General features: G+C 48.1%; 4 protein-coding genes across 7 annotated transcripts; 1 reads left to right on the top strand and 3 right to left on the bottom strand.

The window, feature by feature from the left end:
• Positions 1-89,288: 89,288 nt before the first annotated feature.
• On the bottom strand, positions 89,289-90,258 carry IER5 (immediate early response 5). Its single transcript, XM_054384464.1, has one exon. It carries the CDS (start codon positions 90,230-90,232, stop codon positions 89,438-89,440), a length of 795 nt encoding a protein of 264 aa, XP_054240439.1. The 5' UTR covers positions 90,233-90,258; the 3' UTR covers positions 89,289-89,437.
• Positions 90,259-101,608: 11,350 nt separating this feature from the next.
• On the top strand, positions 101,609-114,312 carry STX6 (syntaxin 6). Of its 3 annotated transcripts, none has more exons than XM_054384072.1 (8): positions 101,609-101,643; positions 103,991-104,160; positions 104,736-104,830; positions 106,586-106,648; positions 108,867-108,989; positions 110,257-110,363; positions 111,945-112,039; positions 113,586-114,312. In XM_054384072.1, the coding sequence occupies exons 1-8, from the start codon at positions 101,609-101,611 to the stop codon at positions 113,660-113,662; spliced, it is 765 nt and encodes a 254-aa protein (XP_054240047.1). In that variant the 3' UTR covers positions 113,663-114,312. The 3 variants fall into 3 exon arrangements, with proteins under 3 accessions (XP_054240047.1, XP_054240048.1, XP_054240049.1); XM_054384073.1 differs by lacking the exon at positions 101,609-101,643 and adding an exon at positions 102,428-102,441; XM_054384074.1 differs by lacking the exon at positions 101,609-101,643 and adding an exon at positions 103,306-103,311.
• Positions 114,313-117,111: 2,799 nt separating this feature from the next.
• Positions 117,112-131,022, bottom strand: KIAA1614 (KIAA1614 ortholog). The gene is given in 11 exon segments (XM_054384534.1): positions 117,112-117,305; positions 117,596-117,780; positions 117,913-118,025; positions 119,186-119,390; positions 120,261-121,694; positions 122,779-122,928; positions 124,173-124,236; positions 124,958-125,587; positions 127,735-128,017; positions 128,019-128,231; positions 130,960-131,022. Coding segments are annotated over 11 exon segments (3,534 nt in total).
• A 2,921-nt stretch (positions 131,023-133,943) lies between these two features.
• On the bottom strand, positions 133,944-255,701 carry XPR1 (xenotropic and polytropic retrovirus receptor 1). Of its 2 annotated transcripts, XM_054384486.1 has the most exons (16): positions 255,633-255,701; positions 248,444-248,495; positions 176,633-176,734; positions 169,485-169,708; positions 165,781-165,930; positions 164,338-164,421; positions 163,420-163,501; positions 159,641-159,828; positions 159,225-159,404; positions 154,643-154,808; positions 154,237-154,242; positions 151,858-152,049; positions 138,243-138,409; positions 137,595-137,734; positions 136,474-136,695; positions 133,944-134,189 (listed from the first exon to the last, which is right to left on the bottom strand). In XM_054384486.1, the coding sequence occupies exons 1-16, from the start codon at positions 255,699-255,701 to the stop codon at positions 134,129-134,131; spliced, it is 2,085 nt and encodes a 694-aa protein (XP_054240461.1). In that variant the 3' UTR covers positions 133,944-134,128. The 2 variants fall into 2 exon arrangements, with proteins under 2 accessions (XP_054240461.1, XP_054240463.1); XM_054384488.1 differs by lacking the exons at positions 151,858-152,049; positions 154,237-154,242 and adding an exon at positions 141,151-141,156.
• Between the last annotated feature and the right edge of the window lie 13,298 nt (positions 255,702-268,999).

Here is a 268,999-nt window from a genome sequence, read left to right as displayed (position 1 = left end):
CAATGCTGCCCAGGGATGCTCAGGGTGCTCTGGGTTGTGCTGTGGTACAGGGGCTGCCTGTGCACTCACCATTGAGGAGCCCACCCTGCCCTCCTGGCAAGTGCAGGGAACTCTCAGTTACCCGGGGATGTTTCCACTGTCCTCTCTACCCACTGGGCACGGCACTAGACTCACAGCCAGGCACACCCTGCAAGCAGGCCACATACAGGATCTACCACCACACCCCTCACCATGAAATCTTACATCCAAAGGGCTCCCTAGGGCCTTCTGCACTTGCTAGGTGCCCTTCCAGCAGGAAATAGCTCCAGCCAGTGTCACAAGACACTACAGATCTCCATCATGTTCTTCTCCCATCCACTCCACCACCAGCAACCTCCTCTGCAGACACAGCAGCTGCTGCCCTGTTGCCCCTGCTGTGGGGCAGTCAGGGTCATTTGGTCAGATCAAAAAACCCCATAAAAATTTAAAACTATCAAGCCCTTAATCACATAATACATTAACTCAATGGGCAAGGGCTTCACTCTCAGTGCAGCCTGGCAGCACCTCAGCACCAGCTTCCTCACCCTGCAAGCACTACTCTGGCCAAACAGCCTTGGGGCTTGCATTTTGGTCCAGGCTCTCATGGGTGTGTTGCCAGGACCCCTGGCTCGGAGAGGAAGGGGAAGGATCAGGCCCTCCTCATCAAGATAACAGAGGAGTGTTTACAATAAAGGCTTTGGGATCATTCTCCCAACACCACCCGGACTCTGAGAGTCTACTAGCTCACCATGATGCCCACCTGCTGCACCTCTACTTGACCTTGCTCTTTCAATCAGCCTTATGACTGAGATGAGTGTGATTGGGGGTTTCATAGAATCATAGAATTGTTTCAGTTGGAAAAGACCTCTAAGACCATTGAGTCCAACCATCATGCAAGCTCCCAGGCATGTCACCACACTGCAGCACAAAATGGAGCAAGGGTGGAAAGATTCTTCCCAAAATGCTTCCCAGGCCACTGACCAGCCCTGTCAGAAGCCAGAGTGACCCTAGGCTTTCATTCCACTAATAACAGACAGTGAAGAGGCCACACCAGCTACTGACTAATTACAGCCCTTTTGATTCATTCCAGGCAAGATGCTGCCCTAAACAAATCAATTATGATTTGTGGCTCATCCCCTTTGTCTCCTCCTTCTCCTCCCCACCACCAGTGCACCATCAGGAGCAATGCCACCCTTCCCACGTTTCAACCCTTTAAGCCACTGTTAATTAAGCACAAGGCTGGGCTGACTACCAGGAGCAGATCTTCAGCCCCACACAGCTCCTGCCTTGGCTCCCCCCAGCTCCTCAGCCCTCCCCTGAGCCTGTAGGAAAGCCTCCACCCAGTCTACATGCTCATGCTCTGGTTGGTACCCAAAGGCCAAGGAGAAAGGGGAAGACCGGACCCAGAGCTGCCCCTGCATCCTCTCTGCTTTGCCACTCCCTAAGCAATGCAAGAGGCTGAGGAAGAAGGCAGCCTTCTCGTTCCTCCTGCCCCCTTAAAGCAGGGATGCACCCCTTACCTGGCCACTTCTGCTGGGGCTATCCCATGCACCCAGGGGGTTTGCTCTCAGCTCTGCCCTACATTTGCTGCTGCAGAGCAGAGCGCAGGATGACCCCGCTGGGAGCCTCTCTCCTGCTCAGACAGTGCTAAAGGCTGGGATATTTATGAGAAAGCAGCTCCTTAAGAAAGGATTGAAAGCAAGGGGGAAAAAAAACAAAGCCAACAGTCCCCGACTCTGCCAAGAGATGCCAGCTTAGTTTCCAAGGATGTTTATTGCCATTCTCATCTTGACCCTCACCCCAGCACGCTGGGATTGGTGAGTCAGGGAGAAGCATGGCTGATGCCCGCATGATTCAACGTGGCACATAGATCCAGAGCCAGGTTGTTTGGATTATATTTTTTCTTGTGAATGAAGGAAATCCAAGAAATCAGGACAACAGCAGGTGCCAGGACAGGAAGGTGCTTGGGGTGCAGTGGGTTGCGTACAGCCTCTGATTTTGCCAGCCAAGCTTTCTCCTTGCTAGCTTCCCCTTCCCAGTCACATCCTGCCCCTGCACTGCAGGACAGCACTGGAGGCTCTGGATCCAGCTGCCCAGGGTACCACCGAGCCCCCAGCACCCGCCGCAGGGCCCGTAGCGGGTCGGGCTGCGCCGCTCCGGCAGTGCCATCTAGCGGCCACTGGCCCCCCTGTAATTCCCCGGCAGCACCGGCTACGGGAGGCAGCCGAGCAGAGCACCCCCGACACCTCCTCGCAGAAACAGAATTGTTTCTGTTGGAAAAGACCTCTAAGATTATCGAGTCCAGCCGTCAACCCAACACCACCATGGCCACTGAAGCACGTCCTGAAGTGCCATGTCTACACAGTTTTTGAACACCTCCAGGGACAGTGACTCCACCACCTCCCTAGGCAGCCTGTTCCAATACCTGACCACTCTTTCAGGAAAGAGGTTTTTCTTAGTATGCAACCTAAACCTCCCTGACACAATTACAGGCCATTTCCTCTCGTCCTGTTATCCCCACGTCACTACAACCTCTTTTCAGGGAGTTGTAGAGCACAAGGTCTCCCCTCAGCCTCCTTGTCTCCAAACTAAACAATCCCAGTTTCCTCAGCCACACCTCACAAGACCTGGTCTCCAGAACCTTCACCAGCTTCTTGCCGTTCTCTGGACATGCTGCAGCACCTCAAAGTCTTTCTGGTAGTGAGAGCCCCAAAACTGAGCGCAGTATTTGAGGTGCAGTCTCACCAGTGCCAAGTACAGGGGTCCTTCCCAAGCAGTGCTTGGAAGCAGCAGCAGAGCTTGCCCTGAGCAGCTGTTTAATCCCCTCTGACAGCTCTGTTGGCTCTAGAGCAGCTTCCAAATTCACCCCTCACAACCCAAAATCCAGCTGTGCATGGCTGGGGACAGGCAACACCATAAAAGCACCTTCTTTTAAGGCATTCTGCACCTTAGGGACAGCATCATGCAGGGAACAAGTCCCTCATAGAGCCTAGGGTAGGGGCTGGAGAGGTGGGACAGGTTCTCCTTTCATGACATATTCCCAGTAGTTCTGATGGGCTGCACTCATCTTCGAAAGTGGCTTTTGGCATCCAGATTTAATTTTGCTGTTTAAATGATGCTCTAGCTATGCTGAGAGGGGGGGAAAAATAAAATAGGATCAAGTGATAATCATCTACAGTGCTCTGGCCAAATTTCAGACCGGGCTTGGGTAGCTGTGACTCAGAAGCGTGTTTCAAACCAGGCAGGAATGGAAGTGGGTTTTTTTCCAGGAACAAATTTATTACCTGCTGGAATAGGATGAGATGTTTTCCCCATTTACAAAGGAGAAGCCCTGCCAAAGCTGGGCACCTCCGCAGCAGGGAGGTAGAGTTCTCAGGCTGGTGCACCTCAGTCATGGACACCTGGCATGTGGGTAGGAAATCAGGGAATAGTTTTGGTTGGAAGAGACCTTTAAGATCATTGAGTCCAACCATTAACCCCGGACTGCCAAATCACCACTTAACCACATCCTTCAGAACCACATCCACACATTCCCTCCAGGGATGGAGACTCCACCATTTCCCTGGGTAGTCTGTTCCAAGAGCTTTTCCTAATACAGAATTTAAACCTCCACTGGCACAACTCAAGGCCATTTCCTCTTGGCCTGTCACTTGTTCCTTGGAAGAAAAGGTTGACGTCCACCTTGCTCCAAGCTCCTGTCAGGCAGTTGTAAGACAGCAAGAAGGTGTCCCCCCAGCCTCCTTTTCTCCAGGCTGAACCACCACAGTTCTCTCAGCTGTTCCTCATAAGACCTGTTCTCTAGACCCTTCATCAGCTTTGTTGCCCTTCCTGTAGTGAGGGGCCCAAAACTGAGCCCAGTATTCAAGGTGTGGCCTCACCAGTGCACAATCACTTCCCCACTCCAGCTAGCCACACTATTCCTGTTACAGGCCAGGATGCCGTTGGCTTTCTTAGCTACCTGGGGACATTGCTGGCTCATGCTCAGCTGCCTGTGAACCAAAACTCCCAGGTCCTTTTCCACCTAGCAGCTTTGAAGACAGGCTCTCAAGCCTGTAGCACTGCATGGAGTTGTTCTTATCTAAGTGCAGGACTTCACACTTGGCCTTGTTGAACCTCATACCACTGAATCTGGACCATCAATCCAGCCTATCCAGAAGCTCCAAGCAACTCCAGGATGGCATCTCTGAAGGAGAGTACCACACGAGCTCTGCCTGATGTTCAATCTCTGCAGATGTCAACAGCTGTGGCAGGGGCCACAACAGCTCTTTCAGCATCTCACCTGCCAACAGAGCCCCAGGCCAGGCACAACAGCTATGCCCCAGAGACTGTGCTGCCTTTCACTCTTGGCCAAGCCATGGCAAGTGTTTCCTCTCTGCCATCTGCTCATTCTTTCTGATGGCAACCTTGCCCAAACCCTGAGTTGCTGGAGTGTGTCCAGAGAAGGGCAACAAAGCTGGTGAAGAGTCTAGAGAACAGGTCTTGTGAGGAACAGCTGAAGGAACTGGGGTTGTTTAGTCTGGAGAAAAGGAGGCTGAGAAGAGACTTCATTGCTCTCTACAACTCCCTGAACAGAGGTTGTGGTGAGGTGGGGCTGGTCTCCTCTCTGTAAGTATCGGGTGATAGAATTAGAGGAGATGGCCTCAAAGTTGCACCAGGGGAGGTTTAGGTTGGATATTAGGAAAATTTCTTTGCAGAAAGAGTGGTCAGGCATTGGAACAGGCTGCCCAGGGAGGTGGTGGAGTCACTGTCCCTGGAGATGTTAAAGAAATGTGTGGACATGGCCCTTTGGGACATGGCTTAGTGGCCATGGTGGTGTTAGGTAGACAGTTGGATTGACGATTTTGGAGGTCTTTCCCAACCACAACAATCCTATCACTCTGTGGTGTTCCCCAGGAGCTGCCCACCTTGCAAGGATGTGCCTTTCCCAGCATGAACAGCAGAGACAAGCAGCATCTTCTTGCAAAGCTGCCTGGCCAGGTTCCCAGCACAGCCCCAACAGGCTGATCTCTCAGGGTCAGCACCGAGGAATCAGGCAGCTGGAAGACGAGCGGCAGCCAGCAGACCTCACACTGAGCTATCAGCTCTGCATCCAGATTTAAGCAACTGCCACTGCTCCACCAAACTCCTCCCGCTCCTTGGGCTGAAGCAGCCACACCAGGGGCCGCACAGCGGCAACGAAGCTTTAAACTGCTTTAAGGTGAGAGAGTAATTTGCAGCATGCTGCCAGAAAACACACCCGTGCTCACAGACACTGTAGGGTTTAATTACCAAGACCCAGGAGTCCAACATTCAGTCTTTGCATCTTTGATATCCATGAGATATCCGTCTTGTAAAGATCTCCTTCCTGGAAACAGGAATTTGGGTTGCTATAATCTCCCTGCAGCAAGCTCTCTCAAGCAGGAGCACAGGTGACAGATGCAGGAGCAGCATCATAGCTGCTCTCACCAAGTTTTCCCCCTCGCAGCCCCTTCACAAATTACAAGGTGCAGCGCATTTTGCATTTCCACCACAAGATCCCTTTTCCTAACTTCTGTGCAAGTGTTTCCCAAAGGGAATCCAACCCAGAGAAGCTTTGGCTTCATTTTCAAAACACTTTTTATCTTTCAGCAAAATACTACACAAATGGGAGTGTAGGACCCAGCTGGTCCCACACAACGTTCTCAAGCCCATGTCATCCCACCACAACCCAGCAGAAGCCACCAGTCCCCACACACTCTAGGGGTGAGATGCTGGAGCTGATTGTGCACATTAGACCATTTTTTTCAGAGAGCTTTAAGCATAACCTGGAGGAGAACCTGTGAGCTTCCATCCCTTTTCCTCCTCCCCTCCCTGTGCACACGCAGATGCTTCCCGGTGGCTGATGTGTTGTGACATCCGTCTGTGCAGGCAAAGGAGAGACACACTAAAGGTGTCTCCACAAGTCAGGTAGGAAGTCAGAATACAGATCAGGCACTGTGTAGACAAACTGCCTCTTGTGCCTTCCCCACACACTCCTTGGTGCAGACCAGGCACGCTGAGATACTAGCGCCACAGCCCAGCACCAGGTCCTGCTCAGGTGGCTTGAGCTCTGGGGCTCCCCACCACACACAGCACCCTGTGATCAACAAGCATCCCAAGCTAAACTCCTCACGTACCTCTTGAGACCATCAAATGCACCACAGAGCCTTGAAGGCAGGTGTTCCCCCACAAGGCATTGCTGTGGGAGTGGAGCAGCTCATACATCAGAGCTGCTGCTAAAACAGAAGGATGTTGTGTCTTGAATCAAAGAGGGATTCAGTGACCAAACAGCCACAGGCTGAAAGAGCTGGGAGGGGTTTAAAGGATACCCAAGGAACCTTCAGCCCTGTGCAGTTATGGGGACACAGAAGGGCTGTCCCACCCAGCCCTGCAAAACTCATGGGAGCTGGTTTGAATGCTTGGTCTCACTCTGCCACCATGAAGCTCAACGGATGCGTTTTCTCACCTCACCCATAGGCTGCTCAGGTCTTTGTACTCTCCAAAAAGCCCAAACCAAACCCAACAGCCACATTTGCAGCTGCATATGCCACTAAACAAGCACAAGAGGCATGCCTCAGGCAGAGGCAGATGAGACCCTGTCCCACCCAAACCATTGCAGCCAAGGGACAGCATCACCTTGCCCCAGTGATGGCCACAGTGATAATGTGCAAGAGGGAAGTATCCTCCAGCCTGCCACTGCTCACTTGCCATCCCAGGACCATCCCAGTCAAAAAGGACCTGGGGGTGCTGGTTGACAGCCATCTGAAAATGAGCCATGAAAGACCCCAGGTGGCCAAGAAGGCCAACAGCATCCTGGCTTATATCAGGAACAGTGTGGCCAGCAGGAGTGTAGGGAAGGGATTGTGCCCCTGTACTTGGGCACTGGTGAGGCTGCACTTCAAATACTGTGTTCAGTTTGGGGTCCCTCGCTACGAGAAAGGCATTGAGGTGCTGGAGTGTGTCTAGAGAAGGGCAACAAAGCTGGTGAAGGGTCTAGAGAACAGCTCTGGTGAGGAGCAGCTGAGGGAACTGGGGTTGTTTAGTCTGGAGAAGAGGAGGCTAAGGGAAGACCGCATTGCTCTCTACAACCCCTGAAAGGAGGTTGAAATAAGATGGGGATCAATCTCTTCTCTCTAGTATCAGGTGTTAGAATGAGAGGAAATGGCCTGAAATTGTGCCAGGGAAAGTTTAGGTTGGATATTAGGAAAATTTCTTTCCTGCAAGAGTGATCAGGCACTGGAACAGGCTGCCCAGGGAGGTGGTGGAGTCACCATCCCTGGAGGTGTTAAAGGAAACGTTTGGATGTGGCACTTTGGGACATGGTTAATGGCCATGGTGATGTTGGGTTATGGTTGGGCTCAATGATCTTCGAGGTCTTTTCCAACCAAAACAATTCTATGATTCCTTACCCCACACTGGGTGTTTCTGAGGACCGCCACACTCCTCGGGCTGACTGCCTTAGGCTGGGAGGCTTTAACAGGTCATCAGGAGAGGCCTGAAACAATCCCCCATTAATAAACTGCCTGGAGTGCCCTGCTGCTTTATTTAGCTGTGTGAGCTGGGCTCTAATTAGCATTCGCAGCCACATCCCAGCTGCTCAGGACAGGCACACAGCAATCCCACCTCCCAGAAAACAGCTATCTGCCTGCCCCTGCTTCTCCATCAGATTAAAGCAAATTCCAATCCTTGCTTCAATCCCCAAATCCCTCTGTACAACCTCTCCCTTCAACTGAGCCATGTAGCACCCCAGTCCTTCACTGACTGAGCTGGCAGCAGATGAGATATAACCTCTCCATCCTCCTCCATCTCAGATGGGTCTAGTTTGGGGCATTGTTCTTTCAGAGAGGCTGACTTGAGAAAATTCAACAGGAAAAAAAATAGGGAAATTGGATATTTGAGAGTGATAGAATCATATTTGAGTTGGAAGGGATCTTAAAGATCATCTAGTTCTAACACTCCTCATGGGCAGGGACACCTTCCACTAGACCAGGTTGCTCAGGGCCTCATCCAGCCTGGCCTTGAACAGCTTTAGAGATGGCGAGCATCCACAACCTCCCTGTGCAATCTGTTCCAATGTCTCACCACCCTCAAGGGAAAAAGCTGCTTCTTAATATCCTGTCTAAATCTACCCTCCTCCAGCTAATTTCCAGCCTGCCAAAAGGTTGGAGAGGGATTTTTCAAAGCATTTTTTTCAACCTCTGCACAACCCAAAGTAGAAGAAACCCCTCACTTTCTCCAGCTGCATCCCAGTGTTAGCTGCTGCCAAAGCCAGTGGGAGGTTTTCTCCTCCCTAAGATCTCCTCTTTGCCCACACAGAGGGCAGGTCCATGCCTGAGGACCATTATGTGCTTTCTCTGATCTTCCACCCACCCTGCAAGGCTCAAGTTAGACAAACAGCACCCATGGCACCAGTGAGGTGAATGACTGAGGAGCCTCCTGCCTTTGGGCTGCAAACACCCTCAGTAACAAAAAGAAAGATGGAGCAGAAACTGGAGAAAGCTGGACCAGAAACCCACCAACTCCATCTCCAATCTAATGAAGCCAGACTCACAGGCTCAGCTTTCTCAGAAGCAACCTGCATGCTTTCAATAAAATTACACTGTCAGGAAAAGAGCCAGGAGAAGATGGAGCTGCTAATTTTTTTTTTTTCCTAACAAGTCTGAACTTGTGCTGAGCAGCTGATGCTCAAGACAGTCAGAGAAGTCCCATCCCTGGCACACGGCCAGGAAGGAGATGCTGCTTCCATCTTCCAAACCTGTGAAAGAGAAAAGGCCAAAGAGCAAAACCTCTCTTTGAAAACTAATCAGTGCTGGGAGGTGTGGAAAAAAACGTCCCCCTTGCCACAGAGACAGGCAGTCACCAGTTCAGCAGCCTCTGTGAAGGTGAAACACCCTGGCAAAGCGAAGCTGAGCACAACTCCTCAATGGGAAAAAGTTCATTGAAGAATTTTTAGCCTTATTTCTACACATGGAGAGGACAGCTACAGCATGTCAGCTACTGGTTTAGCACCTCGTGATCTAGAGCATGGAAAAAATTACTCCTGTGAAGCTCCTCTAATGAGGAAAAAAGGACTCGTGGTTCATATCAGAGCTCACAAACCATAAAATGCATCAGGTTGGAAGGGACCCTCAAAGGTAATCTTGTCCAACGCCCCTGCAGTGGACAGGGCTATCTTTAACCAGATCAGATTGCTCAGAACCCCTTCAAGTTTGATCTTGAATGTCTTCAGGGATGGGGCCTCCACAACATCTCTGGGCAACCTGTCTGAGTATTTTGCTACCCTCATTGCAAAGAATTCCCTCATTTTGTCCAACCTAAATCTACCCTGCTCCAGTTTCAAACCCTTGCCCCTCATCCCATCACTCCAAGCCCTTCTAAGCAGTCCATCCCCAGCCTTCCTGTAGGTCCCCTTCAGATATTGATGATACAAAGATGGTGCATGTCTTGTTATGGCATCAGCTACCATGGAGGTGTGCTCAAAGCTTGCAGGAACACTGCCTCCCAGTGTTAACTTGCACACAAGTGGTTAGCATCAGCCATGAAAGACGAACCACACCACAAGCTCTCTCCTCTGTGTTTTGGGAAGGACCACACCACACCACAGGTCTTCAAGGCTGGGGATAAGCATCGTAACTTTTTAAGCAGTTAAAGAGTGAGTGCTTACTGGTGTGCATGCTATCAGTCCAAAACCAGCCAAGCAACAGACATAGCAATGTATTTTGGGTGACCCACATACCTGAAGGATCAGAAAGGACTTTCCTACCAAGCTTGCAAAAAGACAAGAAACATTTCTCAGCTTTCCTAAGAAAGACCTCTTGATGCCAACTTGATAAAGGAAATGCCACATTTGAAAGCTGCTCTAGAACAAATTTGGGAACCTTCCTAACTTCTCACATGGACTTTTTTTCAGCTCTCGCACAGCACAAGTGTTCCAAGACAGGGATGGAGGAATGCAGCAAACACCTTTTGAACTAGGAAGGACAGACTGGCAGGCAGAGAAAAAAGGCTGTAACCCTTCAGAGGCAGCTGAGCTCAGATCGTGCCCCACACTGATTAGAAACTTCACCATCATTGGCATTCGTTCATGGACTGTAAGGTGGAAGTTCCATTTTCATAGTATGGATCAGTCTGCAAGGAGTGAGTCTCTCTGTGGACAAGTTGTGCACTAACTTTCACAGTTGAGCTCTCACTAGACTTTGAAAAGCTTTTCCCAAGTTTGAAAACTACATTTGAAATTAAGGAAATGCCATTTTGGGAAGGTGCAACAAGAAATCGTCTGTGCTTTGAAATGTAAAGCACCCTCAAGGCATATTTAAACATGAAACAGTTAAATGAGAAGCAAGGTCTAGTCTGAGGGGACTAAATACCTCCTGAGGTCTCTTCCATCCTAAATTAACATATTACTCTGTTATCCAAGCACAAATACAGGCTGGGCAGTGACTGGCTGGAAAGCAGCCCTGAGGAGAGGGACCTGGGGGTGCTGGTGGACAAGAAGCTCAACATGAGATGTCAATGTGCACTTGCAGCCCAGACAGCCAACCAGATCCTGGGCTGCAGCAAGAGAAGTGTGGCCAGCAGGTCAAGGGAGGTGATTCTCCCCCTCTGCTCAGCTCTGGTGAGACCCCACCTGGAGTACTGTGTCCAGTTCTGGAGCCCCTATTACAAGAGGTATATGGACATGCTGGAACATGGCCAGAGAAGGGCTTCCAGGATGATCAGAGGGCTGGAGCACCTCTCCTATGAGGACAGACTGAAAGAGTTGGGGCTGCTCAGTCTGGAGAAGAGAAGGCTCCGAGGAGACCTTATTGTGGCTTTCCAGTATCTGAAGGGGGCTACAAGAAAGCTAGGGAGGGACTTTTTAGGATATCAGGCAGTGATAGGACTAGGGGGAATGGAACAAAGCTGGAAGTGGGGAGATTCAGACTGGACGTGAGGAAGAAGTTCTTCACCATGAGAGTGGTGAGAGCCTGGAATGGGTTGTGCAGGGAGGTGGTTGAGGCCCCATCCCTGGAGGTGTTTGCAGCCAGGCTGGATGAGGCTCTGGCCAGCCTGATGTAGTGTGAGGTGTCCCTGCCCATGGCAGGGGGGTTGGAACTAGATGATCCTTGCAGTGACTTCCAACCCTGACTGATTCTGTGATCTCTTAAATATACCAGGGGAGGATGATGAACTGAGCAGAAAATAACATCAACCATGTATGCATTAGAGGCTGGAAAGCATCTCTCCCACAAACATCTCCTGACCAGCAGACAGCCTGCCATCAGAATCACAAAGGGATGGCTGGGGCCTGCCCAGGAGAGGGAGGCAGGTTGGATTATTCCAGGGGAGGGAAAGGAGAAGGTGCAATTGAGCACTGACTACCAGAAATTTTACAGGAGCCGTGCTGCACAAAGTCATGCTCATAGAGCTTGGCTCGAAGAGATGATGGAAAACCAGGACTGATAAAGCAGAGGTTGTGCTGCCATCCAGAGGGACTTCTGGAGAAACCAGCAAAGGAACAGAATTTCAGCTCAGGGAAATGCCAAGTCCTGCACTTGGGGAGAAGCAACTCAGTACATGCTGGCTGGAAAGACCTAGGGTGTTGGTGGACGCCAAGCTGGCCATCAGCCAGCAAAGTGACCAGCAGCAAGGTATTGCCAGCAGGTCAAGGAGGTGACCCTTTCCCTCTTCTCAGCCCTGATGAGACATGTCCATAGTGCTATGCCTCCCAGGACAGGAGAGTCTTGGACTTAGTAGAGAAGATCAGCAAAGGTAACTAAAGGAATGGAATATGTGCCCTACAAAGAGAGGCTGGAAGAGCTGGGATTGCTCAGCCTGGTTGGAAAAAGCTCAGAGCAGATCTTAACAACATGTATGAATACCAGAGAGTGGAGGCTAAAGGCAGGGCAAGGCTCTTCTCTGTAGCACCCAATGATTGGGCAAGAGACAACAGGCACAGATTGTAATAAAAGAAACTGCTTATACACAGGAATAAATTTACTGACTGTGAATGGAACAGAGTACTTGGGACAGGCTGCCAAGAGAGGTTGTGGAGTCTGCATCTTTGGAGACAATCAAAACCCACCTAGAAACCGTCCTGGGCAGCCTGCTCTAGGTGACTCTGCTTTGAGGTTCTTTCCCACCTCACTGCCTCCCAGCAATGCTGTGCTTCTGAGCCACGGTCAGCCCCAGGCTAGGGGGAAGCTTTCTCCCAAGGCTGATTCCTGGGAAGCACAACCACTCCCAGCATGGTGCATGGCTTCAACAGAGCCCAAAAGATGCTAACAAAGCTTCCCAATGCCCAGAGCTGAGAACATGCTGACAGAATGAGGTAGCAGATCTTGAGTGGATGGATCCCCCAGGAACCACCTTGTCCTCTGCCTTCAGCAACCAGCTCCTAACAAGGCTAGCTCCCTGGAAGAGTGACCTCAGCTACACAGGAAGGTTGGAACTGACTAATTGCCCACTCTCCCAGCAGCCCTTCAGAGGCTTTACAACATCACCTGAATTAACTTAGGAGGAAGTTCTTCCTCCAGGGTGTGCCAGAATCCCAGACTTTGAGGCAGCTCAAGGAAAGATGCTGCTATTTCCATGCTGTTGCCAGGATATTCAGCAGAACTGAAGTTCATCCCAGGTCAGAAAACAAACTCCTCTCCATACATCCAAGCCCTGCTCTATGCTGAAAGGAAGAGGGAGAGCACAGGGAGGCCAAAGGCAGACACCTCTAGAGAGATGCTCCTCTGCTGCTCAAGGCCATGTTACCATAACAAAAGCATATTTCAGTGGCCCCAAGTTTGGCACCAGCATCTCCGGGCTTTCACCCACAGAGGTCCTTAAGCTCCTGCCAGCTGCTTACACTGGCCCAACCTTCCTGCTCATCTCCCCCAGGCTCTTGGGCACATGCCTGCAGACATCTGAACAGAAGCACACAAAGGAGAAGCAGGTGGCTAAGCTGCATTTGACAGCAATCAGTGCTACAGAGGTGCTGGAGGAGGAAAGTCATCTGCCTCTCAGGGCAGGCTCAGGGAGGGAGGTGTGAGAAGGGATGATGGGCACTGGACAGTCCAGACCAGGAAGGGATGAGGGGAGACCTTTTCCCTCCCTGGCAGCACAAGCTGCTGTTTTGCAGGTCCTTTTTGACTGCCAAGTGCTGGTGTCTTCCTCCAGCCCCACACTGCAGGAGGATGGCACCAAGCAGCACATCCCTCCCCCTGCCCCGAGCCCACTCAGGCAGGCAGGAGCTGCTGAGCAGAACAGGGATGCTGCTAACAGCATGGCAGCAACACTCACTACATCCAACACCTCTCCCAAAATCATGCTGCAGAGCTACCAACATCAGTAACAGCAGCTCAGAGCCCACCTGAGATTTGTCCCTCCCCTGCAGATCTGAAGAGGGCTAAGGGTGATGGGCACTGGTCCAGCCAGGGCCACGTTGCTGCCAGCACAGCCCCAGCCCAGGGACATTTCCCAGACAGCTTCATTGGCAGGAGAAGCAAGCAGCAGTGATGTCCTGTGCACGGTCCTGCCCTCTCCATCACTGCAGCTAATTAAACCCAGATCATGCAGCACACTGGGGAATATGCTGGGAAGCAGGGATGGAGCTGGAAGCCCAGCACACACCAAGGGAACCTTTGTTTCATTCAGCACCAAGGAAAAAAAATATTAAAAAAGCAATCTTCATTTGTAATCTGGGCTGCAGAATGTGTAGACAGACTGCCAAGTTTTACAGAGTCCCTGAGATCTGTTAGCAACACCCTGCATGTTCCCACAGCTTCTTCTGTTCTCTTTCCTCTTCCAACAAAGCCATGGGAAGGCAGAGCTACAGGAACATTACACTCCAGCCCAAAAGGCTCCCCATGACCTGTGTTTGCAGTTATGGATCTGAGCAAGCAGGGGAAAGCTCTCTTGTGCTGCTGCTCCATGGACCATAAGCTCCCAAGTGGGTGATGAGGATCTCACTGTGGATCACACCATGAAGTGGAGAGCTAGCAAACACCTAGCATCAAAGCCATCAACTCTAGGATGCTAGTTTTTAATGGCCCTGTGCTTTAGGAGCACTGTCCTGTAGTGTGACAGAGTACTAGGACATGGAACTGCTGGAGCAGGTCCAGAGGAAGGTCAGTGAGATGAATAGAGGGCTGGAGTACCTCATCTATGGGGACAGGCTGCTAGAGCTGGAGAAAAGAAGCCTCTGGGGAAAACTTACAGCAGCCTTCCAGTATCCGAAGGGGGCCTACAAGAAAGCTGGGGAGGGACTTTTTACAAGGGCTTGGAGTGATAAGACAGGAAGAAATGCATTGAAGCTGGAAAGGGCAGATTTAGACTGGATATTAGGAAGAAATTCTTTGCAGCGAGGGTAGTGAGGCACTGGAACAGGTTGCCCAGGCAGGTCAAGGATGCCCCCTTCCTGGAGGTGTTCAAGGCCAGGCTGGATGAGGCCTTGAGCAACCTGGTCTAATGGAAGGTGTCCCTGCCCATGATGGAGGTGGTGTTAGAAATAGGTGATCTTTAAGGTCCCTTCTAACCCAAACTGTTCTGTGAATCAGTGAAAGAGTGCACCACTTCCCACAGGACACTGAAACCTGCCACCCATCACCCAGGTACTCCAACTCTCAGTTACAGCATCCCACCTCCACACCATCACCTCCAAACTTTACCAAGATCCAGCTGTTTTCCCTCTGATATTCTCTGCTCCTGCACTCCCTGCCCAGCAGCTGGAATTTGGGATTTTCCATACATCCTTGCTGTAGATATCATTCCAAAACGAGAGTACAGCTTGCATCCCCCAGATTACACCAAACAAGCTCAACAAATATCCATGCACACATGGCTTAAGCCATGCAAGGCAGGTTGGGCATCTGTCTGCTGCTAATTTAGCTTCTCAGGAATGTTCTCCTGGTGGCTCTGCCTGTCCTTTCCATCAGCTAAGGTAGTGGCTGCTCAGCCTGGAGAAGCCACAGGAGGTTCCCGTTTACTTATTTTGACAAGAAGCTTTTCTTCTGAGCTCTATCAGCCAGACATACTCTAAAGGATGCTGCCACAGGTACACCTAGCAAGGACATCAGCAATTCAACCACAAACCACTCCACGCAGCAGCAGCAGCATGCCAAGTCTTGAAGCATAGGAGATATCTCTATACCTCATCCCTGACCACAGAATGGAAGCAGTGGACTAGAGGGCAGGGCACTGGGCCAGGACTATAGAAAGCAGCTTTTAGTGTCTGCCTCAGGCCTGTATCCCTTAGCCAAGATCAAGGTGGGCTGGTACATGTATCCTTCACCATGAAGCTCAGCCTCCCACAGAGCCACTGCCCTGCATGCATTTAGCAGAGAGTTTTCTGCTCCCTACCTTAGTTTCAAAACTAATCACCTAAATAAATAACTCAATATTCAAACCAGTGAAAAGAGCATTTCCCCCTCCTATTCTTTGTCCATCTTAAGAGGAAAGCATGTTTCACTTGAGGTTGTTTTGCTGGCGAAAGGCTGCAGAGATAAGGGTTTGGTAAGGCTCAGACCCATCAATGCTACCACTGCAGAGCAAGGAAAAGCCTTTGCTCTCTTCTCTCACTGCAACATCTGGCAGCACACCAGGAACACTGCATCTGCAATGATAAAGCTACCTCAGGGGAGCAGAGGTCTCTTGCGCAACAGAAGAGAAGCACATCCTGTATGTGCTCCTTGTGCCCATCCCACCCACTCATGGCTGACAAACAGGAGCCTGGGGGATCTCCATCAGCTACTCAGTTACTCCCAGAGCCCTGACCAAGGTGGTGGTTTATCAGCAGCACCATGTTAAAAACCTGTGTTGGAGTTAATTCATGCAAGACAGGTGGGACTTAGAGCACATAGCTTAGTCAAAAGCTCCCCAGAAGCCTTACTGGGGGTAGTGCAGCCCTCTCCAAACCACTCCAGCTTAATTCCTCAGCTGCTGGCACCAAGGAAAAAAAAAAAAAAAGGTTATTCTGAGGCTGCTCTGACCCCCCAGGCCATCCCCTGGGTCTGCCATGGCTCAAATCTTAGCAGAAAAGCCATTTTGCTGGTTCCCCAGGTTCCATCTAATGCCAGGGCCATGGGAAAATACCACCCCCACTGCTCACTGGGAGAGACACAGGCAGAGCTCCCAAGGGAAAGCCCTTAGGGCAAGCCAAAGCATGTGAAATAGAGCAAATTAATTTCCTTACCTATAACTTTATTAGTAATAATGCAATTTCTTTATGAGTTACTTTTTGGAAGAGTCTTTCTCCCCCACGTGCCATCCATCTAATCCAGAGAGCATCCACACTACCAGGGTTACTGATTCCATGCACCTCCAAAGTTTTGGGGGGAACATCACTATTTCTTGAGTCTGATGTTACAGAACAAGGCTCTGGCATGTGTTTTGCAGGCTGATGGGGTATCAGGGCACCTAACTCTGGGAGAATCACAGATCCAGCCCTCTGGGGTCAGTGTCTCATGCCAAGATAACAGCTTCCCAGGAAGGGAGCTGGTCAGGAGGTGCAGTGGGGCTTTCTGGTCCTTGGTGGGACAGGAGGGCTGTGAAGCCTGATGGCTGCCATCAATGCCAGAGCCTGGGGGCTCCTGCAAAGAGCCAGCTTCTACTCCTCCTGCTGCTTGGCTACAAGGCTGTGAGCTTGGGCGTCTGCAGGGAGAGAGCCCCATGGCCAGATTCCAACAGAATGAGCCTGGGCTGGTGAATGGAAGAGCCCATCTCAAATCTCAGATGTGACTTCCCACACACACTCAAGAAAGCTGGCTGAAATGCCAAGTCCAAGGATGCAGGAACTGGGAAATGCAAAGATCAGACCAGCCTGGGGACCAACTGATTAAACAGGCTGGGATGGCAGCAGCCAGCACAGCCATCTGCACGTTCCCATTGCATTGAAGACAAAAACATTAGGCTTTGTGTTTGGGTTTCTGCTAGATGGAACAGTCGAGGGCAGCTGAAGGGGCACATCCCAGGTGGTACAGCAGGAAGGGTTCCTGCTTCATCTCCTTGCCACAAAATAGAGCTGTAGTCATCCAGGCAGCTAATTAGCCAGCAGCCCTTATAGGAACTCGCTCTGCCAGCCAACAATTAACGAGGCCATCCCTCCGCTTCCTGCTCGGCCATGATTTATTCATCTGGCATCCCTGGTGGGTCACAAAAGATAACAAGGCACAGAGCACTTGCTGAGCCCATATGTCAATTTATTTCCCCAGCGCAGGGCTTCCCGAGTCCACCGGCCAGGAGGTTCCCCAGGCACAAAGGGATGAGCACCGAGCCGAGAGGAGAAGGGAGAGCCCGCCTCGCCGACGGGCTGCCCTCCAAAAAGCAGGCAGGAGCAGCCTCAGCTTCATCACAAGTAATGTTAACATGCAAATCCCCCCAGAAAAGTCCTCCCAGCTTCAAACCAGCTGAGCACTGACCTGAATCTTGCCGAAGCAACACGTACATCTAATTAACACAGGGGCTCCCACTTCCTTTGCTGCCATGATGTTTTATAACACATTGAATGTTCTCCAAATACAGTGCCCAAGGCAGGTTGCTGCTCCAGACCAGCAATACTGGAGCAGGCTGTGCTGCAGCAGCTTATTCCAGGCACTTTTGCTGAGCAGACACAAGAAGAGGGACCTTGTAATTTAAATGCAGGATGGAAGCACATGGCTGCAGCCTTAGTTGCACTATGAAAGGGAGAATAAGGCAGGACTTGGAGCTAGGGTTTTCTCACAGCTTGCTCCAATTCAGACTTGAACACCTCTTATGATTAACCGTAGGATCACAGGGGTTGGAAGGGACCTCTGGAGACCATCTAGTCCAAATCCCCCTGCCAGTGCAGATGTGCCTAAATCAGGTTGCAGAGGAACATGTCCAGGTGGGTTTTGAAAGTCTCCAAAGGAGACTCTGCAAATCCCTTGCAGCAGGGCTGCCCCAGCAAAAGCAAAAGGAGCTGACCAAATATATCCAAAAGCCTCACTAAGCCAAGGGAAACTGTCTTATGGACTTCTAAGACTGGGAACTTTCAAGTTTCCTCTATGTCCTACAATTTAGAGAATCCCTCATCCACAGAAGCTCCTTTGCAGCATTCCCATTAGATGTCACCTTTCAGCTCAGAGCCAAGAGAGGCATCTGTAACTGCTTCAGATGCATAAACACTCCCCTCCTGCATGCAGCCCACCACTATCTCTCTCCATCTCACACACATCCTGCAAACTTACACTATCAGAAAAAAGTCACTAGACCAGCCCAAGCCCTACAGGATCTGTAGGAGGTATGTCCAAGTCCCAGGGCAGGACAGGCGCTGCATGAGGTCCAAGCTGTTGGATGCGAGACACGCATCCCATCAGTTTTAAGAGCACAAGGAAAGGACTGGACCCAGAAAAGGATTAGCAAAGTGAGGAAAAGAAAAAGAACCATGCCAAATATCTCATTTCTGCTATTTCCAGTTGTTCACTGTCTTTAAAAACCCTCCCCAGAAAACAAAGGAGATCACAGAATCACAGAACACTAGAGGTTGGAATGGACCTCCAGAGATCGAGTCCAACCCCTTACCAAAGCAGGATCACCTAGGGTAGTCAGCCCAGGAACACATCCAGGTGGGTTTTGAATACCTCCAGAGAAGGAGATTGCACAACCTCTCTGGGCAGCCTGTTCCCAGAGATGGCAAAGAGCAGCCCAGCTCAGGAGCGCCAGGAGGTCAAGCTTCTCGGGGAGTGACACCAACATGACACCAAATCAACCCCTACAGAGGGCAGAGAACCCCACTCCCCCCAGCTGCCCACCTGGCCTGGGGGCTCTCCGGTACTTACTCCCACTCCTTCCTCCGTGCCTGCGGTGTGCTCTGCATCTTGTGTGCCTCATGCGCCTTGATGATGTCCCTCTGCTCGATCAGGCCGCCCCGCCGGCGCTTGATAACGTCTGGGCTCACCGGGACGTACTGGCCCAGCCCCAGGTCAAAGGTGCTGCCTGTTTCCGTACCAGCGTCGGCATCCCGGGAGCGGGGCTGGTAGAGGGCATCGAAGCTGGCAGCACGCGAGACCAGGGCCTCGGCCAGGCTCTCGGGCTCCAGAAGGTTGCAGGATTGGGTGGTTTGCATCAGGCCAAGCCGGTGCTTCCGCCACGTCTCCTCCTCGGGCAGCGCCAGGATGCAGCAGGGGGAGGCAGTGTCCGGCTCAGCCCCCCTGCCCGGCGCCGGGGCACTGACGGAGCACGTGCCCAATCCCAGCATCGTGGGTGCTGTTGTAGCTCATCACTCTGGAGGGGCACAAGACAGACATGGGATGCTCAGGGATGTGGTCCATTTGTCCTCTAATTCCTTCCCTTCCTCCCACACCCACAGAAAGTCCCATTTCTCCTGTATGTCCTGGGCTAGACCACCTCAAACCAGGCAGAGAGTTTACAACACCAGACTCCAAGGTTCAGGGAGAAGGTAGAATCTCCTCCTTACTGATTTCCTCCTGCTCCCCAGTCTGGGCATCCTTGCAGCTCTCTGACACAGCAGCAACCCTTCCCTGTCATCCCTGGAGCAGGACAGCTCCCCATAATCAGATCACAACGTGAGCAGCTCCCACACTATCTAACAGATGGGAAGACCTAGACCAAACCACTACTGTGATGCTTTTGGAGCGTTTTGGTTTTCTGCTCTATTGCTTGGAGTTTTTTGCTTTTGCGGGAGGTTGGGAGAAATAAAAGGGGCTGATATCACACAGCTCAGCTGGAAGCACAATCCAGTAACCCCCCAGCATCTATGGTTAGAGCATCCATGTCCAGCCCCATGTTTGTGGGATGACATCTAGGCAGGCTGGCAGCAGCTTAGGAAGCTGGATGTAGAAGCATCAGTGTGGCGTTGACTGCAGAGCTGCACATCAGAGCAAAAGGTGCAGAAGCACCACCAGAAACACCACATTGAGCAACATCCCTTAGCTTGCTCCTGTCTGAGAGCACAGCCAAAGCCTTGCTGTGATGAAAGGCTTTATTCTTATGTTGGAGCATCTCCATTCAACATGCTATTGCTGCAGGAAGGCTTTGCTTCAGTGTTCCCTTCAATTCCCCCTTCAGTGCTTGCTCATGACAGAGGTGGAAGAAAGGGAGAAGAGCAAGGCAGCAGGGATGTCACCTCCCTTCCTAATGACATCCCTGACACAGGGGAAAACAACGTAGCCTGGAGGATTTAAAACCCCCCAAATATTACAATAATGCAGCAGGTTGAGCATATCAATCCTCTTAATCCCTTCTCAGGAGACACCTGAATTCTTCCTCATGAGTAAACAGAGATGAGAACAGCAGTTGGGAAAAAGGCACAAAAATCACCCCCCCCCAGAAGCAAAACCAAATTAAATGCAGAAAAACACCCCCAAGAGTAAATGAGGAAATAGGACAGAGCATGGCTCCCACTCCAGCCAAAATAAGCCTGCCATGCCCATGCCAAAGGGGAAAGGCTGCATGGCCCAGTTGAGGAAGGATCCCCCTTCCTGTGGGTCTGAAGTGCAAATATGAAGTAACTAAAGCTACCCCTAAATTTAGACCTGCCTGGCTCAAGGGATATTCATCCCTTGGCCAGCTCTTCAGAAAGAAAAAGGCAACTGCCAGCAAGAGCCTTAACAAATTAATTAGCACATGGGTAAGAAGAGTTTGGCTGCTCCCACTGAGAGCTATAAACAGATTCTTCACTTCACTACTTTGCTTACCCATATGACTGACTTTTTAAAAGGCACTAATTACTTTCTCAATCCAGTCCTGGATACCTTTACAATTTCTTATTTTCCTAAGATTTTCTCAATCCAGTCCTGGATACCTTTGCAATTTCTCATGTTCTTAACATATGCCTTTCCTTTTCATATCAATTTCCTCACCTTTGCCTGCTAAAGTTTAATTCCACATCCAGCCACACCAGGATTTCTTTAGGGGGTTGAATTTTGGGTTTAGTTTGCATTTAGTGTTGGGTTGGGGGAGTTTTATTGGGTTTTTTTGTTGTTTGGTTGGGTTGGGTTTTTGCTTGTTTTCCTTTTTTCCCCCCTTTCTCTTCCTTTTTCTTCCCCCCCCCCCCTCTGCCCCTCCCCTTTTCCTTTTTCCTCTTCAAACCCCCCCTCCTTTTTTTTTTTTTTCTTTTTTCTTCCCATCTTTTTCTTTTTATTCTCTAAACAGTGATTCTTCAGCCTTGTTTCTTCCTTGAGCATTTCCTTAAGGAGGACAGGAGGCTTTCTTATGTACTAAGCACAAGCACTCCAGGTATCATGGTACAGCCACAGCAGACCCATGAGGACAATTAGCTAAGAGCAGACGAGGACACAGCCCAAGGGCAGGTCCAGCATCCATGCAGACACTAGCTCTCCTGCTGCTCATGAGTACATCTCCCATCAAGCTTGCTCCAGGGACACCAGTGACACCAGGGCAAGTTAAACAACCTCAAGCAGAGCTCCCAAACAACAGACTGAGAAACTTTGAGGAAATAAATAGAAATAATTAGCTCTGCCTCTGTCTAAGCAAACAGGCCTCATGCTGCCAGCAGAACAAGCCACGTTCCCTCCACAGAAGTGACAAGCAGAGAAAGGAGGATGCCAGAACATTTTGTTAAGCTGATGAGGCTCACACTAACAAGGGTGCTCACAGGATGCCACAGGCTGCGTACGAAGCATCTGACACCGGGGCATCTGTCCATCTTCTAGCCTTTGGTCTCCTCCTTAGACTGAAAACAAACCCACTTTATTTTTCCACAAAATCCAAATTAGTGGGGAAAACACCACATTTGTTCATCTAATTTGGCTTATGCTGTTTAGACACTAGCACTGCCTCCCGCAGAAGGGAAACGTGGCAAACCAACACGTGGCTAGTTTGGAGAACAGAGAGGAGGATCTTCTGATCCCACTGGTGAAAAGTCACAGCCCAGTATGTGCTGGGAACAGGTCTTGGCCAGAGGCAAGGTCACAGAGCTGGCTGGCAGTCCTCCTTCCACATTGATTTAGAATCATAGAATCAGTCAGGGTTGGAAGGGACCACAAGGATCATCTAGTTCCAAGCCCCCTGCCATAGGCAGGGACACCTCACACTACATCAGGCTGGCCAGAGCCTCATCCAGCCTGGCCTTAAACACTTCCAGGGATGGGGCCTCAACCACCTCCCTGGACAACCCATTCCAGGCTCTCACCACTCTCATGGTGAAGAACTTCTTCCTCATGTCCAGCCTGAATCTCCCCACTTTCAGCTTTATTCCATTCCCCCTAGTCCTATCACTACCTGATAGCCTAAAAAGTCCCTCCCCAGCTTTCTTGTAGCCCCCTTCAGATACTGGAAGGCTACAAGAAGGTCACCTCAGAGCCTTCTCTTCTCCAGACTGAACAGCCCCAACTCTTTCAGTCTGTCCTCATAGGAGAGGTGCTCCAGCCCTCTGATCATCCCTGTGGCCATTTTTTGCTTAATAACATACAACTCAGGTACATATCAATACCTCTGAACTCTTCCAGTTGCAAACAATGTGGTACTTAGGGACATGGTTTAATGGTGGACTTCAGTTAACAGCTGAACTCAATCCCAAAGGATTGTTTTTAATCTAAAGCTTCTTCTGCAGTTCTGTTCTGTTTACCCTCACTACAAGAAAGACATTGAGGTGCTGGAGCTTGTCCAAAGAAGAATAACTAAGCTCCTTGAACACAAGGAGCCTTGAACACAAGTCTTGTGACTGAGGGAACCACAGGCTTGTTTAGTCTGGAGAAGTGGATCCTGAAGGGAGACCTCATTGCTCTCTACAGCTGCCTCAAAGGAGGCTGAAGTGAGATGGGGGTTGCTCTATTCTCACACACAACAAGCACAGGCAAAGAGGAAGTGGCCAAAGTCATGCCAGGAGAGGTTCAGGTTGGATATTAGGAAAAAATTCTTCACAGAAAGGGTCAACAAGCCTTGGAGCACAGGGGGCTGGAGTCACCATCCCTGGAAGCATTTAAAAGACACATGGATGTGGTGCTGAGGGACATGGTTTAGTGATAATGGCTTAGCAGCAGGGGTGGGATTGGACTTGATGATCTCAAAGGTCTCTTCCAGTCTCAGCAGTTCTATGGTCCTATGTTCCGTGATTCTACTCAAATCAGCCTTTGTATGAGAACAAACCCAGATTTGCCACCCAGCTGCCTGTTAACAGCTGGGCAGAAGATGGATTTGCAGATCTCTTAATGACAATAAACAATTAGAGAAAAGTAAACACTGTATCTGACCTCCCCCTTGGATCACATTTGATTTCTCACCAGTGACTCAGGCTGATGCTTGGGGTCTGTATCCCTGGTTACAAAGCTGAGATGTGGTGAAAGCATGGCACAGACACGTCTCCAGGCAGCCCCTGCTACCCACAACTATCCAACAGCACCAAAAGCAGAAGACGACATTGCACAGGAACGCTGCACTCAATACAGGAGAGGAATGGCAGCTATTGTGACACAGACCAGGCTTTCAGTACCAGAAAATGAGGTTTCTAGAGGCTCTTATCTCCCAAATTTCAGTTTAAAAAATATTAAGAGCCAGGAAATTTACTGGTTGCTCCTGAAGCTGAGGAGTCATCTAGATAAAACCATGGCCAGAGGGCACTGGGAGCAGCCGAATTGAATTAGAGTGTGGATATTCAGCTGCAAAACCACTGCCACTTCTGCTTTCACCTGCACAGTAGCAGCTCCCAGCATCACCCAGGGGACATCTGAGGACACAGACCACCCAGATGTGATGATGCACAGCTGGAGCTCACTCTGTGGATCTCATTAAAGAGATCATACCCAGCACCCATCCTCCCTTCTGGGGCTGCGATTGCCACAGCCAGACAGGGACAACTGCTGAGCATCTCTTGCTCCTTGGCCTGTACATCAACACAGGCTGAAATGGGACACAATCCCACCCCACAAACCACCCAGAACAGCCTTTCCAAGACCTCAGTACCAGAGGTTGAGTGATGGAAGAAGAGAGGTGTACAGGTCCTCTGCAGCACCCTTGAAAAACAACTGTGCATTGCCAGGTGACTCAAACCCATTATCCCAACCCAAACTACACATCAGAGCCAAGGAAGGCAACCTCTGTAGGTGGGAGACCCTGGGCTCTCACACCACACCATTTTTTTTTTCCTTCTAGCAGCTGATTAACTAACAAAGAGCTTCAGTGAGGAGCAGCACCACTGACCTACAAAGAGGTTTGTATTGCAGTGGCAGCAATAAATGCTTTAACCCAGCAACTATGTACTGTTTTCTATGGCCTCAAGTTGCACCAGGAGAGGTTTAGATTCAACGTTAGGAAAAGATTTCTTTACTGAAAGAGTGGTCAGGCATTAACACAAGCTACCTAGGGAGGTGGTGGAATCACCATCCCTGAGAGTGTTCAAAAACAAGTGTGCAGACATGGCACTTTGGGTCCAAGAAAGCCCAGCACTACCATGTTCACTAAACCATGTCCAGGTCTTAGAGGTCTTTTCCAACCTTAATGATTGCATGATTACCATAATCACTGCAATCAGCACTTAAGGCACTAGGTGAGCTCTTTGCTGCCATTACCTGACTAACCTTCACCAAACCTGACAGAGCTAAGGCAGGAAGCCTTCATGAATATTGTGCTGGCCCATGGGGGCTGGTCTTCTCCAGCCAGCACAAGGGTTCAGCACCCCAGAGCTGTCAAGAGCTCTGAGTGAATGAGGAGGGAGAGACCTCTTCCTAAAGCAGAGATGAAACCTCATCCCAGGGTGGACAAACCATGGCTGAATGGCCTGCAACAAGCAGCAAAGCTGCCTGAATCATCCAACCATGGTCCAGCAGCCTTCCCTGGGAATATGGGGAATTACTTCTTACTCTGATGCTGCTGCTTCCACTTGTCAGTAAGCATCCTCCTCTCTCCTGAATGTGCAAGGAGAGAGCGCAACAGGGACAAAGTCAAACCCTCCCAGAAGATGGAGGGGAAGCATCCAGGATGCTGCTGCCTCTAAGCACCTTGGGGACACACCTTGAGCCAAGAAAGGTTTCTCTGCTTCAGCAGCCCACAGGGTATGTCCCTTCCTCAGGCTGATCTTACTGCAAAGCTCACACATTCAGATATCTCAGCCCCACTCCATCCTTCCTGGGGCATAGCAATGCTCCAAAGCCATTCCCTGCTGTGCAGTGTTGGAGCCTGTCCAGAGGAGGGATAGAACTCCTCTGCTGTGAGGACAGGTTGAGAGCATTGGAATTGTGCAGCCTGGAGAAGAGAAGGTTCCAGGGAGACCTTGTTGTGGCCTTTCAGTGCTTAAAAGGGCCAATCAGAAAGCTGGGGACAGACTTTTTAGCAGGGCTTGTTTGACAGGACAAGGGGTGATGGGTTTAAACTAGAAGAGTGGAAATTTAGACTAGATACAAGGAATTTTTTTTATTTTTATTTTTTTTTTATGCTGAGGGTGGTGAGACACTGGCCCAGGTTTCCCAGAGAGGTGGTAGATGCCTCATCCCTGGAGCCCTTCCAGGTCAGGTTGGACAGGGCCCTGAGCAACCTAATTTAGTTAAAAATATCCCTGCTCACTGCAGGGGGGGTTGGACTAGATGAGCTTTAAAGGTCTCTTCCAATCCAAACCAGTCTGTGATTCCCTCTGGCTTGCTAACCTGTCTCCCCTGGGCCACAGAGGTCACTTGGTTTTCAGGACAATCAAATGCCATCTGACTCTCTCCACTGTGCCATGATTACCCTGAGCTGCTAATTATTAGTCCCTGCTCCAGGGAAGGAGGAGAGCTCACAGCATGGTGAAGCAGAGCACTAAATCTCAGAGCTCTAGGAAGAAATTCAGCTTGGGGCCCCTCCAAACAGAGACAGATGGGCTGCAAGAGCGACTGATTCATCCTCGTGGCCTTTTCCTCTCTCACCACGTGCACTTCCACTCTCAGGAGCACGGATGCTGTGGTGGGAGAGCCCTGCTCAGGCCAGCTCCAGACCTATCCTGGTTCTCCAGCTCCTATGTCTTGCACCCCAGACAGCAGCTGGGTCTGTACAGTGGCTGAGGGAACCAGCAGGCAAGCATGAGCTATTTTCAGTCAAGTCTTTTGTTCCTGGGGGAAAGTTTTTTTTATTAAACCCCTCTTCCATTCCCCCCTGCCACTGGTTTTGCCAAGAAGAGCTGCTCCTGCCATCCCTGGTTCACACCTGGCACCCAAAAAGAGCCAGTGCAGCATCCCATGCCTGGGAGCTTTGTATGACACCAGTAACAGAGACGTAAGCAAGGTGAAGAGAACAAAGATTTAGAGTCAAAAGCTCCTTGCACAGACCTATTCTGGCCCTTCACTACAAGAAGGACATTGAGGTGCTGGAGCAGGTCCAGATAAGAGCAATGAAGATGGTGAAGGATCTAGAGCACAGGTCTTGTAAGGAGCAGTTGAAAGAACTGGGGTTGTTTAGTCTGGAGAAGAAGAGGCTGAGGGGAGACCTCCTCATTCTCTACAACCAACTTCCTGAAAGGAGATTACAGCAAAGTGGGATATCTTCTCCCAAGTAACAAGCAATGACACGAGGAAATAGCCTCAAGTTGCACCAGGATTGCACTTAGGTTGGATATTAGGACCAAATTCCTCTCAAAAGGGTTGTCAAGCCCTGGCACAGGCTGCAAGTGATGGAGTCATCAATCCTAGAAGGATTTAAAAGCTGTGTAGATGTGGTGCTGAGAGACATGGTTTAGTGGTGACCTGGCACTGCTGGGTTGGACTTGATCTGAAAAGTCTTTTCCAACTAAAACAATTCTACAGTTCCTAAGCTCAGTAAGATGCAGGCGAAAGGGCTGGGCCAAGCATCCCTATACAGGAGAGCCAGGGGAAGGCAGGGCACACACACTGAGCAGAGGGACATGGTACAAGCACGTGCTGCTTGGCTTAAGGAAAATTCATTTCCCATCACCCATTCACATAAAATAAACTAAATTTTGGGTCTTCACAGCATTTGGACACTACAAAGAGCACTGAAAAGAACAGATAGAGGAAAAAGCACAGTATCAAATACCCAGGGGCTGCTGCAGGCCAGGAGATGCTCCAGTACCAGACATCAGACAGTCTTTTGTCTGGGAAACAGCTTTTGTTCTGCCACATGAGGGTTTGCATGGAGTGATGCTCCAGCAGCAGAGCCCACTTCCCAGGAAAAGCTGCTCTGAGCCTAGACAGGGCCAGGCTGGTGCTCAGACCCCGTTCCAACTAGGAGGCATCTCAAAGCCCAGTGAGCCCACAGTGGGTGCAAGGGATCTGCCCATACCAGCAGCAGGGCAGCACAGCCCCTGCTACAAGAGCCCTTTAAGAATATCAAAACATGGAATTATCTCATCTCTCCTTTAAGAGCAACTGTTAAACAACCCCACTACTATTTATATAGATGTACGTCAAAGAAATCAGCCCTCCATCTCCAGCACGGAGAGCTGGGAGAGACAGAGGCTGCCAGGAGAGTGGCATCCCCAGGGCTGGCTGCAGGTAGAGCCCCAGCCCCAAGGAGGCTTCCAAGGCACACTCAGCTGTGGTGCTGTTGGGACAGCAGCAAGACGTAAGGTACTGAGTGGCCTGATGCAGGGATTTCAGTGACAGGATAGCACCAGACATGGACAGCAAGGCATCCTGGTGCTTGGGAACACCCTTCCCAACAAACAGTGCCATGCCCAAACCTCTTCCAGCATCACTTTTGAGACTCCTCTCTCTACCTTTCCCTTCACCCATCATTGACAGACAGCCAAATATTTCTGTGTCTCAAAGCACCTCTCATCACACATCCATCATGCCTTCAACCCACCACCCTCTCTATTACCCTCACAACAGGACCAACACCCAGCAGTTGCCCCAGCTCCAGCCAGCAGAGAAGACCCACAGGGGCAGACCTGAGAGCGCACGTGCCATCAGAAGAGGAACACAGGATGAGATCCAGCACAGCTCAGCGTTCTCCTTCCTTGCACAAGTTCTTCCCCCCAGTAGGACCCCAGGGAGAGAGGTATCGCTGCAGCAGGCAAGCACTGGACTCTGGCTTGGCTGGCAGGGCACCGCTGCTCTGCAAACAGCATGCGACAGAGCCTGGCAACAGAAACGACCCTGGGGTGGGGAAGCACAGCGTGAGCTGTGCAACAGCAGCCACTAGAAAGCAGCAGGGCTTGGAGCTGCACAGACACGCAGCCAGAGAGCGTGCCCTCAGGAGCTTGCTTTCCAAAGAAGGGCAGAGGCAGAACTTCACAAGACAGTTTCCAGCTGCAGTCACCAGGCCACCCTCCAGGAATGTAACTCTGCTCCTGCACAATCTGTTACCCCTCTGGGCCCATACTGCCCTCCTCCCTCCTGCTCCCACCACGAGGCTTTCCTCAGAAAGGTGCAGTGATCCTCCTGGGCTGCCTGTCATTCTTGCATCATGGGACAGAGCCAAGAAAGTGCAGGCATGGAGGCAGCCCCAGCCTCATGGACCTCAAAAAACTGTCCCCTTGGCCAGTTGTGGGTACAGGAAGTGCAGCATCTCCACACCCACCCTGGGGCTCTCTGGATATTTGGCACACCAAGAGCCAATGCACACAAGACTGCCCCAGCACAGAGCCCCACTATCCCAGAGGACAACCTGAGTTTATGGTTTAATTAGCACACAGCAGCAAAACTGCCTCTCCACATCATACCTCAAAAGCTGCTCCTGCACCCAGGGATGCAGGAAGCAGTGCTGCCTCAGCCTGATAACTCAGTCTGAGCTGACTCGTTTCAAAGTGGACAAGTGACCCCAAGTGACATCAGGGTTCAGCATTAATCTTCACCACTCAGCCCAAAAGTAGCTACAAAAATTGCCAAGGTATGGAGAGGGGAAGGAGCTGCCAGCACAAGCCAGGATGTGTTAGAAGTTGCTGTGCAACAGAGAAAGAAAAGGCTTTAAAAAAATAAATAGAGCAGCCTCTGGGAAATGCTGCTGGTAGAGACAACCCAGCCCTTGCTCCTCACTCCAGAGCACCTGAAATAAGGCAGCCCATGGGCAGGGGCTGAGAACAGGGCATTGGTCTTGGTGTGGGAGACCAGAAACTCAGGTCAGCTTGAAACCATGGATGCAGAGAGGATTTGACATAAATCCAGAAGGGAAAAAAACAGAGTAATGAAGCATCCAGGTCTCCTGAGCACTACCCTGGGAAAAGTTTCATCCTCTGTGCTGAGGCAGGCTGAACATGTGTGGTCCCAAGATGGACCAGACACCCAGGAGCTGCTCAATCCAGGCTCCTCAGGTGGTGGTCATGGGTATGAAGCGCAACCTGAAGCATCCTGGGCACTGCCAGCACTTTCCCCAATCCTGACTTCATGCTACAGCTTATGGTATCTCCAAAAACATTCAGCTTAGCCAGGAACTGCCTGCTGGCGTGGGCACAAAGGACACACACAACTGGCTACAGCAACTGAGCTAGCTGTGTGCCCTTGTGGCCAAGAAGGACGGGGTACATTAAGAGGTGAGTGTGGCCAGCAGGTCAAAGGATGTGGTCCTCCCCCTCTGCTGTGCCTTGATAAGGCCACACCTCCAGTACTGTGTCCAGTTCTGGGCTCCCCAGTTCAAGAGAGGCATGGAACCACTGGAGACAGTCCAACAGAGGGCCACTAAAATGCTGGGGAGGCCTGGAGCATCTCTTTTACAGGGAGAGGCTGAGAGACCTGGGACTCTTCAGCCTGGAGAAGACAGAGGGGATCTCATCAATATATTTAAGAATCTAAAGGGTGCAGGTCAAGAGGATGGGGCCAGACTCTTTTCACTGGTACCCAGTGATAGGACAAGGGCCAGCAGGTATAAACTAGAACACAGGAGGTACCACTTGAACATAAGGAGAAATATTTCTTTACTGTGAGAGTGCTGGACTAGGCTGCCCAGAAAGATTGTGGAGTCTCCTCTGGAGGCTTTCAAAATTTGCTTTGACACAACCCTGGGGAACTCAATCTAAGTGAACCTGTTTTAGCAGGAGGGTTAGAGGTCACCTCCAATCCCTGTGATCCTGTGTAGGAGGACAGAAGCCCCTGACCATCTCCCAAGCCAGCCTTCTGGGTTCCTTCCTCATACTGCCCTCCCACTGGACTCAGTGGCAGTTCTTTTGGACTGTCCTCCTTCACTCCAGCTAGGAAACTTAAGCACAGTAACAACAACACTCTTGTTTAACCTGGCAAAGCCAGTTTTCGTTTCCAAAGGTGCTTTTGCTGAGGTGACTCACAAACCACAACGTGTGTCACTGCTTAATAGACCTGCAAAAGTAATTATATGATCATGCAAACATCAGGTTCCCAGCACAAGGAGTCACAGCACCCCTGAGAGGCTAAAACAAAGGGATGCTTTAAAGGTGAGTGACAGGAGGCTTCAATCTTCTTTGACTTTTGTTCTCCTTGAGTACAAAGGCTGACTGAAAAGGTCTTATTGTTTGTGCAAAAAGAAGACACTCCTTTGCACAAACTGCAAGTGAAGAAGGGAAGGGGATAGAGACTCAGTCTGTCCTGCCATGCTTAGGACCCTAAGAAGCAAGTGTGTTGTTCATCCTCTGCTGCGAGGTCCTCACCAGCAGCTCCAGCTGCAAGCATAAGAACAGGGCAGAACCCCAAATCACTGGATAAATAGAGCAAGACCTCCCTGATTCAACATCAAAGGAGGTTTTCCTTCTGCTCCTTCACCCAAGTCTTCCATAACTCTTCCCCGTTTACCTTGCACACTGCAGAGAACCAAATGGATTTGCATTTCACCTTATCCTGGATGGAACTGAGTCAGGATAAATGTACTCTTGCATGTCAGCATAACAGATGGACAAAGCAGGCATTGAAGACCCTCTAGAAAGCAACCAGCTTCCCTGCTGTGCAAGAGAGCATGACTGAGGATGCTCAGCTGCTCAGGGGCAAAAGCCTGGACTAGTCATTATCCTTCTTCCTCTTCCTCACCTGTCCTTGCCACCCTGAACCACTTCAAACTGCCATACACACCAAGTCTAGATTCTCCTCAGTCTCCTTCAGTATGGGAGATGGAAGGAAAACAAATGAATGGCTATGGGGAGCTCAAAAGAACATTTCAGCAACCCTGCTTTTTCTACTGTGGCTAACAACCTGGGTCAGCAAGTGCCTAGTCCTCACCTCCCACCCAAACCACACACATCTGGGGAGCCCCAAGGGCCCCTTCTCCTCAGAAGACATCTCCAAATCCCTTGGGAAAATCTAGTTGCTTCCTGATCGTTCTTAAAGGCAGCCACCATCCTGAACCCAGTGGAGGGGTTAAGCCAGCCTGGGCACAAACCCAGCCACTTTGCTAACATGCCAAGGGAGAGGTTAGTGCTTCTGGAAACCATCTGGGCAAGGGGGCAGGCACAGAGCACGGCATTTTTAGAAACTGCTCTTTTGGGTATGCCTGGCTAGACCCCAGATGTCATTTCTCCCTCCAGCAAGGAAGCTTTGCCTTCCACTTCTGATGCCAATCCCACCCCCATGTCCCAGCTTATCACCCACTGTCTGTCTCACTCTGTTAGCACTGGCAACTCCTGCACCTCTCTTTGGGATCAAAGCCACCACCTTATTGTCAGGCTCTCTCTTCTCCTCAAAACATTTCTGCTTTCCACACGAGCTCACCCAGCTTCTCTTTCCCTCCTTTTATGTTTGCTACAATTGCTGGCATGGAGCTGCTGATACTGCGATTGCCTCCCCATCTCCTCTTCATTTGTAGCATCATTTCACTGCTATTTCATCCCTCTGAAGCACGTTGCTCAGGATAATTTATACCAAAGCAACCTTCCTGCCAGAGAGCTGCTTCATTGGACATTTATGCATAGCACAAACAAGCTCAAAACAAGGACAAGATAAATTCATGGTAGAGAGGAGGGCAGGTATAGCCAGGGATAACAGCCTAGCTGCAGTTGCCAGGCTCTGTGCTGCTGGTAGCTGGAGCCTGGGAAGATCCAGCAGACAAAAGAGCAAAACACATCCAGTTTCACAGAATGGGTTGGAAGAGACCTCAAAGATCATGTAGGTCCAACCCTCTGCCATGGGTAGTGATACCTCTCACTAGACTTGGTTTCTCAAGGGCCCTGTCCAACCTGGGTTTGAGCACTTTCAGTGAGAGGGCATCCACAACCTCCTTGGGCAACCTGTTCCAGTGTCTCACCACCCTCACTGTAAAGAATTTCCTTCCAATATCCAGTCTAAATCTTCCCTTTTCCAGCTTCAATGCATTCCCCCTCATCCTATCACAACAAGACATTGTAAAAATGTCCCTCCCCTGCTTTCATGTAGGCCCCCTTCAGGTACTGGAAGGCCAATACAAGGTCCTCCAGAGCCTTCTTTTCTCCAGGATGAACATCCCCAACTCTTAGCTTGTCCCCATAGGGGAGGTTTTCCAGCCCTCTGATCATTTTCATGGCTTCCCATGGAGCTGCTCCAGTAGTCTGATGTCCTTCTTACACTGGGTGTACCAGAACTGGACACAGTACTCCAGGTGGGGTCTCAGCAGAGCAGGGCAGAGGGGGAAGAATCACCTCCCTCATCCTGCTGGTCACACTTCTTTTGATGCAGCCCAGCACACAGCTGCCTTCTGGGCTGCCAGCAACCATTGCTGACTCGTATTGAGTTTTTCATCAACCAACACCTTCACATCCTTCTCTTTAAGACTGCTCTCAGGACACTCCTCTCCCAGCCTATATTTGTGCTCAGGATTGCCCCAACCCTGATGTAGGATCTTGCACTTGGCCTCAAACTTCATGAAGTTGGCTTTGGCTCACCTCTGCAGCCTGTCCAAGGCTCTCTGGGTGACCTCCCTTCCCTCCAGTATGTATTTCTTACACCATCCCTTATATTTAAGGCACACACCAGCATCCTCCAGTCATGGCTGAGAAGCCAGACCAGGCATGGAGCAAGGAGCAAGCTGACTTCATGTCAGTCCCAGCTCTCTACTCAAATGATGCTCTCAAGGGCTGAATCAGCTCATAACTGATGAAGTTGGCAGCTCCTGCCCTTGGAGCCTGGACTTCACCATATTTGCAAACACCAGCAATCACATTGTGACGGCCACCAATCGGTGAGCCCCCCCACCCACCTATCCCTCTCCATCTCCAGGAAGGCAGACAAGGCTCTTCTGAGGGTGGTACAAGGCTCTTTTTACACTTGGGAACTGCCATCTGTAATTTTTAGACATCTCAAGGATGGCTGAGGACCAGCAGTGTCAGACTGAGGCACACGTGAGTGACAGCAGCTGCCTGGGGGGTCCTCCTCCAGCCACGCGATTCGGCACTGCCCCCTCCCTCACCACCACCCCCAGCACACGTTCCTGCTGGACACCAGCAAGGACTATTTGCCTTCAAAGCCTCAGCAACTCAGAAATGGGCACTGCTATTTCTGGCAGCCTCACTCCCCCTCTCTCCTCTTGCCCACTCACTCCTTCCTAAATAGTTTAGCACCATTGATTTATCCCATGCCAGCCATCCACCGTCTGCCAGCAGGATTCAGAGCGCCAGCAAGACGTTAGAGGAAGGTGTGGCACCTCAAAAAGTCTATCCTTATGGTCCCCAGCCCCCTGTCTCCATTCCCCCAAGTGACAATGATCAAAATTCATCCCTCCCAGGAGGGTACCTCACTGACACATCCACCCTTCCCTGGCTGGATCTGATACACAGCTCCCATACATCATTTAGGGTTTAAGCCAGGTAATTTTCTTAGTTTAAACTTTTTTTTGTGTGTTAGCTGCCAGCAGAACTGCTTGTAAAGACTTCAGCCTTCCTCCAGTGCCTGTTGGTCTGCTTAGGGCTGTATTAGAACTCCATCCTACTAGTGCAGAGTCAGCATCTAGGAATACAAAATCCATACTTCCTTGGGTTTTACACCATTCCCTCAGACCCCAACGAGTCAGACAGCCCCTGTGAAAAGGGCCAACAGTCTGTTGCAGCCCCTGGTTTGAAAAAGAAGATGCTTAAAGCCTGTGAGCACCCAGATGGGATCCCCAGTCTCAGTGAGCACCCAGTGTAGCTTCCATGGGGCGCAGCACTGCATCCAGGGCTTCAGCTCTCTAGCAAAACTGAGTTTTCCCCTATCACAGGGGGCTGCCAGGACCAAGCTTCTGGCCTCCCCCAGCTCCAAGAGCTGCTTGAAGGCTCTGCCCCATGGCTACCGAGCACTGTCACCCTCTGCAAGCAATGCTCAGCTCATCACCCCTTCTGCAAGTGATGCACAGCTCATCACTTGCAGGAGGCTCCAGGAAAACAAGGGCAGGTAAATAGTCCTGCTCCTTTTTCCTTGCCTAAAGCCTTCAAGCAGAACAACTCTAGCCTCCTGATGGGGAGGAAAAAGGCTTCGTGTCCAACACTTTGCTGTTCCCTCTTCCCCCTGCCCTCGCCATTCTTGGCCACAATCCCTCATTGAGGAAGTTGGACATCAGGACAAACTTGCCCCATCTCTTCTCCAAAAAACACCCCTGAACTGAAGCATCTTCAAGCCCAAATTACTCTTACACATGAGACCATCCCCTTCAAAAAGCACAGACCACTCACCCCCATCCCCACCTCAGAGGCACCTCCTGCACACCCTTGGGACATCTCCTTATCCATCACCAGCGTTGTGCACACAGATTGTCTCACTCTGTGCCTGTTGGACATACTCATCTGCAGCACTCCCTGTACTGGCCCTTTCTGCACCTCTTGGAACACCCTGTACCACCCAGCACCAACTGTGGGTCAGGCTGCTGGAGCACCTGCTTGCACCCACACCCCTCCCTGAGCTGCTACTCCCTTCTCATGCTTGTAGCTCAGTTCCACCACACTTGTTTTTATTCTGCACAGAAAATCTGGCCTCAGAAATTCATCAGCAAAGCTTGTTAACACCAGCAAGCACACAAAAAAATTGTCAAGTTGCCCACAAAGAACTTTCCAAGCAGCCAGTTTCCTCATGGATCACATGCAGCCACAAAAGGACTTCTTTACACAAGACTCCACACACCATCAGCATCCAAGTTACTCCTCTGGAGAAACTTCTCAGAGGCAAGAATAGTCCAGAGTGGGCTTAGACTCCATCCAAAGCATTGAATCACTTATAGCCTGATGCAAGCCTAAGAGCAAGCCTGGTGGAATGGATCCCAGCAAACTGCCAGGAGCCAAGACAATGGTTCTGGGTCAAGTCCCTTTCATCTACTGGCTCTTCTGTCCCATCTCAATTGGTCTCTTCTCTCAAGTAAGAAGCAATAGGACAGGAGGGAATGGCCTCAAGTTGCACCAGGAGAGATTTAGGTTGGGTATTAGGAAAACTTTCTTCACTGAAAGAGTGGTCAGGCATTGGAACAGGCTGCCCAAAGAAGCAGTAGAGTCACCATCCCTGGAAGTGTTCAGTGAACAGGTACACGTGGCACTGGGACATGATTGTGGTCATGGGGGTGTTGAGTTGATGATCTTAGAGGTCTTTTCCAGCCTTAATGATTCTACGATCTGAAAATCAAAGGAATGAGGATGAGGACCACGCCACTAAGCGCATGGCTACGGTGTGCCACCTGGTCCAGAAGTAACCCAGCACATCTGGAGCCCCGGGAGCAGCGCTGTGGGCACACACCCCTCTGCATAGCCCCTTGAGTAGGTTTCTACCAAGGACACTGCACACACCAAGCACTGCATCCTCCACAGAGGCTTGAGTGCTCTCCACAGCCCACAGAGGAGCTTGAACAGGAGGCCAACCCAGAGCATTTCTAAAAACGGCAGCCTGCTGCGAGACGTGGAGCACGGTGTGTGCACAGCCTGCTGGAAACGGCTAACAGATCGCATCCATTCCAAGCCTGCCACTTCCATATGCCAGGGAGAAAGAAGGAAAAAAAAAAACCCACAAAAAAAACAAAATCAGAGCAATGATGATAAATTTCTAAATCTGCTGTAGCAAGGGAGGGAAAAAAAATCAAAACAAAAACAACAACCAAAACCCTGTAGTAGAAGCAGCCTCACACCATCTCCCACTAACACCCTGCACTGCAAATGCCAAATTATTAATTCAAAAGGAAGGAGAAAGAATAAAAAAAGCCCTTCCAGAACAGATTGCTGTTGTGTTTCCTTTCAAGAGGACAACATTAACTTCAGTCCCTTGCTGCTGCTTTCACACTCAGCATCCACTTCAGCAGCTGGTTATTTAAGAAATAAAATCCACACCTTCTCCCTTAGGTATGAAGCAGGGAGACAGAAACACGGTCTTGTTCCACATTGATTGGATCAAAGTGCAGCCACTGTGTTCACAGATTGTATTGGGTTGGAAGGGATTCCTCAAAGGTCATCTTGTCCAACCTAAAGGGATTGGCAGAAGGGACAAGGGCTTGTCCTAAATCCAACAAGACCCGGCCTGATTTCACCCATTCTATTCACTGTGCTTCACCCCAGGAACTACCACATCCTCCCAGAGTGATGTGCAGGGCTCAGACCCACTGCCCTACCAGTTACCTGGCCACAGTGGTGACCAAGACACCAGCTAAACCTGCATGGAGATGCTGATACTCCTCAGCATCCCCAGGGCCATCTCCAACCCATCCAAGAGCCTTCCATCCAGGAAAAGTTTCATGCAGCCTTCCATCCAGGAAAAGTTTCATGCAGCAAGCCCCTCACCCCAGACAGCCTTATGACAACAGTGCAGCCCCAACACACTCATGAAGTGCAGGAAGAGAAAGCTCACAAGCGCTCACCTTAGGCTACAGCACCCATGGCTCCTGCAGCTCCTGCCATGGCTCACCCAACCCTCACGGTGTCCCAGGCCCCTGCGCCAGCTGCTGTGCCAGGACCAATGCTGGGATGCAAAGCAATCCCAGTTAAAAGCAGGCTGTACCTCTCACCCTCCCGGCTCGCACAGGCGTCATCACCTTGGCCCCGGCACTCATCCCGGCATGACTAACGCCAGCAGCGTGTGACTAACACCCTGTCCCGTGCCAGCCAGGGAGGGGAGGCAGCCCCCAGCAGCACAGACAGGCACGTGGCAGAGCCACAGCGCTTTGGCTGGAGCAAGCTCTCCCTCCTCTTCCTCATGGGGTTTCTCTGTGAATCTCACCCACTTTGCCAGCATGCACCATCCCAGGCTGGGAGCGTGCCATGGTGTTGGTGCCACCTACCACCCAGCTCCTCCAAGCTGGTCCAGCCCTGGTGCAGGGATGCTCCAGTCAAAATTCATCCCACATAAGGGACAAGTTCTTTACCATGAGGGTGGTGGAACACTGGCACAGGTTGCCCAGGGAGGTGGTTGAGGTCCCATCCCTGGAGATACTCAAGGTGAGGCTCAACAGGGCTCTGGTGACTGCAAGAGGGGGTTGGACTTCCAACTCAAACCGTTCTATGATTCTGTACCCCCATGGAGCCAAGGACAGGCTGCCATCCCAATCCATTACTGTGTGCCTCAGGGACCCTGCAAACCTAACAAGGTTTTGGCTATTTCTGGAAACCCTGGGGCCTGAAGACAGAAAAATCAGGGAGAATTCCTCTGTTTGGAGAGGAAGGTTTGGTCCAGTCCCACACATCCCACTATGGAGATGCAATCCTGGCTCAGCACTAGGGGGGAAGTTTCTGACAATCCCCAAAGCAACCCCAGCCACTGAGGCCTCAGGGGAAAAACACAAACCAAGGAAGATGCTGGTTGAATGGAAAGAGTCCAGAAAGCAAGCACGATCTGGGAAACCATGAGTCTGGAGAAAAGACAGGAAGAAGCACAGTTGTTTGGCATCCAGAAAACGAAATGAAGACAACATCTCAAGCATCACTGAAAGGCCACCAGAATAAGCTGCTCCCCAACCAAAATAAGACTAGACCAGAAGTCCCTTCCAGCCCTCCCTCTTGTCCCTCTTTGGCCTCAAAATTTCAGAAAACAAACTTGAAAACATGGGGGGAAAAAAAAGGCAAATGGTCTTCAGCCCTTGTTTTTCAGAGCAGAAATCATCATTTATGTGTTTCCATATCTCAATGCAACGTTTGCATCTCTTTAGCTGGACAGCAGCAGGATACAGCAGCCCAGAGCCTGCAAGATTCAATCCTTGAATCCACAAAACCAAATACCCACAGAAAAGTGGCTAAAATTCAAGCAAAAAACATCTAAAGCAACTGGCAGGCAAGGAGACATTTTCAAGACACCCATAGCCCCAAGCCTGTTAGAAACACATTAAACACTCCTCAAGACAGCTTTTATATATTGTGCTGGGAACCACACAGGGCTTGAGGGAGGTTATTTGTCTTCTCCTCTCAGTGATGCACAGCAAAAGTAGTTGGCAGCCCAGGTGATTTAATGGCAGCAGTGCAGGACATGCACAAAGGCAACAGCAACACACAGCCAGCACCTGCCTCTGTTGACTACATCCACCCAGTTCAGCCTCAGCTAGATAAGCACCGTGTTGAGAGAGAAGATAAGAGGGTCACCACTCAAAGATCTCCCTCAATCCTCATTTTACACACCCAAATATCACCATATAGGTGAGACCTGAACCAAGGGTCTTTCCCACCCCACCATGTTCAAGCAGCTTCACCTGACAGATGTAAGCATTTCTCAAAGCAATCCCATAAAGCAACATAAACATTGATGTGTTACAAGAGCATGAGCTGGAGTGATCCATTCCTGCTGTAGGGTATTCCTGTTACCCAACAGCAAGAATCCAGTATCACCTGGAAAGGAGAACTGCCAAGCCTCAGCACTTACTCCGTAACTCCAAGAAACACATTTCACTTATTTCCCAAGTATGTCCTCCTCTAATATAAAAAAAGAAAATCTGACTCATTAAGGGAACCAAAGATTAAGAGAGTGAGATGAAAACACTGTCATTTGCACACTATCTGTTCAACTTGATTTTTTTTCCTGGTTTCTTAAAGCATTTAAATCCTCCCTTTGACACGTTGCTGCTCCTGCTGCAGGGAGCTCCAATCGCAGCATAAGCCTTTCATTAATAAAATACATATTTGATGCAACAGACCAGCTTCATTCTTTCTTCTCACCACCTCACCCCAGCTCTCCTGCAGGTAGGGATGCTCCTCTGAAGAGGACAGGGTTGGAGTATCACACATGCTTGTGCACACACACTCTTTCCTTTCTCCCCTTCTTCCAGGCATGGAAAAACAAGCAGCCATGCCCCAGAGTCCCCTCCCTTGCCCATGGCCCCCTGGCAGCAGGGGTGCAGTGCTGCTGCAAACTGACCCTCTTCCTCACTTTGGTACAGAGGTGATGGTGTTCACCAGTCCTGGGAACTGCCCCCATCCTCTGCACCCTGCACGCCATCCCCTGTGACAGAGAGCACCCCCAACAGCACCCACACCCCACCACAGTTACAGACCTAGTGCATACGAAGGTCCACCTTCACAAAAGCAATGGTGGTGCTCCACAGCCCCCAACAGTGGTTCATGTTTTTGGACTTGATGATCTTAAAGGTCTTTTCCAACCTAAACAACACTACAAGTCCTATTTCATGCCAGAGGGAAACCATCCACAGCTTCAGCTTGCTTGCTGGGGTGAGCTGCACAGGATGGATGACGGGAGCAGGAGAGCGTGATCACATGTGAGAGCTTTCCAAAATTAAAACCAAAGAGAACAGCCTTTGGGGAAGAGGCTGAGATAATTAAAACATTAATTCAGATTGGAGGAAAAGCTGCAAGCGAGCTCAAGTCACCCAGAAACCCCAACAATGGATAGCAGCAGGTCTGAGCCACAACCCCATCACCCAGCACACCAAAGCCTTCTCCAACACCCCACCAGCCTTCTCCAGGGCAGAGGTTGGAAAGCTGCCTTCCTCCAGAGGGGAATCACAGGGAAAACCAGCTCCAGCTCCCAAGGAAGAGCAAGAAAATTAACTACCTGGAATAACAAGTAGGAAACAGGTGACAGTTTCAAGGCTAATAAACCCTCCCAGCAACACTAACAGCTTTCTGCGTGAGCCAAACAGCCAAAGTGACTAAAACAAAGTCACGACAGTCACAAACAAGTGGAGCGAGGCTTACGCAGACGACTGAGTAAGTTTTGGCACTTGGCTGGGAACAGGCACTGGAAAGGAAAACAGGCAGAGCCAGCTGCAGCATCCCTGCTACCCAGCTTTGTGTCCAGCTGTAGCCCAGCCCTGTGGTGCTGGGAGAAGGGCAGCACCTCTCCTAAGGTCCTATACCATCACAGGAGCTAAGGCTGTGTGTGTGTTGCCATCACTCATTGGAAGAGGGGGACAATCCTGCAGCAGTGTGGAATTAGAATCATAGAATGCCAGGATGGAAGGGACTTCAAGGATCATCTGGTCCAACCTTTCTAGGTGATGGTGTAGTCGAAATGAGCCGGCCCAGCATCCTGTCATTAGGGCACTGAGATACTTGAACGTGTCCAGAGAAGGGCAACGAGGCTGGTGAGAGGCCTCAAACACAAGCCCTACGAGGAGAGGCTGAAGGAGGTGGCATTGTTTAGCCTGGAGAAGAGGAGACTCAGGGGTGACCTCATTGCTGTCTACAACTACCTGAAGGGAGGTTGTAGCCAGGAGGGGGTTGGTCTCTTCTCCCAGGCAATCAGCAGCAGAACAAGAGGACACAGTCTCAAGCTGTGCCAGGGGAGGTTTAGGCTTGAGGTGAGGAGAAAGTTCTTCATGGAGAGAGTTGTTAGCCATTGGAATGTGCTGCCCAGGGAGGTGCTGAAGTCACCATCCCTGGAGGTGTTCTAAAAAGGATTGGACATGGCACTTGAAGCCATGGTTTAGTAGTCATGAGGTCTTGGGTGACAGGTTGGACTTGATGATCCTTGAGGTCTTTTCCAACCTTATTGATTCTGTGCATCTGAGTCTTAAAACTGACCAATGCAGGGGAATCCACTGCTACCCTTGGGAGATGATTCCAATCACAGAATAGTAGGAGCTGGAAAAGATCTCTGAAGATCAAGTCCAACACCCCTGCCAGAGCAGAATCATCTAAAGCAGATCATGTAGGAACAGGTCCAGGTGAGCCTTTGAAAGTCTCCAGAGACAGAGGCTACACTACCTCTGGGCAGCCTGTTCCAGTGCTCTGTCACCCTCAAAGTAAAGAAGTTCCCTCTAATACTTAGATGGAACTTCCTATGTTTAGGATTATGCCCAGAGTCTCACTGTTCTCATGGTGAAACATTATCTTTTGGAGTCAGATCAGAATCTCTCCAGCAGTAACTTGTACTCATTGCCCCTTGTCTTTTCCATGGGACTCCTTGTAAAATGGGAGTCTCCTTTTTGGTAGCCACTCTATGTACTGGTCCATGGTAAAAAGGTTTCCCCTAAGCTTTCTCTTCCCAAGGGTGAACAAATCCAGTTCTCTCAGCCTTTCCTCATATAGCAGGGCTTCCAGTCCTCTGATCATTCCTGTGGCCCTTCTCTGGACACTTTCCAGCCTCTCCACATCTTTTTATGCATGGGGGTCCAAAACCGAATGCAGTACTCCAGGTGTGGGCTGACAAGCAAATTCTCCCTCCTAGACCTTTAATAGCATATGCAAGTGCTGCCATCCCAGTGTGCAGGGGAGTGAACCATATACAGGGCAGGAGACATAGAATGATGATCCAGAAGTTGCTGGAGGCAAAAAGTACTAAGAGAAGGGGGGGAAAAAAAAAAAAAAAAAGTCACTTGTAGCTGGTTGAAACTGTCTTCTCCAACACAGCAGACACTTCATTTTTTCAGTTTTGCTTTTTATAGCACATCCACCAGGAGAAAAAACACCACCTTTTTTTTTTTTTTTTTTTTAAAGTCTTTCAATCCTAAATCCCTCAAACCTTCAATTTCCTATTCCAACATGCAACACCAAACTCGGGTGTTTCCAAAGCTTCTACACTCTCCTCACCCCTCTCACTTGTTCTTGTGAATTTGCCTAGTGCAAGACAGCTTCACTCCACAAAAGCATTTATACTTCAACCAAGCTGCTCTCTCTGAGGCTGGGGAAAGCCCTGTGCATGGCCACCAGACCCCACTGCAATGAACTGGTCCAAGATGCAGGATGCCCTGGGACTCCTTAGGCCACCAAGCTGCACACCATGAAGGACTTTTTTCTACCTTTCCTTGCTCAGCATCACAACACATGGGAAGGCATTTGAGAGCATCTCACATTCCCCTCCAATCACAAAGTGCTCCAAGACCCAGCAGCGCTTTGGATACCAGAGAGGGGTTTGGTGCTGTGCTTGACTCCAGGAGGTAACAAGGAAATGGCCTGGGGGTTAGGGTATGGGGTGCAAGACTGGTGACTTTCCAGCCTGGGTCAGAAGCAGCTTAGAAGGGTGCAGAGAAGATGCACAGATAGGTATGAAAGTGAACAAGCAGGATGCACTGCTTTCCTGCCAGGAGCAGATTCCTATAGCCACTAAGCCAAATAAGCACAGGGTCACTGCTCCCATCCAGCCCAGAGCAGCTGGGGAGGGATCAAAGCCAACACCCAATCTATTCCTGCTAACTTTTCATCCTGACACCAAACTTGGAAGACAGCCTGGCTGCCAGAGAGAGCAAAGAGGTTGCATTCCCAATCTCCCCCAATCCCTTCCTACTGCCTCCCCAGCTGTTTGCTTCCAAGTGTTCATCCTGTCCCAGCCTGAGGTCACACGACTGGCAAAATGGGCAGCAGAAGGCAGGGTCCAGCAAAGAAATTGGGAACCTAGAACAGCCTCCACAAGGAAGCACCAGCTGAAGATGGAGAAGGGAGGCAGAAATATCACTGAACACAAAGCAAGGAAGACCAGAAGAAAGGAGAAGGAGAAAGGTGCACAAATTCCCATGTAGATGGGAAAAGCCACGTGAGCATTGTCTCACCAGAGGATGCTGGTGAAAGCAGCAGCCACCACATGCTGGCACACAGCAAGAGATTACCCTGGTCCCCTTTTCCTCCTCCTAAGAATCTGGAATTCTGGCAAAACCTGCCCAGCCTTTGCATTTTGCAAACCTCAGCTCTAAAAATAACCACCGGTGCAAGTGACACATTTTGAGCGGAGCCGGCGAGCAGCAGCCCACAGAACCAGACTCAGAATCAGCAGGGATGTGTTTTGTAAACAGGTTTCTTTAAGGTTCCTTAGTAAGCTGCTGATGCAACAGCCAAAGCCATTGATATGATGTGGCAGAAATGAACGGGAGACCCAATGAGAAGGAAAAAATCCCACAGAGAAGGACAGGGTGGGAAAAACTCCACAGCCATACCTTGTTACCCAGCATATCCTTCATGCCTCAATTCATACTTTTAAGATGGAGTTTCCAAGCCATATCATGCCTCAGATGGGATCCCAGCTCCAACCACACCCACAGCACCAATGTTCCCCCTCACCAGCTGCCTCCAGAGAGCAAACACCCTGTTCACATGGAAAGCAGAGGAGCAGCTACGGCCAGACAGAACACCCCAGTGCCAGAGGTCTCTGCACCATCTCCCACCCCAGAAGTCCAGGTAAGCAGGATGCCATTGTGCCTCAGCTGCTGCTGCACTCACCAAGGGCTGGCATGATCAATAGAGCTGGAGGAAGAGTCACACAAACTGTTGCTCAGTTCATCATGGTAATTAGCCACCATCTTGAGCCATTCCCATTAGTTACAGCCTGATTTTCTCACACAAGGTTTCAATTAAAACTTACCATGCAGCTGGCTTGGAAGTAGGCACCCTGGCCCCCCATGGGACTCATCCAGGTCATGGAAACATGCAGAAGAGGTGCTTCTTTCCTTGAGGAATCCAGCTTAATTGATTTTAAACTGAGTCCTATTTCCCAGCCCTGCTCAGGAAGCCTCAGCGCACACATGCCAGCTTTGCAGAGCAGATGCTGTAGGGCTGGAGGGGAGAGGCTTCTGTTTTTCCCACCCGCTGCAGGGGTTGGATCCATGCCCCAAGCACAGACCAAAGCCAGGCTTTCTTCTTGGAGCTGTGCCCACATGCTTCCAGTGAGACCTGCTCCCAGTGACGGGCAGGGTGGCACCAGCAGCCTGCCTGCACGCTGCCCTGGGTTTGGGGAGCAGGCTCAAATTTGCCTGCAGGAAGAGGCACATCTCCAGGGCTTCCTGCTAGGGGTGTCAGGTTGCACAGAGCTCTCCAGCTCCCAGCCCTAAAAATCACACATGATGCCTCACGCATGAGTTCACATCAAACAGGCTGCCTAGCAAGGGTGCAAAGGCACTCATGCTGGTCCCAGTCAGAGAACATGAAGCAGATGAACTCACTGCACCCAGGGCTACAAAGGGTTAAAGGCCACCTTCTGCCTGCAGCTTGGATAAATGAGGCAGGGGGAATGCAGATGATTTGCTGAACCGGAAGACTTTCTAAAAACATGACCCACAGCTTGTCCCTCTCAGTGATCTGCTCACAGGGGTAAGGCTCATTACCACCCAAGCCTGCCTGAAGGCACCTTTCTGGCTGCTTTGGTGCTTATTTATAGGATGCAATCCTTAGGGAATGGCAGGAGGAGACAGAGCTCAAGACATTCCACAGGGATCTCAGCAACTTTGAGCTTTCTGCTGCCTGGCTAAGTGAGGGGAGAAGGGAACAGTGCCAGAGAGAGCTGAAATCAGGCTCTGGTGAATCGAGCATCTTGCCCACACCATCAGATGAGTGCTTTACACCAGGAGCTTAATATTCTTAATAGGATCCCCCATTCCCTGCTTGGTAAATGAAAGCAGAGTATTTTGGTACCAAAGGAACAGAAGAACAACAAACCCAAAGACAAACAACTGCCTGGGAAAACAAATTGTTGATTTAAATTCCCAAGAGGTGGCCTCTGAGGCATGGGGCACATAAACCCATCATAGAAAGCACTGAAGATAACACCTCTCTGGACTAGAGAGAGGAAAACATTCCTTCTGAGCCAATAACCAAGACAGGAGCTCGGCACGGTTGGCGGGTCCCCTTGGCACCAGCGTCATATTTTTGGGGGAGAACACCTCAAAGCAGAGGAGAACTCAGACCCTCATTCTGCAGATACCAGACTGCAGGGGAATTGTGGAGTAACTGATGCCAGGCAACCTCTGATCCAACCTGTTGTTCAGAGCAAAGTCAGGATGATCACAGAATGTTAGGGGTTGGAAGGGTGGATGGTCGGAAGACCATCATCATGCCTAAGATTTTTGGAAAGGGAGAAAGCCTGAAGCCTTCATCCCCTGAGCCCTCAACTCCTCCCTGTCCTGCTCATTTCTCAGCCTGACAGAGAGCTCAGCAGCCTGTCCTCAGGCACCAGGCCTCACAGCTGTGACTAATGGTATGTTTTGACATCCCTGAAATACTCCAGCAGTTCATTTCAGCCACAGGGAACAGGAAGGAAGGAGGGGACATGCTCATGGGGAAATCAGCACCAGAAAGAGCTTTTCCAAAAGCAGGGATAAAGCAAAGCAGCATGGAAAAGATGCAGGAGATGGCACAGGTTGGGATCTGGAGAGCACCCAGAAAGCTTGTCTGATCCACCCCTTATCTTTACCCTCCCCAGAGCTCTGCAGCCATGCAAAGCATTGGATTTATTTAACATCCCTCCTTCACCAAATGCACTGCTTGAGTGGGGACACTGGGATACTCCACCAGCTTCTAATGAGCCTGTCCCTGGTGGTAAGGGATGGGGGATCGCCCTGATCCCTCTGCCCAGCAGGCAGGAGAAGACAGTGCCCCCAGCAGCCTCCTCCAGCCCCCCACTTTAGGCTGTCTCCAGCAGAGCCAGGAAGGCAACAGATGGTGATCCCTGGGGAGGTTAATTAACAAGCATCTTTCCTGTGTTAAAAAGAGTCATCTCCAGCCCCACTGGGGCATCAGAGACAGCCCCAGCCCTTATCAGGGCATTAAAGAGCATGCCAAGCCACCAGCAGAGCTGCTGGCCATGACCATCTGCCAGCCAGCAGCACTGGGGAGAGGAGCAGCCAAAGCCACAGTGGGGGGGATCTGGCATTTTTCCTGACAGCTCTTGCTCATCACCAGCCGTTCCCGCTGGGGATCAGATGGTCCTGCTGCACCCCAGCATGCAGCAGGGGAGGGAAGAGCAGGATGCCTGTAGAGGCCTCCAGAAAGAATGTGTGAGATCCCCAGAGAAGTGAAGGTGGTAAGTGGCCCAAAACACACCCTGCCCTGAGGGAAGAGCCAAGGGCTGGTTCAGCACCCCATCAGACTCACCCCAACGTAGCAAGCAAAGCCCCTTTAGCACCAAAGCAGAAGAAACACCCTCCAGACTATATCACCCCAGTGACCACCCATCCATCTCAGCCATGAGCATCCTAGATAGCATTCACAGATGAGCCAAACCACAGGATGCAGAAAGTCAGCAGAAACTCCATCTGCCATCACCAAGGTGCCACTCACAGAAGTTTTCTTGGGTCACTGTGAGCAAGGTGCCCAATGTCCCCAGCAGTGGTGATGGGGGAGAGACAGGGGGACTGTTTTCTCTTTTCAGCTGTCACCAAAGTCATCATCAGTGTGGCTGTGTGTGAGTGATTCACACCAGTGTATGAAAAGCCTGTGACTCATGCACAATGCACAGTGGGTGGGTGCATTGACTCAGCCACGCCGGGGATGGGGCGTGGGGGTCTGCAGCCTCCTGTGGCCACAGCAACGGTCCTGCCTGCAGGGGGCCAAAGGCACCACTGACCAGGAGACGTCGCTGCTACATGCTCAGATCATCAGTGCCCTGAGCAGCAGAGGGAGACTCTGCACCTCGGCATCAACCTGTTGCCTGTCCAAAAGAGGTGCCAAGGTGCAACAGGGATGGGTCACGCCCTCATTTGGGCTGTCACTGGGGAAAGCTTAATGCTATCCTGTGTGACGGCAAAGGAAGAGGAAAACCCCAGGCACTCAAGGGATTCAAAGACATCCCAAACTACAGTGAAGAAACTTTCCAGGTACACCAGGACCTCTGAGGAGTGAAGGAACTCAGTCAAGCAGAAGTGGAGACCAGAAGGGATCTCAGTGCTAGGGGACAGCCTGCTGACACAACCAACTACCCCACCTCCCAAAGCTGTAGATAGACATCCAGAGGAGCGCAGCCCTCCTGCTACACCACTGCCAACACCTGCCCTACAGCTCTGCCATTGCAGGGAAACCCCCACCAAAGCCAACTGGAGGGACCTGGCTCCTCAATTCCCTGGCACCCCCATGGCTGCTGTGCACAAGCAATGCTACACAAACATTTTGGGGAGAGGGAGCTGAAGGCAACCCCTTCAAAAGACACTCCTATGCAGATAGCACTCAGTTTCCAGTTACTCAATGGGTGGTAGCTGTGCCCTGCTCTTGCCAAAGATGCCAGCAGCAGCAGCCAGGCTGTGAACGTGTGTCTCATCTCGCTGACAGCACCTTCCATAACGCTCTTCCTCATCTGCCAAACAGCCCCAGCCGTGGATCTGGACCAGCCAAGAGTGTCACCACATCCCACGGCATCCTGAGCCCATACCTCCTCATCTGCAGCACCACAGACCAAGCCTGGCCTCAAAACAGCAACGAGAGCAGGGGGAGATGACCCACTAGATGGGATGTGGCCCATGGGGGAAGGAGGCAGGGTGATCTGGGATGTGAACAGCACTTGTCTGCTGAGGATGGTGGGGGAAGTGTGTTATCCCTGGCCCCGCTCCAAGCCATGCACAGAGCCAGCAGGAACCACAAGCACCAACACGCTGACTCTGCCATGCAAGAGCAGCTGGGAGAGCTGCAGGAACAAGACAAACAAACCCTGCTTTTGGGGACCACTCATTCATCACTGCCATCAGCAACACACAGGCAAGCATCAAACTTAGGATCAGCACCCAGACCCACAGAAGGTGGGGAACTGGGTGCAGGGAGACAACACAAAACGCTGGGTGCCTAGGGCAGGCAGGGGAGGCTGTGGGGGGCACCCACGCAGCTTGCACATCCTTCAGGGAGAGGGAGACCTGGCATTTTGGGGAGGTCTTGAGCTGGCAGAGGAGGACTGGAGCTGAACCAGCCCACTGCTGGCCACTACCTCTGCCCCTTGAATTCCAGCAAGGGATCTCCAGGGCATTCAGAACTCTCAGGTGCCTGAAGCAGGGGAAAGAGAGGTGGGGGTCTACACCTCTGACACAGATGCAAGCACCCCACGTGAGGTATGAGGTAGGGCAGCCCCCCAGCACAGACACACACACAAGCCTCTCAGCTCTCTTCGGAGGGCCTCAGGACCACCGGCCCCACCAGCCGAGCCCTGCCCAGCCACACTGCCCAGAGCCCCTCGGCCGCCCCCCAGACCCTCTCCCAGGGCCCAGCAGAACCACCTTAAGTGGAACACCGAAGCTCCTAGGCTACCTTAATAAAAACTTTGTGGGAGCAGAGCCGCTTTTCTAGGCACAGCCGAGCCCAAAAATAACAGCCCAGAAAGGAGCAAAACGGGGAGTCAATCTTCAAACTTGAGGTGTCCTCCCAAAGCATAGCTCCATCCCGCTATACGGAGAGAAAAGATCCTCCCCGGCCCCCACCAGCCCTCCAGGGCCACAGCCCACCTCTCTCCGGTGCCTTCCGCCGGCTCCTTCCCCTCCCGTTCTCCTTCACAAGGTGCGCCCGGGGCTCAGCGCATCCCCGGCGGCAAGGCTGGAGACAAAAGCCGCCGGAGAAAGAAGAGATGTCCACCGAGACCAAACCGCTCCAAGAGAGGAGGAGGAGGAGAATGGAGACAGCCCCAGCTGGCTGGGACTGCCGGCCCCCAACAGGTAGCAGCGAGAGTAGGGGAGGGGATGGACACGATGTCCCCACGGCGACAGCGTTTGGCGACTTTAAGAGAGCGAGTGGGAGGTCCCCAGGGCCAGCATCCCCACTAGCAGCCAGCCACCGCTTACCTGGACACGGAGGCATGGCTCCTGCAGGAGCGCTGGGCGAGGTGGAGATGTTATTCCAGAGACATTATCGGTAATAGAAAGGGAGAAAAAGAGCCGGGGAGGGATGGGGGGGGGGGAGGGGGGAGAGAGAAGGGAAGGAGAGGAAGGGAGGGAGGGGAAGGAGGAAGGGAGAGACAAGAGGAGAAGGGATGGAAGGAATGCGAGAGAAAAGGGGGAGGGGGGATAAAACAAAATAAGGGGGGGGGGGGAATAAGAGGAAAAAAAAAAAAAAACGAGGAAAAATAGAGAGTTAAAAATCTGTCTCCTGCCCACACAGTGGGAAAGAAATTTCTGACAATCGGAGAACGGGAGCTTGCACATTTACCAGAGGGGGCAGACAGGGCATAACAAAGGAGGAAAGGAGCCGAGCTCCGTCAAAACGGAGCAGAAACTGTCCAGGCACACCCTGCTTGCACCCGCACCCTTGCACACACCTCGGGGGTGAGGACGAGATGCCCAACCAGGACAACTCTGCCACCTTTGTTATCAGCCACCCACCCAAAAACCTGCACACCAGCTACTTCAGCAGGTTTGATTTGACCAGCTCAGTCCCACACCAGGGCTAAGGACTGGTGGTAAAAGACCCCCAAGTTGCCCCATCAGCTGGTATTGGTGCTCCCCACCCCCCTTTTTTGCAACCCCTTTCTGCACAGACCTTGCTCCCAGGACATGAGGACCTTCACAGCTCTTCCCAGACAAAAGCAAGCATCAGTTTTCCAGCCATCACATATCCATGCAAAGTATAACTCTGGACTCCTTGCCTTAAACGAGGAGCAGCTGTGGGGACAAGGGACACAGAGGTACATGGCCTTCCACATCAACCAGAGATTTACTACACAACATCTGAGGGCTGCTGTCAGGAAGGGGTTGCATGCAAGGCCTCTTCCTAAATTATCTTTGCAACCCCATTTTGCAGAGGTACATCCTCATTGCATCTGCCTGGGCTCCATTTTGCCTTCTGAGGCACCCTGGGCAGCACCCATGGGCAACTGGACCTGAAGGTGCAGGGTTGAGGAACTAGAGGTGATGTGGGCTTTCTGCATTTCAGCCAAGGAAACTCAACACTGTCACAGCTGCCAAGGGGCTGCTGCACTAAGGCAGCACACAGCTTAATGTTCCCCTTTAGCAGGTGCAGGGAGAAACCCAAGCATGGCACAACACAAGCTCAAGCTGGTTTGCATGATCCCCAAAAGCTCATCATTCCTGGCTTCTCTGGGAGACAGCCCACAGCAGCCTTGGCCAAGGGCTTTCTTGGGTGAGCAGGATGCACCCCACACACACTAAAGACCCTCCATCTCCTCCCTTTCCTTCCACCACACAGCATCCTAGTAAACCTGTGCTACTCAACAGTGCCAAGAGCATCCTGGACTTCAGAAACTTCCAGGGCTGGACATTGTCAGTGTTTCTATTCTGTTTCAAAGCTGCTCCTCTCCTCCCTCCTGCTTGCACCAAGTCCCAGCATGCACTGCCACGTGGCACATAGAACCTGTCTGCAAATGGCCTGGTGCCCTGGCTCTCTAGGGTTATGTGCCACCCATGCTGCCACTTGTGGCTGCCCCATACCAGTGAGATACATGCTAGGGCAGGAGCTGTTTGCTTCACCAAGATATTTCATGGCTCTGTGTACTGGTTTGAGGCCAGACAGAACGTCTCTTGCCCCGAATGGGACAAAAGAATGACACACACAAACGGATTGGGGAGTGATGGAGAGTTTAAATGGAAAAGCAATTGGTGAAGCTACAAAAACACTACAAAGCATAGTGGCAAAGAGCATCCTAAAGCATTCATAGAATCATAGAATCAAGAAGGCTGGAAGAGACCTCAAAGATCATCGAGTCCAACCTGTCACCCTACACCTCATGACTATCTAAACCATGGCACCAAGTGCCATGTCCAATCCCCTCTTGAACACCTCCAGGGATGGTGACTCCACCACCTCCCTGGGCAGCACATTCCAACATCTTTCCTAAACTGAGGGGCCCAGAACTGGACACAGTACTCAAGGTGTGGCCTAACCAGTGCTGTGTACAGGGGTACAATGACCTCCCTGCTCCTGCTGGCCACACAATGCCTGATGCAGGCCAGGATGCCATTGGCTCTCTTGGCCACCTGGGCACACTGCTGGCTCATGTTCAGGCAGCTGTCAACCAGTCCCCCCAGGTCCCTCTCTGCCTGGCTGCTCTCCAGCCACTCTGACCCCAGCCTGTAGCTCTGCATGGGGTTGTTGTGGCCAAAGTGCAGCACCCGGCACTTGGACTTGTTGAATGCCATCCTGTTGGACTCTGCCCATCTGTCCAGCCTGTCAAGGTCCCTCTGCAGAGCCCTTCTACCTTCTAACAGATCAACACCTGCTCCCAGCTTGGTGTCATCTGCAAATTTACTGATGATGGACTCAATCCCCTCATCCAGATCATCAATAAAGATATTGAACAGGATGGGGCCCAGCACTGATCCCTGGGGGACACCACTAGTGACAGGCTGCCAGCTGGATGTGGCACCATTCACCACCACTCTCTGGGCTCGGCCCTCCAGCCAGTTCCTAACCCAGCACAGAGTGCTGCTGTCCAAGCCACAGGCTGACAGCTTGGCCAGGAGTTTGCTGTGGGGGACAGTGTCAAAGGCCTTGCTGAAGTCCAGGTAGACTACATCCACAGCCTTTCCCACGTCCACCAGGCTGTCACCTGATCATAGAAGGAGATCAGGTTGGTGAGGTAGGACCTGCCCTTCCTAAATCCATGTTGGCTGGGCCTGATTCCTTGGCTATCCTTCAGGTATGCAGTGATTGCCCCCAAGACAATCTGCTCCATGATTTTCCCTGGCACTGAGGTCAGGCTGACAGGCCTGTAGTTCCCAGGTTCTTCTGTCCGTCCCTTCTTGTGGGTGGGTGTCACATTGGCCAGTTTCCAGTCTTCTGGGACCTCTCCAGTGAGCCAGGACTGGTGGAAAATGATGGACAGAGGCTTGGCCAGCTCATCTGCCAGCTCTTTCAGCACCCTAGGATGAATCCCATCAGGTCCCATGGACTTGTGAATATCCAAGTGACTCAACAAGTCTCGAACTAATTCCACATGGATTTCAGTAGTACAGCACTGCTCCTTGACCCCATCAACCAGCTCAGGAGGCCAGTTATCCTGAAGTCCTCCTGCCTTACTGTTGAAAATGGAGGCAAAGAAGGTATTTAGAATCTCAGCCTTCTCCTCATCCTTAGTTACAATGTTACCCTCCACGTCCAATAGAGAGTGGAGGCTCCTCTTGCCCCTCTTTTTAGCATTAATATATTTATAAAAATGCTTTTTGTTGTCCTTCACGGAAGCGGCCAGTTTAATTTCTAACTGTGCTTTTGCCTCTCTAATTTTTCCTCTACATGATCTAGCAACATCCTTAAACATATCACTAGTTGCCTCCCCCCCTTTCCAAAGGCGATAAACCCTCTTTTTTTCCCTTAAATCCTTCAGGAGCTGCTTGCTCATCCAGGCCGGTCATCTTCCCCGCCGGCTCGTCTTACGGCATGTGGGAACTGCCAGTTCCTGTGCCTTTAGGAGCTCCTGTTTGAAGTAGGTCCAACCATCCTGGACCCCTTTGTTCTAAGGGCTGTTACCCAGGGAACTTTCTGAATAAGTTGCCTGAACAACCTGAAGTTTGCCCTCCGGAAGTCCAAAGTGAGGGTTCTGTTACTGCTCCTCCCTATTTCCCTGCATATTGAAAACTCCACTATCTCATGGTCGCTGCACCCTAGACAGCCTCCAACCATCACATCTCCCACCAGCCCTTCTCTACTTGAGAACAGCAGATCAAGCAGAGCCTTACCCCTGGTAGGTTCACCTAAGAGCTGCATCAGGAAGTTGTCATCCATGCACTCTAGGAACCTTCTGGACTGTCTCCTCTCTGCTGAATTAAGTTCCCAGCAGATGTCTGGTAGGTTAAAGTCCCCCACAAGGACAAGGTCTGATGATCTTGAGACAGCTTCCAGCTGCTTATAGAATATCTCATCGGCCTCCTCGTCCTGGTTGGGTGGTCTATAACAGACTCCAACCAGGATGTCAGTTTTGTGTGGCCTCCCTCTGATTTTAACCCACAAGCATTCAACCATTTCTTCTGCAACATCAAATTCTGAGGCATCAAAGGATTCCCTAATATACAGGGCCACCCCTCCTCCTCTTCTCCCTTGCCTGTCTCTCCTAAAGAGCTTATAACCCCCCAGTGTGGTACTCCAATTGTGAGAATCGTCCCACCATGTTTCTGTGATGGCAACTACATCATAGTTCTCCTGGTGAACCAAGAGTTCCAGTTCATCTTGTTTGTTGCCCATACTGCGTGCATTGGTGTACATGCACTTCAGCTGGGCTGCTGATTTCACCAGTTTATGTGGTCCTCCCTCCTCTCCAGGGAGACTGGTTTCCACACCCACCCCCTTCAGACCTAGTTTAAAGCCCTCCCAATGAGTCCTGCCAACCCCAGTGCCAGCACCCTCTTACCCTTTCTAGATAAATGCAACCCAACTTGGTCCAGCAGGTCGGGTGCAGTAAGAGTTGCCCCGTGATCAAAGAAGCCAAAATTCCACTGCTGGCACCATCTCCTAAGCCAACTGTTGATGGTGTGGGTTTTCCTGTTCCTCTCAGTGTACACCACAGCTGCTGAGAGAACTGAGCAGAACACCACTTGAGCTCCTGCCCCGTCAATCGATTTCCCAAGGGCCTTAATTTCCTTTTTAATCTTCCTGGTGCTGCTCTTTTCAATTTCTTCACTTCCAGCCTGGATTACCAGCAATGGGTAACAGTCAGAGGGCTGGATTAGTTTAGGTAACCTTTGGGTGATGTCCCTCACCCGGGCCCCAGGTAGGCAGCACACCTCCCTATAGGATGGGTCGGGACAACGTATGGGTCCCTCTGTTCCCCTCAAGAGAGAGTCTCCAATAACTATAGCCTTTCTCTTTTTCTTTGTAGCACTGGTCCTTAAGGTTTGGGGGGGCTGCTTCGTCTTTGGCATCTCCTTGATCGGTTCCTCTACAATACTCTCATCCACATTGCCCTCAGCCTGCAGAGTCTCATAGTTATTGCTCAAGGGCAGCAGGGGAGGAGAAGAGGGTCGGGGTGCATTCCCTTTGCTTCCCCTGACAGGGACCTGTATCCATCCTCCACTGCTCCCCTCAACTGGAGGGGTATTCAAAGCCTGTTACAGAGTCCCTTACACAATTCCCAGAGGCTTCCAATCCTTCCCTCCTCCCACCTGAGGGTCTACCCAAACCCCCAGGGCTCTTTCTCCCCCACCCACTGCTAGGCTAGTCTCAGGCTGGCCAGGTCTGAGACTGCCCCCCGCCCCCCCCCCTTTCTCCTCCTGGCATTAGGCCTAGTCAGGCCTAAGGGGCCTGAGATACTCCCCCACCGTTACCCGATAAGAGAGCATCTCCCATGGGAGCAGAGAGGAAAGAAAGAGCGAGAATGGCTTTGCAGATGGACTTATAGGGCGCAGGATTTATGGGTAGAAATACGCCGTTTCCTGTGTCCACCCCTGGTGGGTGGGCACCTGGGACACCAGAGGTGTATCTCATGCAGCAGTGGCAGGGGGCACCCAGCCTAAACTGCCACATTCTGCAGTGCCTTGCTGACACATCTAAGGCTGGGGAGGCAGCAGAGCTGGACACTTAGCCACCCCTTTGAAGAAATGCCCACTTGTGCCACCCAGCCTGTGTGCTGTCTCTTTAAAACCTTCATCCCTAAATCTGAATGAAGCTAAGGGAAGAAAATCCTGGAGATGAGTGCTTCATTTAAACATCTTCTCCAGCACTCCCATTCATTCACACACTCAGTTCATGTGCTCCTGCACCAGCACACTTCTGCCAGCACCTCAGGGAGGAGGCAGAGAGGAAAACAACAAATCCTCATCCTCTTTGTGAATGCACAGAAATACCTCAACCCACTGCCAGATCACTGTACACCAAAATCCCCAGCCCAGGCCAAGCAAGGCCATCCTGAAAGGTGCAGGGAACACACACTGCCAGGGGGATGCCCACACACACCAGCAACCCCATTCCTCACCATTTCTCCTACGTTATTAGCTGGCATTGGTAGGGATGCAAATGCATCCTATTATGGTGCATCCATCTGGCCTCCCAGAAGAAGTAGCTTTAAAACCCTCTCACACACAGCCCTATGCACACAGTGACCCCAAATCTTGCCCTGAATGGCCTCCCTACAACTCAGATGACCCCAGCACAGCAGTCAGCCCAAACAAGCCCAGGGTCTTCATTTAAATATATATATATATGATGTTACTTGGGGACTGGTGATGACTTGGATTTGGATATCTCCATGGTTACCTTCTCATGGTGGGAGCTGGGGATAATTGAACTCTAGGGGTTCACTGTTCATTGCCCATCTCTGCACAGCCCTTCTGCCTTCCCAGGCAAGCATTGAGCTGCCAGCATCCTGCTCAGTGCTGTGGGAGGGGGAGGAGAAGCAAGGCTCTCCCCGACAGCTCGTTAGGTGAATAGTTTTGTCAGCACCGCAGATGATTAGACATGAATGCAGAGCAGCTTCCCCATCCCGCAAGAGAAGACAATCCTGATCAGCACGGAGACCAAGCTGAGCATCTCCTCCCACCACCCAGCTAGACAGGAATGAAATATGGAGAGACAACATCGGGAGCAGCACCGACATCCCGGGGGAGCGAGTGGCAGAGGCAGTGGCGCCCACTCGCTGGCGCTTCTCCCCGTGAGCTTGGCTCTTCCCAGGAGCTTACTCACTCCTAGGAGCCTTCCTCAACTGTGCAGGCATGCGAAGGCAAGGTGAGCACCTGGGGTGCAGGTTAGCAGCCCAAGGCATGGGCTGGAAAGAACTCACAAAATGCAGAAGAGCAAAGGCCAGCTACACAGAAACAAGCATCTTTTTCATCCAAAAGCATCCAACTTTGCTTGACCCCAGGCTTCATGGAAGCACCCAGAGACATCGAAACCCACAGCCCAAACCCAACATCATTTAATTTACAGATTCTACCTAAACTTTATCTGTTTTCACTTCTTGCTTGATAACCACTTATTCCCACATAGCAGCACCAAGTAGAGTAAACCCCAAGGACTTCCAGCTTTTTACTCTTGCTTTCCCTCTATGCAGCACAAAAGCCTAACCACCTTTTCTCCATCTCCTTCCCACCAGAAACACTTCAGATCTGGACTAATAGGAGATGGGTCAGTAGGCATACAAAGAGCAGGAAAACACAACATGCTGGGACAAGTGGGGGAAAGCTCATAAGAACTGGGTTTGTCTAGTCTGGAAATCAGGAGACACGATGGCAGCCTTCAATCATGTAAGAGGTTGTTACAAAGGGTGCAGGAATAAATTGTGCTGCATCCCCATGGGGAACAGGACAAGAAGTAATGGGCTGTAAATTGTAGATTAGACACTAAGAAACTGAAAAGAAAAAAAAAATCTTAGCAGACAAGATTTAAGCTTTGACATAGACAGCTGGGGAGCTGCTGTGATTCAAGAGCAGGTCAGACAAACCATGATGAGAGATGGTCTGGAAAAGCAGCTCCTGTTTGCACAGAATTATAAAATAGTTTGGGTTGGAAGAGACCTTAAAGATCACCTAGTTCAAATCCCCCCTGCCTCAGGCAGGGACACCTCCCACTAAATCACGTTGTTCAAAACATTATCCAACCTGGTCTTAAACACTTCCAGAGATGAGGAGTCCACAGTTTCTCTGGGCAACCCATTCCAGTGCCTCACCACCCTCACAGTAAAGAGCTTCAGAGACGGGGGAATGGACCTTGCAAGGTGTGCTCCTGCCCTGGGTTTTTAGCTCTTGGTGGCTGGGTCAGGCTAGCTTTGCACTGGTTTCTGCCAGGCACAAGGAGACTAGCAGCTTTTCTTGGGGTGGTTGTGGTGGGTTGACTCCTGCTCTACTGGAGAGTGGAGGTTACAATTGCCATAGGGAAGAGAAGCAGAGTAAGGGTTGCTACATCATTTCCATGGCTGGTAAACTCTCAGAAACCTGAGAAACTGCCTGGGGGAGGGGAAAAAAAAAAAAAAAAAAACCAACACACCTGCCAGTAAATGCCAAACACTACCCCCATGATGCCCCCACTAAGGTTTGTTGCCCAAGGCCTGCATATACCAAAACACACACTTCTGTAACAAAACACCATTAATAACAGGAAAGCTCATGAAACCTGAAACATTTTAAATGATATTTACCTCTCTCACTGTAACAAGGATTGAAAGGGGCGGGGGTGGGAGGAGGGGGACAAATCTTCGGATGTTTATGCAAAGCGAGACTAAACTTTACCAAAGCAGGAATTTTTCAGACACCAGACAATCCTCCCCTAAAACAAACCAACCTTTTCAGCAACAGAAACTTCCCAGCCTGCAATGCAGAATAGCACAGGAGGCAGAAAAAGGCAGGGAGCTCTCCCTTTTGGAGCCACACTTCTGGCCAGCTCAATTACAAGGAAGCGGCATCGTGAATGAGACAACCAAGAAGCACTAAATTTGTCTTCTGTTAAAAAAAAAAAAATAAATAAATAAAATATCATTCACCTGTCAGCTGTTGCAGTCTGCAAATAAAAACATGAGCACATTCCTCCCCCTCAGATGCTCTGGCAAATTTTTGTCAATCAGGTTAATGACCAGGAAGGTGGCAGTGATAGAATCATAGAAATGTTTTGGTTGGAAAAGACCTCCAAGATCATCATGTCCAACTGCTGACCTGAAGTGCTATATCCAAACGTTTTTTGAACACCTCCAGGGATGGTGACTCCAGCACCTCCCTGGGCAGCCTGTGCCTGACCACTCTTTCAGTGAAGAAATTTTTCCCTAATATCCAACCTAAACCTCCCCTGGTGCAATTTGAAGCCATTTCCTCCCATTCTATCACTTGATACTAGGGAGAAGAGACCAACACCCACCTCACTGCAACCTCCTTATAGGTAGTTGCCGAGAGCAGTAAGTTCAACATGTCCCTAGGAAAGCTGAGCCTGTGGAGGAGGTGCCTTTGCCCTGCCTGCTGCTCCACCTCAGAGCTGTAGTTTATATTCCAGTTACAAAACAAGTGCTGCTCTCCATTTCCAAACTCCCATCTTTCAGCTGAAGTGTATATTTTCCTGGCACTTGTTCTGCTCCAGTACCCAGAGTGCAGCTATGCCTCTTGTGTTTAAAATGCATCTGCCATCTGGAAAGCCCACAGAGACCCATACCCTTGCTCCCCTCTGATTGCAGACGGCTGGAGTTAAGCACACAAACGTTTTTCTAATCCATATTTTTTCCTCCTCCCTCACTCGTGTCTGAGCTGTTTGACTAAAATCTGAGCCATTGCTCAGGGTCTGTCTCACAGCCCAGTCAACACAGAGGGAATCAGTGCCAAAAACCCATTTCTTTCTGGTCTGATTGTTTGTTTTCCTGCCTTTCCAGTTTGGGATTTTTGACAGGGAGCCATGTGAAACCAACTGCTCATTGTTTACTGGGAAACCTGGGGCTGCGTTTTAGTCATCTCACTTGCAGAAAGACCCGAGGATACAATGGCAAAGTCAATTAGCTCCTTGCAATAGCCTGTGCTTGCTAAGCTCTCTGGTGTCCACACATGGGGGGAGGCCAGCCCAAACAAGCACCCTGGGGTGTTACTGCTGGACCACACCAAAGATACTCCTGCTGTGCTGCCCTGGTACCTCCTTGTCTGCTCCCACTGCTGCAACACCCCAGCTGAGATCTCTGCCCAGATACACTCCTGTTCCATATGCAAAAACTACAGATGATCAGTGGGGTTTGAGAGAGGCACAAGGACAGAGTTGCTAGGTGAGCAGCCCATCAGCACTGTCCCTGGGTCCATCATCTGAATGGCATATTCCCATCTCCTCCAAAAGCATGCCATCCTCCTTATGCTTGGGCAGGATGGGCAAGTCCTCACCCTAGGGTTCCCACAAGTGTCTATGAGCCAGACATCAAGTCACCTCCCCATGGCAGCCCAAGTATAGCAGATATCTGGCTGTGTGGCACTTTTCCCAAGAAATCTTTAATCGTGGTTTTGAATTAGCTCCAAGCTAACTTCTCAGCATCCCCCTGATTGCAGAACAGAACAGGGTGTGTTATCCCAAGAGAATAAACAAAAGCATTAGCAAAGTCCCTCTACACTTGCTGGCTGCTCCTCAGCCTCAGGGCTCACCCAAGTGGGTTTCAGACAGGGCTCGGTGCTTTTTCCGAAGCAGCTCCTACTGCTTTCCAGGCCACTGCTTCCCCACTTGGAATGCTGCACAGAAAGGGGTCCACATCACCAAGCACTCAGCAGCAGCTTTTTGGCCTCCTATCCTCTTCATGACATACTGTTACTCCATCAGCTGCAGGCCTCCACCAGCAGCTTTGTTGTCTTTCACATCACTAAAAATATTACTAACAAGCACAGCTTAGGGCTGAGACTGAGATGTCTCCAGAAACAAACACCTCCTAATGCTCCTCCACTTACAGTAATGCTGAAGCAGAGCAGAAAACTTTACCCACCTCAGGTCCTGCTAAGATGATTGCTGTTCCAGTCAAGCACAACTCCTAAAACCTTGCTTTGAAGTATTATCTTTGTGATGTTATGAACAACACCACACCAGCCCATCGTGGCCCCTTTTCTACATCTACCTGCTGACTGAAGTGAGTTACACCTTCCTTCAGGGCAAGACAAGACTCATCCATGCAGTGTTTCTTCAACCAAGGTTGTGACATTGAGAGGTTGACATGTGCCAGTCACCTGGTGCATCAGGGCAAGCATTGCAAGGCCCACTGTCCTCAAAATTTGCATAGCATCAGCCATCACTAGCAGAAGCCCTCCCTCAATCCTTCTGAAATTGACTCCCCGTTGTATGCTCCTGGTCTCCAGAGACATTCACCTTCAGCAGATGAAGGGAGACTCAGTGTCTTCTTCAGCTGCAGTAAGCAGCATTTGCTGCGATTTGTAATGAACTGAATCTGGTTTTATCCCCAAAACCCCTATCAGTTAGCACTTCTGCCTTCTCTCAACTAAGTTTGTAGGGTAGAGAGGATGAGCAAGGTCCTTTGGGGTCTGTGGCAGCACCCAGCCCATAGCAAGAACAGGATGGAGGACACTGCATGTTGCCCAATCCACCCTCAGCCCTCCCATCCGAAGGGCTAGGAAAAAGCAGCAGCAGTCACACACAACCTCATCCACACCCCAAACTTCATACCAGGGAACCACATGAAGCTCAAAAGCCAGATGATAACCCTGTCCCAAATCCATAGGCTGTGTCTACCCCACTCACTGGGGATGTCCTGGGGCTTGGCAGCTTGAGCCTAATTCAGCTGCTTTGATCAGGACATACTTAGCAGACACCATCCTTGCCACCAGCTTTGATGTCCAGAAAAAAAAAATGGATTTTTTTTTTTAAAGCCACCTGGCTGCAAAATGACCTTAACACTGACTACACACTCATCATGCCAGGTCCTTAGATAACCCCCACACTGCCAGCCTGCCCCAGCTTTCTGTGAAGACACCAAGAAAGCTAAAGACCCTCTGAACAAAGCCAATAGCAGATGATGACTCTCCCCAGGGAACTTTTCACAGGGATGGATCCTGCCTGGGGAACACAGTGGAATGCACCACACCAGGCAGCTAGCACCCCCCAGGGCTGTTCAAGCTCTAAGGCACAGTTCCAACACACAATACACAACAATAATAGTGAAATAATGCCTAAACAGATCCAACTGGGATCTTCCTGCCAGCAGGCAGGGAGGGCTTCTCACTGCAGGAGGCACCCAGGGACACGTGAGCAACAGGGAAATAGTTTATAAGTGTTGAACAGCTCTTTCTGGCTTCTCTCTCTTCCTGATGCAATTCTTTGCAATCCCAGTCACCAAGCAGTCTCTCCTCTACACCAAACAGATTTTTCTCCCCAACCACTCCTGGTAGGACACTCATGGCTTTTGTGGATGCACATTCACAGACTACCTCTTAGAGAGGCACATTGCAAAGTCATAGAATTATTTAGGTTGGAAGAGACCTTTAAGATCACCAAGTCCAACCATTAGCCCAGCACTGCCAAGTCACTACTAAACCATGTCCCTGAGCACCACATCCACATGGCTTTTAAATGCTTCCAGACATGGGGATGCCACCATTGCCCTAGGCAGCCTGTTCAAGGGTTTGACAACCCACTGGGGAAAAAAAAAAATATTTCCTAATGTCCAAAATAAACCTCCCCTGCTGCAACTTGCAGCCATTTCCTCTTGCCCTCTCACTTGTTACCTGGGAGAATAGACCACCCCTCACCTTGCTCCAGCCTCCTTTCAGGGAGTTGTAGAGAACAAGGAGGTCTCCCTTCAGCCTATTTTCCTCCAGGCTAGGTAACCCCAGTTCCCTCAGCTGTTCCTCATGAAGCCTTTTCTCCAGACCCCTCACCACCTTTGTTGCTCTTTTCTAGACCCACTCCAGCACCTCTGTGTCTTTCTTGCAGAGAGAGGCCCAGAACTGAACACAGTATCATGTACAGGGAGATGTTAAGCTATGGTTGGACTTGATGATCTTAAGTTTTTTTCCAGCCAGGCAATTCCATGATTCAAGGGACAACCTCACCAGTATCAAGTACAAAGGGCAAACCCTGCCCTATGCTGCTGACCACATGACTTCTGATATGAGTCTCCACTACATTCCCCACCCTTTCCCAGAGGGAAAGTCATATTTTAGCCTCAAGGGCCTCAATTTTAGGCAAACCAGACATGGGCTCCACAAAGAGAAACCCTGCAGCAGCACCCAGGGAGCAGGGTGGTGGAGTTTGGGGGCATTTGGCTGTGTAGCAGTGAGCGAGGATCTGCAGCAGCCATGGTAGGCAGCACCCCCACAGCTGCCTGTAGAGCTGTTATTCCCACTGCTTCCATCTAATCCCCTCTGCTCCCATCTAATCCCCAAGATGCTCATATGAAACCAGCTAAACCACAGCTATTGTAACTTGCTCTTATCCTCCTGCTTGCTGGAGCTGCTTTACAGCCGGTGTTAAAGCACTACAGAGGTGGCTGTCAGCTACTGTGCTGCTGAGAGCTGGCATCCTCCAGACAGTCCTTATCAGGTTTAATAAGGTTCTTCCAGAGTGTCCAACAGCACAAATGAGATTTCAAGAGGGCTTTGAGGAACTTTGTACCCAAAGCATTCTGCTAAATCCAGGGAAAGCTGGTAACCACTGAGGAAAAGCATCAGGAGAGCTCACCAATGTTTATCACTATCTAAAGGGCAGGTGTCAAGAGGGGCCAGACTTTTTTCAGTGGCTGCCCTCTGTCAGGGGATGCTCAGCACCCACTGGGGTGACCTAGCACCCCAACATGTGCCTAAAAAAGTGGGAATGGTTGGGACTTTGGCTTTCTTTATGGGCCACCACTTTTAAGGACACCCCAAGACAGCCCCAGTCTGTAGCATCTGTCATTGGGATTTGTGGCATTGAGATGCTGGAGTTGAACAAAATGTGCTTGCTCTGGATCTGATGCTGCCTGCGTCTGCTCCAGACCCATGTTCTTGGCTCAGACAGGTCCCTGGGACCAATAGTGGATGGTGTCAATGAATTTTCCTTCTGGAGGTATGAGGCTCCTGAAGAGAGCTGCCAGCAATGTGCCCTTCCCAAAAAGGCCATGGTATCTTGGGATGCATCAAGAAAAATGTGACCAGCAGGTTGAGGAAGGTTCTCCTCCTTCTCTACTCTGCCCTAGTGAGGCCACATCTGGAGCACCGTGTCCAGTTCTGGGCTCTCCACTTCAAAAGAGAGCTACTAGGTAGTTCAAGGGAGCTACTGGAGAGAGTCCAATGGAGGCTGCAAAGGTGATGAGGGGGAATGGAGCACCTCTGAGGAGGAGAGGCTGAGAAACCTGGAGATGTTTAGACTGGAGAAAAGCAGACTGAGAGGAGATCTTATCAATGCTTATCAAGGGCTGAAAGGCAGGGGGCAAGAGGATGTGGCCAGGCTCTTTTCAGCAGTGCCCAACAACAGGACAAGGGACAAAGCACACAAACTGGAACCAAGCAGGAAAAGCTTTCTTCTGAGGGTACTGGAGCCCTGGAGCAGGGTGCCCAGGAAGGTTGTGGAGTCTCTCTCTCCAGAGAGATTCAAAACCCACCTGGACACTGAGATCCTGGGCAGCTTGCTCTGGGTGACCCTGCTTTAGCAGGGGGGTTGGACAGGATGATCTCCAGAGGTCCTTTCCAACCCCTACCAGTCAGTGATTCTGTGATCAGCCTGCAGTTAGAATGGCATAGAGAAAGGCATCACAGCTTTCCTTAGCTAGTGGCCAGCATGACAGAGCAGGTCCCAGGCACTTCTGTGGCTAATACTACCAGGGCATTGAGAGCAGGTTGAGGGAGGTTCTCCTCCCCTTCTACTCTGCCCTAATGAGGCCACATCTGGGGCACCATGTCCAATCCCGGGGTCTCCAGTTCAAGAGAGAACTACTAGAAGGGGGCAATTGTGACTTCCGAGGCAGGATGGAAAGCCTGCTGCCCCAGCTGGGGTATCAACAGGGCATGCTGCAAGGCACCCAGACCGGGGCGGGAGGGGAGGGCGCAAGGCTCCCAGACCGGGGCGGGAGGGGGGGGCGCAAGGCTCCCAGACCGGGGCGGGAGGGGGGCGGGGGGGGGGGGGGGCGCAAGGCACCCAGACCGGGGCGGGAGGGGGCGGGGGGATGGCGCAAGGCACCCAGACCGGGGCGGGAGGCGCAAGGCACCCAGACCGGGGCGGGAGGGGGGGGGGCGCGCAAGGCACCCAGACCGGGGCGGGAGGGGGGGGGCGCGCAAGGCACCCAGACCGGGGCGGGAGGGGGGGGGCGCGCAAGGCACCCAGACCGGGGCGGGAGGGGGGGGCGCGCAAGGCACCCAGACCGGGGCGGGGGGGGGGGGCGCAAGGCACCCAGACCGGGGCGGGGGGGGGGGGGGACGCAAGGCACCCAGACCGGGGCGGGAGGGGGGGGGGACGCAAGGCACCCAGACCGGGGCGGGAGGGGGGGGGACGCAAGGCCCCAGACCGGGGCGGGAGGGGGGGGGGGGGGCGCAAGGCACCCAGACCGGGGCGGGGGGGGGGGGGGGGGCGCAAGGCACCCAGACCGGGGCGGGAGGGGGGGGGGGGGGGGGGGGGGGGGCGGCGCAAGGCACCCAGAGCGGGGCGGGAGGGGGGGGGGCGCAAGGCACCCAGACCGGGGCGGGAGGGGGGGGGCGCAAGGCACCCAGAGCGGGGCGGGAGAGGGGGGGGGCCGCAAGGCACCCAGAGCGGGGCGGGAGGGGGGGGGGGGGCCGCAAGGCACCCAGAGCGGGGCGGGGGGGGGGGGGGGGGGGGGGGGGGGCCGCAAGGCACCCAGACCGGGCGGGGGGGCGGGCCGCAAGGCACCCAGACCGGGCGGGGGGGGGGGGGGGGGGGGGGGGGGCCGCAAGGCACCCAGACCGGGGGCACAGGCCGTTAGTTAAATATCTTGGAAGAGTGCAAGAGTACCCTGCTTCCAGCCATGGACAGGCAGGCGGGCCTGGGCAATGGTCAGTCTTGTGCATGGGCACTAAACTCCCTCTGAGGCAGGGCTAATGTAGAGACACCACTCTACAAGTCTAAAGGTGATGAATTCCAGGTTTAAAGTTGACTGTGCCAAGAGGGCATATGCAGTCCCAAGACTACATGAAGAACAAAGATTGTAAGAGGGCAGGAGAAATACAGAACTGGTGGGTGCTTGCAGGTGTCAGCTTTGAACACAGCTTGTTACCCAGCTGATGGAGACCAGGATCTGCTCTTCTATTTATAAATTCAGACCTGGATTGAGCAATGGAAGAAGAAAACACTTTGTTCTCAGGAGCTGAGCCCCGTTGGAGTTCTCTGCTCTTGCCTCCCCCTCTGCCTTCCTCAGCTGCAAGACCTGCTGGACTTACCTCCCCCTTGCCTCATCTGGGCAGGACTTCAAAAAGCTTCTCCAGATTTCTCCTGGGTCTCACCTTAGAGGAGATGCCCAGGGCTGTTTGCAGCACCTCCCATGGTTAATGAGGGCACACAGAGGGAGGAAGAAGCTGGTAGTCAAAGAAACAGCAGAAGACACCTGTCAGATTCAGGAAGCTGTCAAAATAAAAAAAGAAAAAAAAAAAAAGAAGAGAGAGAAAGAAGAGCTGATGGGTTTGCTCTGAGGAAGGCAGTGAGAAGCTGCAGCTTTTAATCCCAGGATTTCAGAAGCTTCCACCAGCTTGCTCAGCTGCCTGTTTCTCCCCCCACACCTCCTCTTGCAGCTCACATTTGGGCCGTTTCAGCTGAAGGCTGCAAAGAGTTGAGGAAACTGTTGCTGGGAAACTGTTCCAAATCCATGGCTAGGAGAGGACCGACCAAACATGGGGCTGATGGTACCTGAGCAGCAGAGGCTGGCACGAGCAGCAGTGCTCAGAGAGCCCATCAGTGCCTGTACTCAAACAGATCAAACACTTAATCCCAGCCCAGAGGGCTGTAAATGAGATCCTTATTTAGGATGGGCTTTACAATGCTGATGTTGATCAGCACATGTCTGCTAAGCATGCAAGATTTGATATCATGGTCCACTGGATCCCATTAAAGGCTTTGCTGTGCCCATGGTTGTTTCCCCTCAAAACACTTAGTTGCCAGGCTGCGTCTGCCTGCTGTTGGGCTGCAGGAGCTTGGACCAGCTTCTGCTCTCTGGCTCTTTTCCAGGGTGGATACACTGGATGCAGGGTTCAGCCACAAGCACTAGACTCCTATCCTTGGGCACAGGGGAGCTCATTGTCACAAGCAACCCCCATCACGTCTTTCTGTACCATTCTACAGGCCAGAGACAAAATTGTTACCTTGTAAGTGCCCACATTTGTCCTGCCTGTCCCTGAGAATTTTGTGTTTTGCTGCTCTGAGTGAGCATTGCCTGTGCTCAGTACAACCCTCCAGGATTTTTCTGGCTGTCCCAGCCTTGCAGAGAGACATACAGCAAGCCAGGCTAAGCATGAAAGGGGTATCTAGAAGGCACTTACAAGCTCCTTTAAAAGGAAATACTGTTTCCTACATAAACCCCACCTCTTCTTCCACTGCCCTCATGAAAACACTGTACCAGGCATAGTTTGAACAATATTGATCTTAAAACTTCCATTTTATTACACACACATCTCTACTGTAAAACTGCCAACTGAACCAGCCCATGGGAGGACATCCCCAGGACTTCAGCACCAACTGGGGGAAGGTTTCTGCCCTCAAACCCCAACACAGACCACCTCAAACCTGCTGCCAAGAACATTGCTTGCTGTCTGCAGGAGGCAAATGCCTTTCATTTCCTGCTAGCTCTACTTAGTGGGAAACTATTTCAGCACAGGCAGCAGATGGTTAACTCACAGAATCCCTTCTGATGGAAAAGACATTTAAGATCATGGAGTCCAACTGTTACCTAACTACCAAGGCTGGTGCTAACCCATGTCCCTCAGCACCACATCTCTGCCCCTTTCAAATACCTCCAGGGGTGGGGATTCAGCCACCTCCCTGGGGAGCCTGTTCCAGTGTTTGACAATCCTTTCAGTGAAGAAGTTTCTCTAACATCCAACCTAGACATCCCCTGGCACAACTTTACAGTGAGGGTGGTGAGACACTGGAACGTGTTGCACAGGGAGGTCATGGATGTCCCCTCCCAGGAGGTGTTTAAGACCAAGCTGGATGAGGCCTTGAGCAACCTGGGCTAGTGGAAGGTGTCTCTGCCTATGGCAAGGGGGTGTTGGAGCTAGATGATCTTTAAGGTCCCTTCCAAGCCACGAGGATGATCAGAGGACTTGAACATCTCCCCTATGAAGAGAGACTGAGATCCCTGAAGCTGTTTAGTCTTGAGAAGAGAAGACTGAGAGGAGATCTGATCAGTGTCTATAAATATGTGAGGGGTGGCTGTCAAGTGGAGGGGGCCAGGCTCTTTTCAGTGGTTCACAGTGATAAGACAAGGAACAATGGGTTCAAACTAGAAGATTTCACCTCCACATGAGGAGAAACTTCTTTACAGTGAGGGTGACAGAGCACTGGAACAGGCTCCCCAGGGGGATCGTGTGGAGTCTCCCTCTCTGGAGAGTTTCAAAACCCACCTGGATGCATTCCTGTGCATCCTAAGTGATCCTGCTCTGGCAGGGGGGTTGGACCTGATGACCTCTTGAGGTCCTTTCCAACCTCTGATACACTGTGATACTGTGAACCCAAATCATTCTACGAATCTATGAATCTTGAGGCCATTTCCTCTTGTCCTGTCATGTGTCACTAGGGATAAGAGACCAACACCCATCTCACTGCCACCTCCTTTTGGGTCATTGTAGAGAGAGAGGATGTCTGCCCTGAACCTCCTTTTCTCCAAACTAAACAACCCCACTTCCCCCAGCCACTCCTCATAAAACTTGTGCTCCAAACCCTTCACCAGCTTTGTTTCCCTTCTCTGGACATGCTCCAGCACTTTAATGGCTTACTTATAGTGAGAGGCCCAAAACTGAACATAGTTATTTGAGGTGTAGCCTCACCAGTGCCAAGTACAACCAGGGATGTCCCCAAACACAGCAGAAATGTCCAGGAATGGAGAGCAATTTATACCAAGGCAATTTATATCATGGTCCCCAGGAAATCCCTCCCCTCTTCACTGCCCATTTCTTGAAAGAAATAAGGCAGAAAGCTCCTCCTCAGCCAGAGGATCTATTTGCCCACCCCTTGCTTTGGTTTCCCAGCATATGAAAGATGCTCATCACCATCCTCACTGTGCCTCCCACACCAGGCTAAGCAATGGCTGCACATGTGGGGCACAGAGCTCAGCTGGGGCCTCCAAATACTGCCACAGAGCACAAATAAAAATTATAATAAGAACTGGAGTGTGAATTAAACATATGAATCACTTCCTCTCCTGGCTCTTCCTGCTCTTGTTGTTTCCCAAAACAAAACAAGAAAAAAAAAGCCAAGGAGAACATTAATTTCTTTTCCTCCCTACACTGCAATGAATACCATGGGGGTTACTTTTTCTCTTATTTTCAACCGACAGCAACCGAACTGTGCTGATGCTCCTGAAACCATTTCTCCATTACAGGGCAAACTCCTTGAGTGGCTTTTAGCAAGAGCCAGAGCCCCCCTCCAAAGCAGCTACAGCCCCAATTCAGACTTACCCTGCCTCTCCTGCTGCAGGCTATGGCTCTCCCTATTGCACATATATATATATACACACACACACATACATCCTTGCACACACATAAATATATCACGTGCTCTCATGCAGCCTTCTAGCCCCAGTTCCCCAGAGGCTGGCTCCACAGGCACCCCCCAAAAGCTCTCAGCACATCACAGTCCTCCCTGCCATGAACCTCCAAGGGCATGGAGACCCCATTTCTTGGAGAAAAAAAGAAGATCTTTCAAATTTAAAAAGGTCATTTCCCCACCCAGCTCATCCCCAAGTCCGGGACTTGGGCGTTGCCAGCACAGCAAATGGCAGCTTCTTCAGAGCAAGCTGTGGCCCTCCTGCCATCTCCACCAACCTGGGAGCAATCCTGCCCACAGGGTCTCCTGCCAGTCCAGCTCATAATTATGACCAGCAGAGAGGGTTAACCCCCAGGGGGCTTGTCCCCCTGCCCTGACAGCACATGGCAGCCTCATGCTTCCCTCCCTCTACCTCAGCTGTGATATTGACTGCACCACCACAGATCTAATTACTCCCTGCAAGGAGATACTGACAGAGAAATGAGCCAGGTGGGACACCCCAAAGCAGCAGAAAGCCTGGCAGGCACAGGCAGTGAAAGGACATCATGCTCCAGCTGAAAGACAGATGGATGCAGCCATTGCCACCCAAGATCCTGTTAAAAGCGTCCCCAGAGACTGGGGATGTAGCACAGTGGGGGAAGGCTTTGGCACCAGCTTTTCCTCCTGCTTTGGGACTTCTGGGCTGTCCCTTGTTAGTCTCCTGACAAGGGAAAGGGTGCAAAGCAAGGCAGAGCTTGCAGAAGCCCTAAGCCAGGCTCTAGTGGCAACATGAAGCATCAAGGTTGCACAGCCCTTTTAGGTTCTTAGGGACCAAGACCACTCCAAGCATGCAGAAGCCCAGGAGAAACAGACCTCTCCTCATATCAACAGCAGATACTGTCTAAGGAAACCCTGCAGCCCACTTTTATCACCTGCCTAAGGGTCTTCAATGCAGTGCAAACCTAGGAGGGCACCAGAGGTTTGGGATGGCAAATGAAGCTGCATTTCTGTTACAGAATCACCCAGGCTGAGAGCAAGGACAAGCCACCAGATAAACCTCTCCCACACCAACAGTGCTGCCAGGGGAGATGCAGCTCTGGACTAGGCTTATTTCAGATCACTTCAAGGCATCTGGGAGTGCACAGTTGTCAGCCCTGAGAGCACTCCAAAATGCAGCTCCAAATTTCCATGCTGAATAATCCCCTTTTATTTGCCACCTGAGACAGCTGAGCATTGAAGCACTTCAATTTTCTAATGAGGAAAACTGTTTTGCCAGCTCAAGGAAAGGCTAAATTGATGCCACCTGAACTTTCATCCACCTCCCCCTCAGCATGTGCTCCCCCCAGCTCCTTCCATGCTCATCATGAGGCAGTCTGCAGGCTTCCCATGCCTCAAGTGCCAAACAAAGTAATTTTTGCCCTGATCCATAGACAACTATAGCTAAGAAATGTCCAAAGTCTCACTTGAACTGAGTTCAAAACACAGGGCCAGAAGACAGTTTTAAACTAAAAGATGGGAGATTTAGACTAGAAATAAGGAAGACATTTTTGCCACTGAGAACAGTGTTTCACTAGCACAGGTTGCCCAGATAGGTGGTGGAAAACCCCATCCCTGTCAATATTGGAGGTCAGGTTGGACAGGGCTCTAAGCAACATGATCTAGCTGAGGATGTCTCTGTTGAGTACAGTGGGGTTAGACTAGATGACCTTTAAAGGTCCCTTCCAACCCAAACCATTCCTTGATTCTCTCATGGGCCATAGCAGCATCATCCCCACCTTTAAGAAAGGCACAGCATAGTCACTTTCATCAACAACAGCAAAAAAACCCCAACAGATTTCACCATAAAAGCAGAATTTGTAAAATCTTAAGGAGACCCCACAAGACACATACCAGAAGACATTTGAAGTGTTTCCCCAATAGGCAGGCAGTTTACAGCAAAAATGCCAAGAAAGAGTCAGAATATTGAAATTTACCCAAATTTATCAAGTGCTTCAGTCCAAAACCCTCTCCACAACAGGTTAAGAAAACCAAATCAGCAGCCTTCTAAGACATAAACTGAATTCATCCACCGGAGACCAATGAGGACATCCAGTACAAAACAGGAACAAGTGACAATCAGCACACCCAAAATCCAGCACCAGGAATCAGCCCAAGCATCTGGTGGCATTAAAACCCCAGAGCTGTGGTTGTAGCTGAACCAGAGGAACAGCTGTGATTGGGACCACAGAGCCCACACCAGGTATGCAAGCAGCATAAATGCAGGTAACATCTCTTGTTGTTAGAGGACCAAAGCCCTCTGGCCAAAGCAGGAACTGACTCACACACACAAGCTGCTGGGCACTACATGTATTACAACACCACAGAAACATTCAGCTTGGAAGAGAGCCTCAGGATCACCAAGTCCAACCCCTAAACCATATCTCCCAGCACCACATCCAAAAGACCTTCAAACACATCCAGGGTTGGGGATTCAACCACCTCTCTGGGCAGCACATTCCAATGCCTGACCACTCTTTCTGTGAAAAATTGTTTCCTAATGTCCAGTCTAAACCTACCTTGTTGCAGTTTGAGGCCATTCTCTCTCGTTCTATCACTAATTACCTGTGACAAGAGGCCACCACCAGCCTCTCCATAACGTCCTTTCAGGGAGCTGTAGAGAGCAATGAGGTCTCCCCTCAGCCTCCTCTTTTCCAAAGAAAACAGCCCCAGCTCCTTCAGCCACTCTTCATAAGATTTATTCCCCACACCCTTCCCCAGCTTTGCTGCCCTCGCTCCAGCACCTCCACATCTCTCCTCTACTGAGGTGCCCAAAAACTGAACACAATACTCAAGGTGTGGCCTCACCAGAGCTGAGTACAAGGGGATGATCACCTGCAGGTGCTTGGAGAGAAGCTGGAGGATGCCTCAGTGTCAAAGTGCTACAGAGGTTCCTGAAGCAGCACAAGCACAGTGCTGGGCTCTGCAAGCTGCACACTGGGAAACGCTGCAGTAGGAGCAGCTCCAGCAGAGCTTGGTGCTTGGGGAAGGTTCAGCTTTAAGTAGGATTAGCCCACCACTGTTCCAGCTCTGCAGGAGACAGGGAGGAGCCAAGCAGGTCATCAGGCCAACAGGTGACTGCAGACCTCCCAGCTCTCCAGGGGCTGGAGAGTAAACAATACTGGGATGAGAGGTAGGGAGCTCAGAGTGGTTCAGCTGTTTCCATTGCAACAAAAGCCAACACAGACAGCAGCCCTAGATCCATACCAAAGCACCAGCAGTTTAGAACAATAGACAGATCTTCTCTTTCGTGTTTTAGATGCAATATGCAATTAACCTGCGAGACTCATCACCACACAGCTAATTTAGAACAAGGACTTGAGGGAGCTGCAAACAAAGCAACAGTGACATGCACAGTGAAGAGTGTCCATACTGACTGGGGGCAGGCAAAAACATCTCCCATGGTGGTCTTCCTCTGTGGCTTTCCACACAGGTACCCACCAGAGACCTGCAGATCAGGGACTCAGACATCTTTGACACAGGCATGGGTTGAGTGCTGTTTTATCAGACAGAGAAAAGCCAAGGAGATGAGCAACTCTTCCATGCTCCAATAACTGCATCTGGGTGCCAGGACTCACCTTTACAGCACAGTAACAATGACTTGTTTTGGTTGGAAAAGATCTTAAGATCATCAAGTCTAACCATTATCTAACTCTACTAAGTCTGATGCTAAACAGGGTTATGATCAGGTATAGCCTGGGTGTCACACATGGAGAACCATTGCAGCAGGGTCCCTCCCAGCTAGAGGTGATGATTTTACCCACCTGTAGCACAAGGGCAACTCTGGGACAAGGAAAGACCAAAGCTTCATCTTTAGTTCCACCTTTCTTTACAGCTGCAGTCATCTTGAGGCCATTTCCACCACTCCACAGTGCAAATGAGGCTCATCATCCCTGTGAGCAGCAGGTCTGCATCCTAAAGCAGCCATGGTGAGCAGCCTGCTTCCAGCACACTGCATTCCCAGTCCAACACCAGCATTCCCAGTGTATGCATGTTTGATGTCCATGCCCAGCACAGAGCTGCTCTCCAGAGGACTGGTGGGCTGGGATGTCACCCCAGCAAGTACTCAGGCAGGACCTCTGATTATCCACATGTCAAAAGCAGCACCATCAGAAAACAGTACCTAAAATTACCCTCTTGGAGCAATTTGGCTCCTGCTCCAACAGCTTTCTGCTCACATACAGCTGGGGAGAGGAGGCAAATTACTAACAGCAGCCTTGCTTCTCAGGGCTGGGAAAAGAAGGGGGGGTTGCTTCTCCTGGCTAAACTCTCCCACTGCTCCGTGTGTACCTGGCCATACAGCACCCCCTTGGCTGACAGACATGGAACAGCAGCTTGAGAAGAGGGAGAAGTATTATTGCACAAGTCCCCTCCCTTAAACTCACATTTGGGAGTTGGCAGAGCCCCTCAGCCCCTCTCAGACACCTTTTATTTCTAAGGGGACCACGAGGCAAACCCCAAACCTGCCACCGCTCGGCATTCTTGAGAAGCTCCACCAACAGCGCGTCCCAACTCAGACCCTGAGCACTGCCAGGGATGAGGAAAGCAAAGCTTTCCTGATATTTTTGGATCAAGTCCTCAAGTTTGCCATGAATTGAACTGGAACATCTCCCCTATGAGGAAGGGCTGAGAAACCTGGGGCTGTTTAGACTGGAGAAGAGCAGACTGAGGAGATCTGATTGATGCTTATCAATATTTAAAGGGTGAGGGTCAAGAACGTGAAGCCAGACTCTTTTCAGTGATGCTCAGTGACAGAGCAAACAGCAACAGGCACAAACTGGAATAAAGGCAGGTTCCATCTGAAAACAAGGCAAATCTTTTGAGGGTTCTAAAGCCTTGGACCAGGCTGCCCAGAGGTTATGGTGTCTCCTTCTCTGAAGACTTTCAAAGCCCATCTAGACACAATCCTGGGAAAACTGCTCTGTGTGACCCTGCTTTAGCAGGTGGTTTGGAATAGATCTCCAGAGGTCCCTTTCAACTGCCACCATTCTGTGATTCTGTGAAGGCAGCATGTGTAACCCCAGCAGCCAGGAAGAATGATTGCTCAAATCCACTGCAGCTGCTGCCAATGAAGAGAAACTCGGGAGAAAAAGCAAATGGGCTAATGACCCTTCCAGAGCCCATCACCCTCTATGTCATCCCTTTGTGTGCTTCAGAAAGCCTCCTCTGATATGCCCACTCACATGCTATGTCATCACCAGGAGTCTTAAACCTGCTTCTAGCTAATGAAAACTATGAGCTGCTGCTTGCAGAATCAGCAAGATGGTTTCCAGCCTCCTCAGCCCACTGCAAGGTGGTGCCATCACCTCTGATGGCCTCCCAGCTCTTGGAGCCCACAAACATTGTGGCAGAGCACAAGGACAATCTCCTGTCAGGTCCAGATCCAATGCTAGCAGCATGGGCATGAAGTAGGAGGTCTGACATTCTCAGAGCAAATCCAACCCTGCAATCCACGTCCTGCCAGCATGCTTAGAGAAGTGGATGAGAACAGGGCAAGCACACAGTGATGCTTCCCAAAAATGTTCTCCCAGGTCCAGCAGGGGGTCACTTTTATGTAATAGCCCTCCATTGTCTTTTCTTTCCACACTCTTTCACCACACCTTGAGCTCAGGTACTTTTCTAAGCATCCAGAAGACCCTGCAGCAAAGAGTCCCCCTGCTTCCCACCATTCTGCATAGCTTGTGTATCTGGACACTGCTGCTTCCAGCTGAAGCCCCTTTGGTCTCACATCAGAATCCAAACCCAAGTCATTCCCACCCTCTCTGGGTCACTGGTGATTTTATAGCAGCCTCAGTCGCCACCCAGACCTTCTGTTCCTCCATCCCAGACATTTCCCAGCAGGTAAGCTGATAACAGGAGGAAATTCAAGCAGCCTGGTCCAAGTGGATGAAGACCTGGCCAGGAGACCTTGCCCATAAGCTTCCTTGACCTGCCCATAAAGAGGCATACAAGATAAGGCACAGGGCACTCTTGATCCCCCACCAAAAGGATAACTGAGCTCAGAAGCTCCTTCCAGACAGCACAGCAACTAATGATGCTAATGACAATCTCCCAGCTGTCTGGTGGCCCCAGGTCCCTGACCCAGCTGCCCCAAGGTGTTCCTTGAAACCCTGAGGCCCTCAGAGCAGACATCCCCAAGGAGCTGCAGAGCAGGACAAGAAGAACAAGGAGCCAGGAGTGACAGCAGCTGGAAGAGGCTGTTTTACAGCTTCAGCAAGACAATGAGAAAATCATTAATTTCAATCAACTCATTCTACACCCATGAGGTATTTATTTTATTGCTTTGGAGATGGCAAAGGGTAATTTATCAGTCAGAGGAGGAGATGCTGCTGAACAATTACAATTAATGCTGTGTCTGGACAAAAAGATGATGGCAAGGGGTGGGAGGATGCCAGAGTCCAGCACAGAGAGGAGCAGGCAGACCCTGGAGCAAGGAGGCTCCTGGATTGCAGACAGGTCTGAGAGCAAGGTGCCAGTTGATGGCCTTGGGTACATTTGTAGCAGCCCAGAAGCTAGGCAGGTGCTGCAGAAAGGAGAGTGGCACAAGGTTGCTCAGGCACAGAACGCAGAGGGGACATCATTTACACTGAGGGTGGTGAGACACTGGAACAGGTTGCCCAGGGAAGTTGTGGATAGAGGTGTTCAAGGCCAGCTTGGATGAGGCCTTGAGCAGCCTGGTCTAGTGGAAGGTGTCCCTGATCATGGCAGGGGGATTGGAAATCGATGATCTTTAAGTTCCCTTCCAGCCCAAACCATTCTATGAGTCATGGGGCAGGAGCATTCAGGCATAGGGTGCTCCTGACCTGAAGTCTTCACGAAGCACGTGTGAAGACTGGTCCCTCACATGCACCTGTCTGCAGACTTAGTTAAAAAAAAAGGTCAAGGAGATTATGTCAAAAGAGAGCAAATCCCTGCCCCAGTGATGGTCAAGCAGGACCTGCCTGTGGTCTGACATGGCAACGTATCTCTCCTCTAACCTGGTTCTCCCCAGAGCAGAGCCTCCAGCCCAGCAGAAAGGGCCAAAAACACTGCCAGAGGTAGAGACCCAACAGTGATGAGACCTGACAGCTTGCTACATAAGTTCTACATGGTGCAAGTCTACTGTAAGAAGCCCCCTAAAAGGGAAAAGGGTTCCCTTGCCCAGATCCTCCCTAGGAGCAGCACCCTCAGAGGTAGGGTTTGGGGCAGGCAGTGGGAGGTGAAGTTGAGCAGAGGCTAAGGACTCCTTTACCCGAAGTGACCATGTATGTAGCCAGGCTCAGCACCACAAGGAAAGCCTCAAGGAAATGTCGACTTCAGCTGCTGTGAGGTCATTAAGAGGCCAAAAAAAAAAAAAAAAAAAAAGCCTGTGCAAAGGACCAAAAACCCTTTAGGAGGGACTGGGGCCAGGAAGCATCCCTGAGTCACTGCCAGCATTGCCTGCCCGGGGACGCCCAGCTCGCCAGGCTCCTTTGGAGCAGCTCACAGTGGGCAGGAGCCCCATCTGCTGGCTTGGCCACAGAGGGCACACACCCCAGCTCCGCAGGGCAAGGACTTCACCAGGCACACAGCAGCTGACCAAAAATGCTTGCAGTGGGTACAGGGGATACTCCACAGGAGATGAGCCCACAAACACTGCTGGTCCCCCCTCCATGGCCCTCACCAGACCAAAGCCCTCCCCAATGACCCACCTACAAAAATCACTGCTGTGGCAAGATTGTGCACTGCTTTGCTCCTCACACAAATGCACCCAATCTTCACCCAGGTGCACTAGTGATATTTCACCCATCACTGCCAACAGAGTGTAAATCAGCCCCCTGAGCCACCTATGAAGATGGAGGAACAAGCAACTTGCTGACATCTCTCTCTCAAGATCCTGGCAGCAAAGCACCAACAGAGAAGGTGGGTTGGAGAAACCAAAAAGGCTGTCAGTTGAGCAAAACCATTGAAATATTTACACAGGCTGCCATCAGCTCCCAGGAGAAGAGGTGGCAACTGTGCAATTTAAACATAACCAACATAACAATTTTTGTTTAAATAGAAGTGCAAGAAAATCATTTAAACATACCCAGTGTGGGGAAATAAAATCAGAAGGGACAAAGAGAATGGTGCTTGGAGAGGACAAAGAAAAAGCCCATGCTTTGTAGTAGTCACAAGGTACCAGTGCCCCCAAAGCACAAGGACAGAGAATCATTTTTGTTGGAAAAGACCTTCAAAATCATCAAGTCCAAACATTATCTAACTCTGCCAAGTCTGGTGCTAAACTATATCCCTCAGCACCACATCTCTTCATCTTTTAAAGAACTGCAGAGATGGGGGTTCAACCACCTCCCTAAGGCAGCCTGAGCCAGTGTCTTGAGAACCCTTTCAGTGAAGGAGTTTCTTCTACTATTCAGTCTAAACCTCCCCCAGCCCAGCACCATAACCCAGCCAGAATTGGGGTGGAAGGGTACCCAGCTGCTGCCAGCAGAACCAAAGGTGTTCCCAAGTGGAAAACATCCCCTTTACTGAGGGCTGCAGGAGAGCAAAGCAAGGGGGACCACTTAAATGCAGCAGGATGCAGTTATTCAGGATGGAATTAAACCAGGACTTGAGGGTTCACAATAATTAAAAAAAAAATGTGGTGATTCAAAATGCAGATAATCCCTTGGAGATACTGGTTTGCAGCTCCAGTCCAATGTCATACACGGCCAGGCAAAGGACATAGCTCTACAATTGCTGCCACATGCTACAGACTCCCAAGGCTCAGCACAGAACCCACCAGCCCCATACCCTACTCTGCAAGGTCAAACTTTACCTGAACTCCAGGTTCCCAGCTGTAGGCAGGTCAAGAGAGTCTCATTCATAGATTCATAGAATGGTTTAGGTTGGAAGGGACCTTAAAGATCATCTAGTTCTACCACTCCTGCCATGGGCAAGGGCACCTTCCACCCGACCAGGTTGCTCAAGGCCCCTTTCAACCTGGTCTTGAACACCTCCAAGGAAAGAGCATCTATAACCTCCTTGGACAACCTGTTCCACTGTCTCACCACTCTCACTGTAAAGAATTTTTCCTAATCTGCAGTCTAAATCTACCCTCAGCAAGCTTCAATCTATTCCCTCTCATCCTATCACTACAAGCCCTTGTAAAAAGTCCCTCCCCAGCTTTCTTGTAGGCCCCCTTCACCTACTTGAAATCTGCTATAAGGTCTCCCTGGAGCCTTCTCCAGGCTGAACAGCCCCAACTCTCTCAGCCTATCCCCATAGAGGAGGTGCTCCAGGTGTTTGGTCATCTTCATGGCCCTCCTATGGATGCACTCCAGCAGTTCCACATCTCTCTTATGCTGGGGACAACAGAACTGGATGCAGTACTCCAGGTGGTATCTCATGACAGCAGAGCAGAGCAGAATCACCTCCCTCATCCTGCTGGTCACACTGCTTTTGATGCAGCCCCACATTCAGTTGCCTTCTGGCCTGCAAGCACACATTGCCAGTTCATGTTGAGTTTTCAACAGCTGACATCCCCAAGTCCTTCTCCTTGATACTGCTCTTGAGCCACTCTTCAGACAGCTTATATTTGTGCTTGGGATTGCCCCAGCCCAGGTCTAGGACCTTGCACTTGGACTTACGAGGTTCAAACTGATCATGCTTCCTGCCTTCAAGCATCAGGCTGCCAGGCAGGGCCAAGAGGGACATCAGATGAGATGGAAAGCATAGTATCTCCCAGATAACCCACTCAGGAACTGAGAGCTCTGGGCTGAGCTTAAATACAGCCTTTGGTATGTGTGTGGGTGGAAAGCCCAGGTGAGGCCATTTAGGACCATGCCAGCAGCTAGCCAGCTTTGCAGGTGAAGCAATGGCTCATCTCTGCTGGATTTAAAGAGCCAAGCCCACTGCATGCACTGGGGAAAGTTTGCTTGCTAGCAGGTGGGCCAGAGTGGGTGAAGAAGCAGAGATGCTGAGTGATGGGGCACTGGTCACATCTGCTAGAGTCAGCCCCAGGGGCATGTGCCACTGTTAATTGTGATGCTCCCAGGTGACCCAAGCCACACTGCAGTAAATAAGGTGTCACCTTGGGATAGTGATGGCTCCAGGACAGGGGCTTTGCCAGAGTAACACAAACCCATTCACAGAATCAAAATGGTGGAGGTTGGAAGGGACCTCTGGAGATCATAGAGTCCAACCTCCCTACTAAAGCGGGGTCACCCAGAGCAGGTTGCACAGGATCACAGTGTCCAGGTGGGTTTGGAATCTCTCCAGAGAAGGAGCCTCACAGGAGAAAAATTTTTTTCCTCATGTTCAGATGGAACCTCCTGTAAGTGCCCATTGCCTCTTGTCCTATCACTGGGTGCCACAGAAAAGAGTCTGACCCTATTCTCTTGATCCACACCCTTTAGATATCAATAAAAATTGGTAAGATCTCCTCTCAGGCTGCTCTTCTCCAGGCTAAACAGCCCCGGGTCTCTCAGCCTTTCCTCCTGAGAGAGATGCTCCAGCGCCCTCTGCTTCTTCGTGGCCTGGAGCTATGGGACAGCCCCGTTAATAACTGCCCCTAGGACCCTAGGAGACAGCGTCCCAGGGAGAGGATCGGGTCTCACTGCAAAACAGCAGCACATCGCATCAGCCAGCTTCTCTCGGGCAAGCTACTGCTGGCCTCCACGAGAGGGCTGTGCTGCACAAGGAACCTCATGAACCTGCTTCCAGTCATGTCTTCCCCACATCCTCTCACCCAGGGCTTAGTGGGCAGCAGCAGGACCCAGTCACCAGATTACGCCCCAAAACTCTGATGATATTCATCTGTTAGTGACAGTGTTGGAAATAGTCAGCTTGCTTGGTATGGGGGTTTTGGGTTGGTTTGCTTTGCTTTTTTAATTATTATTTGGGGTTTGGAAGAGATCTTTTAAGGTCATCTAGTCCAACCCTCCTGCAGTCAGCAGGGACATCTTCAACTAGATTAGGTTGCTCAGAGCCCTGTCCAATCTGAACTGGAAGGGTTCCTGGGATGGGGCATCTACCACCTCTCTGGGCAACCTGGGCCAGTGTCTCACCACCTTCAGCATAAAAAGTGTCTTCCTTCTATCTAGTCTAAATCTCTCTCTTGCAGTTTAAACCAGTTGTCCCTTGCCCTGTCACAACAGGTCCTGCTAAAAAGCCTGTCCCCCTCTTTTCTGTCAGCCTCTTTAACTACTGAAAGACCAGAATAAGATCTCCCTGAAGCCTTCTCTTCTCCAGGATGAACAATTCCAACTCTCTCAGCCTGACATCACAACAGAGCAGTTCCACCCCTCTTATCATTGTTGTGGACTCCTCTAGCCATGCTCCAAGAAGTTCATGTCTGTCCTGTGCTGAGGACTCGAGAGCTGAACCCAACACTGCAGGTGGGGTCTCAGCAGAGTGGAGCAGGGGGACAGAATCCCCTCCCTCTAGCTGCTGCCTACTCTGCTAGGGATCAGCCCAGGATACAGTTGGTTCTGGGCTGTGAGAGCACATTGGCAGCTCGTATTCAGCTTCTCATCCACTTCTCCTGGGTGACCTGCACGCCAGGGTGCTGGCCACAGCTAGGTGGAAGCTGAGCCCAGCTTTTCCAGGGGACTGTGGCACCAAGCCTGGCCCTAAAGCACAGACGCAGCCCCCGGCACTAATGCACTGCTTGCGAAACCAGCTGGCCACCAGGTTTTGGGAGGCACAGCGCTGCCACCCACAATCCCTCCCACCAGAGCCCAGCACTTTGAAGCACATCTGATGATGGCTGGGGCAGTGCCCTTGTTCCCACGAGTGCATCCCCAGAGATAAGCACCCTTTGGGCTGCCACCGTGGGAACTCGCAGGGCAGAAGAGGAGCAGGAGAGAGCAGGATGAATCTCCTGCCCCTGGCACAACCGAAATAATTCACCCTGATTTCCATGCACACTCATGTTGGTCTTTAGCAGGAGACATGAATCATAGTGTAGGTGCTTGTAGGGACAAGTCACAGGCCACCAGCTCTGCTGGATGAGAGCAGCACCTTGCACCTCGCATGGCCAGCCTTAAGCATGTCCTTTCATCAGCCCTTACAGGCCCAAAATGACCTTATCTGAACAGATGCATTGATGCAGCTGGGTTTGGGTAGCAACACCTTAGCTGGAAACCTCCCTGAAGGTCAAACACATCCCCAAAGCACTGGGGTTTGGGGTAGGGAATCCCCTTAATCTCATGGGGTGGGAGTCCTGTGAGAGTGAAGCCTGGCCCTTCCTTCATCAGGCAGTCCCCAGGCTCGCTTGAGGGGACAACATCTTTCAAGGTCAGTTCCAGCCTCCAGCCTCCTACACCCCTGATCTAACAAGAAGCGACACACAGCCAGGCAGGGAGCCGTGGGGGGACACAGCAGCTGCTTTTGTGCTCTGGCTGCTTCCCCTCCAGCTGCACACTGAAAAGAGCAACAGAGCAAGCCATGGCTGGGCTGAGCGTGGCCACCCTCTCCACCTCCTCCTGGTGCTTCAGAGCTTCTCCTCACTTGCAAAGCTCTGCAAGGACAGAACACAGCCAGCTCTGCCTGGCCATGGCACTGGGACTTCTACAGCTGCCCTGCCACCAGCCTCCAAGCTGACAGTGGTCACGCAGAGGGGCCCAAACCACTCTACCACCTGACATCACTAGCAGCATGTGCCTCCTCTTCTGCATGGACTGAGCTAATATCTGCCCATCCTCTACAGGCAACCCACCTGCTGACCCTCACCAATACCATCTGCCAGAAAGGGACAGACATCTCCCAACATGGGGCATGGGGAAATGCAGTGTCCCCATCCAGCAAGTGTGGCTGCAAGGTCCTGGCCACTGGGACAGCACTGGGCTCTGCTGTGGCATTACCAGCACTCCCCAAACACCCATCTGGGAGAGGAAAGGGCAGGAGATGCCTTGAGAACAGTAAAAGTTTTGCTTCTTTCCATTTTGCCAGCCTTTGAGGGTGACATTTTTCCAGTACTCATCCACTTCTGGGAGTGCTGGGCTTCCACCATGAGCCAAGAGGGAAGGAGCAGGCTGCTCAGCAAAATGGGCAGCACAAGCTGCCTCACAGCTGCCCTTCCTTCCCCAGGGAGAGCTGTGAGGACATGAGGTGGCTTCTTCCTCCTGCTACTTTTAACCCTGTTTATTTTTAACAACCCTTCTCCTGCTCAGATTTGACCCCCATAGAAAGCATCTCCTGGTGCTCTCCCAGTCAACCCTGTGCCACCACTCTGAACCTAAGGCAACCAACCCCTCTCTGCGTGGCCACCGACCAGGGACATCAGGTCACACTTTCCTGAGCTGAAGGCAAATGTTCACTTCATTGCCCTTTCCAGGCAGGAAATTTGAGCAAGCCCAGCCCCCACATAGGGCACTGCCCAGGCCAAAGTGGACTAAGGGCAAGCAGGAGGCATATGTGGTCTCAGCCACCTCCTTGCACCTTGGCTCTTCAACAACAAAAAGCATCAATTCTCCTTGGAAAAGCTCATCAAGGATGAGGCAGGGCAAAATTTGCCCTGCACTGAGCTCACCAGCACAATCTGCTAGTGACAGAGCCATACAAGGAAGGATGGGAGAACGATACCCAATGGGGCTTCTACCCAGCTCCCTCCCACCAGTGTTTACTACCCTCTGACATTTGCTTTCCATTAATGTAAAAGCCACAGGGCAGGGCCACTCACCGCCCACAGCGATGATGCAAGTGGCACAGGCTGTTTGCCCACGGGTGCCAAAGCCAGGAAAGGGAACATGGCCCCACCAGCCCCACACAGGGTAAATCCCAGACTGAAAACACCAGCAAGTGTTTTGCAACTCTCCCCAGCAAGCTGCACCACTCCACAGAGGAGGGAAGAAAAGCCCCAGTTCCCAACCTTGTCTGTCCTTCTGTCCCTCCTGCCTTCCCATGGGAGCTGTGCCTTCCTGCGGATGCAGCTCCTCCCGGTCTCTCCACCATGCCAAGGGCCCACAGGGTCAAATATTCACCCTGCAGCAGTGGGGCTGCAAACCGGCTCTGCCTTCCCCTGCCCTCTCTGCAGCTTTGCTCTGGGGGTTGCTGATGTGCTCAGCCCTGGGTCAGGAGTGAGATTGGGGTACAGGGATTTCATCCTCAGCCCAGAAAGGGCGAAATGTTTTCTTCCCAAAGAGATGAGGGTGGCCCATTGTCCCTCACATCACAGAATCACAGAATGGTAGGGGTTGGAAGGGACCGGTGAAGATCCTCAAGTCCAACCCCCTGCCAGAGCAGGATCACCTAAAGGAGATCACATAGGAACAGGTACAGAAAGGTTTTGAATACCTCCAGAAATGGAGACTCCACAGCCTCTCTGGGCAGCCTGTTCCAGTGCTCCACCATCCTGAAACCAAAGAAGTTCCTTCCCATATTTAGAAGGAATTTTCTATGTTCAAGTGTATGCCCATTACCTCTTGTGCTGTTACTGGGAACCACTGAGAAGAGTCTGGCCCCATCTTCCTGACACCCACCCGATAGATAGTTGTAAACATGTCTCCCATCCTTGCAGGGTTGAGGCTGGCTGTTGATGTTGCACAATGGCTCCCATAAAACACTGCCCTGGGCCAGTGCCAGGTGCCACTTAAATTCCTTGAAAAATAGCAGCCCCATTGCCATGGAGACACAACAGCCCCCTCCACACAGTCATACAAGGCCAGTACCCCCAGTATGCTCCTGCTCCTGGCTTGGCACTTTCATCACCTCACATTCCCACCACACCACAGGATGGAGGATGGCATGCACTGGCAAAGCCAACTTGTCTGTGCTGCTCAGTGGTTTGCAGAAATAAACCTGGGCAACTGGGCAGGACACAGCCAATGAGGATTTCTTTGCCTTCTGATGCCATTTCCTCCTCCTCTTTTCTGGTGATGCTCCATCCACACTCCAGCTGGGATCGCAACTCTGCAAGGGATGGCTACTGCTACCTGTGCCATGCTGCCTGCATCCTTCTGTTTGGTCCTGGAGGGCATCAGGGCACCACAGCATGCCAGACTCCCCAAGCCCTAGGGAAAGGAGACCAGGTGCTCATGGGACTCTGACAGACCAAATCTGGCGTGGTACAGAGACTCCCATCTCTGCACTCCACTCCGGACATGCTCTTTCCTTCCCACCCTTGCTCCCCTTTCCTGTCTTTCCCAGCCCACCCTCCAGATTTCCGAGTGACCCGTGTCCTTCCTGCCCTCCACGGCAGGGCCGCCATGTCTCATCCGCCCAGCAGAACATCTACTTCTCCATTTCCCTTCCTGTTCTCCTTCCTCCCTGCCCCGTGCCTCTGGCTTCCCGTCCTGCTCCTCCTGAACCGGGGCCACAGGGTTCTGCTGGCGGGCTGAAGCCAAAGGCTTGCCAAAGCAAACAGCAGCAGGAGGAGGAGGGTGGTTGAGGCCAGAGAAGGCAGAGGGTAGAGTCCACCAGCAGACCCTGCCTTGTGGCTCCAGGGGTGGGGAGGTCCCTCTCACTTTGGAGTTGGCTCTAGAGCTTGTTGAGCAGTGGGTGTTGGAGGTGATGCCTCAGCTAAGCAGAGCCTGGGGATGTCAAGCAGCAGGCAGGGGGTCAACTACCCTTTGGGTCTTTCCCCACGTGGGTCTGCGGTGTGGGGTTTTTCTTCATGGGGTGCTGGAGGACAAAGGAAAGCAGATCCAGGGTTTGAGTCTCCTGAAAGCAATTTATAGCAAGATCTTTTCCTCCTGCTCCGCTCGCTGCCAGGAAAAGCAGCAGGAAAATATTTCCTTGGGAATTGTTTTTCTTCCTTCCTCTGTGTCTGTATGCATGAAGCTTTCCTTCGCCTTGGACATGCCTCGACCTGTCCCGAGGCTCAGATTAATCCCCAGCACCACCAGAGACGACAGCTGAGGTCAGACTCTGTCAGCATAGGCAGAAGGAGGAGACCTTCCCCCTAGGAAACCACACACATTCTCAACCAGAGCAGTGAGCACAAACAACAGGCAGCCTTGCCTGCTTCTCCTGAGCAGGAGGTCACCCTGCAGTGCAACAGCACACTGGAGCATCCCTCATGGAAGGGAGAACTCGTTGCTGGCAGTGCTGGAGCAACACAGCAGAGCCTAAATCTTGGCTCAAGGGAAAGGTTGGGCTGAACTGTGGTAGCTGCAGACAGCAAACACATCTGTAGTCAGGCAAGTCGCAGCCTGGCAGTGCCCCCAGAAGCACAGCTGCTCTATGTCAGTGTCTGAAAACAGGTCAGCACCCAGTACCCCCGATGCCCACCCAGCCTGAGAAAGGCCTGGCTGTCTTCCTTGGATGTGAACGTAGGAAAGGGAAAGAGGATGAAGAGGGGAAAAAAGATGAAACACCCCCTTTTCTTGCCCTGGAGAAGCCAGCCCTGGAGGCTGGGATGGACTACAAGAGCTGGTCAAGGAGCAGATGCCTGTCAGCAGGTCTTGGCAACCTGCTGCCTACCCAGCAGTGAAGCCAGGATGGAGGGAAGGCAAGGAAACTGGGATGGAGGAAGAGCTCATACACAACAAAGCCATTCATTTGGTGTGCAAAGTGCTCAACACCACCTCGGAGCAAATGGAACAAGCTCAGGAGAGCTCAGCTCCAGTGAATGATGCTCCAGGGCCCCTGGAAGGCAATCTGCCTTCCTTTCCTCCTGTTTTCCCCTCTGCCTTGCATGAGTGCTTGGGAAATACATGACGACTGACTATCTGCCTGCAGCAAAAAGCCCTTCCCTCCCCCTCTCCTCAGGCTCCATCACCAATAAATCACCCCACTGGGAGAGAGGGCCAGAGGAAACCAGAGGCACAAAACCTCAAACAGAGCCTTTTTTCCCTGCTCTGCTCTCCCAAGCAGCTCTGCATTTCATTAGGGCAGCCAGGCCAGCCCTCGCCCAGCTGGAGAGAAGGAGGGGAGGGGGGCCCTGCAGGGTTTGCATGTCGGGAGCAGAAATCACAACCAGAAGACCAGGAGAATGGAGTTGTTTGTGTTTGTCACCGTGTCCTGGCACTCGGCTGGCACTGGCCCTGCCTCCAGGACCCGTGCTGGCCTGGAACAGCTCTCTGTCTTTGGGGTCTCTGTGTGCCAAAGTGCATTCCAACCAGCTTCTCCCTCTGCCAGCCTCCCAGTTGCAGTGCTGACCCCTCTCTCTGCCCCACTCAAGCCTCACAAAGGCATCTGGATACTCCAAGTTCCTTGGAAAAAACACCCCTGAAGTTTCCTGTGAGCTCCACCAGTGGGCTCAGCCTTGCCACCTTCCTCTGCACAGCTTCCCCTGGGCTGGGAACACCCTGCTCAGCCAAACCCTGAGTCTGTTCCTGCCTGGGGAGAGCAGCAAGGACAAACCCTTGCTCCTCTGCAAGCACTCCCCAGCTCACTGGGGACTGGGGAGGGTGCTCCCTCCTCCCACCGTAAATATACATTGGCAGAGCATTGCTGCCAAGCACAGTACATTGGAGACAGATGCAAGCCCCGCAGCAGCACGATGGCTGGGGGGGATCCAGACATGTCTCTACCCAGCTTTTTGAGTCTTCATTTAAGCAAGAAGTTCTGTGCCAGAGTACTTCTGCACCCCTCCCTCCCCCTAAAAACGCTTCCCTGGGGTTTAGGTCTTGGCAAAGCATCCTTGCTGTGCTCCAAGGGTCCCTCAGCTCCCCAGAAAGGCAGAGGTCCCAGCAGGCGCTGAGCCCCATGGTGCTTGGCTGCCTCCTCCTCCCTCCCAGCAGCTCACCAGATTCCTGAGCGCTGACACAGAATACTGCAGCAGTGTGTGCAGCACCTTCCTCCCCTTCCCCTGCTCCAGGAGAGGAGGGACTGGTGGGTAAGGCTGGATTGCATCAGGCCAGGAGGGAGCGAGAGCATCTGGAGATCCGGAGCTTCCTTCGAGCCTTGGCCCCTCACTGTCCATCACCTCCCAGCCCCACGGGACTTCCTCAGCCTCTGGCTGGCCCTTGGTCCAAGCCATGCCTTTAAAGGCTCAGATGATTCATACCATTAACACTCCCTTATTGGCAAGACCCAGTTTTAAGTCATTCCCCTCCTCCAGAAGGTATCCCTGATGTGAGCCTCAACTCATCTGCCCAGAGCTGCAACTGGTGATCAGTCTGTCCTGATTACAGCAAAAAAGTGGAAGCCTGCAGCTCACCCTTTTCCCCAAGTGTCACCCTGGCAGCCCATCCACCATTCTCCCAGCTCCTTCTGCCAGCATCTACCCCACCCTCTGGCTCCACTAAGGGGTTTTCCCAGCACCTCTCCTCTCCTAAGGGATCTAATCTGGGCTCAAAGGCTGTTACAGCAGCCTGGGGTGAGCACCTCCAACAGCTCATTGCTATTATAAGAAGGTGAGGATCCTGCCATCTTACCATTAAGTCATATCCTCCTCAACCCTGTGTGGCAGTTTCCATAGGAGTCACCTTCTCTTCCAAGTGATGGCAGGTTTTATTTTTATCTGGCTTATTTATGCACTTCCCTCCATCAGCATTAGGCTGGGCAGCAGGTTTGGGTCATGAGCCTCTCTCTTCGAGCTTCCTCACCCTTACCCACTCAGCAGTCCCATCCCACCATCCTCACCCCTGCATCAGCACCACAAGCAGAAGAAAAAGTCCAGGGATTGAAGCAGCATGACAGAATTGTTAAGGAAAACAGACCCCATTTTGGTAAAAGCAATTATAAGAATCAAAAGAGACACTGAGGGAGAAAAGAAACAAAACAAAGAGCAAAAAAGGCAATTCCAACAATAATATCTTCATTATGGATCTTTTTCAATTTGAGTCTTGTTTTCCAGAGGCAGTGTAGACCCCTCTATAACTAGCAGCTGTCTTGCCCTGGTTATTTTTTCCAGCCCCTTCAGCAGCAGCAGCCTGCAGCACCCCAGGGACATGCACATCCCAAGGAGCCAATCCCATGTGTTGTGAAAACACAGCCACAGGAATAAGCGAGGTGCAGCAGATGGAGCTGGACCAGGTCTTTCAGGGACATGGCTCTGTGGTCATCAGCTGGTAAGCAAGAACTTACTCACCTCAGATAGCTCCATGGAGAGGTCATGCCAGCCACAGTCAGCTGCGTTGGCATGTCTGGATAGCCTTTGGTGCGTTTTCAGAGGCCAGCAGCAGCTAAGCTGTTGCACAACTCTCTGGGAGATGGAATAGATACGAACACTGCTGGTGATCTTGTGCCAAAGGGAGGCTGGGTTTTGTCTGCACAGGGACGCTGGGGCTGCACAAACTTAACTGGGCCAGATGCTCTTCCAGCACTCAGTGCCCAGAAAACCTTTAGATACACAGAGCTGCTACTTGCTCAACACTATGACAGCCAAAAGCAGAGGCGCCTTCATCCCATTTTGGCACTCAGGAGCTGACTGCAAGCCCTGGGCAAAGCCATCTGCCTCTGCAGAGACAGTGCTGTCAAACAAGTGGGACTGAAGCCCTCCCTTTCCTTGGGAAGGAAGCTGTGCTTGTACAGGAGCAGGAGGCTCTTTCCACATCTCAGTCCAGCTTCTGACCCATGAGAGTAACCTGCACCCTCAGAGCAGGAGAGCTGTGTTGGGGGGAGGACGTTCTCTGCAGCCACCCTTCTCCTCCCCCTGCTTTCCTCTTAGTGGAGAGATCTCTAAGGTCACTATGTCTCCCATGGGACAGCCACGCTGTGGAACTGTATTCTCCTGGATGGCACTTGTACAAGTACATCAGGGACAGGCCCTGTCTGTCACCTCCCAAAGGTCAAGTGGAAAAAAAATGTCTCATCACACAGTTCCCTTTGTTTTGCCTACCAGACTGAAACTGAGTGTCACCATTAAGTGTAATTATCAAGAAGATTAAGATGGTAGGACTTTCACTTCTACATGAGAATAAAGAGCTACTAACTCATACACAAACTAGTAGTCACCCCACATCAGATGACTTCCCTCATCACAAGTCCTCCCCTCATTGCCTTTCTACTGCTTCAGGAGTACAAAGCCTGACACTTGTTCTTCCAGAACGAGGTATAAAACCCCAGTATAAAGCCCATGTGTCTCCTGCAGAGGACAGTGCTGCTTGCCAACATGCCTATTCCAGCCACATTGGAGAAAGCGGAGAGCACAAAGCTTCATGTTGGTCACTTACCTCCAACACTGCTCCTCTGCTCTCCCACCTAAGCCCCTGAAGTTGGGCCAGATATCCCAGGCTGCCTTTCACAGCACACAAGCATCTTCCTCGACTTGCCAGAGATGCAATCCTCAGTTGTAAAGTTCATTAATTAGGAGCAGAGGAGCCTCTAGTGAATCTCCCACCAAGAAACAGGGAGGGAAAAAAAATCCCCCACAATTCAGTCTAATTACACCACCTCAGGGCATTCCACAGTCACTGTGAAGCTGAGGCCAAACTTTTCTCCCCACCCCTGAGAGCAGGAACTTTAACCCAGTTCCAGTTTTACTGATAATGGGGAGAGGAGAGGGAGAAAGGCAACCCTGATACTCATCAACTGTTAAAGTAGCAGCACAGAGGAAGCACTGAAAACTTGTCTCTGGCAGAGCAGATGGTCCCAGTGAACAATGTCTGTGTCCTGAAACCCCCCATACAACCCCAGCCTGGACCTTTGGCAAAGCTGGAGACCAGCCCTCATCCTGGCTGTGCCACAGGGTCAGGGCTGTGGACAGCTGCTCTTCTGGGATTTAGCAACCGCTTTTCCACCCCCAGAGTGACTCTGCACATTAGGTACTTTCTGGGCAAGACCTCAAATGCCACGCCAGCTCCAGCCCTGGGAAGACGGCTGCAAACTGGAGCAGCAGCGGGAAGACCCTGGGAAGGACTCCAGCTGCCCTGACAGAAGTTTCTTTTCTTTCTCGGGTCCCTGAGGAGCTGGACTCCAACCCACCCCGAGCCTCCGGCGAGGCAGGGTGGATCCAGCCACAGACATGCAGCAACCACACCCTGGCTGCTGCCTGCCCGGCTCCCCGCGGCTCTCCTTCTCCTCCTCCCCACCCCAGTCAGGCGGGGGGAGGGAAGGGGAACGACATACACACAAGCGGGGATCGGGCTTGTACACATGAAAAATATTTAATACGTGTTGTACACGTAGAATTACATTTCATACAAAACAAGATACATCACTGGAGAACACTGTACAAAAATCCCTACGGGAGCCCCAAGCCTTTATACAACAAAGACCGGGAGTTAACCTAACAAACGGGCTGGCTCAAGGACTTTCCCTCGGAGCGTCTGTAAACTTCGTTTCTCTCAATAAAACACTTTTTAAAAGCACCATGTAATACTTCTGACCTAAACCTTTTCAAAATAGAGACTTTATTTAATAAATTTAATACTTTCCAAGCTAAAGGTACTACCCAGTGGGATCCTCCCCAGTGCCACCGGCAACCGAAGAGTCTCTCGCGGGCAGGAAGGGGAATTCCGGGAGGGCAGGGCCGGGGGACGCTCCCAGGGCGGCTGCCGGCAGACGGGACCCGAAGGGGGAAGTGCCGCTGCTACTGCCCCGCGGCTCTTCCCGTGCGGTTGGAGTCGCCGACGCCGGAGTCCCGCGGCGCTGCCCGCCCTCCTCCGCCGGGCGGCTGGTGCGGGGAAGAAAGGAGTAAAGTAGGGTGTGTATGGGGGAAGGGGGGTGTCACCTCTCGGTCCGGCTGTCAGGCCATCCGTCCGCCGGGTTCCCCATTCCGCCGGCGGACAGTGAGTCTTTAGTGTCGGCGCGTCAAAAGGCCACAATGGCCGTGCTCCACGGGTTGAGGGTCCGCAGCACCGGCTCGTCGTAGCAGATCTGTCCCGATTCGGACGCTGTCTCGGTGGGTGGCCCTGTCCCCGTCCCCGCCGCTTCGCCTCTGCCGAAAGGTGCCCGCCGCCGACCCTTGGGCTCCTTACTAAGCAGTCCCGAGAAGCTGGAGCCGAAGATGCTGATGAGGCTGGCCACGTTGCCCGTCTCCATGTCCTCTTGGTCGTCTGGCGGCGGCCCCTCCTCCACCTCTCGACGGGGCTTCTTCACCGGGGAGCCGGCCTGGCCCCGCTCGCCGGCGCTCCGCTTCCGAGCGCAGTGTGACATTGGAGACGCCGCGGCCCCCACCACGACGGTAGTGGCTCTGCTGGCCTCACCGGCCGCCGCCGCCGCGCAGTGGCAGCTACAACCGCAGCAACAGCGCCGCGGACGGGGGCCTTCGCAGTTCGCACCGGGCAGCAGAGGGCCGCCCCTAACTGCTTCATCCTGCGGGGGCGGGGGCGGCGGCGGCGGCAGTAACTCACCGGCCGCCCAGGCGCTGGTGGTGGCGGTGGTGCAGGGTGGCGATGGCGACTCCTCTTCGGGGGGCCCGCAGGCGGTAGGGGGCGGCTCGGGCGGGAAGCCCGGCTCACTCAGGTAGACTTGGCGAGCGGTGCGCAGCACCAACGACACCAGTAGGTTCTTGTGGAGCTTAAGGCCACCGCGCTGGCCCCGTGCGCTGTAGATCTTGCCCAGCGAGATGCTGACGATGCGGTGAGCCTCCAGCTTGAACTCCATGAGGGAAACAAACGGCGGTAGGACAAGTGAGCCCACGGAAATCCTCCGTTCCGCGCCTACCGCCTCCCTCTGCCACCCGCCTGCGCCCGCAGCGTCTTCGCGCGGCCGACTGAGGCGAGCCCATGCGCCCGGGCCCCTTTTATACTGCCTGCGTCCTGGCCAATCGGCGCGCCTGGCCGGCCCCCGCGCGCCCAGGGCGGCGAATGGCGAGGCCGGAGAACGGGTTCGAAACCTGGCCCCGCCGACACGGATCTTAAAATGGCAATGCCCGCTCTCGGCTGGTGGCGGCGGCGTTGGTGGGCCCCGCGACTCTAGCAACAGCCGTGGGGACGACGGGTAGGGCTGCTGCGGGGGCTCCCCAGGGTCTGCAGGTCCGCAGGGGCTGTAGCTCCGCGCTTTCACTGAGCTCCACTTTGGCTTCATCAGGCCGACGGTGGGAGTTTTGGTCAAAACAATTAAAGTGCTTCCAGAGGTCAATAAAAAAAAAACAAACCAAGAGCAGTCGTTGTTTTGTGCAGGACAGACACGGTTTCCCCAGCTTCAGCACCAGTCTCTGGTTTCTTGCCAGGAGAAGTAACCGGTCACGGTGTTGGCTGGAAGGTGAAGTGCACCTTTGAGTGCTTCCAGGAAAATCTACGCTGATTTTGAGAAGAAAGCCAGGAAAATCGATGCTGATTTTGAGCAGAAAGCCGTATCTGTCCACCTATCAGCTGGAGATCTGTTCCAGGGGTCTGTCAGCAAAGCTCACAGGAAGCCGAGGACAGAAGAGGATGATCCACAACAGAGGCAGGAACCACTGTAAGGGAGGATGGGTGAGGACAACACAGAGACCACCAGCGTCTCCAGGGTAATGGGCAACACAGCAACGTGGAACATTTGCTTGGTAACCGAAGCCCCGTTTGTGAGGTAGCCTGGTGGCCTGGCCAATCTGGTGACCTGGCCAATCTGGTGGCTGGGGACAATGGGGAACCACCCGCTACCTTCAGACACAACTCCAGGTGCCAGGAAAGCATCCAAGAAAGCTCCATGCTGCTTCTTTCCTGGACAAGCCCAGGGGTGAGGGGAAGGTTTGGAGCTCAAAGTAGAGACTCTCCTTCTTCCACCAAGGAGCAACCACTGTCTGCAAGGATGCAATAAGTAAAAGGGCCCAAAATTAAGGAAGTTCAATCTATCACCTCAGAGTATCGGTTTTCATTCCCAGATGACACATGATAACTCACTTCCATCCCTTTTTTTTCCAAGGGATTCATCCACAGACACCCCCCACCCACCCCCGGCAATGAGAGCTGTAGCCTGATGTGATGCTTTATTGACAGAATCTGCCACTAGGTTCTGGCTTGCTGGAAGGACAAGGTGGCTGGTCATAACACTAACAAAAAACAGATGAAGATTCAGCCACATCAAGACGTAGCTGACACAGCAGGAGCCTTCCTCCAAACAAACCCCACACTCAGACCAAATGCACATTTTCTTCCTCCTCCAGTGCAGCTGGAACACCTTAAATGCCACTCTCTGGATGTTGAACACAACAGCATGACAACCTGAGAGCTGGCATCTCAAAATGTCCACGTTCTCTTGCATAAATCTGCCACACTCTGTCTTAAACAATTACACCAGAGCACACTCAACTGCACAGCCAAAACACCGGCCAAAAGAGCCAGTCCTGGCTGCAGAGCATGGGGCTGTCCCCTCCACACCCGGCGTGGGAGGCCAGAGGGACGCGAGCCCTGGTGGTGGGAACCAAGGGCTTCCAGACCCGCCAAACCTGCTCCCTGCGCCTTGGAGGGCCGGCAACACCCTGGCCTAAGCCCTCAGGTCAGCCTAACCAGCTGGGGCAGGTCTGGGCTTGGATGTTTGGGACTGCAGTCACACTCTTGCTCACAGCTGGCATGTCTGGCTGCCATCAGTCGTGTCCCCTCCATGGCATGGGGTTGGTGTCCCCTCCATTGCATGGGGGTTGGTGTCCCCTCCATGGCATGGGGTTGAAAAACAGCATGTGCATCGCCAGACATGTTGCTTTGGGACTGCCATTTCTGCAGGATCTGGGCACTTGCATCCTCAGCAGTGATGACCCTGGTTAGAAGGATAAAGCCAGGTTTGACACATCTCAGCTGAGTATATTCGCAGCTCAGATGAGGAGCAGCAGTGCAAAGCCAACCCAGCGGCTGGGAAAAGCTGAACGTGGGCAGAGGAGACATGGCGTGAGAGCTCTGCTGAGTAAAGATGCCTGGATCTGAGCAGACTGACCTGTTCTGCCACTCACCACCTCAGCTCGATGGCATGAGGCACCATTTCTCTCTGGTCGCTGAGTCTTGGCTACCTACCCTGCCTAGGAGCAGGTGGGCAAGCAGCCTCTCCCCTGCCCTGGCCAGGGATGAGCAGGATGAGGATGGGAACAAGTACTGAGTTGTCCCTCATCCCTATAAATGCTCAGACAGGGGACTTTGAGAGCAGGCAGGGAGAAGCAGAGGTGTACATGGTCAGTTGGCAGAGCTGTATGTACTATCACTGGTTTCACCCACCAGCACTGCACTCAGTGTCAGGCACAACTACTGGCACATGTTATTCCCAGGACAACCTGACATCTGCCTTGCCCCTGCCTGTGTTTCATGCCCTTTGCCAAAAGGTGGGAGAAGGAATGTTACCAGGGGTAGCCATGCAGGAGGAAGGCAGGAGAGGATGGGCAGCAGTGCAGGCAAAGGCCACCTCGACAGCAGCATACAAGCAGCCCATTTAAGCCAGGCAGTATTTTGGTGGCAGCCCTGCCTTTCCCTCCCAGGCTGATGTCATGCTTTAGTAAGTTTGAGGCAAAGTCACATGGCAGCTTCTGAGGTCAGCGCCTGGGGTGGCTTTGTTGTCTGTCTGCCTGCCTGCTCTGGGCTCCTGCCTGCTGGTGGATTGCCCAGGAGGGTTGCCCCCCAAGCAGAGGGCATCTCCAGGATACCCATGGCTCAGCATCTCCAGAATACCCGGAGCTCAGCATGGTGTGGGAGCTGTCACCTTGCTGGAGCTGGCATCTGGACAGTGGAATGCTCCTAACGTCTATCTGTCTGCCAGCAGAAAGGGCATTGCCCCCTACCCCTGCGGGTCAGGGGGGGACACAGGAGAAGCAGGCGGAGGGAAGGGTGTGACAGCGTGCTCTAATCTCCACATGTGATCTAAGCGGGCTAGAAGGGGTTTGATGAACAATTAACAATCCTCTCGGCTCAGCTGCCGTTTCTCAAAATAGCTCTGGCAGGAGGAGGAGGGAGGACGGAGGGACTGGCAGACAAAGGTAGCCTCTCCGCCAGCATGCTGCAGCCGGCGGCACGGCTGGCAAGCCGGTGGAGGCAGCCCCGGAGGCTGAGCAGTGGGGAGCCCGCGGCCCCACCTGGAAAAAAACAAACAATGAGAGATAAAAGCAGCTCGGGGCAGGAAGCAGCTTGTGGTACAAATAATAATTGCAGAGGGCCACGCACACCACCGGGGTTGTTGGAGGCGTTCAAATCCGCCTTCGATGGTCGGCGCCGGGAAGCTCGTCGGGGATTTGCACGGCTGCATCTTGGCCGAGAGCAGCGTGGGCTGGTGCGGCTGCGTGCCAGCTGCCTGCATCTGCAGCAAAACCCCTGCTGAGGTCTTCTTCATGTGTCCCCCCGCCCCGACCCCCCCCCCGCCCCGAGCCGTGGGCCAGGCAGTGATGGTGGTGGCGGCAGCGTGGCGGGGGGCCATACCGGCAGGGCCATCTGGTGCGCAGCACGGCCTCCCCGACCTGCGGCGGTGAGGCTTGAGGATGTGGTTAGCAAGATCGCGTTTCGACAGTGGCGCCTGTCCCTGGCCCCACTTCCCCCCACCAGCCCCTTGCTGTCACCAAATGTGCAGCCCAGGCCCCAGGGGGAAGCCAGCTGCAGCAAAGAGGTGGAAAATCCGCCAGGGTAGGACAATGGTGACATGAAGGTCTCAAAGCACAGGCAGAAGGCATCCATCCCTTCACGTGGCTGCCCCAGCATCACTGCAGCACATCATCCCCTCTCTCTCTCTGATTTGGACCAGGATTCATGAGTTAGACCTTTCCTGGGAAGAAGATGGGACCAAAGAAAAAAAAAAAGATTGGAAGTTTGACTAGATGACCTTTAAAGGTCTCTTCCAACCCGACCCATGATTCTATGAGTCTATGAAAACAGTCACACCTCTCACTACCAGTGAGGTTGGGGCAAAATCCTTCACACCAAAAGCTGCTTGCAGCAAAACGAGGAAGCTAAAGCTGCAGGGAGATCCCGGTGTAGCCCAAGGATTGCTAATGGAAGCAAAATAAGACATGGAGGAACATTTCTAAACATTGATTCAACCTCAGTCAGAGTTCATTTCTAGATAGGAACAACAAAGATCTGAGTTGTGAGGTACCCACACAGGAGGAGGAGGAAGATGTTTATGTGGGGCTGTTTTGCTTGTGTTTTTCCTTCAGAAAAATCAATGTTCACATGGATGCAGTCTGGACCTGCTGCAGTTGAATATTGGTAGCTAAATCCCCAGGGTTCCCTACGGCTCTGGTTTATCCAGGCTTGGAGATAAGGTCTGAAGAGCTGGGAAACATCCCAGAACACAGCCAAGAGTGCTAACCACTAATCACTGCTGAATGCAAACAAAACACAAAGCGCAAGTGAAACAAATACAAACAAATCAATATAAACCTAAACCCAAAGGAGAGGAAGCAGCTCCCTCAGCTTCTGAGAGCACCCAGACACCCACCCCTGAAACCACAAGCGGGGTGTGAGCCTGCAGCACAGCCATGTACTAGAAAGCAAAGGGCTTTTCCAGGGTTAAACCCCCCCTTCCTGTTGGCAGAGATGATAGCGTAGATAACCCAGGCAGGCAGACTCTCTCCTATACGTTTTTTTTTCACCAGTGACCTGGGATTCCCCCCTTTACCCCCTGCATGAATGATTAAAAATTTCCTTTCCCTTACTCTAAGTCTCTGGCTTGGGATTTCCCTCCTCTGGAGACCTGTGACCTGGGCTCCCTGCCCATCAGAAATCCTGCTACTCTTCCAGTAGCCTCCAAACACAAAGGTGGGTGGGGGGGAAAGAAATCCCACTCCCAGCTATCAGCTTCTTCAGGCAGCCATTTCCCTTGGAAAAATGTGGCCCCACATCTTTCAGTGGTTTATGGAACTAGTTTGGGTTTCCTGGGGAAAAAAAATGCATTTATTTGTCCGGGGTTTCCTATCAGACAACCCTTCTATTGTAGTCCACCTTCCTGTATATTTTTTTCCCTCTCTGATACGCCTGCAATGGCTCCTGTGCCATTTCCAAAGACAGAGGCTGCCTTGTGTCCAGGGGCAAAAAAAAGCAAGACAGCCTTGGGATGCAGCCCAGCCTGGGATGCGGTCCTCCAGCAAAGCCCATGCTTTTCACTGGAGAAATTTGCTCCCCAGCCAACCCTTTGCTAAAGAAGGTGGCAGCCTGGGTGGCATTCACCTGCAGCCCAACAAGGGGTTAAACATCTTGAATTAATTGTGCACACTGAACTCCACATGGAGCAGCTGAAGCCACAGTTCAGCAAACCGTGGGGCAGATTGCTGGCCCCAAGGAGTCCCAGCCTAATTATTTTTTTTCTTCTTCCTGCATCTCAATGTCACCTTCCTTTTAGCCAGCAGGCGAATGACAACTGCAGCCCTCTGCACATCCCAGAGAGCAGATGTGTCCTCTGTGAGACTGCTTCCCACTTAGGCATGATGGGGAAGTTGTCCAGTGATGCTTGAGAGCTATGGAGCTGTTACCCTAGGAGAGGCTGCTTGCTTATGAAAGGGGGGGCTGGGGGTCCTTGGGACTTGCCAGCAAATCGCACCATGCATAGTGCTTATTAAAAATCCAAAGGCATGCCAGGAGGCAACCTTGAGTCCTCAGAGTAGTAACCACCTCCAAGAGCAGCAGCGGCAAAGCAGATCCTCTCTGTGCTGAATCCCTCCTCTCACCATCAAGGGAAACTGCAAAAAAAACATCTGTGCCTGGCAGCAGGTGTTGGCTCCCCTTGCTCCTTCTGATCTGTGCCACTTCCCTCTTGTAGGGACCTTCCTTTAGCCACCTCATCCTTCACCTGGTTTGTGGAGCTGACTATGCAACGGAGCCCAGAACCCTGGTAAGGTCATCCATGAACACATGGATAATGAGGAAGGCTATGGGAAAAGGCTGCCAGGGAGAAGTTCTTCTAATTTCACCCACTTAAAAAAAGTAACAAGGACTCTGGCAGTCCAGCACCTCACTACTCATGTAATTTAACTTCTTTTAGGATCAAGATAAGCAATCAGCATCCCTGGAATCCTGTGGCAGCAGTCCCAGTGGTTTGCCCTGCAGAATGCAATGCCACCTTTGCTTAATTTAATTTCCCATTTTTCTCTTCATTCGATGACCAATTGCTCATGCACTGCAAAGAGGAAAGTTAATTTTCTCCAAACCAACCCTTATTCTGAACAGTCATCCTGCACCCTGCTGTGAATTATCACCTTGCATTTGCTCATTTTTACAAACTTGATTACATTTTTACCTCCTCTGCCCAGTTGCCTCTCTGGTTTTCAGTCTCTGCTGCACACAGGCCTCGCACTGCTGCAAGCCTACCCAAGGATATGGCTATGGCATGAAACCAGTGGAATCCAAAACACTGGAACAGACTCCCCAGGAAGGTAGTTGAATTCCTATCCCTGGAGGTATTTAAAAGAAGCAGAGATGTGGTGCTGAGGGACATGGTCTAGCACCAGACTTGGTAGAGTTAGAGAATGGTTGGACTCAATGATCTTAGTCTTTTACAACTGAAAGGATTCCACAATCCTATGAAACAGCAACAGAAGGAAAGCCATGACCACAAAAGCTTCAGTCAGGCTTCACTCTTTCCCAGACAACTGCAAGCCCAAGGAAAACTGCTCCATTGGCTTCAGCACATGAGACTGGAAACATCATCCAGGATCCAAGCCATCTTTTTTGGCAGGGAGCAGTCACCTCTTGGAGTCTTTTAACACCTTGGAGCTGCTGCTGTCAAGTCATCATCGCATGACGGAGGGACTCATCTTATCTGCCCTCTTTGTGCTTAAAATCAGAATGGTAGGTTTTGGAAGGGACCTCCAGAGATCATTGAGTCCAAGCCCTCTGTCAAAGCAGGATCACCTAAGGCAGGTCACACAGAAATAAATGCAGACAGGTCTTGAAAATCTCCAGAGAAGGAGACTCCACAACCTCTTTGGGCAGCCGCCTCAAGTGCTCCATCACCCTTATAGTAAAGAAGTTTTTTCCTGATGTCGAGGTGGAACTTCCTGTGTTCCAGTTTGTGCCCATTGCCCCTTGTCCTAACACAGGACACCACTGAAAAGGGAGTAGCACCTTCTTCTTGACACCCACCCTTCTTCATATATTTATAAACATTAATAAGATCCCCTCCCTTTCAGTCTTCCCCAGACTAAACAGCCCCAGGTCTCTCAGCCTTTCCTCATAAAACAGATGCCCTCTAATCATCCTCACAGCTCTCCATTGGACACTCTCTGGTATATCCCTGTGCCTCTTGAAGTTCACAATGAAACCCCCAGAGATTTGTAAAAATGAGGCTCTGAAAACCTAGTTATATACACAGAGGGGCCACGAGTGGGTACAATTTGATGGAACCCCTTGGGATTTGATGGAAAACCTCACTGCCCAACATAACACTGAATATTTAGCTACAGATTAGTGTTTGATTACCACTGCCTTAATGCTCCTCCTACAACCACCATCAAAAAAATCTTCAACTTTCACTAAAAATGCAAACAAGAGGGAAAACCACCAAAGCATCTGAAACTCATTTGCTTTATGGCTTCCTTAGCTATAAATCCTTTTCTGGAGGGGAAAAAAAAAGGTCCCTATACTTTTACAAATCCAAACTGAAACCAATCCAGTTTTTCCCTGAGAGGAAAAGCCATCTCTTTGCACCAAGCTGGTATGGGATCACACACACACACAACCTCCCTGTGCGTGTACACACATGCCACAAATATTTTCCTGACAGAAGTTTCAGTGAGCCCAGTTTTTCCCTGCAGACAGTTTGGGATTCTGATGAGTTGGCACTTCTGGGCAGAGAAGTGTTTAATCAGATATTTCCTGACCAGTTCTGCAGCTGTGTGCCATGCACTGAGTGCTCCTCTCCCAGGGAGGAATCGGTGAGCTGAGCATGCTGAAAAGCTACTCCCTACTACTTCCAAGCCAAACCCCAGAGCTTCCCACAAAATAGGGTGAAAATGCCCTGGTTCTAAAAAATGCACAGCAGTGTGGTTGGAGTGCCTTTCATGTGAAAATCTAAATAAGTTACTACATTATGTAAATTAATTTCTAGCATCAAAGACAAGGCTGCCTTTTTAATTCCTGGAAAGTTTGCAACTTCCCTACGTTTTGGTAGCACCTCCTTGGTTTTACCTCTCTACAGCCCCATGCAAAACTTTATGCTTCTTCACAAATATGTAAAAAAAAAACATTTTCAGTTAAGTGAATAATAATCTAATAATGTAATTTCATATAATTTATTAAAGGATTCATTTACTAAAGGATTTCTGAAATTCCTAGTTAGTAACTCACAAAGGCTACAAGGGCTTTTCCCTCTTTCATTCGCAGCACAGTTCCCAGGCTTCAGGGGACACTTAGGGAGAGTAAGCCAAACTTTGCAGTCTCAGCACACCAAAAGGAAAGCACTGCAAATTGCTCCTGATTTGAACAAATTGAACCCAAGTCACCTTCAGTACACCAAGCCTTCAAGCACGTTCATTGCTGCAACCAAATCCTTCAGAGGCCCTGAATAAAGAGCAACAAGGCTATGGCATTCACCCAGCTGCTTCAGAGGGATATCCCCACCAGACAGGCAAGTCATGGTGTCTTGCACTTTGCAGAACAAGTCACCACCTCTGAGCTTGCTTGCAACACGCAGGTTGTTAAAGCACAGCGCATCGGGAAATGCTGTCCCTGCAGAGAGCAGCAGCACCCAAAGGCAAGCCAGCGTGGGCACCCAGTAAATACAAGGCCTCTGCTGGGATGTTGTTGGAAAGAGGAAACCAGAACTTGCCAAGCAGTTCCACCCCAACACAAGCTCTTCTTCCCCTATTTGGAAACATGCCAATTTTCCTCTATTCTAGCAAGAAGGCCAAAGCTGCCTAAGCAGGAGACAAGGGCTGCAGTACAGCATGGGGAACGGTGGGAACAGGGAAGGAGGGAGCTCTGAAGAGCATGAATCATAGAATTACAGAATGGTCTGGGTTGGAATGAAGCCTAAAGATCATCTAGTTCCAACCTCCCACCATGGGCAGGGGCACCCACTACTAGACCAGGCTGCTTAAGGCCCTGTCCAACTTGGCCTTGAACACCTCCAGGGAGGGGGGTATCCACAACCTCCCTGGGCAAACTGCTCCAGTCTCTCAACACCCTCACTGTAAGGAATTTCTTCCTAATACCCAGTCTAAATCTACCCTCTTCCATCTTAAATCCATTCCCCTTGTCCTGTTACTACAAGCCATTGTAAAAAATCCTTCCCTGGCTTTCTTGTAAGCTTCCTTCAGATACTAGATGGCTACTAGCACATGAAGAACAGGTGGAAGCCACAGGAGGCTCATGAGGTTTGGGGGAGTAAAGATCCTTTGGGGGACTGGTACAGAGAAACTGGCCCATTCACTCCTTAGCACTCTGGTGCTAAGAGGGAACCCCCATGGTCAGCACATTGCATTTGGCAGGGACCTCCCCAAACAAGCCATCCAAGGTGCAGCAAGGAAGGGCTAGCAAATGCAAGCCCCAAAACTGTTGCCTGTTGCACCACACCTGGCGAGCTGCGGCTTCCCAGGTGTGGGGCTGGCCAGAGCAGGAGGCGGCTTTCTCACCCCACAAACTGCAGAAACCGGTTTTACATGTGCCACAGCCCTCACATCCCACTCATGAGTAAAGCTGCTGCAATTGCACAAGCGAGGAATCCAGTTCACATGGTGAGGAGGCATCTCTCTGCAAACGGGGTTTGTGCCTGTTCCCTCCTTGAGCCAGCACTGCCTTTGCTGGGGATGCTGGAACCACTGCCATGTTTGACTAGTGACCTGCACTTCAGTCAATGCCCCATGCATGTCAGTCCTGTGTATATGAAACATCCCCCGGTGCTGCATGAGCACTGTTCCTCACCTGCCAGTTCTTCTAAACCCAGAGCTATCTGTGCTTACAGCTGTGAGGCTATTATGGAGCCCATAGATTTCAGAGAGGAGGCAGAGAAGAAACAGGGGGGCCCCACCCTGGGATGGACAAAAGCCAGGAGGCAAAGGGCTTATTCTCACCCTGCAGAAGGGAGGGAGGAAGGAAGCAGTGCCTGCTCATTCCCAGGCACGAAGGGCAGCAGGAATAAAGTAGACTGGTTGTCGCTTTCCCCACTGGGCAGGAACACAAAGTAGCCCAGCCACCTGTCATGAGACAGCAACGTGCTCCTGCCAAGAAGGTCCATGGTATCTTGGGATACATTTGGAAGAGTATGACCAGCAGGTTGAAGGAGGTTCTGCTCCTCTACTCTGCTTTAGTGGTGCTACATCTGGAGTCTGTGTCCACTTCTGGGATCCTCAGTTCAAGAGACACAGGGAAGTACTGTAGAGTCCAATGGAGGGCTATGAAGATTCTGAAGGACTGGAGCATTGCTCTGACAAGGATAGGCTAAGAGACCTGAACTGTATAGCCTGGAGAAGAGCAGACTGAAAGGGGATCTGATCAATAGCTAAAGGGTGGGTGTCAAGAGCATGGGGTGAGACCCTTTTTAGTGGTTCCCAGTGATAGGGACAATGGGCGCAAGCCAGAGCATGGTTCAGTTCCATCTGGGCAGAAAACAAAACTTTCCTGTAAGGGTGCTGGAGCCCTGGATCACACTACCTACCCAGAGAGGTTGTGGAGTCTGCTTCTCTGGAGAGATTCCAAACCCGCCTGGTCATTGTAATCCTGGACATTCCACTGTGCGTGACCCTACTCTGGCAGGCGTTTGGACTGGATGATCGCCTGCGGTCCCTTCCAACCTCACTACACTGGGATTCTGTGACTGTGTCTCCAAGCCCCGGGACGCAAGGGGCTGGCGGTATACAGGGGCTTGGATAAGCCCTCACTGAAGAAGAGCAGGACCTATCCGCTGACCCCGCAGCGATCATCGCCGATCCTTACACCACCCCCGCACCCAGCCGCCTTCCCAGAGCGCGGCGGGGGCGGACGGACGTGACGTCACCAGAGCCTGCTCCCTCCCCTCTCCCCACCTCGCATGGGAGACGGGCGCGCAGGCGCGGGGTGCCGGGGCGGGGCGGGGCGCAGCGGCGGGGCGGGGCGCAGCGGCGGAGGGGAGGGGCGTGTCGGCCGGGGCGCGCGGCGGCGACGGGGCAGCGGCAGCGCCATGTCGATGGAGGACCCCTTCTTCGTGGTGAAGGGGTGAGCGCTGCCCCGCGGGGCCCGGGACGGGGGCTGGCGGCATATCCCCGCCTCAGCGAGGTTGGGCACGGCCGCTCCGCAGAGATGGAGGCCCTGGGAAGTGGGGGGAGCGGCCGCCGGGGGAGGTCTCCGGAGTTGATTGGAGAGAGGAAAAATGGCGGCTTTGTCCCCCTCTTTTCTGAGGCTGAGGGGGGTCTGCGACGGGCCGGGGCCCTGATGGAGCGGTCGGCCTCGAGGGCTGGGCGTGAAAGGCCCCGGGGTGAAGTGCTGTGCCGGGCAGGTGCCGAGCCGCGCTCGGGCCTCCCAGCACGAAGCGTTCTGCACTGTGCGGGCCAGGGCAAACCCAGCTTGAAGGCTGCAGCCCCCGGTAGAGGGAAATGGGAGGTGAAGCGGCTGAAAGTGTGGCTCCAGCACGATGGGATAGAGTGGGGACAGCCTGTCTGGCTGTCCCCGCCGTCAGTGGCTCGGGAAATGTCGCCTTGCAGCAGCCTGAGCAGGTATGGGTGGCAACCCTAAGAGGCTAGGATTGTGGTGTCCAAGAGGAAAGATGGAGAGGAACAGGGACCAGGCTGATGGAGAAACTGCAGCATGGACGGTCCCTGTGAAAGGAAGCAAGAAGAGACTGAACAAAGGCAAATGCCTACCAAAGGTGGTGAAAGCAGAAGGAAAGGAAAATTGAAATTAATACAGTGAAGGCACCTTGGTTGCTAGAAACCGCCCTGGAGCCAGCCTCAGGTTCTGCTGTGGGCCAGTCACCTGCCCTACATTGCAGTGAGACAACACTCAGGAGCAGCAAAGGTACTCAGAGGGGAGAGGCAGGGAGAGTAGTATAAGCACAAGAGGTGTTGGAAGGGATGCTGGTGCAGGCAGGAAAGTGAATCGCCCTGCCAGACCGAACTGGTGCTAAGCAGAAAAAGTCTGAGTTGCCATGGGTGGGGAGCAAATGTCCTGTCAAACTTTCCGGAGAGGTTCCTGTGTGGTGCAGGGAAGGGCTGGGAGGAGAGAGGGGAGGTGCTGCCTCTCCCAGTGTTAATTATTACCCAGCAGGTTGGGGTGGAAGGGGTTGCTGGAGGCCGTCCACTTTGTATTCAGTTTGCTTTACCGGAGATCATGACTCCTCCCATCAGAGGACACCCAGCTCTGCTTTAAATTCCTGCCTGTGGGTGCTTCCCTGACTCTGCCTAGATAGAAGAAAAAAACCCAACCAAACAAAAAAACACCAAAAACCCCAAAACAAACAACAAACCAAACTTCTACTAGCAAATAGTGAAAGGAACAAAGCTCCAGATCCTCAGTGCAAGTTGCTGACTTTAAGGCACTAGATGTGGCAGACTCAAGCCATGGGTGTGCAAGAAGAGGAGGGAACACACATCAGGGTGCTGAGAGACTGTAGTTTCAACAACAAAGCCGAGTACTTTGCACCATGGTGTAACAGAGAAAGATGCAGTCCCAGCAGGGTGCAGGCTCAGTTCATCCCTCCTGGTCTTCCCCTGCTGACAACCTGCTTTCCTTCACTTGGGATAAACACCTGCATCTTATATGGATGCTGTATGCAAGCTTTTGGGCTCATGGTGGCCACCTTTCACACCAGCAAGGTCTGTTCTTGTCTGTAGCCTCCTGTCCTGGCTTTCCATGAACCTGATGGAGTGGTTCAGGACCACACAGTTTGTAAGTACAGATACTCACACTGCTGGACCATGACCCAAACGTAGAGACCTCCTAGCTCCAAACCATCCAAGCAGTTCAGTGCTGTCAGCAAAGCCTGCCTTCCCCTGCTGTGAATGCATTTCATCTCCAAAACGCTTAGGGCAGCAGAAAAGACTTGCTGTTCCCTAAGCCAGCCTACTAGAGCTGTGTGTTTTTTAAATGGTGAATTAAAGTAATCAGTGCTGCACTCAACAGTCTGCGTGGCTGTAGCGTGGGGACAGTTCCTGTAATTCTGTGTACCCTTAGGGTATCTTACCTAGGTAGTCAAGAGCCTTCAGAGGAAAGCTGTTAAGAGGAATGCAAAACATTAATTGCCAAAGAGCCGTCTTGTTCAGACACTCTGCCCTGGCTTGGACACTTGACAGAAACCTCCTCTAAAGAAATAAGTCCCTTCGTTGATAGATGAACTATAAGTTCTTGCTGCTCAGCACTTTGTGCTGTAGCAAGAGATGGGATTGTCCAGCAGGTAGAGCATATCCTTGCTTAGCAAAATAAACTAACAGATTGTTTGAAGGAAAGATGTCTGGGAGAAAGCTCTGCTTCCCTGCTGAGCTGGGCACGGGACTGTCCTGGTGCAACCGCTGCAGAGCAACTGATGATATATAATCCCTTTGCTTCTTTTTAACCATCCCTGCTGCAGGGAGGTGCAGAAAGCTGTCAACACTGCCCAGGGGCTCTTCCAGAGGTGGACAGAGCTCTTGCAAGATCCCTCCATTGCCACAAGAGAGGAAATCGACTGGACCACTAATGAGCTCAGGAACAACCTGCGGAGCATCGAGTGGGACCTGGAAGACTTGGATGAAACAATTAATATCCTTTCTGTGGTCCTTTGGAGGCAGGGCCATGTGGATCCCTAAATAGCTTTGAGTACTAGTTACTTTTTGCAGAAATCAGGACAATTTGGGATTGAATTTTGCCTTTACTTCAGCTTTTCTCAAACTGCAAATGAGAAATTAAGGCAAATATGTTCAGCAGAAGGATTTTCCTTTTGCCTTTTTGTTTTCCTCTTGACAAGGTATATTCCAAGGGGCTTTGTTCTAGAAAGCCTGTTGTGTTGTATGAATTTGGGTTTCTGTGTGGGCAGTCAGACTCCAGGCTGGCTTCCAGATATAATGCTTTTCCTTTGTGTTCATCTGAACACTCATGAAAGTGCTGCACAGCATTAGAGAAAAAAAACGCACAAAAGGAGCCTCAGAGTGGTGTGTGTGCTGCACAGTACATCCCTGCTATGCCTGCTTTTTTTCCTTCTGTATTCCCAAAAACCAATTTTGGGAAAAGGCAGACTGCAGTGGCCACGTGGTAGTCCCTTTCTGAGGCACTCTGGGGGTTTGTGTCTGTGTGGCTATCCACCACTACTAATAGGGACTTCTTGACTCGCTGCCTACGCATCGTTGAGGCAAACCCACGGAAGTTCAACCTCGATGCAACAGAGCTGGGGATCAGGAAAGCCTTTATCACAAGCACACGGCAGGTGGTCAGGGTAAGGAATGAGAGTGTGGAGAAGGCAATGGGCATGATGAAATGGGAAAGCTTGTGGCCATTTTCATACTGAAGTGGAGGGCAGAGGATAAACCTGCTACCTGTTCTCTCAGGCTTCTTCCCCTGGTGTTTCCTCTTGGTGCTGTCCAGATGGGTTTCAGGCTGCAAGGGTGCAGGTAGCCCATGGCACACCCTCCTTTGCTGTTGCTGTCCCTTGAAGTCTTCATACCTCTCTTGCAACAGCCAGTCTGGGAATCTGTAGACACTGGGAAGGAAGAGAAAGGACTGCTGTGATGCAGGGGAGGCTGGAGCCTCCCTTCAGAGGTGAGGGAAATCACAGCTGTCCTGGGATTTTTAGCACCACTTCTCAAAAACAAGAGAGTCCACTTTGAACACTGACAGATGGTTAAGACCTGACATTATTGATGTGGTGACTTGCACTTCCTACTGCTACAAAATACTCCAAACAACCACTAGATTTATTTTTAACTGGGGGAAGAAATTTTTTTTCCTTTTTTTTTTTTTTTTAGTTTAAGCTCACATTTCAGAAGCAAAAGGAGGATTTCAACAACTTGGTGGCAATAAATAGAGAAGCATCATCTTCCCCAAATCTCAACTGCCTGGTAACATTCTGCTAGTTAGGAAGTTTTCTCCCTATTAATAGCTCCACTGAGGGTAGCTTAGTTTCTGCTGCCCCTCATGGCTCTGATATTCCTACTTCACAAAATGCATTTCTGTGGCTAGCAGCAAGCTTGTTCCCAACCTACAGTGCTGTGGTCTGGATGCAATTCCTGAGGGTTGCTTCCTGGGAACTGAGCTGCAAGCCACACTGGCCCTGGGTAGTAGGCATCTGCTTGCTGGTGCAAAGGCATCAGTACAAAGGCAGCAGCCTTGCCCTTAGTGTAGTCCACTCCCGAAAAGGCAGGATCAGGCAAGCCTGCTCCATGGTCGTCTTTTCCTGGCCAAAAACTGCTGGCTAATGGGTTTTGGAGCAGCGTCTCCTACTGCTAAGTGAAATTTGTTAGTGGCAGCAGGGATCTGATTTCCAGTTTTGAAGGGGGAATTCCTAGTACACAGCAGCATGAGCATGTTCTTAGGTGATACCTTTTCTATTGAAAAAGACACCTGCATGTTTTGGTGACATCAGAACTGTGCTGGTGGACCCACCTCTGTTAGATCATACTGATTACTTGCTAATCTACCCCATTAAAATTAGACTGCTTTACATTGTGATGGAGAGCTTCTATGGCTAATGACCATCTGTGAGAACTCAACACAAAAACTTAACTGATAAAAGAGAAAATGTAGATACAGTCTGAGAGGGTGGCCAGGAAACCAGTCTCATCCTGTGAGCTATACAAACAGATGCAGCTGGGAATAAAGTACAGGGGCTTAGAGGCTTCCAAAGCCTTGAAGAACATGGCTTTTTCTTACAGTCTACCAGTGGGAACATTATTTTAATGTTACACAAATCAAAGTGTTGTGGCTGTAGTGGAGCAAAACCAGTAGCAAAGGAATGTTTTCAAGGTATTTCATTGCCCTTGATTCTGGTGTTAGTAAAACAATCAGCTGTGATGAAGCTTTTCTACGTTATCCTTCTTGACTCTTCAAAACCATTCATTTTCAAAGCAAACCTCCCTTCCCTTACTCCCCCTAAAGAGGCCTTGTTTGAGTATAGACAGCCCTCTAGCACCCTGAAGCTGCCTGTCACCTCAGATCCAGTGCTGACATACTTCTTCTTTCTTTGAACAAACAGGAAATGAAGGATCAGATGTCAAACTCTTCCATGCAAGCACTGGCTGAAAGGAAAAACAGGCAGGTGAGCACCAGAAGCGGGCAACTTAAGTGAATGCAGCAGCTCTTCGGTACTTAAAGGAGGATTTATCAGCTCTAGCAGCTGGTGTCTTAAGGCATGTGTTAGGTGAAACTTCTATTTTCACTTCTTTCAAGGCCCCACATTGCTAGGTAGAGCATGTAGCATTAATCAATGCTGTGTAAAAGCAGCTATTAACAGTGTGTATCCTGCCTGTAGTTCATCCCCTTCAAAAGCTTGCTTCTGGGAAGGGGTCTGTGTGCTGCAGCAAGGCTGTGTCTGAACTGTGTTGTGCTGACCTGAGTGAGCTGGTTCTCAGAGGCATGTTGCTGCCACTCTCGTCCCAGCCTGTCTCTCAAAAGCAGTAAGTCAGCACTCGCCATCTGTCTCTGTCTTCAGATCTGGTTGTGTACAACTGTCAGTGTTGCATCATCCTGCGGGAAGGGGAACCTCCCTCCTCCTCAGACTCAGAATCCTTGTCAGTGAAGGTAATCCTGCACTCTGCTCTATTTAGGAGTCGAGATGCTGCAATATCCTTTCACACAGCTGCCTCTCGTAATAGTTAGCCATGTAAGAAGATGAAAGAAGTTCAAGGAGTCTCAGGTCGTCTGCACTTGTAATCTAAGGAGTAGAAATAGATGTGGCTGACAGGGAGGCTGTAAGGAGATCTCAGGTGCCTCGCTGAAAGCTGGTGTGCATTCCAAACAGTGAACTTACTTGGATACATTGGTCTTACCACTTGTGGCAAAAATGACAAACTGCCCAAGCTACTGAGAAAGACAGAAGCCACTTCCTGAGCTTGCTATGAGGTTAGTTGATCTGCTTGAAACACTTGAAGAAGCAAAGTTCCTTACACCCATTGTCAAACAAGTCTGTAACTGTCCCTGAGTTCTGCTGCTTTTCTTTGTGTAAAGTTCCTGCTTGCTGAAGGAGACCATATGGCCCAGCTTGTGTAGCGACAGCTGGTCAGGAAAACTGACTTCCCCTTGCTGTCTTCTTCCCCCTTCCTCAGCCTCTTGTCTTCCCTCCAGACCACAAAGCTGGTGCTGGGCCGCAGTAGTTTTTCCACCCTGTCTCTGTATCCAAGGGGCTGGTAGGTGGTGACCTGGCCCTCCCAGGCTGAAGCTGTCAAACAGAGACCTTTCTGTTGAAGCTGCAGCAAAACTAAGGCACCGCATTAAATGAGCAGGAGCTGCGCTTGCCGCAAGCTGGAGACAGCCAGGAGCTTGCTCAGTGTCTCGGGGGCGGACAAAGCCAGATGTCCTGCTGGCTTCCTCCACGGTCAGTCTGCCAGCTTTCCTCACCCCTCCTTGAACCTTGTAAAGCAGATGAACCATAAAGACCATCTTGTTTTGAGCATGCTGGAGCTTCCTTATCATTGTCTCACTGTTCTTTGCACTTGGCTGTCCCCTCCTGCCCACGACCTGAAGCTGTGAGATAGTCTTGTTATGAGTTGGCCTTGCCTCCACGGTGCTGGGCAGAGTTCCCTAACCTGTTGGTAACACCACAGGGTGCAGCTCCTCACCTGCAGGCCGTGCTCCTTCCAGCATCTATCACTCATGTTACACTCCTTCCAGGGAGCAGACTTGCTCAGCTGGAAAGGCACATATTTGCTAGCTTTTCTCAAGCATCTCTCTTTGGGTTGTAGAGCAGGTAGCAAGTGTAATCTTGTGTGCTGGCAGCTGAAGGGTCTGATGGAGGAACAGGTAGCCTGGATCAAAGAACAGAGCATACAGCACTGCTATGGTTCTGTATTACAGTGTTTTACTGTCAGCTCAACTGGTTAAGTACTTGGCCCAGACACTCCCAAGTCCCTCCTGAGCAGCAGAGTGTTCAGTTTAAGCTGTACATCTGTTCACACAATATATCCTGATACTTCCCAGCTTACATGTCCTAGCACACAGTGCTGTCTCTTGAACAGACCTTTGCTAGTCCTTTGTGCGTGCAGAGCTCCTGCCCACACTGTCTGCTGGTTCTACTCCAGCTCTCCTGGTGCTGGAGAGGCAAAGCTGCAGTATCAGGCTGCAGGGACTTCCCAGCCTGCTTTGGCATTGTAGTGTTTAATTCATGGCAGCACTTTGGCTGAGTAGCAACAGAGCAGGAGAAGGAGGATGTTGTTCATGTGTGTACAGGTGTCTTGCTTCATCTGCCTTCCCACTACACTCTCTAGATGGGCTCTGAGCAGACACAAAGGTGTTACTGAGGGCTCTCTGCATCTGTTTAGGTGCTCCTGGGAGAAAGCGGGAGTCAGAGTTGGAGCTCTGCACCTGACAAGTACAGCCGCCTGGACCGGGAGCTGCAATTAGCAAATTCACACTTCATCGAGGAGCAGCAAGCTCAGCAACAGGTAAGGCAGATGGCACCACACAGGCTGGGCAGCTCAGCTTGCCAAATGGGCATTGTGGGCATGAGGTATGGGCTGCAAGAGCCAGAGAAATTACAGTCCATGGCTGGTCTGGATCCAGGAGCCTGAGAGTGCTCCTCTTTGCTTGCAGCATCTACCTGTGCATGCACAGCTTCGGATGCATCTTGGTGCAGAGTTTTTAACCCTTGAGGCTTGGGTCTTCTGCTCTGCAGAGAAGGCAGACAGCACTATCTGGAATCTGTAGCACACTGAGCTTTAATACCACAAGGACTGCTGAAATCCTTGGAAAAGTAGAAGCGTTGCAACCAGAAGAAAGCCCGTTTCTCTTGTGCAACTTCCCCTGGTTATAAAACAAGCTGCTGTTTGTGTGCATCTTCATCAGAACAGGCTGGGAGCAGGAGCACGTGCCTGCTTCCTTTTCCTGCCTTTGTCAACACGAGGTTCGTGAGAAAGCCAGCACAAGGGCTTTGTGAGAACCTCTGGTGAGGTATTTCCCTGCTGCTGGGACAGTTTGCCTGGAGAAACACCCACCTGCAGCAGCCCACACAAACATGGGTCTTTAACCAGGCAGCTTCTCAGAGGTGGCCAACTCCTCTAAAGCTCCTGAGCCTTGATGCTGCCCAGCTTTCAGACAAGTTTTACCTAGTGACTCTAGGGGGATAAATAGATGCAGAAATAGGTAACTAGGGTAAACCTAATCCTTAGCGTGACTGTGCCATGAAAATGACTTAAAACATCAGCAGACTTATTCCTTTGGCACATTGGAAGCCAGGCTTGCTATTTTTAGCTGTAGAAGCTGCAAAAGCCTTTTACTCACATTAACTCCTTGTTAGCTGCAGCATGTCCCAGATTGCATTTCCCAGGCACATCTTCAGCGTGGCTCCCTGGTGCCTGCTGCAGGTGGGGGAGGCTTGCAGATGTTTGGATGATCTGCCCCTGTGGCTTTCAAGAGTTGGTTTAACAGGGAAGGGACAGGGCGTGGCCCCACTGAGGCTGGAGTTGGAGGGATGTTGGGAGCCTGCAGCCTGCTGTGCTGCAGGGATGCCGTGCCAGGGAGGCTTTGCTGTGGCTGTCACTTCTCCAGCGTTTCTTAGGAACGTGGTCCCCATTCGTGGTGGCTTAGGTCTGTGTCCAGGTCCCACAGCTGATGTTGGCTGAGAACTAGTGTCTGTCCACTGGATTGTCTGGCTCTGACCCAGCTGCAGGAGGCAGACCTGTAATTGCCTGTTTCCCTTCTCTATGGCCCCAGCTGATTGTGGAGCAGCAAGATGAGCAGTTGGAGCTGGTCTCTGGCAGCATCGGGGTGCTGAAGAACATGTCCCAGCGCATTGGCGGGGAGCTGGAGGAGCAAGCAGTGTAAGTGTGAGACATGGTGCCAAAAACCCAGTATGGGCTTGGCTGCAGCACAGCTGGTGGTCCTCACACACAGATCTCTGCCTCTGTTAGGGCCTTGAATTTACTGGTAACTCAGGCAGCCTCTCCTTGGCTGCCTTTGATTTTGGGCAGTGGAAAGCTTTTTTTACTGCAGCCTGCAAGGAGCCAGACACAGTCCTATTGGTTTGAAAGCCTGTGTCTAGGGCAGACTTAGCTGCCAGTTTTCCTTCTCTCTGCTTTTCACACACTAGGGAACTCAGTTAGCTACTTGGCTTCAGGCAGCCAGAAGTGTTCAACAGATTAGGGAGGGAGGTGCTGTGTAATGGGGATACTGGCTGCTTTCTTCCTTCACAGGGTTCTGTGCTGCCCCTGGATTAACTGTTTGACCCAGCAGCACTCAGCTCTGCCTCACCATTCTGAGACAGGCAGCACAGAGCTGCTATTCATAGTTAAAGCTAAAAATAACTCTCACCCATACAAAGGGTTAAAGGGTAGCTCACAAGGTAATTTGCATCCACCATTTACATAAAAATTACATTTCTTTCCCTCTTCTTGTCCTTTGCAAACAAATGCATAAAGTTTCCAGTTTTGCAGGCTAACAGCTACCATTTCCAGAGAAGCTGGAAAAGTTCCTGCCTAAAAACCCTCCTTGTTTGACTGGTGGGAGTCTGGAGGGCTGTCTCCCTGGTGAAGTGATGTCATCTATGGTGGAAAGAGGGGCTTTAAACCCACCTCTTGTATGAACTCTTGCAGCATGAGAGTCTTCTGCTCTCACGGAAGCAGATCAGTGTGGTGTGACCATTTCCAGATTATCATGTGCCATCTGTGCTTGCTAGGCAGTAGCAGATAACTACTGCAATAAGTATTTTACAACTCTCCTTTTCCCCAGTGGATGAAGGTATAACAAGCACCCTAGAACTCCAAATAAAGGAAGCTGTCCTTTTAAACATACTAAGCTTTAAGGTCCCACTGGCTGGAGATAATTGGACTGGTACTTTGATTCTGGATGTGCTCATTTCTTTTCAGATGGGGTCTTGGCAGTGACAAAACACAGCTTCAGGAAGCCTTTCAGATTCTTTCCAGTTGCTGTGTGGTGGAAGTGGAGGGGTAACTTCTATGCATATCTCACTCCTGCTTGATACATGAGTGGAACAAGATTTTAGTTTCAAGCAAGTTGCAAGCCCTGAACAAGAAAAAAGGTTTAAAGTCCATGCTAGCACCTAGATCTCTCTAAGCAATCTCTGCTAATCACAAGTTACAGATGATGCTTCTCTCCTAAAAGGAGGCTGCCTTTTCCCAACTATGCAGGGATGCCATGGAGTTCAGCCACAAACACACAATGGAGATGAGTCTGACAGGAGTTCTAAATTACTTCCCAATAAAGCCAACCTCCTTCAGAAGGTTTTTTCCCTGCCTTGGGTGCTTTCAGGAGACCGGGTTATATTCATTGTCTCAGCCAAGGTGTGATACACTGACCCCATCAGTGTTCTGATCAGTGTGTGTGAGAGCTGAGAAATCCTGAAGGGATGTGCCACTTGCTGACAAGTACTTGCCTGTCCCCAGGATGCTGGATGACTTCTCCCACGAGTTGGACAGCACTCAGTCGCGGCTTGACAACGTCATGAAGAAGCTTGCCAAAGTGTCTCACATGACAAGCGGTAGGTCCTGGGAAACAGGATCCAGATCCATCCCTGGAAAGGGAGAGACAAGGCCTCCGATCTTTGGGCTGGAACACTACACATTCCCACCCACTGACAGCCAGCCCAGACCCAGGCAGAGGGGAGGGAGCAGCTCTTGGGGCTTGAAAGAGGGGGGAAGACTTCCAAGCCCTGCAGCTGCTCCTGCCCAGACACTGCTCTGCAGCCCGTCCTTTGCCTTTGTTTTATTTACAGATGCCTTTCTATTTATGCTGCTGCTGCCACAGTGGGAAAATCCCCCTCTAGGTGGTAGGAGGAGAAGGCTCTGCAGCCTCCTCCTCTGCTACAGTTCCCTGGGCTGCTTGTGGAACAAAGCATGCAGCTTCTTCCACACCAAACACTTGCCTGCAGCAAGCCCCTTCCCAAATCCCTTTTGCCCTTGGACTGCTGGTGCCTGCTATCCCACAGGCCTATTGTCAATTAGATCTGTCTCAGCTGGCAGAGGAAAGAGCTGATTTCTGTGCCGAACCCAGGAGAAAAGTCCTTATAAGGCTGTGCCTACAGCGGGAGGGCTGGCGAGGTGCCGCAGAGCAAACAGGAAGCCCAGCATGCCTGCTGGGAAGGCCCCTGCCACCAGCTTGCCTCTCAGGGCGCTGGCACTGTGCCCAGCCGTCACCTCCTCCGGGACCCCTCTCCCCTGGGTGCTTGGGTAGCTTGTGGAGGCAGCGGTGAGGCGGGAGGAGAAGAGTTCCTGCTCCACAGGATTAAGTTGGCTGGGGGATTTATGACCTTGTGGAAATACAAGCGTGTGGTGCGCTGACGGTGCGCTCAGGGTCATGCAAACCTTGAGTATCTGCCCTTTCCTCTGGGAAAAAGGCTCCAGTTGTTGCAGAGTGCTCCTGGGAGCTGTGAAAGAGCTTTTCTGCTGTCCCTAGCATCACATGTGCCTAAGAGGGCTCTTCCTAGGGTAGCTGCTGTGCCCAGGAGTTAGGGGTGCTGCTAGCACTGTCCCCGCTGCTGCACCATTGTGACTTTTCCACCACAGATGTGGCCATGGTAGCAGCTCTCAGAAGTGGTGCAGCATCAAGCTTCTGCAGCCCTTGCACAGGGCCAACAAGCTGGAAGGATATCCAAGGGAAACGTTACTCCTAGCACTTCCCTAAGGGGACCTGCCACAAGCCCTTCTTGGCAGAGGTCTTCTGGGCAGCCTTCACCAGACCCCCTTCTTGTTCCTCTGGCAAACAAGTTACTCTGCAAACAAGCAGCAACACAGCACCTCTCTGCTTGTTCTCCTGATTGCTTTTGAAGCAGCTTATCAGATGTGTTTGAACTTGATTGGGGAGAAGCCTTAAAATTCCCACGTCTGTCCCCCAAACCAGACGTATCCTGGAGGAGAAATACTGTCACCCTGTGGGCTGAAGTGGGGCATGCTGCTAAAGGAGCTGCTGCTTTGGCTTTTTATGGCTTCTTTCAGCTTACATTAGGCTTCTAGCAGTACAGCAAAGAAGCTCTCCTGATTTTCCTTCCCCGTTAAAGCAGGAAGATTAACCCTTCCTTTTCCTTCTAGATCGAAGGCAGTGGTGTGCAATTATCATCCTCTTTGTCATCTTGGTGGTGGTGCTCATCCTGTTTTTCATCCTGTGATGGACTGAACCTCCTTGGACGCCCCCTCTCCACCCCCTCACCCCTGTAGCAGGGGAAATGAAACTCTCACCGTTTCCGTCCGCCTACAGAGATCTCTGGCAAGAAAACCTGCACCCAGCTCTCGCCGTTCTCCTCAGAGGACCGCAGCACACCTCCACTGGTGTCTCACCTGGCCCCAGGGAGAGGGGGTGGAGGACTGGAGCTGCCTCCTCCCCTGGTGCAGTGCGAGCTGAATCTGGGCTCCAGGTCTGGACTTGGGCAGCTGGAGGGGAACTTGACCCTCTACGTTTCCACCCCTTGCAGGTAGGAGCTGGTTGCAGCAGTCTGAGCTGCTTGCGATTGGATGCAGACCTGGAGCAGTGAGCCCTGGGGCAGAGGGGACGGCAGGGAGGAATGAATGAATTCCCTGAGCATTACAAACCACATTGCCAGCCAAAAGCATTACCTGGGGGGTAGTGGTGGCCTGAGACCCCACGCAGCCAGGGCGAGGGAGGGGAGCCCTGGCCAAACCACCCCCACCCCAAGCTGCCTTCCTCCCATGACATGCTGCAGCATTGGCAGTCAGATCCAGCACCCCTTGGCAGGAGCTGACACATAGGGTGTAGTGTCCTGCCATCAGCAGGCAGGATTAGAAATCCCAGAGCCTGAAAGTCAGGTTGATGCCTGCTGAAAGCTGGCAAACAACTGCTAGCCAGAGAGTGAATTTCTTCAAGCTTTTTAAATTGCCTCCTTCGTTATACAAGCCTCCAAAGCTCATTGACTGATGCTTTCTTTGCCCTTGTATAACTGAGCAACTGCTTCTGTTTAACAGCTGCTGCTTCCCTTTGGCAAGTGATTTGTCAGGTCTAAAATAACTTATTTTTTTTTAAGGAAAAGGCAAACCAAACAAACAAACAAAAAACTTTAAAGATTTTTTTTTTTATGACCATTGAAGCCACATTCACTCTGTGCAGTGTCAGAAGAATGGGGCTCAATTATGTATTTTAAGTGCATATGAACTTGTAAATAGGATGTCATTTTTCCCAGCCACTATTTTTTTGACACCTCTGTTGTAAGCAACTCAAAAGCTAGGTCACATTTTCCATATTGCTGCCCTATCCTTTTGTTACCTTAGAGCTGTTTGTCACTGGAGTTGTCTCAGCAGTGTTGGGTGGCCTGGCTGTCTCCCTCAAACGGTGAATTAGGAGCTAGCTGGGGTGGTTCATATCAAAAGGTAGTGAAGAAAGACCACCCTGGCCGTGTCCCACGGGGGGAAGTGCGCAGGAAGGGTTTCGTACTACAAACATTGCAGGTTATGGGGTAGCTCTTCAGGAAAGCAGAGACAGTTTCTTACTTGAGCCTGCTCCATATTGAAGTTGCAGACACCAAAAGATACAGGACAGGCTGGCTCATGCTTCCCATCTGGGTGTCAGGTGGGGCTGGGGGAGGAAGTTAATTGGTGCTGATGCTAAGACTTCTGCTGAAATCACAAATCACCACTAGCCAGCTTTATCTCCAGGCTGCTTCACCTAGACTGAGCACTTTTCCCCCTTTGAGTTTGTGGCTTCCTGCAAGCAGCGTGACCCCCCCCCCGGCCTTGTACCCCGTACAGGCACTGTGCCTTCTGCAGCTGGACAGGGCACTGGGCTGCTCTGCCAGGCTGCTCTCCGTTAATGCACACCTCAGTGCCCACTCACACTAATTACATGAGCAGTTGCTCCTTAGCCTTGCAGAGCACTTCATTTCTCTTGGTTATGCTGCAAGAAATAAGGTGGTGTCTGCTTTCCAAGGCTGGCAGCGGCCAGCTCCTCGGGGTCAATACCTCTGCAGGAGCAGGTTCCTGGGAGCAGAGCTCGGTGGCCGGTGCTTGCACAGCTCCCATCCCCACGCTGTTCTCTGCGGGGTCGTACAACCTTGGCTCCCAGTGCTCCGTGTGGGATCGCTCCTTCGATGGAGAGTGGCCCAGCTGCTGGCCTCACTGCAAGCCACCAAACTCTTCTGCTCCCTTCTCTTGTGTACATTTGCTTTTTCTGTTGTTGGTGGTGCCCCTAATACTAAATAAATGCCTTGCTGCTGCCCAGTGCGGCGCGGCAGAGATCACCACTGGTTCTTGCAGTCACCCTTACTCGGGCACGAGCACTTCTCCTGGCACCAGGCTGTGGAAAGAGCTCCCACCCACCTCTACTGGGCATCGCTCGCTCTGGTTTTAAGGCTGCTCTGAGGTCCCCTCTGTGCTGTGGGCAGCTGCTGCCCAGATGTGGAGCATCACCATGCCGAGGGCAGTTGTTGCTGCCGTGCTTCCTCTGCTCACCAGCCTCCTCAGCGCTTGCCAGCAATATTGTCCCTATGCAGCCACCCCAGCACCATGGCACCAGTTTCTCCTTGTGTGGCTGGAAAAAAGGAAGCCCTCAAACCAGCAGGAGCACAGCCCCTTCTGATCTGTGATGGGTACCCTTCTCCTGTCCCAGCAGTGCTCACAGGGAGCCCTGTCACCCTGTGCTCCCCACCCCCCATGCTTCTCACTGGGGTGGGGAAGTGGGGGTCATTCTGAGCACCCCCAACTAGCTGCCTGCCCCAGTGCCCCCCAGCACCACATCACACTCAGGCAGCTGTTAGAGCAACTGGGCCATGGAAAACCAGGCAAAGGTGAGCCCATCCAGAGACCTCCTACCAAAAAGCAGGCTGCCCAGGGGTGGCAGTGGGGAGCCCCCAGCACAGCCTTCTAGGGGAATATTGACCCCAGGAGAGCCCTTCTGGCTTGTCCCTATTTCTCCACCCCAGAGACCAAGCAGGTCCTTGGGCCTCAAAGAACTGCTGCCTTGAACCAGCAGCATCCCAACTCTGCCTGTTCCCAGGACACATGCCATGCCACCCTGCTGCCAAGACATGCATTCAGCACCCTAGACAAGTCACCCACTGTGGTTATACCAACCCAACAGCAAGGCACCTACATGTTCCCCAGCTCCTGAACCCACCAGAAGCCCCACAATGTGAGCTAGGGCATGTCCCATCCCCCTGACCAAGTGTCACCTCCCAGCCCCTCTCCTTATCACCCACAAGCCAAGGGCACCATGTTCATGATTACATATATGTGTGTGTGTGTATATATATATATATATGTATGTATTTATGCAGTTTGAAATAACTTAGAAGTAACCCACCAGCCCACAGTTTTCCAGCACTGGCAGGGAACTTCGTATCTCTTGGGGTCATGGAGATGGGGCACCCCACTGCCCAGCAGGACAGACCCACTCTAGTTCAATGGCAGGGATGAGCTCTCCCCTGTCCCCACACATTTGGGGGAGCTCCTGGAGATGCCGGACACTCTGAGGGGTGGTCCTTGGTTCTGTCCTGTCTCCCAGGTGCTGGGAAACCCACCCAAGAAGACCCAGTTTGGTGCACACCACCATCCTGCAGCATCCCGGGATAATGTCCTCCTTGGGCCAGGCTTCCCAGGAGCAGTGCCAGGGCTACCGTGGTGCAGGCCGGTGCCTGAGCACGCGGAGGGACAAGGAGTCCGCCTGGAGCAGCAGCTCCTGGATGCGGGCCAGCCCCAGCCCCGAGACAGCCACGCCGTTGACTTGCAGGATCTCGTCTCCAATGCCCAGGAGCCCTGCGTACAGCTTGGCCGTGCCAGCGTCTGCCATCTCCTGCACGTAGACACCTGTGGAGAGGGACAGGAAAGTTCCCCACCCTGCACCCCACAGGGGGGCAGCACTATAAGTGGCCTTTGGGACAGGCTTTGTGTCCCAAGGCAAGGAACTGTGCGTAGCCTAAGCCACATGTAGCAGCATGCCCTTGTGCACTATCACCCTCTGGGACCCAGCAGGGATGGAGCAGCCCACTTGACCCATGCCCATGCTGACTCCTGGGGAGCGATGAGAGCTGTCGCAGAGGGGACGTGCAATCCCTCCCATGGGGTTCAGGTGATGCAGTGGGACACCTCCATTGTACCTGTGTCAGGCCGGCCGTTCCCAGAGGTGACACAGAACCCAAAGGTGCCGCTGGGGGGTCGCTGCAGCTCCAGCTGGCTGGTGCCATCGGGGAAGACTTCCACCACACGTCCCACTGCACGCAGCCTGCCCGGCGCCCCAATGTCCTCCACACTCAGTGAGCGCCGTGGCCCCGAGCCCCCCTTCCTGGGGTAGGAGGGGAGGCAGAGTGAGTGAGGACCCCTGGATGCTGCTGGGCTTCCCAGCTATGCTGAGCCACTACATGTAGCAGTGCACCCCAAAACAGCCTGCCCATGAACATACTGGGCCCCATCCTACCTGTCAGCTGTGGTCTGTGGCAGGAGGTAGGCACTGGCACGGGATCCCTTGCCCAGGAGGGGGTGCAGGTTCTGGACAGAGGTGGTCTTTTGGGACTGGCAAAAGGGTGACACCTGGGAACAACAACAACAAAAAAAAAAACAACCCACACCCTATTGAGAGGGGGACAACCATGAACACTGAGCAGCACCACAGCCCTTCACCCAGTAGCATGCCAAGGGAGGAGGGGGTGTCCCAACCCACTTTGTCCCTCACTGGAACCCTCTGCAAACTACAACTAAGGAGGGATAAGCCAGTGTCTCTCACTCCAGACCAGGATGCATCCTGCTGCTCAGGAAGGCATCTTGCTGTTCAGTTGACTGGGACATAAAAGCCATGATCCCAAACCAAATTACTCTTATCTCCCCTCCCCAAATCTGTTCTTCCACTCCCCCACATCTCTTCATTTCTCCTTCCACTCTCCATTTTATAGAATGGCTTGGGTTGGAAGGAACCTTAAAGATCGTTTAGTTCCAGTCCCCCTGCCATGGGCAGGGACACCCTTCACTAGACCAGGCTGCAAAAAGCCCCACGCAACCTGGCCTTGAACACTTCCAGGGTTGGGGCATCCACAGTTTCTCGAGGCAACTTGTTCCAATATCTCACTGCCTTCACAGTAAATAATTTATTCCTTACACCTTATCTAAATCTACCCTCTTTCAGTTGAAAGCTACTACTCTCTTCCTGTCACTACATGCCCTTGTAAAACAGTCCCTCTCCAGCGTTCTCCCTTTAAGTACCGAAAGTCACCAGAAGGTCTCCCCAGGCTGAACAATCCCAGCTCTCTCGCCCTGTCCTCACAGCAGAGGGGTTCCAGCTCTCAGATAATTTCTGTGGCCTCCTCTGGCCCTGTTCCAAGAGGTCCATGCCTCTTCCTGTGCTGAGGACTCCAGAGCTGGTCCCACCACTCTCAGCAGAGTGGAGCAGAGAGGGAGAATCCCCTCCCTCCACCTGCTGCCCACAGTGCTGGGGATCAGCCCAGGACACGGTTGGCTTCTGAGCCCTGCACCCACCAGCACTCCCAAGCACCCCCTCCACAGGGCTGCTCTCAATTTGGCTTTGGGCTTTCAATCCCAGCAGATTTGGATGGGCATGTGCCCACACCCCACCCTGGGACCACTGGAGCCATAAAGCCATGTTCAGGAATGTTTCCCCCAGCCCAGCAGCCGTCCTCCTGAACGACACCCTGGCTCCCCACAGATATCCCCTTCATGAGGTGATATTTCAAGCTCACCAGCCGCAGGGACTGCAGGGAGGGTGACTTCTTCATGCTGGGGCCATCCGGAGGGGTGGCGTCGGGGGCCGGGAGCTGCTCCATGCTGTAGCAGCGAAAGCGGCCCAGGCGCTGCTTGGTGCTCTGGCTCAGGCTGCACAGCAGCTTCTTCAGCCCCGAGGCTGAAGCGCTGCTGCTCTTGCGGCTGGCTGGCTGCCCCGGCTCCCTGGATGCGGGGGGACGATGGTCATCCCCCATGTGCCTGTGGAAGAACAGAACCTGCAGCTGCCTCAGTGCTGGGGGTACATCCTGCACCCAGCTGCGCAGCCTGGAGAGCTGCAGCATGCTGAAATCAGGGTGCACGGTGAGATAGCCACCTCCCAGCATGCTCAAGGGATGGTTTCATGAGCCAAATTGTCCTGAAGGGCTCCCTACCCATTTTCCCCATCATTTCAGAGGTTTAAGCTTTCAGACCTCCCCTGCTCTCTCTGCCTGAAGGGATCACATCCTGCCAAGGAGCCCCAAAGACTCAGCACTACCTCCAAACCTTCCTGCCAGGCTGAGACATGCTGTGCCTGTGCACAGAGCCAGCAGATTGATGTTTGGTGAACCCCAAGGAAGTCCTCCAGCTGGCAGCATTTTGTAGGTGATTTTCCCCAAAAGGCAAGAATTTGGCACTGAGCTAAAGAGCCCCAAGGACACTCACCATCACATGTGCTGCAGCACCCTTGATAGCACCAGATGCAGGGTGAAACACAGCTCCCCCAAACCCACTCGAACCCACGGGTGAAATTTTCACCCCCATATTGTGATTTTGGAATCACTGGATCCCTTTGGGATACCTTGACAGCTTCCTGCTGTGCCAAGGAGGGATGTTCAGGGATCATAGAATCATAAAATGGTTGGGGTTGGAAGGGACCTCCAAAGATCATTGAGTCCAACCCTGCTGCCATAGCAGGATCACCTAGGACAGGTCACACAGGAACACATCCAGATGGGTCTTGAAAGTCCCATCTTTCCAGGGAAACTCCACAACCTGGGGATACAGCACTCACAGAAGACCGCAGGACGTTGGTAGCTTCTTGCTCTCACTCACCCATGTGCTGCACTCCCGGCCGAGTGATGTGCTCCAGGCATTCCAGCAACTTTCCCAGGGGGACGAGCAGCCTCCTGGGGTTGTGAGGTGGGATGTGATGGTGCATCTATAACCACAGCAAGATAATGACGTCCCTGCCTCAGTGGGGACCTGCTGATCCCCCAGGCACCCCCATGTATGGATCTCTTACCTCTGTCCATCTCTGAGGGGTCCTGCCCATGGGTATTGTTGCAGTTGTTGGTGGACAAGGCACGGAGGGGGCTCCTTGGGAGCCACCTGGGGCTGCAGGGACCCCGCCGCTCCCCTGGCCCTGTTGTGCCCCCAGGCTGGCAGGAGGCAGCACTCTCACCATTGGGCTCTGGGTCTTGGGCTTGGCTTGATGCCCAGCTGCCACTGGAGAAGAGGGCTTTCCTGCAAGGCACCTGGGAGCAGGCCTTTTTGGTGGGAGGGGGCATAGGGAGGTGGGTGACTAGCATGGGGGTGGCAGGCCCCAGCTGTGAGGAGGGTTTTGAGGTCTCACTGGTCTGCTGTGGGGCATGAGGGGTGCTTCCCACCCCCTTGCTGCCCCCTGAACGCTGGTGGGGGTCCCCATCCTCCCTGCTGCTGGTTGTCCCTGGTGGTGGTGGTGAAACAGCCCCCACCTGGCTTGTGGCACTACCTGAGTCCCTGTCTCCTGTGCGGGGGCCAGTACTGACCACACACGTCCCCTTCCCAGCTCGTGCCTCCGTGTGAGGGACAACACTGGGGGCCCTGTGCCCACGAGCCCGGGGGTTCTGGTGCCCCCGTGGGTGGGGGCTGTGAGGTCCTGCCTCCTCACTGTCTGTCCGGCAGCCATCAGAGGTGTCAGTGCTCTCCAGGGCTGAGTCCACTTCGTCGATGTAGGTGACATCCCCGATGTAGGTCTCCTTGATCTTCTCGGTATGGATGCGCTGCCGGGAGGGGAGGATCCACAGCGGGGACCCGTGGGGGCCCAGAGCCCTGATTTTGGGCTCTGGACGAGCAGGACTTGGCCCCTCACTATCCCCTGGGATGCTTCCTTTTGCTGCAGGGCTACTTTCAGCCTCGTTGGTGTTTGCCGGCGTGTCCGTGACTCGGCTGGTGCTGGCACCAAGGAAGGAGCCACAGGCACTACACTTGCCCCCAGCCACAAGGTCACTGCTCCAGGCTTTGGGCTGGCTGGCCCTGTCCCCTGGCTGCCCACCGCCGGCCGTCTCCGGTGAGGAGAACACTGAGCCCAGCGCCCGCCGGTGGCGCAGCTGCAGCCGTTCCAGGTACCGCACCTCAGCGTCCCGGGCCGACTCGTCCTCGAAGCGGACGCGGGATGGAGAGGGGCCCCGTGGCCGCCGTGGCCGGTCGCAGCTCGACTCCCCGCTCGATGAGTCACTCAGGCTCCCGCCGTCCCGCGGGGCGATGCTCAGCCTCCCGCTGGGTTCCCTGTCACAGGGACGGACAGACGGACACGGACCAGCTGTAAGGGCTGCCCAATTCCCTCAGAAAAGCAGGGCAGGAGCAGGGAAACCCAGAAGAAAAGTCCACCCAATGCTCCACTGCAGCATATGTCCCTGTTCCCCTCCAGCCTTGGGCTGCCTGTAGCTGAAATCACAAGAGGCAGTGGCAACGCCTCGCTGCCCCAGCCCGACCTCCATCACCTTTGGATGATGATTAATCGGCCTGGGAACACTGAACTGCATATGACCCAGCACACACAGAGAGCAACTGCTTCGCTACAGCCTTCCAGCACCGAGGCACTCCCCACCAGCAGGGGAACTCAACCCTCCCAGCCAGCTGGGAGCACACCATGAATCATGGAATTGTTTTGGTTGGAAAAGACGTCTAAGATCATTGAGTCCAACCATCAACCCAACACCACCACGACTACGTCCTGAAGTGACATGTCTAAACTTCTTTTGAACACCTGCAGGGATGGTGGCACCACCACCTTCCTGGCCAGCCTGACCACTCTTCACAAAGAAATTGTTCCTAATATCCAATCAAAACCTTCCGTGGTGCAACTTGAGGCCATTTCCTCTTGTCCTACCACTTGCAACTTGGGAGAAGAGACCAACACGCACCTCCAACCTCCTCCCAGGAGTCGTAGAGAGCAAAAAGGGTGCCCCCTCAGCCTCCTCCAGACTAAACAGCCCCAGTTCCCTCAGCTACTTCTCACCAGACCTGTTCTCCAGACCTTTCACCAGCTTCATTGCCCTTCTCTGGGCCTGCTTCATCACCTCAATGTCCTTCTTGCAGTGGGAGCCCCAAGTCTCCCAGTGCCTCCCCATCATCATAAAACACAATTAACCACCCTCAAATATTACACTGCAATGACTTCACGCTTGCCCCGGGCAGGGGGATGCTGCTGCCAGCAGAGAGCTGCTCACGCAAGGCTACAATGCTGCACCTACCAGGTTGGACCCTGGCTCTGCACTCACGCACCAAATCCACACACCCCGCACCCCCTCAGAGCATCATGGCAGCAGCAGAGAGAGACAGAATGTGTCCCTGCAGGGCTGGCACTGACCTGGGGTGCGGGACAGCGGTGGAGAGCAGGAGGATGTCGTGGCTGGCGCGCAGGGGGTTCGTGCGAGCCTTCATGCGGGCGCGCTGCAGCAGCTGCTTGGCCTGCTCGTGCCGCGGGCTCAGCTCGAGCTCCTGCCCAGGGACAAAGGCCCTGTGGCCCCGCAGCAGGCAGTGGGATTAGGAAAAAATAACAGGGATTAGAGGTGGTTTAGCAGTGACGAGGCGGCTGCTCTGCCTGGAGAAAACGGGGTTTGGCCTCCATTCACGGGCGGGCTGGCTGCCACACTGCGGGGCAGCTGGGTGGGAGCCTCCGTACCACCCACTGTCCCCAGTGCCAGGTAGAAGGAGCACCTTGCATCCGACACTGGTGATGCTCTGAGAGGAGGGCTCAGCATCCACACAGCTCAGGCACTGGCTCACATGAGGCAGCATTTTGACCATGGGCATCCCAGAGGTGGTTGGGGAAACTGAGGCAGACACTGTGTAAATCCCACAGTAATGTGAGCACAGGTAGGTTTGGGATGACCCCCCCCGACCCAGCTGTCTTCCTTTTCTTGCTGGGGGTTTTCCCCTTCATCTCCTAGCCCCTCAGTGCTACCCACTGCAGGGCTGGGGATGTGCTGGCTATGGGAGGGCAGAGTCCTGTCCCAGTGCTGCCTTCCCCATTGGCCAGGGCCCTAATCCCCCTGATTAAAATAATCAGCTCAGGCAGTCACTTTGGGGAGCCTGGCCTTAACCTTTTTGCAGCAGGAGAGTGGGAGCATGCTAGCCCCCAGGAAAGCCTCCCCTGCAGCACCATGGGGTGTCCCTCCAGGTTTTGGCTGCCTGTGCTCACAGGGAGCACAACATCCCAGGATCTGCCTTGTAGCTGGCAATCACCGACCAAACCCAACTACCAGAGCAGAGCAGAACCATAACCTCAATCCAAGGGGGTCTTCCCTACTCATTTGCTTCCCCCATGCAGCCCCTAAACCTCCATCTCTGTTCCCCACCCTTCTATGCTGCTGCCCAGCACACCTGCCAGCTGCACCTCCATATTTTCAGTCTGTACCTCCAATGTTTATCATTAGTCCAACAAGATTACACAGGCCTGCTGCCTTGATCCTCTTAAGCACTTGGAGCAAATTTCTGTCTCGTCCTGCTCCCCAGCTCCCCCCTCACCCTGGGGTCCTGGTGGGGATCCCCATGCACAAACATCACATGGACATTCTGCTCAGCCTAACCCTCCTGCCCTGCTCTCAGTGAAGCTTTGCCAGAGCCTATCCCCTTCCTGGATGCCACATTGGGAGGCAGCTGCCAGATGCCTGCTGAGCCCCAATACTACTTCATGGGGTGCATTTAAACTAGGGGGGAAAGAGGGAAATGTCCATTCTTGCCATGCTGGGACTGACCTACCTGCAGCCCTCAGCATCCTGCAGTGAGACTCCCGAATCCCAGTCCCCATCACTTGCTGGTACCTCTGAAATGCAGGACAGGGAAAAGCATCAGCCTGGATGGACTGCAGCCCCTCACCTTACCCTCTTGATAGCAGCCCAATACCCCTCATGAACACCTATTTCAGGGCTATCACAGCTAATCAGCTCTGGAGAGACCCCAGAGGAGAAGGACACAGTACCCAGTGTGGGATGTGCCTGCAGGAATGGGAATCGGGGGGTCATTAGGACAGAGCCTTTCAAAGGAGAAATTAATTCCCTTTTATGGTATAATACAATAATAAAATCGTTCTGGCTAGCAGAGGTGTTTCAGCTCGCCAACTGTTAACTCAGCACTGCCAGGTCCCCTATAGAGATGGGGACTCCACCACTGCCCTGGGCAGCTTGTTCCAGGGACTGACAACCTTTTTGGGGAAGAAATTTTCCTATTTGCAGCTTCAAGTACCCTAGAAAGTAGAATTCTTGTTCTTGGTTTTAAGAGTGACATTCCACACCAGGACACAGAAAGGGAATGGCAGCACTCAGAGCATCCTGGTGAAGAAGTGCCCATTTTGCTTGTAGGCATCTCCCACAGCTGCCTGCGAAGGGGATGCAGCAGCCATGGGAGATGAGGCAGCCATGGTGGGTGAACCAGAAGCACATGAGAGGCCAGAGAATGGCACCAAGACCCCCTCCTTCACCCCAGAGCTTTTTCTTTCCATTCCCCTTTGGCTATGCTGAAAGCCTCCACATGCCCAAAATACTCACCAGGCACAGTGAGGCCCAGCACCTCCTGCAGAAGCCGCCGGTTCCTTTCAACCCGCTCAGACAGAGAGAGCCTTTCCCAGCCCCCCACCGTGGTGGGGGACACTGAGGGAACCCTTCTGTCCCGTGGTGGGGTTCGTGCATTTTCTTCCAGAGTGGATCTCGCATGAAGGGAGGTAGAGACCTGGGATCCAATGCCTTCATCCAGGGAGAGCTTGGTGCCTCCCAGCACATCTCCCTTGGGTGCTGGCACCCGCCAGAGCCCTGGGGTGCTGACACTGGGGGCTGAGGGGCTGCTAGCCACAGGCTCCTCACCATCCAGCAGCCCATCTGTCAGGTAGGTGCAGAGCTGAGTCCGCGGCTCCACCACTGCCGCATCCACCCCCAGCTTCCCCCGCCGGGCACGGGGCTTCTTGGGTGAGGAACGCTCAGGGGTGGCTGTGGGGGTCCCTGGTCGGCCACCTCCCCTCTTCTCCTTCAATGCCTTGACCTTGCTCTCCAGAATGGCATGGGGTCCATGGGTGGCCTCGAGGTGCTCTGGCTGGCCAGAGGTTCGGCTGCTGCTCTGGCTGTGCTGCTTCGGGGGCCGCAGCACCCGCCGTGCCTCAGCAGGAGAGCCCCCCTCCATGGACCCTGTGGGGAGAACACCAAGGGGAGGGTGGGTGAGCTCCCTCGATGCTCTTACCCTCCTCCTCACACTCTCACCCTGGTGCTTCCTGCCACCAGCATCGCTCCTGCCTGCCCGAGGCTCAGCAGTCAGCAGACACGGTGATGCGGGCACCCAAGGGGCAAACACGTGCAATGCCAGCTGTGGTGTGAGGACAAGATGAGGTCACCCATCCAGCCAGAGCACTCACGTCGCACTGGCAGTGCTCTAGAGCAAGGAGGGGAAAGGAGGGTGTAGTGGTTCCCCAAAATATGTGTCCACGGTCTGAGCAGGAGCGTGGGTGCCGGCCTCATGCTGTTTTAGGTGCCCTGGGGCACTTCATAAGTTGTCCCAAAGGGAACTGCCACTTTCTGAGTCAAATCAGGGCCCCAAAGCTTCCCAGAACACAAATCCCTCCTGGCTGCAACTCGCTGAAGGTGCCACCAGACAGCCAGCAGCCCCCCGCCCCTCCCTGGCCCCAGTGTTACACGTGTCACTCATCCTGCACCGGCCTCCCGCTCCCGCTGCACTCCTGCACCCCGCCGCCAGCATCCTGGCCCCACGGTTACCCGTGCAGGAGCCTCCCCCGTGGTGGGGGCTGCAGGAAGATCCCCGGGGCCCCATCACCCCCCAGCTCACCGCAGCCCCTCGCTGGGGCCGCGGACAGGAGGCGAGGGCTGTTCTTACCCCCGGAGCAGCATCGGGAGAGGGCTGGGTAGAAGGAGAAGAAAGCGGAAGGGAAGGAAGCAGGGAGGGGAAAAAATTAAGAAGAAAAAAAAAATAAAAAAAGAGGACAAACCAGCAAATCCCAGCCCCTTTAGTGAGCCTGAGCCCAGCCGCTTGGCTGGGCTGTGGGGCCGTGGCCAGCCCTGCCTCCTGCCCAGGCCTCCTCCTCCTCCAACGCGCGCCCCTGAAGCGCGCACCCCACAACGGGCGCCCGGCCAAATCCTGCTCTAGCCCCGGAGCCAAGCTGCCTCCCCCCGCGCTGGCTGGCCGGCCCCAAAGGGTGATGACGCCATCGTGGCCATGTGTTATGTTCGGGGACCAAGGGGACCCCTCGCCTGGATGGAGGGGATCCGACGGGAGGATGAAGGGAAGCCCGTCCGCCTTGGCCGTCCCTCAGGAATGTCCTTTGTCTGGGCTGTGGGCTCGGGAGGCGAGCGAAGCGCACAGGCAGCCCACCTCACCGTGACTGCCGAGGCGGGGAACACCTCGCTCCAGGGTGCTGGGTGCCAAAGGGCTCTGGCTGGGGCCACAGGAAGCCCCAAAGGATGGTCCCGCCAAGGTGGGGGTGTTTACCAGCCTTCAGCCCCGCGGCAAAGCCGGCTTTAGGCATCCTCCTGCGAGCATCGTACGTTGCAGACATACTGAATTTTCCTGCTTTTCCGGAGGCCAAATCCTGCCTGGACGCCTCGGCAAGCCAGAACCAACTAAACACCTTCGGGCATTAGGATGGTGCAGACCAAGCCTGATGCCTCCACAGAGCATCACCACTAAATCCAGTGTACAACATGTACCCACTCCCCAAACACCAAAACTTCCTGCCCTCCCTCCCTCGAGACACTCCCCCCAGACTCTTGGTGCAGGATGAGGGCCCCCGGGTGGGCAGTGCTTACCTGGAAGCGCCGGGGCTGCCGTCCCCTGGGGGCAGGAGGGGTACTGCGGGAGCCATGGGCATCCCGGCCCCATGCCGGCTGCCGCTTTAAGCTGCAGCTTTTGATATTCGTGATTGGTTTCATAATCCCGATCAAAAGGAAATCACCAGGATTATGAAATTATTTTAATCCTCCCGGCTCCAGCCGCGATGGCCCCCACCAACAGGAGCAGCAAGAAATCACTTTTATCTTCTTAAAACGTCCCCCACCACCCCCGGTGTCCCCAGGGTGCCTAGCACGGCCAAACCCGAGCTCTTTCTTCCTCACGGGGGCTGGCCGTGCCTGGGGGGCTGGCCAGCAGAAGGCATGACGCCTTGCTTCATGTGGAACAGATGGAGCATCGTCCCCTGGCTGCTCCCAGGCAGGACGAGATGGCTGGCAGGTTTGGGTGGGAGAGCCCAGGACAAAAGAGACCCTCCTCACCCTGTACCCCAGCCCTGGGTTCCAACCTCCCCTGCGATGCCAGCACCCATCCTTACCTCCGTGCCATCCTGGAGAAGGATCCCGGCTCCTCTGCCCAGGTGAAACGTGCCTGGGAGATGCTGTCCCCATCAAGCTGAGGACAAATGGCCCGGTGAGGTGCCAAAACAAGGGCAGCTGGGCTCCTGTCACTAGCCAGGCAGCACAGGCAGGGAGCTGCAGCCAGGATTAAACCTCCGGGGAAGCGGCTGGCGTGAGCAGCAACAGGCTTAGAGTGATTTCAAGGCGCTGGGCTCTCTTCTGGAGTTAGACTGATTGCAAGAGACGATGAAGAGATTTAAGAGAGGAAAATGAAAGCACAGACCCTAGACAACCCAGACCTAGGCTGCTCAGCCTCTGGTCACCCTACCGTGAAGGCAGGACAACACCTTGGAGCAGACAAGCTGGAGAAAGCAACCAAAGGCTCCCAGAAGGACCGAGAGTCTTTAGGTAGTCCAGCACAGTCTGGGCAGGAGGTTTCCTCCAACATCATCCCCTGGCATGTTGGCTTTGAGCCCTGGGCACCTTCTCATGAATCTCTCCTGCCCACCTCCAACAAATTTCCCTCCTCCAAGCACCTCAAGCCACCAGTGACAGCCCACAGCTCCCAAGGGCACAAGAGCAGCATCTTTACAAATGGGTGGAAGCAAATGCCTCATGGATGGGTGCAGCACCAGGGGTGGGACATGGGGAAAAAAGAGACACAGACCGGGGACAAAAGAGCCATCAGATCACTGGAAAACAAAGAGCTTGTAATAATGAAAAAAAGGACAGATTTCGTAACCAATCACTTTTTCCTTTGAAAAACACAATCACAGTAACTTTGCTTTATACAACCACCTAGAAACTATGAAACAGCATCACATTGTGCATTATTAGTAGTAGTTTCTTTTTTTTTTTTTAAGCCTACTTATCAAGAAGGGTATTCCACACTTCAAAAATGATATCCATTTGGGGAGGAAAGAGGAGACAGCTAATAGCGTAGTCACAGACACATCATGAGTCCAAGCAAGCGGCAAGTCTTTGACCTCACCTTTTCCACTTAGCCAAAAAAGAAGAGTGGAGAAGGGGATAGCAAAAGAGAAAGGAGGAGGAAAGAAAGAAAGCACCCACAGAGGACTAATCACACTCCATAATTACTTTTGACATCTACAGGGCTTCATAGAAAGATCATTCAGACCAACACAGCAGGGAAAGGGAGAGGAAGGCAGCAGCAGGACCTGGGGGAAACTTTGGTCTTTCCACCCTGGGCCCCTTCCAAATGCCAACCCTTTGCCAGGAGGACCTATGGGACAGAGAGGTCATCATGTTTTACCAGGTTGCCCAATTTCTCTTCTGGAGCAAGGAGTTTATGATTTGGTTTCTAGAACTTGAAGGACTGTCAGGCCAGGAGGCGCAGGTGGGGTTGGTGCCTCTCATCCACCACAGCATAGCTGACTCTCAACGGGAAGGGAGCTGAGGCATCAGCATCTGGGCACATCCACTCTTACCATCCCTTTCTCCTCCTCCCCCTATAAAACTGGAATTTCTCTTGCAGCCAGGATGCTGCAGCAGGCACTGAAGCCCCTGAGAGATGCTGACACACCAGTCCAACCCCACAGTGGTGGTGGTGGGTCTACACATCGTCCCAAGGGCAGTATTTGGGATGGCATCATGTGAAAGGAGGCAAGGTGTGATGAGCTGACAGCCACCATGCCCAACCATGACTGCTGCTGAGTTAAGATAGGGATTTTTGCTCTCTTCCCCCAGGGGCCTCAGCCCCTCTTTTCCAAGGAGACAAAACAATCCTATCACCTTCTGGAATAAAAGTGTCAATTAAAAAGACCCAACAAATGCTTAAGGCAGAAGATCATCTTCCTCCTGCAAGTGCAAAGCAGAATGGTGGAGGAGAGGAGGGCAGACACGGAGCTGGGATGCCGTACGTGAGCAAAGGGGGTTTTGTGTTCTCAGGGAGAGTCAAGCAATGCCCCATTCCCAGGGCATGTCCCAGCATGATGGCCCAACATGGGGGCCATGAATCCCCAAAAGCCTGGGCTGCACCCTGTTACGGTGAGCAGGACACAGTAGCATCCTGGCAGGATAAGGCCAAATTCACTCAGCTGTTCAAAACATGGGCAAAGCTCGAAGGCTTTTCTCTGTATCTGCCTTATTCCTTGGAAGATCCACAGTAAATCCCTAGGGATTTGCAATCTCCTGAACCAGGACTGTGCTTTTCCTCTCTGCCTTGCACACAGCTGCAGCAGCTGAGCTGGACCAAGCAGTACAAGGAGTTATTAGGGAAGTCAGAGCAGCAGGCTCCAGCTCTGCTCCACAAGATATTTCTTCCTCCTCAGGAATTTCATGCTGATGATCTGCTGTTGGTCATCCCCCTGCACCCTGCAGACCCTGTGGATTTGCACACACAGCACAGACACTGACAGAACAAGAAGGGCTAGGAGCAGGGCAGGGAAAGGTGCAGGACAAGCCAATTTTGGGAATGCACCTGGATTTGAGAGGTAGGAGCTTATTTGATACATGCAGGCCACAGCACAAGTGCTGCAAGCACATTTCATGTAAGACATGGTGGGACAGCATCAGTCCCCTGTGGACGGAGCAGCTTCTGCTCCTGTGAACCAAGCCTGTAAAGCCCAAAGCTGCCACACTGCTCACCCACAGCACTGCTTTCCCCACGCAGGGAGACCTGGCATTCCTGGTGACACTGTGGCAAAATCATGAAGGGAACTCCAGCTAGCAAATGAACTCCGGACACTGCAAATCCTAACCCTGTGCAACCCAAAAATCCCTGGAAGAGCAGGAAGGATGGAAAGCAGCAGCGAGTTAGCACAGAGGAGTTCAAAGGCAACCTCCAGAAGTCTCCAGCCACACTGTGGCATCTCCTCCTCTTAGACGGGATGATCTACAAGGGTTTCCAGAGAAAAGGAGTTTCCATACCATCCTTGGAGCTGCATGCAGCCATCACCTCTGCACCAAACTGCTCAACACGTGGAAGCCAGCAGTGCTTCACAGAGGCCAGACTACAGACCTTTCTCAGCTTCCACTTTCCATCCAGATACATCCCAACAAGTACAGCACTGGATAAAACCCCAACTCAGCTCCTTTTAACTCTGCTCCCTTTGCTCTCCCTCCAGGAGCATTTCTAAGCACCCACTGGCTAAACCTGCTGATAAGATGAAGCCACCCCAGGGCTGTCCCCACTCCACTCATTCCAGCTGCTCCCAAGGAGCAATGGAGAGATTTTCTCTCACCATCTGCTTGGCTTCGTTATGTCTCCCTTTATTAGCCAGATGTTCTTGTAGACACGGAGCCATCCCGGCTTTGGCGCTGGCTCTTGGGAGGAATCTGCACGCCTGATTTCTCAGAAATCTCTGGGAGGGAGGGAACAGGCTGGCGCAGCCCAGGGAGCCTTTTTCAAAGCCATGCCTCTGGGAATTTGGACTACTTCCCCTTAGAGAGCATCTCCAATGCCAAAAGGGACCATGTTTTATTTTAGGAGATGTTTGTTAGCTGTAGCACTCCACCTCCGCTTTTTCTTCTCCCCTCTCCCTTTCTTTCTTATTTTCTCCTGCCAACATGGAGGGAAAAAAAAAAAAAAAGAAAAGAAGAAGGGAAAGAGCAGAGCAGGCAGCAGAGCAGACTGAATTCTTGCTTCCCATAAGGATGGGGGTAAATTACTGAATAAGAATTTAATTACTTGCAGTCTGTCCCTTCCTGCTAGGTTGGGAAATGGATGGTTGGATAGTGTAGGTGAGATGCAGACCACCCAGCCATGCCCTGCTCTCCCCAGCCTGGCTGAGGAAGGCAGAGTGCTCCCAGGGGATGGGCATCACTTTAACATAACTCTCTGTATTTTCTCTTCCCTCTGAAAGGCAGAATTACCAGTACAGCTCTGCTCCTTTTGATGAAGAACCACTTGCTTCAGTAATACCACTGGTTTAGTTTGGATTGTCCCCCTGGGGTAGTCGCCCTTCTCTAAACCACCCCAGGTAAGCACAAGCTTCACTCGTCTCCCATGGCTGTCGCTGGGGACACCTTGGCAAGGTTTGGACACAGCAACAACTGCTGCAACAGCAATTAGGAAAGAGGTTTTGTATCTCAGCCTCCACTTCCATACAAACAGAAACCCTCCATTTAAGTACAAACAACAGAGCTGAGGGGGTTACTTATGGGGAAACAGGCTCCTGGGCACCACATGGATGGACAACACAACCCCAGAGCAGCCCAAGGCGGTAGAAGATGCAAGGAGGAGAACCACCACCACACCAGCCATACCACCACATGCACCACTGACAGAGCAGAGGCATCTCCTAGCAGGTCTGTCAGCGTTTGTAAGTGGAGAGCACATTGGAGAAGCGTAGGTAGTTACAGGCTTGCAGGGTTGCCCTCAGCCTGGCACAGAGCATGGGTTCACCACCACTGAATTTTCATCCATTTCCAGTTAAATGAAGAGAACAATGTTTCCTTCTTCAGTTCCTCTGGGCAAGAGGCACAGCAAGCAAACTGAGAAAATGCAACATACTGGCTGTGTGAGAAACCAAGCTGTCAGCTCATTAAAAAAAAAACAAACTACCAAACAGCAATTGAGCAGAGATTCCTGCAGTTCCATCACCCGAACTAGAGGTGACCTACCAGACAGACATCACTGCTGAGGATCCTACTTTGAGAGTTCCACCCTATCCTTGCAGTCCTGTCAGAACACTGTGGCTGCCCACAGGCCAGACAGAGGGGAAGGTGGCACTCCCAGGGCCTTTAGCCATGCCAAGCTGACCCACTGGCACCAGTGCTGGCTGCAAGGGTCAGCTCCAGCTCCCCTTGCTCACCAATACTGCTGAAAGAGACCAGGGAGCTGCCAGGGGAGGGACAGCAGGACTCTGGGGGCCCCCAGAGAGACAAGCAACAAGACCATGGAGTTAGCACTGCTCCTCCAACGTAATTTGCTCAGCAATATGGGTGCCCATTACCCCAGTCTGTTTAACAGCATTTCACTTCCCAAACTGGGTTAGTGAGACAAGGCATGGGGCATGGCCACCCACCAAGCCACAGGGCAGCACACTGGGATCACTCCTGACACAGGCCTCTTGCCAAACCAGAAGCCACAAGGAGACCTGTTTTCAACTTCCCCTTCCCCGCCAGGTGGGCACAACACATTTCTGTTCCATGCTCCCAGACATCTCTCCAACACACCACCACAACAGAACCCCTGCCTACTCATTCCCCACCTCCAGGAACCATCACCTCCTCGGCTTGTCCCACCTTCTGCTGCGCTAGGCTAAAGGAGAACACCAGAAAAGTTCCCTGCTTGGTACAGGATGCCCTCACACCATCTAAAGGTTATTAAGGCTTTGACAAAACACTTTTTGATCTGGAAAAGGAAGTTCCGAAGCCTTTGTTCACCCAGCTTTTTGCACTGGTGGTAGGACCCAGCTGTCCTTTCAAAAGGGCCTTAAGATCACCTGCACTACTTTCACACAGCTGCATGGAACGTTGGCCTTGAACCGGCACAAGAGACATGTCCACAAGCAGTAGCAGCAACTAAAAATATCAGAAAGAGAAACTTTGGTTTAAAATAAAATCAAATCAAAAAGAAAGAGAGAGAGAGAGAAAAGGTAAACAGAGGTGCAAGTTGTCTCATAAGAGGGCTATCTGCAGGGCATAACCCCATCTAGATCTACATTCCCGGCTTTGTTTTACCATTCCAACCTTCATTGCACAGGACTCAAAATCACTCTCATATGGTTGTTGAGTTTCATAAATAAAGTGAGAACTATATGCAACAGATACATCATATTTAAAAAAAATTATAAGAAAAGGTACATCAAATTAAAAAGTAGCTTCATGAATGAAGATACTGCTCTAAGTGCACTTTCCCTGCAAGTGCAGCCAGTGCCTCAGCGCTGGATATGAAGAAAAACAAAAAACAAACCCCAAACAAACAACAAACCACTGAAACAAACAAACAAACAGATTAAAATAATCAGATTTAAAAACTTAAGTCCGGTTTCAACCAGTCAAAACCGGGCCAAGCAGAAACTGAGTGTGCTCTCAGCACTGTCCCGTGAGGGAGTCCCTAGGATGCTTCGTTAATCCAGACAGGTTTGTATGTCCTTGTTGAGACTGTAAACAATCCTTCTTTCCTGAACTGTCCTCTTTATTGGCAAAACAAAGTAAAATATTTTATTTTTTTTAAGTTTTTTTTTTTTTTTTTAAATAGAACATTAAAATTAACCCAGAAGAAAAGAAACGAAACACAGTGAGCTTGTTGGAGTCCATAGGATCTGGTCTGGAAGAGCTCGGAAAATGTGTTCAGTGTTTTCTCCTGTTGTCATCAGCTGGAACTGTACCAGAGATCAGGTTACTTGGGGAAGAGGGGAACAGAATGAGAAAACAAAGGATGAGGAATAAGAGACCGTGGCCATCTCATGTGTTCACTTCATTCGCAAGGTCCTCTATCAACACCTTAGTGTCAGAAGCCTTGGACCTGGAAAAAAACACAAACAGAAAACACTCACTGGGGAGAAGACATTTCCATTACTACACACAGACTGCAAAACTGCAGTGCATTTGGAGGGAACAAAGTCTTTCCTACAGAGAGGGAATAAGCAGGCTACTGGAATCATTTCACACTCTCCCACTCTCACTGGGAACAGCAGAGCCCCCGCTGTCCCTCAGCGTCCTCCTTCCATGGCATTGCCCACGCCAGGGATGGCTGCGACACTGCAGGATGTGACACATGCATCCACCTCTCTGCACAGAATTCCTGCTGCAGCAGGGGCTGCAGACCCAAAGGAGTGTTCCTGCTCAGACTGTATCAGGCTGCACAGAGCTACAGCAGCTTCTTCTGCTATAGGCTTGACATAGAATCATAGAATGGTTTGGGCTGGAAGGGACCTTAAAGATCATCTAGCTCCAACACCCCCTTGCCATAGGCAGAGACACCTTCCACTAGCCCAGGTTGCTCAAGGCCTCATCCAGCTTGGCCTTGAACATTTCCTGGGAGGGGGCATCCATGACCTCCCTGTGCAACACGTTCCAGTGTCTCACCACCCTCACTGTATGGTTGCACCAGGGGAAGTTTAGATTGGATATTAGAAGAAACTTCTTCACTGAAAGGATTGTCAAACACTGGAACAGGCTCCCCAGGCAGGTGGCTGAATCCCCATCCCTGGAGGTATTTGAAAGAGGTGGAGATGTGGTGCTGAGGGACATGGGTTAGCACCAGCCTTGGTAGTTAGGTAACAGTTGGACTCCATGATCTTAAATGTCTTTTCCATCAGAAGGGATTCTGTGAGTTAACCATCTGCTGCCTGTGCTGAAATAGTTTCCCACTGGGTAGAGCTGACACCTTCCACTAGACAAAGGTGCTCAAAACCCCTATCCAACCTGGGCTCAAATACTTCCAGGGAGGGTGCACCCCCAGCTTCTCTGGACAACCTGTTCCAGTGTCTCACCACCTTCACTGTAAGGAATTTCTTCCTAATATCCAGTCTAAGTCTACCCTCTTACAGCCTCAGTCCACTTCCCCTCATCCTATCACTACAGGCTCTTCTAAAAAGTCCCTTCCCAGCTTTGTTGTAGTACCCCTTTCAGGCACTGGAAGGCTGCTGTAAGATCTCCCTGGAGCCTTCTCTTCTCCAGGTTGAACAACCCCAACTCTAGCAGCCTGTCCCCATAGGGGAGGTGCTCCAGCCCTCTGATCATCTTGATGGCCCTCCTCTGGACATGCTCTAACTGTCAGATGTCCCTCTTATGCTGGGAGCTCCAGGACTAAATGCAGTACGCCAGATGGGGTCCTATGAGAGCAGAGGGGCAGAACCACCTCCGTTGACCTGCTGTTTGCATGACATTGTTTGCTGTGTGTCTGAGGGGTAAACAGATGTGGTGTAGGGAATTCAACCAGCATTTGGCCCACATCCTTTCTGCACAAAGTTTTTCAGTATCTAGTGGCCATATGAAGATTGTTGGTGTTGGTCATATCCGTGTACTCTGAGCCAACAAGGATATGAGACAAGCGTGGCCCAAGGGCTGTGGTTCAGGCCAGAGCACACCCTTGGACATGACAGCCATGGGACTCCTTCTCCTCCCATCCACCCCTCCCATGCAGTGATGCAACAGGGGGATGTGCCACAGGGATTGCACAATGCTCCTGACCCACTGCACTTCAGCATCCCCAGGGAGCCCAGGCTTTTCCCCTGGCCAAAGGGCAGGGCTCTGCAGCTGTGCTGCTGGGGCAGCAGCAGTGCCTGGGACACTGGATGCTCAGAGCACAGGCACTGCAGTGAAGACACAGTCAGCAGGGTCAGGGGCTGGGGTGCAAGGTGGGCAAACATTTAGGGTGCAAAGATGATGGGTGGAAAGAAGAAAAAGCATGAGTTTAGATTTGAGAGAGGAAGTAGTCTGGTTTTACACATGAAGCTCTAACCAAAGGATAGGTGAAATCTTGGGGTGGTCTGAAGCCTGTGAAAGGCCAGTTGCAAAACTGGAAGAGAGGTTCTCTTAATTTATAACCTCTGGCAACTGCTACAAGCTATTTTTGCAGGAAGGAAGCCTTGTAAATGCAACTTCCTTGTCCGGTGGTTTACCAGAACCCCATCTGATGGATCAGTCCCCCAGCAGCGGCACATTTGTTTACTAATTGGCCCTGCTCTCCCTTTGAACAACTAATTTGGTCGAGATCTTCACATGATCATCTGGTCCACGAATGGCTACCATGAGGCTCCAACACAAGATGTGGTTTGTTGTGGCAGAGGAGAGGCACAACATACTGTGAAGCCAGACGAGGTCTGCGCAAGGAGACGCTCTGGCTGCGCTTCCACTGTTTGTTCTTGCGGCGGTTCCGCACACCATCTTCCTGGTCCATCATCTGGTCCAGGAGCGTCAGGTCATCGGCGTTCAGCGGTGCCACGGAGATGTCCCTCACAGCACGGAACTCACCGCAGTTGTTCAGGTGTTCATTCTCCAGACGGAAGAAGTTCCACACAAATCGCCTGGGCGGAGAAAAAGTGAAAATTGCCAATCTGATTCCAATTTATGGGCATTGCCTGTGCTTGGCAGAGCACAGGTACGCGCCCTTGGATACCACTGACTCTTCTCACTGATCAAAATGCCCCTGAGAACATGCTGGGAATACGGAGCAGCAGGCACTGACTAACAGCAACACTGGCTGCAACATCTTCCCAAATCTCTGGAGAGCAACAGATCTGTCAGGCTTATTCCTTATCCCAGTGATGAAGGCAGCAGGCACTAGAAGCAGAAGACAACCTCCACCATGTACAATGAGTGAGGTCCAGTAACGTCCACCATGTACATGTGTGAGGTTCAGTTTCAAGGGCTTTTAGTCACATCAAGAAGCTGTGAGGGTGGGTCTCCAACTACAGGCCATAGAAGTGTATAGAGAGCCATGAAACCTTGCAGATTCTGATGATGAAGAATCCAAATTAGTGTTTGGAAAAGCAGTAGAGATTTGAGAACAACTGTAAACCTCAGAACCAAGTGAAATTTCATCTGGGAATCTGCACTGGTGGCAAGACCCAACTCTCCTTTCATAAGGCCCTTAGGATCACCTGCAGTACTCTCAAACAGCTGCATGGAAAGTTGGAAATTTTAAGAAGAAATTTAGTAATAACAAACCTCTCATGATTAGGTCTAGGTTCAGAGGAAGCTGCAAATGCAGCATGAAGAACCCAGCCTCACACTGCTGCGAAGTCTTCTCCAGCTTTCTTCACTTAGCACCCTGTTTGGTTTAGGTGTTTCTGTTAGACCTAGGCTTCCATGTCAAGGACTGGCATCTTCCATGTCCAAGAAGCAAGGCACTTCCCAGCATGCTGATATTACACAAGTAATAAAACATAAAAGCAAGATGAACTGTTGAGTCAAGCAGCCTTACCGGAACACCTCCAGTGGGGCAAATACAGTAGAAATGATGTCATCAGCATAAGGAAAGATTTGTATGGAGGTGAGAGAGATCTGGATGGTCCACGCAAAACGCAGGATCACATCTTCTACAATGGCACAATAATAGTATGCCTGAAGAACAAGAAAGACAAACAGGACAGCTCATCATGTATGTCCTGCATAGAAGACAGACCTCGGGAACTTACTTGCAACTCAACCACTAGTGAAAGGAACAGTACGAAATGACCTCTTTGAAACAAATGAGCTCTACTGCTAGAAAATCCCAGCCCATAAGATCACAGCATGTTAGGGGATGGAAGGGACCTCCAGAGCTCATCGAGTCCAACCCCTCTGCCAGAGCAGGACCATACAGCCATATAATCCAGTGCAGGTCACACACGATCACATCCAGGTGAGTCTTGAAAATCTCCAGAGAAGGAGACTCCACAGCCTCTCTGGGTAGCCTGTTGCAGTGCTCCAGCACTCTTACAGAACTACTCCTGTGCTGTAGTTTATATCCATTGCCCCTTGTCTCAGCATTCAGAAGCACCAGTGGCCAAGTGAAACATGCTCTAAGCTCAGCAAGTTCTGTTCAAAGATTAAAAGCCTTCTCTAATGCAAGAGCAGGCTGCATACGCACTTTCTGAGGGTAGACAATTCCTTCTCGAAGAAAGGTATTTTCACCAGCATTTTTGTCAAAGAGACCCCAGTCCATCTTCAGGTCCCAAATGAGGGTATAGCACGAGCTGATGAAGTAGAAGATAATCCACAGGTAGAAGAACACTTGGGTGTCACTGTGGTTTTTAGCTAGAAAAGAGAAGAACAGCATACTTCAGTGCAACTTAGAGCAGACTGTGTTAGAACAAACTGGCTGATTGGATCCGTGAAAGTAAAATATATTTTATTCAAAATTCTCTGAAGTTCATGCTAACTTGAACAAAATCAAAAGCTTTACCAGGACCAGCTTTATATTGTCATTTAAATCCCACTTTCATCTTGGGAATGAAATTCCAACTGGGATTGTTGTTTCTGGAAGCTCATGGCAGAGCTGCCATTCTGACTTTGAACAGCAGGTGGAAGCTGAGGGCCATTCTTCACCAAGGACACAGGCTTGTACAAAAGGAAAAGCAAGGGGGACAGTGGATTAGGGAGGAGGGATTTGTCAGAAAACATCTTAGTTTGTGTAAACATTAAAAAACTGCAAATTAACACACCAAAAGCCTGAAAGAAGATGGGCAGGACAGGGATTTCCACCGGCCACTTCAGAGGTTGTGGTGGCAGGGGAAAACAAGCAAAAGGAAGGGAGTACATTAATCTGTAGGTGTAAGTCCTGAAAAGGGCTCAATACAGAGTTTGAAACAGATTCATAGAACAGTTTAGGTTGGAAGGGACCTCAAAGATAAGTTTCAAATCCCCTGCCATGAGCAGGGACATTTTCCACTAGACCAGGCTGATCAATGCCTCTTCCAACCTGGCCTTGAACACTTCCAAGGAGGGGGCATCCACAGCTTCCCTGGGCAACCTGTTCAAGTGTCTCACCACCCTCACTGTAAAGAATTTCTTCCTCATATCCACTCTGAATCTGCCCTCCTCAAACTTAAAGCCATTCCCTCTCATCACTACAAGCCCTTGTAAAAAGTTCCTTCCCAACCTTCTTGTAGGTCCCCTTCAGGTACTGAAATGCTCCTCTTAGTGACACATGGGACTGGGGATATGTTTTTGCAACCAAGCTGTTTCCTATTTCATCAAAAAAAAAAAAGTTAGACTGCTCTCAATTCAGCTGAATTTCCCCACATCAGTTGGCTGGGTAAAACCAAACAGATCTGATAATTCTGTTTGCTTTTAATTAGCATAACATCCATAAAACCAAAATACATTGTGATGTGTTGCGAGGCTGAGACACTCTGCATCTAGCTGCTACCAGGAGTCTTTCCTCCCTTCTGTGCAGCCACTGCAATGGTTCACTCCCTGATTCTTCCTAACAAAGCCAGTAAGACTTCTAGCACAAAAAAGCCATCACGTTTTCAGTGCAAACCCGGTGCCACACTAAGTGACAATATTGGTTTCTACATATACATGGCTTTAAAACAACAGACTCCCCGAAGCTGGTTGCAGTGAGAGCAACAGGGCCATTTGCCTTCTTTCTAACAATTGCAATATGAATGTAACGCAGCAATCTGATAAAATTAATGGAGGTGAAAACGAGAGGCACTGTGTAAGAGGACATGCCTCCCATCACACCCTTCAGGCTTCCTGGACATGATGTGCAGGATATAGGTCAAACACACACACTCATTCTCCTTTCAAAGCACATCCCCTAAAGCAAACCTATTAAAGCCACTTACGCAGCAAAGCCTGTCTGCACTGAAGCTTCCCACTGGTGGAGGGAGAAGGAGCCCAGGATCTGCTGCAGCTCCCAGGTTTGACTAGCTTCCTTGCTTTGTTCAAGGTTGGAAGGCTCCGAGCATCGTCCCCAGGCTCAGCTGTATCCAAGGACAGGTCTAGCATCGCATTGCTCATCACTGGGGCTGCAGAGAGCCATGACGTCACCCAGGAGCAGGCACAGGAGCCCTGCAGAACATGGGGCTCAGATGCCCATGTTCATTAATGCTGCTGCTTTGAAACCACCTCTCCCATCCGTTTTTGAAGTGCAGCTGCCCACAAAACAGGACAAAGTGAGGTTTTTGGAGCTTAGCAATTAGGGGAGAATGAAACCTTATGGCAGAGCCCTATCAGCTCCTCCAAAGCCTCCATCCAGTATGTTATTTCAGGAAGAAAAGCCAGAGGCTGACATTCAGTGACTCAGCCTGAGCTCTTTGTCGCACATTAGATCACCATGTGTAGCTCCCACCACCAGATCCTAAATGATCATTCAGAGGCAGTTAATGATTTAAGTGCTTTCAAAGCACCTAAAATGCTCCATACTACCCTGCAAGGCTGTATGCTTCCTACTGGGGTTTGAAGGTTAGGTCTTGCTGCACTTGGGGTTTTTTCCCTTAAAGATATAATTTAAATAAACTGAGTCTTATGCCACATCTTCATGGAGCAGACATGGAGAATGCAGTGCTGACAGCACCATCCATTGCCATGCCTTTGGGTACATCCTTGCCATCAGCTATGCACTACAGGGCAGCGAAGCAGCACTGCTGGGTGTTCCTTCAGAGTTCTCCAGACACCACTGGGACAATCTGGCCTCTCACTATTATTTCAAGCTACATAAGGAGCTAACGAAACTCTACCCTGAGTTGGCAATTACATAGGAAGGTGATTTCAAAGGTTCATGCCGCTTAAAAAAAACTAAATTGCCTTAAAGGTTGTTGTGTGCAGATATGGAAAGGAAGAGTACTGGGAAGAAAATGGCCCAAGTAAGAAATCTTGAGGCATTAACCTCATCAACCTCAAAAGGATGTGCTTGCTTTTTAGTTAGATTACCCTGGCCTCAGCTCCCTTTTCCTGCCCCTCTCTGCAGGGGCCATTTCAGGGGCATCTGGGGTCACACTACTTGCCTTCGCTCCTCCTCACTCTCTCACCAACTGGCTCTGCAACACATTCAGCTCCTGCAAAAATTCATTAAACCCTGAAATCACTCCCTGGTAAAATGCTCTAATAGGAACTAGCCTATTGTCTTCAGCCCTGGCCTCTGAGTCCCTTCCTTTAATCACTTATCCTCCTTTCCCTCCTGCCTGCAATTCTGTTTGATACCTTCCTTCCTTCTGCCCTCATTGATATTCAGCTGGTGTACAGAAATATGTTTCTGCTCTAGGCAAGCAATTATATCTCAATCTCCACTGGCTGGTCCTAGTGGCCCTCTTCACTGCTGCTCAGGGGGCTAGAAAATCAAGGCATTCATATTCTGCCCGGAGGCTCCCTCCACTTCTGGCCTGCCAGTTCTTCAGGAGCTCTGCATATGTATGATGATGTCAGGGTCTATTTAAGCAGAAGCTGTTTCATCCTGTGTTTTTTCTTTGTTTAATGATGTGCTAAACAACAACAAAAAACCCTCACAGAGGGATAGTCTCAGGATGAGAGAAGCAGCACTCTGGCCACCTGCTAGATCCCAACCTCTCCAGAAAAAAAGACCAAGTCTTCACCATGCCATGATCCACAACACCCATTTGGCAGTTCACCCACCCAGCAATAGGTACATGAAGGACCTTTCTGCTCATTGCTCCAAAGGGCACCCCCATGTAGCAACTTCCTCAGCCACAGTTATTAAAAATAGCAGGTGCAGGACAGAACACCACCAGCACAAAGCCTCTGTGTGCAAAGTTGCAGGTGCAGCTTTGGCCTCCCTGTTGATGGGCAGATTTCAATATATGGTCACATCAACAAGTCTGCAACTTGGAGGTGTTCAGCTGAGTCAAAGAATATTTAAGTTGGCAGTACCCTGCTATCTCCACTTGATGCAAAGAATCATAGAAGTATTTTGGATGGAAAAATTCTCTAAGATCATTAAGTCCAACTATTAACCCAGCACTGCCAGGCTATCACTATACCATGCCCCTCAGAACCACATCTACGTGGTTTTGAAACCCCTCCAGGGATGGTGACTCCACCACTTCCCTAGGCAGCCTGTTCCAGGACTTGACAACCTTTTTCGTGAAGAAATTTTTCCTAATGTCCAACCCATACCTCCCCCGGCACAACTTGAGGCCATTCCCTCTTGTCCTATCAGTCAATGGGAAGCAGCATGACACAGGAGCCATTTGCAACCTTCACCACAGAATTTCCATTTAGTTTACCCTACAAAAGTCAATTCTAGTAGTCATTTTGCACAAACACACCCACAAATTGCTCCAGAAGGTCAACTAGATAAATAATGGAAGGCTTCCACCTTTGAACTGAAGCTGTGAATGGCCACAGTCCCAGAAAACAGTTAAAGGCACTTGCAGCAGCAGAATTTACTGCCTGCAAAAATTGCTGATAGACAATATCTTGTATCCCCAAGACAGCCCCAGGGGACAAAGTATCTGACCAGCATTCTGAGAGAGTCCTACTCTGCAGAAATTACAGCCCCTTCTAAAAACAGGCAAGAGAAAGGTTGCTTTCCATCAAAGAGAGATAGCAAATGCTCTCCTGAACGCAGTTAATATTGACTTTGCTTCCAAAGAATACTATCTGTTTACCCTGCTGAATTATTTGGGGCAGTGTAAACACCATAGAGTATTCACACAGCAAAAATCAATGCCATGTATTATTGAAGACCTGGATAAGAGCACAATGGCCCTCGATAAGCATTCCTGGTGTGGTAGCCACTGCAGCTAGCTGTGGTTGCTGCTGATGGTGAAGGCTGTGATAAAAGCTGTAAGAAGCATGAGGTTATCAGGAAACAGACATGTAAAGCCCTGCCACATCACACATAACTCTGCCTCCAGCATCAACCAAAAACCTCTTGGTCAAGGCATGCAGACTTCAGCCTCCTTTGATGACCAGCCTTTCAAATCACAGATTTAAGCAGAACCAGCCCCAAAACATAGATATTTACAGTGTGTTAGCTGAGCACAGGCACTGGAATACTAAGCATACACCTTCTGCCGCTCAGCCCAGGGGTGACATGTGCCCATTAATTCCATCCCAGCACACAACAGGAGGGGGTCAACAGCCAGAAGTGACTTATCTACATAAGAACTGCCCTCAGAGTGACATCCCCAAGCGTTTGTCTAACACCTTCCTGCTTGAAGTGCGTTTTTACAGCTCCCTCCGTAATTATACATCCTAATGAGGGAACAGCAGCAGCGTTGCCTTCTGCCCAGTCAGCACGTACCACCATTTCACACTGATCAATAGCAGAGCTGTGACATCATGGTGGACTTCATGCAATAAAAAGGCAAAGAACCCTGAGGTGCACACGGAGGACTCAGCATCCTGTGCTGATGGGCTTTGTCAAACACCAACCGTTTGGTACGAACAAGCTTCCCGTTAGATTCTGCAAGCCTCTGCTATAGCCTCCAGGCACAACTGAAAGCAGAGCAGCAAGATACAGCACAGCGAAGAACTGTCAGGAGGCAACATCTCCTTTCTTCCCTGAGTTAGATTCTATGTTTGTGGAGCAGGGAAATCCCCAAATCATGTGTTGACTGAAAATACTCTGCAGGTTTGCACTGGGTTTGTAGAAGAAGACAACTGTGTCTAATTTCAAGACACTTCAGCGATCTCATTGCTTGTTATCTCACAAACAGAAGAATGCCTTTTCATTGCAAACAGGAGGAAGCAATTCAGGCATGACTGAGATTTGATCTGAGTCTTCTGATGGTGGCTTCTCTAGCATTTGAGAAGTATTCTTGAGGGACATTTAACTGTTACCTTGAGAGGATGGAGTTTCCAATCTAAGTGTTTGCCAACAGACTCACTAATAAGAATATCTGGATTAATAATCAAAAATAACTATCATGGTAATGACGGCCTTTGATGGACAAGTTAGGGATCAGGATACATTGTCTGAGGTGCTTTGAGATCCCAAAGCAGATTTCTCCACAATATAACAGCAACCAAAAAAACATACTCAAGATTAAGAATATTCTTCAATGATTCTGCTGTATCTCCTCGATTTCTGCAGCACCATAGAGCTCCAGACCTGCACACATCTGACAGTTGCTTTTCTTAAAATGTTCCATTAAAAGAAAACCAAAACAACTCGGGCTTCCCCTCTCTTAAGTGCTCATGACATGATGTATCAGTAGGCCACCCTTTTTGCTTGCACCTTATTTACTGGTGTTCCCTTCTCCAGTCACCTCCAACACTGAAGAGTGTGAAGGGATACAAGCAGTACTGCCAGTCCACTTCCCAAATCCCAGCTATTAAATTCCATCTCTCGGCTGCAAGCTTGAGAAGCCAATGCAGGAATCACTCAGCGGCAGGGTGCCGAGGCTGCCTCTCCCCCACGGCGCAGCTGCCAGCACCGGGAATGTCCCCCCTTGACATTTGTAGACTTACAAAGCATGGGGAGATTTCCCTGTGGGATTTTATGCCTCATCTGTGCTGACGTTGGAGGTGCAGCTCCCAACATGGTTCTCTCATCCCCTCCCCAGGCTCCCCACGGAGCACAGGCTGCCAGCTCCTCCCGCCTTCCCCATTCACTTACCGCAGGCTGCTGGAGAGCGAGCTCCTGCCGGCACCTCTGCCCTGGCCTGGATGGTCCTGCTGCAACTCTACTCCTCACCCTTCCCAGCTCCACCCTGAAGCACCACCACCAGAACAGGTGTCTAAGCAATTAGAGGAGCTAACAAGCCAGCATGGAGAAGCTGGGCTTGCTCAAGGTGTTGCAGAAATCCACGTCAAAGCTGGGAGGAGGTCAGAGGCCAGGATGGAAATGTTTGCCCATGGCAATGCCTCCAATTCTTCACAAATGACACTGCTGCTGCTCTGATAGAAAGGATCAGAAAGACTGACTAATGAACACAACTCATTACTGAAGGCCTCCCGGGCACAGGATGACAGGGTTTCAGACAAAAATTCATTTTAGCTCACAGCAATGTGACAGACCTTGCTCGTTTCGGCTCCAAATAATCATCCTGATGGAGTTGCCAGTATGTTGTGCTAAGGCAAGCTGCACAAAACCTGCAAGTATTAAGGCAAGAAGCCAGATAATCCCATCACAAAGTTTGTTTTACTTCAAGAGGTCAATCAAAGCACCCTGTAAGGCTCTTGTGACACCTAAATCAAACATCTGGCTTCCCACAGTGCTGACAGCTCTTCCAGTGATATGAAAGAGGGGGAACGATGGGAGACCTCGTACCAACATACAAGGGATAAGCTAGGGAATAGGATCTCACATGTGGTACTTGCTTTGTTCTATTTGGAATGGGGATTTTTAGGAAAGTTTTTACTTTTTTTTTTTTAAAAGAAGATCTGTACTTAAATTCTCTATGTCCACTTATTTTGCCTTGCCCCACTTCCCACTCCCTAGAAATGAAATGGCATTTCTCAGCTGAGTTGCTACAAGCTGTGGCATGGATATCTGACTTCTATAAAAGTCCTTTTAGGCCCAGTTCTCACACCACCTTGTTTTCCTCTCCCGCTGTAACCACTCGGGATCACAGTTAATTACTTTTCCACCTAGCAGCAAATTCACTCCACAGGAGTTGCACCCCACAGTTTCTAACATGGTTGTAACAAGGGCTAAGTACACAACCCACTTCTCAGTCTATCAGCTGGCAGAGAAGAGCAGAGCTATGGTGCACTCGGGTATGCTCCTCCATTCCCCAGCGTACCAGAGTGTGATGTCCCCACCATCCTTTCCCCCTTCCTGCTGGGTGCATCACCACCCTTCACCTGTACGTCACACCTAAGGGAACTTCAGGAAGCTGCAGTGGGACACACCATGGGAGAGGGAGAAGCAGCGATGCACTCTGGCGGAAAGTCGTCTGCGCCAGCAGTGTCACCAGTGCTGGCAGCTGAAACCAGCGTGATTAACGAGGAATGGGCAGCGGTTACAAGACCTGGGAATCTTCCACCCTGTTTTCAAACAGCAGCACGTTTCCCATTCATCTTCATCTGGCCAGAGCTGGCAGAACCTCTCTGTTAGTAAGGGATGGTCCAACACCTTCCTGCAAAAGCCCATTAATCGAAGGATGGCAGCTCACATCTCTATTCCTTGGCAAAGCAAGGAGTTTCACTGTTTGCTTTCATGGTGGCTTTAAAAAAACCAAAACTATTTAGACACCACTTCAAGAGAGAAAGCTCATTTCTGAGGCAAGGATGAGAACACAGAGCACTACCCTTTGGAGACAGCCCTATTTAGTTAACTTCTGTATTTTTAATTACTGTCAATTTCCTGGGCTGTTTAATGAGAGAGGCAGTGTGCGTGGCAGTCACATTATCTTAGACCCACCAAAGGCTCTTCAGGGCACTTCCAAGCCAATGGCAACTAGCATTCAGCACTCTTATTTGGAGTACCTGGAAAGAGCGTGGGAGCAGTATGAAAGAAAAGAAGCTTACTCAACTTTCCAGGCCATGTGAATTATCTTTAGAACAATGCAGAGGTTAATAAATAGCTGGACACTAGCCACAGACCACAAGGATTTTATTGAACAAGGTGTGTAAATCAAACTGACCATGAAAACTAGCATAAATCATCTTTCCTTTCAGTCAAAGGATAAAATCCCACACAGCCAATTTTAACTCAGTAATGTGTTCCTGAAAAAAAACAACAAGGTAACCACACAAATGCTCAGGCTGAAACAGAAAACCCCACAAAATAAGGAAATGATGGAAGACTACAAAGCACTCAAGGAGCTCTGTTCTTCAAGCGCAGAAGACAAATCTACATTCCAGGTGAGTCAGATATATTTTGATGACACCACATAAGCCAAAGGCATCAAGGGAAGAGAAAACTGACAGCAGCAAACCCAAGATGCATCTCATTTTACAAACAATAAAGTTGGAGCATAAATCATGCATAAAGCTTAAGAATCGATGAGCACTCTTAGAGTAGTACAATACCACTCCAGTTGTATTGTTTCTCCTAAGAGCTGAACACCTAAACGTGCTACCTTACAAAGCCTGAACCAGGTCTATGTGAGGAACAAAATCAAGGCTGGCTCTTCTACATATGTCAGCATATCTTCTTAAATGCAAGTGCACTTAAAACAAAAGGAGATCCCTGTGGCTTGCTACAATAAACTGAAGTGGAAGCAGCTCTACTGCTGCATTTGTCAGAGAAAGCCCATCTGCTTTTGGCAGCATGAAAACACTGCAAAAAGCAGTTTGTGTCAAAACAACACTGCACTTGGGGTAAATATTCTGCTGCAGACTTGAGCTTAATCATTTGGAGTCATCATCTCTGGAAGTGTTCAAAAAAACATGCAGATGTGGCACTTCAGGGCATGGGTTAGTGGGCATGGGGGTGTTGGGTTGATGGTTGGACTTGATCATCTTAGAGGTCTTTACCAACCTTAATAATTCTATGATTATCAGTAGGTTTCTGCAGGGATTAAATAAGGCAATATAATATTCAGTTGGCTAGCTCTGGGGAAAGCTACTAAGCACTGCCAGAGAAGTTGATGCCAGGGCTGAACAACTTGATGCAAAGCGAGGGTCGGAAAGAGCCTTGGGGCAGCAGAGGCTCCTGCTCGGCCGCGTTGCGAGCACACACACACTTGGGTTGCTAGGTAGCTTCAAGTTACAGATATGCCTCATTTGCCTGCGCAAGCACACCCTGCAGGACTATGTTTACAGAACAACGTGGCCTTGGCTTCCCTTTCCTTTGAGTGATATAAAAATACTGAGAATTCTTCCTTCAGGAGCTCAGCAACAGTTGTCCTTGGGCTGCTGCTGCCACCCCTGCAATGTGGTTTTGTTTCTGAGTCCTGATGAAGCTGGGCAGCTTGAATCAACATTTGGCCACACAACAACTGTCTGCTCTCTGCTATTTTATGTTGTGGAGTGGTTGCTCCCACCTCAGCTTCACTAATTGAGACAATATCTGAATATCAAAATGATGTCTTGGAGTTAACTCTGCCAAAATAGTCTTAGTCCCAGGACAACATGATTGCAAGTTTGGGAGAGAAAACCTAACAGAATTTACTATTGTACCAGTCTAGGGGGATTCTAGCCCACCACACTGTAACACATCCCAACTGCAATTAGCAGAGAAAATTGCATTCTGCATCTACATCAAAAGGAAGAAAAATAAAGAAATGGCTTTTATGAGGGAAGAATCAGAATGATGCACTGCCTGACCAATGAGAATTATTAAACAGTGGTATTTGGGGGAAACTCAAGTACTCCTCAAGCTCCCATCGTACACTGGGTTACTGGGAGGATCCTTAGCTACAGGAGTTTTGGAGAAGGGGATAGAGCAACACAGAATCACAGAATGGTAGGGGTTGAATGGACCTCTGGAGATCATGTAGTCCAACCTCCCTGCTAAAACAGAGTCATCCACACAGGTTGCCCAGGATCTCAGTGTCCAGGTGGGTTTTGAAAGTCTCCAGAGAAGGACACTCCACAACTTCTCTGGGCAGACTGCTCCAGTGCTCCGGCACCCTTACAGGAAAGAACTTTTTCCTTAAATTCAAGTTAAACCTCCTGTGTTGTAGTTTGTACCCATTGCCCCTTGTCCTATCATTGAGCACCACTGAAAAGAGCCCATGTGACCTTGAAAATTCCACATGTGACTAGAAGAAGCATACATCACTTAATAAGGTGGCATTTGCACATTAGTTTGAGCTGTTTTCCAGCAAGCACATGAAAACATAGCAGAAGAATGCTCTAAGTGCACTCTGTATGAATTAGCTGGCTTTCAGCACCAACAAATCCTTCTGGCCACACAGTCCATCTTCACACAGATGTGAGGTAAAAATCCTATACAGCAGCTACAAATTCCTCAATGTTCAAACTGAGGGAAGAAGACAAGCCTTTCCAGAGGGCTGCAATGTCCCCAGGAGTCCCAAGTGCAGAACAGGCACCGGTGTACATTACTTGACCTCAAAGAAAAGGTCACCAATCACCCCCTCATCCTGGCAGCCAAAAGCTGTCATTCCAGAGGTACAAGTCATAGGCTTACAAACACAGGCATGAAAGACTGTTTAAATAAAACTCCTCTTACCGCTGCAGTTAAAGGTTCATAACTGCAGTTTAGAGCAGGTCTGAGAAGCAAGGACCTTTATCCATTTGACACTCCTTTTGGGCAGTGCTTGCTCTCTCACCAGCAAGCAGTTAGCCCCCAGCAGATGTTTCGTAGGTAAGGGATGGGTGTTCGCTGTCCTTCAGCAGAAACACAGGTGTGGGCGAGCAGCACATCTATTTTTAACTAACATCACAACAAGCCAATGGTAGACCATCTGACTCCCAGTTCAAAAAGAACTGGGAATTTATGTAAACCAGAGAGATAAAAATGGATTCTTAATGGGCACAGTGTATCAGAAAGAGCATTTTTTGTCAGGATAGGTTTGCAGAGCTCAGAAAGCACAGCAAGGTCTTTTGGCAGCCCTCTGAAAAACAACTACAAGCCCAGGCACAGTGACATTTACAAAATCTCTGCTAACGTGTAATTTCCAAAGGCCACCAAGCTTCTAAAGCTTTCTGTACAATACCAACAACTGCAAGCTGTTGACTCCCACTGACAAAACTGGATGGACAAAAGCTGGGAGTCACCGACATCTCTCAGCAACTGGAACAAGCCCCGTGCCTGGCACGTAAACACCTCATTACAACCCACTCCCTGCCAGACGTGAACAGCAAACCGTTATGTATGGCAGCAATGAGGAGGAGGGTCAGCAGTACTGGCACAGGTGCAAGCTTCAAGGGGAGCAGAAAGAGGTCAAACCCTTCAACAGGACGTTTTGACAGATGCTGGTTTTCCTCTTAGCTCCTAATCTACCCCAACCTTCCCACAGAAGGCTCATCCAGGGTGTCTCCCAAGGGAGAAGCATTACTCAGCCTCCCCAAAGCAGGCACTGTATATAAAAAACATATAAGCAGTGACTACAGCCAGGCAATCTGTATTTGTCTCGTCTCAGGGTTTGGCAGTGGTGACTAACTGGACTGCAGGGCTGGAACTGAAGAGCTGCAGAATGTCACTGAGCAAACACATTATACCAGGAACAAGCTCTGGGGACATGGCAGCAGAGAGGAGATGTGCAGAGGGGCCAGGCACTGTGTCCATCACTGATGTTCCCACCCCAAGTCTGCCTGCACCTCCAGATACAGAGTGCTTGACTTCCAGCCTTCAGCCAGCACACCCCAATGCACTGCTCTGATGTTACAATGCAAGGCTTGAGGAACATTATCCCTGTGACTTCAGGCTCAGCTATGGCCAAACAGCAATTTTATGGCCACAGGAAGGTTTCTAACAATGCTGCCACCCCTCCAAAAAACCAGCATGTTAACTAGAAGGATGCCTTGAACACTTCCCCTTGCCCCACCACAACCTTATTTCAGGGTAATTGCTCCTAGGTGTGCACAGTTGCTAATTTCTGGAGCTGTGGAAGGCATGCATTTTCAAAGAAAAGAATACAGCTGTTAGGAGTTTGCAACAATGAAAGGCAGGGCGACTGCCTGAAGTGCAGAAACTAAAAGTTTTTTTTTCCTTCAGAACAAGAGTAGAATCAAGTAATTGTCGTTTCCAGGGAGATGGAGAACTTCAGGGATCAGAGCTCAATCTGCAGTTAAATGGATTGGAAACAACTCCCTGCCAGCTGCAGAAAAAACATGGATAAAGACACACAGGAAAATCCAGACAGGGCATATTCCTGGCACTGTGCACATCTCCCTATGCTCAGGAATGATGGACTGACTTTATTTAGATGATCCTGGTTAGCTATTCATGAATCATAGAATGGCTTTAGAGGTTATCCACTCCAACCTTCCTGATATGGGCAGTGATGCCTCTCAATGAGATTTGGCTGCACAAGGCCTCATCCAACCTGGCCTTGAACACCTCCAGGGAAAGGGAGGAAGCATCCACAACCTCCCTGGGCAACCTATTCCAGAGTGCCACCACCCTCGTACTGAAAGACCTCTTCCTAAGATCCAGTCTGAACCTACTCTCCTTCAGCTTAAAATGGTTCTCCCTTGTCCTATTGCTAGACACCCTTATGAGAAGTCTCTCTCTCCAGCCTTCCTGTAGGATCCCTTCAGGTATTGGAAGGCAGTTATAAGGTCCCCTTGGAGTCTTCTCTATGTTGAACAACTCCATCTCCCTCAGCATGTCCTCATAGCAGAGGTGTTTCAGCCCTTGCATCATCTTTGTGGTCCTCCTCTGGACTAACTCCAGAGAACTGGACACAGTATTCAAGGTGGGGTCTCCCAAGAGCAGAGTAAAGGGGCAGAATCACCTCTCTCGCCCTGCTGGCCACTCTCTTCTCAATGCAGCCCAGGCCACAGTTGCCTTCTGGGCTGCATGAGGGCACTGCTGGCTCATGTTCAGCTTCTCATCAATCAATACACCCAGGTCTCTTTCCTCAGAGCTACTCTCAACCCACGTTTTCCTTATCCATCTCCCACTCAACTTCCCTTCACAGCAAAACCTGACAGGCATTTCAAGTTTCCTCCTGCTGAGAAAGAAACACAGAAGTTCTCTCTCACATTCCAGAAGTGCAGTCCTAATCAGACCAAGCATGTGAAAAATCCCTAAAAGAAGACCTTAAAATACCCTTTGCAAGCGAGGCAGACCTTTGCCTTTCCACTGAGATGTTTCACAGGTGCCAACAGACAAAAGTTGATGAGTCAGTGGGATGCCAAATTCTGAGCTTCTCTCATGTAAAGAGCAAGCCCCACAACTTTGCAGAAGGATTTTCCAAATGAACCAATACCTTTGTGAGTGCTGTAGAGGGCTGCAAATGTCACCACGAAGAAGGTGGTGGAATATTTTCCAGCGTTAACCAGATGAAAGGCCCGTTTGTTATCACGGTAACGGCGCAGGCACTGGATGAATCGCAACCAAGCAGGGATGCACTGGACAACTGCTCTCACTCCGTAGGAGTAGCTGTAACAAATCTGATTATCTGCAAGAGGAAAAAAGAAGTTTCAGAGAGACAGAATCTGTAAGTTTAAGAGTTTCTGTTGTTTTCCTTTCTGTAGAAGTTAGATCACTTGACAAAGAGCATTTCCCCATCAACACCTTGTGCTTAGGCACACACGTGTACACATCCAGAACAGCAAGAAGTTCATCACCAGAAAGTATCCTGAAGTCCTTTACTCCATCTTGGAGGCATTGAGAAGATAGGACATCAATAATGAATTCAGACAAACCATCCTCTAACTCATTCACTGCTGCCAGGACAATCAGCATGCAAGGAGATTAGAAATAACCTATTTTTAAATTCATTTTGTGCCCTTGGCAGAACTGTGAATAATCAAATTAAGGATGGAATCACAAAAGGCCTTCGACACTGGATTTTTGTGCATAAATGGGAGAGCATTTCCAAGCTCTGCAGGACAGCTCAAAAATGCTATGTTGCCTAAGATATCCCTGACCTATTTTTTTCTTGTTTATTGCAATAGGAAAAAAACATATTTCAGTTTGTGTTTGGGGTGTGGTTTTTGTTTTGTGTGTTTGGTTGGTTATTTTTATTGTTGTTAGGGTTGTTTTTTGTTTGGTTGGGTTTTTGGGGGGTTATTTTTGGGAGGGTTTTTTGGTTTTTTTTTTTTTTTGGTTGGTTGGTTGGTTGTGGGTTTGGTTGTTTTTTGTTTGGTGGTGTTTTGGGGTTTTTTTGTGTGTGTGTTTAGTTTTGATTTGTGTTGGGTTTTTTTTTAAAGCAAAGCTAGGGCATAGCCCAGCAACTAAGGTGAGAGGCAACTACATTGACATGACATTGTCCCACTCCTGATGTTTGAAAGTCTTATTTTTATAGAACAAGTGACCAGAAAAAAAACCCAGCTTTGCCTGGAACCCTCCAAGCATGCCACATTCTTGTGTTGTCTCCCTCACCACATCTAAACCAAACACCTCGCTGACTAACAAACATTTGTTTCTTTTTTACACTAATGGAGGCAAGGTTGTTCACCCTGGACAAAACTCTGGGAGATCAAATAGCAGCCTTCAAGTAACTGAAGGGGGCCTACAAGAAGGCTAGAGAGAGACTGTTTACAAAGGCCTGCAGTGATAGAACGAGGGGCAATGGTTTGAAATTACAGAAGAGTAGATTTAGGTTGAACGTTAGGAAAAAGTTTTTTACCATGAGGGTGATGGAACACTGGAACAGTTTGCTCAGAGAGGTGGTTGAGGCCCCATCCCTGGAAATATTCAAGGTGAGGTTCAACAGGGCTCTGGGCAATCTGCTCTGACGGAGGATACCCCTTGCTCACTGCAGGGGGGTTGGACTAGATGACCTTTGGAGGTCCCTTCCAATTCAAACCATTCTATGACTTTATTATTAGCTGCTAATTATCCTAAAGCACTGCACCCTCATTCCTGTTTGGGCTGGAATAAGACAAGTTGTTATCCACTCAGTTGCTTTATTTATTTAAAAAAAAAAAAAATTCAGTTACTTGCAATACTGTCATAAAGGAAGAGAAAAATCAGACGGATTGGATGAACAAAGCAAACACTGATGCTTATTGCAGCATACTGCAAATTCTTCCAGCAAAGTGTCAAAACCATCAGATAACAAATTGCCAGCAGTCACTGCTTGGAAATGGAAAGGCAACAGCCCAGTTCAGGAGGAGACAGGTACCATTTTTGCCCCGGGGAAGGCCAAAGTCAAAATTGATATGCCAGCTCTGGGGCTCTTCTGGCTAGAAAGAAGTGGCAGAGCACGCACAGCCCTGGCACCACAGCATCAGCTCTGACTGAATAAGGGGTGGCACTAACAAGCTCCAAGGAAGTTTCTCCATCCTCTCTTGCTTTAGGGCACTGTGTCAGGGCCTGTAAGAAGCAGGCTAGATCACCAAAAATCATGGTTAACAAGCTCATGCAACTCGTTTTCTTGCTGAGCAACAGGAACAGGCTGAAAACAAAACCAGTATGAAATAAAACAACAATGCCAGGAACATGGATTTCTCCTTCCAATCAAGAAGTGCCGTGTCTAAATTCTTTGATGACTATACACATCATGCCAAATGACTGGATTAGGAAATGAACACAGATGTGAAATTCCATTTCTCTGGATGGAAGCAAGCAAGGGCAGAATCTCTCTAATGCTGTATTTACTAGAAACGCCAATTATTTAATTTCCTGTGTCACTGGTAACCTTCTTCTTCAGATCAGACAGATGATTATGAAGTTGCCTTGCTCAGTGTTTTTCACAGAATCACAGAACGTTAGGGGTTGGAAGGGACCTCAAAAGATCATCCAGTCCAACCCCCTGCCAGAGCAGGATCACCTATACCAGATCACACAGGAATGCATCCAGGCGGGTTTTGAATATCTGCAGAGAGGGAGACTCCAAAACCCCCTGGGCAGCCTCTTCCAGTGTTCTGTCATCCTCACAGCAAAAAAAAAAATTTCCTCATGCTTACAGGGAACTTCCTATGCCTCAGCTTCCTCCCATTGCCCCTTGTCCTGTCACTGGGCATCACCAAAAAGAGCCTGACTCCATCCTCTTGATTTTCAGATCACTCTGACCACACTCACACAAGTTGCCAGAATCACTCTACCTGTATTTGCCAGAAGCCCCGCATTGTCCTCCCACTGAACCTCAAAGCTGTAGAAGCAGATCATGTATTCCAGATCCATAAGTATCACAACCAGGCTGTTGAGCTGATCAGCCAGCCAGAAATCTGCGAAGCCTACCTTGTGGAAGGGAGCAGTGAACACTCGAAACTGTCAGGGAAAAACAATAAAGAATAATTCATGACAGTGTCAAAGACATCTAAATGCAGTGGCAGAGCATCACAGCATTGAACAAATATGGAAATAACAGAAATACCTCAAGATTTATTGCTGACCTTCCCCTTGTGCTGACAAAAAAAAAAAAAAAAAAAAGATAACTGTCTCTTCGGTTTTAGTACAAATAACATTCCTGCTTTCCTCCTCCTTCATGCAACCATTCATGCCCCCTCCCCTTCTGATTTTTTAGTGGCAGAACAGCCCAGTCTCCTTCACCAGAGTTACCAGAAACTGTCTCCATGTAAGAACTCTACACAACTTTTTTTTCTCCTGCTCCTCAATTTGATCAGTGTTTTCTTTCAGACATTTATGTCCTGTTTATTGACATCTTTCACACTCACTTTCTTCCTCACACTAAACAGCAGATTACAGACCCTCAGCATGGCCATTAGTCCTACCATGGCTCTATTTACTTAACATGTGAGTTGTTCTTCAGTGTTAGTGTAAAAGTGACCATTGCTACTGCTGGATGTGCCAAAGCCTCTAGCAGGGAAAGAGTTAAAGAAAGGGCAGAGGAAATCCTACTGCATGTCAATTAGACTCCCACTCAATCCCAGCCCACTTTCCCTCTAAGCCTTAATGGCAGTTTTACTATTTCCAAACCAGACAGTTTTCATGGTCCATTACCTTTGATTACAACTCTCTCTTACCCAGTTAGTTATAGTTACTAATGGCAAATTTCTCAGAGAGACAGAGCCAGCACCATCCAGCAGTTCAGAGATTTATGAACCTTTAAATTAATGAAAGTGCAGGGTAACACTGATCTTTCACACTGCTCTCCTTATTAACTGAGAAGGTGCACAGTGACAGGAACCCGGGAAAGGACTGACATGTTCCCATCAGCTTGTAATGCCAATTTAAGGCTCTGGTCCTAAATTTTAAAGCCAAATAGGGGATTAAGACTTAGTGGCATAAAGCAGATATGGATCTTGACCCAGAAAGCACTGTGCTCACGTAGGACAGCAACTATTACAAAGGCTCAAACAGAGCCAGGCTTTGGAGAGCTCTGTCCTCAAGGCCCCCCAGCTGCAGAACAGCTTCTGCAGAGGTCAGAGAAACTACACCAACCTCCCTTTTGAAAAGGTCCTTCCTCTGTTTTCAGCACTCCCTGATACTATCTTAACCCATTTCATCACAGACCCTTCTTTTTTTTTTCCTGCAAACAATGACTAACTAAAACAAATGAAATGAAAACAGCTTCACGAGTTTTTTTCTCCATGAAAAAAAGAATAAAATCCATGTTTTTATAAAATGTAGGGAAAGACACTTAGCACTGCCAGATGACAGCATAAACCTTTTAAGAGAGTAGAAAAGAATAGAAGCTTTCCACCTAAAGGTTAGAGCAGACAAGGAGTCAGCAGACACAGCCATGACCTAGCTAAGGCACTGGCATCTCTGCCAGCTATCCTCAAGAACCTGAGCTGCCATTTGAACCTCCTGACCCTACACGTCAGGCACTGTGGTTTCCAACTGCTACAGCACTGCTGCAGCCCAGCTACTAGAGGGTGCTGGCAGGTACCACAGGCAACTGCTTGCTTCCCAGCTGCCAAGTGTATTCAGCATCCTCCACAGAAGACAGGCCACAAGAATAAAAGACCAAAAGCTGGAGTTGAACTTCGGTTTCAAGCAATCGGTCGCAATTATAGATCAACAGTTCCACAATCTGAGAACAGATTTCCTGGTGCTGATTACTGCAGTTGGAGTAAGTGCTGAGATGGTAGACATTTTAGCTGGAGCTAAACTCTTCTTAGATTTTCAGCCCTCTCAGACAGGCTCCCTGCAGAGAGTGTGGGCATGCAGACACTGTGCCATACCCTCTGCTTGGATCTGAGTCCTCCTGTTGACCTGCTCTCCTCAGCCTACACAAACGTTCTTATTAGCTCCACATCCAGCAGCAAAGGGGCAAAGAACACTCACCTAAGCATGTAGGTGAGAAAGATGAGCCTGGCATGGGAATTAAAATTTACTACAGGCTACATAACTTTTTCTACTTAGAGGAAAATTGATTCAGATGTAACCTGCAATCCCTCAGGGATTAGCAAAAAGGGGAGTTTTTAGGATGTCAGGTAGTGATAGGACTAGGGGGAATGGAGCAAAACTAGAAGTGGGTAGATTCAGATTGGATGTTAGGAGGAAGTTCTTCACCATGAGGGTGGTGAGACACTGGAACAGGTTGCCCAGGGAAGTGGAAGAATCTCCATCCCTAGAAGTCTTTAAGGCCAGGCTGGATGGGACTCTGAGCAACCTGATCTAGTGTGAGGTGTCCTTGCCTATGGCAGGGGGGTTGGAACTAGATGATCCTTGAGGTCCCTTCCAGCCCTGACAATTCTATGATTCCAACTCACAAGTACCAACAAGCAGTTGGTAATGGTTTTAAACTAAAAGGGGATATTTAGATGAGGTAAGGAAGAGTTTGGGTTTTTGTTGGTTTGTGGGTTTTTTTTTTTTTTTTTTTTTTTTTTTAAACTGAGGGTGGTGAGACACTGGCTCAGGTTGCCCAGGCAGGTGGTAGAAGACCCATCCCTGGAAACATTCAGGTTAGACAGGGCTCCAAGCAACCTGATCTAGTTGAAGATGTCCCTGCTGACTACAGGGTGGGAATTGAACTAGATGACCCTTAAAGGTCCCTTCCAACCCAAAAGCAGTCTATGATTCCATGATCATGGGCAGATGCAGTAAGCCTCACAGATCCATTGGGAAATGCTACACCACGCTGAAGTATGCTCCTGATTTGGTTCAAGGAAAAATGGAAGGTGCCAATAATGCTCTGCTACACCCAACATGTCAGACTCCTTGTGGCTGGCAATGAAACACATTGAGCATATGAAGAAAAATGCTCACCAAATAAAATGTATGTGAAGAGCATAGTTTTAAGAATTGTGTTATTTAAACCTCCTTTCAGCCAGCGAGCTGCCAGCGGCTGCACGGAGGAGTAAAATACACCCAGGCAGGCAATTACCTACAATAGAAATTAGAAAAGCCTGAGTTACCCTTTATGTGGTTTGTCTGGCCTCTTTTTTTTTTCCCCCCTACCTTCCACCTAACACACAGCCAGAATTACTGTGTCATTTCCCACCATTAAGGTGATCTTGCATTTTGATGTAGCTCTTATTTCCCCAGGAGACCTCAGGATGAAATGGCCTCTGCACACTCAAAGGCATGCTTGTGTCATGGACTGCAGCGTAGCCCAGAGACAGCTGGGGATGGAGCAGCTACTGGAAGCTGCCTGAAGAGCTTTGAGAACACAGATTCTTACCCTGTTAAGGTAAATTAACACAACTATTGCTCACAAGGGTTAGAGCACTGCCAGTGCTTCCCTTAGCACCAAGGGGCAGCAGCAACACTAATGAGGCCTGGGACTACAAGGTACAACTAGGAGACATGGCTGACGCTGGAAGGCGAAAAAGGAAGGAAACTGAAATAGCAGTAAGCTATCAAACCAAGTAACAGAGGCAAGCACACAGAGATTAACTAGCTGTGTCTATACCTGCACACACATGCTTGAAGCATGATTCTGCATTTCATCTTTGTCATGTTCCAGATAAGTTAATTGTTTTAATTGGCACTAAAATAATTCTATGAATAACATCAGCCAGCCAAACCCTCTCCTGCCCAATGCTCTCAGAGCAGATCCAGCAAGAATAAGGCATCAAGGGAACCAACTTGATTAAAGTCAATTTAAAAGGGCACACAGGGTGGGGGATGAACTTGTGAAGCAGCCATTTGGGAAGAAACTGATGAGCCATCCAACATGTTTGAAAACTGCTCTTTTGGAGCTCTCACCTATAACTGGAACATTGAAGTAGCACACACATTTCACATTCAATTTAACAGATTTGTCTTACTAGAAAATAGGAGCTGGGTCTAAAATAAATGGTTTATGACCACAAAAAACCCCAACACTTAAGAACCTATTTTTTTTAAGCAGTAACTTTTGTGAAGGTTCCCTTTCCATCAGTAAATCCTCTCAGTGTTGGCACTCACCCCAACAGGGCTGACAAGCAATCATGCAGCTTTACCTTTGAGCACTGTAACCCTCTCTTTAGATACTTTAAGCAACAAACAAACAAAGATATCTGAGTGTTTCTGTATGTGCAAAAGTATGTGTACAGCTGTCTATAGGAAGATTAGCAAGTAGTTACCTGCAACAGAAAGATAATGACAGACTGGTAGAGACAAGCAGAAGCTGCTTGTAGTCCATACCCTATCAAGTCTGCTATGTGAATACGCAGTGGTATAAGAATCCCTCTCTCCTGAAGATTAGTGACACCTCTATGAACTTAACTGCTATTGCTCAGCTACAGCTTTTTTTTTTTAAATGTATTTATTTAAATCAGGTTTGAGACTTACCAATAGTTTGAGCAGCCAAAACCGGGACTTGTAATATAAGGTTTTGGTAGGGTTGATGAGAAAAAGCAACATGAAGCCATACAAGATGAGTGGATTCACCTGCATGGGGATGTAGGTGAATTTACCATATATACATGCCAGCAGGCTCAGGCACCACAAAACCCCCAGGAACCCAGCAATCTACAGAGGAATAAAAAAACAAAGACACAAAGATACCTTATGAAAATACAACTTCCAAACCTACAATGAATTCTCATTACTAGGAAAGGGAGAGCAGTGCTCAATCCTGTAATCTAATCAGACTTCAGCAACTTCCTCTTCTAATTGTATTAGACCTTCTTGCCAGGAAACAGTGCAGGATTTATCTTGCTGAGACGTCGCGCAGCTCAACCACTCCTACAATCTGCTCTGGTTACCTCAAAGAGATGTTGATGGGACAAGTTGCTGCGGGGATTGAGTTCGAAGATGAGGACGTGATTCACTCCAGCCTGTCTCCAGCCATATGTGTTGATGCCCAAGAGAAAGAGGAATTCTATCAGGAGAAAGCCACCTCGATAGATTCTCACCAGTGGCCACACATTTGGTCCATCTATAAAAGCCACACCTAGCAAAGAGAAAAATTGAACAACCTCAGCAACAGCACAAGTCATGTCACGAAGTAAAGCTGTGCTCCACTGCTGGAACAGGTTGCCCAAAGATGTGGCTGAGATGCATCCCTGGAGACATTCAAGGTCAAACTTGATGGGACTCTGAGCAACCTGATCTAGTTGGAGATGACCCTGCTCACTGCAGGGAAGTTGGACAGGATGACCCCTTTGAGGGTCCCTTCCAACTCAATGCATTTTGTGATGCTCAGATGATGGGCTGTAGCCCACAAAAAGAAGAGTATGCTCCTGCACACCTGCATATTGCAGCAAGTAGAGGACTATTTGCCTAAGCTGTCAGAGGATATTGGAGTATTTTAGAGTATTTAGGAGCCTTCTGGGAAAAATTCACTCTGCAGCTGGTGTAGTTGGGTCATTAGCAGCATCTTAAATCCCATGTCTCACACTACACAGGCATAAGGGACAGCACTAGCATAAATCGTGACTATACACACTAAAATGTTCTGGTTTAATGGAGATGAAATCCCAACAGACAGATAGAACAAATACTTCAGCTCCCCACAAAAACCAAGAAGCACTATTTACAGCATTTCAAACAATGCTGAACTGGGCCTCATCACTGAGCTCAACACCACTGTAATGTCATGCATATTCGTAACGAGCAGCGCGATACCCAGCCGCACCCAAACAGAAATCCCAGCATAAGGCAGCAATACTGGCAAGCCTGTTGCTTCCTTTGTTCAGTCTTTCAGGGGTCTGGAAAGAAATGTGCTTAATTTCAGTCTGTGAGCAGCCTTATGCAGCAGCAGCTTGTTCTAGCACAAGCCTCTGCAAAAATCCCATCCCCCAGTTGCCCAATGTGTGTTTCATGAGGAAAGCAGAAATAAAATGCAGTTATTTGATTCCTCAACTTCAGTTTTGTTGAGTGTTTTCTTAGCAACATGCTCTTTAAGGTGGGAGAAAAAGAACATGCCACTTTACAGAACTGATGCTGAGGGTTTACCCCCACAAACCTTCCTGTCTAAATTACAGCCCCAGGTTTTTCTACTTCATCTTCAGAGAAAGTGCATCCATAAGAAGCTTCATCTGCTCAGCATCTGTACTTTATACTACATAAAAATTAAGAAGGAAAACTGTGCAAGGACAAACGACTCAACAACTGTTGCTTTAAATTTAAAAACTTAAAGGAACTGTTGGATTCAGACAAGAGAGTCAATGCTACGAACAGAAACGCCAGACACCCTAAAGAAGCTGGAAGAAATTAGTCTTAAATGTGAAATTGCAAAAGCAGTCTTTCAAATGCCTGCAGACAAAACCAGAAAGTCTAGGATGGATGTACTATTTGAGATGGAACACCCAGACAAAGGGTTATCCTGAGCTGAACACAGTTCAATATGACAGGACATAGCATATGACTTCCACAGCTGATGCCTGCTAATCTTCCTGGGTGGTAGAGGACCATAACTGCAGTGTGGAACAGGAGCCAGTTCTAGAGAAAAAGCACACAGTGAACAGTGCAAGCAGCTGAGATATTAAGATATGCTAAGAGTATTTCTGTAGATTTTCTCCTCTGACACTAGGGCCCTATCTAGTTTAGCTTCACAGCAGAAAGATATCCTGACCAGTTTGACTGAAGAACCTCAAGGACCTTGCTTGCAGGGAGGTGCCCAGCAAAGGTGCATGAGGTCTCAAAGTGGCATAACCCAGTCCAGGGCTCTGTGTTACAGCCCTGAGGCAAAGGAATTTTCTATTTGTACAGTTTCCACTTAAATCCACCACAAGTGAAGTCACCTCCCAGAGTCAGCAGGCACACAGCACTTGATAGACTCATCCCTTCAGCAAGTGCAGGCTGTGAACAGGGTGCTCAGAGGAAAATGTCCCTAGTGACAAGCCCAAAGACATCACAGCCTAATTCTGAAACAAGAGACAAGGCACTGGTGAAGCATGAACCTTGAGATTTTGCATGAAATCTCACAGGGGTCTGGTTAATAAAACACCTGACCATTTCCATGAAATTTCAACCTCAGTTATATACCAGCTTGGCACCAGCTAGGAAAGCTGACACAGAAATAGCGAAGTCTCAAAATTCATACTCTCTGGGGTGGTTACACCCTCCTGGGATCTCCCCGTAACAGCCTATAACAGACTCCAAGTTATGAACTGATCTCTGCAAAATGTTGCTGTAGCCTTAAAACCAGGCAATACAGAAGTGGTTTACTATCAGAAGTCATGTTCTAATGCTGTTTCACAGATTCTACACATACAACACTCAAATCTGATCTTGGTCAATCAAGCCATAAGAACAATTTGGCAAAAGTAGCAGAGAACAAAATAATATCCAGTTAAACCCAAACACTTTCCAGTATGAATACAGTTTTTGCCCAGTATCTGAAGTAATTTACAGATGATTCCATATCAGATCATGGCTGCTGACACAAACACACCCATTATTCACACCAAGTTTGTAATATCTGCTTTAGAGATGTAACCATTTTTATGAATTCATCCTCACAACTGTGTCACCACTTCATTCTTAATACTGAGAGAGAAAGCAAACAACTGGTTTCAATCACATTTGCATCTCACACAGAGATCAAACATGTAAGTAACAGGAGGGGAAAAAAAAGATACGATGAATAAAAACCAGCTTCTACACATTGATCAGACCCTTCACACAGGTCAACTTTCTGCCTCTACCAGGGGAAGACCAAATGGGAAGCACTGCAACCAGCTTCTCAAACACAGACATTTTATCCCAAGAGAGGACTGGATCCAATTACAGAGATGTCTGATGAAAAATTCTTTCAAGTCAAAACCCAGAGTCGTGGGCTTTCCCTTATGCAGGGGCTCATACGTTGATTTCAGCTTTTTCCTTTGTACTGCTTAAGCAAGTTTCACCACCACAGAAATCACACACACAATTAGCAAAGCTGCTGCTGATCAAGCACCGTATCTGGATCTATGCCATGATCATGGCTTTCACTCTAATCACAGTCCAAACTCAGAAGGCACAAAAGAACAGAACAAAAGCTGAGTTATGCAATAATTTATCATAGCTTTTAAATGATCTTGCCAAAACCTGCCAACAAGAAAAAGTCAATTAATTGCAGTAATAGGCACCAGACATTGACATCCTAAACATTTCTGCATGAAAACATGCCAAGTGACATGGTGTTGACACAGCTCTGTGGCTGGTCTCATTCTCCACAGGGTGTAAGTACCATGCAAAATTCAAGCTCTACAAGCACCTTTTTGAAGGTAGGTGAGAGCTATTAGTTCACAGAATGATGACAGAAATTTGTCTTTATCCATGTATGCTGCACTTCGAGAATATCCCTCCAAGAATAAGGAGGAATCAGGAGCACAAACCAGCATATGTGCAAAATTCAAAATCTGCACATACAACACGAGAGAAGAACACAATCAGCAACTGAGCAGAACTAATACTCCACAACTATGTGATCTGACTCAGGCTGATCAAACCCAGAACATCCTAATCAAACCAGTTCAGGTCCAGGCCCTCACTAAGTGACAAGGACATATTCAAAGCAAAGCATGGCAGCCAGCTGGGTCCAGCCAAGGATACCCACCTGAAAGTATGACGGTGACATTGAGTGCAATGAACAATCCACAGAATAGTCCAACCCTGAATGTAGTCCAGGCTGGTACAGGCTGTGAAGAAAGCAATGGTGGAATTAAGGTGGGGTAAAGAGGTTATCAGCAAAGTCAGGAGAATTTGCAGAGTAAATTTAAAATCAGAGATACAATGCTCTGGTCTCTGATTGCACTCTTGTTCTTGAAGTGAGGGTTTTTAAACTGAAAATGATGCATAATCACAGAATCAGTCAGGGTTGGAAGGGACCACAAGGATCATCTAGTTCCAACCCTCCTGCCATGGGCAGGGACACCTCACGTTACACATCAGGCTGGCCAGAGCCTCATCCAGCCTGGCCTTAAACACCTCCAGGGATGGGGCCTCAACCACCTCCCTGGACAACCCATTCCAGGCTCTCACCACTCTCATGGTGAAGAACTTCTTCCTCACATCCAGTCTGAATCTCCCCACTTCCAGCTTTATTCCATTCCCCCTAGTCCTATCACTGCCTGATATCCTAAGAAGTCCCTTCCCAGCTTTCTTGTAGGCCCCCTTCAGATACTGGTATATAATATTCTTGCTCACATTGCTGCTGTGCTGAAGCAGAGCTTGGACATCGCAATACCCTTTGAAAAATATTTCAGTGCACACAAAAAATAAGCATAGATTATTATTAGCACAGATTTCCTTTTAATATTTATCTCATCCCTTCATTACTTTGTCTGCATGCATAGGGGTAGTAAGCTATCTCCAAACCTTCTGGAACTGAAGCAGATTATGTGACCATGCCCCACACACAATTGGCAAAGCATGATCACATCAATTATTTTCACTACTTTGTTCAGATGGTGAATGCAATTTGGCTCCTTGACAAGTCAGAGAAGCAGCTTTGCTACATGACTTGATCTCTCACCTGAGCTGCTCCTAAGGGTGGAACACGCAAACGTTTCATAGCCTTCTGTCTGTCTCCATCTTCTAATTCATTGGTCACCACTTCCTAAGGAGGTAAAGATACAGATTACAGAAGTTCATTCAAATGATAAGCACATGGTACTGCATTAAAACCAAAAGTAAGGGTAGATTTTCCTGCCCCTCTACTCTGCCCTAGTGAGGTTTCATCTGGGGTACTGTGCCCAGTTTTGGGCTCCCCAGTTCAAGAGAGAGGGAACTACTGGAGAGAGTCTTCAGCGGAGGAAAGGCTGAGAGACTCAGGGCTGTTTAGCCTGGAGAAGAGAAGGCTGCTCAATATTCACAAATACCTTAAGGCTGAGTGTAAAGAAGAGGTGCCAGTCTCTTTTCACTGGTGCCCGATGATAGGATACAAACTGGAACACAGGAAGTTCCACCTCAACATGAGACAAAACTTCTTTACTGTGAGGGTGACAGAGCCCTGGAACAGGATGCCCACAGAAGCCACAGAGTCTCCTTCTCTGAAGATTTTAAAAACCCAGTCAGACACATTCCTGTATGACCTGCCTTAGGTGATCCTGCTTTGGCAGGGGTGTTGGACTAGATGATCTGCAGAAGTCCCTTCCAACCCCTACAATTCTGTCATTTCCGAGTTACATTTGAGCCCTGGCCTGGTAATCTTCTAAAACACAGTGAACAAAGGTATGAAAAGCTCACCATGTTGCATCAAGTTATCACAGAATACAAGCTAATCACAGAATCATAGAATCAACAAGGTTGGAAAAGACTTGAGAGATCATCAAGTCCAACCTATCACCCAGAACCTCATGACTAACTAAACCATGGCTTCAAGTGCCATGTCCAATCCTTTTTAGAACACCTCCAGGGATGGTGACTCCACCACCTCCCTGGGCAGCACATTCCAATGGCAGATCACTCTTTCTGTGAAGAACTTTCTCCTCACCTTGAGCCTAAACTTCCCCTGGTGCACCTTGAGACTGTGCTGGTTGCCTGGGAGAAGAGACCAACCCCCACCTGGCTACAACCTCCTTTCAGGTAGTTGTAGAGAGCAATAAGGCCACCCCTGAGCCTCCTCCTCTTCAGGCTAAACAGTCCCAGCTCCCTCAGCCTCTCCTCATAGGGTTTGTGCTCAAGACCTCTCATCGGCCTCGTTGCTCTTCTCTGGACACGTTCAAGTGAGTCAATATCCTTCTGAAATTGAGGAGCCCAGAATACTGCACAACTGAAAAGTTACCATTCTAAAGAGAACACTCCCAAATTTATGCAAGCGGTGCCATAAATCAGGGGCATTTCAAGATCAATTGACAGTTGTCTTAGTGATGAACACGAGTTACAGTGAAGACAAGGCATTATGGGAAGTGGTAGTGAGGGAGAAAACATTGCTACCTAGGTAAACGAGGAGCAGTGCCCAGACTAGCATCTTTACCTCTGTTTCAGAGATAAGCTGGTTGATCTTCTTGCAGGTGTAGAAGGGGGCCACCTCCACCTCGGCTACCCGCCATTCTGCTCCCCGGGCTGTCTCCAGGTTCTTGTCATGCTTCTTTAAGATCTTGCGGAAGCCGGTGAAATTCAGGTTCTGCAGACAAAGGAAAAGAGTTGGTGCCTTTTAACCTCACTCAGCTCTCAAGAAACTTAATGGTTGGGATTTCCAGGGCTAGCAAAAACAAAAAAAAAAAAAAAGGAATGGTTAGTAAGAATCAAATGATTGTCTCTTCTGTTGAATTATTGCTTTATTAGAAGCAATACAGATTCCTTGCAAATAACAGAAAAAAAAAAAGTGGGCTGTGTTAGGTTAAAGGAAATCAAGAGTTAATTGGCATAACCACAAAGAAGAGTCCTCCAAAAGCTAGGGAGTCCCATGGGGACAGACAGTTCATCCCAGGATACTGTAATCTGTTATTCTATTCCATTTCCTTGTATTCTTCTACTTAAGGGAATGCACAGCCAGATCTCTCTCTCTCTCCTCCCCAGGAAGAGGGTGCATCTTATCTCATGGTCTGTGGGGGGATGGCTTTCTTGGCTGGCAGGGAACTTCCAGCTACACAACTGGGCCTGGTGAGGCAGCGATAGGCCTGAGCCTAGGCAGGGAGAAGTTAGATCTGCTCTTGGGACTGCTGAGGTGAAGGGGTTGGAGTTTCTGGAAGGCTCTGCCCTCATAGGCCCAGGTGAAAGACTGAGCCTAGTTCCTGAGTGTATTCTGTCTACCTGAATACCTTTTGTATATATTTGTAAATAGAAATTCCATTTAAACATCCAATCAGTGTGGAGCATTTTTCTCTTACTTCTTGTGAAGGGATTAAAATCTTCTCTGTCCTTTTGCCCTGGGCAGCTCGTGGCTCAAAACTAGGACGAGGGCACAGAAAGAGACAACTTATTTGCAGGGAGTTACCTAGAAGTTGTATTCCCTGAAAAGCCCAGTCACTGTCACTTTTCTCCTTAATGCAGGAAGTAACAATGTCCCTGATGAAACCTCACTGAAGTCATGTAATAACCTTTGGACATACTCAAAACCCATATACTTGAAGTTCTTTCAAGATATGCTCCCTCTGGGTACAGCTTACTGTATATATATCCCCAGGCACTGCAACTCTGCAACTGTTCTCTGGATTGCTTATAACAAACATAACATGGTTTTCCTGTAGCTTGCTTTGTCCTAAATCTCACAGTCATTACAAATCCTTCAAGGAGTTTTCCCCTTCTGAAAAAGCTAGGCTGACTTCTACTGTCTTTAAACTTTACATTGTTTGCAAATCAAGCTCTCCAGTAAGTATATTACAGAAGAGAAATCCTTGAACAAAAGCTTTAAACGCTATGGATTAAATGCAGACAAGTGGCATCCCCAGAGCAGCATCTTTTCCCATGGAGTACCTTGCATAAGGACTGCAAAATTAGTTTAGGCTTGCAAATGTGAGAAATAGAACTTCAGTTTGTAGAGATGAGGACATAATGCTGCATTAAAACAAGAATTAATGGCTGATTTCCAAGTTATAGATGAGCCTTGGCCCACTCTTCTAGTGCACAGTAACTAAGGTAGGCAAAGCCCATCACACTGCAGGCAGCTGTGGTGACAAGATGCATTTCAAATCCTTCACTTTATTATATAGAAAACACCACTCAAAAGACTCAACATCTCATTCATGTAACAGCAGGAACACAGACCATGGCAAGACTCACTTCTAAAAAAAAAAAAAAAAATGCAGTTTAGACAGTACCTTGGAAAGAAAACCAGAGAAAACAGTAAAAATCCAGTGCCCTGAGGAGAGGCACCAACTACTCAGTGAAATTATTTTCAATCTATTTATGCTTAAAGTGATTTAATACCAGACCCCAACCATATAGGTGGGGAAATGAGGCTAGGGAGACAGGAGCAGGAAGCCAATGCATTAATGATCTCCATTATTGCAGACAAGATACTTTAATTACTTTCTATTGGAAAAGCCAGCATTCCACCCCAGGGAGAGCAGATTGCTATTTCAGAGATTAGAGATGAAAAAGGAGGGGAAAAAAAAAAAAAGGCAACAAAATGATGATTTTGGTCAGAGATATTTTTCTGTACCCTGAATGAACATCATCCTATGTGCCACATGTGCAACCACAGCCTAACTCTGGTGTGCCTTGGCTGGTCAGGGCATGGTTACACCAGACAATCTAGAACCTCTCCAGAGGTGTTTCACCCTCTGGCTGCACAACTTCTGCAGCTCTGAAGTGCATAATAAAAACCACTGTTGGTTACAGTGGTGCTGCCAAAAAGGAACAGTGATGGAACTGTGAAACAGAACAGTCAAGCAGGGTAGATTTAGACTGAATATCGGGAAGAAATTCTTTACAGTGAGGGTGGTGAGACCTGAACTTCTGGCAACAAAACCCAAGAACATTTGTGTGCAAGATGCCTTTCTTCAAGAAAAAATAGGAAAAGATTTTCCAAAGGAATGACCTATGCCATTTCCTATTTAAATTCTTCTTGAAATCACTCCAAAAGTGATTTTTTTTTGTAACCAAGAGTAAGAGCTCTCTTTTCTTCTTCTGAAAACAGAAGTGGAGAAATCACAGCAGGTAACACTGCTTCACTCCATGCCAGAGCTCCACCTTTCCCAGGGTTTTAAACTAGAAACTATCTCTAAAAGTTAAAGGACTTTACTGATGAATAGCTTCCAGGCGTGCTCAAAGACATAACATCGCTAACAAGCACACAGAATTTTGTAATAATTAAGATTTGCCCATATTGCAGAATGGTATTCAGTTAATTCTTAGAGCAAATTTTTTTCCAGTAGAATTCTTCAGCACAATGCTGGTAAAGATCTAACTACAGATGTACTGAATTTTTAGTTCAAACATTCTTATTTACCAAGCTAAAAACCCTCACAATAACACATTTTAAAGTGTTTCAGAGCATTCAATGCCAAAAGAGCTAGACCAACAAAACAGATCTTCAGCTTCAGATTCTTGTTTCAAGATTTTTTTTTAAAAGAAATTTAGCATCTGCAGTATTTATCATGCCCTTTCGTGGCACAAATCCAAGCACAAGTAAAGATTTGGGGTTTTCATACTTCAAGGCAAACAAGCCTGTATCCTACAGAACTAAAAACTTTTTATTCCCTTTTTTTTTAATGAATGCTTTAACAAGAACTTCTGATAGAGCAAGGTCACAGGCACTACCATGGTAACGCCAAGAGAAAACAGCATGATAACACTGCAAGCTTCATTGCAAATATTACATAAAAGAGCTTCTTCCCCCAACTTGCCCGCTCCAGACCTGCCCAGAACAACACACTACAGAAGGAGGTCTTGATGTGACTTCGTGTTCTGGCCACACCTGGGCCAAGGATGCTGGGGTCAGCCAGCCCAGAAAAGGAAAGAAGAAGGTACTTCTGCAGGTCAGCTTAGCATTTCTAGCTCTACAAAAAGCAACAAGACACAGGCTGCTAGCTGCTGGGCATCCACCTTTTCTTTAAAAATGTTTAGGGACATGAATTTAAAAAAAAAAAAAAATAAAATCAATTAACCCAAAAAACCCAAACAAGCAACCCAACAAAACCAAAACCTGTCTTGAAGGGGGCAACTCAAAGATACACAAAGCACAGAAGCCATTTCCACACAGGGCTTGGTAACACCACCTCTTTTAGCGTGTACCTGATAGTTCTGCAGTAAGATGAGGCTGAGGTAGAGCTCGCTGAAGGCCAATTTCAGATCTCTGATATTCCTGTGCTGGACACGCTCCTCATGGGACAGGTGGAAGACCGGCTTTCGGCGCCGCTGCAGCGTGGAGGCTCCGCTGGCTTCTTTCTGTGCGTCCAAAGTTGACTGCAACTCAGTCCGAAGAGTAGTAAACCTGCGCTGAGCTTCTGCAAGCTTTTCTGTTAGGAAGGAAGGAAAGGAAAAAAGCAGGTGAGAGGAGAGCAAACTGTCTCCTGAGCCCCTAAAAAGCACTCTCCCCTTTCACAGAATCGCTTTGGTTGGAAAAGACCTTTAAAATCGAGTCCAACCATTACCCAACTCTACCAAGTCTGGTGCTAATCCATGCCCCTCAGGACCACATCTCTCAATCTTTTAAAACACCTCCAGGGATAGGGATTTAACCACCTTCCTGGGGAACCTGTTCCAGTGTTTGAAAACCCTTGCAGTCCAGAATTTTCTTCTAAACCTCTCCTGGGGCAACTTGTGGCCACTTCCTGTCACCCTATCACTTGTTACTAGGGAGAAGAGACTGACCCCCCACACCTCACCACAAACTCCTTTCAGGGAGTTGTAGAGACTGAGAAGGTCTCCCCTCAGCCTTCTTTTCTCCAGATTAAAAAACTCCAGTTCCTTCAGCCTCTCAATGTGCTTGTAGGTAAAAAGCACTGTATTTAAAAGCCTCTCGCGTGGCTTTCTCCCATGAAACATTAAATTCAACAGCTCTGCATATGAAGTCCCTTCTTTTTAAAGGTTTTGATGCACTCCTATGCAAAACATACACATTTTCCAAAATAAAAGATTGTCATGTCAGATAGATCTTAATATAGCCAAATTCAAGAGGCTCTCCCTTCAGCACAGACTAAAGCAGCATCAGAGAAGAACTCAGACCTCTCAACTTCCACCCCAGATCTGATTTCTAGAGGATGCCTATTCCAAGACTGTACAAACACTTGTTATGGATGGAAGAGGCCCCAGCCTGTGTGGCTGCTGCCTGTACCAGGGGCTATAAAGCAGCTCAGGGGCACAGAGTCAGCCCCCTCCATGCTGGCAGGGCCATGGCTGGAGGCAGCCAGGCAGATAGGGTCTTATCCAAATACCAAAGCAGTGACCACACATCTACTCCGGCTGCAAAGAAAGGCTGCTTGCCTTCCTCCAATCAAACAAGTGTATAAAAAGCATTAGGAAAAAAACCTGTGATTAGATATTATGAAACTTGACAGCAAGCAAAGTACTTTTCCTATCTATGCACCCACTACTGACTACGTGTTTACTACCATTTTATATGACAGTAAGGAAATCAAAGGGAAAACAAAACAAGCCACGCTTCAAATGTGATGTTGAATTTTGGAGCTCAGAGAGCAATGCAAGCCCTCTGCCAAGCTCCTGGTGACAGACAAACACAGCTTCTGCTTTGATCAGGAGTTACAACACCACTAGCTGCTGTACATCATCTGCTGTAATAATTTATCCCTCTTATCCTCAGTTTAGGCTCATGCAGGTTAGAAGCGTTGCCTCATTATTTAGTGATTAAAGGAACAGTCAACCTAAGTTTAGATGTAATTTTGATGTCTTTTCAGAACAAGTCAGTGTCTCTTCCTCACATCTCAAGTATCAAAAAGCTGTTCCTTTAAACATGCAGCTTTATGTACTTTCAAAACAATGTTGGCTAAATAGCGATTTTTTATGCTAAACCCAACATAACTGACACCATTATCTTCCTTTTTGTTCTGCACAACTACTTCCCTTCCAGGCTTCCACCCCCCTCATAGTTTTGACATCTCTGTTGATGAGCACCACTGCAGACCATTGGTACTGGCATTGACTGGGAAGATGCCAAGCAGATTCTCAGTGGGAGAGCTGGGAGCTGGAGCCCACAGGACACAGACCACTGCACCAGGAACCACAGAGCCCCAAACTCCTTCCACAACATGAAGCTCTGTCTGACAATCTCCTGACTGTCAATTTAATTCTCTTCATTAATACCTTACATAACAACTTACTGGTAATTCTCAGTTGCTTCCCCACAGAAGTTAGATTGACTCTTATGGGACCAATTTGAACCTTTTCCTCAGCCTTATTCAAGTCTGGTTAATTTTAAGAGCAAAAGTCCTCTGTAAATAATTTTACAGTGCTCTGCATAACATATTTTCCAGAAGGAGAATGCCTTTCTGAACAGAAAATAGGGTTCAATACAGTAAGATCAAGTATGGAAGAGCTTGAACTCTCTAAAACTTTCTTGATTATAAACTTCATTAAGACAGGAAAGGACAACTCCTCTTTGACAACTTCTACAGCTGCAAGGACTCCACTGAACCGAAGCAATGTAACCCTCAGAGAGTGCTGTCTGCCTACAACCACATAATATTTAGCACACACAAGGTCAGACTGCAAAAACAATCTCTCCCCACTTTGGGAACTGTCTCAGCAAGAAGTAAGAGATAGTTGTTAGAATCAAAAGACTTCATGTAAATAAACTCACAAGTTCACTCTCTACATTCAAAACATCCTATCAAACCATCTGTGATACACTGAGATTTCTTTTGGATCCAATTATTAAATATGGAAGAGTTTAAATTGACGTCTTCCAACTGAAGGCACGGTTCCATTGTCCTTATGTCCAGAAAATTCTTAAGATCTATCAGCCTAACAACATAGTATTTAAGGAAAAGACTAAAACTGCTGCAGCAATTTTCCTGTTTGCAAAGCAATATCCATAATAAAAGCATCATCTCCAAATGGAAACATTCTGCTTAATTATGCACTGATAGAGTTGTGTGCTGTCTTTTACAGAGCCCTCTCCGTCCATAGGGGAGGAAAACGTTCCTTTGAGGATGAGGCTTTAAAGGCAACTGACCCAGTCCTATAATGACTTGTCACTCTGGAGAAACAGTAGTCCTGTCATCTTCTCCCTCTTGCCCTCTGTCTTGCACCAACTCCAGTTATCTGGTCCACCAACTGTTTCATTTTATGAACATATAATTTTATCATCAAGATTCATTGCAGAAGCAAAGTAAGAAAAATCATAAATGTGTTCTTAAAAACCTCCCAGGGAATTCCCACAGGAAATAGCAAAGCAGAGTAGAAATTAATTTCTCAGTTTGCAAAGTACTCCTAAAATAACTGAAAAGTCATTTGCCACTACCACTAATTTAACACGTCAAGAAGTGACTTATAAAAAAATTTGTCACTCAGTGCTGGAACAGGCATTTGGCAACTGGAACTATCAAAAAATTCACTGCTATTCTTTTTTCTTCCAATTGAGTATAGATTTCTTGAGTGTAGTCCAAATACTCACAAACTATTTATCAAATCAGATGTACTTAATGGCAGTTTTCCTTCCTACCAAGCTGGGATGATGGTCTGGGGAATTAAGGCTACGTTTGATAAGAGCCGACAGCCCAAGCACATAGTGAAATGCAGAGGCAGTTTGCAGCAGGTACTCCAATCCTGAGTGATCCAGGGAGGAGCTGGGGTCCAGGAGAAGACTATCCCAAGAAGACAGAGCTGTCCATGCTCTGGCAACCCCTGGCAATACTCACTGAGGATTCCTCAGAGCAGAGGAAGACAGTGAAGAAAGGAAGTGGAGGTAACAGAAAAGGTTTGCCTTCCTGAAAATGGACAATATTTATTGTCATAAAGACAAGGGTGTAATAAGCCACATAATAATCCTATAATAAATAGGATGTACCAGGTCCTAATTCAAGCCAACGCATGCCTGGAGTTACAATAGGGTCTGACAGGAGGAATTTATGACATGATCAAGAAGAGGAACCTCTGCTGAAGCATTTCTTGATGCAACTTCATGTTCATAACTTTAATAAAGGGTTTCCATACTATTGAAGTCCTGTCACTCTTCTGCAAAGAAAAGACTTATTTTAATCTTAGCACAAGAGATTTTCCAACTGCATGTATTCTCTCCTACAACTTTCTGAGATGACAGCAAGTTGATAAAACCTTACCCTGTATTATTACTGCCATTTTCAACAGCGCTGGAAAAGGTGTGTGCGTGTGTGGGTGCAGAGCCTCATTAGGGAAAATTATAATCTGTATTGTGCATCTAAATTGACAGGACTTCCTCCACAGAGCTGAGCTTGTAGTACACAGGATCTGATAGAAGTAGAAAAGTATGACAAGTTTCTGAGCATAAAAGCACTTACCTCAGAGCTGGGATGGAAACAGAAGATCTCACAGGGAAACAAAACAGTTATGTACATGAACTGCACGGAGAAAAATGCCTATAAAATGTAAACCCCAGCTGGTCTAGCAAAACATATTGTTTCTATCTACAAGTTGCCCCTTGTCCTGGCACCCACTGTGGCTACAGGGAAACACCTGAAACTCCAGGGAGCCAGAGTATCAGGCACTGCCATCCTAAAACAGATTGGCTTCCCTAGACAGAAGCTGAACACAGGCAAGCTACAGGGCAGTTACTGTGCCTTATTGTGGCCTTTCAATATCTGAAGGGGGCCTACAAGAAAGCTGGGGAGGGACTTTTTAGGATATCAGGTAGTGACAGGACTAGGGGAAATGGAATAAAGCTGGAAGTGGGGAGATTCAGACTGGACGTGAGGAAGAAGTTCTTCACCATGAGAGTGGTGAGAGCCTGGAATGGGTTGTCCAGGGAAGTGGTTGGGGCCCCATCCCTGGAGGTGTTTAAGGCCAGGCTGGATGAGGCTCTGGCCAGCCTGATCTAGTGTGAGGTGTCCCTGCCCATGGCAGGGGGGTTGGAACTACATGATCCTTGTGGTCCCTTCCAACCCTGACTGATTCTAAGATTCTATGATTCTATTCTACTGCATCTACTATGCTTTCAGCTATTCCCATGCTCACAACCCAGATTCTGCTAGCAATAGAGTGGTGAGGCATTGGAACAGGCTGCCCAAGGAGATGGTGGAGTCACCATTCCTGGAGATGTTAAAAAAACAAGTAGATGTGGCTCTTCAGCACATGCTCTAGTGGTCATAGAGGTGTTGGGTAGAAAGTTAGACTTGATGACCTTGGAGGTCTTTCCAACCTTAATGATTCTATGATCATCTGATGGTTATTAAAACATTTTGCACAATTCAACCTTTTCTTTGTTGCCCCATTAAAAACAGAGATAGAAAAGGCTACCACATTGTGCAGCAAATAGCACCAAGTTAATAAATCAACATGGTAAAGTATAGGAGAAGTCAATCATAGAATCAGTTCAGTTGGAAAAGACCTTTAGGAGCAAACCATAGAATCATAGAATGCACTGGTTTGGAAGGAACCTCTAGAGGTCATCTAGTCCAACCCCTCTGTAGTTAGCGGGGACACAGAATCATAGAATGGCTTAGGTTGGAAAGATCATCTAGTTCCAACCTTTGGCATGGGCAGGGACACCTTCCGCTAGACTAGGCTGCTCAAGGCCTCAGCCAGCCTGGCCTTGAACATCTCCAGGGAGCAAAGGGACATCCACAACCTCCCTGGGCAACCTGTTCCAGTGTCTCACCACCTTCACTGGAAAGAATTTCTTCCTAATATGCAGTCTAAATCTGCCCTCAAGCTTCAAGTCATTTCTTCTTGTCCTATCAATACAAGTCCTTGTAAAAGGTCCCTTCCAGCTTTCTTGTAGGCCCTCTTCAGGTACTGGAAGGCTGCTATAAGGTCTCCCCAGAGCCTTCTCTTCTCTAGGCTGAACAGTCCCAATTCTCCTAGCCTGTCCCCATAGGGGAGGTGCTCCAGACCTCTGATCATCTTCATCATCCTCCTCTGCACCTACTTCAACACTTCAATGTCCCTCTCATGCTGGGAACACCAGAACTTGATGCAGTACTCCAAATGGGGTCTCGTGACATCCCCAATAAGTTCGAGTTGCTCAAAGCCCTATCAAGCCTGACCTTGAATGTCTCCAGGGATGGGACCTCCATCACCTTTCTGGACAACTTGTTCCAGTGTTTCACCAACCCCCACAGTTAAAGTCCGTCTTCCTAAAGTCCAATCAAAATCTACCCTCCTCCACTCTAAAACCACTGCCCCATGTTCTAGTGCTACAAGCCTGTAAAAAGTCCCTCCCCAGCTTTCCTGTAGGTCCCACTCAGGTACTGGATGACTGCTATAAGGTCTCCCCAGAGCCTTCTCTTCTCCAGGCTGAAGAGTCCCAACTCTCTCTGCCTTTCTGTCCAATCATTATCTAACTCTATACTAAACCATGTCCCTCAGCAACACATCTCTGCATCTTTCAAACACCTCCAAGAACTGTGATTCATTTATCTCACCATTTTTAAACAGTTTTCCAGTTGAAAGCCCATTTTAAACTTCACCAGAAGAGGCTGCAAACCAGATGAAGTGTAACGGTGGGTGGAACTGGAGAACACTAAGCCTTTTATAGCAATATTACAGAATGAATTTCCAATTACACCACGCCACCACACCATAAAGTTTAATTGCAAAACACAGGACAGGAAAGCAAACTTTGTCAGGGAAAACAACAACCAATAACACCTTGACATACCACAGAATCCCAGAATGGTAGTGGTAGGAAGGGATCTCTGGAGATCATCTAGTCTAACCCTCAGGAACCCCTGCTTATTACCACTGCATCTTTACCCAATTTACTAAACTATTCTATGCACAGCCAATGAGAAATTGCTAATGGCCAATCTGATTCAGAAAGCTGCAAGAATTCAAGTAAGACTTAAATGTTTAAAAACTTGCTGGACATATCAAGATGGTTAAGTTACCATATACAAGCAAGTCCAGTATATCTATTCCTGCACAAGCTCAAGAAACACCAGCTAGGGTGCTTAGCATGTCCAAAACATGCACAGGAGACCATCACTGTGGATAAGCTGAGAAACTGTGACCTACATGTAAGCTACCACTCATCTTTAACAGCATCCTCATAAGGCTCAGCAGGATGCTATTGCAAAGCAACGAAGTCACCTGCACTTCTTTCTCCCTCCATTCAAATACCATGGTTTAGCTCCACATCTGTGATTAAACCTGAGCAGTTTCCCATATGAACCTACCCTGTAATTAGCTGATGCATGACCACTGTGGTTAGTCTGAAAATTTGGGAGAGTCAGACTGTTTTTGTGGTGGTGTTATTTTCCACAAATATACACAAATAAGCACCTCACCTGAATAGAAAATGTTGATTTTGGCAAGTTCTTTCTCACAGGTTTGGAAGAATTTCTCTTCAAACGTGGCGAAACACCTTTTCACTGTGTCCTCATCTGTGTCTGTAAAACAAAACAGAAAAAAACAGCTGTAAAAGAAGAATGCAGGAACAATTCTGTAAGTATCTGCTATGGAAAGATTTCTTCAGAGTAAATTCACCTTCTTTGCCGTGCAGAGAAAGAACAATCAAGTCCAAAGGGCTCTGAAGGAACACATATTTGGCAGTAAAAGGAATTGTGCCAAGACAGAGAAGTAAAGGCTCATTTAAGCAGTAACTGCACCTTGCCCAAAGATCCCATCGTCATTGTGCTATTGTAGATCTCACATGCTTTGTTTCCATTTCCTAACCCAGCTTGTGTGACTACACCTGTAGGGCCATCCTGGATCAAGATTGCTTTTTATTTCCACAGGAACTTGTTCTAGAGGCATCTCACATACCATCACAAAGTTACCCACCCTAAAGCTGCACATCAGTGCAAAGGGAAGACCACGCCTCATCCCCATCTGCCCACCCTGCTGCCACCAGAATCCTGAAGCTACCACTCTGCTGCCATGCCAGCCCAGTACAAAGCCACACAAGCCACTGTAGAGTGGTCCCTCTCCCCTCTCCCACATCACTTCTGCTGCAACAATGAGGCGAACCACATAAGGGAAATATCTTCCAAACAAAATAAAAGCAGATTAAGATTCAGCACAACCACCCTCAACAAGCTGTCATCACTCTATGGCAAGGTTAATCTCTTACATTTACCCATCCAGAAGTTGCTCTGCCTTCCACTCTTGGGCAAGTTCTCCAATACAAACTTCGGTGAGAACAAACCTCTTTAAGAAAGATTGGGGCTTATGGGGGAGCAAGAGTAAAACAAAAGAAAAAAAAAAACATAGTCCTGCACATAGGGGCTGGAAGGGACCTCTGGAGATCATCTACTCAACCCCCACTACTAAAGCAGGTTGCCCAGAATTGCAACATCCAGGTTTTGACTATCTCCAGAGAAGGAGACTCCACAACCCCTCTGGGCAACAAGGTCCAGTGCTCTGGCACCCTCAAAGGAAAGTTTTTCCTTATTTTTCCTTCTTTCTTTTTCCCTGCACAGATGATTTGTGTTTACAACTGCCATCCAAGGGCTTGTGGTAAAGAATTCACAAGGACTCCCAAGGCTGTTTTAAACTCCAGGTCTTGGCTCCCTTTATTATCCAATGATTATACTTGCAGATCTGTGGCTACTCCCAAGGACAAGGGCTCCCTCCCTTGTGCAAACAAACCCTGAAATGACAGGGTTCCAACTCCTCTTTGCCAAAGAAAAGCTGTGGCAGCCCTGAGGTGTCATTACACCCCTACTTGAGACCACTGGCCCAATGTGGACTTTGCAGAGCCCAACACACGCGTGTCCCAGCTGCTCCTGCTCGGCTCAGCGGTACTCTTTGCAGGTAGCAGAAAACACCAGGAGGACAGAAAATAACTCTTGCTTTGGGGCTGGGAACTTCTAACAGCAGAGTCACAGCAGTTGCGACACCGTAACCCTGAGGCCCTACCAGTAAGGCCAATCTGAACTTGCCTGTGAGAGCTCTAATCCTTGACCCAACAGCCGCTAGGCACAGGCAGACAAAATACAAACAGGCAGGTGAAGCAACACAAATTACTGTGTCATCCTTAATATGCAGTGATTTTATTCCCTAGCTGCCTGAAACTATTCAAATAACAGTAATGAGGCTGTATCAAAACAGAGCTGACTCTTAAGGAAGGGCCTGAAGGGTAAATTCATAGAATCATAAAACGTTATGGGTTGGAAAAGGTCTTTAAAAGTCATCTAGTCCAACCTCTTCAGCCCAAAGAGCTTACATATCTCTAGCAGAAAAACTTATCAATAGACAGGATCTGATACAGGGTAATCATCTTCTCCTGCCTTGAAAAATGAAATAAATTGGAAATAAAAGCACAAAGGCTCACTGCTTTCCTGCCTTGGAAACACCGAACCTTTCTGTCATCATTTACTTCTAGGCTTCAGCAAATTCATAAACCAGAAGTAAAATCAAGCAAGATTTTAAACTTCAGCCACTGGAAGCATCCAAGAATAAATAAATCTGCTCAGAAAGCAAAGTATGCTTTTTGTCCATAAAGTCAAGCATGAATATTTCTATACAATTAAAATACCACTTTTTAAAGATATCAAAAAGCTCAGCAAAGCAACATACTGCCTGTTGTTAAACTAACATAATCAGTGCTAAATAAATTAATAAATCTCTTGTTTTGCACATTATTTACCACTTCAGGAAGTGATAAATAAGTATGTTAAGCAGTTTGACTGTATCTGAAGCTTAGAACAGTGAAATGGGCTTTAATACACACAGCAGCCACTAACCTTTGGAAGACTTTCCAAAAACCTTGGGATTAGGAATTCAGGTCTCTATTTCACCCTCAAAACATTGCCGACTCAGAGGAAGGCGAATTCTATACAAACTATTCAAAATCCTATTCAAAATCCTTCTCCAAATGTCAAACACTCTCTTCTAAAAGGTATTTTGCAGACTGTGGTGGATGCCAGCTTTAAAAACCAGGATTCTCAGTAAAAAAAAAAGGTTTCCCTTTGGTTCCATTCTCACTGCTCTTCAGCCATTTAGCTCCAATAATAGATGAGTGCTGCCAAGGCTACTGCCTTTATTTATTTATTTCCCCCCCAAGGCTAGGACAGGACAACGTGTGGGTTTTTTTTTGCCATGAGAAAATCATGGTGCCAGAAACTGGCCTTGGATTCAGAAGCTCCATGACAACATAAGCTCTTTTAAAAGGGCATGTAGCTATTGCTGCCAAGAAGGGCCAGCAGTAACCTTCCTTTTGTTCTTTTTCTATAGCACTAACACTCCATTTACCCTACGCTCCACAAAATTGCCATGGACAAGGCTGCCAAGAAGATAGCCTGATCAATATTGCAGCTTCCTAACCTCATCTTCCTATGTAGTTCCCTGCTGTGAATACAAACCACAGTAAACCTGAAAGGGTCTTGCTTTTACTTGCAAAGCCCAGTTGTAAAGTAGCAGCAATCTGGATCTGCTCCCCTGGTTAGCCACAATTCCCAGTTTGCAGGGAGTTCAGACTCTCAAACAGAGCCTGAAGTTGAAAAATTAATATGCAAGTTACATTCCTGTGCTGTCCCAAGCACTGATTTCTCAGTGCATCTCCAAACTGTTAATTTCTCTTTTTCTGCAGCTGTAGTACATAACTTTGCAAGAAAACACGCAGAAAAACTTTTCTGTTAGAACAGAGCCCTCTAAAAGTCATCATTTATCACAATGAATTTTAAGGTACATTTAAGTTTAAAAAGATTCATTAGCTTTGTGATGAAATCAGCACAGGTGCAGTTCTCTGATTCACTTGTTTGCCACAATCCAGTTTTATCTGAGTAAGGTTATTTCAGCACTTCAGGTAGAAAGAACACAACTTTATTAGGAGGACTTTGCCATCTTATACAGTAAAAGGAAAGACAAACTCAACACTGGGATTAAACACAAAATCATACTGAATAGGTGATCACTTTCTACAAGGGCTTGCTGTGATAGGATGGGAGGGAATGGATTTAAGCTTGACAAGGGTAGACCTCGACTGGATATTAAGAAGAAACTCTTTACAGTAAGGGTGGTGAGACACTGGAACAGGTTGCCCAGGGAAGTTGTTGATTCCCTCTCCCTAAAGGTGTTCAAGCCCAGGCTGGACAAGGCCTTGAGCAACCTAGCCTAGTGGAAGGTGTCCCTGCTCATGGCAGGGGGGTTGGAACTAGATGATCTTTAAGGTACCTTCCAACCCAAACCATTCTGTTATTCTATGATCACAAGTTTAACATCTGCACCATTCTGATGACAATTGTTGTGGTTTCCAAAATCAGGACAATTCTAAACTTTTAACATATTCCAAACCCTGCCTTGGGCCTCTTAGAACCATAGAATCATTTAGGTTGAAAAGACCACCTTTAAGATCATCAAGTCCAGCTATAAACTACCAGACTTGCTAACCAAAGACCACATATACCAGGTCTCAAACAGGTCTACAATGAAACTGCTCTGGAAAATCATCATGATTTAAAAGACAATTCTCTTGTTCCCAGGTCTATGAAAACAGTAATTGCTTATACTTCTAGGCAAAGTGGCACATTAGGGAAAAGAAGAAGAAAGAAAAGCCACTTTTATTAACACTCCCAGAATTCTAAAAAAGTGGGTCACTACAATGAAAACTTCTATCTGCTTCCAAACCCCATTGGCTTTGTCCATCTACTCAGCCATCCCAATTTTACAACACCCTTGACAGTTCTGCAGCACTTAACATTGTGCAGTTTCCCAACCTTTTACACAGTACAATGAAAACATTTTACAGCTAAAAATCAAACTGCCTAGTTCATAAATGCAAGGCCAAAGATTACCTTTACACCTCTAATGAGTCATCCTCACGTTTATGGGGGTATTTTTCCAAAGGAAATGTTCTTCCACAAGGCAAGTCCCTTTCTCACAACAGAAAGCTACACCTGGGTCAGCTGCAAACTGGATCACCCACTGAAATCTTCCCACAAATCACCTGCTCACCATGCACTTTCATGTCCAGTCCTGTGGCAAATACAATTCAGTATTTTAAGTGCTTAAAGTACAGATAAAGAAAAGCCTTCCTATGAAATGTTCTTGCTGGAGGAGGCAGGAAGCCAACTACTTGCAAATAAGGAATGTTTGCATTCATGTTATTCCACCTTAACTTCTGAGCTGCAGATTGTACAAACACTTGTAATGGTGTGCAACTCTCTTGGAATGTATTCCACCAACCTAAAAGCTGACCCTGAGTTAAAATACTACAAAAATCAGTAAGAAAAATCCTTCATGCACTAGTTAAGACTAAATAAAAATCACTCAAAAACTTGTATCAGGCTATACTTAAATCTCTAAACCATCACAGATGAGCTGGTCAGCTCTCCACTTAATGAATGCTTTAGCCCAAATCAGATTTGGTTGTTATTTTCCTAAACTTAGTAATACAAAATGCCCACTCATGTAGCAAATGAAGTTGAGGTTGGTACTGCCTGCTGATGAAGTCTTTATGTGTGGGTAGGGAAAGGAGGAAGCAAGAACTGCTACAGGTCACCAGCACAAGCTCTCCCAACTATATTGTTGGTTTAACCAATTAATCTATTTCAAAATCATGATTTTCTGGTTGTTAAAAATTCTGTGTCCTTATATTCAGTCTGTACCACTGAATTCTTACAAGGAAACCAAGCCAGATTCTTGTAAATGGTTTAATTCAGCTGGAAAGAAAAAGAAACCTCCACAGCAAGCTAGATATTCAACCAAGTGCCTACTATAAATTATTTATATTTTTTACTCTATAAACATAGATTCTAAAGCAACAGCAGCATCCTGGTATGAACTTCAGGTGCAGAACAAACAGGCAATGCAGTAGTCAGATGTGAGAAGACAGCTGTTGCCCAGCTGGCTGGCTACAAGCTTTGCAGCTCAAGGTGTCAGGATTGTAGCCTACAGGGTTTTAGGGGTCCATTTCTTCAAACAAGTATCCAGCACACATAGGAATTCATTTTGCAAACCAAAAGGCATTAATCTTTGTCAGCTATTACAGGGAAGAGAGTAGTGGTGCTGTTGCTGGCTTCTCCCAGTACAAGCACAGCTATGTGCACATTTCTGTGACAACAGCTCCACAAAGCCATCTGTCAGAGCTGACCTTCTTCAAGTTCTCCTATTTCAGAGGTAAAAGATTCTAACCCTTCAGCAGATATTTAAAAGCATAGCTAGTTTAACCCTGTGCACCTTGAAAAGAATCTAATTAGCTACTTTCCAGGTAGCTGGGCCTGGGGGGGAAGCATGAGGGATGCAAAAACCCCCAACTAGGACAGCACAGCTTTGGAGCAGAGATGCCCCCAAGGCTCTGTAGGCTAACATCCCAGCTGTCCTCAGTTCTGCTCTTATAAGTGACCATTGCTGTCTGAACCTGCCAACTGCCAGTATGGTCTCAGCTTTGGGTTTATACCTTCTTTCTGTCCTTATACATGGCCATGATGCTTCAACACTCTGAGGTGCTTGACTTCTGTACCATGAGGAAAAACAGTATTCTCAGGAGAATCACAAAACCTAGGCTCTGTGGTACCTCAAATATGAAGGACAACTAGACAGAAACTTGTGACAGGAAAAAAAAAATTCAGCACAAATGCCAAATATTTCAAAACCTACCCTAAAAATACTGTTAATGCTGTATGGCAGACCTGGACGCCAGGAGACATCCAGACAGTGACAGGGCTCTCAATACCTGCCTTCCCTGGTTAAGAACAACCTTCACATTCTTATTCTTCTCAAGAAGGAAAGTAAAGAATCTCTAAGGTGTTTTTACAGAAGTTTCTCAATAAGCCAGACCATAAATACTGCAACATGCTCAAGGGTCAAGAAAAGATGGTCAGGAAGAGATAAGACTCCACAAGAAACATATTGACCATTACCAGACTCCAAGACAAAGCACGGAGAAAACCAAGGTTGAGTTATTCAGTGTATACAAGAACCTGTTCAGACATAATGGTCATGTATGCTGAGTTTAGACAGGTATTCAGTGATGCAAACAGAGATACTGCAGCTTTGTGGAACTACCAGGATCACATGGGGACAATCCCTGGTTACACAACACACCTGCACGTTCCTCAAGATGCTGATCTGCTGCCTTGAATTCTGGCTTTCATTTAAACAAGACAAGATGGCAGCAATTATGGCTTCACAAAGCATCATATCACAGTTTACACATCTGAGGTTAAGTACTGCAGAGATACTCCAGCCTCTTATGGACAAGAGGTCTGAACTCGCCCATACACTTCTGACGGATGCTACACAAGATAAGAGCTCAGCACTGCCATCCATTCTTTCTGCAAAGACAGACCTTCATCAGCCTTTAATCTGAGCAATGGTGCATCTGAGACGATGTGCTTTCCCCCCCTCCTCAATGACAGGGCCACCAAACTAAAAATTCAGCAGTGTCAGTTCATGCTTGTAAGATCCAATAGACAGAACTCTGGTAAAGCAGCACAGATGTGTTTTACACAGGTACAAAACAACCTGAAAAACCTTCCTCTTGCTGACTGACATGGATGGAAATGAGGACACTTCTCTAAGCCACCTAACTTGGTCTTTCACCCAAGCAGACCAATGCAATCCAAAGTTACAAAAGTACACAGAAGCATGCAGAACCAAGAAACATGAATTTAAAATCAGGTGCTCAAAGTTCAAATTGAAGTTTGGAATAGGTTGCCCAGAGATGTGGTAGAGTCACCATCCATGAAGGTGTTCAAAAAATTGCGTGGACATGGCACTTTGGGACATGGTTTAATGACCATGGCAGTCTTAGGTTGACAGTTGGACTCAATGATCTTAGAAGTCTTTTCCAAACAAAACAATTCTATGGTTCTTATGTTCACCTACCTCAAGTCTCCCTTCAGCCTGGTGAAACTCAATGAATTCAGCAAATCCTCTGCTGATGATCAGTGCAAGTCCTAGAGCTCCTGCCTTTTCATCCAACTGATATTTAAGCAAACACATATGTAGGTTCTAGAAAAGGGGTGAGGGCAAAGAAGGCCCCAGTCATTTGGGCCAGCCCCCAAACTAGTGACAGAAGAAATTACCATGGAGACTGGAAACACAGCAGTAAGGAGCCATTAGAGGAAACTCACATACTCCAGTGATGAATACAGCAAAGATCCTTCACACTAAACCCCACAAATACTCTTTCTCAGCCCCAGTTCCTGTGTTTAATGTGTGTTCATATTTATCAAGAAAGATGTAAATTCAATCCTGTGAATATTTTAATCAAGCAAAAAAGGTTTCTCTCAGAAGATGAAGCTTTGTAACAAAGTGACTATTTATGTTCCTTTTATTGAGCCTCCAGATTTAATAGTTTTCTTTCCAGAATTTTATTAAGCAATAACAATTCCCTTCTCATTAAAACTACACCAAAAAACTTCAGAACATCTGGCATAACCAAGAATACAAGATAAGAATTAAGTCAAAACTGAGCAATTAACAGCCAGTTAATGAACAGTGATACAGTCCACTTTGGAAGTCTTGTGTTATTAGGCAAAGCTTTTCCTTCCCACAAAATGCATGAAGATGGAGTGACAGGGAATTTCAGCTACAGTTCTATCTGCTCTTTATGTCCTCTCTCAGACATGCACTCAATGCCCTTTCTCTTGCTCTGGTACTGTTGCTCATCCAAGCCTGCAGTGAACCAGTTCAAGTTAATTCAGTATTTAAAAAACTACTCAGCATTAGAACAACAACAAAAAAAAAGGCATTAAAAGCCTAATTGATCTATAAACTAATTTCTTGTGGTTTTTTCCTCTGAAACAGCTCCTTGCAGGTAGGGAGGAGGCAATAAGAAGAAATTACCCCTCTGGCAGCACTTACCTGCTCAAGTGACTTAACTGGAACATCAAATCACCCACCTTTAACTCATGTCTATCTTCTGATAAGAGATGACTACAAGCATTACTCCATAGCCCATCTGACAAGGAGATGTTAGGAAAGCCAAAACAACTCACTGGAGTTGAAATCACATGCCTGTAAGCCTTGATATGAACACAAGAAATGTCTCAATTATTAGCCAAACAGATCGAGTATGTTCAAATTGTGGTCTTTTTCTCAACAGCACCTAAGCTCCTACCAACACTCCAGCAGCATGTGTACCTCTAGCCTTCCCTTCTACTCAAACTCTGGCATGATGGATCCCTGGGGAAAAGCCTTCCCTGCCTCAGATGCAGATGGACTAGTTCAGTATGCTCCAGCACAACTGGTGTTAAAACATTTTGGAGGTATTTTAGTGCACTTTTGATGATTTCAAATAGAAAAAAATTATTTATTTTAACATAAAATGGTACAATGCTTAAAAGAAGAAATAAGATGGAAAACAGTAACAAGAATTCACTGTGATGCAGTGTGACACGACTGCAGCAACATTTTACTATACAACTGCATTAGGACCTTTGAAACAAGCAATGACTTGATCAAAGTATTCTTGGACAGGATGGCTACCCACTGTACCCCCCAAGTGTGTCCTTATGAGGATGTCTTTTGTTGGGTCCAGTGACCCTTCCCAAGACACCTGCACTCACTGGTCTTATCCGTACCAAAGATGCTCTGCTGAGACCTCACCTACAGTGCTGGGTTAATATCTCTGCAGTCCTCAGAACAGGGAAGACATGGACCTGTTGGAGTGGGTTCAGAGGAGGCCACAAAAATGATCAGAGGGCTGGAACATCTATGAAGAAAGGCTGAGAGACCTAGGGCTGTTCAGCCTGGAGAAAAGGCAGCTCCAGGACTTCTTTGTGGCCTTTCAGTACTTAAAGGGGTCCTTTAAGAAAGATGGGGCCAATCCACTTGCAACAAGCCCTGCTAAAAAGACAAGAACTAATAATTTTAAAGTAAAAGAGGGGAGATTTAGACTAGATACAAGGAAGAAATTTTTTACACTGAGGGTGCTGAAACACTGTCCTAGGCTGCCCAGAGAGGAGGTGGATGCCCCATCCCTAGAAACATCTCAAATCAGGTTGGATGGGACTCTGAGGAACCTGCTCTAGTTGCAGGTGTCCCTGGGCTGACTGCAGGGAGGTTGGACTAGATGACCTTTTAAAGATCCCTTCCAACCCAAATCATTCTGATTCCATTCTGTGCACATGATTGGGAATGTAACACATCCAAGTTTCCACATGTTCCCTTGCAGACATTTTCCTTTGCCCACAGCCCCCGTGGTGCAGGAGACATTCAGTATGACAGTGACATATGAAGTAGAAAGAAAATCTTTTCTTCCCAGAAGAGAACTGAAAAGGTTGAACACAGTTCAAACATGCATGCCATGACAGACTTCACCTGTCACCCACTCATCTGAAGAACAAGATAAATGCAGGGCAGAAACATCTTGAAATGTAATTTAAGTCTTGTTCTTTCAGTGCTTCTCCTCCAGATTCTTTCTTTCTCCCTCCTTCAAGTATCTGTTTCTAGAGTGTTTATTTATTTTTTGTCCCTTTCTAAATTGCTGGCAAAAATCAGGTTGTGCATCAGCAAGTCCTATGAGAAAAGCACAAATTCATGGTGAAACAAGAGGCCCAGAAGCTATCAACATTTTCACCACAATAAAGCCATCACTGCAAATGCAGCCTGACAAGCAGATCACCTGAGCAGCACTGCCAGCCAGTGCCTTATCATCATACTTGCCTCAATTGAGACCTGTGTAGTCAGGCTTTGCAGGTGATCATCAGCAGGATACATACTCCAGGAGCTTTAGGAAACATCATCTTTCAGCAATTAAAGCCATGCCCTGTTCAGGCTCCCTGTTTGAATGCTCCCAGGGCAAAGCCCAGCAGCCCAAGGGCCCATTCCTAGAGAAAGGTTGCACTGGACCCACTTTAAGTCTTCTGTATTAATAAGTAATCCAGAAGTAGAGGCATCACATTAGTCTTTACAGAATCTTAGTCTGGACTCAAGCACTTCTTTGAGAGCCAGGCCTTGCATCGAGCAGCCTCAGCTGCTCTGGAACAATTGTGCAATCTAACATCAACGTGCTGGAAGAGGTCACTCTCAACACTCCTCAGTTCCCTGATGGCCTCTGTCAAGCAGCTCTGCAAATAGGAATGGAGGGCCAAGATAAAGCTTAAAACAAGAAGCAAGATCAGTTTAAGGCAGAACAACAACAAAAGTAACCTCCAACTAGAGAGGTAGTGTTTAGAGGACCTCAAAATATTTCTGTTGAAGAATCAAACTATTTAAACCCAGAGTTATTTTACCCTGCTGCTGATTGTTCACTATGTATATTGGCAAACCAGCGTCAGTCCTGTTTTGAACAGGGGAACATTTTCTCTGCTAGGCAGAAGGCACAGAATCATAGAATTGTTTTGGTTGGAAAAGATGTCTAAGATCATTAACTCCAACTGTTAACCCAGCACTGCCAGGTCACCACTAAACCATGTCCCTCAGCCCCCAACACAGCTTTTCAATCCCTCCAGGGATGGGAACTCCAACAAGTCCCTGGGCAGCCTGTTCCAGGGCTTGACAATTCTTTCAGGGAAGAAATTTTTCCTAATATACAACCTAAACCTCTCTTGGTGCAACTTGAGGTGTTACCTAAGCAAACACTATCCACAGAGCCCCAAACTTTTCTAATAAAGCCTCGATATGACATCTCTTTCTGTCAGGAAAATCCTCTGCTTTCTCCTCCTTTGTTGCTGCACATGAGGGTGGTAACCTTGGGGCCAGAAGCACCTCAGAGTTTACAGAAACATTTTGCTCAGTTCTGGCAACTGCTGCCTGCCTCACATAGCACAACAGAAACCACCATTTCACTTTTAACCATTAGTCCATCCCACTTGGGTAGTTATCAGTACTAACAAAGCACTTTACTACCTTCTATGATTTTGCACAGGAAGGGAGTAAGCTCGAGAAAAACCTTTGTAATCCAGGAGAATCACTTGGTTCCACTGCTGCTGACAGAACTGTGAGACTCTCAAGATGGAGAATCTCCATCCTCCTGTACCTCCTCTCATAGGTTGCCAGCAGTGATAACGAAAATCTTTAGGGAAATGGTGCAATTAAAAGCAGTATAACTTTTGGAAACAGGCAGTAGCAGAAGGTGCTCTCTGATCCTATTGCTCTGGGAACAGGACGTGATGAAGAAGGAGAATGTCTGCCCCTGCGCAACACATTGTGTCCCAGGAGAGATCCTGCTTGGTTGTGTTTGTCTGGGGGAGGCAGAAAAGGGAATTGCAGCTAATTGAAAATATTTTGCATAATTGGAGCTGATAAGAAACCTACACCCATCACTCCAGGAAACTATTTTCATCCTTAAAACAATTACAGTACATAGAAAATTCAGAAGGTACACAAAGAAACAGAAACGCTAATGCTGGTGTTGAATAACAGGTGAATAAACGGATCACTAACATAAAACAAAATAAAACCAACACAATGCCATTTTTAAACCTCCTTTCAGACAGGAGAGCATTTTTGTTGGGGGTATCGGGCGTGGAGGGAGGAGGGAAATGACAAAAGGAAGATTAACAAAACTGTGTCTTGGGAAAGACTTCAATTAATATTAAGAGCAAACAGAAAGACGCAACAAACGATGCAGAACCAAGTACAGGCTCCCCATATGGAGGACACCAAACGCTCAGTACAAAGACAAGTCTACTTTAAACATGCTATTGATGGCTTAATTTCCCCCCAGGGGTGAGCATGACTCAAATTCAGTTTTCCTTTTTTATTTTACCAGCTATTAAGAGCAAACAGTTAGCAAGAAGATAATAAGCAAGCAATTATCACATGAAGAAAAACCATGTTTCAGAGGTATCTCGGAGCTTGAGAGAGTGGCTCAGTGCAAGACTTTACCAGGAGACCTTTACAGTCTTCCTTTACAGTCAGGAAATGTAACAGCTTTTTAATTATCATCAGTGCTTACATCAGTGTCTCCCTAAATGTTTTGCACAACATAAACCAACATTTTTCTTTTCAAATGCTACAAGCCTAGTTCAAGCACCAGTCAGCGAACATCAAGGTAGCTCCTTGTCTACTCAAGGATATAATTCTGCTGGCTTTAATTCTCACATTATTACAACCATAAATGTTGTAAGATCCTCCCAACATTACAAAGCATACCCAAGGTTATACTCCTCCTCATTCACTCACACACAGCACAGCCACCCAGCTGAGCCCCACCCTGCAACTCATTATAAAATAGGTTTTGAAGCAAGCCCGAAGACACTGCGGTAAACTCGGGACAAGCAGAATCTCCAGGGCAGGTCTCCACAAGTTTGGAGTTGTTTTCTTTTAAGCACGCTTTGGAGCGGCATCTCTTGCCTTTCCTTTCTCTCCATCCCGTGCTTAAAGGGCTTGTTTAAATTCAGTTCAAGCAAAAGCAGCATTCCTCAGATGCCACTTTGCAATGGGAAGCTTTGCCATGATTTAAGTACACAGAATGAATAAGGTCCTTCCTGCATGGGGACTGAAGATGGTCTTTCAAAGGGACTGATTTAAAAGTCTATGCCCACTTCAACTCTTCAACAGAGCTACTGTGTTCACAGGGTAATCTCAGTTTAAGATTAAAATGCAACAAGAGACTAGGGCTGCGCTTGTTTGTTTGTCTGTCTTCCAAGCTAATCTCTTTTTTTCTGCAGAGCACAAGTCCCTAGCCAGAAACCACAAGGGCTGGGTATCTCCTCCTGGAGCACTCTGGCCAGACTGGAACTGGAATCCTTTTGAAAAGGATTTTTACACCTCAAATGAGAAGAAAGATTTAGAGGCATGTGATTTCCCCCCCACATTTCCCCAGGCTCGCTGCACAGCACTGCTGGCACTCAGTAAATAAAGAGGCAAAAGGAACCATTCAGTCATTTCTATTGCTTACAGAACAAAACCTGGTGGGAAGGGAGTACACAAACTGCAGAAGTAACTGCCAACAGAAAGGTTTTTGCATCCAAAAAACAAATTGTAAGTGTGCTGAGGGTAAAAAAACCAAATGGCCCAACTTCCTAAGTCACCTCTTATTTACATTTCAAAGAACATCTTGCAGAGCCACCACAATTAATTCTGCTTTACCCCAATTCATGACAGTGGCAAAAAGCCTGAATTAAAAGTGCCAGTTGAGGCATCAGCTGTGCAATGGGATAGAATAACAATATTTTCAATAAACCTGAATACATTTTCTATGGATATCTTCCCAAAGAAACCTGACTGACCTGAGAACTGACATTCTCTCCAGTGATACAAGGCAGACACACACCAAGCCATTCTGCAACAGAGGTTATAAACAAGCTAAAGGAGCCAAGTTACAGCACTGAACTTCAGGATTTGGATAACCAACCTCAGCTTTACTCTGTAGTATAGCAGAAAACAACAAACAATTAAACTAGAACATTTTAGTGTATCTATATTAAAAAGCTGGGCTCACTTTTAAGGACAATGGGGAGAGGAGAGAGTTAAACAGATGAAGGACCCATTTCCTTCTGCATCCTACCTTTATATCCACTGACTTCTCAATATCTTTGTATCACCATACAGCACTTTCCCTCTTCAAGGTAAAGGAAATTAAACACCTTCTGCTGAAAAAGAACCTGCCAGTCCCTTTTCTGCCTCTGCTGCAAACAGCAACTTTGACAAGCAGCAATTAACAAGGTAGTGCCCACTTCAAAGCTATGGTTGACTTGAAACCTTGTTCTTTACAAAATGTGTTAAATTAAAGACTGCTCCTTATTTAAGAATGGATGATACAACTAGACTAGAGAGGCAAGCACTCAGCAGTAGCAGAAAGCAGGGAGTAACTTGGAGCTTTGTCCATCAAGTATCTGAAAGCTTTTGCCATGGCTCAAGGAAACCCAGACCCAGCAATGCCTGTTCAAGCCAAGCTGCCCACGAGGTTCTCTCTTTCTAACACCAGCAAACCCCAAAACTGTTATTCTTGCTCCCCTAACCATGCTTTCAGCTTTCTGGTTGTGTCCTCACAGAAAAAATTTATCACAACAGATGACCATAGCGTCCAGCAACACTGCTCATGTAGCTGGCATGCTGCTAATCAACAGCCAGAGCAGATGGAATGCAAATCTCCCAGCGAGAGGAGACCAGGAGGCTGTCACCATCCTGCTCTGAAAACGTAAATGAGCTATTATCAATCAGGAGCTAAATGCAGACAGAATTTTGGTGAAAGGCAACACTTCAAGGTGTTTATGGGGAAATCAATCTGTTCCATTTAAGAAAATCCACCATGTATTGCAAGGTTGTTCTGTGCTGTCCTATCTGTCAGCAACGAAGCAGCACAAGTTGTTGTTGTCCTGATTTTATTTCCTGCAAGGAGTTTAATTTAAGCTTTCGGCAAAGGAATCCATTAGGCCATAAGGGTGGCCTTAAAGGTAACATTATTTTCATCCCCAAAAAAGTATTTTGGGGCAAATATTTTGGAGTCTGGAATCAATTCCTCTTCAACAGCAGAAGACCAAGGAAGTGGAAAAGCATCAGCCAAAAGTCCAATGGAAATGAAGCTTTACTGCATCCAGCTTCAATAGGTTTAAGGTTTCTTTGAAGCATATTCACATATAAGAAGCGTTGAAGCTGCCCCAGTTCATTCACTCAATTGATTCACCAACTGTTCTGAAACATGAATAAATATGTAAGTGGCTACTTCACTCTAATTAGTGACATTCAGTGACTCTAACCAGACCTCCAGCCCCTGCATTTAGCTCTCAGTGCCTCTCCCTTGGGAACTGAATAGCAATCAGGTATGTAATGCAGGGAAGCTTGCTTTTTTCCTTCCCATTTAAGGTGGAAAATAAGGGGGATGGGTACAGAAATAGGACGGGAAAAAATAATTACATCCTTAAGCCCCAGCAATGGTCTAAATATGCTGAAAGAACTGCTTTAAGGGGAAAAAAATAATTAGAAAATAGGGAGGAATAAAGGAAAAATAAAACTGACTGCAATTGCAGAAAACATGAAGCAGATGATGCATTTCCTATGTGATAGCTTAAACAAGTCCCAAGGCACACCTCCTAAGTCCATCAAACACCAGATTTACATAAAATCATTAATTCATTACACTCATGAAAGAACAGAGGGGTGGGTTAGGAGGGACAGGATGGAATGAATGAAGTGAAAAATTTAAACTAGAGACATAAGCCAAATGTCTATATCCATATATGCAGAGCTTCCTGAATGAGAAAGATACAGAACTAACCTCAGAGAAATTTCTCAAGTGACAAAAACCTTAAAGTTTGTCAGCACTAAAACTTTGAACACAGAGAACAAGAAACACATGGCAGCAACACCACTTGTATGCCTGCGCTCTGCGGCAACACAAAGGGAAGCTCCTGATGCTGCACTTCTTCCACCACTGACAAGAGCTATTTGCTCCTCGTTTGGTTTCCACCACCCTGAGTTAGAAAGATGGCCTCTGCTCCTGCTAAACAGCCCTGAGGACTGCCAGGTCTTGGCTGCCTCTTTTGACCTAGTGGAGTCAAATTCAGCTTTTCGTGAAGCTTCTTGCCATGCCCCTGAAGCAACAGTAGCTTTTTGCCAGCAGGACTAGAACAGTGATTGTCCCCTGGCAGTCACTACTGGTGAGGCTGCACCTTGAGTACTGTATTCAGTTGTGAGCCCCTCACTATGAGGACACTAAGGTGCTTAAGTGACTCCAGAGAAGGAGAATGAAGCTGGTGAGCACAAGTCTTCTGGGGAGGGACTGAGGGAAGCGGGGTTGTGTAGTCTGGAGAAAACGAGGCTGAGGGGAGACCTTACCACTCTTTACAACTCCCTGAAAAGAAGTTGTTGTGAGGTGGGTGTCAGTCTCTTGTCCCAAGGAACAAGTGATACGACAAGAGGAAATGGCCTCAAGTTTCACCAGGGGAGATTTAGGTTGGACACTAGGAAAAATTTATTCTGCAAACAGGTCATTCAGCCCTGGAATAGGCTGTCCAGGGAAATGGTAGAGTCACCATCCCTAGAGGGATTTAAAAGATTTGTAGATGTGGTGCTGAGGGACACGGTTTAGTGGTGACCTGGCAGTGCTGGGTTGACGATCTTAAAAGTCTCCTCCAACCAAAATGGTTCTATGATTCTGACTTTTAACCAAAAAGTTAACGAAAATATTAAAGCACCCTGCAAACTCACATATAACATGAGTTCATTTTCAGGATTCTTTGCTGGTTTATCACTTGACTCAGATGCACACCCTCAAAGTGCAGTTCCACAGCTATCAATCTGCCTGAAGAGGCAGTGCCATCACGGCAGTCCCACCACACAACACAACTGGTCCTACAGACGGCGGCACTATTTTTAAAGCAGAACATGGGTGTATTTTCCTTTCTTTTGCCAAACAAGTACATGAAGTGTGCCACATGGCAGGTAGCATGCAGATGACAAAACAGTCAGAATTCAGCAGAAATACAAGATGGGGTTGCCAGAAAGATGCCAACAGCTCTTTGTCAGAAAATATACTGATACCTGCTGCAACAAAAGCTTTGGCATATCTTTGCTCTCCAGGGGTGATAAATTCCACAACTGTTGTAATCTCAAATTCAGTTGAATAAAGAAGAAGTGCACTTAAAACCAAAGGAGTGTCTTGAGTCTTGGACGCAAACTCGCCCAAGTATCTGTTGATGTGCCTGTCTTAACCTCTAAAGACACAGAAAGAAGTCACCACAAATTTTGAGACTACTGCAAGAGAAGCTGCTGATACAAAGGAAATAGCCTGCACCAGAGGTAAAGGTGGTGTGTTTTCTGTCACAGACAGGCTCAGACAACACACACTTCACTTGGGGGAAAAAGGCCAGCTTTGGAGCTTACCTGACAAGCACTTACAGGCTGTCACATACACCTAACACTGGACAGAGCAGAAGTGAGTCTGAAAAAACCCTCTGGGATAAAATAAGAGAATCGTGGAATAGTAGGGGTTCTCTGAAGATCATCAAGTCCAAACCCCTTGGCAAAGCAGGATCACCTAGGGCAGTTCACACAGGAAGACATCCAGACAGGTCTTGAAAGTCTTCAGGGCAGGAGACTCCACAACCTCTCTGGGCAGCCTGTTCCAGTGCTCTGTCACCCTTGCAGTAAAGAAGTTTTTTCCAGGTCTTCATACAGGCAAAGGGTCCACCAAATAACATTTCAAATTTGTAGCCAGGATTGAGCTGAGCATTTGCCACAGAACTGTGGGGGTTGGAAAGATGTCTGGGGATCACCTAAGTACAACCCACCTACTGAAACAGGGTCACCTAGAGCAGGTTGCACAGGATCACATCCAGGCAAGTTTGGAATCTCTCCAGAGCAGGAGAATTCACAAACTATCCAGGCAGCCTGGTTCAGTGCTCTATCACTTTTACAGTCAAGACATTTTTCCTTATGTTCAGACAGAACTTGCCATGTTCCAGTTTGTGCCCACTGCCCTTTATCATGTTGCTAGGAACCATTTGAAAGAGTCTGGCCCCATCATGTAGACCTCTGCCCTTTAGATATTGAAAAACATTGATAAAGATATCCATCATCAATCACTTCATCATTCAAAAAACTCCATTTGCTGCTTGTGTACTGAAGAGCCATAAAGCAAAGATATTCCTGAGACCTACAGGCTTTGAATCACACAACTACAAGACAACACAAGAACACAAGATATCAAAGGCAGCAAATACAGAAAGCATACCACAAAACGTAAATAATTTACTTGGAATTAAAAAACAAACCAAACTAGCTTTCCCTTTCCAAGGGCTGCATGGCTACTTGTCCTTAAATCGAGGTAAACCACACCCAACCTAGAGGCCAAGCCCTGTGTTGGCAGCGCTTGTGCTGCCCTGGCGCTGAGGCCATCGAGCACACAGCTCTGCTGACAGGATCAGTTACACTGGGCTGTTGTGAGGGACAGGAGAACACCCACAAGGCACAAAACACAACTACACATGGGCAGCCTCTACACAAAAAGTCACTGATCATTAAATCAGTCTTGCTTTTTAAGAACGAGCTTGAAAAGACCAATATGAGTGGCTGCTGCTGAACTAATGGATGCATTTGCTTTTGTGTTTTGTGGCAGAAGAGCAAATGTAGAGCAAGTGGCATTTTGAGAAGGTACGTTTGTAGCTGACCATAAAAAATCCTCACATCTGTATTTCAAAATGCAAAAGCAAACCCAAAGATTCGCTAGTGCATGACCTAGCATGCGTTATTGGCACGTTCTTTAATGCTACTGAAGAAATTATCTGTGTTCTTTGGATATCCACAAACTACCTATCTTTCCTCATGAGCAGCTCCATTAGGACTGAAAGATGGAAAACAAACTCCTTCCATGCAAATGTAGAGTAAGGACACACCACCTCTACGACAGCTATTGATTGGGCCCCTCAGCTCCAGAAGGACAGGGAACTGCTTGAAAGAGTCCAGCTCAAAGCCACAAAGATGATTAAAGGAGTGGAACATCTCCCTTACAAGGAAAGGCTGAGGGAGATGGGTCTCTACAGCTTGGAGAAGGGGAGACTGAGGGGTGACCTCATTCATGTTTATAAAGATAGGAAGGGCAGGAGGAAAGAGCCAGGCTCCTCTCACTGATGTACAATGATAAGATAAAGGGCAATAGGTGTGAGCTGGAGCATAGGACATTCCGTGTGAACATAAGGAAAATTTTTTTCACTGTGAGGGGGACAAAACACTGAAATGGGCTGCCCAGAGATGTTGTGGAGTCTCCGTCTCTGGAGACATTCAAAACCCACCTGGCCATGTGTGGTGGGTTGAAAATTCCCCCCCCCAACCCCACTACTACACCATGTTTCTGTGTGACCTGCCCTAGGTGATCCTGTTTTGGCAGGGGGTTGGCCTACATGATCTTTTGAGGTCCCTTCTAACCCTTAATGTTCTGTGATTCTGTGGAAAAGCCAACAGGAACAGTCCACGTACAGGTGTTTAAAATATTCACAACAGAAGCAGGCAAACTTCACAAGAAGTGAAGGTGATGGTGTGTTCAGGCAAACTATATACATTTAGGAATGATGCCAGTACTGAAAAAAAAAAAAAAGATTTGTAATGCTGGAAAAAAAAAAGAGATTTAATGTAGTTTTAAATAATTGCTTTTTATTTTGAGTGGTGAAATGCTTGCCAAACCCAGTGTTTCTTACAAGCCACGGCTTACTGCCCTAGATCCCTCTCTGAAAATTGTAATTATTTTATTACAGTAAAATAGTTACATCATTTTTAGAGCCTGAAGCTGTAATGCTGTCAAAAGACATATGGCGATAGATAATCCAGTGCCATCAACTATGAAATCTAACTTCCTTTAACAAGTCTTTAACAAAGTCTCAATTAAACATTTTCTACATCACCTCAGTGTTCATTAAGGAGACAGTGGTGAGTTGTCTCAGAAAAGCTCTGAGCAGCTGCAGTGGAAGAGTTTGTGTCTATTTTCTTTGCTCCTATCCCCAAGCCTACGGGTAAGTGCAGAGCTCACAAAATTCACATTACTGCAACAGAGGTCAGGGGAACAGCAAGAAAGCAGAGATAAGCTCTGAAATGATTGAGGAATGGTAAAACTGAACCCACCACAGGTTTTACCCAGTTGCCAGGTGCTGATGGCAGGTGAATTCAGATGCGCTTGGGTCTCTACTGGCTGGAAAACCCTCACTGCTGCTACCATTGGGGTCAAAATCTATGTGGGGTCAAGGGCAGAAAAGCCACAAATGAGAACTGATAATTATGTCATACATCAGGCTAAGCATTTTATCCTTGCTTTTTACTCTAGTTTAAGAGAAATATCAATTAATAGAGTGTAAACACATTCCCTAATACTTCTCATGACATGTTACAGTGCTGAGGAATGAGCAAACTTCTCTCCTTCTGAGGTAAATCTGGGATGGAGGAAGAGGCCTTTCCCAAGAGGTGGGAAGAAATCATGGGGGTGGGTCTTTGTATCAGAAACTCATTTTTCTGGAAAGATTAAAGGACCAGAAACAGTCTCACTTCCCAACAGGAAGAATTAAAGCTCTTGCAAAGCCTTCTGATTTTTCTTTTGCATATGCAGATTCATTAATGGATTCCCCATCTGCACTCACAATTGCTCCTAACATTTGTACAGCCCGAAACAAAGATGTTCTCAGCAGGCTGCAGCCTTCTTCTGGCAGCGTTCAGAAATGCAATGCCAAATCAGTCTGGTGACATCCTTGACCCATGACAGCACTGCAGCTTCTTGGAAGGAAATTCCTGGATGAAATCGATACGGTGCTATAAAATCCTGTCAGTTTTGCTATCGCTCAACAGAAAGACTGCATCAGCAAGACAAGAGCCACAGCAAATTCAGTCCCAGGACATGGAAAAGGCTGGATGGTTACAGCTGCATGAGTGGTGGTGGCTTCAGGAAGACAACCCCAGTCACACCTGCAGGGAACATGTACTGTGCAAAGCAACTGTGAGGCCAGCCCTGCTCCTAGATCCCTTGAATTCCCACAGCTGTGATATGGAAAAAGAGATTCCTTCTGGAAAAGAAACATATTAAAAACAACCAAACAAAAACTAGAAATAATCATTTCAAGGGGCACTTTCCTCTCATATTTTAATTGAATCACAGAATCGTTCTGGTTGGAAAAGACCTTTAAGATGATTGAGTTCAACTATTATCTAACTCTACCAAGTCTGGTGCCAAACTACGTCCCTCAGCACCACATTTCTGCCCCTTTCAAACATCTCCAAGGATGGGGATTTAACTATTTCCCTAAGAAGCCTGTTCCAGTGTTTGAGAACCCTTCCAGGGAAGAAGGTTTTTTTCTAATATACATTCTAAACCTGCCCTGGTGTATCTTGAGGCCATTTCCTCTTGCCCTGACACTTCTTACTAGGAAAAAGTGGCCAACCCCCACCTCACTGCAACCTCCTTTCAGGTAGTTGCAGAGAGTGAGACAGTCTCCCCTGAGCTTCCTTTTCTTGAGGCTAAACAACTCCAGTTCCCTCAGAGCATTTTACCTGCTCAGTGCACTGTTCTCACACATCTTTTCACTGATGATGGATAATTCACTTTCAAACTCATGACATACTGATAGGGATTGTGTACGCAGAAGGCTCTCTAACAAAGAACAATCAGCATCCCAACCATGTGGGATGGTGATATTTTACTACCACTTCCATCATAACAATACTCTCAATGCTAGAGTATGTCCCTGTGGGCTACACTCCACTCATGCAACAACGTTCTGCATGCACAGCAGCCACGTGAGGAGCAGCACACAGCTGAAAAGCATGGATAGAGCTATTTCCTCTCTTCTACCTTTCAACAGTATTCCACACTGGCAAGTCCTGACTTCAGTCACTTTGGGAAGACTGCTCATACTTTTTTTATGAGCCATTGTCAGGAGAGCTACAGTAGCAGGATGCATTTGCAATCCTCTAACGCTTGCTATTGTCTCTGCTCCCACTTGCTTAAAATTCCTACGGGATACTGACATATTTCAATGGTGCTTTAATAATAGCCTAATAATTGCTCCAGACAATAACTGACATTGTATTGAGACCCTGCCTGTTGGGGGGTTGGGGGTGGGTAGGAGGGTTGCCTTGGTAACTATGCAAAGAAAAAAAAAAAATCATACGGCAAATGGAGACATGGAAAGGACACGAACTGAGATGTTTGCTCCCTACTCAGAAATCTGTGGGAAACAGTGAGACTGGCAGGAAAGTAAGGATTTTCTGGTCAGAGTGTGTAAAGCACTAAACCCCAACTTACCTGAAGGTTTAATTAAGGCTTAGGTAAAGATGCTGTTATGATTTACACAATAAAGGTTGAAGGTAGCAGACGCTACAGATTTAGTGGGCTATCACGATCTGTTTGCAATCTCACTAAGATGGAAGTTTACTGTCTGAACAGCTTAATCTTAAGTGCTGGAGACAAGGTAATGAGGTCAGGAAACTCAAATGCTCCAAGCTTGTGTTTTCTTTCTGCTCTGATCAGCTTTCTTTGAAAGACATCAGTACTGTAATATATAGCAACTCAGACTTAGTTTTCAAACATGGCAAGGATTGCTACTGCATGGCTGAATATAAACACTTGCAAACTATATATTCTTGCACTTGTCCTACAGACCAGAAAAAGTGTCTTCTGAAAGTGCAAGCAACCTAGCTAATCCCTTCATGTCAGAATCATAGAATCAAGAAGGCTGGAAGAGACCTCAAAGTCTGCAGAAAACCTGGCTGCTCCCCGGGAAAAAGCATTCAAAAAGAAGATCATGGTTATTTCTGACAGAATCATAGAATGGTTTGGGTTAGAAGGGACCTTAAAGATCATCTAGGTCAACCCCCCCCAACCCTGGCAGGGACATCTTCCACTAAACCAGGTTGCTCACAGCCCCATCCATCCTGGGCTTTAACACTTCCAGGGATGGGGCATCCACAGCTTCTCTAGGCAACCTGTTTCAGTGTCTCACCACTCTCACAGTGAAGAATCTCTTCCTGATATCTTCATCTACCCTCTTTCAGTTTGAAACCATTACCTATCACTACACTCCCTGACAGAGTCCCTCTCCATCTTTCTTATAGGCCCCCTTCACGTACTGAAAGGCTGCAACAAGGTCTTCCCAGAGTCTTCTCCAGGCTGAACACCAACACAGGGGAGGTGCTCTGATCATGTTTGTGGCCCTGTATATAAAACGCTCCAAGAGAAAAAGTGACAGCAACAGACAGCAGACTGGCACCCAGCAGCTTGCTCTATCCAAGCAGAGATCACTTTAATGGATATATTGAGGCAAACATGCCCAGCAAATTGCAGAGACAAGCACAGCTGGGCAGCAAAGCCACCACTGGAAAGGTTCTCATTAGTTATCTCTAATTAAATGCATTTTCCAAAGCACAGCAACAACAACTAATAAAATTCCAGTCCCATGATGCCATTTTATGTCCATCTGTTTTGGAGAACCTATCAATGGCTGGACATACTTACATGTTCCACAAGCATCTGCAGGGGGAAGCCACGAATTCACACAGATCTTTATCTGGTGATCACACAAGCTTGTTGGTGGGAATTAGGGTTGACAAAGGAAAAACACGGACACAGGGTTCGTTTTTTTTCCAACACGTTGCCCAGAGGATAGAATTCCCATCCTTGGAAATATTCCAGGTCAGGCTGGACAGGGCTCTGAGCAACCTGATCTGGCTGAAGATGTCCCTTGCTAGCTGCCAGGAGCTGGAGTAGATCATCTTCAAAGATTCCTTCCAACCTAAACCAGTCTACGATTGTATAGTTTCTAAGCCTGTGATGACTGTTAGGCAAAGCTGGTCCATCTGTGTGGATGAGAAAGCCCTGCAGAGGCTCTGGAAGCTGACTGAGGGGGATGGAGTGGGCAGGAATAGGAAGTACTTCTGGTGTACCAGGAGGAGGAGGGAGCTGGTGATGGCAGCTCACCACTGCACAAAGGCCACCTCAGCTGGGCACTAACAAGGCAGCTCAAAGAGGGACACAGTAGGCAAGAAACATTGCTTGGAAGAGAGAGGGAGGAGGCTCTCAAAGGCAAAGGACAAAGAGCTCCTCTTCAAAGGGAAATGGCACAAGCTGATAAGATGGATGCCTTCCAGCAGGCACTTTCTTCCTAGCAGCCAAGTAAAGGGGTTGGGCTTCCTTAGTATTGCCTTTGGAAATGGGATCAGGCCATGGGTATTTAAAAGCATGTTCTGGCACAGAGCCAGTTTCCTTGCCAGCAAGATTTTCAACCTCTAACACTGAGTAAAATCCTACTAATTGAAGAATTGTTCTTTCTTCAAAGAGCCATTCCTACAAAGCTTTACAAAACCAAAGATGTCAGATGAGGCCAGTACTATTTCTTTATTCTGTAAAATACTTAATGGCAGAAATTTAAACCTACAGGGAAAAGAAAAGAAATAGCATTCAGTACTAACTCTAGAGACTTCATTTGATTTTGAATTTCACATTTCAAGCCACCTGCAGGAAGCTAAGCTCTAGAGAAGCTGTTAGCTTTCACCATGAGCTGGAAACACAGCACTGATAGGGGAGAAAAGGAAAATTTGGACAGAGAAAGAGCCGGAAAGGTGAAAATCCCCTCTGACATCCTAATCATCTTTAGCTGTGTACCACAGGATACCAGACCCCCTCAAAGATGGAAGCAACAGCCACCTCTGCTATCAGGAGCATTTATCTGATGCTTTCTCAAACCTGGGAAGGAAGCAGACGGATGATGCTGCAAATTTAGTTCAGCCATCCAAACTGACTAGCCACATCTACAGATATGACTAAAAAGCCTACTTTATCTACAGCAACTATGTGCAGATTTTTTTTTCCTGCCGTACAACTGAGGGAAAAAAAAACACACCAACTCAACCCTACAACAGTCTTCTTGTCCATGTTTCAAGATAAGTATTTAAGCCAGTTGTCTCCATCTTTGACACCTGTACTCTTACAGATGCATGAATGAGGGTCCCACAGGAACCAGGCATTTCTTCAGTGGAAATAGGTTTTAGTTCAAAATAAGCCAAATAATCTTTTCAATACTATTAAACATCCTTTCAGCATCTGAAAAAAAGCAAAATAAGAGTAGAAAATCACCTAGAATAAGTTTCTAATGATAGACAGAAATACACCACTTTTTTTTTTCTTAAACTGAAAACTCTGAGGGTAGTTTCGATCAGTCCTCAAAGGAAGGGAATAGATGAAAGATAGGAGGACTATGAGAAAGCGTTGTGAATATTGAGCATTTGCTCACTAATATCACAGCAAGAGGAAAAGAAGGTTTAAAAAGGAAACACAAACTTTTAACAGGTTCAAAGCTAAACACAATACACAGTGAAAACTTGTAATGGACATTACCAAGCACATTAAACAGTAAAAAAACCCCAAGAACATTGGAATATAGGTGAGCAATGGTAAAATTACCCAATTATGCTTTTGCAACAAGAAAAACAAAGCATGCTGCAAGGCAGTCTGAAGCAAAATCAGGACCCCCTAGGAAGCAACATCAGTTTCTTGACTATTAAGCACTAGAGGAAAATGGACACAGAGACAGAAAGACTTATTTAGGAAAGAATTCATCCTAGAGCAGTGTTTTACCCCAATGTGAAAATTATGAAAAACTGGCATCCAATTGATTCAATTATGAAATGTAATACGATTTGCCCTAGGGTTTTGGGTTTGTTTTCTTAAAGCAGTATTTAGATTAAGAGAGAAAGAAAAAAAAAAAAGCACAGTGCTCTGATCTGGAAAACATATAAAAAGCAAATACTAGAACTCCCACACCTTGTTTGCAAATAAACTTGTATTATAAATGTTAAGCAAATATAATTAACAATGCAACTGGCAAGGAGCTCTAGGTAGGCAGACGTCTGAACTGGTTATTTCTGAAAAGGCAACCATTAGGAAGAAACTGGTAAAACCACCAGTCTGACCTTCCTGCCTCCACACCCTAAGTCTTTGCCCTAATTCTCCCCCCTTACAGTCCAGCATCTACCCTTGTTATTTCACACCAACCATTTGAGCTTTGAACTGGGTAACTGACCCTACTTTAAGCAAGCAAGAAAAACCACCCACACACTTCTTCCCAGCCTCCTTCCCCTGCTCCTGTAGAGAAAAATTCAAAACCAGAATTACTGTTTTTCTGATTATTTTTCCTTCCCCCCCCCGAAGGTTCTAAGCCAGATCTGATCTTCTGCTTCAGTGCACCACACGCTGCTGTGCTGTGCCAAAACACAGGAGTGGGAATAACCGGACTTGGCCAGAGTGAAGGAGAAAAAGCTTTCCTGAAGTTGTTGCTGCTATTGCTTTGTGCTGTGAAACTGGGGCTCCAGTTTCCAGAGCTTACAGAGAAAATGGGCTCCGTGATGCAAGCATACTGGGCTGGACAATGCAGCCTTAAGTACTTCAGTTCTCTTGAGCCCACACGTTGGCAACGGGAATCACTTCAGCAGCTGTCCAGTTCCCTAACAAATAAAAAAGCTTGCTTCTAATGGAACCCCTCTACTATGAAGAAAGGCTGAGACAGTTGTGGTTGTTCAGCCTGGAGAAGAGAAGGCTCCAGGGAGACCTTATTGTGGCATTCAGTGCTTCAGTCCCCACTTAGCAGGGCCTGCTGTGACAGGACAAGGGGTGATGGGTTGAAACTAAAAGAGGGAGATTTAGACTGGAGAGAAGGAATTCCTTACAGTGAGGGTGGGTGAAACACTGGTCTGCGTTGCGCAGAGAAATGGTAAATGTCCTATCCCAGGTCAGGTTGGATATGGCTCTGAGCAACCTAATTTAGTTGCAATGTCCCTTGCTCATTGCAGGGGGATTGGAATAGATGACCTTGAAAGTTTCCTTCCAACCCAAACCAGTTTATAATTCTATGACTGGGCAGGAGAAGATCTGGAATTCTGAAAAACACATTAGAATACAGCCATAACCATACAAGAAAAAAAAAAATCTTTAAAAATCTGTCTGAGCTTAAAAGGAACACCCCTCCTCTTAGAGCAAAGCCTATTTCCAACTGTACAGACTGAATCAAGTGGCAATACTCAACCATTATGGATATAAACCACCCGTCTGGAAGGTCAGTGAGTTCCTCTGGAGCTGGATAATTGTGAGTGGAACTGGTCAGACTGTGCACAAAGTCACAATCCAATTGCTTCAATTTACAGAAATAAACCTCCCATGTATTTTAATTACCTAGATGAAGGTTATGAAATACATTATTATCCTTAAGCCTACCCTTAAAGTACTCAGTCTTAAAACAGTACCTGTGGCAATCCTGGCTAAGTCCAATTCTCCATGCCTAAAATTACAGCCCTGTCTCTGTCCAGGGCTGCACCACACAGTTGAGAGCACATCCCTGGATGCACTTTGGCAGAGAAGAGCTCTGACCCAACTCAGCACATCTCACCAATCTCCCTCCAAAACCTCTTTTTCCAAGTTATTTTTCAGTTACAAAATTGGTTTGATTCAGAGCCTTTCCCTTAGCCTGGTGCTACTCCTACAGCAAGGGGTGTCCCAGCCTCAACTTCCATATAAAATTTAGAGCAGCAGATCAATCCACTTTTTAGAAGTGGGCAAAGCCACCTCCTCAGAGGGATTGCAAACCTGTGCTTTGAAGCAGGGTGTCAGGAAGGTTTCTCTTGGTATGACTGGTACAAGCTTAGTTCATTGCATAGTCACTGCCAACTCCGTATCAGGGGCCACTCAGCTACTGTCGAGGGTGAAAAAGAAAAGATTTTTACAAGTTACAGACATCGGTGAAAGCCAGCAAAGGGAGCAAATCTGATCTCTGAGCTCATTTTCACTTCTGCAGAAAGCAAGTTTGAATAGCAACATGCTTGATGACAAACCTGTAGCACACAAGAGGCAGCTGTAAAACTGTAATCAATTCTACACTTACTGGTCCCAAATCCGAATAGTTTACTGCAAGCTGCTTAACCATTGCCAAACCCAGAATAGTCCTTACAGTGGGCATTTTTAAAATGCATTTATTGCCCCTGCCATGATGAACTCATCTGCTGGAGGTATCTCCATACTGCACACACACATTGCATGGGCCAGCAAGATATGTGGCACCAATCCTGAGAGCTGGAGGCCTCAGGGGGGGATGAAAATGCACTCAACTCGTCTGGTGCCATAGATATCACAACAAAAGAGCAAACTGCCAATTATTAAATCAGTTAACATGAGGTACTTTCATCTCATGGCCATCTCGTGACCAGCATCCACCTTGTACCCTACAGTTAACACTCCAAATTTCTGCTAGCAAAATTGAGGCTCTTCTGGAGTTAATTTTTGCATCTTCAATCAAATGTCTGCCTTTCCTTTTTTTTTTCCTTTTTTTTTTTTTTTTGTGGTGGGGGGGATGGTGGTGGGAAAGGTATCCCACTTGCATGAAGGTGAGGTAGAAGGGGAGAAAGAAGCAGCGTCGAGGACCTCATTCACAGTGAGGAAGACATCTCCAAAGATCACTGAAGAAAAGAATATATACAACCAAGAAATATTAATGCAAGAATTGTTAGTCTTGTGAATTTGTAAAACAAGAGCTATTTATCCCTTGTGGTTAACAAGGGACAACAAGGTCACAGAAACTGAATATAACCCCCCTACACCCTCCAACATCTTAATGTGTGAGAAGAGCAGCAGAAAAGGTCTGGACTGCAAGCAGAGGAAACTCTGCCAAGAATTCATGTGCCATATGAAGGCTGTAACATCAAGAGTCCCTAAAACCAAAAAGGAAGATAGGAAGGAGAAGGCTTAGCCAAACCACTAAATTTTAAAGCTGTCATCTTATTATCACAATGTCATGAGTTGGAACAATGTATGTGTCTGAGGCCTACTGGAAACTATGGCTTTAATTAAATATATTATGGAGGATGCTTCTGATGCTTTCAGAGTACTTTTTATAGTCCTACTGCTGTGGCAACACAGGAAGCGATACTCACATCAAAGGCTGCACCCCATACACAAACACCCAGTGTTGGATTTGTCTGTGTGTTTGAACAGTAGGATGACCTAGATTAGGAGTCAAAATAAAGGAAAGAATTAGAATTCATCCAGAGCAAAAGAGGAGGAAGTGCCAAGCACTGAAAAACCTCCCAAAAGGAGCAAGCTAATGGCTAGGTCCTCCCAGGAACGTCAAGGTCACCACCACCTCCTTCCCTGCCACTGGGTTGTCCTTTAACACATTGATTCAAACCTGTGATAGTTCCACTAAGCATTGCTGCTCTTTTAATCTCCATATTAAAAGGGCTGGCATGCAAGAAATCTTTGTAATACCAAGAAGGGAGCTGGAGGCATGAGCGTGCATGCACGGAGAGACCTTTCCTCCAGAATCCAGCGTCACTCTGGAATGAATCATGAGGCAACACAGTTAGGGTCCTTTTCTGGCCAACCTGGCCGCTGCATCTTGTGCAGTACTTATGGGTTTGGATGAAGCAAAGAGTACAAGACTGGGGGTGTCTTGAAAATTTAAATCATAGTCAACCTACTTACCTAAACCATGACCTAGGTGATAAAAGTTTGAGTTAAAATATCTGCTCTGGCAGCAAAAAGATGCAACCCAAAAAAAAGAGCATCAAGTAACTAGGTACAGAGGTCATTCCAGAATTAGTTCTACACTCAGAGCAGAAACACTTTATTTTATACATTTTTATGGCAATGTGTGAAGTAAACTGAGGTCTAGTTACCAAAGTAGAATGGAACTGTGGCTATCCACAAACTCACATTACAAACACGTAAAATAACTCAGCAAAGTAACTAGCAGAGCACCACGATGGCATAGGTGTGAACTAGGAATATACCAAGCCGGTGTGGTGTTTTTTTTTAAAACAAACAAAAATGACCTAAGGAAGGGAAAATGAATACACAACATGACTGTGCTATATAATTGCATCCTCTAGATTCGAACACCAAAGCTTTGTTTGCTTACACCCTCTTTTCCAGGGCAAGCATCCAGTTTACAGGCCAAGATGTGTTTATTTTGATCAGATGTGCCATTACAGAGTCAATACTCCAATTGAGATTCTCAATTGTCAAGCCACAACTTTCTGTTGAGTTCCTGTTTCAACAGATTTTGTGGAGTGCTGCGTACAGTTCTGGTGTTCCCAGCATAAGAGGAACATTGAACTGCTGAAGTGAGTCCAGAGGAAGACCATAAAGATGATCAGAAGGCTAGAGCACCTCCCCTGTGGGGACAGGCTGAGTTGGGGCTGTTCACCCTGGAGAAAAGAAGGCTCTGGGGAGATCTTATAGCAACCTTCCAGTAGCTGAAGGGGGCCTACAAGAAAGCTGGGAAGGGACTTTTTCCAAGGGTTTGTAGTGACAGGATGAGAGGGAATGGCTTTAAGCTTGAGGAGGGCAGATTTAGATCAGATGTTAGGAAAACATTTTTTACAGTGAGGGTGGCAAGACACTGGAACATGTTGCCCAGGGAGGTCATGGAGGTGTTCAAGATCAGATTGGACAAGGCCTTGAGGAACCTGATCTGGTGGAAGATGTCCCTGCCTATGGCAGTGGGTTGGAACTAGATGATCTTTAAGGTCTCTTCCAACCTAAACTATATATGAATCTATGAATTCGGGGGGGAAAAACCAAGTGGAACTTTAAGAGCAGCTGGAATACAATTGGATACTGAATCATCACTTCAAAGCTAAGCAAACACTGAGGTCTTTTAAATTCCCTAAATAACAGTTTGAGAACTTAAAGGCAACAACAACAACAAATGCATCAACAGGAGGAAGCACAAATCATTAGCAGCAGCAAAGAGTTATCTAACAGCAGAGGAAGAAAAAAAAAAACAACATACACATGGACATTTCCAAATCTCCCCTGGGCCTGGCTAATTGGTGTGATCAATTCTGGTTTGTTCACAAAAGCCAGGACAGCTAGCCAGAGGGGGATAAGGAAAGAACCACCAACGGGCAATGCAACTTTAATGAGCTTTTAAACAGTTCAGCCAACATCCCAATTGACATGCAGGTGCAGTGCAGCCCCAGAGACCATCCTCACCCAGTTCACAGGCATCTGTGAAGGGCTGGACAGGAGATGTGAGCATGCATTCATCTCTTTGTGCCAGTGCCCTGGAATCATAACCACCTCATCTGTACAAGTCAGCAGCAAGAAGGACACTGACAGAAGCCAACCGCTGCTACCCTGGCAGTCAGCTCTTTAACAAGTGGTGGTTAGAGAAGCCAGAAGCACCCAGGCTCACATCATTGAAATAAAAGAGCCATAACAGCTGTTAGGGACAAACCTGGGCATGTTTTGAATATTTAAATGCAAGAATGCCATCCCACCTAGTTAGGCTGAAAATATTAAGAGCCAGCTTTTGCATTATCAGATAAACATAACCAGAGCAAACAAGGGCTGTCAGAAGCCCCTTCCAGTTTAATATTTCACTAAGACAACATGCAGAATGGCAAAATCCAGCTTTGGGGATAGAAAGGAGCTGGAGAGCCAGTTGCTGCTTCAAGCGATGGACAACGTCTCCCCAGATGTTTTAATAAAATACTTCACCATTCTTCAGAAGCAAAGAACTTTCAACACACTTACAAACAACTCCTAAAACACTTGAGATTTGAGGAAATGGGTGTGTCTGACTTCTGAGCAGTATTTACGAAGATCAGGAAACAACAAAGCACTTGGACCTTATTTCAGTACTGATGACACAAAGACATAGTTCTCTTAAGAAACAGCTGTGGTAAAGCATGGTTAAGGGTTCATTACAGTGTCCTTGTTCTTCACTCACAATCTAGGTCAGCCCAAAACCATGGGGGTAAGGTGCTACGTACACACTGTTCGCAATCACTTCTCACAGCTGACCATCATCCTTGTCCCAATATCACATCTCCAGCCCAGCCCTGCTAATTCACAACTGGATTTTGAAGCACATCGTCAGAGGAGAAACACAAATGGCTTGTTGTTAGCACAGAAACACCCTGTTAGCCTGTGTTAACTGCCAGTACAAAGATTACTTGATAAAAACCTTACCAAAGAAATTTCAGATCAGGCTTGAAGAAGTCAAAAAGCACCTCACAATGACTGCCAAATTTCGTACGTCCGTAAGGCAGGGAAGTTTGCCATGTCAAGTCACCTTTATCAGGGAGTTTCTGCAGTATCTAACATACCTTTTTAAAGATGTGGTTTCTTGTTTTGGCTTGTAGAAGGCACACTAAATGCAGACCACAAGCCATCCCCAAGCAGACTTGCATCTGCAGACAAATCCCTCATGCTATTTGATTGCTTTGCCAAAAGACAGGGTGAAATTAAATGCACCATTCACAGAAGCAGGGACTGACATCTGCCCCACCACCCTCCACTTAAAATTACAGCAAGCAGAGAGGGTGTAATAGTCCCATCCTTTTAATTGCCAACTTCCAGTAAATCTGAACGAGAACTGGCTACATCATTTTTGCTTTGAACAGACAGATGCAATTAAGCCCTGATTTGAGGTGTGAAAGGAAGATTGTCTATAAACTAAAATGTGCAAAAAGGGACATCTTCAGAAGTTGGCATTGCCAGAGCACTGTAATAACAAGCAAATTTCACAGTTCATACATGCTCTCATACAGCAGTAAGTGCACCAATCTAGGAATGAAAACACTGGACTAAATACTTGGCAAAGATTGCTACAAGTCATTTTACCATAATTAAAGATTTCTTACAAATATTATGCTTTGACTTTAGAATGCCAGGAAAATGCTGGGTCCAAAGGAAAGCTCAAATAATAATTAAATCCTGGTCTTCCACTGCAACAAGGCAATTGTGTTCAACAGTGTGTCTAAATCCAGCGTGGGCATGCTTAAAGATTATCATGTCCTAATAACGTCAACAAACCCTTTTTGCTTAAAAAGGTTATGCCCATTTTGCCAGCTGTATGACCAGAACTGCCATGCCAAGTCAAGCAAAGAAGTGTGTCAGCCCAGTAGCTCATCCTCTACACCATCCAGAGGTGGTTATCCAGGGAAGAACACAAAGACAACTGTGTACCACAGAATCCCAGCATGGTGGGAATTTGAAGGGACCTCTGGAAATCATCTAGTCCAAATTCCCTGCTAAAGCAGGGTCACCCACAGCAGGTTGCCCAGAATCACATCCAGAAAAGGAGACTCCACAACATCTCTGGGCAGCCTGCTCCAGGGCTCTGGCACCCTCACAGGAAAGAAGCTTTTCCTTATGTTTAGATAGGATCTCCTGTGTTCCAGTTTGTGGCCACTGTCCCTTGCCCTTTCGCTGGGCATCACTAAAAGAGTCTGGCCCCATTCTCTTGACATCCTCCCTTTAGATATTGATAAGCAATAATAAAATCCCCATGCAAATGAAGCAACCTCTCTAGAAGGAGCTATTTGTGGTTATGAGGCTTCCTGATTTTGTGTTTGGAGCTAAACTATTTTTGCTCCCATAGAATTTGCTGAATCCCTTTTTTGAGCTCATGAACTCCTAGCATCTTCTACACCTAGGACAGGAAGTCAGTTACTCCTTTTGCTTTGCACCTGGCATCTGCTACTTCCATTTGATGTCCTTTACTTTTTTGTTGTTGTTGAAAGAGCAAACCTTTCATCTTTTTAATCACTTAGGCCTCCCATCAGCTCTCTTATTCAAGGCTGAATAGTGCTAATGAACACAATCAGACAGAAGCCATTCTACAACTTCATCTTTACCACCTTACTTTGCACCTTATCCCACTTTGCTGTAAGCCTTTTGAAGCAGGATATGCAGGTGAGGAACAGCAACAACATCAGAAATGCACACAAGTGGTATGATTAAAAAAAAAAACAACAAACAACCAAAACCAAAACATAAAACCCATGCCACCATCGTTTTCTAGAGCTTTGCTTTCCCGTGATTTCACTTTTCCAACCCCTGCACCAGCAGTGTTTGTTTTAGCTACAATGTAAAGGACTGTGCATCAAGGTCAGCTCCTAGACAGAGCTCAGGTCCATCCACAGCTGCACATTTCTATGCTTCACTACAACTCTACAGGCAGCACATGCCCAAGATGAAACACATAGCAATTCAATACAAAAAAAACTGTCACAGCCAAAAAGTAAGACTGGCTGTAAATAAAGCAGGAGGGACTTATTTGGTATCCATCTTCCTCATGTACTGCCAGTTTCTAAGAGCCTCATTCAATCATTTGAGTGTGCTGTCCTTGATAAAGTATCAGCCAAAACTGTGAAAATAACATGCAAGAAAGTTGATATAATTTCTTGATCATCAATTCCACAGTTGGGTAGCTATTACAGCAACATCTTGTTCTTTCATGGGGATGCGAGAGACAACTTGAATGAAATTCAGCATCGTAAGATTCATAATCAAAGAAATAATGTCAACAGAAAGCAAGCAGGCAGAATGCTGAACCCACTTTGCATCCTCATGTTCAGTCAATCAAAAGAAAATAAACCACACAGATTTTGTTAATTATTCACAGACTCCTCATACACCCACCTTGAACATTCAGCACATCAATACAAAGCACTCAGGCACTACAAAGCTGTAGCATCCTCCCCGGTCTACCATTACACTTCCAAGTGGAGTTCTTGTCTTTTCTGAAACAGCCTTGTCTGGACTATCAAAAAGCCCCAAAGTTATTAAGAAAATATGTATTCACAAAACCAACAGAGCACAGCATTAAATGTCCCCACCAAACACCCATTTTCACTTTCAAGCCTGGATCTTTACGGTGAGACATTGGAACAGATTGCAGTGACGGGATGAGAGGGAATGGTTTTAAGCTTGAAGAGGGCAGACTTAGACTGGATATCAGGGATAAATTCTTTACAGTGAGGGTGGTGAGACACTGGACCATTTGCCCAGGGAGGTCATGGATGCTCCCTTCCTCCCTGGAAGTATTCAAGGCCAGGTTGGATGAGGCCTTGAGCAACTTGGTCTAGTAGGAGGTGTCCTTGCCCATGGCAGGGGGATTGGAACTAGAAGATCTTTGAGGTCCCTTTAACCCCAAACCATTCTATGAATCTATGAATCTTTCAGGAGAGTGCTGCTGGTGTATTCAGAGAGCAAGGAGAGCTGAAGGACACAGCAGACAGAGGCAGGCACAGGTGGGAGGCAGTGCAGAACTCTGCAAGCTCAAGGCAAAGAGACTTCTACCATGATGATCTCAGAGTTAAAAATGCAGCAGCAACTGCTGAATTTAATGTGCGGTTAGTGTAAATAAAGTCTGATCCTTTTCAGGTGTACACAGTCATGTAACTCCCAGCCCTTAATAAGCTTTTCCTTTTCCTGCTGCTCTCTTACTTCTGTGACTGCTGGTCTAATTCTTCAGTTTCCAGGGAGATGAGAGCAGATCTATAACAAAAGACACCAAAATAAAAAAGAAGGAAAAAATCCTGCAATTTCAACCCACACAAATGTCATCTTCACAGTCTACCTGTGCCTGAAATCCAGCTGCCATTACAAGATTTCCTATCTCCTCTTCCTAAAGTATTGCTAAAGAGAAAAATATAGTAACATTTTCACATTTTGTTTGCAAAAAACCACAAGTGAGAAAGCCAAGGCATTTTAACCTGATTCTTTACTGCAGAAGAGGAAATCCAAACCCTTAGCACACTTTGAAGGGTAGAAAGATTATTGCTTCCCTGTCAGCTCCAAGAAGATTGCTGTCCTAACAGATCACTGTCCTACAAGCATCCAGGTGAAAGGAGAGCCTCTCAGAGAGGCATTTGTCATCTGTGGCTGTAAAGCACAACACAATTAGCTACTTGCACCTCCCTTCAATCCCCACCCCCACCCCCCAAAATATCTCCAGTAACACAAAAGGTTCTTTGCTTTTCTAGATGTCCTTTCCCCTCCACTTATAATAGGGTTCACCTGCCAATATGTGAAGGCCATAGGGAGGCACTTTTTACAAGGGCTTGTAGTGACAAGGGGGAATGGACTGAAGCTGGAAGAGGGGACATTTAGACTGGGTATTAGGAAGAAATTCTTTACAGTGAAGATGGTGAGACACTGATGCCCCCTCCCTCCCTGGAGGTGTTCAAGAGCAGGTTGGATGAGGCCTTGGTCTACTGGAAGGTGTCCCGGTCCATGGCAGGGAGTTTGGAACTAGATCTTTAAGGTCCCTCCCAACCCAACCCATTCTGATTGTATGTAGCGAAAAACAAGTTATTCCCCTCTTGCCCTCTCTACTTATTAGCTGCAAAATTTCATATCTTAAGTCAAAAGTCTCTTCACAGAATTAGTTGTTTCTGGTTGTTGGAGCAGCCAGGTATAGGGCACAATCTTCTACAACCAATAACAGAGAAACAAGGAAGCTTTGAGACCCTGAGGAGTCATCAAATGCTTCCTACCACCAAGCTGGAAGAATGGTTCAACAAAAGGCAGAGTTCTTATCTTCTAAACTGAAAGACTTCATGAAGTGTCAGAAAAAATGTGAATACAATCAAATTTATTTCTTTTAAGCACATCTTACTCCAGCTGCTCTGCAAATTTCTGCCAGTTACCAGTAAGCATCCCCACAAAGCACAAAGGAACACAATACTGAGGACTCTCCTGGCCTTTGAACTCTCACACCAGGTATCTTGCACTTGCAGCCTTACAGAAATGAAGAGGAAAGTTTTCTGACAAGTCCAAGTTTTCCCATTCTTCAGGTTTATCCTCAAAACACACCTCTGATGTATGTAACAGTTGTGTCCACACATACACACACATCAGTACCTACATGCACACCATGCACGTCAGTACCTACATGAACACACACACAGATGCTTTCTTCCAAAGAATGCAATGGGTTAAATCTTCATTGCATATTTAAAACCACTGCTAAGGTGGTTTTAAATTGTGAATATATATTTTCTTAATAAAAGCAACACAGCACAGCATTAAATGTCCCCACCAAAGACCTATTTTCACTTCAGCCTGGATCTTTACAGTAAGAGTGGTGAGACACTGGAACAGGTTGCACTGACGGGATGAGAGGGAATGGCTCCCTGCTATGTCTGCACTAACAAAGCCTGCATCTTCTAGGAACACAACCAAACCAAATTCTTCCACTGCTTTCCAGTAGAAGAATTCTTTGAAGGGCATTCCCTGCTCCTCAAGCTGGTTTCCATGAGGTCTGTCACATTCTGATTAGTTCTTTTCTTTGCCAATAACTGGAAAACATGATCACACTGAAATAATGAATAACCATGTTTGTTGGCATATGGCAGACTGATTTGAGGTATTTATTCTGTTCCTTTTTCCAGTGAAACTTACTCATGTAGTTGGGAATTCCCCATTCCTAGTCCCTTCCGGTATTCTGGAGCCAATTCAGAAGACTGAGATCTAGAAATAAGCTTTGTTTGCATTCGAATTGAAGGCATCTTGTAGGTATCGATTTCACATCAGCTTTTACAGCAGGTTTCAGTGACAGTTGTATCAACAGTGAGGGGATATCCTGGCCATGGCCACAGTCATAATAACAACACAGAGAGGGTTGGTTGTTTTTTTTTGTTTGGTTGGTTGGGTTTTTTTGAGAAATTGACTTTTCCAGGTCAAGAGGAGAGCTAATGTGACAGTTTTACCTAATGGCTCCTTGTGTGGAGTTCAGGGTGTTTGAGAAGCAACAATTCCCAAGATCACCAGTATGATGTTTCAAGAAAAGAGTCCCCCAGACAGACTATTTTGATGCCTGAACAATATCAGAGCCTTCTCTCCACTATGGTAGACAACCCATCCACGTAGAATGAAGATGCATTTGTCCAGAACCTCCAGCAGTCTCAGAAGTTGCAGCCAACATGTAGGATGCTTCCCCAAAATACTGAACTCATCACTTTTTTTACTGACCATTTACTCTGATGGTAGAAAGGAAATCTGATCCATTCTGAACAGAGCACAGCCTGAAGCTCTGGACACAAGTGCGGATATGCATTTCTGGCTTGAATTACATCAGCCAGAGCAGAAGTAGGAGAAGCTAGAAAGGAGCTGCTCTTTTCTATATTAAAGAAAAAACTTCAAAGCAAGTGGGAAAACTCCACATACTTTTTCTCAGGAAAAGTCTGATTTATTTATTATTATTTATTTGCATTAGATCCGGTCTGCAGCATAACTCTAACTTGAGTTTCCAGGGAGATGTTGGGATGATGGAAGTCCATTATAATACTCCCAAAGAAGTTTTCAAAGAAAAGAAAAGGAAAAAAAAAAAAAAGTCTAGCAAATTTTGAGGACCCTCTTCCATGCCCAGTGGAAGCCCTCAGAAGCTTTGTGCCAGGAGCTGGATGAATACCTGAGCCCTTTCACTTTACAATTTACTGAACAATATTTATGAAGAATTGCCTGGTGAAGGTCTGCTTTCAAAGGCCATAGGTTAACATCATGTCTGGGTATCTCTTTACCTTCCTCCCCCAGTTTTGAGGCTTGCAGAGAGTACAGTGTCTTTTTACCTCAAGATATTAGTATCACAGCCTTGACACCATTACTTAGAGATCCTCAAAGTTGCCACTTCCTTGCATACCCATCAAGACAGGGTATCAGAGAGCACTCTGCAAGGGGAACTGCACCTGCTGTTGTACTGGAGCAATAAATACCAAGTTTTGAAATGCTGCACATTCTAAAGGGTCTCCCTGCACCCATGTCCTTCAAATCCTCATACCACATGGCTTCATGTAACCCACAGACAATGAGATAATGTTATAAATAGCAGCAGTGCGTCGCAGCTATTGGCCTCAGTAAATTCCACAGTGAATAAGGCTCAGTGACTCAAGGCTAAACACCATTTGATTCAATAGTCACGGGGAAACAGTTTAAAACAAGAAGTGAGACATTGCTTTTCCATCTGTACGTAAAAGCTGTGCTCTTCATCTGTCCACCAAGCACAGCTGAAGGGCAGCAGGAAAGCTGTGTGCTGCCAAATCCCTTGTACATTCACTTGGTCTGCCTCTCCATCCCTCCAGTCTCACAGATTTAATGAACTCAGACTTAAGGGGTTCCTCTTCTAGAGCTCTGTTTTCTTGTTGCTGAATCAAAGATCTAAAAGCTTTAGGGAAATCTCTTCCACAGACACAGAGGCAAGATGTGCTTCAAGAACACAGCTATTCCTAGCTGGAGAACAAAGAAAAACCATAACCAACCAAAAAAACCCACCACCACCACTACCAAAGAAACCCAAACAAAAAACCCAAACAAAATACTTACTATCTCCCCAAGGAGTGGTATGCATGACCACTGTAATGATGTGCAAAAGAACCAAAATTCCCACAATCCACACAATCCATCTGCTCTCCAAGAGTTAATAATTTCCTATTTTTAATGGCTCTTGCCTCACTTTGCTTCTAGTACAGTACCAAACACTGGTGTTATTGAACCCCTAAATCACAGGATCAGTACAAACAAGCTAGAAGATAAGAGACACTATTACCATGGCATCTCAAATATAAACTTCAAACTGCATTATAAACACAAGCATTGTTATCTTCTGATCCATTTCTGTGCTGAACGCTGTAATTTACCTTTGTTTTGGTTCTGGAGGTAAGCCAGCCAGCCACAACAGCATTACAAAACTACAGAATCATAGAATCATTTCAGTTGGAAAAGACCTCTAAGGTCATCAAGTCCAGCCAGTGACCTGACACCAGCCATGGCCATTAAACCACGTCCTGAAGTGCCATGTCTACACATTTTTTTAACACCTCCAGAGAGTGTCCCCACCACTTCCCTGGGCAGCCTGTTCCAATGCCTGACCACTCTTTCAGGAAAGAAATTTTTCTTAATATCCAACCTAAACCTCCTGGGCACAGTTTGGCCATTTCCTCTTGTTCTGTTATCCCCACTATAACCTTTCCATAAAGAAATTTTTCCCAATAGCCAACCTAAAACTCCTCTGGTGCAACCTGAGGCCCTTAATATTATAGTCTTACATTAGGAACAGCAATAGCTGTGTCAGAAGTGGAGGACTACATGACAAACAGGCTGCTTGGAGCCCTTCACATTTAGTGGATTATAAGAGGCATGTCTGTACCTGCTACACGCTCACATTTGGCAGGTGAAACTCGAGGAATATTATCCCTCCAGCTACTACAGGAAAGAGCAGATCAGGGCAATGGCATTCTGAAGAAACAGTGCCCACCTGGCCTGTGATGCTAGCACTTCTGAAAACAACCTAGCACACTGACCAAAGGCATAGGGAAGACACAAGAATACCCCTAAACATTGATGCAAATGGAATTCAGCTGTTAAAAGTAAACAGCATGACCATTGATTGTAGCTGTAAGCAAAGAAACCTTAAGCAGCTGAAATTAAGACAGCAACCCCTGTCCTTTACAAAAGCTATGAAATCCATGTGCACAGTGTTTCTACAAAACTCCTGATTGATGTCTAAGAATGCCCTAAAAAGCTAAATTAACTCCTTTATCATATACACCAAGGACTTACAACACAAAGAAGGTAAACTTCAAGAACAGCACTGCTTGGTTAAAGTTGTAGATCTGGGCTCAGAAAGATCATTGTTCATAACCAAATCTCACCAACAGCTTTCACAGGTGCTGCAAACTGATTTTTTTCATCTCACAGATGAAAAATCACATTGTGCTGCCAACTCTCAAGGCAGTGTCTTCGTCCCTAGTTCCTGCACTAACACAGGCGCAGACTTCAGATGACTTCATTCAGCTTCACAACTTGTATGGAGAACAATGGCTTATATCCACAGAAGAACATGAAGCTCACTGTGATGAGCTTCACAACATCTGAAGCACAGCAGTATTTTATTTCTGACAAAATTTACTGTAATTAAAGTAAACAGGAGTCAAATATAGAGGACTTTTACTCTGTTCTACCAATTAAGTGAAGCAAAATTACTAGGTGGGAGACTTAGGTGGACAAACTGGGCAGTTACAGCTTTGAAGCTGGCACCAGAGACAAGACAACATTACAGGGCCAGGGACATTCAGAACTTAAAGACCACACCAGTTCAGAGAAACAGCTCTGCAATAAATACACCAGCAGTTATGTCTGCTCTCTATTCACTCACTCAGCTTGGAATTTGCCCAGCTGCTTCTCAGAAAGAAGCACAGAGATTTTCTAAAGTAGCTCAGCTTGCACAACACCATTCTAAGTTAAAGCAAAATTACCTTCTCCTTTCCCACTTCTATTTCACAGCTGTTTAGGAAAATCCTCTAAAGTAATATCATACGGAGAATATGAAGAAGAGAGAGTTAAATACTGACCAACAAGCAGTTCTTGGTTGGAATAGTAAGTTTATTATTCGTGATAACTCAACTCCCTAGAGGCTCATAAAAAAAAAAGAAAAATAAAAAAATCAGGAGTGCTTAAGTGTCTTGACATGTGTCAAGGAGGTCATCAGCTAAGAGGTAACAATTATCAAACCCTAGAGAGAGAGTTTTCCTCAGGCAGTAAGAACAAAAACTTCACTAAGCTAGGAGAGACTGCTCCACATCACCGACTTTCTGACTTCATCTGGCCTCATAGCATCAGTTCAGAAATGCTGGGTTCCAGTCTTGCACAAATCTCTGCAAGATTTGGGGGGGGGGGGGGGGGGAAGGGAAAGCTGTAAGATTTTTTTAATATTCTGCATTGTTGTGCTGATCATTTCACATTGTGTTGTACTATGCACAAACCCACAATTTATTAAAAGAATTCTGAGTTTTCAACACAGATTTCCATCACTGCAAACCTCATATGCTTTTGCCTGATGAAAGCCAGGTTGGATGAAACCTTGAGCAACCTGAGCTAGTGGAAGGTGTCCCTGCCTATGGCAGGGGGATTGGAACTAGATGGTCTTTAAGGTTTCTTCCAACCCAAACCAATTCTACAATTCTATGACCTTGAATATTCAAGTCTGAGTAAATGGGAATGTTTCTTCACCATAATCAGAGGCAGATTTACAAGTAGCCTCCAGCAGAGGTTTGGCTTGGGGGGGTTACTACACAAAGGAGTTATGTCAGAATCAACAGGGAGTGCTCAAAAAAGGTAAAAATGTCCACAAAATGTTTGACTAGTCTGCTTAAACAAAGCCTTTAGAAGTTGTTCGTTCTTTGCTTTGCTCTTAAGTGAAGTGTTCTTAAATCCCAACTGCTAGAATTATTTTATACCTAAAATGTGGTGTGTAGAGAAAGCCACAGCCTCATAGCCAAATCTCATTTCAATCTCCAAGTCATCCCAGTTCCCTGGAGAACACACTACTACCTCAGAGTCCTCTGTTTAGTTGGTGTTTTTTTTTTTCAGAGTATGAGTGGCCAGTATAAGTGAGGTCAGGCTCCACTGAGCCATCAAGAAAGTACATGAAAGCAGGAGATAAAACCTGGGTGATAGTCACTCACCTGTGTCAGCTCCTTAAAGAAAGGATTCCTCTGGTAAAACACAGGTACTTTCATTCTGTGAGAGCACTGATAAGGTTGGACAAGAAAGACCAAGAATAAAGAAAACCCTGAAGAGGAAATAAATGGAGAAGACGAAATTTTAGATGACAGCAATAAGCCTCCCACAAAATGCCTTTAGTCTCAAGTTCAGAGGCCTCTTAACTACTGCATGAAACACCTCACTTTGCAGGGTAATCCAAACTCAACTTCATGAAGTTTACAATGTTATTTGTGCCACACCTGAAAAACAAATGCTTACAAAATTGTGTTATAGAATCAGCAGGTCAAGAGAGGTGATTCTTCCCCTTTACTCTACTCTTTAGAGACTCCACCTTGAATACTGCGTCCACTTCCAGTGTCCCCATCATAAGAAGGGCACAGAGCTGTTGGAGCAAGTCCAGAGAAGAGCCACAAAGAAGATCAGAGGGCTGGAACTCCTCTGCTATGAGGATAGGCTGAGGGAACTCTGATTGTTCCGCCTAGAGAAGCCTCTGTGGACACCTTTGAGTTGCTTTCCAGTGCCTGAAGGGATCCTACAGGAAGGCCGGAGAGAGACTTTTCCTAAGGGTGTCTAGCAGTAGGACAAGGGGGAATGCTTTTAAGCTGAGGGAGAGTAGGTTTAGACTGGATCTTAGGCAGAAGTTCTTCAGCATGAGGATAGTGAGACTCTGGAATAGGCTGCCCAGGGAGGTAGTGGATGCCTCCTCCCTAGAGGTATCTAAGGCCAGGTTGGATGAGCCAAGTCTAGTGGAGAGGTGTCCCTGCCCACAGTGGGTAGGTTGGAGTAGATGATCTCCCAGGTCCCTTCCAAGCTGTGGTGGTTTGGCTCTGGCCTGGAGGCCAGATGCCCACCAAAGCCGCTCTATCACTCCCCCTCTTAAATGGACAGGGGGAGAGGGGAGGAAGAAGAAAAAGAAATTGACCAAAGCTAATAATAAGATAGAAGCGAATTTAATAACAATAATAGTCAAAAGCAATAGACCGCGCGGAAGCAAGAGAGAGATGTTAGTCTCTACTTCCCATCAGCAGGACGATGGTCGGTCTCGGGAAGCAGGGCTCTCTAAGCTTGGTAGTTGCTTGGGAGGATAGACGCCATGGACCAATCCCCCCACTTCCTTCTTTTACTTCATTCTTATATCTGAGCTGACGTCATATGGCATGGAATACCTCTTTGGCCAGTCCAGGTATGCCAGCTCAGCCATGTCCCCTCCCAAGATCCTGCCCATCCCTCAATGTACTCTTGGGGCAGGGAAACATTGAAAAGACATAGCCTGGGTACTTATTCAACAGTAGCCAAAACATTGCTATGTTATCAACTGCTGCTGCAAAACACAGCACTGGAGAATTAACTCCAGCTTGGCCAAACCCAATACACAAGCTAAGTCATTCTATGATTCTATCATCTGTTGTGTAAAATAATAATACAAGGTCTTTCTGAAGAAATCCTTATAGTGAACATTTCTCCAAGCAAGGAATCTTTCTGACAAAGCCAAACCCAGCTGGACGATTGCCACTAACACAATGCACCTTATCTCACCAGTATTATCTACTTAGAGGGATTTAGGCACCCATAGGTGATCATATATCAATGCTTTGCCCTTCAGCAAGTCTCCGGTTCAACTACCCATTTCCTTGTTAATCAGGCTGCTTCAGCTCTCCTAGCTGTTAGAAATCAATCAATGCAGCAATTAGTAAGTTAAGTGTACCGGAACATGCAGGCAGTCTGATCTGAAGATAAGCTAGCATGCAGATACTGAATGAACAACTGTCCAAGAGTCTAGGAGACAGTTTTTTTTTTTTTCCCCAGGAAGTCCAATTTCTGCCTGTCTGCCCTCCCATGCTGCACCCTGGACACTCTCTTACCCCTCACCCCCACGTCTCCAAACGTATCAGTATCTTCCTCAAAGAAGATAAAGCAGTAGGTAGAGGGGAGACAATGAAATTCTCTGGAAGCCTATTTAGTAGAGTTTGTCAGGAAGGTATGTCTAAAGCAAACCTTTTGGTCTGAGCTTAGACTGCTCTCAGGCACCAAAATCACAACTTGAAAAGCATGAGGAAGAAAAAAATCTCAGTAACAGAGCTCAGGAAACAGCTCCCTCCTTAAACAGGAATCTTTAAGACTAGAAGTTATCTAATCTTAAAACTAACAAGCTATCAATATTTAGATACTGGAGAATAATGGCTGCATAATCATTGTACGTATCCATTTTCTGACAGACACTGCATGAAAGACCATCTATATCCTTCTGATATAGCAACATCTGAAGCACCAGAGTATATCACACCATCATCAGTCATACCACTTAGTAGTTTTAACATTCAGGGTGACTTGAGTTCAGGAAAAGAAGCATAAGCTACTACATTCAAAAGGCACAAGCAAGTAGAAATAATCATTCATGACAAGGCAGCATAGCTGAAAGCCAAGAAGCAGGTATGTTTCCATGATGGATTAAGGCTATCAGATAGCAGGGGTGGTGACCAAGCTTGTATACTAAAATAAGACACCAAGGCTCCAAACCAGTTTTCACCTCATTACCTCTTAGACTCCTGGGATATGTGAGGAGCTGAAGCTCCAGCAAAAGAATCCAAAGCTTTCTCCGAAGTCTGAACCAAGGAGTCTCAAGAGTTCAGAGACTTTCTTGTCTACGCTTTTCCACATACACAGGGTCTAACTACTAAAGAATCTCAAAAATGAGAGGAGACACAAGACTTGATGGATTTTCAAGCTATAGCACAGGTTTTCCCCTCATCCCCTTCCCTCCCGTCCACAGTTAACATCAGTATCTCCTACCTAGAGTGGCAATTTTATCTCCAAGCAGGACAGCCACAGCAAAGACATTTCTTGTACTTTTAACAGTATTTGGCACAACTGTTTCTAGGTTTTCTAAAAGTTACTGATCGCCAAAGATACCTCAAGCATCAGAATTGCTCAGGCACTGTAGGGTAGAAAAGACTGACTTTCAAATAATCCTTTTTGATAGAAAGAGAGATACATTTCAAATCATTTTGCGTTATCCATCCAATCCAAGGGATCAACCAAGCGTAGAGGTTTCCTTTAAAGACTTATGAGACTTTAGTAGCTTGTGCAATATAAGCTAAAAATCCATCACTACAAATGTTATAACAAAGAGGATATGTTCTCATTATTTCAGCAGCTATTGAGTCTCAAATGATCACAGTGATTTACTGGAGATCATGTCAGCAGCTTCCTTTAACCTGAAGACAGATACAGCTGATAGCTCACAGACATGGACCTGAAACAAATTACCAGCTATAAAAATGGCATAAATATCAGTTCAATTCCTTCTATTTTTCAGTGAATAGCAATCTGTTCTTCTCTTACCATTCTAAGTTAAGCAATTCCCATTTCTGATGTCTCCAAAAACCCCACCAAACAATACATGTTAAAGTTAGAAAATGCATCCCATTTAATTATGATGTTGCAGAAGTATGAGCTTCAAAACAGAAAGAGGAGTGACCTCCTGAGATGTTCATCTAAAATAAGATGAAAGTTGTTGTAAGAATACATTCCAACCTCTAAAGACATCTAATTTCTATGTAGGAATCAAATTTAGATTTAAAGTTCCCTGTGTTTCAAACAACAGTAAATAATCAGTCCCAAACTCTCAGGCTACAAACAGCCTGTGGGTCTGTCTGCACCAGACCTATGACCAAATACTCTTTCTTCTTTAGGCATATGGTTGGCAACTCTGAACAGCCCAAACATCTGAGAAATAAACTCACTCTGATTATACAGCACTTCACAGACATAATTAATCTCCAGAGGGATTAGTCTGTAGATGTTCAGAAAGCTTACTGGATATGTGAAGAACAACCAAGAAAATTACAGAAGCAGTGGAAATTCCAGTGGCATTTTCAGAACATACCTTCCTCCCATGCTTATGCAGTGATTCAGTAGTAAACAAGCTGTTCACAAACACACAAAAAAAGTAATAACGGAAGTAGGTTCTTCATGGATATCTACTACCTCCCTCCAGCACCACAATGCAATAAACCAAATATCATCCAGAACTACCACACATTACTTCTGCTTTCTCATGCAAGTCCAACTATCAGCAATGAAGAAACCAACCCCAGGCTCTCTAATGTCTCCTTCTGCAGAACAGATGTAGTAACACAGCAACATCAGGACCCTCCACCCTTCCATGGAAATCAGTTCATACACTCAAGTACTGAGGAAGAGTAAAATCACAAGCTTCATACCCCCAAGAAATCAGGCACTGAAGCCCTACCCAAAGCCGTGCTGCATTTCATTTACAGATAATTAGCTTCATTCTCATTTTGTGGTCAACATGTAAAAACAAAATGAGTTCTCACTTTAACCTCAATTCTAAGATTAAATTCAATGAGAAGGGCAACAAAGGTGGTAAAGGGTCTGAAGAACAGGTCTTGGTGAGGAGCAGTTGACAGAACTGGGGTTGTTTAGTCTGAGGAGAGACTTTATTGCTATCTACACCTACCTGAAAGGAGGTTGTAGCAAGGCGGGTGTTGGTCTTTTCTCCCTAGTATCAAGTGACAGAACAAGAGCAAATGGCCTCAGCTTGTGCCAAGGGAAAGGTAGGTTGGATTATTAGGAAAAAATTCTTTATGGAAAGAGTGGTCAGGCATTGGAACACACTACCCAGGGAAGTGGTGGAGTCTCACCAACCCTGGAGGTGTTCAGAAACCAAGTAGACGTGGCACTTCAGGACACAGTTTAGTGGCCATGGTGGTGTTGAGTCAACAGTTGGACTCTATCTTAGTGGTGTTTTTCCAACTGAGACAGTTCTACGATTCTATGAATTAAGGCAAACAAAACAAAAAAACCCAATATGCAAAATGTTCTTCAAGTTATTCTTGACTTCTCTTTCCCTTGCAACCTATATACAAAAAAAATAACCTAGCAATAGAGTAGGTTAGAAAATTTCAGGCAACCACCTGCAAGTGGTGCTCAGTTCAGGTTGGCTTTCCTTAAACTCACCCTTGCATGAAAGACAGCCCAATTGCTAGTAGAAAATTAACAGTTTTACTGGTTTATCACAGAAAATTTCTCATATGATCCAAGCTTTCAGAGCATTACAGAGACCCCTATGCTCTGTGGCTAGCACAAACCATGTTTTCAAAATATGAACAAAGTCCTTTCGGTTGTAATTGTGCGGAGTAGAGAAAAATCCTACGTTTTTCTAGCTGGGAAAGAGTCTGCATTCCTCAATACTTCTATAAAAGCCAATTTTTTTAAAATTTTTTTTTTAACTTCACACAAAACCTCTCAGGCTACCATTATTCAACTTTCCTCCTTCCTCTCAAGTTGCAAGACAAGTAAAGAGTTCAAGTTGTTTGCAAATGTACAACAGAGGCTTAACACCACCCGAGTACTTCAGAGGGCTTCTGCCAAAAACTGCCCCCTACACTAAACAGAAACCTCACTTGTTTCATGCTGATCTGGAAATACCTTAAGTTAAGACCTGACACCTTCTTCTCACTGGTAACTTTTCTTCTTAGTTTCCAATAACTCACTTTGGATCCAAGTGTGGTCGTAGACAAAAGGCTCTTCACCACTTGCTGGCCCACACTCACCAACATCAAACAGATGGAACACTGGGGAGATCAGCTTGCTCTAGAGTCAATTTTGTCATCAGCTTGCCTAAAAGCCAAGGGTTATAGAAACCAGTAATTTGAGGAAAGGGAACCCTAGAATTAGCCCTACTTACAACATTAAGCAATCTAAAAGCAATCTGATGGAGCAGGTCCAGAGGAGGGCCACAAAAACGATCAGGGGGTTGAAACACCTCTGCTACAAAGACAGGCTGAGGGAGCTGGCATTGTTCAGCCTGGAGAGGAGAAGGCTTCAGGGAGACCTAATAACAACCTTCCAGTACCTGAAGGGGGCCTACAAGAAGGACGGAGGGAGAGTGTTTACAAAGGCCTGCAGCGATAGGATGAGGGGCAGTGGCTTCAGATTAGAGAAGAGTAGATTTAGATTGGACGTTAGGAATAAATTCTTTATCATGAGGGTGGTGGAACACTGGAACAGTTTGCCCAGGGAGGTGGTTGAGGCCCCATCCCTGGAGATATTCAACATGAGGCTCAACAGGGCTCTAGGCAACCTGATCTAGCTGAGGATGTCCATGCTTACTGCAGAGCAGGTTGGACTGGATGACTTTTAGTGGTCACTTTTGTCACCACTAAAACTGGACACAGTATTTCAGGTGTGGTTTTACCAGGACAGAGTAAAGGGTGAGAAGAACCTCCCTAGATCTGCTGGACACACTTTTCTTAATGCACCCCAGGATGCTGTTGGTCATCTTGGCCACAAGGACACATTGCTGTCCCATGGAGAACTTGCTGTCCATTAGGACTCCAGGGTCTTTCTCCATGAAGCTGCTTTTGATCAGGACAACCCTTAGCCTGTACAGGTGCCTGGTGTTATTCCTCTCCAGATGAAGAACTCTGCACTTGTCCTTATTGAACTTCACAAGGTTCTCCTTTGCCCAGCTCTCCAGCCTGTCCAGATCTCGTTGGATGGCTGCACAGCCTGATAGGGTGTCAAACAATCCCCCCCAGTTCCTTATCAACAAACTTGCTGAAGGTACACTCAATCACCTCATCCAGGTCAATGATGAAGATACTGAACAAAACTGGACCCAGTACTGATTCCTGGGGAACACCACTGGCCACAGGCTTCCAACTAGATTCTGCATTGAGGTCCAAAGAACAGAAGCATTAGAGCTGTCTATAGCCTATGTCACCATCCCAAGTACCCAGCTTCTCCAACCAGATTCAAGTGGCAGAAGAATGGCATCATTTGTGCCAGCACAAAAAGCAATTACACAATTCAGCCAGTTGAAACAAATGAAGTTTTAAGCAGTTTATAGTCTAAATTAAAATTAATGGAAGAACTGCAAAAGCACCCAAGAAGTTATATAGCACTACTTCCTACCTCCACACCTCTCCCTTCCAAATCTCTAAATGCAAGGTCTGCAAAGGAATCCTCAAGCCTGGATTGCTGAGATAAGAAACTTGAGCAAATGGATGAACACCACAAAATTAACTTGTTTGAAGATGGTAAAGCAAAAAACGTCAGCACTGAGGGAAGCATTTCTTTTTCTTTGAATGCTCCTAACTGAAGGCTGCCAAAACAGATAACAGATGGCTTGCATTGGACAAATAATACTCAACATCCATTGAAGCTGGAGCTGTCTGAAGAAGTTTCAAAAAAGTTTTCTGAAAGTTAGAGAGACCAAAAGCATCCAAGGAACATCAGACAGATTCAGAGTATTCTATCACAGTGTCAGGCTTCCTGCCATGGCAGGAGTAGATCTCTGTCCTTACAGATGCCCAGCTACATGACCCAAGCAGTTATAGTACACAGAGCACCAGCAGAAATTCAAGGAGAGATTTATTGAGTCTTGAAGTCAGCTCAGAGCTTTGCCATTACCCTCACAAAAATTCACCACTACTGCACACACTTAAGCATCTGCTTAAAACCAGAAAGTCTTCGCTTAGCAAAGGATTCTAAAAGTTAATCTACAACTCATATCTTATCTAAAACAGATGTTAAAAGAGCAAGGGCTTGGGTTTGGGTAAGGCTTTTTGTTTGGTTTGTACCTTGGTTTGGGGATATTTTTTCACCTGAATTATGAGTTCACGTGGAGAAGAGGTCAACCTCTTTCTCTCAACTGACTCAAATGAAAACTTACTAAGATTATGAATAAATATAGCTATAAATCTTTCTCCCCCAAATAGCTTCTACAATCAGCTGAAGAACTGCATTAAGAATACCCAGCAGATTTAAACAAGAAGCATCAATTTACAAGATGTAAACAATTGCTTTAGGCACAACTAGCAACATGAGGATAATCACAAACTTCTCTAAACATAGCTCTATAGGATATTATCCATTGCTCTGGAGGTGAGCACTGCCTTCCATCAATGTTTTAGTCACTGCAGTCATCTCAACCTTCCCTCTTATTCTTCTTGAAGATCAGGTACATCATTTATACTCAAGTAGGTATTCAAATTACTCCTGTAAACCAGCAAAAAAACCAAATCTGTACAACTTCTTTGTAGGTAGCTCTCACTCATACTTCAACTAGGTTTTGAAAGACTGCCTTTAGATAGCAAGTCTGGTTGGGCATCTATTTCCATTGTACTGGAGTCACTTAAATCACAGTCGTATGAAACGTGGCTTAGCTGAAGACTTGACTGTGCTCTTTTTCTGAAGCCAGTGAACCATCTCAAACACTTTAAATAAGCAAGTTCTAAATGAGTTCTCTTATGGATCTACAGGACACAGGGCCAAGGCTGGATGATGATGATGCAGGACTGATTTTCTCCCTTTCCATTTTGTGTCTTCCTCACTCCTATTTAATAACTTAATAGCATTAATGACATACTCTGCTTAAGCCACTCAGCAGTTGAAGAGTGAGAGAGCTGGCTTTATTATCTGGTTTATCAAATTAAATATTTTCATTTGTGAGGAAGCCATCCTTACGCCACTGTAATCTATGTGCACCTACCTCAGCACTAAGCTACCCAGAGAGTTTAACAATTAGCACAGGGTCATGGCACGTTAATGGATTTTACTGCATGCTACATATATTGGTGTTCAGGAAGATTAATGGCAGAAAACTGCATTAATTAATCATCTTAATGAGCCTGCTTGTTTCTGTAAAGGAAAGGCAAGCAAAAGAGTTCTTTGCCTATGACTGTGTGCTGTCTTTCACATACCTGCCTGGACTATTCCAGTATCCTGGGGTTACCAAACCACAACAACTCGTGGCTCACTTCTGAATCCTAGCCTCCAACAGCAGCCTTTTTCCTCTGCCTTTGGGAGAAATGGAACCAGGGACTTCTTGATTCCAGGGTGGCAAGAGGAAAAAAAGCATCAAAACAACCCACAAGCAGGGGAGGAGTAGTGGTGGGGGGTTGGTGCACTGTCTAGTTCTCAGATCTTATTTGCTTGTAAAGCTCTAATTTCATACTAACTCCAATGGGACCAGTTCTGTTACTCCCTCTAGGTTCCATTTAAAGACTCCAAATAATCACTTCCAGACAGAGTAACAGTAAGTTACTTTTAAGTTCAATTTTAGATTTATTTTCAGGTCCTAGGTGTAACAACAATTTAGCTTCTCTTTCCTCAGACTCCAAAGGAAACCTTCCAACAAACCTTCCTTCAAAAGACAAGCTTGATACTACAACAAATTAACAACTCACACTAAAACTCCTATTTGGCAAATCTAAACAAACTCTGAAGGGCCAGCACAACTTCTTTTCAGCACTCAGTGGCAAAGCACTGGTAAAAGCCTGAGTCTTACTGCTGCCCTGCAAAGTAGTGTAGTCACCGTCCCCAGAGGTGTTCAAAAACGTGCGGAGACATGGCACATCAGGACATGGGTTAGTGAGTATGGTGGTGTTGGGTTGATGGTTGGATGTGAAGATCTTGGAGGTCTTTTCAAACCTTAATGATTCTATGATTCTATAAAATAGCAAGGGGCAGCCTAACTCTTGCATAATTACCATCAGACACAACTTATCCCAAGAAGCTGGTTTCTCTGTTCCTGACATTATGGCTTTTGTTAGATTAAAATCTTCCCTTCTGCTGTGAGGAAATTAAACTTCTGTTATTGTTGGTTTCAGCTAGTGACATTTTACCCCTCCTGAATGGAAACTGAAGTTGAAATGGAAAGACTCATGTTTACTGCTCTTTCAAATACACTTTTACAAATCACCCCCTGCTTTTATCATTGCTGCAGCTTAATAAAATTAAACATATCTTAGCTCAACTTTATGACACAAAAATGTCACCAGAGGTCTACACAACAGCTGTATCTACAAGCCCTCCTCAGCAAAGCTACTTGCAATACAGGAGGCAGAAGCTTCAAAAGCCACCCATATCAGCCTACATCAATCACAAGAAAACATAGATCACTTTGCCTCAGAGAAAACAGATATTTGCCTTTATAGCTGTTTTAAAAAAGTTTCTTCAAAACTGTCTCTATTGATTTTAACAAAAGCAAGGAGCACCCAGAACATCAACAAACCAAACCCTCCATTTACTCTTGGGAGAAAGTCCTGTGCCAAATTTTTCAGCCCTTCAAATAAGTAGCTGCCAGATACAAACTCCCAAGTATAGTGGCCACGTGGCCATCTCACCAATCATTATATTTTATACTTTTTTTCTTTTTTTTAATAAAATTTTTAGCAGTCATGACAGCTGCCGAGATGCATTTCAGGAGAACCTTTCATGTAGGCCAAGCTTTGTGTATTTGTCATTATACCTATTTGCCCTGAAGCATGTAGGCATGCTCTAAAAGCCACATAATTAGAACAGTTAATGAATCATTTTAACATTGCAAGTCCTTAAGGGTCTTGGAACCTCTACCAGACTTCATGAATTTACAACTAGCTATGAGGAAGTAATGAAAAGAGAAAAAAAAAAAATCTAGGTGATTAAAATTTCTTCCACAGGATAAATTTACTTATAAGAAATAATTTCTAAGATATTCAAATGAAGTACCAGCATCACCAGGGAAAGCTCCAACACTTTCATACACAAATGGCAAAAGAATAGAGAGAAGTCAGAATAATATTTTTTAATCCTCAAGCTTGTACTCAGATAAAGTTCTTAATGCCATGCTGCTGATGGAAGCTAACTGTGGAGTCCAAATCAAATGAGCCCCATTCTTCCCCCAAAAGGAAATGCTTCAAATATGTAAAGTGGAATCTTACACAGGTTAAATAGAAAAATTTAAAATCCTAATACACAGTGAAACATCTGAAATTCCATTGGATCCATGGCAGAGTAGGACTTGTAAAAGATAACTTGCACCACTGGCAACAAGCAATGTAGAACATGAAGCAACAGGAGGGCAGAACTGCCTCTTGCTATCTCTCATGATCAGACAATCATATCATAGAATCATGGAATCACTAAGATTGAAAAGACACAGAATCACAGAATGGTAGGGGTTGGAAGGGACCTCTGAAGATTATCTAGTCCAACCCTACTCATAGAGCAGGATCACCGAGAGTAAATCACAAAGGAACATGTTCAGGCAGGTTTTTAATTCTTCCAGAGATGGAGACTCCACAACCTCTCCTGAGAAGCTTGATCCAGGACTTTGACATGCTCAAAATAAAGAATTTTTTCCTGATGTTTACATGGAACCTCCTGCGTTCCACTTTGAGTCCACTGCTCCTTGTCCTGTCACCAGACACCACTGAGAAGAGTCTGCCCCCATCCTCCTGACATTTGTCCTTTAGATATTGATAAGGACTGATAAGATCCAGGATCACCAAGTCCAAATGTCAACCCAATACCACCATGCCCACTAAACCCCCCGAGGTCCGTGGCCTCTGCAGACAAGAAGGGCATTCAAAGTCAGAGGACATTTAAAGTCAGGTTCTCTGCAGTAGCTTCAAGTCCCACGACAGGCCCTGCAAGTCCAGGTGGGAGGCAGGTGCTGGGGTCAGGAGCAGCCCCATAGCTCTTGCTTTCTGCCATCCCTCAGCACCATTTGCTAGCAAAGCTTAAAAGGAGGTTCATTAGAAGTAAATTTTGACAACAAAGCCAGCTACAGCAATAAACCAGGGAATGAGGTGCAATCAGGTTTAAGAGGTCCTCCTCACAACTGGAACAGTCACTCTGACGACTAGCGTAAGATGCTCACAAAACAAAGTTAGTTCAACTGCTACACTGAAAAGATAACTTCAGAGAGGAAAACACAGAGGAAAACTTGCGAGAGCAGCTCATGGAAAACAGAAAACATCAGTGGCTTACTTGATCAAGTGTCATAGAAGATGATCAAGAAGCAAAGAAAAATAAAAAATTAGAATGATCAATCTCTAAGCAATCAGAACCCAGCAGCAAATCTCTTCATGTTTTTCAATCATGTTAAAAATCACAACCTGTTTTCTGTACCTTTGGTTTACACAGTCCATGGTTTCTAGAGGGTATACATCAGCACACATAGAATCACAGAATGGGCTGGGCTGGAAGGGACCTCTGAAGGTCATCTAGTCCAACCCCCTCTGCAGTAAGCAGGGGCATCCTCCAGTAGATTGGGTTGCCCAGAGCCCATGGGCTCTGGCAAACCACATGTGCTGGTTGGATAGCTTTCACTCACAGGCAATGGGCTCAAAACCATGACTGCCTAATTAGGCACACATCAGAGCTTGTGCTTTTCAATACTGCAGAGCTGTATCCAGACTTCCAACCACACTTCAGTAAAATTCTGCAAAAGAGATACAAGAAACAGCCCATCCACCACAACACTAACTCAACTCCAGAAGCAAGGCAGGACAGACCTTATTCCCAGACATGAGGCTTCTGTTCGGGAGACAAGCCAGTTGAGACTTTTAAGGTAATCTGTCAGACCCATTTGAACAATTCTAAGGAAAATAACATCATATCTAAATGATGTACTGGAAAGACTCTGATCTTACATTGTCCTGTTTTCCTCTGTAAGAAACAGAGTCATGATTCCAACAGCTTTACAAGGTTTAATCAACACAAGGAGTGAAACAGCTCACTACCATCACTCTTGGATTTTCCCCTCACCAAGCACTATGCCTTCTGCAGGAACTCACTCCTCACCCAGAAACCAGACCAAACCATTGTATTCTCCTTCCTCCTCTACTCCCTAGCAGCTGCACATAATCCTAGTTCAAATGCTTGCACCACAGTCTTACAGAACACACAAATGTCTTCAGTTACTGCACCCGCCCTGATGCATCCCTGTGTGGCCTGCCCTACGTGATCCTGCTTTGGCAGGGGGTTTGGAGGTCCCTTCCAATCCCTAACATTCTGTGATACAAAGAAAAAAAATTATAAAAAGGAAATATTGTACTCTATAAAGACAAGGTACAGCCAGACTCAAAACCAGCTGATGTCAAGGAACTGGACATCAGCTCCCATTTTAGTCATGAAATTCCTCGCTATGCAGCAAGGATAAAGCTGGAACAAAAATAAAATGACAAGAGAAAGCTATTAAACAAAATCTGCCTTTAAAAAGGATCTGATATCACAAATGCTCCTTGTATTTTGTGAACGAAACCAATTTGACAGGAGCAGTAACTAGAAACAGACTGCAGTTGACACCTTGACATATTTCTACTTTTGATTTAACAGGGAAGTCTTCAACTTTTCACCAGTTTTCCAACTGCAGATAAAATAAGAGTGAAAGAAGAGACGAGAACCTCATGATCCACAAAGATGAGACCCCAGCTAAGAGCAGCTGGTTTAGTTCTTCGACTGGGACAGCCACCATTACAGCAAATGGAATTCCTAAACCAGTAGATCAAAGTTGGTGCTGCTCAGTTATTTATTTAATTATTAGCAGGTTACAGAAGCTTCAAGACTTGCAAGATTTTCAATTAAACCTTGAAAAATTAGGGTTTTGAAAACAATTTTTGATTTACAGCTATAGATTAAGTAGGAAAAAAAACCACACAAATGACAATATTTAAGTGCAGAACATGTGAAAAGAATCTGCTTGCTGTGGGGTGCATTAAGAAGAGTGTGGCCAGCATTTTGAGGGAGGTTCTCCTCTCCCTCTACTCTGCCCTGGTCTGGTCACAGCTGGAGTATTGTGTCCAGTACTGGGATCTCCAGTTCGAGAAGGACAGGGAACTGCTGGAGAGAGCACAACAGAGGGCCACGAGAATGATTAAGAGACTGGAGCATCTCTCTTATGAGGAGAGGCAAAGAAGATGGAGCTGTTTAGCCTGGAGAAGAATGGACAGAGAGGGTCTTCTCAATGCTGATACATATCTAAAGAGTAGAGGTCATGAGGACGGGCCTGAGCTTCATTCAGTGATGGCCAGTGACAGGACAAGGGGCAAGGGGCACAAACTAGAACATAGGAGGTTTCACTAGAACTCGAGGAGACACTTTTTTGAGCATGCCAGAGCACTGGCCAAGACCACCCAGTGAGGTTGTATAGTCTCCTTCTCTGGAGAGATTCCAAACCTACCCAGACATTGTGATCCTGGACAACCTGCTCTGGGTGACCCTGCTCTAGCAAAGTGATTGGACTCAATCTCCAGAGGTCCCTTCCAACCCCCACCATCCTGTGATTGATGAGAGAGACATGGAATGATGGAATAGTAGGGACAGCCTCCATGCAGGATTTACATTCAAACTATACATGTGTGCAAAACAAGATCTCTTTTCTTTATAGGAAAAGTGCTCTGAAAACCCACATCCACACAGGATGCCCTACATTCCTTACAGCTGGGTAAAGGTAAAATTTGCACTGCATATAGAACTACAGGCAATACAACTTCCCATTAAAAGTAACCCAGTTGCCTGGGCTTTGAAATGCCAGAGCAAATATTCCAACAGAACAAAACACCTCTGTTAACAACAACAAAAAAAAAGGCAAGCCAACAAATTATTCACATTACCCTGTTGACAACAAAGAGCTTGTCAGCTCAGGTAGGTCTGCTTCAGAGCTGCCATTTATCCCACCCCCCCTCACCAGTTTAGTTCCCCAGCAGCAACATAATCCTCCTGCTTTGATCAGCTGCAGAAGTGCTTGTTTTAAACTGACGGATGCACGGAGCCATCAAATTCTGCAGTCTCTCACAGCCTCCCCAGCCTGCAAGTGAGCACCAAGCAGCAAGTAACAGAACTGGATTCCTTAATTAAAGATCAAAACCATTTGTAAATAAATATACATACAGCAGGCTTATTAAGTAGGGCATTTTATCAGGATCTGAGCAGATAATTTTTCTCCCACACACTGAAGGAAAGCACAGAAGATTAATTTGAGGTTGGCTGGCAGATGTGGTGCTCTTCAGGGCTACATAACCAGAGAGGAATCTGCCTCCTCTTCTCAGAAACAGCCATGGTCTTTGCTATGAACTTTCCTCTCCATGAGCAGTTAATTCCACCAAGCACAACATACAAGAGAGACACCAGATCAAAACTAACAAACTATCTCAGACAGCATGCTTCCTGATTTAAACTGTTTAGGTTTCAAATAGCCATTTGAGCCTTTGTTTTCAGCTCAAATAACCCAGTGTCACCCTCCAACACAGAAAACTGAAGATCTAGATGAATTAACTTCCCAGCCAAGATCAGTGCAACGTTATGCAAACCAGGAAGAGTTTGTGCTGTGTAATCCAGAAGCTGCAAGCACAAAGCAGCTGTGCTGACTGCTGACACAGCACAACCAAAGTCTAACTAACAACCAGAGTGAGATTTGGTATTTTAAAAAAAAAATTAAAAAAAAAAAAAAAGCAATGTATATCTTGGAAGGTTAAAACCAGAACAGCATGACAAAACAATGACTAAAAAACAATCTGAATCCACAAGTAAGACTCCAACACTTTAGACAGAGAATCTGCCATGTATGTGACCGTGTATGACACGACACTCAAGCGACTAAGCATAGTACTTCAAGCACTTCTTCATTTTTGCTAATTTCTGTAAATAAACTTAAAATTGAAAAACAGAGAATGACAAAACAACAGTTCTCAAGCAGTCCCAGATACACTGCCTCAGCTTAGCCAATGGTCTGGGAAAAGTAAACGTAAGAATGGGAAGCAAACTGACAGTGGCAGCTCTCTCCATTCCATTAGAGCCAAATATCGTCATCTGAAAAAAACACTTTAATTTAAATAACACCACCTCTTTCAGTTACAAGCTACTCCTAAAGGATTAAAACCTCTACTGACATCAGTTAGTATTCTGAGAGGTTGGGGGTTTACTTCTTCTGTTCACAATTCTCGCCACAGCAGAACCACGTGAAGACTGAAAAAGTCTGATAGGCATTTGCAAAAGTGAAGGAAGTTGTGGTATTTAACATGACATCTAAGCTTCTTCCCCTCTCTCTTCTTTTTCTTTAATTTAGATGATTTCATGTGGGATCTCCTGTAATTAGTATAAAAGGATCATACAGAAACATTACAACACCCAAAAGTGAACACTTCCATTCTCCAGGCTATGCTTTGACAAAAAGATCATTTTCAAATTCCAACATGATCTTGCTGAACTAACAGCAAAATATTCAGAGAAGAAAGTACAAGCACAAAGTGCAATTTCATGCAAATCCCAGCTTCTTGCAATATTCAGAATAAATCCCCCCGCAATATTTTAATTTTGCTCTTCTAGCACAATTCACTACATGAGTTAAAAAATAAAATAAAAACCAAGCCCTTCAGGTACCAGAAAGTTAAGGCAAATTGGAAGCTAGTGTGTGAAAAGCTTTGGCATTATTATTCAGCATTACAAAAGTAGTTACTCAAAAGCCCACAGTATCAACCATAATCTTGAGGTTCTTGTGCCACTTCCCCTTGCTACAGCAAAAGAATCACTCATTTATCAGCTGCTGCACATGCTGTTTGCCCAGGAGAGGCAACAGAAAAACTGACAGGCTGGCCAGGAGCCATAACGGCAACTCTCAAACGGATTGGCATAGGTGGAAGTTATGAAAGGGAAATTCATAAGGCGGAAGAAGAATACCAAGAATAGCCTTCTTGACCCATCCTAAAGAGCATGATGGTGCACATAAGTGAAAATCTGAAACAGGAGTTGAGCTGGCTATGTACAGAAGAGCACACAATGCCATAATTTCTCTTCACTATATGGTAGGATCTGTAAGGGACCTCTGTAGATTGAGTCCAACCTCCCTGTTAAAGCCAAACTATTATTTTCTGAGATGCTTGGTAGCTCTACCTATCATATAGAATCATAGAATGGTTTGGGTTGGAGGTGACCAACAAAGGTCACCTAGTTGTGAAAGGTCTCATCATACACATGAGACCAGCCACCATGAGCCATGCACTGTAGGAAGGAAGAAAACAAAACAAAATGAGAATTGCAGCCAAAGTGATAAGAATGTGAGGGAGCAGAAATATCTCAGACTCACCCCATTATCACCCATATACCTTGATAACCATGAAATCACTTCTGAAATGGATGGAAGATGGCAACCCCCACCAGCATGCCCTGCTGATCACTTAAATAGGATTCAGTAAAATTGTCTTGCATGTAGGAGATCATAGAATTGCTACAACTGAAGTCTGCTGCCTTTGGCTTCAAAATAGCCAGTTAACATTTTCCTGTAAGTTAGGTAAAGACACCAAAGCCTTTAAGCACATGCTGCAAAGCACTCATGTTACCACCAAAATACCAAACTACAGGATTTGGCAGCTTAGCCTTACTGTATTAGCAGGGGTGGTGGGGAACCTTCTTCGCTGGCCAGAGTTCCTGCATCAGCAACTCCTGACTGACAGCTGGGCTGTTCCAGCCTCCCTTATCCATGTCCCCAGGGAAATGAATTCTGCAGCTGATGACTAATTCATGACTGGGAGTTGTGCTTAGGCAAGTCCAAGCCCAGCTCAGGCACCTTCCTAATACCGAATTCCTACTCAGCCGGAAAGTGAGTGGGTGCACATCTGCTCCATCTAGAACGCTGCATCAACCCAGCTCAATCAGATGAGGACAACAGCTGGAATTGAATCTGTAGGTGCTGAATGAAAGCAGAAGAAACTGAAAGGGAAATTGGTACAGATCAATTCTAGCTGAGCTGCATTTGGATTCCTAAAACTGGAGAGGCAGATGGGAAAGCTCTTTTGTCAGCACCTTTGGAGCTCTTGAGACTTGAGCTCAAAGCCCTATTTAACACAGACACCAGCAAACTAATCTTCCACTGTAAGAAGACATGGGTGCAGCTAACACCAGAGCCAAAGACACCAGCTGGGAAAAAACAGTGTCCACATGTACACAGAAACGTGAGCCAAGAACCAAAAGCAACCTGGCAAGCTCCCCTCCACACCACAGCCCCTCTGAGAGCCGGGGGCTGAGCCCTGACCTAGTTCCTGGCAGGTTGCTGCACACAGATGGACCCATTCACCTTTTCCCTTCTCTGTCCTTCTTGGTCCTTCACCTTCTAAGGCTTCACCACAAAGATGACATCTGCTGAAGAGAGCAGCACTAAAGCTGTGGCAGGCTCCCCACAGCTGTTATACTGCTAAAACTCACACCTGATATGGGGTATTTTTGCAGGATCTGAAGTGCCTACCAGAACCAGCAGCCACCTTACAGCCAGGATCATTACAGCAGATGGGGCTGTTCAGGGTGGCAAACCCTACAAGCTGGGCATCTTGTCTCTAACCTTGGCCTCCAACAGCTTAAAATTTCATTCACAATCCATATCTTACTGACTTACCCCTGTGAAACATGAAGTTTTCATAAACAAGTCTTATCAACATCCTACTAATTAAATCTACACCACAAATGAATGTCCCATGTTAAGAGCATCACTTACAGCATCTGAAATCCACAAATGCAGCCTCTACCTGCACAGTTACCACTTGTGAGCACTGATGTTAACCCAGTTCAACCACAGATGAGCAAAAGGTATTTTGCTTTTTCTCTCTCGTTTGTTGGAGGGTATCCAGAGGAGGGCAACAAAGCTGGTGAAGAGTCTGGAGGACATGTCTTAGGAGGAGCAGATGAGGGACCTGGGGTTGTTTATAGCCTGGAGAAAATGAGGCTGCAGGGAGACCTTCTCACCCTCTACAACGACCTGAAAGGAGGCTGGAACCAGGGTCAATTTCTTCTCCCAAGCAACAAGTAATAGGACATGAGGAAACAGCCTTCTGTTGCACCAGGGGAGGTTTAGGTTGGACAGAACCCCAAAAGGGTTCTGCAGGCCTGGAACAAACTGCCCAGGGAAGTGGTAGAATCACCATCCCTGGAGGGATTTAAAAGACATGTACAAGTGGCATAGTTTAGTGGTGACCTGGCAGTGCTGGGTTAACAGTTGGACTGGATCTGAAAGGTCTCTTCCAACCAAAAGGATTCAATTATTTCATTCTATGATTCTTTCCTTTGTCCTCTCTGGGAAGCCCTCTTATCTCTAGATTACAGTAAACTGTAACCAATTAAAGGCTTTAAAAGCACATGAAACTTCTGAGAAATGTTTTCCTGCACCTGTGTTCACTGTGGTCAAAGCAGAACCAAGCCTTGACCCTGGCTTCCAGTGGAGAAGTGTGTTCTCCTGTGGCTGGGCAGGGGAGAATCTGAACCTTTCCCTTGGACTTCCAGAGAGCTCAAAGACCATTTGGCACACACAATAGAATGTCCTATCAGGCTCAGATAATTTATTTCTCTGCTTTCTAATTGCTGCTTCTAATTAGGGGAGACAAAGTCACAATAAAACACTGAGGTAACAGCCAAATTCCCTTAATCTATTTACAGAATTTACCTTTTAGGTACAGATCAGTCAATCCTGCTCATTATTACCCCATTTTTAGTGCACAGCCTGTGACTCACCCCAACAGCTGAGCTCATAAGGGAGCTGCCTTTAAAAAGCAATACCTGGGTTCACAGATGAGCAACCACTCTCTGCTGCTGCCACCACCCTAGCATGAAAAACACAAAGCTACTCACAGTGAACTCATTTAAATGATCATCCAGACAGAATAGGAAACCATGAGAACAAAGAATGAGGTTCACACCAGTGATGCCCATTTTTCCCCACAGCTGACATCTTAGGGGACTGACAACTAGACAGGTTGCTTGGTATTGAACTGCTCTTAGCAGAAGCAAGGAGCTCAGCAGAGCTGTCCTGGAGAGCCACGCAGGGACAGGTCACCAGCAAAGGCAACACCAGAAGAGCAGCCTTGGCCACACATCAGAACAAGCCTGCAGCTGTGGGACCAGACAGATCCCGAGCTAACAGCTCGCTCGTGCTGATCTTTTCAGCTTCTCTGCACTTTGCCCCACAAATACATTGAGACCATTGATAAGAGCATGCTAAGCAATTACAGTAAAAATAAAACCAAGATTATAAACACAGTCTGGATGCCAAATTTGTCTCTTTTTGCTATTTAAGGGCTCAAATTTTAGCACGCAAAGAATTCTCAACACCACCCCAAAATGTGTGCCTGGAGCTATACAGCACATGCAAAGTAAATTGCATTCATATTGCTATGTTATGGCATGCAATTTCCCTCTTCCCAATCACGCTGCTTGCCTCTCTTGTAAAGTCAAATAGCCTGTCAGCTTCTCATCAGGAAGCAGAAATTGGTTTTCCATCTCCTAGGAGATAAACAAGGCTTCCCCCTCTGCAGAGGGGAAGTTGAACTGCTGGGTTCAGCATGAAAGAGACAGTGCCCACAAACAGGCAGGAGTGTGCTCACCCATGGGTTTTGCACCATCCCAGCACATTCTGTGCCCACTGTAATGCCAGTCACCTCCCTGGACAGAGCTGGGACTACCTTTTAAAAGTAGATTTGGGAATCTCCAGGCAGTTTTCTTTGTGACTTTTAGCTGAACATCAGCTACTCTGACTCACAGTGCTGCTGCTGCCTTACAACTAAGGAGCTTTAGGTACTCTTGTCATACCATGTGTTAGTAAAATACTCTTTCTACCTCTTTGTGGTTTTCTTGGAGCTACACACCCCTTCTCAGCTCTCTGGGGAACAAAACTGTGGGATCACTTTTACACTTAGGCTACACTAATTCAGGTGAAAAGGGTTACCACACTCAACAAAAGTATCATAAACCTATCTAATTATATTAACTAAATAGCATATAATAAATGCAACAAAATATTTTTAACTCAATTTTTTCATTTAAACTGTGGCTTTGTAAACCTAAGATGCTGTAATTTTGCAGTTTTATGCTGTAACTAAGGTTAAATATGATGTATTTACAGAGAGCATGGCTGCATTTTCAATTGAATTCATTATTTTTACTCAAAAGGGGTCAAGCTGAAAGGCTATGGATACACTTTGGAAAAAAAAAAACACAGGTAAAATAAGCAACTACCCTTAATTTCTATTTCAGGAATCAGGAAAAAAAAATTATGACTGGGAGCAGGTTGACTTTTAACCACATCCTTGCTAATTTTAACATTACTTAATCAAAGAGGCAAATCCTCTCATGTTCAGAGACCAGTACTCCAAGAGTCACTGCATTGTGTGGCCTTACAGCAGACAAAGGTAACAACTCAGACAGCTGGACTCCCCAGTTCAAGAGACAGAAAAGTACTGGAGGGAGTCCAGTGGAGGCCACAAAGATGATGAGGGCACTGGAGCATCTCTGTGAGGAGGAAGGGCTCAGAGAGCTGTGGCTCTTCAGCCTGGAGAAGAGCAGAGTGAGAGGGGATCTTCTCAATGCCAATCAGTAGCTAAAGGGTGTGGGCCAAGAGATTGGGGCCAGATACTTTTCAGTGGTGCCCAGTGACAGGGCAATGGGCACAAACTGGAACACAAAAGGTTCCATCTGAACATGAGGAAAAAATCCTTTGCTGTGAGGGTGCTGGAGCCCTGGAGCAGGCTGCCCAGATAGGTTGTAAAGTCTCCTTCTCTGAAGGGATTCCAAACCAACTTGGACATTGTGATCCTGGGCTGCTCTGGGTGACCCTGATTTAGCAGGACAGGTTGGACTAGATGATCCCCAGAGATCCCTTCCAATCCCCACCATTCTGTGACCACTCCTACAGCAGGGTGCCCAGGGACTGCCTTAGCTCCTCCACCACATCACACAGATGTAAGGGCTCCACAGGGTATGGGTGGGTTGGCCATTTTTCTAAGGCATCTTACAAGCAGGTACAATATAGAAGAATGAGATTTCCTTCCAGGGATATTCTGCTCATTCCTTTGCTCACAGCATGCATTTTTGAAGAGAGAGAGAGAGAGAGAGAGAAACCAGTCAGATTTAATTCATTTTGCATTATTCACCAAGTAGCTACAGTCTCACCCCAAATCTTAATTGTCTAATAACTCAGACCACCTCTTTCAAACACAGCTCTAAAGGAATGACTAGAAACCCAGAGGCTGCCTCCTACACACACACACACACACTAAATCTTGCTGTTAAGATGTCTAGTGCAGCCTTCTTTCAAAATGCAGCAATAAATTCTGGCCTCTTGTATATACATGTGCAGGGCTGCTTCATGTCTACAGCCCAGATGCTGTTTGATGTTTTGCTGTTGTCTCAGGAGTGTTCCGTTGAAGGCACGGCTGTCTGTCAGTCTCCCAGCTTTGTGAATCCTTTCCTACTTTCCAACCCTCAGGTTCTGACCACTAACATGAAACCTGGCACATAGCAGGTAAACTACAAGAGCTGTCCTCCAACCACTAAAAAGGTCCCAGACTGGTGTTTTTAAATGACTGCTTGGACACTTGCATAAGAAACATGGCTCTAGATGCAGTCCCTTCACATGGGCCAGCCCTGACTACCGGGTCCAGCTTTCACCACTACCTCCTCAGCTACCTGCAGCTCTGTGCTTAGCCTGGGTTTAATAGCTCTTATTACCCAAGACCAAAGGGTGCTTAAGTTAAAAAAAAAAACCAAAAAAAAAAAAAAAGCTACAGAAGAAATTTGTCATGCAATGACAGAACGTTTGAGGTTGGAGGAGACCTTTAAAGGTCATCTAGTCCAACCTCCCTGCAGTCAGACAGGGACATCTGCAACTAGATGAGGTTGCTCAGAGCCTCATCCAACCTGACCTGGAATGTTTCCAAGGATGGGGCACATCCACCACCTCCCTGGCAACCTGGGACAGTGTTTCACCACTTTCATTGTAAAATAGTTCTTCCTTGAACCTAGACTCTGGTACACTTAGGAGTCAACTGCTTCACCTAATACGCATGCCTCAAAGCTCTTTGAGCTGTGGAGAAAGCCACCCAGAACACATCAGAAGACAGAGGAAAAGGAAGAAAGGGTTGCTCAGCAACACCACAAGCTTCCTGTCTTGTGCACACAGATGAAGCATCAGGAGCTGGACATGGGGCAAATGGAAAGTGTGAGGAAGTCTAGTGTTTCCACCACCTTCAATCACAAGCTTTATTCAGAAAGAAACAATAATCTGCACAATCAACATGCTGAACTACTTCCCACCACAACCACCTTCGTTAACCTGCAAGGTCCCACATCAGCCCAAAGAGCCCCAGGGAAGGTCCCCTCTGCACCAGGGATACTCTCCTATAGACTTTCTGCAGCAAGTGGTTTCCCACAACTCAAATGGTTCACAGCCAGGTGCAAAACTACAAACGATGCTGCAGCCCCCAGGAACCAGCACCTGCAATAGTTAGGCAAACTGGTTAGGCAGAATTCAATCGCTTGGCGGCCAATACTGCTGAAGAAGTCACTGTATCAACAGCATGCATGGGTCTGCATTACACTGAATGAACAGAAAGCAGCCTTTGATGGCACAAAGCAAGCACCATGGTCAGTCTCAGTGTGGACCTTCTCTAAACACAGTACTGCTTTTGACAGCAAAATGACTTCCACATGAGCACAGCACACTACATTTTCACATAAGCATCTGTGCTCCAAATATTTTGGTGATCATCCAGCTGTTCTCTAATACTGCTCTGCACCCTGCTACAAGCATATGCACTGTTTACCTTTCAAATTTTTATTGCCCCAGGGCAAGAGAAACCAGACATCACCTCGTTCTCTCAGTGCTGGTGTGCAGCCAAGCTCTCTTCCTGTCCACCATTTGCATCTTCTGGAAGCTAACACTTTCAATAAGCCAAATAACCTATTTTTCTACAGCTAGCCCAATTCCTGGCATCAAGGCTCCAACTGAGAAGAGGACTGTCATGGGATTTTTGATTTTACACACTCCAGACAGAACTACAGTTTGCACAGCATCAAGAGTGTGGGACACCAACCTCCACTTGTGTGTGCCCTTCAGAAGGTCATCAACTCCCACAAAATAGTGAAATAAAGACAAAGTATCCATCTGCTTGTGGCTGCTTCATAGGAGCTAATGTGAATGAGTTCTGTTGAAGACTCCCTTAGGCCTAAGCATTCCCATAAAGCCTCAACAGTTACAAAGTAGGCTTCTGCAACTGGTAATGTTTATTTTGAAACAAAAAGAAGACATCTGTATATATACAGACAAACCATAAGCCTTTGATCAACCCTACAAAGCATGTCAGTGTTAACTGTCAACCTCACAACTTCTTCTGGGGAAAAAAAAAAGAATGTGATTTCCCACACCCTGCTTACTCACTACCCTGAAATAATACTATTTGATTTATTAACAGAAATAAATCCAAGCTACAGTTTTGTAGCTGTCAGTTAACATGGAAAGTGCATTACAAATGAAAGCAGAAACAAAGGTGTAACCACACAGAATATGCTGCCAGTGTTGGCATTCTCAGGATGTCCCAGCCTTGCACTTCTTGCTTTTCTAATCTGGTAGAAGTCAATAGATGACAAGTACCAGCAGAGGATCTCCATTACCATTACAGCTCTTCCCCTACCAACCAGATGTTATTTTAACATCACCTATTAATTAAGTTCTATATTACAGCACCCATACTTCCCCCTCCTACACTGTTACATCATTCAAGCCCCACACAGCCCTTCGACCAGCAGTGATCCTCATTCCAAAGATGCCAAATTTAACAGGAATTCAGGACTGGAGTTAAGCAGAATAAATAACCTCCATAATAAGAGAATACAACAGAACGCCCTTGTACCAGCTGATGCTACAACAACAGTGTTTGTTTACACAAGCATTAAAGGGAGGTTAAATTTCAATATCTGAAAGACAAATATTCGAGGAAAGAGTATTTAGAGTGAACCCTGTCCACTCGAGCAGATAAATCAGAATGAATAATTTACAGCCACACTTTCATCTCCACTGCAGCTGAGAAGAGCTGCGGCGTAAGGAGCTTGGGGAGATGCCGACACATCTGCTCACCAAGTGGAATAATCGGGAGGACTCCAAGCAACAGTGGTCCAGTAACCTGTTTTACTTAGGTGACAAATGGGACAGGAAGCAGTGGGAGGAACGAGGAATGCAAAAAATTCAGTGTGGTCACAGTGAGGTAGGTATTCCATGCTTTTACAATGAAACTAGTGCTACACTGGGTTCTCATCTCTAAAGAATCACTGATTCTTCCTAAAGGTAGCTCAAGCAAGGCTTGAGCTCATACTGACCTGCTCACACTGACCTGGCACTCTTGCATGCAAGCCTTCCTGCCACACCATGAGGACTCAGTGGCTGAGAATAACATCACAGCAGCTTCGGTTCATCCAGATTGCTCCAATAACAGCAAGCAGCACGTAACAAACAGTTAACAAAGCAAACATGCACCAAAGGTTCTCCTGAAATTCCAGCAAGCTCCATCATACCGCTGGGAATCAAGCATCATTTGGTATTGTTTTCAGTGACGTGCACGAGATTGGATTAGCAGACCAAACACCAATTTTGTACAGATGTTGCTCAGGTGGAAGGATGGTGCAAGTTTCATCAGGGGAAAGCCTTGTAAAAAGATGATGAGCATCTGGAGGAGTAACACTGGCATACAGAACTCTGTCATTACCAAGTAGATATATGGGGTGGGGGGAAACGTATCTTTGAGCAGATTAAAGAAATCTGTGTGTACAGCTGACAACTGCCAAAAAAGACATGCATGCAGTCTGGTATCATTCTCAGGAAACACAGGGAGCCACAGCACCTTGCAATAGAGAACAAGTCTTTGGAGGAACTGCTGAGGGAACTGGGATTATTTAGTCTGGAGAAGAGGAGGCTAAGGGAAGACCTCATTGCTCTCTACAGCTCCCTAAAAAGAGGTTGGAGTGAGGTGGGGGTCAGTGTGATGATAGGAAGAGAAGAAATCGCCTGAGATTGTGCTAGGGGAGGTTTAGGATGGATGTGAGGAAAGATTTCTTGACTGAAAGAGTGGTCAGGCATTGGAACAGGCTGTCCAGGGAGATGCTGGAGTCACCATCTCTGGAGGTGTTCAATAAACATGTGGACATAGCACTTTGGGACATGGTTTAATGGCCATGGTGGTCTCAGGTTGATGGTTGGACTCTAAGATCTTAGAAGTCTTTTCCAATTCTATGATTCTATAATAGTGTCAGAGAACAGCTATAAACAATCTCATCCTATCATACAGCCTTGACAGACCTTCCTTGTTCACATCTACAGGGGGTTAGTTACAATCTGTCTGTATTCACTACTTGAAACAGGAAAAACGTTATAGATACAGGTGTGATTCAATGTAGCACAGTGAGAGGGTCACTATGTAACTAGAGAGTTTAAAAAAATGCCCAAGTTAGAGCCAAGATCCTCTTTCCAGCACTAAATAGCGCTTCCAGTCCATTAAATAGCCCTAGAACCATCAGCTGAGGAGCTCATTCTGAAGTTAAGCTTTGTTTACCTGTGTCCCAACCAAACCCAGGAGATTCCTAAATAGGAACCAAATGAAAGCTATTAATGACAGACGGTTCACCTATTACCTGCCTTGTCTATTACTTACTACATGCCTTGATCAGGAAGCTTTTTTTTGTGTTATTTTAAAGAGTTGGTAAAATGCTTCCAGCATACTAATAAGCAACACAAAGCATTTCTGTATGTATACAGAGTCTACCAGCTGACACAGTAAGCTGCCTGCAGCAAAAATCTAAGAAACTCATTCCCAAGCCCTGAACTACCCATGCAGCTGAGCAGGGTAAGAACTAGGAAAAGCCTCAGTTTTAGCCTTTGAAGAAGAAGGAGTTTTGTATACCAATGTATTAACTGAAGATTAGCTCTACAGTACATGTAAGGTAAATTGAAGCCAGCTGTGCATGTCGAGAGCATGTCTGTGATCAACTAGATCAATCAGAAAATGGATTTTACTTAGGCCAGTCTAAAATGAGATTACATTAGGCTCATACTGGGAAGCTGGGTTTCGGTAGCACACTCCCATAGTTTCTGAGCCAAGCTCAAAATAACACAGAAGTATCCATTGCAAAATCCATACTAAACTGAAAACACACAGGCCAACAGCCAGCCCCTGACAATAGCTGCTACATCCCCTCTGAAGTTCAAGGGATGCTACTGCCTCTGACAGGGACCAGAGCAATGTGTGGGGCACAGTTTCTATGCAGTCACACACTAACCCTGGTCTAAGGTTTCCATGAACAAAGGCAGAAGGGCTTAAAGGAGAAGGAAATAAGCAACAGGATCAGAGAAAGAATTTTTTTACAATGAGGAAGAAATATTTTACAATAAAGGTGATGAAACACTGTCACAGGTTGCCCAGGGAGGTGGTAGATGCCCCATCCACAGAACCATTCCAGGTCAGGTTGGACAAGACTCTGAGCAACCTGCTGTAGTTGAAGATGTCCCTGCTCGCTGCAGGAGAGGTTGGACTAGGTGAGCTTTAATGGTCCCTTCCATCTTAAAGCATTCTATGATTCTATGAGAAATATTTGGTCTTGATCCATTTCCAGTACAAGCCTTTCCTAAAGCTGCAGCTCACAGTATGACATCTGCCTTCCCTCTGTCTACTCTGCACTCCTATGGGCAGCAGAAGGATCCACAGGCCATACAGACAGCTCAGTTGCTCCAGCCCAAATAGTCTGGCTCCATCCTGAGCAACACACAATTTCCAGAGAGGAACCCAGAGACTAAAAAGCAAAACAGACTCAAAGCAGAGAAAAAAAGAGAGGGAAAGAACACACCGAAAGCAAACTATAAAATCCAACCACCACACACTCACATTCTATGAACAAAAGGTGAAGGAATTAGTACAACTGCTCTGTACTTAAAGACAGGTCAGGCAAAACAGAGTTAAATGAGTGGTTCAAAACAGTCTGGATTATTTAGTTCACTACAGTACAGAGGAAGAGACCTGATCCCCCTCCAGAAATGAAGAGAACATTGTTCTACTTATGAAAAGTGTCTTAAGTCATTACTTTCCTTTTGTTGAGGTTTTGAAAGCATCCAAAGGAGACAAAAGCACTAGTTAAATTTCTTTTCACACTTAAAACAGCATAAATATTGCACCATTTAGTTCTTTACCTTCTCTTCCTTTGCCAAATGTTTATACTCAAACATCACAGCACATCAGTATTCCACAAGCATTGGAAGAAAGGAATCCAAATGCTGAATTGTAATGCTTTGAAGTTTTACAGCCAGCAACTGAAAGCCCACCTTGAAATTCTAGGTATCCCAAGGAAAAACCCAGGAAGTCACATTCAAGCATCAGACTACAAAATTAATAGCACAGACACCATTTGCTCCCACTGTCAGTAATACATTTTTGGATAGAAGGAAAAAAAAAAAAAGTCTTGTAAATGCTCCAGTTTTCTCTTAAACTAATGCTGGATTTTCAACAGAATCAATAAGTTGTCTCTAAAAGTTCATAGAGTGAGGTTGGTCTACAGAAAACACTTTAGTTCCTCTTAGCTAGAAAACTGGTTTTATGCTGCTGGGGAGAAAGGTTTGTGGGTGGTTTTTAAGCAACTTTGCCACTCAAAAAAAAAAAAAACAAACACTGTACTGCTGGCAAGTTTCCCTCAGTTTTCCAAAGATAACCCACATATTTTAGATGATGCTAGGACCATAACCTTTAGAAATCTAGTTCTAGGACCTGCACTTTAGAGAAACTGGATTTAACAAAATTAGCAGGCTGAGTCAAGTGAGCAAGTGCCAGGTTAAACCTAAAGACTATGCCTGTCTGAGCATGGATTCCATGAAGTTTTCAGCTTAGAATGAGCCTCTGAAGAGCAGAAAGGAAAGACTGCCCCACCACACACACTTAAGTCTACTTAGTGCAATTTTAGTTTTAAAATTCTAATCAAAGAGTAGGTAGAGATAAATTCAAAAAATTAACACACCACCTTATTTTAACTATTTCAGACCTAATTTCCCAATTCTAACCAACATAAAATTGTTAATAAACTAACATTAATAGTGACTAGCATTACACATTAGCTAACTGACCACACTAGAAGTAGCAGTCTATAAATATGCAAGGAAGAAGCCCAGAGCCATGATATTCAAAGGGGTTGGTGAAATTAACACTGCACTGCAATTAAAATGAAAATAATAAGAAATAAGGAGGTCACAAACCAGTTTTAAATCCACAGGAAGAGCAAGACAGTAAGGAGTGAAGCAACATAGAGACAAAAACTATTCAGTACTTTAAGGACAACAAAAGGAAGAAGAAAGATAAAAGTACTATTGAGAAATTCTGTTCAGATCATCACTTAAACTCTTCAAGATGCAGTGAGTTAAAACCCAAATGCCGTACTAAAATAACCTAGAGAACTCAGTGTCAATAAACACATGCAAACAAGAAAATATATTCATACACTTCTGTCCACATACGAGAGGCAGCACAGCACTGGGGAGGATGCAGAAAGAAAGGACCAGACTCTTCCAGTTCAAACCACCAGTAACAAACCAGAAACCAGTATCTCTCCAGCACAATTATCTCCTAAAGTGGCTGGCTGTCACAGCAAAACAAAGGTCTATTTTCAAGGGATGAAGAAAGTACTTCCACCAGTGAATGCCCTTATAAGCAAGAGGAATCCAGCTGTTGAAGTCCCAAACTATACAAAGTCATTTATTGTCCTAAGGACAGAGGACAAAGAGTTCTAACAGCAGGCTGTGAAAGGCCAGGCATTTGCCCATCAGTGTATTAAGTTTACCAATTTAGGAGGGCTGAGGACAGAAAAGGAACAGGACTATGTGCCCAGCACCTAATGCCAAGAAAAATACAATTCTCAGTTATAATTTGCTTACCTTCTATAGAAGGAGCCTGGTCCACGGCTGCATATAGCATCTCTTTCAAAGCCTGCAAGGAAGAGAGCAAGGAATACAGTTAGTATTAAACAAAAAGAAACCAAAAATTGCATGGTTTCGATAGGCCTGTTTGAAAACAAAAGCAATTAAAGCCCTTTCATCCTCCAGACTGACACAGAAAGCCATGGTACGTGACATCCACTACCACACCTATTGCTCTTAAAAGAAACACAAGCTCACATTTACTGATCACTTTGTCTAAAGCTTCTAACCTTACTGATCTATAAAATTTATTCCAGCCACAGTTTTCGACATCTTCCTTTGGAAGGTTGGGAGGATTTTAAAGGTTTTACATTTAAAAACCATAACAAAAACTGTTGCGTGACAAACAAAGGGGTATGGCAAGGCAAAGGAGGAAAAGCAGCCTCAGGGATGTCTTATCACTGTTCTATAGGAGTACAGAACTACACACGCATTCTAAAAGCTGAAGGCAACATGACCAAGGAGATTAGAGAAGCAGGGATGATGGCCTTCTCTTGAGGTGGAAACTGAAGGACAATGTTAACACCAGGCAGAATTATTAGCCAGGTCTTCAGGTCCTAAGGGCACCATGAGCTGCCTCCCAGAGACCACGGGAACCAGCTGTTCACCCCCACTCAAGACTGCCGGTGAAAGGGATGAGCAGCACAAGCAGCAGGACCAGGAGGTAAGGTGGGGTCCTACAGCTAAATACCAGCCACCCCTGGCAATAATCCCCTTCCCACTACCAGAGCCAGGAGTGAGGCACCACATTGGAAACCTCGTCACTTGCAACTCCTTTTCAGAAAGCCTCTTTTCAGATGGTTATTAAAATGCTGTTATTATTCCACCCATAGACTAAAGGTCTGCTCTCTCACACATCACAAGGAGAAGCAACACTCAAACTGAATTCAGATCAGTGGTTGAAGGAATAGGTTGAACCATAGTTTTGGAACCAGAAGCCACCAGGAAGGGCCCGATCCTGCTGTTGAGTAATTTGTTTGCACATCCCCTCCACACCACTTGATAAAGACAGGCATCTTAATAAAGCATGTACTGAGTATAAGCCAGCTTCACAGAGAGCTGCTGCAAAAACATTTATTCCCTCGCTTTTGAAATCCAACACACAAAAGTCATTTATGGTCTTTCAAGTTCCTGTTCCAAACATATCCTACAGTACTTCTATAATGCTACACCTCCCCATTTATCATCTTGTGTCTGTGTCTCCCAGGTCCAAATATCACAGCCTAAGCACCCAATACCCTAATACCCTCAAGGCAAAAACTACAAGCTCAGCAGCTGGAAGGAAACTCAGCCCTGTTGTAACATGGTGGTTACAATCCTGTTAAGCAAATACAAGGTCTAAAGGACATGTCTGTTTATCACAAAGTATCCGAGGTGCACCGGCAGCTCAGGCATCTCTCGGAGGTCTGATTCCTGAATCCACAGAGGTCTCAGCAAAGGTCACTTGCATAATTGTTTTCCCAACTGAGCCACTGCTAAACGATCCTCATTCCAGCAGCACAGCCCTCCTCTACCCTCCATGTTTTCTTTAATTCCTCCTGAACACTGGGCACTTCAGCCCTTTCCCCACCATGACTCACTCAACCAGCAGCACATGACATGCCTCCATGCATCAAGTGGTCAAAAAGCCTTTCCGATTTCTCATCCTGCTCATCAGCCTTACCTACCTGTAACTTTTTCCATGAGCCACAACCACATGGCATAGGATAAACAAACCTGAAGAGACAGTAAATTGAATGCCAGTGTAGCAAGACCTCCATCCTTTAACACACCCAGAAGTAAACTCACAGTGCAGTTCCTACCTCTGGTTTTAACAGCCACTGTTTAAAAAACAAATTAAAAAGAATCACAACACTTGACAGTCCTGCAACAAACAATCTTGAAAGCTGAAGGTGTCAGCCATTCCACAGACCTCTCCCCATGCAGGCTAACATATTACAGTCTGGCAGCTGCAGGGCAGGTTTTGTTACTGCTTACCTGACCTATATAAGGAAACCAATAACCTGAAAGTGAAAGGCTCAGTGTTCCTTCACACCTAGACCATTCAGTCCTCTAAGCTACAGAATTTTAGAAATGACTGTTTCCAAAAGTTATCCATCACTGTCAACTTCAAATGTTTAAGAATTATTCCCTCAGCCTTCAAAGTAGACAAAAAGGGTTGTTTCCTTACTTTAAGCCTTCAGCAACCCAGTCTAGTAGGAGGTGTCCCTGCCTATGGTAGGAGCTTGGAACTAGATGATCCTTAAGGCCCCTTTCCACCTAAAATATTCTATGACGCTATGATTCTGTGATTTAAACTGTACTAGTGATACACCCTGCACCCACAGTAAACCTGTGTAAATGTACATCAGACAACAAAAGCAGAAAGAAAACACTTTAAAATGCAACTGTCAAACCTTCACAGTGAACAAATTCAAGGACAAAAACCTTAAAATGCTCAAAAAAACCCCACTGCTTTAAATGATTTACTTCCAAATCGCTTATGCTCTTCTAAGCTCACCCAATAACATCCAGAAGGACAAATAGTGAAATAGCACAACAGATTTGTGTCAGGAGGTGGCAAGCCTGGGTGTGAGCTGCCTATCATGAAGCAGGGTTTGACAAGCAGAATTGGCCACCTCCCAAAAACTGAAAGCCTTTCTCTGGAGGAGAAGACTCTGAAGGCAAGCCGGCCTCCTCAGATATCAGTTTCAGTTTCCCCACTTACTTCCTGCTGGAGGTTGTGGCTCAGAGAAATTATTTCTGAAGCCTAGCAACCTCCTCCTCTTCTCCAAAAGGAAAAAGTGCTTTAAACATGGAGCCCTCTTAAAAGGACAGTGATGTCATCTACTCAAACCTTTCACTCATCTCTCCCATGAACTTTGCACCTGTACTGATCCTCCCTCTTCCCCAGACACTGCAATTTCAAAAGTACTAAGCACTTCAAAAACATCATCAGAATTCTGCATCCAGGTAGATAAACTTGATCCAGATTAACTGAAACAAAAACTGCCATCTGGCAACTGCAAAACTCCACTGAGTTTCCATCAGATGTGCACTTAGGTTTAGGAGCCTGAGCAGACAGAGCAACGCTCTCCTCCTCCTAGAAGCCCCCCAGAGATGGACACACAAGCAAAGAAAATCTGTAGCATGGTCTGTGGATAAACAGATAAGCAGCAACCCAACAATTTCACTGCATGGAACACTCTTTGCAAAAAAACATCAGCTGAAATTCACCTAGTGAGTGCTGAGTTAAGGTAACTCCTATCTGAAAAGAGAATTCTGCTGTCTGACACAAAGATGGAATTTTGTTTGTTTTCCTATTTCACCTTTACACCAAAGGAACTGAAGAGTAAATGAATGGTCCAAAACTTTTAAGGAAGATTTTAGATAACAGACCCTGAAATCATGATCAAAAATGTTTAAAACTCCATCATATTTAGCATTTAACATAATTAACAAGCATTCCCACCAATGAAGATTTTGTCAGTACTTTGTTTTAAAATTAATCTCATCCAGGGAGCAGCCTGATAACGCCACCCAATACTTCAACAGTAAAGATGCCCCTTTACACTAGAATTATGTTATTGCCATGAAGGTCTCCTGATCACTTACACCAAGGTGTCAAGAACCATCAGTTGGGAATGGAGTTTGCATGGTAAATATGACATATACAATTTGCATGCTTTCATGCCATCTTTAGAAAGGAAATTTGGAATGGAAAGTCAAACCAAGACAATCAAGGCTTGTGCAATGCTCCATGTTAGTGTTGACTCAATCACAGCAAATGTCTTTGCATAAAGCTGAATAAACAGCACAGCACACGTCATCATTCTTCCTCTTTTCCAGAAGTCAAGCACTCGTTCTCAGACAGGACATTTGCAGTAATGGTCACTGCAGAGCTTTTGCTGAAAGAAAGAATCTAAGCCATGGCTCTCAAGTATATCTTCATTCTGCCTGTTTAAAGAAAGTGAAGGAATTTTTCTGTTTAAAGCTCTTCCACTGACCAAGTCTGGGCAACTTCCATATTTTCTACAAGCACAGTTAAAATATGTAAACAGATTTTTGCCTGAGGGAAAAATCACATTAATGGTAGGAACTTTGAGGACCTAAAATTCTTAAAGACCATCTGAAAGTGAAACTATATTCTTAGGTATTCAAAACAAAACAGTCACATTCTTTTTCCTGATGTTATCATAACAGATTACAGCCTCCTCCTGGTTTGTCCAGCCATTTATGCGAGGAGGCATCCCATGAAAAAACAGAGACATGTCACCGGGTGAGGATCTCCTCACAAGTTGCCTGGGTCTTACCACAATTCAGGGCTGTCTGACTGCACGAGTCATAGAATCATAGAATCAGTCAGGGTTGGAAGGGACCACAAGGATCATCTAGTTCCAACCCCCCTGCCATGGGCAGGGACACCTCACACTACATCAGGCTGGCCAGAGCCTCATCCAGCCTGGCCTTAAACACCTCCAGGGATGGGGCCTCAACCACCTCCCTGGACAACCCATTCCAGGCTCTCACCACTCTCATGGTGAAGAACTTCTTCCTCATATCCAGTCTGAATCTCCCCACTTCCAGCTTTATTCCATTCCCCCTAGTCCTGTCACTGCCTGATATCCTAAAAAGTCCCTCCCCAGCTTTCTTGTAGGCCCCCTTCAGATACTGGAAAGCCACAATAAGTCACCTCCCCTCCAATGGAAAAAAAATACAAATATCAGACTAGAAAACCAAAACGACTACACATAACCTTTATGAGACAGAATGACTTGAAGAAAGCAATTTCTGTGCCATCTTCTAGTCTTTTTATCAGCATCATGAGCTTGACAGGGGATGTCCCTGGTAACAGGAATAGTTTTTCAGAGTTAAGACCTCACACAACAAGATCTGTCACTCTTAAACAGTGCTTGATTATTGCTTTAATTAAGAAGGAAAACATATAAACCATCAGATGAAGAGGCATACAAAGAACTATGATGCATGATGTACTATCGCTTGTAAGCCACAAAAGTGGTACGTGGCCCTACATTTGCTAATCAACAACTCAATTTCTCTGGACAAAAGAAGGGCTGTTTGCTTTCTGCCTCAAGTACCATCAACAAGTAAACCAGGGTAGCACCAGCCTTTTATGTGCCACACCCACACGACCACCACTTACTGAATAATAAATGCTGGATTATTCCATCACTGTAATATGAATGAGCAGTAGGCTGACTCGCATTCAGCCAGCTGCAACAAGGGAAACAAAGGGGTTTTAAAGTTATTACTGAAAAAGGAGAGTGAGGGAATTTATTTTTAGCCACTTTACCTTACGCTGTGTGTCCAAGGAAGAAATTACTTGAAGTCTAGAAAGAGCAACAACTTGAAGGAAGTTTTTATTGAAATCTACCGTTATTTTAAATTGGGATGGGAGAAGGGAAAACAATATAATAATGTTGCCCTAGTTAAAACATCTGAAAATTAACCTCCTATAATGAAAACAGTGGCCAATAAGCAGCAGAGTTCTTCACACGTTAATTAAGGTGTCATAGTTCATCAGGTCTCCTTTATGCTCCCTCTGCATCTGTTTTAGTCAGCACATAGCCAAATCTTTCACCCTTCTGTTTCCTCCTTTCTTACCCCACCAAGCCACTTCCAAACATTCTCTTAGGAAGATCTGCAAGTTTTCTGCTTCCAGGAACAGAAAAAAGCTGTTGTACAGATAACCCATCAGAGACACAAAGCAGAACTAGCTGGTATTTTATGAAGACAATGGGTTTCCTCCTTCTCAAAGAATGATGTATCATTTGCTCCTCTAGTTCTACAAATAACCCAAGGAGATCACATTTTTGTTTTCAACTTCAATCCAACTGCAGATTTTATTTAAACATCCACCCCTTCGCAGTCAGGTAAAGGAAAACAAAGAAACAGCCAAAAGGGCAGATATAAACTTTTCCAGTTCAATATTACAACAAAGCAAGCTAAGATAAATGTGATCTTCCTCACAAATGCAGACAGATTAATAGGGTACTAGAAATAAATTGCTATTATAGTCCCAGAGAGAAAATCCAGGCCTCCAAACGATAAACATTGGATGTTTTTGACTGACTTCATCAGTCAAGAAGTTTTGCTGATGATGGCTCTCCTATAATCAGCTTTCCGTTGTCTGGGGTTAATTATTACTTGCGGAAAAAAACCAGCATCACTGGCACCAACCCCTTTTTACAGCTAATGCTGGAAGGGGAGATGGTTTTACTACAAAGAACCACCTTGAGCTAGTTACACCGAAGCCCAGCACGGCTATGATAGCTCTGAAATGAAGCAATCGGTGTGACCTTTAGCAAGCTGGCACAACAAACGCTGAAAGGCTGGATTCTGCACATCACCCAGGGTTAACGCTGCAGAACTTGGTGTGTGCAAATGTCCTGCTCCAGGTGCTTCACCTGGAAGCTTCAGGGATGGATGGAACAGGGAGAAGCACAACCTGGTTCTGATAAAAACAAGGCTTGTTTTTTTGTTTTTTGTTGGTTTTTTTTGCCGATGGCCGTTTGCCGCCCGGTATTGAGTCACTCGGGTAAACTGCGGGCATTACCGAGCGGGACTGCGGCCCTTCGCGGGGCAAGGCTGCGGGAAGGGATGGCTCGGCCCCCCGTGGGTGCCGGCCGGCCAGCCTGCCTGCACCACTGCCCTTGGGAGCCGGGGATGGGGGCTATAAGCCGCCTCTCAAAGTCACCCCTTCCTCTGCCTTCCCTTGCCCAGCGCTGCCGGTGGTGCTGAAAAATACCTGCTACTGACAGCGGGGCTGTGGCCATGCTCCGGGGAACGGTGGGGGGGATGCACGGTAACCGGGCACTGCCCAGCCCCGACCTTCGTCCCAAGCCAAAAGGTTACAAAGACAACAATTAACTCGTTAATTGGCCACCCAGAGCTTTGGCTCCCAGTGCTCCCAAGCCTCGGGGCACGGCAGGATCAGCAGCGGATAAACACGTTGTTTTCACACACTCCTCCCGCCGAGAAAAAACAGCGGGAAGCTGCCGCCCCCCCCGGCGCCGGTAGGCACTGGAGGACACCCCGGACACCCCGGCAGGGACACGGAGGAGCGGGGCTGGCTCCACACACACTCATCCCGCCCCCGTCCCCGGCCCGTACCGGTGCCGAAGCCCCGGGGAGTAGCGGGCCGTACCTCATACTGGATGTATTGCTTCCGCCACTCGGGCGTGATGTGCGCCGCGAGGTGCTCGGCGAACTTCATCCTGCCGCCGGGCCGGGGCCGAGGCCGCGCTCGTTCTGTGCCCGCGGAGCCGCCTCAGCGGCGCTTGGTTACGAAGGGGCCGCCGCCGGTAGTGGGGGGCGGGGGGGGGCTGCCGCCACACATGGGCCCCCGCCCGCCCGCCCCCGCCACTCCTCAGCCCGCCTCGGGCCTCCTCAGCGCCGCCCCGCTACCGCTGCCGCCGCCGCCTCCTCCGCCGCCGCCGCCATCTTTCCCGTCCCGCCGCCCCGCCGCCGCCGCCTCCCCGCCGTCAGCCGGCCCGACAGCCAACCGGCCGCCGGCAAAGCGCGTGGCTACGGCAACCGCTGCCACCGCCCACCGAGGCGGGGCCGAGCGCTCAGCACCGCCCCTCCGTGCCCGCCGCGAACGCGGGGCTTTGGGGGGAGCGGCGGCGCCGGAGCTGCCCCGGAGCTCAACGACTCAGTCTCCGCTTCGCTCTCTCTGCTCATTTTGGGGTTCGGTTTGGACCCCAGCGTATCACCTTCGTCCTTCTGAATGTCTCGCCCAGCTCTGGAACAGCCCCAGTTCTAATTCCGGACCCTGCGGGGCTGTCTGGGATGGCATGAATACGGGGATGGGAAGGGACGAGGATGCAAATAGGTTTGGGAATGGAAAGTGACAGGGATGGGGATGGGGACAGAAATGGGACGGGATTGGGACGCGAATGAGATGGGGATGGGATGCAGATGGGAATGAGATAGGGATGGAATGAGATGGGGATGAGAATGGGGTAATGGGGTGAGGATGGGAATGAGATGGTGACTGGATTGAATAGGATGAGGATGGGATAAGGATGGGGACTGGGATGGAATGGGAATGAAGTGGGGATGGGATGGGATTGGGATGGTACAGGGAGAAGTGTATCAGGGAGAGCAGAGTGCATTGTGGGGAACAGGTGAGGAGACAGGCAGGTACCAGCTAGGGAAAACAGAGCGACAGAAAGGATGGAGATGGATGGGAAGAGCAAGAGCAGACTCAAGATGGATGAGTAATCATTGAGAGAAGATGGAAATGAGTCTGAAAGGCCATAGAAAGCTGGGGCAAAGGAAAAGGAAGAGAAGACAGTGAAAAGGAAAAGGAGAAGAGGAAGAGAAAGGAAGAAAAAAATAAAGGGAAAATTCTCCAAAAGTTGTACGATCATAAAAGCCTTCACCCTTGCAGCACTCATCACATTTACTGGCAGGGTATGGGGCAAGGAGGAGCAGGGGAACCCAGGGCAGGTGTAAGGGTAAGGCCACTCATGCTGGGGCACAGCTGCCCCAAAATACAGACACTTTTGGTGCTGGAAGATTCAGCACCCAATGCATTACAGTGGGAGAGACCAAACTGGAGCCATTCTGAGCAGGGACTGCAGGACTTGGTTACCCTCAAGTATCCCAGTGGCCCTAAACTTGCCCTTTCCCAGCTCCTACATTGTGGGAATTTGCTGTCTTTGAGTTTAATTTTGGTTTTCCTTCAAGCCTCCCAGCTTCTGGGAATATGTTATCCAGGGAAGTGGTGGAGTCACCATCGCTGGAGGTGTTGAAGTGTGGATGAGGCCCATCAGGACATGGTTTAACGGCCATGGTGGTGTTGGGTTGACAGTTGAACTCAATGATCACAGAGGTCTTTTCTAACAAAGACAATTCTATGTTTCAGGTGACAGCTTCCATTTTTTTCCCATACCCACACCAGAGCAGATCCCATCCCAGCTTCCAGCCTCTCGCCATGACAGCATTCCTTCCCACTGCCATCAGCAGCTGCCCAGAGCATTGTTCCCATTGACATCTGCAGGAGAAAAACTCATTTTCTGCGGTGATTTATCGTGTTCCTGTCGCAGGCCTGGAGACCTCTGATTTGCAAGGGCTTTTACCCATGCTGAGATTTATCCAGCAACGACAGCGGCACATGCAGCAGTGATGCTCACTGATACCATCTCTTAATTATGTTTGCAGCAAACCCTTTAATGAATAGAGCTTTAGTGCCCTTCATCTGAAACTTCACACTCAGCAACCTGCCCAGCTTTGACCTCAGCACCAGCCAACCACTATGTCACAGCTTGACTTAACATTTAGCAGGTCACCAGCCTTTTAATGCATCACCTTTGCAGGCTTGTTCCAGATAAAATCACTCTGGGTCTGAGCCTGCTCCCACCACAACCAGTGGCACTGCTTGCAGCAGGAGCAGGCGTTGAGGTGGGTCTTTGCAGCTTTGACTCCTTGAACATCATTGGGCTTCCAGAGATAACGTGCAGCATGGGGGAATGGATTGAGAAATAAATAATCTTTATTATTTGCTGGATGTGTTGGATGAAATATGTGACATGATGTATAATAAGTGAGTATCTTCTGTTATGACAGCTTGCAAAATTCAGTGACTGAAAATAACCAGTGTTTCCCCTTTCCCTTTGTAACTCAGGGAGTTTTTTACCCACTAGTAAATGCTATTTGTTGGTATTAAACAAAGATAGTCAATAGCAGGGGAGGCAGAGCAGAAGCCAGACTCATTCTCACTCACCATTGCCATGCTCTCTAGCAACAGCTCTGTTTCTGTATCTGATTGGCAAGCCCCTGCCTCCTGTTATCAGACACGCTTTGGGACCACACTTGGCATCCTGACTGTTTTGCTGGGACTAGGGACTTTCCAACTCATCCAAATGTTTCCAAACTCTCAGCTCGTCACTTCCAGGGGCTGGGGGAGGAAGTCAGGGAGGAAAACGGGGCAGGAGAAGCCTTAAATTAAAGAGGAATGTCCATGGTTGCCTGTCTCTGCTGCCTTCTGCCAGTGGCTGGACTGAAAGATAGGCAGGGGGAATGCAGGCAGCACATCCCAGCCAAGGATCCCATCCAGTCTCAGTCTCAAGTCTGGATTCTGATCCTCCCATGCCCTGGATCTGGATCCTAGTTCCTGTGCCTCAGTCCAGATCCTAGACCCCATGCCTTGGAAGTCTGGACTCCAGTCCTTGTGCATCAGGTCTGGATCCTGGTCCCTTGTACCTCAAAGTCTGGATCCTGATTTTTGTACTTTGGCTCTGGATCCTGGTCGCTGTGCCTTGAGACTGGATCCCAGTTTTTGTGCCTTAGGTCTATTTGGTCTCCTATGCCTCGAGGTCTGGGTCCTGATTATCATGCCTTGGGTCTGGAACTCCATCTCTGTGCCTCAGGTCTGGATCCTGGCCTCCATACCTCAGATCTGGATCCTGGTGCCCATGCCTCAGATCTGTATCCCAGTCTCTGTGTCTCGCTTGCAGCAGGCTGCCACACTCCCTCATCTCTCGCTCTTTTCCAGGAAAGACTTTGCATTGTGCTTTCCCCCCATGCTGTTGTAGATAGGAGAAAATAAAAGCAGCAATGTTATTTGCATTTTTAAACCCAGCAAGGAGAATTCAGGAGTGGGCTTTCCGCCAGTGCAGTCTGGCACTTGCTTTGTTGAGAGCATATAGAATAATTTATAAATAGCATGGTGGGTTTTCTAAAAAAAATATAATTATACTTTTAAAGATCCTGCATGGCTGGAAAGAAGGAGTCTTCAAAAGAGGCTTTAGAAAAAAAGAGTCTTGCAGAGGGAAAATTTTCTTTAATGGCATTGATAAAATCATGACAAGGAGGGGTTTCCATAGCAGGAGATAATGCAGGACACCCACAGACAACCATTCCCACACCGTTCTTCTCACCTTCTCCCCAGTCAGCTGACTTTTAAAGATGCCTGGATATCTAGGGGCTCAGTTTGTCACAGAAGGGGATGTTTTAGCAGTACGACCCTCTCTGGTACCACAAACAGAGCAGGGCATGTTGAGCCTGGACCTCTCCCTGGGTCAGTATCAGGAGGACAATAAATTCTTCTCCTGGATATCAAAACCAGAAGAAACAATGTCTAAGCCTAGGGGGCTGGAAGCAGCAACATGCCCCTGACCTTGGCAAGGCTCCTCTCTGCCACTGCAGAGGTGACAGGAGCATCATGCAAGGAAATGGCTGCTCCCTGCATCCTCTGCTGCCCTGCTCGTGGGGTGATTCCTGCTCCTGAGGAAGGACTAGGGGCTTCACTGCTGCTGTTTGGAAAGAAAGAAGGGGGCAGAAATAAATAAACAGGGAATTAAAAGCAGGTCAGGGGCAAGCTTGACATGGAGCAACAAGGGAATATAGTAAACCACACCAAGAGATACTGCCCTGCCTGCCAGGATCAATAGAGCAGCAGCCCTAGGCTTGGGACACTCATGGCATTCGCTGGCCAGCCCCAAACGCTCCCATTATCTGCTTCATCAATACTGGTCTTGAGAAACACGATCAATATATTAGATTTCCCAGAGACAGGGAAACAAAATGCACAAATCCTCCAGCTGCCTGAGCTGGAGCTATTGATTTTTCACATATTCTCCCTCCCCACCCAGTACTGATGGAGGATGAGGATGTGATGATGGTCATCAGAAGTCAGGGGGGTTCCAGTCCCTGGGGCAGTGACAGTGCAGAGCTTCAGACTGGGATTGGAACTGGCCAATCCACTGGTAATGCTCAGGGTGTTTAAATACACAGCTGCAAGCTGCCTGCAGCAGGATTTTTAAGCCATGAGAAGCAGTGGTTTCCAGGCAATAATAATGCAGTGGATAGGCCTAGTTCCAGAGCAGGGATGATGGTACTGATCTGGCCTTTTCCAAGCACTGTCCCAGCAGCCACGTCTTTTCAATGGAGTAAGATGATGCTTTTATCCCTGTTTCAGCTGGAGCAAGGATAAGACCTGCCAGAAGGGGATGTGCCAACATCTGCCTTGGCTGCAGGTGGGTCACCTTATTCACCAGCTGAATTTGATTCATCAAGACTTGAGTACATATGGAAGTGGATTTAGGACTCAAGAGCCCCAACAGCCAGCCTGAGGGATGGAGCAGCCTTGTCTCCAGCTAACAGGACAGGGGTGTGTGGGTCTGTAAGCACTAACCATGTCCTACTTATCCTACTTACCACCTCCCCTGCATTTTTAAGTGTCTTAAAAATCTCAGCGTTGGGCAACAGCATACCCATGGCTGCAAGCATACATGTAGAGGCATGATTGCTACCAAAACACGTAGGGATGCAGAAACATAGAGCAAAAAGCCACATCAGCAGCAGTTTTCCTGTGCCAGGATCCTGCCACATGATGCAGGGAGCAAGGCTGCCGCTCCACTCATCGCCCGACCCCCTCAAACAGGCTGACCTTTCCCAGGCTGACTCACAACAGACGTATGCATGGCTGCTCGCATGTGCCCCCTCTGCTTAGCTTGAGATCACACGGGTGTCCTGCCTGAAAACTCAGCCAGGGAGTAAGAAAAAAACCCAGACAGTTTAGGTCTACATACCCCTGCCAGGTTGCTTCCAGCCCTGCTCTTGTGCTGTGTGGGGTGCAGCGTCTCCCAGTGCCATAGAGGGATGAGCACCAGAGAGCTGAGGTGATGGTGCTGGGCTGGGGACTCACTGCAGTGTCTTACAACTGGGAGCAGATGGGGGGTTTCACACCCTTTGCTGGCATGTAAATGATTGCTCCTGGATCACTTCCAGTACATATATATGTGTCTGGTTTAATTTATGCACGCTCGCTTTGTGCGAGAAGACAGCAGCTGACCGGTGGTTAAGAAAACTGAACACCCTGAAAAGGTCTAAAATTAGAGGAGGAAGAAACAAGAGCCACTTCCTCTGAGTCTTAGAGCTGCCTGGGCTGCTTCCAGGAGAGCCCTGGGAAGAGCCTCTGACCTCTTTGCTCTGTGTGTGAGACTGCCTTAGTGCTTAAATCCTCCTCCTCATCACCGCAGTGTCTATCTGCCTCAGAACATCTCCACGTCCATGTCATTGCCGCATTATGCCCTGGGGCAGGATGGACCTTTATCCATTTGGGATGCTTTCCAGGGGACAGGGACTGGTAAAGTGCCAGGAGGCCTTGGGGGTGTCCTTGTCCTGTTTACCCCAACCTCATCTGCTTCATTAAACACACTCTTGCTTTCCCATCCTGGCTGCTGGCTGCTAGCCCCTTCCCAGGCCCATGGACCAGGTGAGGGGCATGAAGGAAGGAGGGCAGCACCCCACCAAAGAGCAGGAAGGGAAATGACTTGGGACAAGAAACTGTGTTCCTGGAGCTGGTGCAGACAATACCACTGTCACACTGGAATCACAGCAGGTCTCACAGGAAACATGAGCTATCAGCACATCTTGGTGTGTCAATGCTGCAGGCACCAAGCTGGCACAAACACAATAAAGTGGCACTGGCAGTGGCACCGGCAGTGGCACCGTGTCCATTGTACGAATGACCCACTCCCTCCCTCCTAGTGCCCAGACACGAGCCCACACCAAGCCATTCTCTCCCTCCCTCTGCTCCAGAGCCAGCCAGCTCCAGGGGAGTGGGGAAGGCCTTGAGCATGCATCCTTTTCTGTGCCATCCCCCATGGATGATGGGCTGAGGATGGACAAACACCCAAGTTGTGCCTTGGTGCTTGTACAAAGACACTTTTTATTTGGTGAGTGGTCTGTGTTGGGAAGAGTAGACCTACCCTTTACACCATGCATTGGTATAACTGTATAACCACAGACTGGAGGATGTCTCACTGCTGTTCCCTACCCTAACCTGTGTCCCTTACCCAGCAGGTCTATAACAGTCTATAAAAGCGAAGTGCAGATGAGGCTGAGGTGTGTGGCAATAGCTGTAGTAGAAATCTCAAAGGCTGGTTGGCCTTTCAGGGAGATTTTAGAAATGTTGTTTTTTCTAACAACCTCTGAATCTTATCAAAGTGCACAAAAGGCCACAGGCTTCCTATTAGCAAGGGACACGTTAGGAAAACAACAGCTGCTCCTGCCAAACCTGGCTTGACCCTGCTTGGCTTGAGCCAGGCATCATGGGCACCCTTAGGGCCGTCAGCTCCTGCCAACGCCCCCAGTGCTGTAGCAGGGGACAGACCTTGTCCACAGCAAGTACATTTGTTGATCTCCTAGGACAGCACTTGGTCTTTCTCCATGGAGGATCTTGCTTGGCTGGGAAGGAATCATGTGTTTCCATGTCACATCCTTACGTATTAGGGCTGAGTGTGAGCCATCTGTAGGTGATGTTCCCAGTCCTGCAGCCCTGAAACAGACATCAGATTGGAATTAATCATTTAAAGCAACTGAGAACATGTCCCAAAGGTCCTTGTTCCAGAGGAAAATACCAAGAGGTGACATGGCAGACAGGTTCCCAGCCCAGCAGTGAGTTGCTGAGAGGCTGAGCTGAGTTTGTGCTGGGGACTCCACATCTGCGCCCAGCCAGCTGCTTGGACAACATCTCTGGTCTTTTACAGCATTCACAGATTGGACACAGCCTCGCTTTGTCCTCAGTGTAGAAATTAGTGCTGCAAACTGCACGTACACAGAAACCTCCCAGCATTTATCTGATCAGTGCCAGCAGATTTGGCAAGGGTTGCTTCCACAGCCTGAGACCCCTGTCCTCCACAGATCCTCTCTGGCTCCAGGCATCGCCATGTCTGGCAGGAATTAGGCTAAAATCCTTCCCTTGCACATAGGGACCACCAAACAGGCAGGACAGGGGCTCTGATTCTTGGGCTCATCCCTGCTAGGACGATGAGGAGGGGATGTCCTCTTCCTGCCAGACACTCCAGCCTGCCCGGTCAGGAATGCTGATCTGCAACCCGAGCTCTGCCCACTGTTTTTTACAGCCAAAACAAGCCATAAATCTCCCTCTGCAGAGCTGGAAGGTGCAATTGCTTTTCTGTGGTGCAGGTTTTCCTTTGCACGACTTGTAGCATCACGTGAGGGAAATCTGTAAGTAAAAGTCTGGCTGGCCATGGCTGTTACTGCTGACAGCTGCAATTACAGGCACTCCTTTCAATCGCTCCACACAGGGGAAGAGCAAAGCCAGCTCCACAGAAGGTGAGGAGTTGGGAGCAGCTATCCTAGAGCTGCCTCCCGTCCCCAGCAGAGCTTGTCACCCATAGGCAGGGCTCAGGGAGGGTTTCAGAGAGGACTGTAGGATGGGGAGTAACACCCAAAGAGTTTGGGGAAGGATGCAGGATGCTCCCCAGCAAGGAAAGAACATCAATGGGTTCTTACTTCCATGGCCAAGACATCAGCTGGTGCTCACCTCCATGGGCACAGCATCAGCATCTCAATGGGCATATCAGCTGGTGTTCATCTCCATGGTGCTCACTTCCATGGGCAAGGAGTAGAATTGTAGAATGCATGGGGTTGGAAACAACTCCCAAAGGTCATTTTACTCAACTCCCCCCTAGCGAGCAGGGACATCTTTAATAAGATCAGGTAGCTCAGGGCCCTATCAAGTTGGACCTTGAATATCTCCAGAGCTGGGGCCTCCATCATCTCTCTGGGTGGACGTCAGCTGGTTCTCACCTCTGTGGGAAGGACCAGGGACTGCCCTGGGGCTGTGCAGGGACAGACAGCAATTTCCAGTGCTAACCAGGGGAAAATGCTGCTGGTGGCCCCAAATAACCCCAAAGCAGGTTGCAGGTGAGGGCAGCATCCCCAGCAGTCACTGTTAGGCACTTCTTTACAATGTCAGGGTCTACATCCCGTGCCTGTGAGATGTTCTCTCTGTGCCAGGCAGGTAGCCACTGGGATGCCATGAGCAGCAGCAGCCAGGGAGCTGCTGGGGGATTAGGAGACTGGGTACCTGTGAGATGCAGAGGACCTTGCCTTGGGGGATGGAGAGAAAAATGAGGCATGTCTGTGGCCTTGGAGTAACAGGGTAGTGATAAATGGAGCCATTACTTGCTGTCTGCTGCCAAGTGGACATGTGAGACAAGGGGGAGCAGGCAAGAGGCAGAAGAGCATGGAGGTGGCAGCCCTGAAGCAGACAAACCTCAGTGGGGTTTTCCTGCTGCTCACCTCAGCTCTGTCTTCTCAGCACAATCTGAGGGGAACTGAAACTTTTTAAAGAGAGATTAAGTTCATCATTAGTTAGGTGAAAAAAAAACAGCTCTCAAGAAGTGACTTTTTATCTTGTTGTTTTCAATGAGTAACACCTAAGTTTTCATCTCAAAACTAAGGGCTCTGCTACAGTTTTTGCATGTATGAAAAAAGATGGGAAAGCATCTGGATGGAGCAGCTGAGTAAAGGGAAACCGAAATGAAGCATTTTGTGTTTGCTTCACACCAAGATAACACTCTAGGTCAATCAAATTGAAATTTCTCCTTGTGCTTCTTATTTGAGTTTAGAAAACACAGTATCATAGAAAACCTCATCTCACTGCCTCAAACCAAAAAGATTTAGTGGTGAGATCTCCCTCTCTACAAAAAGATCCCCTGTTTGCACAGCTCTGGCTGCAACCTTTGAACCGCTAGCTGGCTGCTGTGTTGCAACCATTCTGATACTGGAATCAGCCCAGCAAGGCTTCAGACATGCTTGGGGAGCAGTGCTTGGCACCTGGCAGAGGAGTTTTTCCCTCAGCGCTAAAGAGGTTTAATGATATGCTGGGGAAAGAGGAGATTTATGCACTTCTGAGCAGGGTGATGCATTCCCTTTCCATCACGGCTACTGATTTGTATTCACCACAGCATGAGAATTTATGGAAGGAAGGAATCGATGTTTTATTGATATCTGAAAATCCTATATGATGGATGTGCTAATTACAGGTTTTTCTCCCAGATCCCCTTTATTATACACAAACAAATGGCCCTGGTGCTGTAAACGAATGCGGGTAAAATGTGCAATGAAGCTGAACCCTGTGGAGGTGGCTCATTCCAGGGGACATCTTGTCTGTCCTGGGGCAGAGAACTCAGCACTTTGTTTTGCTTCTTGCCTGGACAGTATTGAATTTTGTTTTCCTGTTGCCTGTGAGTCCATTTCCATTTCATGGAAATCATCTTCCTTGTCAGGGACACCATGCTGCAGGCTCCTGGCTGCTATAGCATCTGTTGACTCCCAGAAATATTGATCAGAGGGTGTGCTTGCTCTGCCTTGCTAACAGGGGACACATGCCCAAGGCGACAAATGAGAAGGTTTTCTTTCATCTCTGCCAAAGTGGTGAGAGTGCATGTAGAGGGGCAGGAATTCGTGCTCATCTACCCTTCTCTCTCTCCCACTGCAGGAGTGAAGATGAGCTGGGTACCATGGTTATTTATGGTGTGTAATGATACACATAAAAAATCCACATTCCAGATGGAAGTCACAGCTTGAGGCAAGCATGCGCTGCCCCATCCCTGCTTGATGAGCCAGGTGTTCCAGCCCAAGTCCCACCTGAGCCCTTCTCCTGTGGATTCAGGCAGGGAAGGGAGATGGCTCTGCACAGTGTGGAGAGGTGGCCATGCTCTGACATCTGCCTTCTGAACATGGAATGTGATATCTGGGGAGCTACCAGAGCAGCAGAAGGACCTTCTTGGTGCAAGACCCAGAATAGATGTGGTAGCACCATGGAAGAGAAGGTGGGCTAAAGCATGGAGCCCAAAGCATCACCTCAGTGTTCTGCCTGCCAGAAACTTGTAAGATAGCTTGGCTCTTCACAGTAAGAACTTTTTGATGTCGGGGAAAAGCTCTCAGCCATCAACCTCCTGTCCCACTAAGAGCCTTGCTCAGCCTGGGGGGCTTTGGAGGGGCTTGTTAGTGCCCCACAGTGTTGTTTGGCAAAGAGAAAGGCTCTGTGAGGAGCAAGTTCTCCTCGGTCCCTCCTGTGTCCTGCAAGCTGCCATACAAGGATGGCGGAAGGCACAATGAACAAGAGATTTCTCTCTCTGGCTCATGGACACAAGGACAAATCTCCCAATAAGAAGTGTTGAGGAATACGAAGGACATGAGAGCAGTGGGATGAGGACACACACAGTGGGTAGCCTGGAAGAGTTCAGGAGACTATAGAGGACATTTATTAACCAGAGGGGCAGCTTTGCCCACAGTAGAGGTGATTTGTGCCAGGTCAGGCATGCTGGGGGCTGTGACATGGAAGAGGAGTATGCCTGGGCTACTCCTGCTCCCCATGCCCTTTGTCCTCAGGAAGGCACACCTGTTCCCAGCCTCCAACCTCCTCCTCTGTGGACAGGTGCCTCCCGCTGTAAAATGCACAGCCACAAGCTAAGAAGCTCTTAATTGCTTCTTTTCTCCTTTTCTTGTGGAGAAAAAAGAAATGTAATGATAGGTTAGCTCACAGGCATCCCTTCAGATGTTCCTTTCAGGCTGGCTGGAATTTCGTGTGTGCAATGGCCTCTGCCCTCTTGCAGAGGGACAATGACAGGTCTCCAGGCTGACTGGCAGGAGGGATATGATAATTACACAGGGACGTTTTTCCCCTGCTCAGCACTACTGGTCACAGTCTGTTATTGTCTCTCTGCAGTCCCAGAGAGGGACCTGGGGCTAACCAAGGGCTTTGCAGGGTTTTCTTTACCGCTTATTGCCTGCTGTGCTTCAGAGTTTGTGCGTTCTGCTCCAACGGCTGAGAGAATGGGTCAGATTTGTCCTGGCTCATACTGGGATAACTGGGGCTGTCCTAGCTCTGCACTGCTTCGTGTTGGTGCATACAACACAAGGGCATTGGCACTGGCATCCCTGAGCTGCAGCCCTCCCCTCTCCCAGGCTGCTGGGGACCAGCAATCAGATGAACATCACCCTGCAGAGCAGGCGCAGCGTGCCTGAGCCCAGCATCCCCATCCTCGGTGTTTCCATACCAAGCTCCTAAAACCTCCACAGGTTCCTTGCATCAAACCTGCTCCCACGCCTGGCAGAGAGAGGGGGTGGAAGGAAGGATCAGGCCCTCTGTGCAGCTGCTCTTTAAGAAGAAGGCAAGGAGAAAGTGAGAGAGATCTAGCAGGAGCTTTAAGTGCTCTAGAGAAGAAATCCAGCAAGGTAGCGAGGCCCCTCTCACCATGGAGACAAGGTGGAGAGTGTGCAGAGGCTGTAAGCTTCAGTTAATTTGCTGTGAGTACTTTTTCCAAGCTACTCAAAGATGGTTTCCTCCTGCCAGCTTGCCTGCCTGCTTGTCCCTCGCTAAATGCCATCGGGCTCAGACCAGGCAATGCTTCCCATTGGAGAGCAGGGTTGGTCAGGGTGACACAGCCAGCTGGATGGAGCTGAACAGCTTCTGGTGAAGAGCAGCAGGGAGGATGAGTTTGCTGTAAATATTACGGTCTGTTTATGAGGCTGGGTGTTAATCATGCACTGGAGAGGAGTTATTATTTTTTATTTGCAAGCAGCAGAGCCAAGCTGTTTCTGCCTTTCTCCCTCTTCCCATTTGGAACTGGGTCTTCATCGCCCCTGCACAGGCAAGGAGTCTGCTGGGGAGACAGACCTGCTCTCAGGGCACCTGTCATCCCCTCAGCAGGCAGCCCTGCACAGAGTGGGTGCTTACAGGCACACTCCCAGCTCCAGCACAGTCAAGCCCATCTCTACTCGGGTACTGGGCAGAGACCGGGCTCCCCACACCCCCTCTTGCACGGGCTGCAATGCAGGGCTCCCATCCTGCTCTGTGCAGGGCTATGGCACGCCAATACTCGCACAGCTGGACCCTGACCCTCTTCTTGTAAGCACAGCCTGGGGATAGGGACATTGTCATGGTTTGGTGGCCCAGTGGCACAGTGATGGTGCTCCTGCAGGGCCATGGCCAGGTGCTCTGGTGAGGCTCCAGCTTGCTGCCTGGCCTGTGTTGGGGCTTTTTTCCCTGATAAGTAAAACCTCCTTCACTCAATGAGGCTGTGAAGGGAGGAAGAAAATAAAAAACAACCTATGGCTCTGATGGAAGATTTTTTTTCACAAGTCCTCTGTTTCCCCCTACAAGCTCCAGGAAGGAAAGATGGAAAGATGAGGCCGTGCATTGCTCACAGGCTGCATGAGCAAATTTGTAGTGTCTGGGACACAGCTGGGAGACCACAATACAGATGGCCCCATGACATGTATGGGATGCATGTTCATCCTCATCCTCACTCCCAGTGGAATGAGAGGTGCAACCAACACACAGTGAGACAGGGACCTGCAAAACCAGGGTGCAAAACCTCTTCTCTGCATCATGCTCCTACCATAAAATGGGGTCACACCATGGGGCAGTGACGGGCATCACCCACGTGATGGAGCAGGCTGCGGAGGGGATCATCATGTCCTAGTCAAGGTGGCCGGTAGCTGGGGGAGGAGTGTGTCGAGATGCTGCTGGGGTGGCCAAGGTTTCCCCAGGGGATTGAGGGCTTCCATTTGCTGAGGCGGGGGGTGGAGGAGGGAGGTGGACTCGACAGCTGTGCCAGGGATGGGGGGGAAAACTTTCCGCCCGAAGTAGATACCGGGCTAAATATAACCCGCCTTTGGGCTGGCCCTTGGCCGGGACCCCCGGGACGGCGGGTAGGACGGGCACGGCCACCTCCGGCACCC

The sequence above is a fragment of the Indicator indicator genome, chromosome 10 (assembly GCF_027791375.1).
Source record: "Indicator indicator isolate 239-I01 chromosome 10, UM_Iind_1.1, whole genome shotgun sequence".
Lineage (NCBI taxonomy): Eukaryota > Metazoa > Chordata > Aves > Piciformes > Indicatoridae > Indicator > Indicator indicator.
This window is presented reverse-complemented; position numbering and strand designations above follow the sequence as displayed.

Excerpts from the sequence above, each read along its gene's own strand:
- IER5 (XM_054384464.1), bottom strand. The coding sequence starts at position 90,232 with ATGGAGTTCAAGCTGGAGGCTCACCGCATCGTCAGCATCTCGCTGGGC.
- STX6 (XM_054384072.1), top strand. The coding sequence starts at position 101,609 with ATGTCGATGGAGGACCCCTTCTTCGTGGTGAAGGG. Across the intron at positions 101,644-103,990 it reads CCCTTCTTCGTGGTGAAGGG|GGAGGTGCAGAAAGCTGTCA; the intron begins GTGAGCGCTGCC and ends TCCCTGCTGCAG. Across the intron at positions 108,990-110,256 it reads AGCAGCAAGCTCAGCAACAG|CTGATTGTGGAGCAGCAAGA; the intron begins GTAAGGCAGATG and ends CTATGGCCCCAG.
- XPR1 (XM_054384486.1), bottom strand. The coding sequence starts at position 255,701 with ATGAAGTTCGCCGAGCACCTCGCGGCGCACATCACGCCCGAGTGGCGG. Across the intron at positions 159,829-163,419 it reads TGTCACCGTCATACTTTCAG|GTGTGGCTTTTATAGATGGA; the intron begins GTGGGTATCCTT and ends TCTCTTTGCTAG. Across the intron at positions 159,405-159,640 it reads CCCATCAACATCTCTTTGAG|ATTGCTGGGTTCCTGGGGGT; the intron begins GTAACCAGAGCA and ends ATTCCTCTGTAG.